At 33.3% G+C, this 243,793-nt stretch overlaps 37 protein-coding genes, 1 non-coding gene and 2 pseudogenes across 54 annotated transcripts in view; 21 read left to right on the top strand and 19 right to left on the bottom strand.

The window, feature by feature from the left end:
• Positions 4,196–7,472, top strand: LOC109351513 (polyol transporter 5-like). The gene is made up of 3 exons (XM_019592967.1): positions 4,196–4,352; positions 4,775–5,121; positions 6,402–7,472. Exons 1-3 carry the CDS (start codon positions 4,211–4,213, stop codon positions 7,470–7,472), a joined length of 1,560 nt encoding a protein of 519 aa, XP_019448512.1. The 5' UTR covers positions 4,196–4,210.
• LOC109351512 (SWI/SNF complex subunit SWI3D) lies at positions 9,362–16,446 on the top strand. Its single transcript, XM_019592966.1, has 6 exons — positions 9,362–9,964; positions 11,066–11,601; positions 13,247–13,894; positions 14,370–14,536; positions 14,637–15,534; positions 15,619–16,446. The coding sequence occupies exons 1-6, from the start codon at positions 9,475–9,477 to the stop codon at positions 15,991–15,993; spliced, it is 3,114 nt and encodes a 1,037-aa protein (XP_019448511.1). The 5' UTR covers positions 9,362–9,474; the 3' UTR covers positions 15,994–16,446.
• LOC109351511 (ras-related protein Rab7-like) lies at positions 18,232–21,673 on the bottom strand. The gene is made up of 7 exons (XM_019592965.1): positions 21,438–21,673; positions 21,006–21,032; positions 20,617–20,716; positions 19,833–19,979; positions 19,649–19,729; positions 19,352–19,497; positions 18,232–18,586 (listed from the first exon to the last, which is right to left on the bottom strand). Exons 1-7 carry the CDS (start codon positions 21,488–21,490, stop codon positions 18,520–18,522), a joined length of 621 nt encoding a protein of 206 aa, XP_019448510.1. The 5' UTR covers positions 21,491–21,673; the 3' UTR covers positions 18,232–18,519.
• Positions 23,593–29,706, top strand: LOC109351509 (coatomer subunit gamma-2-like). Its single transcript, XM_019592961.1, has 18 exons — positions 23,593–23,765; positions 24,279–24,376; positions 24,464–24,514; positions 24,642–24,755; positions 24,855–25,055; positions 25,140–25,241; positions 25,602–25,709; positions 25,786–26,022; positions 26,132–26,382; positions 26,503–26,674; positions 26,771–26,926; positions 27,027–27,077; positions 27,212–27,352; positions 27,424–27,621; positions 27,719–27,850; positions 27,933–28,106; positions 28,301–28,540; positions 29,254–29,706. Exons 1-18 carry the CDS (start codon positions 23,720–23,722, stop codon positions 29,446–29,448), a joined length of 2,667 nt encoding a protein of 888 aa, XP_019448506.1. The 5' UTR covers positions 23,593–23,719; the 3' UTR covers positions 29,449–29,706.
• On the bottom strand, positions 30,853–34,859 carry LOC109351510 (guanine nucleotide-binding protein subunit beta-2). Of its 2 annotated transcripts, none has more exons than XM_019592962.1 (6): positions 34,641–34,859; positions 34,466–34,569; positions 32,552–32,976; positions 31,647–32,004; positions 31,446–31,559; positions 30,853–31,115 (listed from the first exon to the last, which is right to left on the bottom strand). In XM_019592962.1, exons 1-6 carry the CDS (start codon positions 34,744–34,746, stop codon positions 31,086–31,088), a joined length of 1,137 nt encoding a protein of 378 aa, XP_019448507.1. In that variant the 5' UTR covers positions 34,747–34,859; the 3' UTR covers positions 30,853–31,085. The 2 variants fall into 2 exon arrangements, with proteins under 2 accessions (XP_019448507.1, XP_019448509.1); XM_019592964.1 differs by having other exon boundaries at positions 34,466–34,560; positions 34,641–34,858.
• Positions 35,992–39,514, bottom strand: LOC109351508 (probable receptor-like serine/threonine-protein kinase At4g34500). The gene is made up of 7 exons (XM_019592960.1): positions 38,717–39,514; positions 37,849–37,953; positions 37,639–37,761; positions 37,246–37,416; positions 36,784–36,913; positions 36,487–36,696; positions 35,992–36,343 (listed from the first exon to the last, which is right to left on the bottom strand). Exons 1-7 carry the CDS (start codon positions 39,289–39,291, stop codon positions 36,230–36,232), a joined length of 1,428 nt encoding a protein of 475 aa, XP_019448505.1. The 5' UTR covers positions 39,292–39,514; the 3' UTR covers positions 35,992–36,229.
• Positions 41,101–44,094, bottom strand: LOC109351505 (uncharacterized protein At1g01500-like). Of its 3 annotated transcripts, none has more exons than XM_019592957.1 (3): positions 43,999–44,094; positions 42,095–42,916; positions 41,101–41,600 (listed from the first exon to the last, which is right to left on the bottom strand). In XM_019592957.1, exons 2-3 carry the CDS (start codon positions 42,800–42,802, stop codon positions 41,373–41,375), a joined length of 936 nt encoding a protein of 311 aa, XP_019448502.1. In that variant the 5' UTR covers positions 42,803–42,916; positions 43,999–44,094; the 3' UTR covers positions 41,101–41,372. The 3 variants fall into 3 exon arrangements, with proteins under 3 accessions (XP_019448502.1, XP_019448504.1, XP_019448503.1); XM_019592959.1 differs by lacking the exon at positions 43,999–44,094 and adding an exon at positions 43,727–43,910; XM_019592958.1 differs by lacking the exon at positions 43,999–44,094 and having other exon boundaries at positions 42,095–43,217.
• On the bottom strand, positions 45,025–47,117 carry LOC109351504. Its single transcript, XM_019592956.1, has 3 exons — positions 46,883–47,117; positions 46,644–46,762; positions 45,025–45,252 (listed from the first exon to the last, which is right to left on the bottom strand). Exons 1-3 carry the CDS (start codon positions 47,023–47,025, stop codon positions 45,233–45,235), a joined length of 282 nt encoding a protein of 93 aa, XP_019448501.1. The 5' UTR covers positions 47,026–47,117; the 3' UTR covers positions 45,025–45,232.
• On the top strand, positions 47,078–52,093 carry LOC109351500 (phenylalanine--tRNA ligase alpha subunit, cytoplasmic-like). The gene is made up of 17 exons (XM_019592949.1): positions 47,078–47,361; positions 47,441–47,656; positions 47,736–47,792; positions 48,128–48,183; positions 48,298–48,390; positions 48,524–48,614; positions 48,893–48,930; positions 49,021–49,059; positions 49,942–50,018; positions 50,098–50,182; positions 50,292–50,388; positions 50,603–50,699; positions 50,986–51,057; positions 51,222–51,288; positions 51,365–51,490; positions 51,657–51,711; positions 51,888–52,093. The coding sequence occupies exons 1-17, from the start codon at positions 47,215–47,217 to the stop codon at positions 51,939–51,941; spliced, it is 1,467 nt and encodes a 488-aa protein (XP_019448494.1). The 5' UTR covers positions 47,078–47,214; the 3' UTR covers positions 51,942–52,093.
• Positions 52,595–56,231, bottom strand: LOC109351497 (transcription termination factor MTERF2, chloroplastic). The gene is made up of 6 exons (XM_019592946.1): positions 55,412–56,231; positions 54,626–55,034; positions 54,189–54,404; positions 53,836–53,943; positions 53,129–53,403; positions 52,595–53,004 (listed from the first exon to the last, which is right to left on the bottom strand). The coding sequence occupies exons 1-6, from the start codon at positions 56,095–56,097 to the stop codon at positions 52,764–52,766; spliced, it is 1,935 nt and encodes a 644-aa protein (XP_019448491.1). The 5' UTR covers positions 56,098–56,231; the 3' UTR covers positions 52,595–52,763.
• On the top strand, positions 58,702–58,773 carry TRNAQ-CUG. Its single transcript has one exon. It is a non-coding gene; the product is annotated as a tRNA-Gln (tRNA).
• LOC109351503 (glycine-rich RNA-binding, abscisic acid-inducible protein-like) lies at positions 63,415–64,444 on the top strand. Of its 2 annotated transcripts, XM_019592955.1 has the most exons (3): positions 63,416–63,595; positions 63,884–64,109; positions 64,167–64,444. In XM_019592955.1, the coding sequence occupies exons 1-3, from the start codon at positions 63,482–63,484 to the stop codon at positions 64,313–64,315; spliced, it is 489 nt and encodes a 162-aa protein (XP_019448500.1). In that variant the 5' UTR covers positions 63,416–63,481; the 3' UTR covers positions 64,316–64,444. The 2 variants fall into 2 exon arrangements, with proteins under 2 accessions (XP_019448499.1, XP_019448500.1); XM_019592954.1 differs by having other exon boundaries at positions 63,415–63,595; positions 63,884–64,444.
• On the top strand, positions 72,222–75,364 carry LOC109351501 (transcription factor bHLH63-like). 2 transcript variants are annotated; one of them, XM_019592952.1, is made up of 7 exons: positions 72,222–72,684; positions 72,986–73,234; positions 73,355–73,489; positions 73,980–74,051; positions 74,174–74,392; positions 74,479–74,584; positions 74,963–75,158. In XM_019592952.1, exons 1-7 carry the CDS (start codon positions 72,295–72,297, stop codon positions 74,983–74,985), a joined length of 1,194 nt encoding a protein of 397 aa, XP_019448497.1. In that variant the 5' UTR covers positions 72,222–72,294; the 3' UTR covers positions 74,986–75,158. The 2 variants fall into 2 exon arrangements, with proteins under 2 accessions (XP_019448497.1, XP_019448496.1); XM_019592951.1 differs by lacking the exon at positions 74,963–75,158 and adding an exon at positions 75,182–75,364 and having other exon boundaries at positions 72,223–72,684.
• On the bottom strand, positions 77,153–78,931 carry LOC109351502 (isoflavone reductase homolog). Its single transcript, XM_019592953.1, has 5 exons — positions 78,675–78,931; positions 78,450–78,584; positions 77,901–78,138; positions 77,604–77,807; positions 77,153–77,491 (listed from the first exon to the last, which is right to left on the bottom strand). Exons 1-5 carry the CDS (start codon positions 78,852–78,854, stop codon positions 77,325–77,327), a joined length of 924 nt encoding a protein of 307 aa, XP_019448498.1. The 5' UTR covers positions 78,855–78,931; the 3' UTR covers positions 77,153–77,324.
• On the bottom strand, positions 79,896–85,780 carry LOC109352820 (annotated as a pseudogene).
• LOC109351499 (F-box protein At2g16365-like) lies at positions 90,888–94,068 on the top strand. Of its 2 annotated transcripts, XM_019592948.1 has the most exons (4): positions 90,888–91,504; positions 91,610–92,110; positions 92,336–92,361; positions 92,642–94,068. In XM_019592948.1, exons 1-4 carry the CDS (start codon positions 90,919–90,921, stop codon positions 93,347–93,349), a joined length of 1,821 nt encoding a protein of 606 aa, XP_019448493.1. In that variant the 5' UTR covers positions 90,888–90,918; the 3' UTR covers positions 93,350–94,068. The 2 variants fall into 2 exon arrangements, with proteins under 2 accessions (XP_019448493.1, XP_019448492.1); XM_019592947.1 differs by having other exon boundaries at positions 90,888–92,110.
• On the bottom strand, positions 94,923–98,598 carry LOC109352819 (glucose-1-phosphate adenylyltransferase large subunit 1-like). Its single transcript, XM_019595012.1, has 14 exons — positions 98,578–98,598; positions 98,389–98,424; positions 98,137–98,307; positions 97,453–97,545; positions 97,273–97,356; positions 97,120–97,175; positions 96,882–96,975; positions 96,385–96,570; positions 96,167–96,247; positions 95,968–96,054; positions 95,768–95,872; positions 95,576–95,682; positions 95,392–95,452; positions 94,923–95,281 (listed from the first exon to the last, which is right to left on the bottom strand). The coding sequence occupies exons 1-14, from the start codon at positions 98,596–98,598 to the stop codon at positions 95,180–95,182; spliced, it is 1,284 nt and encodes a 427-aa protein (XP_019450557.1). The 3' UTR covers positions 94,923–95,179.
• LOC109351495 (F-box protein At2g16365-like) lies at positions 99,403–102,501 on the top strand. The gene is made up of 3 exons (XM_019592943.1): positions 99,403–100,625; positions 100,851–100,876; positions 101,157–102,501. Exons 1-3 carry the CDS (start codon positions 99,434–99,436, stop codon positions 101,862–101,864), a joined length of 1,926 nt encoding a protein of 641 aa, XP_019448488.1. The 5' UTR covers positions 99,403–99,433; the 3' UTR covers positions 101,865–102,501.
• On the bottom strand, positions 103,438–107,938 carry LOC109351496 (glucose-1-phosphate adenylyltransferase large subunit 1-like). 2 transcript variants are annotated; one of them, XM_019592944.1, is made up of 16 exons: positions 107,761–107,938; positions 107,465–107,513; positions 107,186–107,431; positions 106,904–107,026; positions 106,652–106,822; positions 105,968–106,060; positions 105,788–105,871; positions 105,635–105,690; positions 105,397–105,490; positions 104,900–105,085; positions 104,682–104,762; positions 104,483–104,569; positions 104,283–104,387; positions 104,091–104,197; positions 103,907–103,967; positions 103,438–103,796 (listed from the first exon to the last, which is right to left on the bottom strand). In XM_019592944.1, exons 3-16 carry the CDS (start codon positions 107,420–107,422, stop codon positions 103,695–103,697), a joined length of 1,587 nt encoding a protein of 528 aa, XP_019448489.1. In that variant the 5' UTR covers positions 107,423–107,431; positions 107,465–107,513; positions 107,761–107,938; the 3' UTR covers positions 103,438–103,694. The 2 variants fall into 2 exon arrangements, with proteins under 2 accessions (XP_019448489.1, XP_019448490.1); XM_019592945.1 differs by lacking the exon at positions 107,761–107,938 and adding an exon at positions 107,663–107,678 and having other exon boundaries at positions 107,186–107,513.
• Positions 114,139–115,314, top strand: LOC109351492. The gene has a single exon (XM_019592941.1). The coding sequence runs from the start codon at positions 114,322–114,324 to the stop codon at positions 115,207–115,209; it is 888 nt and encodes a 295-aa protein (XP_019448486.1). The 5' UTR covers positions 114,139–114,321; the 3' UTR covers positions 115,210–115,314.
• On the bottom strand, positions 118,705–119,907 carry LOC109351493 (annotated as a pseudogene).
• Positions 120,004–129,992, bottom strand: LOC109351490 (phosphatidylinositol/phosphatidylcholine transfer protein SFH6-like). Of its 2 annotated transcripts, XM_019592939.1 has the most exons (15): positions 129,751–129,992; positions 129,063–129,354; positions 128,872–128,971; positions 128,511–128,777; positions 128,353–128,430; positions 128,119–128,220; positions 127,976–128,025; positions 127,720–127,819; positions 127,520–127,617; positions 127,292–127,406; positions 126,848–126,986; positions 126,172–126,575; positions 125,555–125,633; positions 125,280–125,448; positions 120,004–120,015 (listed from the first exon to the last, which is right to left on the bottom strand). In XM_019592939.1, exons 1-14 carry the CDS (start codon positions 129,782–129,784, stop codon positions 125,297–125,299), a joined length of 2,010 nt encoding a protein of 669 aa, XP_019448484.1. In that variant the 5' UTR covers positions 129,785–129,992; the 3' UTR covers positions 120,004–120,015; positions 125,280–125,296. The 2 variants fall into 2 exon arrangements, with proteins under 2 accessions (XP_019448484.1, XP_019448485.1); XM_019592940.1 differs by lacking the exon at positions 120,004–120,015 and having other exon boundaries at positions 125,369–125,456; positions 125,559–125,633; positions 127,292–127,405; positions 127,516–127,617; positions 129,751–129,991.
• LOC109351494 (40S ribosomal protein S25-4-like) lies at positions 121,407–123,046 on the bottom strand. Its single transcript, XM_019592942.1, has 4 exons — positions 122,938–123,046; positions 122,786–122,860; positions 122,492–122,626; positions 121,407–121,715 (listed from the first exon to the last, which is right to left on the bottom strand). The coding sequence occupies exons 1-4, from the start codon at positions 123,028–123,030 to the stop codon at positions 121,602–121,604; spliced, it is 417 nt and encodes a 138-aa protein (XP_019448487.1). The 5' UTR covers positions 123,031–123,046; the 3' UTR covers positions 121,407–121,601.
• On the top strand, positions 136,067–139,830 carry LOC109351489 (probable nucleolar protein 5-2). 3 transcript variants are annotated; one of them, XM_019592936.1, is made up of 9 exons: positions 136,067–136,169; positions 136,405–136,502; positions 136,694–136,735; positions 136,850–137,029; positions 137,122–137,286; positions 137,973–138,173; positions 138,484–138,981; positions 139,059–139,193; positions 139,274–139,830. In XM_019592936.1, exons 2-9 carry the CDS (start codon positions 136,425–136,427, stop codon positions 139,643–139,645), a joined length of 1,671 nt encoding a protein of 556 aa, XP_019448481.1. In that variant the 5' UTR covers positions 136,067–136,169; positions 136,405–136,424; the 3' UTR covers positions 139,646–139,830. The 3 variants fall into 3 exon arrangements, with proteins under 3 accessions (XP_019448481.1, XP_019448483.1, XP_019448482.1); XM_019592938.1 differs by having other exon boundaries at positions 136,081–136,172; positions 136,406–136,502; XM_019592937.1 differs by lacking the exon at positions 136,067–136,169 and adding an exon at positions 136,182–136,242.
• On the top strand, positions 141,610–143,832 carry LOC109351487 (pentatricopeptide repeat-containing protein At5g27110). The gene has a single exon (XM_019592934.1). It carries the CDS (start codon positions 141,611–141,613, stop codon positions 143,726–143,728), a length of 2,118 nt encoding a protein of 705 aa, XP_019448479.1. The 5' UTR covers position 141,610; the 3' UTR covers positions 143,729–143,832.
• LOC109351486 (receptor protein kinase CLAVATA1-like) lies at positions 148,677–153,029 on the top strand. Its single transcript, XM_019592933.1, has 3 exons — positions 148,677–151,634; positions 152,259–152,617; positions 152,834–153,029. The coding sequence occupies exons 1-2, from the start codon at positions 149,018–149,020 to the stop codon at positions 152,612–152,614; spliced, it is 2,973 nt and encodes a 990-aa protein (XP_019448478.1). The 5' UTR covers positions 148,677–149,017; the 3' UTR covers positions 152,615–152,617; positions 152,834–153,029.
• LOC109351488 (nascent polypeptide-associated complex subunit beta-like) lies at positions 156,499–159,438 on the bottom strand. Its single transcript, XM_019592935.1, has 6 exons — positions 159,311–159,438; positions 158,057–158,124; positions 157,516–157,664; positions 157,353–157,409; positions 156,959–156,997; positions 156,499–156,879 (listed from the first exon to the last, which is right to left on the bottom strand). Exons 2-6 carry the CDS (start codon positions 158,122–158,124, stop codon positions 156,704–156,706), a joined length of 489 nt encoding a protein of 162 aa, XP_019448480.1. The 5' UTR covers positions 159,311–159,438; the 3' UTR covers positions 156,499–156,703.
• On the top strand, positions 159,594–163,286 carry LOC109351485. Of its 2 annotated transcripts, none has more exons than XM_019592931.1 (7): positions 159,594–159,967; positions 160,435–160,775; positions 160,920–161,072; positions 161,725–161,817; positions 162,137–162,201; positions 162,645–162,732; positions 162,967–163,286. In XM_019592931.1, exons 1-7 carry the CDS (start codon positions 159,631–159,633, stop codon positions 163,183–163,185), a joined length of 1,296 nt encoding a protein of 431 aa, XP_019448476.1. In that variant the 5' UTR covers positions 159,594–159,630; the 3' UTR covers positions 163,186–163,286. The 2 variants fall into 2 exon arrangements, with proteins under 2 accessions (XP_019448476.1, XP_019448475.1); XM_019592930.1 differs by having other exon boundaries at positions 159,595–159,967; positions 162,137–162,195; positions 162,639–162,732.
• LOC109351484 lies at positions 163,527–166,654 on the top strand. The gene is made up of 2 exons (XM_019592929.1): positions 163,527–165,965; positions 165,996–166,654. Exons 1-2 carry the CDS (start codon positions 164,454–164,456, stop codon positions 166,380–166,382), a joined length of 1,899 nt encoding a protein of 632 aa, XP_019448474.1. The 5' UTR covers positions 163,527–164,453; the 3' UTR covers positions 166,383–166,654.
• Positions 168,192–177,207, bottom strand: LOC109351483 (V-type proton ATPase subunit a3-like). 2 transcript variants are annotated; one of them, XM_019592928.1, is made up of 19 exons: positions 177,156–177,178; positions 176,944–177,110; positions 176,515–176,559; positions 175,659–175,778; positions 175,463–175,570; positions 174,735–174,845; positions 174,468–174,641; positions 173,574–173,711; positions 172,911–173,018; positions 172,599–172,706; positions 172,325–172,473; positions 171,436–171,589; positions 170,441–170,601; positions 170,121–170,327; positions 169,722–169,905; positions 169,547–169,630; positions 169,264–169,457; positions 168,963–169,022; positions 168,192–168,605 (listed from the first exon to the last, which is right to left on the bottom strand). In XM_019592928.1, the coding sequence occupies exons 2-19, from the start codon at positions 177,091–177,093 to the stop codon at positions 168,401–168,403; spliced, it is 2,460 nt and encodes an 819-aa protein (XP_019448473.1). In that variant the 5' UTR covers positions 177,094–177,110; positions 177,156–177,178; the 3' UTR covers positions 168,192–168,400. The 2 variants fall into 2 exon arrangements, with proteins under 2 accessions (XP_019448473.1, XP_019448472.1); XM_019592927.1 differs by having other exon boundaries at positions 176,944–177,207.
• On the bottom strand, positions 178,851–184,414 carry LOC109351480 (DNA replication licensing factor MCM4-like). Its single transcript, XM_019592922.1, has 18 exons — positions 184,341–184,414; positions 183,610–184,269; positions 183,193–183,321; positions 183,011–183,092; positions 182,245–182,377; positions 182,087–182,158; positions 181,867–181,989; positions 181,674–181,787; positions 181,384–181,596; positions 181,204–181,302; positions 180,795–180,955; positions 180,484–180,580; positions 180,231–180,392; positions 179,748–179,828; positions 179,582–179,660; positions 179,345–179,481; positions 179,193–179,246; positions 178,851–179,108 (listed from the first exon to the last, which is right to left on the bottom strand). Exons 1-18 carry the CDS (start codon positions 184,369–184,371, stop codon positions 179,034–179,036), a joined length of 2,502 nt encoding a protein of 833 aa, XP_019448467.1. The 5' UTR covers positions 184,372–184,414; the 3' UTR covers positions 178,851–179,033.
• LOC109351482 (methionine aminopeptidase 2-like) lies at positions 185,380–185,952 on the bottom strand. The gene has a single exon (XM_019592926.1). It carries the CDS (start codon positions 185,940–185,942, stop codon positions 185,454–185,456), a length of 489 nt encoding a protein of 162 aa, XP_019448471.1. The 5' UTR covers positions 185,943–185,952; the 3' UTR covers positions 185,380–185,453.
• On the bottom strand, positions 187,739–192,033 carry LOC109351481. 3 transcript variants are annotated; one of them, XR_002108224.1, is made up of 11 exons: positions 191,868–192,033; positions 191,571–191,789; positions 191,115–191,213; positions 190,954–191,019; positions 190,741–190,857; positions 190,010–190,084; positions 189,459–189,561; positions 189,008–189,055; positions 188,401–188,522; positions 188,125–188,284; positions 187,739–187,819 (listed from the first exon to the last, which is right to left on the bottom strand). XR_002108224.1 is itself a non-coding variant. In XM_019592923.1 (10 exons), exons 1-10 carry the CDS (start codon positions 191,940–191,942, stop codon positions 188,183–188,185), a joined length of 1,026 nt encoding a protein of 341 aa, XP_019448468.1. In that variant the 5' UTR covers positions 191,943–192,033; the 3' UTR covers positions 187,855–188,182. The 3 variants fall into 3 exon arrangements, 2 of the variants coding, with proteins under 2 accessions (XP_019448468.1, XP_019448470.1); XM_019592923.1 differs by lacking the exon at positions 187,739–187,819 and having other exon boundaries at positions 187,855–188,284; XM_019592925.1 differs by lacking the exon at positions 187,739–187,819 and having other exon boundaries at positions 187,855–188,284; positions 191,571–191,754; positions 191,841–191,920.
• On the top strand, positions 194,228–195,388 carry LOC109353034 (B-box zinc finger protein 20-like). The gene is made up of 2 exons (XM_019595224.1): positions 194,228–194,584; positions 194,856–195,388. Exons 1-2 carry the CDS (start codon positions 194,399–194,401, stop codon positions 195,204–195,206), a joined length of 537 nt encoding a protein of 178 aa, XP_019450769.1. The 5' UTR covers positions 194,228–194,398; the 3' UTR covers positions 195,207–195,388.
• LOC109353233 (kinesin-like protein KIN-7D, mitochondrial) lies at positions 197,479–207,627 on the bottom strand. Of its 2 annotated transcripts, XR_002108437.1 has the most exons (25): positions 207,024–207,627; positions 206,811–206,908; positions 206,569–206,658; positions 206,275–206,327; positions 205,098–205,163; positions 204,694–204,747; positions 204,417–204,476; positions 203,816–203,894; positions 203,639–203,706; positions 203,280–203,336; positions 203,058–203,162; positions 202,790–202,894; positions 202,449–202,556; positions 202,217–202,348; positions 201,925–202,107; positions 201,197–201,397; positions 200,841–200,981; positions 200,101–200,220; positions 199,935–199,985; positions 199,725–199,772; positions 199,453–199,599; positions 198,437–199,165; positions 198,029–198,158; positions 197,625–197,912; positions 197,479–197,571 (listed from the first exon to the last, which is right to left on the bottom strand). XR_002108437.1 is itself a non-coding variant. In XM_019595460.1 (24 exons), exons 1-24 carry the CDS (start codon positions 207,263–207,265, stop codon positions 197,827–197,829), a joined length of 3,153 nt encoding a protein of 1,050 aa, XP_019451005.1. In that variant the 5' UTR covers positions 207,266–207,627; the 3' UTR covers positions 197,479–197,826. The 2 variants fall into 2 exon arrangements, 1 of the variants encoding a protein (XP_019451005.1); XM_019595460.1 differs by having other exon boundaries at positions 197,479–197,912.
• On the top strand, positions 211,736–213,997 carry LOC109353064. Its single transcript, XM_019595249.1, has 5 exons — positions 211,736–211,762; positions 211,806–212,429; positions 212,640–212,777; positions 212,867–213,008; positions 213,559–213,997. Exons 2-5 carry the CDS (start codon positions 211,816–211,818, stop codon positions 213,721–213,723), a joined length of 1,059 nt encoding a protein of 352 aa, XP_019450794.1. The 5' UTR covers positions 211,736–211,762; positions 211,806–211,815; the 3' UTR covers positions 213,724–213,997.
• On the top strand, positions 220,380–222,045 carry LOC109353232 (GATA transcription factor 7-like). 2 transcript variants are annotated; one of them, XM_019595458.1, is made up of 3 exons: positions 220,380–220,581; positions 220,693–221,021; positions 221,245–222,045. In XM_019595458.1, the coding sequence occupies exons 2-3, from the start codon at positions 220,704–220,706 to the stop codon at positions 221,806–221,808; spliced, it is 882 nt and encodes a 293-aa protein (XP_019451003.1). In that variant the 5' UTR covers positions 220,380–220,581; positions 220,693–220,703; the 3' UTR covers positions 221,809–222,045. The 2 variants fall into 2 exon arrangements, with proteins under 2 accessions (XP_019451003.1, XP_019451004.1); XM_019595459.1 differs by having other exon boundaries at positions 220,380–220,598; positions 220,695–221,021.
• On the top strand, positions 226,208–230,468 carry LOC109353230 (endoglucanase 24-like). Its single transcript, XM_019595456.1, has 4 exons — positions 226,208–226,790; positions 228,616–228,915; positions 229,380–229,541; positions 229,654–230,468. The coding sequence occupies exons 1-4, from the start codon at positions 226,386–226,388 to the stop codon at positions 230,260–230,262; spliced, it is 1,476 nt and encodes a 491-aa protein (XP_019451001.1). The 5' UTR covers positions 226,208–226,385; the 3' UTR covers positions 230,263–230,468.
• Positions 231,733–234,262, top strand: LOC109353231 (fructose-bisphosphate aldolase 1, chloroplastic-like). The gene is made up of 6 exons (XM_019595457.1): positions 231,733–232,087; positions 232,365–232,634; positions 232,919–233,028; positions 233,125–233,215; positions 233,359–233,628; positions 233,790–234,262. Exons 1-6 carry the CDS (start codon positions 231,908–231,910, stop codon positions 234,066–234,068), a joined length of 1,200 nt encoding a protein of 399 aa, XP_019451002.1. The 5' UTR covers positions 231,733–231,907; the 3' UTR covers positions 234,069–234,262.
• LOC109353229 (kinesin-like protein KIN-7E) overlaps positions 237,290–243,793 on the top strand; it is a 7,055-nt gene continuing 551 nt past the window's right edge. The window contains exons 1-15 of the mRNA XM_019595455.1: positions 237,290–237,817; positions 237,932–238,231; positions 238,719–238,808; positions 238,903–239,003; positions 239,119–239,232; positions 239,314–239,395; positions 239,473–239,540; positions 239,625–239,690; positions 239,784–239,908; positions 240,542–240,881; positions 241,317–241,418; positions 241,528–241,663; positions 241,777–242,438; positions 242,934–243,250; positions 243,653–243,793. The exon at positions 243,653–243,793 is cut by the window's right edge and continues 551 nt beyond it. Of these exons, the coding sequence (XP_019451000.1) occupies positions 238,012–238,231; positions 238,719–238,808; positions 238,903–239,003; positions 239,119–239,232; positions 239,314–239,395; positions 239,473–239,540; positions 239,625–239,690; positions 239,784–239,908; positions 240,542–240,881; positions 241,317–241,418; positions 241,528–241,663; positions 241,777–242,438; positions 242,934–243,250; positions 243,653–243,793 (2,564 nt within the window). The 5' untranslated portion in view covers positions 237,290–237,817; positions 237,932–238,011. The remainder of the gene's footprint in view (positions 237,818–237,931; positions 238,232–238,718; positions 238,809–238,902; positions 239,004–239,118; positions 239,233–239,313; positions 239,396–239,472; positions 239,541–239,624; positions 239,691–239,783; positions 239,909–240,541; positions 240,882–241,316; positions 241,419–241,527; positions 241,664–241,776; positions 242,439–242,933; positions 243,251–243,652) is intronic.

Raw genomic sequence — 243,793 nt, 5'->3', positions numbered from 1 at the left:
AGTTTTGGTGTATCCAATACTCGGATGCGAATTCACACTTGAGGGGAGATGTTGGATATTCTAAGTGTGAATGAAGAAATCTCACATTAGGCATGAATGGATGAGTTAAAGATCATATAAGTGGATGGACTCATAGACCTAATGTCTTAAGGTTTTGAGTCAAGATGTGGTGTCAAACTTACTTACATGCTTCTTTCACTTAGTCCATAGAAAAATGTTGTAACTCATTGATGTTTTTAAGGTAGTTGCTTTACTTGTATATTCTCTCTATGTAGGAAAATAAAATAAAAAAACTTATCGGAACCCTAGAAAAACTCTCCAACAACTTGCATCCATACATGTAGCAATTAAGTATCTCATGTACTCGAATTAGAAATACCAAATTTTTAGGATTTTGCCACCCCACTTAAATATTTAGTGTACTTTGAATGAATATAATTTATCCAATAGCATATTTATAACACTAAATTATTCAATAAAATTTTGACACATAATAAAAATTTAAATATTACACTAACTTTGGTGAATATTATGTAGCACATTACCAACTAATTAAGGACTACAAAAACAATGACAACACGTACTAACTGCAATGCATCGTGAGATATTTGATACCCACTATGCAAACCTTCCAACTATACCTATAAAATTTTAGTCAACTGCAGAAAATAACATATACAAATAGACATGTTTAAATAGTGATAGAAAATATAATATATAAAGAGAAATGGAAAATAAATATCATATATAGTATAAAGAGTCCACCCTTAAAGTCATCAACATCTATATTGTAAATATTACATCATTATTTGGAAATACATTGTCCTATGAAGAATGTAATAGTTTTGCATTTTTATTGTAAAAATTTATAAACAATCACTACATTATTCAGATTATTATTTTTTGAAAAATTAATGATAATTAAATATAAATATTAGATGATATAATAATAGTGTATAAAATTCATATAATGTCGTACTTAATTTTTTTTGAATAAAAACTCTCCTAATTCAAAATATGTCATGTGAGAAGCAATAATTCGGAATTTTCAAAACTTTGTCATAATTGTTTAGTTATTCTTAATTTCTAAATCATCTTTACGAGTGACTTATTATTATAATATTTGTAATTGTTTATTGATTATAGTAATCGACTAGGGTTTATACACTATGCAGTACTAAAATGTGAGATATAAAATTAAGTTTTATGGTTTATAATTTTTTATTTAAAAGTAAACTAAAATTTATATAGTTAAAATATTTTCTAAGTACACATGTTATTATCTTTATCCAATGGCAATAGAAAAAATTGGATTTATTTTTAAATATAATAATTGAATTTACTTTTGTACATGATTTAATGATTAGCTTTTTATATAAACAATTATACTAACAGCTATTTTCTTCAACATATGCTAACAACTTTCCACTTTGAGAATGGATAAACATTATGTTGTTTTAATTAAAAAAGGATAAGGTTGATGATGATGGCCAAATTATGATGTGTAGATACAGTGTCAGATACATTAACCTGATATAGTGGGATGGATCCTAATTAGTATCTCACTCTATATCCCGAGTTAATCAGAAAGTTTAATTTTATTATTTATTATTTTTATTTTATTCATATGTTAATATATTATTTGTTTGAAACGAATAATGTATCACAATTGAAAATAAGTGATCTCTATTCATTATGGATAATAGATAGAGGTTTGCACTGTTAATTTGGTATTATCGAATAGTGACTGTATTACTCATCAAAAGTTATTAAGAATTCACTCGCTCTGGAATAAAGTATTATATTTAATTAGGAATTCGCTAATTTAATCAATTAACATTATTACATAACTTATTTGAATCCCGATTTTGTACAGTTACCAAAAGTTGTTAGTAATACATGATTAGGTGTGGATAAATTTAATTATTCTATCTGGAATTTACTGTCAACTAAGGATTATTCTGATTTGAAAAGTGAAAAATCCGGTTCCTCCATGTTAAATTATAATAACATCTAAAGTAAACCACACAACTCATATAATTTAAAATATACTACTCTAATATTTTATTTTACTTTGGTCTAAAAAGATAGAGAAATATTATTTCAATACTACTCTAATATATAAAATTTTACATTTATGTGTAATTATATATTATAAATAATTGTTAATTATATATAAAATCATTCGATCTGATTGAATAATTTAATTAGTTAAACCTATACAAGATCTTTCAGTTTGATGTCTGACTCGAATTTCACAATATTAAATTAAACCATCTTATAGTGAAATTAGACATAATTTACGGTGATAGTTATTTACCTAAACAAATGTGAAATGACATGTTCATGTATTTTATCATGTATGACAATATTTTGCTAAAAAATATTATATCATATTATTATGAGATTTTTCCAATAACTTGACCATATTGTCCAAGTTTGATAACTAGCCATATTAATATATTAATATGAACACTAAGCTCCATTTGGTTGGGCATGAGAAAATAAGAAGAGAAAATTATATGGGAAAGATGGTAAAAAAAGAGAAATGAATGAGTACGTGAAGTTTTGTGTTGTTTGAGCATATAAAAAAGTGAATTATATTCATACATTACACTAACAATTACTTGAGGAGAGATAAATATAATTTATTAAACAAAAATGATGACATATGTAATTAAGTCAAACAAAATATAATGAAGGCAAATTTAAATATTATAAGAGTCAATGTATATTCATAATTTTTGGTCCGTTACAAGGTGCATCAAAAATTCTAATGAGATGTTTAAATTATTCTTATATTATGTTGTAACTAACCAAAATAATGAATAAATATTGAATCTTATACTATTTTGATTTGTCTTCACTATATGTCATATTTTGTTTGACTTAATTAGATTTGTCACCAATTTTTTATTTAATAAATTACATTTATTTTTTACATGAGTGGTCAGTGTAACTTACGTATATAATTACGAGTGATTTGTGTAGATATAAAAAAATGGATGGTTTTAATGTAATTTGCTCTATAATAAAAAAGATGAGAAATAAGTGATTTCATTTTCCCACTCTTCATCTCCCATTTCCTCTTCATATAAGAAGATAATGAATTTTGGTGGATATATCTTTTACTATCTCTCCTTAAACTTTTTCCTCAACCAAATAAGAAAAAAAAGATTTTTTTCAACTTTTATCATCTCATTCTCTTTCTATTATCCTAAAGGAAGGCTAAAGCTGATTAGTGTATATTAATTTATATTTTAAAGTAAAAATGTCTAACTCATTGAATAATGTGTGTCCCATAGTTTGTATATTAAGAGTAAACTAGTAAGTATCTTAGTGTTGTCCTCTCCCTAAAAAAAATACATCAATAATGTATGATTTTGTACAATATCTTATCCATCATTAATATTTAATTATTATTGATCATTTAAAAAACAATTCAAATGAATAATAGTTGATGTAGTAATTGTGTATAAGTCTTTACACTAATATATATTACAAAATTTTAAAAACTAAATAATTTGTGTGTCCTATACTCTAGCGACTTTAAAATAATTTATATGAAAAAGGATAGCATTAATGTCATATATCAAATCTTAGAGTATATCCATCAATTTCATTCTTAATAAGGTTCCTATATACTATTTTATAACCTATTACGATCTTTATGAATTTAAAATAAAATCTCATTATTTTCCAAAACAAATATTATTCTTATTTTATAATAATAAACTGTTTTTTTTGCAATTTTTGGTACAATTTCTCCTCATTTTTACCTTTAGGATAAATAAGAATCGCAAATTAATAAACGAGAAAAATGTATAAATTTTATATATTATCATTATATTCATTATTGATTATTCAAATAAAATAGTCCAAATGGATGATTGATAATATTATGTTTATATATAAATTTGTACACTAATACTACATATATATTATGTTGATTAACAAATGAGTGAATAATATTATTATCTTAAAAAGAATAAGAATTTAACATTATTATTACAAGTAAATGACAATTAAAGTTGAGAGAGAGAGAGAGAGATTTGTAACCATGTGGGACTAGGTGGTCTAATGATGATGTCAACCTTTTGTCTATATAAGCACTAGCCGAACCTCACATTTTGCACCATATGTCAGATCTAGCTTCATTATTCTCTCTCTCTCTCTCTCTTCTATGGATATTCAACTCAACCAAGTCAACATGACTGAGAAAAAAGCAATGGAAGCAAAAACCAATGCAAATTTTTTGGAGGATTTTAATCCTCAAAAGAAGCCAAAAAGGAACAAATATGCTTTTGCTTGTGCATTATTGGCTTCCATGACTTCTATCTTACTTGGCTATGGTGAGTATTTCTATCAAATACCAATTTATATTACAATCCATCCATTCATTCAACATAATAACCAAAGAAAAATAGTGCATTTCTTTTCCTTTATGTTTCTTTCAAGTAACAAGCATTGTTAATAGTACAAAATTATTTCCATGAATCTTTAGATTAATGAAAAATTGAGAGAGAATATTATTGATCAACTATGATTTCCATGGGTAGTGAACAACTCTTACATGTTCATCTCACATTTTTCCCATATTCATGTCACAATAATGTCAATTAAACATATTAATAATCATAAAGTCTGTATAAATAAATAATGATGTGTAAGGACAATATCACTGACCATTGATTACGAGTATACGAATAATTAAATGTAATATTATGTTACAGATATTGGGAGACATAAAAAAACAAATAATTCAATGTTACAGATATTGGTGTGATGAGTGGAGCAGCTCTATACATAAAAACAGATCTGAAAATCACGGACGTACAAATTGAAATCTTGCTAGGAATCATCAATGTTTACTCACTCATAGGCTCTAGTCTAGCCGGAATAACTTCTGATTGGATTGGTCGGCGTTACACAATTGTCCTCGCCGGTGTCATATTCTTCGCCGGAGCCATATTAATGGGATTCTCTCCCAATTATTCATTTCTCATGTTTGGTCGCTTTGTTGCTGGCATTGGCATTGGTTATGCTCTCATGATTGCTCCTGTCTACACTGCTGAGGTCTCCCCTGCTTCCTCTCGTGGCTTCCTCACATCTTTTCCTGAGGTATTTGAATCATTCTCTCCAAAACGATTTAATATTTATACATTATAATGTAAGAGTTTTATAGGTTTTGCGATCGTTATCCATCATTGATTTTTTAACTATTGTTGACTCTCAAGCAAAAATAATAGAAATCAATCGTTTTATGATATGTTTACACTTTCAGTGGATACATTTTAAAAAGAAAATATCATATCATTATAAACGATAAAATGATACCAATGTCATCGTATACTGCTATTACTTTTTATTTATAATATTTAATTCTCTCATATTGAATTGATCTTAGTTAATATTATTCAAGATTTCTTAAATCAGAACTTATAAATGTATTATTTTATACAACAAAATGAAAAAAAATCACTTAGGGTAGTCAAATTATGTCTATCTCACTTACTTTTAATCTTTCATCACTATATATGTCTCTCCAAAACATTATTGTGCAATAAAACATTTTTTAACACTCTCCTTAACACAAATTTTTTACTACGAGTCACCATTTTTGTACAATAAAACATTTTTTCAATCATTTCCAACACTGTCCTGGCACTTTATGTTCACGCCATTTCTTATATTTATTTTGTAAATATTGATAAAATAAAACTTCATACAACAATATTTAAACAATCAATAATTATATATATATAATTTTAAGAAAACCTTCAAAATAAAATGTATTAAAAAGTTTACAATTTTATCGTCAACCAACATGAATGACCCAAATAACATGTGGGTGACATTCTCTACCATGCTAAAATATTTGTTACAAACAGATGTTGATTTAAGTAATACATGTTTGTTTTCCTTAAGTAAGATTTCACGTTTGAGTCTTGTGAATGGAAAAAATATCCGTTAAGAGAGTTAGTCTTACAACATACTTGTGTATATTCCATTCCCTATCCTCCAATACGAGGATACATCTGGAAAACAAAAAATACTAAAATATTTGTTAATTGTGACTCTGACAATTTATAACAACATTTTATTAAAAAAAATAAATATGAATCATTAATATTTTTTCTACTAAGAACAAATATGTTAACAATATAAAATCTTTATGTTGTACATCATTAATCAACATTTTTTAAATAATTGTGATACACAGCAACAATCATTCATACCACTAACCGAACAACTTTCGTGAGTCTTTAATATATATATATTGACACTATTTTTTATATTGTCAGTCAATCAGTCAATCATTTATTATTAATTTGTTAAGAGTGTAAACTCAAAAAATTAGGAGTTTTAATATTTAATGAAATGATTACATTGTTATCCAGGTTTTCATCAACGGAGGAATATTGCTGGGATACATCTCCAACTACGCATTTTCAAAGCTATCACTTAAATTGGGTTGGCGACTAATGCTTGGAATCGGTGTAGTTCCTTCAATATTTCTAACCTTAGGAGTGTTAGCTATGCCTGAATCACCTCGATGGCTTGTAATGCGAGGTCGTTTAAGTGATGCAATAAAAGTCCTCAACAAAACCTCTAATTCCAAAGAAGAAGCTCAATTAAGACTAGCAGAAATCAAAGAAGCCGTAGGAATACCTGAATCTTGCAACGACGACGTCGTTCAAGTACCTAAGCAAAACCGAGGTGACGGTGTTTGGAAAGACCTATTTCTTCATCCTACACCTGTTATTCGTCATATTGTAATATCAGCACTCGGTATTCATTTCTTCCAACAAGCTTCAGGCATAGACGCCGTCGTTTTATATAGCCCGAGAATATTCGAAAAAGCTGGGATCGTAAACGATAACTATAAACTTCTCGCAACGGTAGCCGTTGGATTTATTAAAACGGGTTTCATCTTAGTTGCCACGTTTATGGTAGATCGAGTTGGACGCCGTCCATTGTTATTATCCAGTGCGGGTGGAATGGTACTCTCGCTTCTCATACTCGCTACTAGCCTCACGATCATTGACCATTCTGATCAGAAATTAATGTGGGCCATTGGATTAAGCATTGCAACTGTTTTATCCTACGTGGCAGCTTTCTCTATTGGTTTGGGACCAATCACGTGGGTTTATAGCTCAGAGATATTTCCGTTGAGGTTGCGGGCCCAGGGTTGTGCAATGGGAGTTGTATTGAATAGGGTCACTAGTGGATTAATTTCAATGACCTTTTTGTCCCTATCTAAAGGGATAACTATTGGTGGAGCATTTTTCCTTTTTGGAGGAATTGCTAGTGCTGGATGGCTATTCTTCTATTTCATGTTGCCTGAGACACAAGGTAAAACCCTTGAAGAAATGGAAGGATCTTTTGGTAATTCTAAGGTTAACTCTGGCACCACTAATAGCAATAGTAATAATGGTCATGTTCAATTAGGAACCAATGTACAAACTTAGGTAAATAAGTTTGTAGTGCCAAATCTTGACCATGATATTTTATGTGGTGCAAGACTATGAATTTATAAATAAATAATATATGCAATTATTATAATATATTTTTTTAAATATATAAATAATTTATTTTCTCATGTTTAAATTCTTATTGCAATTTTATTATATTAATAGGTGAAGAGTGAAAAACAATTGAAGAAACAAAATTAGAAAGAATAAATATGATGTTTTTAAGGTGAAAAGTAAATAGGATTTGTGTTGAATAGTTATTACTAGCTATATTAAAAATGGGGGAATGAAATGTGCCATGTGATATCAAATGTAAGTGTGTATTATGATGTAGTTTTTTTTGTTTTGTTGGGTGTGCTTTTCAAATGGTTTGTATGCAAGAAAAACAAAAGGGTAATTGACAATAACTTGCATGAGTGAAATGAAGAAAAAAGTCTTTGAGCTCTTTTTAAGTGATTAATTACTTATGGAAGTAACAATTGGATTCATATTGAAATTGATCAATTGAGATGAGTCAGGAGATTTTTTCTATCAAAATATAATATTTCAAAGAGGGGTGGTTAAACTCATAATTACAAGTGTAGTTAGGCAATTTTATTACTCTAACAAAAGTACATACACGGGGAAAATTTTGTGTAAAGAAGTAATATTTTTCAAGATAGTACTAGTAGATAAGTCCTACATACACCTAAGTATTTATTTTGTCTTGGTTGGGCAGTGCCTTACAAGTTAGAACCATACATGCAGTCCTTTGAATATTCAAATTTGAAAAGCCTAGGGTGCATAGTTTATTAGTATTTGTGATAATAATATCCAGTGGTTCACTTTTTATATTTCATCCATATCAAATGTATCACGTCAACGAAGAAACTGACTTCATTAATCTAAATTTTATGAGTACATGTATGATATTTCATTCTTTTATGTCACTCTATTTATAAAAAATATGATTGATTAAAAAAATTATAATAATTGTTATTTAACTTAAATAATATCTTTTTAACTAATCACAAATAATGATATATGAAATAGTAAAAAAAGTGAAACAATTATACTCCCAAAGGTTCTCATGCAAATCTGCCGACAAAAGACTTGTGAGCAACATCAATCATGACCAAAATGATATTTTTAGTAGAGTTTGGTAAAGAGAATATTGTACATCAAATTAAAGATGGATTTAATATATATATATATATATATATATACTGATAATGCAAGTGTATTTTACACTGTCAGTGAATCATCCATTATTGATTTGTTAATCACCATTGACTCTCAGACAAAATTAATACAAATTAATGGTGGATAATATGTTGACAGTGTAAAAAACTTTACACTGTGTGCACAGATTTTAAACTCATTAAAGATATCCAATATGTATTGAGATCCTTAATATAATTGACATGCACTAAGCATGTGAAGGTGATGGTAGGTAAGCAAGCATGTGAGATTTGTCTTGAGAATTGAGATGCAAGATAGAGAGCCCATGCTTCATCCAACTATATGAAGATATTTTAATATTAATACATAAAATTTCCTCATTAATTTACAAAATTACAGGGTCAATAGGTGCAGGTGAACTTGGATACATGAAAATAGTTGAGTTAAATGTTATTATTTTATCACCATTTACTATTTTTATGTCTTGTTTTTTATTTTATTTTTATATAAATCAAATAATAAATATGTCTATTTTAATGTTCTATCAAGGGATTTGCGACAGATTTTAGTTATACAAAAATGAATTTAACCTATTTATTTAGATATGTGATTATTTTTCTCAACAAGTATCACTCACCCAGAAATAAAAATCAAAATAATTTTAAGGATGATATAAGATTAAAACACATTAAAAGTTTAAAAATATAATTGGACAGTGACGAATTAAACTTTTGTTATACCATCCCTCCATTACAATTTACAATCCAAGATGTGAATGTGATTTGTTCAGAACCGAATCACAGTTACATTTGTAACCCTAACAACCCCTCTCCTTTCGATGGAGGAGAAACGCCGTGACGCCGCTCCTCGTTTTCCATCTCCCGCTGATTCCCCGTCATCAGAACCAACCCCCACGCGCCGCCGTGCCGGAGGTCATAAGAGGAAGGCCAACGCCTCCAATTCTTCTTCCACGCCTTCCAAACGCGCTACTCGTGAAAAGGCCTCTCTTCTTCACCCTCCTCCCCTCCACAACGGACCCCTCACTAGGGCTCGTCAAATCCCTACCAATCTCTCCGCCTCTGTCTCTGCCTCTGCCGCTGCCGCTGCTTCCTCTTCCGCGGCAAGTGGCGGCTCCGATTCTGCTCCGGCCCTGCCGAAACACTCGGAACATGTGGCGCAGAAACATTCTTCGGGCGGTGAGTCGGTGGTGCTGGCGGAGGAACAGAAGGAGGAGAGCGAGTTGGAGTCTGTGGAAGCTGCAATTGAAGCTGAAGTCGAAGCTATCAGATCTCGTGGAACCAATGCTCACGTTGTTCCCACTCATTGCGGTGAGGCTTTGTGACTGTTATGGAACCCTAATTTGTTTTTATTTTGAGACTTAAATTCAGGTTTTGCTGCAATTGATAGTGTTAAATACATTGTGCATTTTATTTTAGGTGATTACTGTTTTGTGGTGTTTTGCAAACTAGTGATTTAGTTGAATTGCCCCAACCCCTAAGTATGTGTGGTTGATCGAAAACTTGGAAGTGTTTCTTCCTTCATACCGTAGGTCTATTAATTTACCTGAGGGTTTTAAATTGCAGCCCGCAACTGCAATTGCAACTGTGATATTGCGTTTTGCTATTCTTCGCAACTGAATTGTGGCATTATCAGCCTATTCTTTGCAACTGAATTGTGGCATTATCAGCCACATTTTCGTGCAATTGCTGTGAACGCAACACAATCCCAACTATGATAGCAACTGGAATTTATAACCAGCTGACCTAATGTTATTTTACAAAATAATTAATAACGATGTAACTTTGAGCTCTTTGTTTTAGCTCTCTTATGGATTATATCCTTTTTTCCCACTTTAATAACATAGCTTTTGTCCCAAGAACATAGTTGTGGTAATCCTCGCATGAAGCTTTTGTCTTGCCTAGAGTTATAGTCTTTTGTATTTTCTAGGTAAGTGCAACTGTGCAAGGAAGACTAGGAATAAGTATAATGATCTACTGTTTCTGTTGAGTTTATCCGAACATTCACAGGTCTGAAAAAGAATAAAATCACACAGTAAATGAAATCGTCATCACTACTGGGGGTAAAATATGCTGCTAAACCTAAATAATGGAACATAGAAGCACTAGTTGCATTTGATTTTATCAAGTATAGTATTGTAGTAAGTACAATACTTCCATTGTGCTACAATACATCAGATATACCATTATGCAAATCCTTGGTGACACTGGTATCCTTTTAAATCACCTCTAAATCTTAAAAGAGGATCAAATTTTTATGCAGTTGGTTTTAATTGGTTCAATATTTAATCTCGATAAGCATATTTTATCGAAATTAAAGTAAAATAAAATTAGTAAGCATATTTAAGTTAGAACTTAAGGTCAATAGGTTTGTTTTGGTATTATGCACTCATCTTTGGGATTTATTTTCAGGTTGGTTTTCCTGGACTGATATTCACCCAATTGAGAAGCTCACATTGCCTTCTTTCTTTAATGGCAAAACTGAAAACCAGACACTTGACACATACATGGAGATACGGAATTGGATAATGAATACCTTTCATGCAAATCCAAACATTCAAGTTGAGTTGAAAGATTTGTCAGAGCTTAATGTTGGAGACTTGAATGCTAGGCAAAAGGTGATGGAGTTTCTGGACTATTGGGGTTTAATTAATTTCCACCCATTCCCTGCTTTGGGTTCCGCTGTTGCCAGTGCCAGTGATGATGGGGAAGCAGAAAATAATCCTTTGCTTCAAAAACTGTATCACTTTGAAACAGTCCAATTATGTCCACCTGTTGCTAAAAAACCTAGCCTAATGACTCCAGCTATGACCTCTGGCTTATTTCCAGAGTCTACAATTGCCGAAGAGTCGGTGAAACAGGAGGGGCCAGCAGTTGAGATGCTTGAGTACCATTGCAACTCTTGTGCTGGTGATTGTTCTCGCAAACGTTACCATTGCCAGAAGCAGGTTATTTATCTATTATTGAATAAGTAATTGAAGTGCAAATTTAGTAATATTTTGAAGACAACTTATTTGGCTTGACTTTAAATGTATTTATTAAAGTTCTAGTTCCTTGTGAACTACTCAAATGTGCTGTTGTACCAAACCTAGTTAACTTATAAAAGTCGTCGGCTTTTTAAAGTTTTAACTCCTCCACAAGTGAGTAGTTATATTATAGCAATATTTGCATCTAGAAGTCTTGTTTGTTGACTTTTATTTTTGATGTCTCAACAAAAAAATTGTGTTACTTAACCATTGTGACTTTCTGATACAGAATCATTTTACAATCTTATGTGAATTGAATTATATCAGTTTTACTAGATCCACATAGTGAGTCTGACCTTTCCATGGAACCCACATATATCAAGAGCTTTATAGTACTAGGTTTCACTTCTTATGTTCCATAAATAACATTGTAGAATGGTCGAAGCATAAGCATAATTTAATAATATTTTGAAGACATCTTATTTGGCTCGATCTTTAATATATTTATTGAAGTTCTATTAAGTACCTAGTACACTACTCAAATGTGGTGTTGTCCCAAGCCTGGTTTTCATATAAAAGTTGTCAATTTTTTCAGTTTCAACTCCTCCATGGGTGACGAGTTATAATATAAGCAATATTTGCGTCTAGGAGTGTTACTCAGTAACTTTTACTTATGATGTCTCAATTTTTTTGTGTAACACCTTCGTCAGTTTGTTATACTGAATCAGTTTACAATCTCATGTGAATTGAATTTGATCAGTAACTAGGCACACACATATAGCAGGAGCTTTATAGAAATAAGCACTAGGTTATGCTTCTTATGTGCCTAAAGTAACATTCTAGAGTGGTTGAAGTATAAGCATAATTTAGTAATATTTTGAAGGCATGTTATTAGGCTTGGCCTTTTATATGTTCATTGAAGTTCTAGTTTCTAGATACTACTCAAATATGGTGCTGCCCAAGCATGGCTTTCTTATTAAAGTTGTCAGTATTTTAAGTTTTAACTCCTCCACTAGCAAGGAGATATGTTATTAGCAATATTTGCGTCTAGGAGTCTTAAATGGTAATTTCATTTATGATGTCTCAAAATTCTGTTACTTATCTTCATGATACTGAGTAATTTTACACTCTTCTGTGAATTGAATTAGATCAGTTTACTAGACCCACAAGTGAGTCAGACCCTTCCGTGGACCACACATAAGTTGGGGCTTATAACACTAGTTTACGCTTCTTAAGTGCCATAAAGTTACATTCTTGAATAGTGGAAGCATAAGTAGAAGTTAACTTTTTTCAAGACTTCTTTTATCTAAGTATTTTTATGAAGACTTCATCATATTTAATAGCTCAGAGAAGCCACTGACCTCTTCAAATACAAGTGCACTCACAAAAGAATGTATTCATCAAGAGAGCCAAACGCTTACCAATCTAAATGGTATTTGTTTATGTTGACTGATGTTGTTGATGTAATGTATCTGTAATTTAATTAGTAATAAGCTGGTTAACTGTTTAACTATTTGTTGAACTATTGCTCATGTATTGCTGTTTTGAAATGCCAAGGTAATTGATTATTATTAATTCCCTTCTCCATTTCATGTATATTTTATTAGTTGTGTGATATATTTGGCAGGCAGACTTCGATCTATGTACCGACTGCTTTAGTAATAGTAGATTTGGTGCTGGCATGTCTCCATTGGATTTTATACTCATGGAGCCAGCAGAAGCTGCAGGGGTTAGTGGAGGAAAGTGGACTGACCAGGAGACACTCCTACTCCTTGAAGCACTAGAACTTTATAAAGAAAATTGGAACGAAATTGCAGAACATGTTGGAACAAAATCAAAAGCTCAATGCATATTACATTTTGTTCAAATGCCAATTGAGGATGTCTTCATTGATTCTGACGATGCTGATGCCAGTTGCAAAGAAACAGCAGATCTGTCTGCAACTAACAAGGATCCATCATTACAAAAAGATTCTTCAGAAAATGCTGAGAGTAATGCTAATGACGGTATTGAAGACCTTGACAAAATTTCCAAGGCTGAAGATGATAAAGTAAAAATTAACCAGGAGACTCCAACGCTAGAAGATGGCAGTGATGAGAAAACTAGTGAGGAAACTTCTAAATCAGAAGATACTGTTAAAGTAAAACGTGTCCAGGAAGTTGGCAATGACTGTGCTCTAAATGCTCTAAAGGAAGCATTTGCTGATGTTGGTTATTCTCCTGGACCTGAATGCCCATCTTCATTTGCTGAAGTGGGTAATCCTGTCATGGCATTGGTATGTTTAAGCTTGGTCCTGAATTTAATTATGTTTTTTTGGGGGATGACGACAAGTATTTAGTCTGAATTATTTGATACACTCTGCACTTCGTAATGATGCTGGCTTTTATTCTCAGGCTTTAGAAAATCTTCACTATTGATTAGGATTACAAGGATGCATCCCAGTTAACCAAATCATATTTGTGGAAATCTCCTTATTTCAGAACAATTTTCTTAAATTAATTATATACTTCGCTGTAAGTTGCTGGTGATAATCATATTGTTCGTGCCATGTCATGCCTGTTGCTTGCAAACAACTAGCTTTACCAAATTGCAAATGTTTTTGACTTTTTTCTGTTCTTAAATACTTTTGTTTACTTCTTTATTAAGCACAATGTTTCTCTTTCCTTGTGTCATTTCATGCATATGTCGCAAATGTTTTCACTGTCATGTATTCCCTCATGAAGAGTGACATGATGTTCCTTTTTCTCCAGGCATCCTTTCTTGCACACTTGGTGAGTTCTGATGTGGCTGTTGCTTCAGCTCATAGTTTTTTAAAATCAATGTCTGGGAACTCTCCTGGCACCGAGCTTGCTGCAAGGCATTGCTTTCTTCTGGAAGATCCACCATATAATAAGAAGGAAGCAGCTAGTTCTGAGAGGTATGTGATGTTATGTGGAAAATTTGCATTTTGGTAATTCTAGAACTAGTCTAGTTGCTGTTGATTAGGACTTACAATGATTTCTCTGAATGGATGATAGGGATTCTAAAAAGGAGAGGGAGCAGGAAAGTGAGAATCTAAAAAAGGATAAACCAGCAGCAGACGATAAAGATTTACCAAATGATGACACTAACATGAAAATTGACAATAATGTTTTAGAAGACAACAGACAGCTGGCTTCTACAGATGATGGTGACTCAGAAAAACCATTTTCTTCAAAAGAGCAAGCAATGATTAATCATGAGACACTTGAACTTGACAAATGTAAAGATCTCAGCCATTCAAAGTTACCCAATAATCAAGCACCAAGCACTCTGCATGATTCAGGTGGTTCAACATCCAAGGATGAAATTTCACCTACTGAGGAGCTACATGAAGGAACTTTGGTTAAAGAACCTTGCAATCCTGTAGAGGAACTAAAAGATGGCCATGTGTCTGATTCTCTTCTGTCAGAAAAGCATCTACAGCCAGTGGAGACACCAAAAGATGCTGAGATGGCATCTGATTCTAAGCCCTCGGACAAGAGCATACCTCAAAAGCTGCAATCTACAAATGCAGTTCACGAGTCTCTTGAAACAGCGGATTCAGAAATGGATGTTGATATGGTTTGTCGTTCTTTGCCATTGGAGAAGAGTGATTCTCAACCTTTATCAACAGCAGTTTCATCCCAAGTTAATGGGATAGAAAAGGAGGTAGATATGATGTCACCTTCACATCCAGTTAGACCTAATTCTGAGACAGTGGCAGGTGAAGATCATGCAGAAAATGGCACAAAAGTGAAAGACAATAGTACAAAGACCAAACCTTATAACAATTTTGAGAAACTAAAACATGCTGCAGTTTCTACACTTGCTGCAGCAGCAGTGAAGGCAAAAGTTCTAGCAAATGAGGAAGATGACCAAATCCGACAACTTACTTCTTTGTTGATAGAAAGACAGGTACTCCATGTCTAGTAAAGCTCTCATTGCTGTATTTATATTTCTGTTCCTTTAACTTACTTGATAAATTCCATCAACTTGCAGTTGCATAAGTTAGAAGCAAAGCTGGCTTTTTTCAATGATGTGGAGAATGTGGTGATGAGGGCAAGGGACCATTTAGAGCGGTCACGGCAAAAGCTTTATCATGAACGTGCTCTCATAATTGCATCCCGGCTTGGTTTACCACCTTCCTCATCTAGAGGTGTACCACCATCCTTACCAACCAATAGAATTCCTGTGAATTTTGCAAACTCAATCCCAAGATCACAAAACATCATAAATCCCCAAATGCTGCCGACTTCAAGACCTGTGGGCACTGTAGCCACTACTATTCCAAGCCCATTAGCATCTGCAACTTCAGCAGGAAGTTCAGTTCGTCCACCGAGCAAGGAAAAACTTTCTTTTGTTGGGACAAAGTAAATGCTGAGTACATATAGTAGAAAGTTGATGTCTTCATACTTTTGATCGCAGGCCACCACTTATGTGAGTAGCATTTTCATGTTGTTGTGAAGTTTATTAGTAGTTGTGATAGTATATCCACACCACTTCTGTTGAAAATTGCTAGAATAATTTAGTCAAGTTCTGGTATTTGAAGACAAAGTATCAGAAAAAATTAAGCAAGTGCATTGTGGGGATGTTTTTATCGCAACTATAACGTGCTCTTCAGAAGAGACAACATCTTTAAGAAGTACCTTCAGTTTTCATTGAGAAGCTAATCTATTTTATGTGTCTAATATGGATAAGGCTTCTATTTTTCCTTTATTCAACATATTTAGGGAAATTGTTTATTTGCCCTTGTATGATGCTAATTATACACTGTATTGTGAAATCGTTTTAATGCTCCTAATTGCTTGATTGCCACTTTAAATGTTTGTGTGATTTCAGTCTTACTAATTCTTGTTATTGACATTATATGTTCCTGCTGGGTAGGACTAACTTCAAGTTGAAAACTATTGGGAGTTCAGTGACCATGCCAGAATGGTGCATTGTAAACTATTTAATGATATATGAGTTGTTAAAGAACAAGTCAATAGTTGTGCAAAATCTGGGCGTATATTCTGTTACTTGAAAGGCTATTCGCTATATCAGTTTTAGGAGCATATGAAATTTATACATTTACTGTTTTACTGTTCTCTGGCAATACTCAAGGTAAGAACTGGCTGCATTATATTAGATGACTTTTTTTAACATCGTTTCACTATGAAATATCTTATAATAGTGAGATTTTGTAAATCTTTTCATTCTAAACTCTGGTAAATTGTGAATTCTAGTTGAGGATTGAAATAATTGTAAGAAATACATGTTGATAGAACCAAAATTAAACAAGAAAAGTTATAAGATAACAAATAATGTAGAACCGTAGTTTTACAAAAAAATTATGAAAGTTTGAGTAAGGCTACTCAAAATTATGGCTTACATCATGATTCATGAAGGTGAAAGAGAATATAGTTGGCATTCCACGCCATGATTTTAACACAAACTACTTGGCAGCTCCTACTTATTATAGTCTCCAAGAAAAACATTATCAAGATTCCAACAATACTTAAATCAAATCAACATCACCAAATATTCAAGTTAACTCAAGCGTGCTTGTGTGTGCAGTTCACGGTGTGTAATAGTGTAAGGCCAGCCCCTCCTAAACATTAAATAGGGCTGAAATATAATGAATATACATACAAATATACTAATGCAATTATCATAATAAATAGTATATACAAAATACAAAATGAATATATAATAAAAAAATATGAGTAGTACAAAATATAGATAAACATGGGCCAGAAGTTGAACTCAGTCCTCGACCAGAAGCTATCTCGACCCAAAATGTCAATTAGGTTAGCCTTTAAACCTAAACTTGATCTCAGGTTTGATAAAATATAATATAATCTCTTTTTGGATAAATTATTCTCAATATTACTTATTATTATGAAATAAATGTATATATGTGAAAAAATTTGATAATCAATAATACTTCCGATCAAAGAGATGTTTTACTTTGTACATATTACACAAATAGATATATAAACATGATAAATGAGTATCACGGGACAGGTCGAGCGGGTCATGCTTTACCTTACCCAATTCTAGGTATTGACTAGTCTAATTTTAAAACCTGAATTTGACTCTAGACGCGATGAAACCTAACCCTATTTAGGATTAATCATGATCAGGCTAAACTGGGTGAGCGGAAGGTTAGGTCTTGCTCACCCTTAGGACATAATTTGCATACAAAATACAAATATAACATTACATATATGTATATATACCATACAAAATACATGCATATATATAATAAGAGTATTTCTCACATTTGATATAAAAAAGTGCATATAGAACACTACAAATAGAACACACTTTATCACATTTTATAAAATACATATGCATTTGTACATTTGATATTTAGTACTTTTTGCAATAATGCTCATGGGGCCGCCCGTTTTGTCTATTTAAAATGCCCATAGACAAAGAGGACATCTTGGGCTGCCCGTTTTGTCTATTTAAAATGCTCATAGACAAAAAGGGCATCTTGGGCGAGCCTTTTAGGATGAAAGGACATGTTTTTCATGCCATACCCACCCAATAAGGGCGCATAGTCACATGGGTTTCACCCAAATTACCAATGGTAAGTGAGAAGTTTATGCTGAAAGTCTAGACGTGCAAAATATTGATTATATACGCAAAGAAAATTAAGCAATAGAACATGAATTCAGAATGACTTTATGCCGTTTGTTTCACAATTCTGGAATACGATACAAGTAGAAAAACTAATCTGATGAATTAACACAAACAAAACAAGCACCCAACAACAGGTAGCACTGGACCAATTTGTTTCTTTAGCAAACACTGATGTACAAGAAGGAGGCCTCATAAGACACCAAAGGCTAAACAGGACGAATCATTTTGAGCAATATCACTTTATTTGTATTGAAAATAAAATCTCCACATTCAGCACTCACATCCAGTTGAACGTTGCTGACTGCTGCTTCCAACATCAATTGTGTCTGGCAGGTATCTTCAGTAAAGCACATATTACCAAAAGGACAACAAAACCAAAAACGTTATATCAATAACACATTGGAATATCTCAACTTCCAAAGAAGAAAAAATCTACAATCTAACTATCAAATAATACCGCAAAGAGGTTCCTAAGAGCTATTACTTGAAACACGCACCAGACTTCTACAATTTATGTAGACAAACTAACATCCAATAGTAATTTTCAGTGCAGTTGGAGTGGGGTAAATAAATAATCAGTTACTTCGGACTCTTCATATTCAAAAGCAATATCACATTGCAGTGTCTGTAAGACTAAGGGAAACTCTCCCATCATATCTGACTAAATTACACTAACACTCCTCTTGTTTAAGAAATTGCACAAACCTCTCCCTTCACTCAGAGGAAGTTAGTGTATCTTTTGAAACAAAAAAGGGTTTTAAGTATAATATAGTCAAATCACAAAGGAAGTCAATATAATGCTACAACTTTCCGAAAGGTTTAAAGCAAGATGCTCAAAAACATCAAAATTTATGATGCCGGCAACAAAAACATGCTCTTCACAAATAATAGGTGGCCACAACTCATCCTTTTTTTAATTACAACTTCGCTAATGGGTTGTTTCTATAATATACATAGATTTCTGGTTTCAAAATACAACATGAATATTGTGAGCTAAAACACTAATGGGACCGAAAATTCATCCAATCAGTCAGCACAAAGTGCCTTAGCAATAGCATGCTCAAGTAAATGAAAGATAAGATATACAAGTCTAAGAACTTACAACTCTTCCTCTTCCCCACTTTTAAGAGCATTCTTTGCTATGCATTGGAACGCTTCTTCAACATTAACACCTTCCTTTGCCGAGGTCTCAAAGTATGGGATATTTCCCTTTGATGCACACCAAGCCCGGACCTTCTTTTCTGAAACCTGCACACAAGTACTTACTTATCGTGTATTTAGAAGCATATGTTAGGTACTTGGGTGTTTTATGAGCATGAATGTATCTGATGCATGCAAGATTTTGAAAGAAATGAAAGAAACATGAAAAATGGAAAAGTTATGCAGGGAGAGAACATACCACTCGACTGTTCCCACCATCAACATCTATCTTGTTTCCAATAACAACAAAAGGAAAATTCTCTGGATCGGAAGGACTTGCCTGCCAAAGTGACAACAGATAATATTTATAAAAACACTACAGCATTGCTAGCGGTAATTGATAAAACTGAGATATGTATCCAAATAAATGAACACGGGCACACCTGAATCAGAAATTCCTCCCTCCAGTTATTAAGGTTTTCAAATGATTTCAGTGAATTAACATCGAATACAAGAACACAACAATCCGCACCACGATAGAAAGCAACTCCTAGGCTTTGGAACCTTTCCTGACCAGCCGTATCCCAAATCTGCAATGTTATGGATATTAGAAATTTAAAAAGAAAGAAAAGCAGATTTTAAATATTATATTTAGAGAATAAACAATTTCTCAGAATTGATAGAAAGCAGCACTTTGCAGACTACATCATATGCACAAATTCATTTTCAGAAACAGTCAAGAATCGATAGATTCCAAGACACCTAAGATTTAGACATTGTAACTTTAAAATGAGCAACGATGGGAGAAACTTGGTCAAATAAACTACTTGGCATGGTAAAAGTTTGATGTGCATGATATCACCCAACATGAATGTGTTCAACCTTATTCATTGAGGAGGTTGTGACCAAAATATTATTTAGCTAAATCAATATGTAACATAAGGCAATAGATATCAACATCTAAGTATAGTCAGAACTCAAAATGACAAGACTCAAACAGAAAATATTTTGATTTTCATATATTAGTTATGCAACAATGCTTAGTCAATGAACATGATTTATGATAAGCTTTATGACATAGTTCGAACATGTAGCCGATCCCACACTAAGATTAAGGCTTGGTTGTTTTTGTTGTATAAGTCAGTTATGCACCCCCTCCCCAAGCATGTGGTCACTTTCATACAGATACTATACTAAGCTAGGCACGAACCAGCACCAAGGACAAACCTGCAAGGTGAAAAGCCTATCTTCAAATTGCACTTCTTTGGTCAAAAAATCAGCTCCAATGGTTGCCTTGTACTGATTGCTAAACTTCTTATTCACATATCTAAAATATATAGGTTATGGAAAAAACATTCTAAAGATATTCAAGATACTGTACAGGACAATAGGAAACATCAAATTGAAATTATAAGGGGAAATTACACAGACATCCTATAAGGTTTAACTTAATTACACTCAACAACACCTCCTGTTCTGGAATTTACACAAACCTATGTTATCATCAAACTTGAACTCGCCTTAATGTAATTAAGTAAAACCTCAAGAGAGGTTAATGTAATTTCCGTAAATTAAAATAAATAAAGACCAAGATGTTTGTTTCGACATAAAGATACTGATTCATCAAGGATGTCTTCCCCACCCTGAAAATCATCAACATACAGTGTTAATAAAACAAAGTAGAAACTATAAATCTTCGCAGCATATAAATAAACCTAACAGGATTGCACGTGTAAAAATGAATTGAATTACAGTAGCTAGGTTTCTTTTGATCCAGATAAAAACAATACATATATGGTGAATCTGTGTACAGTGCATCATCCAATCATGTATTTGCATATCATTTAAACAAAATAGCGATTCACATCAAGAAACGTAAAAAAACAGCGGAAACGGACAAACTTGTTGGAATAGATCGATAAAATTGAATGAATTGAACGAAACGATGGTGTAAAAGAGGATCGTAGAGTTAGATAAGATGCAAGTATCGGTGAAAAGCGTAAATGCTAAAAGATCTATAGAATGAATCGAAAAGATGAAAAAGTTACCCGCTGTCACCGAGAATGATAACTTTTAAGAGAGTTCTTCTCCGGGAAGGCATCGTAGTTGTAGAGATTGATCGGAATCTGAGGAAGAATCACTTCAAACGGTTTTCTCAACTTTGATTATTAACCTTCTCCGACTTTGCTACTCTCTACTCTCTCTCTTTCTCTCTCACACACGCTTTCTATGCGCTACTTTCTCTCTCTCTCTCTTGATATGGAATATTCCATTCGTGACAGCTGTGTAAATGAGATAATTTTGGTTCTTAAATACCTCTGTACCGATAATATAAAGTTTTTTACACAACATTCATCATTGATTTGTATTATTTTTATTTGAAAGTCAATAATAATTAATAAATCAATAATAAATAATTTATTGATAGTATAAAATACATTTACATTGTCAATATATTCCTATTAAATCTTTTTATTTCAAATTTCACATCTTTCTTTAATCATCACTACCCTTCTAGTAATTGGGGACTCAATGTCCCTATCAATTTCATCTTAATTGCCTCGTTAAAACATCAACCTGCACATTATTTGATAGGAAATAATAGATATGTAAGTGTTTTTGTATACCGTTAATAAATTATTCATAATTGATTTATTAATTTTCAAACAAAAGTAATATAAATTAATGGTGGATGATATGCTGACAATGTAAAAAAATTATGTTATAATTGCATAGATTTTAAACTCAATTTAATATTAGAGAACTCTTTTAAATTTGATCTGGCCATCACTGCTTATTTCCCCCAGAATAATGTATCTCCTTATATAAGGAGATAACTTATCTCCTCTAACCAGTAAAAATGTGATATGTGTGCTATTTTGTTTATTTTTTAAATTTTTTTTATTGAAAATGATGAAACGTGACACATGTCATAATTTCTTCACTAGTAGGAGAATATAACTTATCTCCTTATACAATGAGATACCCCATTCCCTATTTCCCCACAAGAGTTTCTTGTTGGATGGGATCTTAAACAATGTTATTAAATAAAAGATCATAACTTATTATGTCCTCTTCCATAAAGACGTATTGCACGGTAGATACACAATGTTAAGAAGTTAGATAGTTTTGTTAGCCATAATTGTTACATGGCAATATAATGACAATTATCACTTATATATTCACCTAACGTAACATAGTCGATCCACAATGTTCAACCATAAATATTTTACAAGTGATATAGCCTTTGAATCACGTGTAATATTTTGTTCACAATATCTTAATACTAAATAATAACTCATTTATTGTATGTTTAGAAACAAGTCATTTACATTAATTCTATATCTACATCTAAAGATTTCTCATCTCACATAATCCTCTTTGTAATTTGCACAATGTTAAGCTTGGTTCATAGATTAAGTGTTTCAATTTCATTCTCAAAATCAATAATCAAGGCATGCTAGTTATCTTTCAAAATAAAAATTTAAAATCACTAATATTTTAAAACTTTGCTATGTCACATGTATCATTATCAGAGGTAAGCAGATCCTGACCCTGCATGCTCATTCGACACAACCTAATCATGATCAGATCCGAATAAGATCGGGTCTGATCGGATCTAGGGTTGAGTTTAGGTTTAAAAAATAGATCCGAACAATATTTATGGTCAGATATGGGTCAAACATGACTCATTTTATCTCGTCTCATGATCACTCACCCATCATGTTTGTATGTGTTTATACTAAAATGTGTACAAAGTAATGATACTTTTTAATTGAAAATGTCATTGATTCTCTAATTTTTTATCACATATACATGATTAATAATATATATACATATATTATTTTATATGTCAAATTACATATTCATAATAATAAATAATATTGAGAAGTTTTTATCTAAAATGAGCATGCATTATATTTAATCGGATCTAAGTCGGGTTTAAAGGCCGACCCAGATGATTTTTAGGGTCGGTTGAACTTCAAGTCTATGGTCAATTTAGCTTCAGGTCTAAAGTCAATTTAACTTCAGGTCTAAGGCTGAATCCAAGTTCAGAAAAAATAATCCAACCAATATTTATGATCGACTAATGATATACTCGGCCATAATGGTTATGTAATTACACAAGTCATTAAAATCATAAAATAATATTGAATAAGGTATACATTTCTTATTGCAAAAATAAAATAAAATAAAACGCAACCTCACCCTTAACACTTGACATGGCACTTTCCTTGTCCATCTTTTTGTGCATTGATTTGTGAAGTTGAGTGGTTCATTTGTATTTGCACTTTGCGAGAGATATCTCAATTATTCACCTACTCCGGCGATGGCTCAGCCACTCGTGAAGAAAGACGATGACCGTGACGATGAAGGTGATTCTTTCATCCTTCCCCGTTTCCCTAACCACTTTCCTTTTTTTTGCATTTGGATCTGATTTCTACCATGCTTGTTTTTACCGTTTTAGTTTATCATTGTTGCCAATGTTACATCACTCTATACGGATTTCAGATCCACTGTTTAATAATTCTCTTATTCCAATTGCGATTTCACTAGGGTTCGCGCAGATCACCGTTATTCCGTTTTGATTAGTGTTGTTTGAACTCTGAATTCATATGATTTTTATTCATCATAGTTTATAGAAAACTGAATTGATCTAGTTATCTGATTTGCTATGAAGATAGTTAATTTTGTGCAAGTGGTAATTTGATCAAGTTTAAAAGTTTTTGTTGACGAATTGATAGATAATATATCTTATTTTTTTCTTCACATTTTGGTCCCAAGCCAGGCTGCTGTATTTGGATGAGTTCTACACTTTTACGTATAAATTAATAATGATACGATACACATATACGATAATTAAATTGCGATTTCTTGGTTATTAACAGATGAGTATTCCCCATTTTTGGGAATTGAAAAGGGGGCTGTTCTTCAGGAGGCCAGGGTTTTTAATGACCCACAACTCGATGCCAGGAGATGTTCACAGGTTTCTTAATTAGCTTGAACTGCAGAATTTATATGTCCCACGATTGAAAGTTTACACTGTGTATACTTTTTATCTTTTTTTTTGCAGGTTATCACAAAACTTTTATACCTGCTGAATCAGGGAGAGTCATTTACAAAGGTTTTTCTCAGCCCTTTGAAGTTGCCTTTTTTAAACTTCTTGCTAATTTTATACATTGACTTTTCAGAATTATGTTATGGTCATCATAATCCATTTTTGGTAATTTCTTCTTCATGCAATTTTATAGGTCGAAGCCACAGAAGTGTTCTTTTCGGTGACTAAACTTTTCCAGTCTCGCGATCTTGGGTTAAGAAGAATGGTCTACTTGATTATTAAGGAACTCTCCCCCTCGGCTGATGAGGTTTGAAATTCTTTTTCAATTTTTTTATAATTCTTGTATAGTTGTCAGATTCATATATATCACATGTGTATCACAAGCTTATATTACCTTTTATTTAAGGTTATTATCGTTACAAGCTCTCTCATGAAGGACATGAATAGTAAGACTGATATGTATAGGGCAAATGCCATTCGTGTGCTCTGTCGTATCACGGATGGAACCCTCCTTACCCAAATTGAACGGTATTTGAAACAAGCAATTGTAGATAAGAATCCAGTTGTTGCAAGTGCAGCCCTAGTTAGTGGCATTCATATTCTCCAGGTATTATTTTTTTCTTCCGGTTTTCAATTCCTTATACATGTATATTCCATTTAAGTTGCTTGCTTATTTATGTCCCCTTTTCAGACCAATCCTGAGATTGTAAAAAGGTGGAGCAATGAGGTCCAGGAAGCTGTTCAATCAAGAGCAGCTCTTGTACAATTTCATGCCCTGGCTTTGCTACATCAGGTATGTTCCATGAATGGTTTGATTATCTGCAGGTTTATTGGTGTATTAGAATAAATTTTACTGTAAATTAAAAACTGTCTATCATCATTTTAGGTCACTTAATAAACCAATCCTGAAATATAAATAATTGTTTGTTGGATTATGTGGCAAGATTACTTCAATTGTTTATTTGGTATATCATTGTTAAAAATCATTGAATAGCAAGAATATGTTCTCTATTCTTCTGAAGTCCTCCTATGTCTTTCTGCATAATTTACTTTTGATTTTTGCCTTCTTATAATCCTACTTTTATCAATATATTAAAAACAAATATAAGTTATAAACAGAATTTATGACATATGGCGGATTACAACACCGCAGATACGGCAAAATGATCGATTAGCTGTTAGCAAGCTGGTTACCAGCTTGACAAGGGGGACTGTTCGCTCACCTTTGGCTCAATGCCTTCTGATCCGTTATACAAGTCAGGTGTGTTTCCATTTCATTTATTGCTATGATTGTGATTATATTTATTCACATAGTCTTTATGTACTCTACTCTCTAGGTCATTCGTGAGTCAGGGAATAATAATACACAATCCGGGGACCGTCTCTTCTATGATTATCTTGAGAGTTGCCTTCGGCACAAGTCAGAGATGGTGATTTTTGAAGCTGCCAAGGCAATTACAGAGCTCAATGGCGTAACAAGCCGGGAATTAACTCCAGCTATTACTGTTCTTCAGCTCTTTTTAAGTTCTTCTAAGCCAGTCTTGAGATTTGCTGCTGTCCGCACTTTGAACAAGGTTAACCTTTAATTACATAAATTTCAGCAGAAATACTTGATCTTTCTTAGTCAAACTTCACTATTATTATTTTTATTTACAATTGTCTGAGTGGTTTTGAACATCGCAGGTGGCAATGACACACCCAATGGCAGTCACTAACTGCAACATTGATATGGAAAGTTTAATCTCTGACCAAAACAGAAGCATTGCTACACTTGCTATTACTACTCTCTTGAAGACAGGAAATGAATCAAGTGTGGACCGTCTTATGAAGCAGATCACAAATTTCATGTCTGATATTGCTGATGAGTTCAAAATTGTTGTTGTTGAAGCAATAAGATCGTTATGTTTGAAGTTCCCATTAAAATATAGATCTCTGTGAGTATGTTTGTCATTCGATATGTTTCTTTCCTCCAGATGGAGCATCTTTCGCTTGAATATTTTTCTTAGATAAATGGTTTAAAATAAATTACTGGTTTTTGTTTATTTTATTTTCAGGATGAACTTCTTGAGTAGCATTCTCAGGGAAGAAGGTGGATTCGATTACAAGAAAGCAATTGTAGATTCAATTGTTATTCTTATTAGAGACATTCCTGATGCAAAGGAAAGTGGGTTGCTTCATTTGTGTGAATTCATTGAAGATTGTGAATTCACTTATTTGTCCACACAGGTATTGTTTTTGGTTTTGTCCTTTTTCTTTTACTGCATGGGCCTTTGGAATTTTACCGTTTTGGGTTGTTAACCATTTTGTTCCCCTTAACCTTAGATACTGCACTTCCTGGGAGTTGAAGGGCCAAAAACATTAGACCCCAGCAAATATATTCGTTATATCTATAACAGAGTGCATCTTGAGAATGCAACTGTCAGGGCCAGTGCTGTGAGCACACTGGCTAAGTTTGGTGCTGCAGTTGATGGATTGAAGGTGCTAGTTGCTTCTGTTTATCAGTTATCTTTTCTATTAGATTGTTTGCAGATTTTTATTTTTTGGGATCAACTTAAAATCTCATAATTACTCTCTCCAGCCTCGCGTATTTGTTCTCCTAAGGCGATGTCTTTTTGACAATGACGATGAGGTAAATTTCTGTCATATCTTATGAACATCTTAATGATTCTGTGGTTTATGTGATCATAAAATTATGCGACTCTGGGGTGTATAAAACTGATACCTGATTTGATCTGTATTTGGATGATTCTTATTTCTTCCCAGGTTCGTGATAGGGCAACACTTTATCTGAACACACTTGGAGGTGATGGTTCAGTTGTTGAGACTGATAAAGATGTGAAGGACTTCCTCTTTGGGTCATTTGATATTCCACTTGTCAATCTAGAGACTAGTTTGAAAAATTATGTAAGTCATCTCTGTTTCCTTGCCTTTCATTAGTTCAGGGCATGTCTCATATTTCTTGTATGTGAATTTAGGAGCCTTCTGAAGAGGCTTTTGACATTAACTCGGTGCCCAAGGTGGTCAAGTCTCAGCCACTTGCAGAGAAGAAAGCCGCAGGTAAAAAGGCAACTGGTTTGGGTGCTCCTCTTAGTGCTCCCCCATCTACTGCAGATGCATATGAAAGACTGCTGTTGTCCATTCCTGAGTTTGCAAATTTTGGGAAGCATTTTAAGGTTCTTTCAATCTTTTTTCCCAACAATTCTATAACTATTTTTTGTTGTTTCTATATCTAGTGTGATGATATGCATTTTGATGTTAATTTCTCTTCAGTCCTCACCGCCTGTGGAGCTTACTGAAGCAGAGACAGAATATGCAGTTAATGTTGTTAAACACATTTTTGATAGGCATGTTGTGTTTCAGTACAACTGCACAAACACGATACCAGAACAGTTATTGGAAGATGTAAGAAGTAATATAGATGCCTATACAATTTCATACCAAAATGCAACTTCAGGTCTTCTAAATGATTTTGCCCCTATTCCAGGTTATTGTAATTGTGGATGCATCAGAAGCAGAGGAATTTTCTGAGGTTTTCGCCAAGCCTCTCCGATCTCTTCCTTATGATTCACCTGGGCAGACTTTTGTGGCATTTGAGAAGCCTGAGGGACTGCCAACAGCTGGAAAATTTTCTAACATTCTGAAATTTATTGTCAAAGAGGTATACTTGTTCCCCTTATGCTTGTGAAACTTAGTGGTTTTTCTTTGTCCCAGATTCCTAATATATACCTTGCTGTATATATTTCAAACTACAAGCTTGTTTTGTTTTTCTCTGGCAGGGAATTTGTTCAAAATAAAACCTATATTATTTTTGTGGAAATCTTATCTCTGATTTATAAATTGGATAATGATCAGGTTGACCCAACCACTGGCGAGGCAGATGATGATGGTGTTGAAGATGAATACCAGCTTGAGGATCTGGAGGTTGTTGCAGCAGATTACATACTGAAAGTGGGGGTGTCTAATTTCAGGAATGCATGGGAAAGCATGGACCCTGATTCTGAACGAGTGGATGAATATGGTCTCGGCCCAAGGGAGAACTTGGCTGAAGCTGTAAATACAGTCATTAATCTTCTAGGAATGCAGCCTTGTGAGGTAAGTCAATGTATCGATTGCTGCTTTGGTAAATGCTTTCTGTTATGCAACCCATTTTATTGAACTGGTTATGAGCTGCTTGCAATATATTTACCGCAATGGAATGTTCTGATTGTTAGGTTCTGACGAAAGACCATTATAATGTTGCTGTCTATCAAGATAGGATTACATGATTGTTTTTGATGGATAATTTATTGCTGAAAGTTGATTTTTTTCATAATATAATAGTACTTCCTTTGAAGTTGAACTTTGTCACGTTGCCACAAAGATGTCCTTGTGTGCATGTATGATGTGGTTTGGGCAGAATGCTTTCTTGTGGATATGTGCAGCCATAGGCATTTACAGGTGCTCAGAGAGCCGGACTTCAAAGAGATTCTTAGGTACTTGGGGGTTAAGAGACTTCTCCTTGCACAAATATCAAGCCCAAACTATGAGAGTTTGATTTAACTAACATGTAGATGTAGATCCAACTACATTTAATCCATTAAAAGTATCTTACAGCTCTCACTCATTGTAGTTCCTTTGAAAGATTTGAAAGTTGAATGCACATAAATTCTGTTGTATGCACTGAGAACCTTAATCAGAAGAGGCACTTAAGATTTCCTCAAATGAATATTGTGTCTTCTATCCATTGTCTGAGTATCAGTTATTCACTGGTATATTCTGGCAAGGTAATAATTTTCTCATAATTTTTATTTGTTCCCTATGTTCAGGGCACCGAAGTTGTTCCACCCAATTCAAGGTCACACACATGCTTGTTGTCCGGTGTATTCATCGGAAATGTGAAGGTGCTTGTGCGGTTGTCTTTTGGACTTGATGGTCCGAAGGATGTTGCAATGAAACTGTCTGTCAGATCCGAGGATGAAGCTGTCAGCGATGCCATTCATGAGATTGTGGCTAGCGGCTAGTTCTCTAACTCATGAAATGTTAACTCAACTCACCCTTTCTTTTTGTTAATGACATTGGAGTTAAATAGGCACATAGATAGATGTGAGTAAAGAATTCCAAAACTGAACGCTTGAGGTTATTATAGTGCGATTTATTTGTCCCTCAATGCTTGTTAGACTTGGCAATTATACCCTAAGTTTCCACCCTCATGATTATAATTGTGTTTAGCAAATGTAATATGAATTTTGAGCATTTTGCCATAATATTTCTTTCATCAATGAACCCGATATTTGTCAAACATTTCTTCACAATTTGTCACAAAAAACACGTCTCTTATTTAGGGTTAGATTTAACAAGATTCTAGTCTCTTATTGATGTTATAACTTTTTCATTATTGCACTCATTTTAGATATCTCAACTAGATTATAGGGATTGATCTTTTGTAAAAACCAATACTTTGATGTGTAATAAGGGAATTAAAATTCAATTAGTTAAAATATAAGAACTGTTTTTTGTTTACCAAGGTATCCTATTACTTTATTTGTATGTGACTAATTCTTTTAGGGTGCATTAATAATAACTTCCAAATTCCAAATAGCAATAATATAGGGATCAATATGTAAAGGAAAAAGTTACAAGGACTAAAATCTTCGTAAGTAAAACGTACGATGTTCTGCATCTTTATCAGAATGTGGTTCAATGATGTAGATGTGCAGCTCGTATAAGCTTCATTCACTAAGGTGTTTTTCCTGAGGAAAATTGATACAATGAAAAGAGCCCTGTAAATATGCAATTTTGAATAATACTACATGAAAATAATTATTTATTTTTGCAGTACAATTTTTTTGGTATATAAAAAATGTACTGCAAAAATAAATAATTATTTAACAGGTGATGTACTGTCCAATTCCTAAAATTATTTCTAATATTTTAATTACACCCAAGCCCCAAATTTTCCATTTGTATTTTCCAAATACATATAGTTTTGACCAAGATAGGGAGCGTGTTATGAAAAGGTTCAGTGCTGCATCCAAAGCTAATCGCCTAAAATCAACACAGTTTATTTTGAGGCTTGGAATCAGTTCTTAAGTAAATGAAAAATAGAATTGAAACGAGGATAACCCATGTTGCACATTCTATGATGGTCTTGAGGATAAAAATAGCAGGCACTCTGAGCTGTTATTGATTCAGATTCCATTAAAAAAAGTGTATCAAACCTAAGAGAAAAATGGTGATTTTATTCATTTTATGTAACTTAATTGATGATAAAGCAAACTCCAATAGCATTTTGTTTAGGCAAACTCTATAATGCATTTTGTTTAAATCCTAATAACACATTAGCTTCTTTTTTATTTTATTTTATTTTTTAAGGTAGGCGAAGCAGGTCTTAAAAGTTTTAAGATTATATTATTCTAACAGTTAAATAAAAGGATTGGTATTGTGTGCTACACAACATTCATGAGACAAGAAAATATGCAGCCCTTCATTTTTGGTTTAAGGTTGTTAAAGTGGCTAGTACTTAGTACAAGGGAAAAACAAACTACCGCACCAGTTCTATTGCAAAAGGCTATATAATCTCTGCATTCCTTGCAATTTTCTCCAATTTGAACATCACTACTGAATTATGATGAACCACAATGCCCTTAAGTTGCTCAAACTACCTCCTATGCCCACCAAATGCCCATATCTGTAAGAAGCAAGCAGTTAGCACACATGTTTTACAAATGAACACCATCTCCCATTTAACAACTACTTTAAAGCTTAATATTCTATTGACATGGCCAATTAAGTAACCAATACTTGTAGTTAAATGATAAAGCATGTGGACCAATGAAGAGTGTGATTCCAGCACCATAATACTGAATACGAGGAGCTCGACAATCAGTTGCATGTTTTTCATCCTATAATCTAGCAACTAATAAAACATGATCAACAACATAGAGGCTAGTTTCAAAACTGGTATGCCGACACTGCATCACAAAATCTAAAACTATACAAGACTGAAATGCATGCCCACCTTTAAGTTTGTGTCCCAGCTTCCTGTACACAAGGCACTTCCATCAGCTGACAAACCTAAACAGCTGATCCTGCTCTCATGAGAATCTTGGAGAGATCCCAAATTCAAGACCACCTGCAAAGAAACGGAGAAGTAAGCATAAGTTATCTTAAAAAGTTAAACCGGCTTCGATGCTGCAGATAATACTAAAGCACCAAGTACCTTTGCCAATAAGGTGTCCCAAACATAGCAATCTCCATTTGTGTATCCAGCAAAAAGAAGTCTTCCAGATACAGAGAACGCAATTGAAGTCACAGGCGGGATGTCATTGTCACTGTGCTGCTGATAATATACTTGAAGTTGGTGTCCAGTCCTAATGTCAAACAATCTGCACGTTCCATCATCCCCGCCAGTTCCAAACCTATTTCCATCTGGAAAGAATTTTACTGCATTAACATCTCCCTCGTGACCATGAAATGTCCGCACGGCTCTACTTGCCACACGAGTATCCCACAATCGAGCAGTTGAATCACAGGAACCAGATGCAAACATTCTTGAGTTGGATCCATTAATGGAGATGCTGAGAGATGACAAAGCGATAGCATATTTCTAAGAAAGGATTCAATATTAATAAATAATCTTGAAATTAAACATGTTATCCATTATTCAACCTGCATGTTGATCACTTTCATAACCTAATCAATGTGATTGTAGAAAAAATATTTGAATTATGCAGATCATTTGCATTTTGAAGCCAAAGTGGCCATTCTTTTGCAGATTATTTTTCAACCAATTAAAAATGAGTACCTTACTCCCTCCTCCCCTTGTACTTTGAAGTTAGCAGTTCGTTTGTTTGCTAATTAGTAACCACTTCATCTATATAATAAAATCATAATGCTGCGACTAACTTGAGTTCAGCCGGGCTTATTCAAAATGTCAAATCTGCTACACTTGACAGTATCTTGTAGTTAGTTGTAATGTGTGTGTATTCTTTCTTGTAGTTAGTTGTAATGTCATATTCATAGATGGGAGGTAGGCAAAGTAAATGCAAAATACAGAGGAGGTGGTGATAGTTTTCTCAAACAACAAATAATGGATAAAAATAATTTAGCAATCACCTAACATACCTAAGTACATCTGCAGTGTGTCCAGACTGAAACTCACCACCAAAAACAGATGTTTTAAGGCCAGTAGTTACATCCCATAAAACACATGTCTGATCACCAGAACCAGTAATTAAATGAGATTCTTCGTCTGGAACATACTGACAAGACGACACATAACCCTTATGTCCACTAAGCATCCGAGAAACAGGTAGGTTCCCGTCCTTGTCAGTGGAAGAATTGATATTGAAAATAGAGCAAACACTGTCAAGACCACCACATGCAACAGACTGACCAGTTGGTGAGAAGGCACATGTCATGACCCATGCACACGGCAGCCTTACGGCATGAATTTTCTGCCTTGTTAGAGCATTCCACACTATTAGCCGGCCATCTTGCGATGCACTCACAATCCTATTCCTTTCAGAAGTCCAATCCAATGAATACACCTGAACAATTGAAATGAATAGGAAGTTAATCCAAATTATACAAGTTTGGTGGTTAATACTGGTTATAAATCTACAACAAATTATGTTCCATATAATTATTTAGTAAACTAAAAGCATGATCAAGGGAATAATATAATATCAATGACATATCATTTAGAGTTGAAAAAACAAAGCAAGGGAATAGTTTAATGTGGCAACTACGTAACTGTTTCTCCATCGCAGTTTTGCAGAGGAGTGAAGCAGAGATGGAAAGAAAGTACATAGCTACAACAACAACAACAACCAAGTCTTAAATCCCTGAGGTCTACTACATGGATTGAATGATGTCATAATTCTCTATCTAAAATTATGTTCTTTAACAAAGTATTGATCACTAAATCTTTCCGAATTGTTGGCATCTCTCTTCCTCTAGAAATTGGACTAAACTTCATTTGATCTACTCTCCCTATTGGGACTTCTAATGGTCTTCATCAATATGAGATGTTCCAACTTTTTCCATTATGCATTCATTTATAAGCTTGTCTTTCACGTGTGTTCATTCATCCAACAAAATATTCTCATCTTTGTTACATGAAATTTATTCTCTTGTGACATTTTATCGCTCAACATTTTGTCCCATATGACATTGCGGGTAGTTTATAGCTATGTGGTAAAACTCCCCTTAAAATTGAGTGAAACCTTTTTATCATATACACGATACCTTAAATACTCCACCATTTCATCCAACCCGCTTGAATCCTATGGTCAATAATCTTCAATCTTTAACTCTACCATATCGTTTGTCCGCCTAAAAAAGTAAGTAACTCTTTTAGGGGTGAGCATGGGACAAGTTGGGTCAGGTAAGGTTTGTTCCTTAACCGATCCTAAATGTTGATAGGTACATTTTTTTGAACTCGGTCTCGATCCTAGACCCGAAGCTAACCCGACCATAAATATTGACTTGGCAACCTTCGAAGCCGAACTTAGACCCAATTAAATATAATGCATACATCTTTTAGATGAAAGCTTTTCAATATTTTAATTATTATTATAGATATGTAATTTGACATATTAAATAATACATGTATATATATTGTTAATTATGTATATATGATAAAAAAATTAGAGAATCAATAATACTTTCGACAAATGTCATTATTCTATACACTATTAAAACGTGTCGGGTCATGTTTGTTCCTTACCCGGTCCTAATCTTTGTCTGGGTCTAATTCTTAATTCTTGAACCTGACCCTAGACCCGACCTACTCACCCCGAAACTCTTTACCAAAATTAACAACAAAAAAATTAAATGGATTTGAGAAACCAATATCTCCCCTTAGATCCGGATTTCCAATGAAGTATATCAATAGAAGGGGAAATTATAGTAATCTACCTGAGATTTAGCTTAATCACACGTTGTAATTCAAAACCTACACTTAGTTATTAACATTTAAAAAAAGGAATTCCATTTCAGAAATCAGAAAAATGAGAAGAAGATAGAAAGGGGTACCTTTCCTGTATGACCCTGCAAAGTTCTACAACAAACAAGATCAGTAGCTCCAAAACTCACAGGAGCTGTACCCTGAGATCTTGCGTAACCAGCAACTGCAAAAAAAGACAAAATTTATTATCCAAATCAAATACCATTTTTCAACAATAATAAAAAGTAATTAAATTTCTTTAACTATCAGTGTCAAGCAGAGAATTGCGCCTATGCTTTAATCGATTCTTGAGATCGTTGACGGTTTCAGTAGCAGCTAAATGACGCTCCTTCAACTCCGTAACTGACATTTCAACTCCGTAACTGAGAATAGATTGTTCAATGAAGAAAGGGATTTGAGAGGAAAATCATTGTGGATTTGGGAAAGGTCAATTTTGAGATTGAGTTGGTGGAGTTGTGCTTACAGAATAATAATAATATATGAAAGAATCAAGTGTTTCTCTTTCTTTCAGTGTGTTGTTAAAACCGCACCGGTTATCAAACCGGATAGGATAATGGTAAAATGATACTGTGGTTTAATCGGTGATTCAATAATTAAATTGTATTCCGGTTACATCTGATCTATATGCATTAAATTAAATTGTTTGTTTTACTAGATAGGAAAAGTTTAATGTGTATTTGTTCTGCTTAGATAGTCTTGTTTTCACTATAGTTATTAGGGTCTAAAAGGACCTTAAAAAAACTTCTGCATATAGAATTATTAGATATACTCCATTATTCATCGTTCTTTTTTAATCATTGTTGATTTTTTTTAAAAGTAATACAAATAAGCAGTGAATCATATATTAAATGTATAAATTTATATGATCAGTGCATATATATTATACTCATTTCTATTTCTAAGAACACTAACATTTGTGACTTATATCACAATCTGGATTACATTATTAACACTTGCAGATTTTCTGCTCTGACCTGGCCAACCTGGTAAAGCTAGGCACAGAACCAATTTTCAGCTACCATTCCTCAGTTAGTTGCTACCATGTGCTTGGAATGAGTGATTGAGCTACCACAAGGACTTCAAATTCAAGTCATGGTACCCAAAATGAGAATAAATAGGTTAAAGGTTCAGAAGTATTTTGCTCTGTTGGTTAATTTAACCTTATATAGAGGAACAATACATGATGACTTGAGTCAGAGTTGCTAGGTGTAGCCTCTGCTTTGTTATAAATGAACTCAGAATTGAAGATTCATACCTACCTTGCTTGAGAACTCATGCATTAATACATAGGCAATAATTATTAGTACTACAAAGAGGAATGAATACATTTCTTTCTCATGCAAGAAGAACTTGCTCTGGTGAATCATGCTTGCATTAGAAGGAAAGTCATGAAAGTTTAAGAATTTGATGTGAAGAATCATACATAGGCTTCTTCGGCGTTAGCAAGAATTAAACAACCTTTCCAATAACTTTTTTAGAACTTTACTCATCCGATCTCTGCTAATGGAATAAAGGCTTGATTGTTGTTCACTCATGCAACAAGCATGTGCTAAATTCATATTTTCCATATTCTGATTTCTGTGAATAGGAAGTAAAAACAGTAATATGTAGAAATATTTATAACACATGCAAACGGATAAAATTGATACATATTTACAATCCTCATTTCTTCTCAGTTCCCATGAAATTGCAATATAACAAAAGGAAGTGACTACACCTTATACCATATGCACAATGACTTGAATGACTCTTGAATTGTTCATAACATATTGAAAATCTTAGAAACAAATAATTTGATATCTCCTTAGTTGCATGACCAATTTTACAAACAATCATCTCCATCTTGATTTTTCTACGGGCTCTGCGTGCTTCAATGGATATGGAACTTTACTGTAAATGTCTGCATGAGAAGGCACCGGATCTTTCTCTCTCAGTGTCCGAAGCTCCTATTCAATAAGTTAAAGACTTAAATTTATTAGTTTAAAGAAGTTGAAAAGTGACATTTAGTTTCAAATTTATTTGCATAACTATGCTTAACAGGAATGTGCTGTCATTGTAAGAGAAAGAATGGATGGAGTGTAGGGCTTACAGAACGAAAGGGAAAATCATCTGCTTCAAGCATATGAACAATTTGACCCATCTTCGGTCGCTTAATGACATCCAAATCTATACAGCGCAGACAAACCAGTAAAGCTCGCTTCAGAGATCTTGGAGAGGGCTGAACCTCAATTAAAGGATCAACTAGCTCGTCACCACGACGACTTGCAACCATTCCCTTAAACCAATCAACCAAATTCATCTGAAGCACATCAAACAAAAAAAGATCTTAGAATTCATGGTGTTCATGGAAAGCACTAATGAAAGCCATGAGAAAACCCAGAATAACCTCTCCGGGTGGTTTAGAATAATCAATGGGGCTTCTTCCCGTAATTATCTCCATAAGTAGAACTCCGAAGCTATATACATCACTGCGTTCATTAAGCATACCCGTGCTTGCATACTCAGGTGAAACATATCTGTAGAATATTAGTGGTAAGAAATAACATTGGTAAGTAGTAATTATCATGCAGCATGATATAAGAATAGAAGTTATAGAATACTCTATCTCAAAAAGTGGTAAAAATTATAAATAAAATTGTCTCAAATCAAAGACGTAATAATAAATAGAAATGCTTGGAAAATGCATACTAATTACAATGATGTGTGATTAGGAATGCATTAATTAGATTCTTGGATTATTAAGCATTAAAAATATGTTTCCTTGTTTTTTTATTTTTCTAACTTTTACCATCTTCTAGGAAATTGGAAAGGAGGGAGTAACACAGATCCTGGAGAAATAAATAATTACCCGAATGTTCCCATTACACGCGTAGTCACATGTGTTTTCTCAGATCCTAAGAGCTTGGCAAGCCCAAAATCTGATACCTTGGCATTCCAATTTTTGTCCAAAAGAATGTTACTCGATTTTATATCTCGGTGCACAACTTTGGGTTCTAGACCTTCGTGCAAATAGGCTAGCCTGTTTCATAAAGCAGAAATTATTATCATCAAAGAACCAACCATGAAGTATGATAACTTCAGCAACAGAAATATTATTCCACATAGACATCAAGCTTGACGAGCATATATTATAAATTTAAAGAAAATGAATGTGGTTCTACTCCTTAGCCGGGGCAAGAAACTCAAAAAAAATATAAACATTTCAGTATAATAGGAGACAGTAGAGTCAATAAAAACACACCCTTTCGCAGTGTTGATTGCAATCCTCATTCGAATGTCCCATGTCAAGGGGCTCATTGGTCCTACATCACCATGTAGCCACTGCTCCAAATTTCCGTTGTCAATGTATTCATAAACAAGCATCCTGAATGATCAGCAAATGTGCCATTAATAGGAATCTCATCATATGAAGGACCTTAAATCAAAAGAACAACAGTCATGTTGTAAATACCTTTTAGCACCTTCTGCACAATATCCTACTAAGCGAACCAAATTCTTATGCCTAACTTTCCCAATGGCTTCAACCTCCACCTTGAACTCCTTCTCAGCTTGACCCCTAGCCAAGTAGTCATGGTACAACAATACACATGAATTTTCGATATGACGATACAAGGGGTGTGTGAAAGACAGAGTTTACCGTAACACAAGAAGTCGCACAATTTGCATTGTTTTAGGAAAGTTGACATAAAAATTGCAATGTTGCAACCGCGAAACAAACATTTTGCACAATGATGTTAGTATAATTATCTTATTATAGAAATATCAAATATTTGGTTAAACACAACTTTATTCCTTATCAAATGTAAACTGTTTAATGTGCATTGCATTATGTACTTCACTCCTTATATTCTGCAGTTATTGTTTGGACTAACATGTAGCTACCGTTATTTCATAGTAATTTTATTCTCTAAAATATAGCAATTATGACTAATACTAATAAAATAATCGAAAAAGTTAAAGTAAAGAGAAAAGTAACACTATGGCATTACCCAAGTCAAAGAATATAAAAAGTAAAGCAGACAAAAAAAACAAAGTGATCACTTTTCTAAACACATTTCAAAACAAACTCAATGCACATTGTTGACTTAAATCCATTACTATTGCTAAGAAACAAGAACTTTCAAGATTGATGTTGAAAACTGCAGAAAAAGTAAAGGATCACCCAAATATTGTTCCAAGAATCATTGATGTTCCAAAGAAATATATAACATACATCAAAAGAAAACATCAAAGAAAGAAAGAAAGAAAGAAAGACCTTAATCAAAGAAATTCATATATAAAAAGTTAGAAGGATTCTTGACATATAATATGTGACATACTTGTTATTAAGAAGATTCTTGACAGCGACAACATTACCATCTTGAAGAACTCCTCTATAAACAATTCCATATCCACCTTCTCCAATCACATTCTCTTGTGCAAACCCACGCGTTGCAAATTCCACTTCCTTCATGCTATACCACCGTCCCCACCCTATGTTTGGATCCTCCACCGACAACGACGACGTTTCACTTCGACCACCACATGACACGTCACTGCACTCTCCCTCACTCTTTTTCCCTCTCATTCCAATTTCAACCTTCATCTCCAATATCTCATTCTTCTTAGAGTCACCGTCTTCGATCTCAGCGAACTGTGATTTTTCAGTGAGATCCGTTGGTTTGTGTTTAACTACGTTGATATCCTTCGATACCAGAGGAATTGTACCGGAGCTATGTTTCTTTATCACCCTTCCGTGCTTCTTGGAGCTTCGGCGAAAGCAGAGGAAGATGAAGATGAGTACGATTACAATCGCGATCGCAAATAAAATGGCTATGAAGATAAAGAGCTTGATGCCAAAAAATGAAGTGTTGGTTGACATCTCCGGCAAATCGCCGCCGCCGGAGGCCGTCATGGTTATAAGAAAGAGAGAGGCGCGTGTAAAAATAAAGTTTGAGTTTAGTTTAAAGCGATTAGTAACTGATAGAAGAAATGGAAGTTAAGATGAAGCATTGAAAATAAAGGGAATGAGCGTTGAGAAAAAGTGGAAGTGGGATTTCAACGGATACAAATGTTGTAATGAGAAACAAACGAAAGTGACGACAATGTTGTTTTGTTTTGTTTCTTAGTTTGGTTTGGTGGGACTAGGACTTTGTTATTTACCTAAATGCCACTCTCGCTGCTACGGATGAGGAATAACCGTTTTAAAGCAAAAAGTGAGTGAGAGTGTAACGGTGGGGATTGTTGCGTAATTTAAGTTTACGTTTTTACGTTAGCTTAATGTTCATAATTGTTCCCAGAGAGAATAAAATGGCAAGTAATTTACTTATATATTTAAAGAAAGGCAATAAAATGTGTCAGCTTATTGAGATTTTAATATTAAATATATAAATAAAATTATAATAATGGTATTATTGTTTTGTATTTTTTAGCCAATCAAAAATCTTTGTTTAGATATGTTCTATTGCTTTTTTTTGTTGGTTAGCCTTTTGCCGTTACTGTACATACGTGTTCATAAGGTTAAATTGAATTTGGTTTAGCAAAGTAAGATTTTCTTAAATCCCAAAATAACTAAAAAGTGAAGGTTTTGATTACCGGGAGTCACATTTGTTAGAAAGACATGCACACATATTAAAAGAGATTAATTTTTTACTTATGGAATACCCTTAGACCTACAGAAAATAAAATCTTTATGACAATTAAGAGAGATACTCATATCTTAGCCTGAGGCCGGTGGTTATAGGCTTTGGGATGCAAACTTGTAACTCCAGCTATTGTGGTGGGACCTTAGGAGAAATAATGCTCAGAAAATTATGAAAATACCAGCTTTGATTTGATTGCTGGCAAACAATTTCACGGAGTATACATCTGTTGTTTCACACTTTGTGTTACCTATGTACTATAGGTGTGTGATTGGTCAGAAAAATATATTTAAGTTAAAATTTAATTATTAAATATTTTTCTGATCAATCACAAGCACATGACACATGTAGTGACACAAACTGTGGAACAGTGCTCACCAATTCCATGCATTATTGTTCTCCACAAGCTTTAACATTTTACAAATAGTGGATTCCACCCAACTATTTTAACTCATGAACTTGACCAAAATGCTTTTCATCTGAATTAAATTTCCACAAATTCTGTATCTTCATCAAACTCTGCCAAAGTACTTTTGACATCCTTCCTAGGGTCCAAATTCATTAATGGTTTGATCCGCATAACCATTTTGATGAGGATCCATCACTTTGCGTCATGCTCACCCAACTCAACCTCCTATGTATGGATAGAGATCACCCGTCCCAAACGGTATCCCAATCCCTGTCTCAAACAAATAACCCACATCGTGGGACATCAGACGTGCTCCCGTATCCACTTGGATTCAATATTAAGCTACTTATTTAACTTCAATTATGAACAACAAGAAGAAAGGTCGTCTATTATGAAGCAAACCTTGTACAATCAGCCACAACTGTACATAAAATGAAAGATAACTGATTTTACATTTTAACTTTCATATCTAATATTGTCAAAAGGAAAATGGCAAAAACTTATTTTATGATTTCCATTTTTTTGGAGATGTTAGATAGTAATGCCACATTTTCCACCAATTGCTGCTATGGACCTTGCCTTGCTGCTCAAGGCAAGGGAAATGAAAATGAATTGAGAAAAACTATAGGAAGTAGACAAGAACCCTTTGTCAATTTATTGAAGGTTAATTGCCATGATCATTAGGAAAATCAGAAGTATTCTCTCTTAAATTAGATCATGTCATTACCTATAAGTGGGACAGAAAATAGAAAAATTTCTTGCTATTTTACTTGAGATCACAACTAGCTGAAAAATAAACTATATTACATAAAGCAAACAAACAAACTGTAAAACAAACAAAAAAACTTTTCCTGCACTTTTGTCTTTGGATCAGGAGGGAGATGAGATGGACCCGAGAAGTAGGATAGTTGTCTTTCGATGGAGATGAAGAAAAAGAAAGCGTATTTAGAATCGGTGTCTTCTAAAGCGGCCGGCAGTGCCTTGGTAGGTTTTTACAAGCAGGCCAACTCCGATGCCAACTCCCAGACAAACACTGAGTCCAATACCAACACCTACCCTCACACCAGCATTAAACCATGAAAGTTCTCCATCTTCACTATCTGCATATGCTGTTGTAGAGTACATGCTGTTATAATCCTCATCTTCCGGTCTGTGGCCGAGGTAATCTGGGTCCTGCACGATTGGCATATAAATATTAAGATGGGTTGTTGGTCTTAACTTTCATGGGAAAAAAGGGATTATCTTCAGATTTCAATTGGATATTGTCGATTTTCGACAAATTGTAAATGGGAGAAATTTCCAACACTCTGTAGAAATGTGATGATGCTAATTAGCTAACTAACTGTAAATGCTTAAGAGGGGACCAAATGTATTAAATGAAGGACCGGGCATGAACGATGTCCCTTTCTTGAAAAATTTCCGGTTATAGGGTAGTTTAATGACGTTCTATCTCCTACACTCTAAAGTCCTGTCATCCTCCTAGATACAAATGCATATATCTGTTAAACCATCTCATGTTTCAAATAACTCAATAAAATGCATTAAGACAGTAAACAAAGTCAAAGGCAAAACAAGCAAAAGGTGAACTTTGCTTATGAACCAACAAACACAGCAGAACAGGAAAATATAAGAAACTCGCCAAAAACAATTGATCAAGCACTAATTACCTGCAAAGTGAGCGATGAAGAAGTGTATTTCCCATTTTCACTTGCTTCTTGCTCTGGAATTGAATTCAAGACCCCCTTCCTTGCATGCTTTTTCTGAGAACTAAGCTGCAGGGTCTTTGTTAAGATAATCGGAGTACCCGAGAAGGACCCAGCAATGTAGACCTCAATTGTAGGTAGAGATGCACCTGGCAACATCAAATGCTTCCCCTTAAAGAAACTGGTTCCTGGAATTATATATGATTCACAGTTCATGCTCCAGCTTTGTTCATTGTAACTTGACTCCCGAACAACACCATTGCTATTAAATAATTCTAAAACCCCAGAGAGCAACAGAAGATCTTTATCAAACACCTCAAACCTCACACTGCCACTCATCCTTATGCTATCAGTGCTTACAAATGTAACTTCTTCTGATTTTCTATCCACCCTGTCTCTTTTAAGTAGGGTCGACATCCCATCAGAATATATACTAGAACGAACACCATTAACTTTGAGAAGGGTGTCAGGATTTAAAGGAACATGGTTCAGTGTAAGAACCTCGGGAGTAGAATCATCAAGCTCGCACTTGCAAACTCTTACATAAAACACCCTTATGTCTAGCAAAGGTAATGACCCCTTTATGGAGGGTTGATAAGAGCGCCTCGGCCTCGCGACAGCGTATCCATTATCAGCTGGCCCGTGCCCATTAGCCTTATATGAATTTTCCATCGCCAGATAGTTCAATTATTCTGAGCACCTGACTCAAATTCTTTCATTTTAATCAGACCAACGACTTGTGCCAACACTAAACCGAACTATCAGTTAAATAGGCAGCACAAAAGCCTGCATCAACAAAGTGAATTCAGATCAATTCACAGAAGAAAAGCTGGAGATAATGGAGGATCAATCTAAGGAAACCATAAGGAGTTTATGTATCAACACAAGAAAAGGAAAAGTGATTAAATCTAATAACATAACAGAGACAAAGGACACAATCCTTCACTAGCCTAAAAGCATTAAACTAGATAAGTGAATGAATCAAAGTAAGATTAAAAAAATAAAAAGTATGAAATTCGCAACTAAGTAAAGCTCACTGATAACAATACAATTAAACAAGCCCAGTTCAACTCATAACAAGATAATTATTTTAAGAGAATAAAACAGTGAGCAGAAAAATAAACAGTTACCTAAACTGTAGAAAGAACAGACAAAAAAGAGGATAATAGAGAGACAAGTAGAGAAATCTAGAAATTCCCCAAAAATATTATCTATTCGGTACTTTTCATCCAAGAGAACCCACTAATTTGCCGAAGAAAAAACGAAAATTTTAACCACATGCACAGAGTGAATCAAACTAAAAAGCAACAAAACCAATGGGAAGAGGAAAAATTGTAAAGAAACTGAATCTCCTCTCCACAGATTATGATTTTTAAGAGAATGGACAGAAAGACACGACACAAGTAACGTCACAGGAACATGACAAAACCATCACTAGCATGATGTATTGATGCAACATTAAAAAAAAACCTTATTTAATTACCACCCACAACCCAAAATATCTTTGTATCTTAATAACTTTGACAGAATAAAAAACGAATTTTGATTATTGTGTGATTAACAATAGAGCAAAGAAAAGAAAGCTTTTTGGGTCACACCCAGAATCGACGCCACGAAGAGGATTCAGATCTCACAAACAAGGATTCCCCTTGATTTGCTTGATCTTAGGATCAATCAGGAATATACCAAAACAAGAGAATAAGCCAGATTCAAAGGAGAATTTGGTTTCCGTTTTGGTACAACAAAAAGACGTAACGGGTGTGAATACTATTAATTTAATAGAAGGAATGGGTCCCTCTGCATCAAAATCTTATCCAAGAGGGTGTGCAAGAGTGTAAAATGGAAGAAAAAAGAAGAGTTTTTTTTACCTGATCTCTCTCCTTTTTTCTTCCAATAATGGTGCTTCTGCGATAACAATGAAAGGGGTCAGAGACAGGTATACTTGCTTAATTACTTATAATCAATATATATGCGTGGTTTAATTTTGTATTTAGGGCGTGTTACTTTTGCCACAAGTTATTATATTATATTTTAACAAATATACTCTATAATAAAGAATAAATCTGATGTATATTTATGATCGAGACTTGATTCTTGAACATTCTCATAAAAAGTAAGTTATCTTAGGATACAATAACTTTTATAAACACTTAATCTGTATCCGCCAAATGGGTGAATGTTCAAGTGATACATGTTCAATTCCCCTTAAACAAGATTTCTGGTTCGAGTCTTATCCGCAGGGAGAGTTAGCCCCACATATCAATAAATGTTTTCGATTTAGACAAAATTGTCTCAAGCTCAAGTGTGAGGATAACACTGGGAAGCAAAAAATAATCAACCAAGGATCCCAAATAACCTTATTTTCCCCTCCTTATTTCCTACTTCCCCCTCAACGTTCCATGGAAAAAAACAAATAATCTTTAACATGATGTTTGACACTCTACAAAGGCTTAAATTGGCTAAGCCATTCTTAGCTTCAGTGATTATTTTTTATTATGACCCAAAAATTGTTAAAGCTTACAGGATTGTTCACCTTATAAAGATGATACATTAGCACCTATGAATATCATTTTTTTTGTAGAAGAAAGAAAATACTAAATAAACAAAAGATCTATATCCACAATGTGTTTAAAATTTTAATATGATTGTAACCACCATAAAATTTATCAACATATTTGACTATCTGAAAATAAACCAATATCATATATAAGATAGTGATGGATAGTTCTTTGTGTATTGATATGAACGGTAGTTGATGTGGTTTTGGACCATTGAGATGTTAATATCATCCAAGTTACAATATTAATCACAAAATTACGAATACAATGAATTTCATATCAATTGAAGATCCTCACAGAAACTAACATTTTATTGTTAAGCCTTTCAAATCCATTTGGACAAAATGTTTATCAGCACATTGGTCATCTATACTAAGATGAATAAGGAAATTCAATTGTACAAGTAAGCAGGTGATTCACAATACAATGATCAAGATTTCAATGTTTGAAGTTCTTCTCCCGCATAGGGTGAGACAGAAAAGAAAACCAAGAACTTGTCTCTTTTCCGTTTTATCTTCAACCTCGAATGGATCCGGCGGCCCCGTCACAAAGTTTTTTCAAGTCCTATGCAAGAAAGTAAAAAAAAGATGTCAAGAAGTGCCACAATGAAGACAAGAATATCAAGATATCTGGATATCCATTTGACAGTGATACTGCTGAGGAGGAATTTGGTAAGTGTGTATTTTTAGAATGTCAACATAATCATGGGAATGTAAGATGCCAAGAAAGCCAAGAACTCCATATTCCTAGCCTCCTAAGTCTTACATTTATTTCGAGTTTTCGTTTTCAATTTTTCATACCAAACATGGTACTCTTAAATTTCAGAGTATTTCACATGGTGTGGCCGTGTGGGAATGCCAACATAGCAAATCCTCATACCCCACCAAATTCTTCTTCATGTACATGGAACTAGTTTCGTCAAAACACTAATAAGTTTCTTATAAAGGCGAACTAATTAATTCTTATTTATCTCAACCCCTCTCATCACTAATAGACACTAGACACTACACAGAGACCATCATTGCTATTCACTCACCAAAAACATTACATGCAACAGCCAAGTTTAGAAACTCCTTTCTCGCCAGGTTAATATCAAACACCTTAAGGACAGAAGAAAACATAAGTTGCCTACCTAAACAATAAGAACGAGTCTTTAAGAGACATCAACTTAACAATGGACAATAACTGCAGACCATAATCATTGAGATTAGAAAACTTGTAAGCATCTCTACTCCATGTAAATAACTGCAGAATTGCTAGTCTACGAACTTTTTTTGGTCGATACAAACAAAAACGAGAAGGGGCAGTAACGAACCCATGCCCTGCGCGACACCATCAACTCTAGGATCCTTACTACCTCTGAGCCAGTAGGAAAATGGTATCATTGGTATAACACAATAAAAACAGGAATTCCAGTTGAACTCAAATCTCATTTCCGTCATCCAAAATTTGATTCACAAACTAAGGTCGCTCTTTTAGCTATACGTGCGTATAAGCAAGCTACTAGCTTCTTTGACAAGATCACAAGAATCAACAACAAATTGATGTTTGGTAAATGGACTTATTTCAATACGCTGCAACTTTAAGAGCTCCTATTAGGCATGCTACATGCGGTAGTTTCTAACTTCATGGCTTATAACCTAACTAACATATAAGCTAAGAGAATAAAGTATATCCGATTATCCGGGTACAAGGAAACAAGTTATCTCCTTCGATCTTTAAGATTTTGACATGTGTCATATTTAGTCATTTTCTATAAAAAATATCTCTAAAACTAAACAAAAACAGTACCTGTGTCACATCGAGAAGACAAGTTATCTCCTACTACGATGAGATACTTTATTCTTGTAAGCTAATATTACCAACTAATTATTACAATCCTAAGCTAGAATTTTTAAGAATGCACAAAATAAACTTAAATTCCGATTTTATCCAAGAGAAACAAAGAAATATACCTTGGGATAGCATATTCCAGCAAGTGGAATGAAGGGCAATATTGGAAGTGAGTCTAGCATTCGCAATAGCACTATGAAGAGGCATCAAAGACTCAACGCTTCCCGTAACCGACAAAATCCTTCATAATAAACAACACTTAACGCCATTACAATACACTACTTCAATTTTCCATTTTTCTTATATAAATAAAGCTTCAAATCCTTTGAACAGAAAAAAAACGGTAAGAATAAATGTGTACCTTAAAGCACGAGGAATATTTGTTGATGAAGTAGAAGAGAACAAAAATGGATTTGAAGATTTTGTAGTGAAGCTTTTGGAACCATTTGCGAGGGTCCTTGATGCGACCCTCACTACTGATTTACACACCGTAGAAGAAGCCATTGTTCTAACTCAAATTTCCTTCAACACCTTAAACCCTAACATTTCGAAATTGGGCCTGGCCCATTTCAAAAACCCAAAATAAACCGGTTCGTTAATCCGACCCGGTTTATAACCTGCTGAGACGAGTGAAGTGAAAAACCTATTGGGATTGTACTATTGTTGAGTAGTGGCGAAAGAGAAAAGGTGAAAATGGCAGAAGAAGCAATTCTAGGTTATTTGGAACACAACGATGAGATTAAAGATTCAGGGGAATTCGCAGCTGAACGTAACATCGATCATAATGAGATCGTGAATGTGATAAAGAGTCTCTACGGTTTTCGATACGTTGATGTTGAGGTAACAAATTGAATCAATATCAATCGCTATTCAATTCAAAATTGAAACTGAACTGAATTGAATTGAAGTGTTATTGTAGGATATTAAAAGGGAATCATGGGTTTTAACCGATGAGGGAAATACATATGCTGTATCAGGATCACCAGAAGTGCAATTGTTTTTGGCAATACCAGAAGAGGGTATTGTTAAAGATGAACTTTTGAAGAAAGTGGGTTCTTCACTCTTCAAGATTGGTTGTGCCCAAGCTGCTAAGAACAAATGGCTTGATTTGGGTAAACAACTTATCACTAGAAAGGTAACAATTATGTTTCTTTACTTCACATTTTGAGAAACTTTGTCATTTACTATGTTGATAATTGGATTTGTTAATGTAGCTCCAACATGTTGATGATAAGGTCAAAAACCTGCTTCTTCAAATACAACAAGGACAGGTACTGCATAAATGTTTTATTTTTTGTTAGGATTGTAGTATTAACTTTTATGAAAAAAATTGTTGCTAATTCTCATGCTGTCTCTAAGATAATAGAATGATTGTTTTATCATTTTAGCCGGAAGGGGTTTTTTCCGTACTTTTACCTTTGAGGTGCACCTGCACTTAAGCCTTAGGTGATAGGACATGTATAGCTCTATTTGTTTAGGTGGATTAATGTTTGCCTTCTTATGTTATTTTTCTTCTTCCTATCGGCTGTTTATCATTTTCTTTATCAGTTTTCCGTATCAAATTTGCGTATCTCATTAGAGATTATGTCATATGTGGCAAATGCAGGGCATTGGTTCAGATGATATCAAGGCACTCAAAGCACGAAAGCTTATTGTTCCACAGTAATAATAGTTTTATTTGGTTGTGCTAATGAGTCTAGAGATATACTTGAATTCCAGTGAATGACATGACCTTTCTTTTAATATTGGGAAAATTCTTGATATCTCATGATTTAGGACGTGGAAGGGTTACTCAGTGAAAAAGGGTCCTAACTATGCGCCAAAAAGAAAGCAGGTTGTCACTGATTTAACTCGGGATAATTTTCAGAGGTATTTTATTTGCTCAAACTCAACATGAAGGAGGGTTAAAACCTTTGCACCAATCTTCTATTTCTCGTAAGACATTTTTAGTGAATTTGAATCATATGAATATTGACTCCATAATATTATTCTTTTACATCAGTGGTGAGTGGAAGGAGTTAGAGTTCAAGGAATACAATTACACCGCTAAAGGTCAGCCCCTTGAGGGTGGTCATCTTCATCCACTGCTGAAGGCAAGGAGATATTTCCCCTCTCAGTTTTGCTTCCTTTCCTCATACGGTCATACCTACAGAAATAGTAAATACCCCTTTGGTATTTAAGATTAAATGAACATAAAAACCATAAACATTTTTATTACAATCAAGAATATCCAATCAGGAAGACATAAAATTAAAGTTTTGGTGTATTTTCCTTTCAGTTTGATATGGAGAGTTTTACTAACTTTCCTGATGATATATATTAAATATTTAAGCTTTCAGATCAATTCTTCTGAAAACTTTTCCATTTTCAGGTACGTTCTCAACTGAAACAAATTTTCCTCTGCATGGGGTGAGTCCTATCATTGTTGATGTCTTTTATGATAAATAGTTGTTTCACCTTTCTTGTTTATCATTTTGTAATATTAATATGGTGCTGCAGATTTGAGGAGATGCCGACCAATAATTTCGTCGAGAGTAGGTAATTGTTTCATATCAGCAGATACTCTATCTTAAACCTATGTTCCTTTTGCCATCCTATCAGACATGAAGCATGTGGAAACTATATTTTGAAAGAAATATTTGAGGAACATACAAAATGCAATAAACTTAATAGTGTTATAGGATCAAATAATAATAATTGAAATTTGGTAAAGAAGACTCTCAAAGTCTCAACAATAAAAGATATGTACTTTAATCCGGAAAAAAGAAGCAATTTACCCTCTAATGATGCTTTCAAGCAAGCAAGTGGAAATCGAAAGTTTTCGAGTGTTTGTAACCTGGTAACATTAACAAAGCCGGCCTTAGAAGAACTAAATCAAAGAAATTCCTATAGTAGGACTGGTAATTTCAGCCCCAAAATAAAATTTCATTGCACCAAAATCATGGGTAGTGAATCAATATGCACTAGTCTGAGTTTCAGTATGACGGAATATTGGATTAGCTTGTGGATTATTAAGAATTTCTTTTTCCGCAATCAGCAAACAAGATAGAAAAAAATACAGCTATAGATTCTTTTTCAAACATTTATTCAAATATAGTACTATATTCTCTAATTTGTTTTGTTTGGGCTATGAATGGTGTGGAGACTAGGTGACAGGTGGAGCTTTTTTTTTACAAACCAGAATTGAATCATCTGTTCTTTCTTGTAAAGAAGGCTGCAGTGAATTGAGATCTGGAAAGGATTTATTTTGTGTTCTATAAACAGTGCAATAGAAAATTGCGAGTGAAGTAACCTTAAGATGCATTCTTTAAATGCTAGAATTTATAAGTATTGAAATTCAATGTATTATACTCATCATGTACATAGCAGCACATGTCAGATTTCACCTTTAAATTAACGTCTGGATGTTTTAATTGGCAGCTTCTGGAACTTTGATGCCTTGTTCCAGCCCCAACAACACCCTGCTCGTGATTCACATGATACATTCTTTTTGGAAAGTTAGTAAAGCCTTGATTTTTTTATACTAGTTTAATGTTCTATACTTTCACTTGCTCACAATGAGACATACATTTGCAGCTCCTTCAACAACGAACAAACTACCAGAAGACTATGTTCAGAGGGTGAAGCAAGTTCATGAAACTGGTGGTTATGGGTCTCGGGGGTATGAACTTGAGAACACTCAATTAACTTTTAGCATTGGCTAGTTATCAATAGAAGGATTAGTTCCAGAATGGTTTGTCAGGGAAGCCTCATGATTTGTTCCTTTGTAGATATGCATATGACTGGAAAAGAGAGGAAGCAGATAAAAACCTCCTGCGGACCCACACAACTGCAGTTTCCTCCAGGATGCTTTACCAGCTGGCACAGGTTTGCAACTATCTGAATTTGGTGGAATCATGTTGTTGTGAGTGCATATGATTACATGGTGTTCGGTGTCATTCAGACGATTTTACTTTGCTTCTGTCTTCTGTTTTTTACCACCCTCCTTCCCACACATATAAGTTATTATAAGTTGTAAGTTCTTGGTCGTCATTATAGCTTGTAGCATTCATTTTGTTTTCCCATTTCATTGTCCTTGCAGAAACCTTTTACTCCAAAGAAATATTTCTCTATAGATCGTGTATTCAGAAACGAAGCAGTTGATCGAACTCATCTTGCTGAGTTCCACCAGATAGAAGGTATGTGAGGTAGAACTAAGTTACAGGCCCTTGGGCTTTAGTTCCTTTCAAATTGTTCATCTTGCAAATGAATTAGGTGCACCTTTGATAGACATATCTCTTAAAGTGGCTCTACTAAGAGAATTTATTTCAAATCATACTAAATAGGGGTGGAGGTTTTTAAAATACGCTGCAGTTGGTAATTCAGCTTGTGTTTTGGTTTGATTCACCAGAGGTTTAAACATGGAATCTAAACTTGTCAAAAACTTACCTGATTTTGTTATTCTGACATTGCATTTCGATTCAGGTCTTGTATGTGATCGAGGGCTCACTCTCTGTGACTTAATAGGAGTACTGCATGATTTCTTCTCACGCATGGGTAATGCTCTCTTATACTGAGAAAGTGTGATTTAGGTATTGAATATAAATTATAAACTAAAAGGAATATGGCCCATAGTCAAGTTTGATAAGGATAGGCTTTAGTACCATATTCATCTATTGTTTAGCTTTAGCTAAAAAACTAAGTTTTGTTATTGGGTTCAGGCATGACCAAGCTGAAGTTCAAACCAGCATATAACCCTTACACTGAACCTAGCATGGAGATTTTCAGGTGTGTTTTTCTGTAATGATTATTATCCTTATCTTGGTATTCTCAGACATAACATGCTAATGAAGTACTTCATCAGTTATCATGAAGGCTTTAAAAAATGGGTAGAGGTTGGAAACTCTGGCATGTTCAGACCTGAAATGTTGCAGCCAATGGGACTTCCTGATGATGTCCAAGTTATTGCATGGGGTCTTTCCCTTGAAAGGTAAGAGAAATTTGGGATCACTGTCATAATTGCTAGGAAGGAAATGAATGAACTTGTTAAAGCCGAAGTTCTAAATTATTGTTTTATGTTACAATTTTGCTATCCAATGACTTGTACAATACATTCATGGAAATTGATTCTGACTAGTTCTTTTACCTGGAAACAGGCCAACAATGATACTATATGGGATAGATAACATCAGGGATCTCTTTGGACATAAGGTATTCTTAATAGATAACTGTAAACCACTAAACACAGATCCATTTAGGAATTATTTTATCCTTCAAATGTAAAATGCTTGATTGATTTGTTCTCATTTTCAATAATTAGTTGTTCTTTCTTAAATTGATGAAATGATGCTTTATTCTAAGCCCTGTATTTGTCATTTTTTGTGCAGGTGGATCTCGGCCTTATGAAGAAAAACCCGATATGTCGTCTTGGAATTGAATAAAGAAAAATCTCTCTGTTTTCTTTTCATTTATAAACTATTTTCAACATTATTTTTCTGGAAGATAAGAGGAATACAGTAGATTATTTCAATTTCTGTGTGGAGATTTTTGATATGGAAGTTACCTTCTTATTTGAAGGATCATTAGCATGTCATAAGTTACAGCCATGATTTACATTAGTATTACATATCACCTGGGGTGATATATATTACTAGCACTCTAGCAGCAAGAATTGAACTCAAGCATGCTCTCAGCACATTTAATTGTAAGCAAGCTTTTTATCTTAAAAATAATATCAGTCTTAGATTATGTGCACAATGCAGTCATTTGTCATAGATGTTGGGAGATTAAAAAAGTACAAGAGCAACCAAGATAGCCACAATAAGTATTAGGTAGTGCATAGTGCTGAGATTCGTTTCCACAACAGCCAATTATTCCCTTGCAACTGCTAAAAACAATAAAAACCAAACCCAATAATAATCAGTTAAAAAAGTAGGCAAATTGAAGAACAGAACAAACAGGTAATTACAACAAATGAAGCCTGTTAATGTAACAAGGATGAAAAGAATAGCAATTAGTACAACAGGCACATCTAGAAGCTGAATTATGAGCAAATGTCAAAATCCTGAGAACGACAAGGTGAGGAGATATTTTTGGTAGCACAAAAAAAAGTCATTTAGTATCTCCATCTTTTAGAAGAACTGTGATTTTCTGATAATTACTTGTTTGGCCAATGAAAATAAAATAGTAAAATTACTATATTGCTTTAAACTTTAATTACAATAAACTCAACCACCACTATTCTTTTCAGAGCAATAATATTTTCATTGAGGATGGCGTTCAGTAGTGCTATTATTCCTAGTGATGACATGTTGGGGATGAGTAGTATCCTCTGTCATCCCAGCTGATTGAAACCTTTGGCGCTTTCTAATTAAATCCTTCACCAATTTGTTGAATTCTTCATCACTACAAGCCAACATGTATCTAAGCTTAATATTAATCTGATTCTCCACCAGAACCTTGTGTCTAGGGATAATTCTACCATCAAGAGAATAGCTGAAAAACCTGATAACAGCAAGAGAATTAGATATTAGATAATGGAACACAATCCTGCAATAGATTTAGAAACATAAGGAATGAAACAACATGTTTGCAAATTGTTTATCATCAAAATATAGTTATTTGATACCTTGGAAACTCAATGATATCTTCCAAAGGCCGGACCATGGTTCTCCTTAAAAAACTGTACTTGGGACGAAGGACATCGATATTATATCTGAGCAACATTGGGAAATTAGCAATCATCTCACCCAATTGGCCGAGACGTATGCCAAGAGACAAAAAATATTTTACATTTACTTCGAGTTTATCTGTTATGCTGCATCCTAAAAGCTCAGGTCCCATAGCTACAACCTTGGCGATATCTCTCTCACTTACTCCAGCTTTCGTCATCAAGAATATGATCTATATGAAATTCAAATCTCAGCATATGAGTCAATCGAGGCCTCTAGACAAGTTGGTTTAAGACTTTTAAGTTTATTGACACAATTATTGCCATCAATGTATTATGTATAAACAGTTATCACTTCTATATGGGGTGGGGGGGAGTAGCTCTTGATGAACAAATTCCAATTCTTTCTTAATGTGGCTAGGCTAGATGTGTTTGAAAATTGGAAGTATGAAATTGGTTACTGATAAATATCACAGCACAAGAATATACTCAAACTAATTGAGGATCCAACCATGTAGCTGGTGTTACTGAACACAGTATTAAGGGAGACTTTTGGTACTTTTTCTTTTCAAATATGTAAAAAAAAAATACTATTGTAGCAGTGAGGCGATTGAAAAATAACTCTATGCTGACAAAAAATTTAGTTACAAAAGAGAAGGACTAACCACTGGCCTAATCTTCTTATAGAGACTGTATGTGAGTAGAGTGGGAAACTTTACAAGCATGCTGCCAATTGCATCATCTCGAACCCCCATGTCTTGAAAAAATCGTACCTTCATGATAAAGTAGGTAACAAATTGTCAACAATATCGAAACCATTGAAATTTTTATTTCTCAATCTATTACATGTCTATATTTGAGAACATACCATGATCTCGAAGAATGGTAATAAATATAACAAAATGGTACCTATGTACGAACTACAAAGTACCATTGCTAGATTTTATAGCTGTGTCAAGCCCATCACAAGCCTCACTCAACTGACAGAAGAAACAAATAAAGAACAGTTTTTGCATACCTTCGGCACAATAGTCATTTCCAAGTCAATACAAAACACCATTGGTTTTAAGGTAAGCATTCTCCTCATACCATCTCGGGTGATTCCATGGTAGTAAAAATACTTAACAAGAGGTTTCCATTGTTCATCAATGCTACACGCCATCAACTCCGGTTTAAATGCTAGCAATCTGCCAACATCCTCAGTTTGAAGCCCAAACTCTTTTAGGTAATTAACCTGAAAATTACAACTGTAGCATATTACTCTTTGTATGGGTATACATCAGAAACAATTACAAACATGCATGTCAAACTAAACATTAAATCTTGGCAACTTCAATCTTCCTTTATGTTTGATAGGGATACTACTAAAACTGAATAAAGTAGTAAAATATCAGAAAACAATGAGAAGATTTTGCAACATGAATTTGAGAAATTCATTGTTAAAAATTAATGTACCTTTTGCTTCATTTCTTCCATGGTAAGGTAGCCAAGTACTTTAGGATAATCAAAAACCATTGTGCCGAAATCCTTCTGATTTAAACCCATATCTAGGTAGAACTGCACACGGTTCTTCACTTCTTCTAAGCTATAAGACAATAATTGAGGACATCGACTCATCACAAAACCCATCCAATCCTTCCTGACTCCATTTGACTCCAAATAGTCCACAATTTCATCAAGTTCCTCATTGCTGCGTTGCAGAATATTCTCTCCAGCATTATTGAGTGCAACCCCAAGATAGTCCCCTCTCACATGTATTGACTTCAACCACATAACACGATTCCTTATGGACTCAAATTTTCCTCTTGACATTAAAATGAGCTTTGCTATCCGAGGATAGGATACTGAGTTATGCTTCAACCATCTACAAAATAGAAGAAAGGAGATAAAATAGGGACCCTCCTAATTGATAGTAACTACAGAGATTTCGCTTAATTCATAACATTGAGATTCAACACAGTTTTACATTGACTGTCACCTACCTAACATAAATCTTACCTTTTATTGGGCCTGAGACCAACCATGTATTGTTTTGGCTAATTGTTTGGGAAAAATAGCTTTCTCTTCGCACGAGTTATTCCGAATACAAAATATGCTAATCCAAACACACGCTAATATAAGTGATACCACTAAACCAATTACTTGATTTCACAGGAACAATAAAACAAACAACTTACAAGCAACTTCAAATAGGACTAACTTGTAAGTGAAACAACATCAAATATCAGTCTTTGTTGTTACCTGATAAGTGGCACAACTTGGGAGTCCTCAACGACAGTTTTGGCGCGTAAATTGAAGGTAGAGTGAGAATATTCCGGCAATTTTTTCATGTTAGCAGCTTCAATCATGATAAAATCAATAAAACCTTGCAACCTAGTAATCAAATTGGTAGTGTAGGTAATTCCAAACTTGCCCTTCCTCATCATGGCTTCTTTGAAAACTTCCTCAGTTACCTTCCTTCGAATTTCAATAGCACGCATGATAATCTCATCATCATCATCAATATGAGAACTTGTTGATTGAAAAAGGGTTCGTAGAGGTGGAAGAGAAGAACCCACATCAGGGTCACTAGGGGATTGAGCATATATAGAGCCAGGAAATTGTGGGGTTCTCTTTCTAACAAGGGAAAGTTCCAAAAGTTGAACCTTTTCTTTATGGGGCATAGAATCTTGAAGGTCACTGGGTTTTGGAATGAGTTGTTTTTGCTGTTGTTGGGAAGAAGAATCATGCTTCTGGGAAAGATGGTGAAGAAGAAATGATGTAGATTTGGAATTGTGTTTGCGGAGAATCGGTTGTTGTTGTTGTTGTTGATGTTCATTTGGGTTTTGTTGAGAGTTGAAAATGGTGGAAATGGAATTGGATTTGAGAGGGATACAAGAACATGGAGGTAGAACATAAAGGTTGTATTTCTGACATGAATAAAACATGTCTTAGTTTAAGGTTTTGAAAATGGTTAATGGTTATGGATAAGAGTTAACATTATTGCCACTCTTCTTCACTTTCACTGTTTCTATTGCCATGACAGATAGAATTGTTTCCGTTAGTGAAGAAGCACTTTAGTATAAAGTCAAATTTCATTTTACTCCCTAAGATCGTTTAATTTTGATTATGAAGATGTCAATTTATTCATCACTTTGCTCACCATCATTAATAATACTACTTTTTTTATTTTTTTTGTTTCTTACGTGTATCGTCGCACTAGAGGCAATCATGTCCGAGCTGGTAACATCCACAGGTACGTGGGGCTAACTCTCTCAACGAACATTTTTCCATCCACAATACTCGAATTCGGGTTTTTGCTTAAGGGAAATCATACATGTACCACTTGAACCAACGCATGTTGGTACAATCATTAATACTATTGCACTAACGGGAAAGTTTATGTCAAAAATGATTCACTTCGTATTCTATAAGTTCTGATTAGTCAAAAAAAAATATTTAATAATTAAAAAAAATATTTAACTATTTTTTATAACCAATTATATATAATGATATATGGAGTGATACACAATTTACAGAGAATATGAATATGTGCTCCCAAATTTCATACACCAAATTTATCTATGATTTTTGTTAGATAAAATTGTCTAATGGGTTGAATTTCAAGAAAAATAAAAATTAAATGACTGAATTATATATTTGTCCATGTATATATCAGATGTTACTTATTAATATGTAAAATTGACGCTAAACACGTATTGTAAAGGCAGTTAGGATTAGGAAAAAGATGTATTCAATTTATGAGTTTTAAAAAAATAATAATAAATAATATATCAAATATGTACGGTACATAGAATTACATTTTTACAATTAACTATCATTTGTCATATATACTATACTACTTACTAAAGTCAAAGCACAATATAATCATCCTACCATAATGTAATTTATTATTCCCAATTTTGCCCTTATTATTTTTTGATTTTTACCAAAAATCATATACAATCCAATAAATATAATTAAAAATCTAAACTATAAAGACCTAAATATGAGTAATTTTTACTTCCTTGATTTACCGTCAATTATTATAGTAGTTTCAACTTCTCAAAAAACTACATGTAACTTTCTTATTAAAAAAATATTTAATTAATTAATACAATTTTCATAATTAAAAATCACATTTAACCTTCCAAATAACTTTTTTATTCTCTTTCCACCATCATCGGGAAGCAAATGTCATTTATCATCCTCGATGATTTTAAATTCCAACGTTTTCAGTGTTATGAATTCTTCCTTCCTCATTGAACTCACATTTGTTAATGTAAATCAATGACATATAACATTTTAAGGTAGGGGAAGTGTTTCGTCTACCCTCCAACCAAAGATAAAGTGACATTCTATCATATACTTTTGGGTTAGTAACTTAGTATTATATTGGAACTGAGGCTTGCATGTTTCTATTTGTAGATTATTTTGTATTTTTGCTACAACTTTCAATCATTATCACTTTACTTTTATGTCTATGCACATTTTTAACCAAACTCTAAGCTTTGGATTTTTTAAATGATTTTAAAGACTAAACTTTTTGACATTTGTGGATGGTATATTGTAATGAGTTCACATATAACTGACATATAATTTACAAAGTTGATCAATTGTTGTGAGTATGCTAGCATTCAGTCTTTTATGGTATGTGCTCTCATTATGGTTTACCTTTCTATTTATTTCATTTTGATTGTGATTTAGTATAATTTTAAACATTACTCTAAATTATTACTGTTAAATACAAATTTACATTTAATTAAAATATTTACTAAATTACACTAGACACTTTGAAATAAAGAATAATAACCTCTATTTTTAATATATTTAATCATCAATCTTAGTCCTACATAATATGTTAAGGATAGAATAAAATAGACATTAGAAACACAAAACACGCGTTAATATCAATCATAAAATAGAAATACGAGTTGACAGGAATTGTCGTGCCTATTTAACCTTGGTGCTTGTCCTCTCCAAGACCAGGCTGATTGTTTCTGTCCCCAATCTGTGGAACTCTTTATTGACAATGTATCAAAAGCCCAATTGGTTTAAGGGAGTGGAAAAAACGTTTTTCTCCTTTAACATCTCACGTTATGTTGGGATATATACAATTATACATACTATCTGACTAAGAGAGATAAAAAATGAGAATACGAAAATAAGAGAGAGTGAAGATGGAAAAATATCGCAAGAGTTTGAAATATTCCAATAAAATTTATTTATGTGTTTAAATTATTATTGAATCTTCACTAATATCATTACTGTAGTTTAAATTTTTGTTTTAACGGAAATAGTATTGAGATTTTATAATATTATTTTATCATCAATTGTTTATGTGTTTTATTATTATTGATTTTTAAATAAAAATAATACAAGAGTATTTTGACATTTCAAAAAATTAGACTAAAAGTACATAATGATTTTAAATTCCTTAATCTACCAATAAAATGCTATTCTAAAAATACTAATTTATCAAACATTATTATTTGTATTGACAAGCATATCATATTATATATAAGGAATATTACGGAACCTTCAAATAATAAGGTCCCATGGTCTAGTGGTCAGGACATTGGACTCTGAATCCAGTAACCCGAGTTCAAATCTCGGTGGGACCTTTATGCTATTTGTTTTATATAATTAAGTTTATCATTATTGCAATTATAATTATTATTTGTTAACTTAAGTTGGAATGAAATTGTTTTTGTTTAGTTAAGTTTTTTTGTCCTTTTCTTGCAATTAAAGTGCAAAATTTATGTTGTTTGATGATGTAAATTAGTAGTGTTATATTATTAATTTATTATATTTTTAATATGAACTAAGTGAGACGATCTCATAAGTAGTCTAATGGTTAGTCCAACAAGTCATTGGTCTATTATCTTCACCAAGCCAGTGATCAATCATAATTCAATAAACTCATAATAATAAATGATTAGTATATTTAGATTTTAATGGAAATACATTAACCTCTCTAATCTAGTACATATTTATATTAGGATTGCAATTGTCTATGTTATTAATTAATTTTTTTTTATTAGCATGGATGTGAAGTCTATGGAAGAAAACAAAAGAACCTACACTACATAAGTGATAAGATACCCTATAAAATCCACAAAGATAGTTAAAATCTTAAGCCATTAGAAGGTCACCATGTTAATGGAAATCTAACTCCTTATCAAGACATTAACCAATGAGCAAATTCAATCTAGCTAACTTTGTTTACTCATGCCTAGACACTAACATGTGATTGTGAATAATAAATGAATCAATTAGATTAACAAATTAGTGAACAATTGTCTAATAATGAATATAAATTCATCAAATTATATTTTAAATTGTTAAATTCATACAAAGTTGATGGATTGGACTTTAATCTATTTATGACCCTATTTTAATAGATTGGATTGAGGATATCCAATGCATTTAATGTTTTTTGAATTTTTGAAGAAAATCATCTTTTAAAAAAAAATCACAAGTTCAATATTTGTTTTTAAAAAATCACTTCTATTTTTTTTAAATGTCATTTTTTGCAATATCATACAAGTATGTGAATATTTATACATGTTACATATTTATCAAATCTACTTCTAATTAAGGGTGTCTGTAGTCAGTTTTGATCAATTTTTAGGCAAAAAGTTATATAGTATAAAGACATAAATGACGTGTCATATCATTCAGTCTGGTTGATATACATTAAGAAATTCGATCCAAATCTTATATATGGTTTGGATTAAGTTTGGTTTAGTTTTTTAATTAAAAAACAATACGTCTAGATTGTTTCATGTGACTTTGGATAAAGATGCAATTGTAGTTCCATGGGGGAATGGTGCATTTTATGGTGCATTTTAGTGACCGAATCGATCAAAAACATATGGTTCGGTTCCGCTCAATTAATCGCAACTTTAACTATAAGAACCGAACCGAACCGCTCTTCAATGGTTCGGTTCGGTTCCACGGTTTTTACATTTACTTTTTATAAAAAAATATTTTATCAATTGATAATTCAAAATATATTACAAAAGATATTGTTTATCATAAAAGGATAAACATTACTACTATTATTATAAAAAATTATGAATCATATATAATAGTTACATATATAAAAAGATTATAAATTTGGTAACATATATATAAATTAGTTAAATATATAATAGTTACATTTATAACCTTACATTTCATAATTAGTAACACATGTAACAATACATGTATAACAATATATGATATATGTTGGTTTCAAACTCAATATCACAAAAATTGGAAAATATGTTCCAAATCATAAGACATTAGAAAACATTTTAGTAACTAATAACATATATAATACTAACTTAATAAAAATTTAGTAACATATGTAATACTAAAATTCACAAAAAAATTGATAATTTAAGCTAGAAAATTGGTTGAAGAATTTAAACAATAATAAAAATATTATTTCTTAATCCCTAGTATATATTTCTTTAATATGCGGTTCGGTTCGATTCTAACGGTTCCTAAATTTCTAAAACCATAAACCGAACCGAACATAAACGGTTCCTTAAAAAAATAACCAAACCGAACCGCGAAACCGAACCGAACCATATTTTGCGGTTTGGTTTGGTTCGATTTCGCGGTTTAAACCGGAACCACTTACACCCCTACGTCTAACACACTTTCAAAATGTCAAGTTCACATTAAAAAAATACATCTATTTCAAAATAATAAGTTTAGTACGTCTCAAATTATTAAATTCACATAAAAAAATCAATAAGTTTGCTCTAAAATTCCTAGTACCAAGTGTGATAAACGCAAACATTTAGTTGAACATTAAAGATATAAATTTGAACTCAAAAATAAAAACAACATGAAAAATAAAACAATAGGAAAACAACATCAATGGCATACTAACATAATATTAACAATAAGAAAATGTTGTAATAACACTTTTACCAATTAGAAAATATGACAAATGTGTATTTTAGAATACCTATTGAAAGGTTAATTAGATTTCAAAATGAAATAATATTCATTTTTTTGTTTATATGTAATTAGTATTGGTTTAGTTTAATTTCTTTGGACTAGTCTATTTTCTAAAAATCAATTTAACATGATCTAAACCATTTCAATTTTTTTGCAATTTTAGTTTTTTGGACCAATTTTTTTGCAATTTTAGTTTTTTGGACCAATTTTTTATTTCTTTTTTTCATTCGATCTATATTTGAATATCCTAACTTCTAATAATGAATTTGAGGATGTGTAGATGGAATAAGCTCAACAATTGAAGTGGAATGACCACCTTTCTAAAATCTAGACCAAAAATCCAACCCAATTACCTCACCGTCCAAATTTCTTTTTAGAATTTACTTGAAAAGTTGAAAGTATAAAACCATTCTTGTGGAGGTTCCCGACTCGAACATGATTACTTCCAGTACGAGGATACCGGTAGGAAACAAAAAAAAATTATTTGCAACGTCCATCTAAAAATATTGTTACTCTAGAATTATTTTTATAATGGAATATTTCTCTTAATAACAAGGTCTAAGATTCTACTTGTAACTTGTAAGCACTCCAAAAACTCATTGTGCTCCTCAATGCAATAAATGAATAGATTTCACATTTTTAATTTTAAGGGTGTGCTTGGTATATAAATTATATTTTCAGTTTTAGATTATAAATTGTGAGATTATAACTTATTTATGTTTGAACATTTTAGTTGAAAATTGAATATAAATTAATTTGTTTTGTTTGAGCAAAGTAGAAAGTTTGTTTTGTATATAATAAATTACAAAAAAAGGTATGATGTTATTTGTTTATGTTGTGATTATTTTGATTGATTTTTACACTATTTTTAAAATATTTACCACCATATATATTTTTACTATAAAATTTTAATATTACATAATAAAGGCTAAGAAAATATAATAAAATAAAATACAATATAAAAACCAATAAATAAATAATAAGTTATTTATACAATTATACAAAATAAATAATACACAAATATCAAGTTTTAATAAGTTATGGTGATGATATGAATAATTATGGAGTTTGGTGAAAGAGTAAAAATGAGGGGGAGATAAAGTCATGATGAGGTAAAATGAGATGTACAAAAATTGAAAAAAAATTAACCAAAAATAAACCAACCCATGATTTCCGAGCTTATAATTTTGACTTACTTTTTCAACAAAATGTTGAGTGTATAATTTTATTTGATTATCAAACCTACATAGTTTATACTTTTAGCTTATTTTTTAGAAAATAAGCAAAATAAATAAAGTTAACCCCCTTCTCCCAAGCCAACTTCGAGTTAAAGTGTCCCATAATTTAAAAGTAAAAAAAAAAGCAGAAGTTAATATGATATACAAACTCCATGAATATTTTGTAATAACCAATTATATAAAACAATCCATATAAACAATGATATATGTATATGATAAATATTCCTTCTCAATATTAAGACCCATTAACAACTATGAGTTAGGTCAATAAACAACACTTATGAGTTGGAATATATATTTTTAAATTGAATTACTTAAAAGTCGTCTTGATTCAACACAATTTGAGTTTGACATTAAAAAATAAATAACTAAAAAATTATGTTAACTCATACAACTTCTGAATTAACATGCTAAAAGAAAAATAAACCACTTAGAAACTAACTCAATCTATCACAATTTATGAACGACAAATTAAATTTTTTGAAAGATGGAGAGATAGATTTATATATCTTGATATTAAATTAATTTATAAATTAATATATAATTATAATAATCTATGCACAACTTGATTATCTTAAAATATAATGATTATGATGGATAAGAATTAAAATATTTTAAATCACTTCTAAACAAATTTATAAATAAGCCAAAACTGAAGAGATATCAGATGAAAATATGATAAAGATATATAAAAGTAACAATATTTCAATATTTGGTAATGATTACATTGATTTATTATTATATTAACAATAGTATTTATATAAACATTAATTTTTTCCATGTAATGCGTAAATAAAAAAATGCTGAACATAAATATAACAATTAAAAAAAAAAAAATTCTTTAAAATAGAGGTTATAAGTGGAATACATGATAAAATAACTCGGTAAAAAGGTGAGGGGCAAATATGTAATTTAAGCATTAGATATTTTATAGGCGTAAGTGGAAGATATTTTGGAAGTTTAAGCGGAAGATATTTTTGGGGCAGTAAATGAATCTCGTGAATTATGCGCCGCAGCAGATATTTTTTCTTAACCCTAGTTACCAATTCCCCTCTATATAAACACCTCTTCCTCACAATGTTTTTTCACATTCTCTCTTCTTACTTCAATTCTTCTTCTATCTAGGTTTATTTCAATGGCTTCCGGTGATGTTGAGTACCGTGCTTTCGTTGGTGGACTTGCATGGGCCACTGATAGTGAATCTCTCGAGAAGGCTTTCGCTCCCTATGGTGAAATTCTTGATGCTAAGGTCCGTTTGTTGCTGCAGCAGTCTTTGGATCTGACACGATTACGATCTGGATTCTTGTTATCCTATTCTGATCTGTGACTTATCTCTGATCTGTTTGCGTTACTTGTTACTGTTCTTCATTCTTGTTACTGTTCTTGATACTTGATTCTTTTATTACTCACTGTTAATAGGTACGTTCTTTCTTCATCCTTATTAATAAGGCGAAGATCGATCGGTTACTATGAGGTTTTATCGTTTATTGGTCGGTTTTGTACAAGATCTGATTCGTTTGTTTAATTTCGTGTTCAGATTATCAACGATCGTGAAACTGGAAGATCAAGAGGTTTCGGTTTTGTTACCTTCGCAACTGAGCAATCATTGAAAGACGCTATTGAGGGTTTGAACGGACAGGATCTTGATGGCCGTAACATCACCGTCAACGAGGCTCAATCCCGTGGTTCAGGTGGCGGCGGAGGCGGCGGCCGTGGTGGTGGCGGTTATGGAGGAGGTGGATATGGTGGAGGCCGCCGTGAAGGTGGTGGTGGAGGTTATGGTGGTGGTGGTGGTGGATATGGTGGTGGTCGTCGTGAAGGTGGTGGCGGTGGATACAACAGAAACGGAGGTGGTGGAGGATATGGTGGTGGTGGTGGTGGCGGTTATGGTGGTGGCAGGGATAGTGGCTATGGAGGTGAACGCTACTCTAGGGGTGGCGGTGAATCCGATGGAGGGTGGAGGAATTGAAGCTTCTAATTTTTTAGGGTTGTTGATTTCATCATAAAATATCATTTGGTTTTTCAGTTGTGTTAGTTTGAGTTATTTGTTTCTTATTTTGATCGGGTCCTCTATCTATATGTATTCTGTATCATCTATGGAATTAAAGTAAGAGAAATTGTTGAGCCCGAATTTTCACTATACTCTTTTAACTTATATAACTTGCTTTGACATCCATCTTTTATAGTCCTTTGATAGTGTAGTTAAGCTGAGATAGAGAGTTAGCCATCAAATCTTGAATCTGAACGAAAGTATGGTTGTGTTGAGATGTTGTTAACATTGATGTTGACTAACATCAATTAGAGAACTGTAACAAGAATTACCGGAGGTTTAAACTTGTGAACTTGGTATCTAATCTGACGTTGTGGTTCTGTCGTATCAATTTCATTCAGGTCAGTTAGTGGTGGTGCATGATTTCTTCTCGCGCGTGGCAGATGGTGAAGTTTTTGTAGGAATAAGTCTTTGTAGCTTAGTAATGTATGTTGAGAATGTAATATTTAGATATTATGATCTGGAAGAATGGAAATGTTGATTACAAAATGGAATCATGAACAATGTACCACTGCTAGATTTTGTAGCTGTCATCATTACAAGCTTCACTAAACTTACAGAAGAATGAAGTAAACAACAGTTTTTGCTTACCCTTGGCACCATAGTCATCTCTAAGTCAATATTAAGTATCATTAGTTTTAAGGGAAGCATTCTCTTCATACCATCTCGGGTGATTCTTTGGTAGTATAAATATTTAACCAGAGGTATCCGTGGTTCATCAATGCTACATGCCATCCTTAAATGCTAGGTAATTAACCTAAAATTTACAACTATAACATATTACTTTATATATATATATTTCATCAGAAACAATTACAAACATTCATATCGAATTAAACGTTAAATCTTGACAATTTCAATCCCCCTTTATTATGTTTGATAGGGTCACTACTAGACATTATCAATACGGTAGTGAGTGCTTCATTTCTCCCATGGTAAGGTAGCCAAGTACATTAGGATAATCAAAAACCACTGACGAAATCCTTCTGTTTTAAACCCATACTTGGTACAACTGCAAACGGTTCTTCACTTCTTCTAAGCTATAAGACAATAATTGAGGGCATGGACTCATCACAAAACCCATCCAGTTCTTCCTGACTCCATTTGACTCCAAATACTGAACAATTTCATCAACTTCCTCATTGCTGCGTTGCAGAATATTCTCTCCGGTATTCATGAGTGCAACCCCGAGATACTCCCCTCTCACATGGGATACTGAGTTATGCTTCAACCATATACAGAATTGAAGAAAGGAAGATCAAATAAGGACCCTCCTAATTGACAGTAACTACAGAGATTTTGCCTAATTCATAACATTGAGTTCAACAAAGTTTTACGTTAATTGTCAGCTACCTAACACAAATCTCACCTTTTAGTGGGCTTGTGACCAACTATGTATTGTTTTAGCTAACTGTTTGGGAAAACAGCTTTCTCTTCTCATGAGTTATTCAAACACAGGCTATTATAAGTGATACCACTGATCCAATTACTTGATTTCACAGGAACAATAAAACAAACAACTTACAAGCAGCTTCAAATAGCACCAACTTATAAGTGGCACAACATCAAATATCAGTCTTTGTTGTTACCTGATAAGTGGCACAACTTGGGAGTCCTCAATGACAGTTTTGGCGCGTAAATCGAAGGTGGAGTAGGAATATTCCGGCAACTTTTTGATGTTAGCAGCTTCAATCATGATAAAATCAACAAAACCTTGCAATCTACTAATCAATTTGGTTGTGTAAGTAATTCCAATCTTGCCCTTCCTCGTTATGACCTATCCCTATCTAAATCTTGCAATAGAGAGCAATCTAGTCTTTTTCAAGTTTGATTATGTTGGTGCACTCCAAATTTAATATTTTATTTATTTTAGTAGTTTCTAACCAGATTCAGTTTTCTTTATTTTCTAACACATCTGTTGAAACAATTGTAAAGCTATAGTTTCGCTATTACTTAGTCAATGGATAAAGAAAATGTGTTCATGTAATTCTTATCAGCAACTTGAGATGATAATTTCAGGAGTTATGATGCGGATCATTTTTTCTTTCTCTGAGGGGTATATTGTAAAAGGGTTGAGTTCCTTTCATTTACATTTTGCTGAATGTGCATGAATTTAAGTTATTGAATATGATTAGATGTCAAAGTACAAAATCTAAGTTACATTTTAATTTCATGTGCAGTGGGAATTAGAAAGGAATGGATACAGAGTTTTCAACTACTTGATTATTTCATGCTCCTAAAATTTCAGAAAGCCTCTCTGACTATCATTTCAAAAGGAGCATCTAATATTGTGAGTATCTGGTGTAATTCTAGTTTCACCATCACTACTACAGTCCTTAAAAAAAAAAAACTTCTATTCTGATATTAAATGCAAATAAAAAATGCAGTACAAATCATTACATTTGGAATTGCACCTCCCACACTTATTATTTTTTGTGTGATTGTAGAGGATCCTAATCCATCTATATTCATATGTTATATTATTTGGAATATGCAATGATATTAGTATGTCACAATGATTTGTGATAAAGCATTATGATATCGTTTTATCATGTAGCCGACCCCACTTAATGTGATAAAGATTTGATTGTTGTTATATTAATTTGTACTCATCATTTAATAATAACTGAAGGAGGGGATGTCCTTTGTCTGAAATTTGAAATGCTTAACAGCTATAGTATGGACCACATGTTGGATCAGTGTTATATCCTTGCTTCTGAGGACTATCAACTTTTGTCTTGTATAGCAAATGAAACATTACATGTGTATTTGTTGGGGATGGGGTCCAAAAGAAGGAGGTTATGATCCAATAGCAACAGTAACAGTAACTTAGGAAATGAATTAAAAGAATGACTTCAAGGACACATGCTTAAGAATCATCATCCAATTAGCCATTTGGATTTGATTTTTGATGTCTGGCCAGCAACATGTGCAGCTTCATTACTGTCTGAAGAGGAATCATTGGTCTCTTGAATATGTTTTTCCCAAGCATTAGAATATGGAACAAAAAGAAGTGTTAATAAGGTCCATTTATTTAATCTACACATGACACATGACTTTTGTTATTTGCTAACATAGTAGATATGATGCTAATAAATAAAAAAAGAACTATCTATTTATTTATATAATTAGTCTTACATGTCTTTGTTCTTAATGGTTGTTCAAAAACCTTCATTTTCATGTGATATTGTCGCTGACTCTCCATTCATATATCATACATAGTTTTCCTTTCCCTTTGTATTGGATTTTGTGGGCATTCATCGATGTTATTGGATAATATATATGTATGAATCTGAAGAAGGCTGATATATCTGACAAATGTCTTTGTTAATCAAGGAAACAGTTTAATGGACAAAAGTGGGATATAAACGTGTTTCTCAAGGTTCCACCTGTCACTCTAAATATTTGAATTAACTAGGAGGATCAACTCCCTAGCTTGCCAGAATAATCAGAATCTAGGACATAAATGCAGGTATGTTTCTTTCATAAAAGCCTAAATATCTTTCTTTCTTGCTTAGTTGTTTCAGGTAATTTTTATTAGATCTATCTCTGAACCATATAGGGATGACCCAATGCACACGACTTCTACTTGGTGGGGCTTTACCTCACAAATAGCGATGTTAATCTCGGAGATTTAAAAGTTTGATCTTCATGTCACAAAGCAACCACCTAACCTTACCATCATGATTATGTGGAGATGTAAATTCTGGACTGACAAAAAGATATACAAAGGCATTTAAATAAAATGACCAAAATATGTGAGGTGGTCAAATAATGTCACTCATGCATTCAATAGTTAGTATCTTCTCAACCTGTTAGTTGAACTTAGCATTCATTATGAATATGAACAGAGCTGTACTGCATATACCAGTGACCCTTTTACAGTTTGTAGCAGCCTTCCATTCCCTCATATAGCAGACATTGTGGCAGCTATATCACGTTGCAGCTTCACCATTACTGCTACTATTTCAAAGTCCTCTTTCATGTCTCATGTCTCTACGTACTACTTCACAAAGTTAGCTACATTACTCTTGATTCTTCAATTATTTTCACTCAGGAATACCAAATTATTGCCCAACACATTAGTCAAATATAAACAACAAAGTGTAAGAGAGCATATCTATGAAATGGCTTTAGCAGTCCAACTTGGTACACCAACTTTCCTATTATTTCACGAGTTATTTTTCTTATTATTTATTTCTTACACTTTTAATGAAGTTACAAATGTATTTTGTATGCAACCAGATATAACAGGGTCAAAATCCAACTAGGCCTAATTGAAACTCTAGTTGAATGAGTATGGTTCAATACTATTTGAAGAAAAAGGAATCAGAAGACAAATGGAATATGGTGAGTTTTGAAGAGATTGGGAGGAATAGTATATCAAGTTCTTCCTTCCTTGCTTGGCCATTTTGGTAGAGCTGGTAGAGACATTGGAATTGTCTTTTCTATAGTGTCTTTGAATAATGTGGATCTGGACATATATTGTCATTGACCACACTAATGTGTACTAACTCAACCTTTCCCTTTTAAGTATCCTCACTTTTTTCACCAATAGCTAGAAAGAACTTCCTTTTAAATAAAATTATTGGTTTCCAATTGGTGGGAGTTATGTATGATGTATATTTCATGTGTAATGGGTCCAAGTAAAAGAATTATATTAGAAATATTAAATCGTTTCAAATGGGATCTGATGATACATTGCTTTCACTTTCTAATGCTTTGCAATTTCTGATATCACAAAGGTCTAATTCATATTCAGACATCAGAAGTGTAAGTGATTGCCATGGGATCGATGTACTTTACCATGACACATTAAGTATCCAATTAACTCTTCAGTTCATATTCATTTCTTTTATTACTTACAATCTTCACTTTTATACCTATCTCTAACACATCATCCACAATATTTTTTCTGTTATTTCTAAAAGTTAATCCTTTTGACATGTATGGTCAAGTTAACCTTCAAGTTTGGGACCAAATTCTAAAAATAGTTCCATCAACATTTAGGGTCCAACCCGACCCATGCTAAGTCCTAATAAATGATACCTAACATCACATGTTGGTGTGCCACTATAGTGATAGTTAAGAGAGTTTTTACTGCTACAGATGAAATATCATACATGCATACTATTTTGTTTTTTTGGAATACTTTGTATAATACTGCATTATATAATATACTTCCAAGGGGGAAATGGATACAGAAATCATTGCATGATATTGTGACAAAAAATGGCTGAATGCGTTGATGATGCATGTTTGTCCATTAAAGAATAGAAAAGCCCATATTCAGTATTTGAAACCTGCAAGTGGACTAATGGTAATGGAGACATTTATAGCAGCAGAGTCTACAAGAACACAATCAAAAGTTTCTTACTCTCTGGCCTGCCACTTAATAGTATAGTATTTAATAGGGATGGGTCCCTCCAAGAACTAGGATTCTCTATACATTGGATCTGCTGCTATCCTTCATTGCTTTCTCATGCTATATCAATTATTATTGTGGTACATATCCAATACAGTGTCAGATAGATAGGATAAGAAATCTTTCTATTAATTATTTTTTCCAATATCTTAGCAGGTGGGACAATTCTGAGTGAGCTTGAAAGGGGTCAAAACAAAGAGAGATTATGCAAAGGAAAGCAACTGCTGCTATACACTTCAAGCTGTCATGCTATTACAGCTGGGTATTGTTGTTATTATTATTTGTTGATTGATATATACAATACAACAACTTAGAGGGCTGTGATATTTTCATCATCTGCTGAATAGTTTGTTGACATTACGGCCACTAAATTGCAATTAAGCAAAATCATTTTTTTACATATAGCTATGTCATTATATTTGGCATTTATCCAAATTTTGGGAGAAGAATCATGACTCATGTGTAACTTTTTTTAGAAAAACAAAATAAATCACCTTATATACAGAGTTACAGACCTTGCAAGGTGTGACTCGGTCAAAAAAGTCATAGGTACTCCAAAAATACATATAATTTGTTCCTTCAAAGAAATGTTTCATCAAATGAAAAAATCTGAAGAATTTAATAATTTTATCATATTAGCATTTCTAGCAATTTATTTGGTAGCACTTTAAATGTTTCATGTACTTAATTTTACAGCAAAGGGTGATATTCTAAGGAGTTATTTGGAAACACTTTTTCTATAGATGACCAAGTTGATGATGATGATTTCTCTGAAGAGACCTATTGCAAAACTCAACTAAATATTTAATATGACTTTTGATTCACCAAAACATAAAAGCAGCTATGTGCCAGCTGATTTAATTTTTAATGGTGACAATTCAACAAATATGAAGAATAGAGGACTTGCCTTAAATTACCTATAGCTAGAAGAATATTGATTATAGAGGATGTGAGGTGCTGCTTTGAGGATAAATGCACTAACTGCATTTGGAGAGTTGGTCAAATAGAATATATGATGGAAATGACTTGAGAAACCAAAAAAGAAAGACACCATAAAAACAAGGAGAGGGACATAGTATTTCTATGTTGATGTATTCCACAAAGAAAGTGATGGAGATAATGTGAATAACAAAGCAGGACCCATTTGCCTTTGGCTGTGGTGCAGGGTCAATTTGAAGTGCATGCAACTAGTACATATAGAGAAAGAGAGAAGGGGTTGATATACACTTGAACAAGATATAAAGTAAGAGAGACATAGAGAGGGTCCATTAGGTGATAATGGAATTTCCCTTCATCCTCTCTGGACTTGATCCTACAAATCTTCAAATATATTTGGTCACCTTTACCTGCAGATATATTTCTTTAACTTGAAATTTCTGCATAAATTTGTAAGCAAATATTGATTTAAACAATTTGAGTGTTAATGTTAAGTATCTGCATGCAACTGATTATTCACTTTGTTGACCGTTTGATTTGTCTCTTTGACTACAAAAACAGTGGCAATCAACTAGCACAAAAGGATATAGGATTTGTTCAGCTATTATGAAGGAGGTCTATTCAATAGTGTAACAGGTTTTCCTTGTTAACCTATCAATCCCTTTCTGTAATGTGTAATCTATTTAGACCTTTCATGTTGATTAATCAAACACACATAATTTGTTTGAAATAGACTTTTATTCATGATTCAACAGTTTACATTGTTCTGGAATAAAAATTAGGAACATTTTAACCAATGCACTAGAAATTTTGTATTAAAGATTAATGTATTCAGCATAGGAAAAGTTTAAACTTTGTCATTACTAATATATTTTTTTATTTTAATTTTTTAGCACACTTGCTAACATGATTGTTATAAATTATTCACATGATTTATGTTGATTGATAGGTGGAGGTTGAGGAATCAAATTCTTTGAAACTACTTCGTTCTATGCTTTCTATAGAACCATTTTGCGTAATATTTCTTTGTAGTGTAATGACATTCTCTTTCTAATTAGTAGTTAATGTAAGTGTAAAAAGATAAAAGCTAAAACTCAAAAACTCATAAAAAAATTAGTGGGAATACCAAATTTGTTGGAGAACAAAACATCATAGTTTTTCTAACGTGAATTTAAGTAACAAGAGCATAACTAGATGTTGAAAATATCAAAGAAGATATGATAGCCCAATCCTAATCCCAGTCATAAATTGAAGAACGGTGTCGTTTGGAGACACGCCCACGTGGCTGACATATGAGTGGGGCCATCTTTCTCTCTCCTAATAATTATTGCATCTTTTATTCATTTATATTTATTTTTCTCCTATATATAGTAACACACATCCAACTCCACTTTATTATCCTTAAAATAATAAAGAACAACATTACATTTCACTCTGTTTCTCTCATCCTCTGTTATTTCACTCCCCCTCTGTTTCTCTCATCCTCTGTTTTTTCCACTCTCTCTCTCTGTTTCTAGTTTCTACAATAAAGAACAAAATGTTGCAGTGTGTCAACACTACTGGGAATATAGGTGGAATATGTTCAGATATGACAGTGTTGGAAATTCAAAGAGGAAGGATGAAGTGTCAACAAGAAAACCAAGAAGAAGGGTTCTTTTGTGGAACTCAGTTTAACTCTTCTCATTGCGAAGATCTCATGATGATGATGGGTGATGGTGATTCACTGAAACCTGACCTTGGTTTGGAAAATGGATGGCCTGAATTGGGAAGGTTTAACATGGAATTCGGGTCTTCTATATTGCCACCTGCTTCTGGGTTTGATGTCAATTCTTCTATTTCAAGGACTTGTAGCAGAGACATGGCTTCACCAACGGAAATGAAAGAAACATTGAAGAAGAGGAAGCCTCAAAAAGCTCACAATTCCAAGGTCTGTAAATTTTGAGTTGTCCAATTATGGTTGCAAGAACTATTAAAGCTATCATTTTTGTAGATCACAATTGATGTCTTAAGATTTTGAGTTCAAATGTGGTGTCAAATTCATTCTTGTAATTGCTCACTTAACCGAACAATAAACAAGATTAACTCTTTCTCCCATTTTCAATACTTGCATAAGGCCCCATCATGAAATTATAATGTTAGGATGTGTGATCCTTAAGATGTTGTTTGGTTTGTGTTGGATAAAATAGCTAATGATAAGAATGAATGTTTTTTTATTTATGTTTGTTTAGGTTGTAGCAGAAAGTGTTAACAAAGAGAAGAAGATCAAAGTTAGTGGTGATGAAGAGGAATCCAACATGGCTGAGCTAGCCAGTAATAAGAATACAAAGGCAAACACAAGTAAGACCAACAAGGAAACTTGTGGTGAAAGTTCCAAGGAGAATTCAAAAGACTCTGAGGTTCAAAATCCAAAGCCTGATTACATTCATGTTCGGGCACGTCGTGGCCAAGCCACTGATAGTCACAGCTTAGCTGAAAGAGTGAGTTAAAATTAACAATCTTTGTTATTTTTCTGATTTGCTGCAGTGTTCAATGTGTTTCACTGTAGGTTTTATTTTTAAAACTGGGAATTTAATGCAAAATGTGTTGTTTTTGTGCAGGTTAGAAGGGAAAAAATTAGTGGGAGAATGAAATATTTGCAAGATTTAGTACCAGGTTGCAACAAAATCACAGGAAAAGCTGGAATGCTTGATGAAATCATTAACTATGTTCAGTCCCTTCAACGACAAGTTGAGGTTAGTTTTGGATCACTTCATTCCTTGCTTTTCACACTGGTCTATAGGAAATTAAGCTAATTTATTTTTTCTTGGTACATTGGAGAAGTATTCAGAAGTTACATAATTCTAGTTTACTTCACGTGTATAAATTTTTTATAATTTCATTACAAACGTTTCACTTTATTTTCTACTTATTTCACTTTATTTTCTACTTATTTCACTTATCAGAGATCCAAGTACATGTACCTTTATCTCTCTCTAAGTTTAGATAAAGCATGTTGCACATTACCTGTGAGCACATCTCTCAAGTCTCCAAGCACACTATACAATTATAATTTATGCAGAAAACATGATAAGACCATAAACAACAAAATGGTAAAAGTTATTCAAACATGAAGTAATGTGTGTAAATATGTGGATAGTATTATTCTAGAAGTTTATATGGTTTCAATCTGAAGAACAATTGAAATCTCTGACTTGCTCTATATTAATTTATTATGCCATACAGTTCTTGTCAATGAAATTAGCTGCTGTAAACCCAAGACTTGACTTCAACATTGATGATTTGTTTGCCAAAGAGGTAAGGAAAATGCAGATACCAGAACTTCTATAGCTCAAATACATTCTATGACTATGAGCAAAATCATTTAGAACCCATGTAAGTATTCTTGTTTGACACACTCTTGTATTTGATCCCCATAGGTATTCCCTGCTTGTTCTCCAAGATTTCCGAACACAGGGATGCAATCAGACATAACTACTAACCCTGCCTATCTTCAATTCAATCCAGCACAACTTGTTTCATGTTTTGGTGGATTATTAAACATGGGAATAAACCCTTCAGATGTGGCTCTTAGAAGGACCACCAGGGCACCTGCACCTTTACCTGAATCATTTATTGACTCGTCATCTTGTTTCACCGTAGGTTTCCTCTGTGTCTTTGTCTCCTAGAGTCCTTGTTCTAATGATTGGTTTTCTCCAATTGATCGTTTTTATGTTCGCTGCAGCAAATTTTACCTTCCTCGACTTGGGAAGGTGATTTCCAAAACCTTTACAATAATGTGAATTTTGATCAAGCACGAACAGCATCATTTCCTTCTCAACCATTAACAGGTAGACAAATTCATCACTTGTGAAATCACTCTTCCATTGGCCTAATATCATAGTAGTAGATTCAAAGAGTGTATTTTCATAGATATGAGGGCCCCACAGATTCTGATAAGTGCATAGGAATGCTAAGCTCGTTTTTTTTTATCAAAATGAAGAAATTTTTACAAAAGGGTCTCTTAATCATTCAGTCATACTAACACCTTTCTTTTATCTGCTTCCTCTTTTTCACTTTTCCACTACCATCACTCCAGGAAAGAGAGTAATTTTTTTAGCTTAGTTGTCTGAAAACAACCCTTAGACTCCACTAGTTTTTTAAGTCTTGGAAATACAAGACAAAAATCACTCATGAGATTAGCTCGTTAAATGATGTATTTTATGCAGTAAAATTAGTGCAAAAAGCATGATGCTTCTCTTTGTGAAAATACTCAAAGTTCTTTGGAAATTTGGATGATGAGGCCCTGGTTCAATCTTTTTCTTCAAAACAAAATTAGGCTTTTCCACAATCACCTTAATTTTGATCATGTAAAATTATTTAATTACCAGTTTTAAACTAGGCTACTTCTAATGTAAAATCTAATTAAGTTGTTTTATATCTTGCAGGTGTAGTTGACACTAGCAATCTAAAGATGGAGATGTAGATGAGATTTTCTATTACCATTTGTTTGATGGGCTCATTCTAGATGCCTCTTATCAAGATTCTTTTTCTTTTGAAGTATATAACATAAATTGCTGTATACTATTCCATGGTATAAATAAGATCATTTTAGTAGCTGTTAACTTCAGTCACCTAATTTTGCACATTTAAAGTAGATCATAACCAAAGGGGAAAATGGTTGATAGTGATGACCAGATATGTGACCAGGTACCTAACCCAATGTATTTGAGAGTGGGGATTGCAAATTTGCACCCTTCCACTGCTTTGAGTGCTTTCTTTATTTTTGTCTTTTTGTCCTCTTCAAAATCCCCTAATATTTGGTAATATAAAAGTAACATAAGCTGGATACCTGCATGCAAAGGAGACACTTTGTAATATTAATATCTTTACTTTTCGTGTAAAGGTTTTTATACATCATTTATAATTCATGTATGCTATTAATTTTCGAAAATGGATGGATTTTAACACGCGATAAGGGAAAATGTTTTGTTTGACAGTATAAAAGACTCATACGTGGTGAGTGTATAAACTATTTTATCATAATAATAATATTAATCTATGTAGATATATCAATATATAGAAGGAAAACTTCTGTGTAATTCTTAAAAAAAAATTGTCATTTGACTTTTAAGTTTTAACTTTTTTTTACCTTTTTTTGTCTCTGCAAGGTCACATGCTGCTAGTGTGTGCACCCTACCTTTAATGAAAGGTTGTGAAACATTGAAACTAACACTTAACTGATAAATTGACAATGCAGAAGCATAGATTTGAGTAGGCCTTGTGAGATTCAACAAAATCTTACCCTTTTAGTTGGATGAGGTGGAAACACAACATTGAACATGCTTGAGAGAGACAGAGGCTATGAACCTGATAGTGGACCTTGTAAAAGCAGCCTTTGGGACAGAATAATAGCCTGTTGATTGAGACAGAGATAATTAGGCCACAGAGTGATGAATACAAAGGCTAAGTGTGTGAGGGGAGAAGGGTATGGACACAAATTTCAACTTCCTCAATTAATTAGATGGTTTTTATGTCCCTCAAGTACCCCTAATGAATTCTGATTCATCTCAATCCTGTGAGACAGTTTAGCTGATATGTGTGGTTAAATGGCTAGATGGTCACCCTTTTTTTAAATGTTTAGAATTATATGGACAAAGGAGAGTCACACAAAATAGAGAAGATGTTACTATTGATTGCTCACTGAATCCTTTATCTGTTGCTTAGATTTGTGGCATCTTTTAGTAATATTCTTCAATGACTTTCCAGTTTATCTGGTTTCTTTTTACTTACTCAATAGCACTCAATTAAGTAACCATACCATGCAAAAAGTTCATATCTGATAAATTCATCAAAAAGTTTGTATTGTTTGAAATTTACTAATCTTTCCTTCTTCAATGCCCAATATTTTTTATTATCAGCAAAACAATTTAATGATGAGAGTAGGAGGGGGTGCCCAGACCCTTACAACAACACATTTGTGAGATGTATATTGCTGCTGCATACATAGCAAAGGGTTAGTAGCTACAGCATAGAATGATGTGTTAATATGCATGAAAGGAGATTTTCAGTGTTAGGTTGCATTGATAGTTAGTTGGGACCAGTTAAAGTTGGAAAGGGAAGCATGTGGTATCTTTGTTCCTGTTGATGGTGAGAGATAATATTGGATATTTTCCTTTCATGGACCATGTTTCAGCTTTATGTTAAAACTTTACTTCTCAACTCTTTCTCAAATCTATTAGGAGTCCCACATCGAGTAGAATAGCAAACTCAATGTGGTACTTAAGCCATGAGGCGTCTGTCTCCCACCTGACAGACTAGTCTTGTTGGGCTCTCCTCATGTATTTAAGTCCTAACAATTGATGTCTTTTATTGAGAGTTGTTTCACGGAAAGGGTTACCTATAGGATGAATTAAGGTAGAAAACATTAACAAGATTATCATTACTTTGTGGATTATCATACATGGTTTCAAAGAGCACAAACTGGGTGTAACAAATACCTTACATCAACACTACCACTCCATCACTCCCTTTTATTTGAAAATAAAGTTACAAGAAGGAAATCATATATGTCATATGAGAGCATGAATCTCAGACAAACTGATCAAGAAACTCATCCACAGTGGTATATTTAACATCTGGATAGAGTGCTGAAGCTTCAACCCCAAATGATGCCTCAATCTCAAAATTAGTATGATCTCCCTTCACATAAACAGAGTGGCCAATTGACAGTATCACATTCACAGGTACAGGGGCCTCTGCAACAAAATGAAACAACATTAAGAACCATCCATCTGAAATTGCTAGTAAGTGGTAACACAAATTATGTACTTTAACATATCTTTTGAATAATTATTGTCATTTACTAACCTTGAATTTGTTTCAAGACTTGATCCTCAGGAACATAGACTCTTTCAACAGTCTTACCAATCTTCTTCTCCCAAAGGGATACAAGATCATTAAATGACAAGGTGTTAGAAGAAGGTCTGATATATAGAATTTTGTTCAAGGTTCTTGGATCATTAACAGCTTTGATGGTGTAAGTGCCAATATCCTCTTCCTTGTTAAAAACAGCTGTTTGATTATCAAGCAAAAGTTAATAAATAGGAAAATTTGTGATTTTGAAAATTCTTAATCAACCTGATCATGCAAAAAATGGGGTGTTACCTTTTGGATTTCCATCACCAAGGATAGTTACTTTATCTCTAGGGGGAGATGTGGCTCCAGGCTGTGACAAATTGGGAAGAAAGTAACCAGAAAAGAAGTTGGAGGCCACATAAGTGTAGGGAATTCCTTCAGCCTCAATGGTTCTGCGGATTTTCGCCTTGCCCTCAAAAGCACTCTTTGCTGGTTCCACAGCATGAACCCTGTCCACATCATTTCCAAACTCTGAAGGGAAGAATCTCTGCAAAACAAAATAATTACACCAACAAGATCAAAATATGTTTTTTCTGTAATCAAGATTTAATAGTTATTACTGAAGCATCCACCACAGTTTTTGAATTAGAACTTGTGAGTGACAAAATTTCTAATCATCAAGGCATGGATATCCTTGTTCCATATGTTTAAAGAGTAAATACTGAAAAGTCATTGCATGATACCCTAAAAGTATTGAGTAAAATTATTTGATCAAATTTCTAAAGTGATATAAAAGGCAATAAAATCTCCAATTTACTAATCAAATTATGAATTAAAATTGAGGATTGTTGAACATACCTTAACATTTCCAGCTTCTTTGATTGCAGAAATGATCTTAACTTGATCAGCTATCTGCAAATGACCCACAGTAGAGATCACCACATCCACCTGCTTTATTGCCTTTACCAAACTCTCATGATCATATAAATCTCCCTGTTATAATATCCACAATCCAATTCAATAAAATAACTCTAATAAATGAAACAATAATAAAGTTTATAACTTGAGCTATAATATACATACATGGACTAAATTGACACCCAAAGTCTTGAACTTTTCGATAAGGGGTGCTTTTTCTGGGTTGGAAAGTGAGGATTCTCGAACAAGAACAAAAGTGGGGTGGCCAGATTTAGCACTAGCTTCCACAATGAACTTTCCAATGTATCCGGTGCCTCCAATGAACAGAATCTTAGTATCAGCCATGAGGAAAATAAGAAGAAAGTTGTTGAATTGTTGAGAATAGGAAGAAAAGTGAAGATGGGATAAAAAACGAAGGGGATTGAGGTTAATATATATAGTAATTAATGGAGCACTTAATTCTTAATATTGTCGTAATTTAATTGATGTACATGCACTGAACAATGGTCTAGTTACATTGCTATGTCGATGACCTAATAAGTGACACGTGCATGATGTTGGATATGTATATGGCTGTTTAAACGTCCAGGTTCATCAAACCGGTGAAGGAAATATATTATTTTGGGAAGCACGTAACTGAACAATGGTTCAGTTGCATTGCTTTCTAAATTCTTTTTTTTAAAATTTATGATATGAGATTATGAGCTATCTTACTTTCATAATCTTGAGATATTCCCTTCAGTTAATTAACAAGTGATGTGCCTAATAAAAAACAAATCGTATTTAATCATTCTATAGTGTATAGACTATATAAAAAACAATTTTCTTAGGAAACCCTTGCAACATGTCATGCAAGATGTCATTTGTTATGAATTCTTATTCTTCTTAAATAAAATACTTGCTTTAAAAAAACTTTTAATTTCATGAAAAAAGAAATATGCACTAACAATATATAAGTTTTATATTATACTATTACTATATCATTCCTTATTTATATATTTAACCATATGACTATATATAAATTTTCACATATATACATATTACACACTTCTTTTATTTTGAACCAGTGACAAGAAAATCCATTGTAAGTTCGAATAGAAGTATGGCTGTATGGGGAAATTACTATCACCTGTCTTTAAAGTAGAAGAAAAATGTTACAGATAAAATACGATAAGGAAAAGCTGTAATTTACACAATCTTTTAATTCCATTCACCTCAGTAGCGACAACAGTACGAATATTAAATCTACAAATTCCATTAAAAGTTATTTATCTAAACTAATGACACCACTTTATAAATGAGTGAGGAAAAAAACAATATTTAACTACAAATTCCTTGACAGTTTTGCTTTTACTTCCTTTATATTTCTGTTACATAGCCGATTAGAAAAGCAATAAATATAATTAAAGATAAAAATAAGCAAACAAAATTGGCCAGGCAAATAAAAAAACCATGGACTAAGAACTTGGATAGTACCCTATCTTCATTTATTATTCCCCTTTCTTCCACCCTTCCTAGCTGCTGATCCCTTTGAAGGTGTTTTGCCCTTAGGAGCCTTCCCCCTGCCCTTGCCCTTAGTCTTGGAACCCCATTTTCCTCCTCTACCCATTCCTTTTGTCCTAGCATCCTTCTTCATTCTGCGATCCACGAGGACTTTTTCCTTCCCAGTCTTAACTTGGACACCTTTCTTTCCTACCACAAATTCCTTTTTAGGTCTCTGTGGAGTGGTGGCCTTTCTATACAGTTTTTCGATTTGCTTACTCTTCGAACGATCAGATATCTGTCTGATCAGATATAGCATTGGCCTTGTTACGTACCTTCTCAAGCTTCCTCATTGCGACACGTTTCTTTCTTGCTTTCGCCTCTGCCACCTTCTTTGCAGGTCGAGCATCAATTTCTTTAAATTGTGCTCTCATTGCAGCAATTTCCTCTTTGGTCACTGGCTTTACTGGTATACGGTGTCTCTTCTCCTCATCCAAAAACCACTTGGGCAAACCCTCGTCATCAAACATATACTTGTTATATGAATCATCTAGTACCAGTTCCCGTTGTTTTTTCCTCAGCATCTTCCTAGCACAAGCCAATATCTCAGCTTTGGTTTAAGTATCATCTTCCGATTCATCCGAGGATGAATCATCACTAGAATCAGTAACAGGCGCAGGAACTATCTCAAAATCGCCATTTGCCTCAGATGCTTTGTCTATCAATGCAGCTGCAGGAGCTTCTGCCTTATTTTCTTTGGCTTTTTTCAGAATGGATTTCTTCTCCTTGGTTGTTATTGTAGACTTTTTATCCTTGAGCCCATCTATATCCATTTCATCTTCACTCTCGTTTTTCTCAAAATCTCCTTCTTCTACAGCTTCAGCAAAGACATCCTGACTAAACCACCTATTTGTGATCTCCTCTTGGCTGGGCTCTGTCCCATCATTAAGTGGCACCACCAAAGGATTTGCTTCTTGATCAGCCTGATCTTCATCTGAATCATATTTGGGCTGAACAATACCGTCATCCTCACCATCCTGCACAACAGCCACAAAGACCATCATCTACCTGTAAAAATGCACTTTTTGCACACGAGAAAAAGAAGATGCATCCTTTCGTAAGACTGCATACATCTACACTCCTCAACCCCACTATTTGGGAGCCTCATGCACTAAGTAGCCCTTTAATCCTTTCATGGTTCTAAATAACTAATTGCACTTGTAAATGCTACAAAAATACCAATGCTGAAGAGGTATACACTAGAAAGTATTGGACACTGAGGGTATATTTGGATGTCAGGTGGAAAAGGAAAGGAATTGAAACTAATCTAATTGTAAAAGGGAAAGAGAATTGGGAATAAACAATATTTATTCCTTGGATTTTAAAAACTTAATCCTACAAAATGGGTGGGGGAGCTCTGAAATGTTCATAAAAGTGAAAAAAGGAGTGTTTTCATGAATCACATCAAAATCCCTCATTTTCTTCATCTCTGTTTATATAAGCTCCCAAACAGGGTGAAGGTTTTCCCCAAAACCTTCCCTCCTCTTCCTTCTCCATCCAAATGTACCAAAAGGGATAATAGAGTCGTAAGTATAAAAAGGGGCACGAGACATGAAAAGTGATAGCAAAATAGCCTTGGATCAACCATTACATGGAGAAAAGAACATCACCCAATCTAAAATGGAAGAAATACGCAGGAAGTGAAACCACAATTAAAGGTGTAAGGTTTACCCACAATTATTATTTTTCAAACAAGTCTATGTACCTCCAAAAGTTGGTTCTTTGCATCGTATGACTTCTTAATACGCTTCCGCTGCTTTGCAGTTCCTTCCTTTTTTACCACAAACCGCTCATAAGCTCCCTCAAGAAACTCATCCATTTGTTCATCATATCTGATATCAGGGTATGTTAGTCGGGACATGGAAATCGATACCACTTATAAGCAAGAGTTCAAGTGATCAAATCTTTAAAGCATCGACAACTATACTTAAAAACCTTCCAATCACCTTTTACGTTCTTCATCAGAATCCTCCAAGTCACTGCATGAATGCTCTGGTCCTTCATGGATATCTTCATTATCACTGTCAACTGCTTCCCCCTCATCACCTTCATATTCAACTGTATCAACAGCTGCAAGGTCCTTCTTACCCTGAAACCCATATCAGACAAGAAACAAAATTAATGCCTAGTCAAAAAGTTTTTCATGCCTAAAAGATGATCCACTATTGATGTGCAAAACATGAAAAATCATAATTAGACAAGTCACAACATGTGTAAGTGTAACTTTATGAAAGATAATACTCAATCTAAAAGTTAAGAGATATATCATCTTTCATATTTAGTTATCTTTGTTGTTGTTATTTGTGAGGACGACTTATCCTCTTTTCTTATACTATAATCTTCTATTGAAATTTCTTTACTTATCAAAATCTTAAAGAGATATATCCTCTTTCATATTTTCTTAAGGATGAGTCTGCTAGGATGAAAAGTAATATTTAACTTACTCCTAAAATCATGTTCACTTGCTTGTTCAATTTAGCATTGACAAAATTAATAATGTACTTGCTAAGAGAGTGTTACCAGATTTGAATAGTCCATAAGGTTATATACTAAACCTCCCAATGACAAAAGAAAAACTGCCATTCATCAGGAATAGGTTATATCACTTTGTAAACCAAAAGAAGGCAAAATGACAAAAGCATACCTTGATAGCAGAAAGAGAAAACAACTCATGATCAACATAACCATCTTCTACTGCATCCATTTGCATCCCGGTTGCTTTTCGAGCCTTGTCCTATAAAATTCAAATGATTACACAAATAAATCAGCTGGATCCCATCCACTACAAAAGGAACAAAAACAGAACCATACTTAGAATGTCATGCTACATAGAGGATTAACTAAATATGTTTTCAATCATAGACAAGTAGACATGCCCTTGAAACATTTATTGAACCAAACGTCATGTGTAATTTACAAATCATATAGCCAGAAAATATATATTAATGGTGTTGCATAGAATTGAAAACTTATTCAAGTATGCATCAAATCCCAATTCGCAAATTATTCAGTAACAGTGTAGCAAAAAACCTTAGCTCTTCTTTTTAGAATAAGCTTTTTTGCACGCTTCTTATTGCGGTCCATTGCATTTGTCAGCTCCTCCATTTCATTGAGTATTCTATCATCGTCATCCACCTTAGGCTCATCTTCCGCCACAGCTTTAGTAGTAGAATCAGGCTTTTGAGTAGGGGAAAGAGCTTTTCTAATGTTAATCCGCCACCTACATCGAAGCGATAGTAACAAAATCAATCTCACAACATAAAAGAAGATAAAGATGTTTGTTGTTGAGCATTTGAAAAATGCCAAAATCACATGGAGTGAAATTCAAGGCACACACTTTAGAAGATGCTTGAAGTCCTGCTTCCCCAAAACCCTCAAATCATGACAGAGAGATTTTACCTGCCATACAGAGACATTCAAAGCATTTTAATTAGCATTGTTGATCATTGTTCAAATGTCCAGGGATTATGTCAAAATGCAGGATCAAATAATATACAGAAAAATACCTCTTCAGTTGTTAACGTGTGATCCTCGATTTGTAAATCAGCTGGATCAGTAAAGGTTATGGAGGTGACTGAGCCAAGGATCTCCAGAGGAGAATCAGACCAAATGAAACTCGCAGCTGAAGACATTTTCCTCAAAGTTGTGTTTCCATCTTCATAGCTGACATGAAATAGTTCACAACAATGAATAACACATATTGGAAGCATAACACCATAACAAAACGGGTAAGCAAATAGTTTAATTTGTATATATTTCCTTATTCCTCATAACTTTCCATGCAATAACGATCTCCCTTTCTAAGGATTCATTGACAATATTCAAATTTAGTTTGTAATGCATGGTTAATGATGATGAATCTGGCAGATTATCCCACTCACAAGGCATAAAATTAGGACCCTTCATCTTAAAATGATGATGAGCTCCCTTGAAAGAGTACCAATACAAATTACAAGTAAAACCAAATCATATGGATAAGCAGTAGTTACCCATCACGATGTCTTTTCTGTTTATTATCTCTAAGCACATCCACAACCTGTGTCAATGATTCACATTATCATATTAAAAGATAAATACACAGGATAAGAAAGACATAAATATAATCCGGTAAAAAAAGGTATCCCCAACACAAAATCCCAAAAAACAAATTAGTAATTACGTTTGACTGGGGCTCCACTGATCCCTGAAAGAGATGCTTAAAATCAAGAAGACACGGATCAATCTTTGCAGGGGCCTTGTACTTGAGGCCCAAAACATATATTTCTGCAGATTCAGAACGACTAGCTGCTGGCTTATCCACCTCAACCTTCTCAAACAGCTGCAGTGCACAAATTCCAGCAGTTTTCACACATTCAAGGTGAGTTTAAACAATCCACATAAAAGACAGAAATAGCATTAGAAGAATTTATTACCTGCTTTAAACAATAAACTACAGAACTGTAGTCTTGTGACCTGAAAACCTATCACAGTACAAAATACAAATCAGAAGCAGTCATACTATGTACGCAAATTGTTTAATCTTCTCTAAAAAATAGTGACTTTTTTATAAATAAAAAACAACTCCAGCATTTACACTTTTCATTAGTTGGGCTTGTAGTAAAAATCAGAAGCTGGAAAAGCTTAAATTAAGCTTTCAAGAGATACTATATTTCAGGTTCTAAAAAATACAGCAAAAGAGAGCCAGAATATACCCAAAAAAATATACCTTTAATTATAGCCAACTACTAAACAGCTTCAAATTACATAAAAGCTATCCAAAAATATTACTTCAATTCATAATTTTATAGAATCACATTTTAAAGCTTAAACAAACAAGCCCCAAAACTTCAGTAGCAGCAATATGGAGTGCATTTTCCAGCATTAACCAACAATCTATATATTAATTAAGGAAGAGTACTATATTACCATAATCACAATTTAAACTAATCATATACCTTAGTGACGAAAATGCCCTTGGGAGCTAAGAACTGAGTAGCCAATTTAACCGCATCAAATCATCAATAACAAGAGCATTCTGGCTCATAGCTTCCTGAGCCCAAGCATCAATAATTGAGTTGTACAAGTTTCCATGAAGCTCTGGATCTGTAACCGTGTTCTTTCGCTAAGTGGTAGTACTTGTCCAAACGATGCTTTCCCTTCGCTTTTCCCATTTTTTCAAGTTTTAGGGTTTTGGTTTTGGAAAGAGCAAAACGAATACTGTAACAGGTTTAATTTTTTATATCTGACAATAATAGTAATGACTATACACTGACAATGTAAAGATTTATACATGCATCCTATCATCTGTTATTCATTTAGAATACAATTTTTGAAATGTCAATAATAATTAAATATCAATGGTTTAATGGTGCATTGTTGGTGTATAAAACTCATACACTGTTATGACTGTATATAAAACTCATTATTACACTTTAATGAATACCAACAGAAAACATTGGGTCTAGTGGTGTAAGTATGTATTGAATCCTTACTGCCCTCGGTTCAATTTCTGATAGCATATTTGTTAAGAGAAGCAACCGAGATGAATTAGTTTCTTACAGGAAAAAAAATAAATGGTGTTACCCTTGTAATACCAAAAAACAACATTCTAATGTGCATGAATGACGAGCACATTTGTTGTTCCACAGTTTGTGTTACTCTATATGCTATGGGCTCATGACACATAGAATTATACAAACTGTAGGACGACAAATGTGTACCTCCGTGGCTCGGTCAATTTTGAATTTCATATCTTCGAAAATATGTTTCAAATTCTTAACACGAATAAGTTTAATCAAATCATGCTGAAAGCAAAATAGTAACGTATGCAGTGAGACGATAGCATGGAAAAGATGACTCAATTATTGTCATTCTTAACTGTTGCAGATTGATTACTGGATTGCTCAATTATTGGTACCTTGAAATATAGTTCAAATCGTGGATTTCTGAGAATGGAATTCTAGCGGTAGGGAAAATATTATAACAGGCAAATACCACAGCGTCAACCACTAGAGGAAATTAAATTTAACGAAATTATAGCATTCATCAATCAACATTCACTATATTATTTTAGATTATTTGTAGTGTGAAGTCTTGAAGTAGAGAGCTTTAAATACACCCTCTTCAAATCTAGTGTCCAACCGGTCATGTAGGGGTAAGCGTGAATTACCTAATATTTGTCATTTTGTCGATCTTAAATATTGATTAGGTTATCTTTCAAACTTGAACTAGATTAAAAGGCTACTTCGAATATTGTCAATCATTTACCAATAAGGAATTAGTTTAGACTTTAGTGATGTGAGGTCTTCCTATAGGTATAGAAATACAAAAATGTCAATAGTTCGATTTTTGTGAACAATACTTATTTGATGGATAGTCATACAATTTGAAATATATTAGTTCCTTACCAAAAAATAGACGAGGGGATATCATTGGTAATACAAAAATATGTATATATGATGAGAAGTCAGATAATCATGATATTTTGGGTCAAAGATTTATCATTACTCTTTACATAATTGAATATACACATACAAATATGATGAATGAGTATCATGATATGAGGTCGAGTTATATTTGTCCCTTATCAGACCCTAAATATTGACTCAGCTTAATTGAAACCATACATCAATTGAAAGTTCAAAATGTATTACAAAAAATGTTTTTAAGAATAAAGATATATGAGTAAAACAATTGAAAATCATAATTATTTATTAGTGATATATATAACAATTATGAAATATAGAAATAAAGAAAATCGAATGTGTATATATGTAGTAGTAAAACCACAATTAGTAATATATATATATATAAGTAATATATATATATATATATATAACAATAAGGTTTAAGATTAGTAATATATATAACAATTTAGTAGCATATATATATCATTTAATAACATATATAAAGTTAAAATTCACCATTAGTAACTTATATAATATTAACATACTCATTCACACAAAAGTGAGAAGTTATCTTCCTAATCACCAAGATATCAGAAAGAGTGTAATATTGATGCACTGACAGCGTAAAGAATTATGCATAATCAATGTATCATTCACCCTTCATTTGGATTACTTTTTGTGAAAAGTCAAACATAATTAAAAATTAATGTAAATAATGGAGCGACAATGTAAAAAACTATTACAATATCAGTGTATACATCTTTTTCTCTATCAGAAAAGTAGTACATATATAACAATTTAATAATATATAATATAATAATAATTTAGTGACGTATATAATAATATAACTCACATAAATTGATGTTTAAGTCACAAAATTGATTAAAAAATCAAATAACAATGCAACATTATTATCTAATATCTATTTATTTAATATGCGGTTCGATTCGATTCGATTCTAACGATTCCTAAATTAGGGAACTATAAAAATAGATGTGTAGAGGGTTTTAAAAGGTTTGAAAAACACTCCAAAACTTTCCTCTCTTATTCATTTAACTCCTAAAAATAGAAGGTTTTCTAAAGTCATTTATTTCCCCCTTTAAAATTACACTCTTAAACAAACCCTAAAAAAATAACCAAACCAAATTGCAAAACAAATTAAATTACATTGTATGGTTTGGTTAAGTTCAAATACACCAATTTCATGGTTTAAAAGAGAACCGATACTCCAATTAATAAGTCAAAGTTTTAAATTGGGCTAAGTTCAATGTGCACATCGTAGTGTATTTATGGGGCGAAAAGTTTTGCCTTGGAGGCACCAAACAAGTTTCGGTACCAACTACTCAGGCTGACATGACCCAATTGAGATGATCAATCAGCATTATTCGGTGGATATATGTTATCTCAAAATATTGTATCACTTCATATATCATTTGTTTATGATTGGTCAAAAAAATAAATAATTATTAAAATTTTAATTGAAATATATATTTTTAACTAATCATAAACAGTGACATATGAAATGACACACTTTATAAAACAACATATTTACTTCCTAACAATTGGTTCATTTGTGATATGTAGTGGCACACTCGATTCAAACATAAACAAAACCTAAGTTAGTAGTATAAGTAGTCAAGATGAGCAAATATATTTTATATTTGACTAAGTCCTTTTACATAAAAAAATGTTTGAAATTACTAAAAATTCTTTTTTGGTTATTTGATAATATCAAAAATCCAAATTACCGTGTAAGTTTACACCAACTACCAAAAACGCCATCAATAAACTAGTAGTAAGCTTCATCGTCTTCAATTGCATGCACATGCTTAAAAAAAATATAAATTTCCAATTTAACAAAAAAATGTATACCTTCAACATATCCACAATTGATTTGGATTACTTTTATTTGAGAATCAATAATATAATAAGTAACATATAATTGATAAATGATTTACAAGCAGTGTAAAAAACACTTACACTATCATTATCTTTAAATTTAATCCATTAACAAACATGTGTTATATCATAGAAATGTGAGATACAATTTAAACTAAAGAAAAAAATTGTATACGAGTTTAATATACTATCACAATAAATAAATAATAAATAACTATATATAAATAATATATTGACAATAAATAAATATATATAGTGGGATTGATGTCTAATTTCATAACTTCGTCATATAACAATTCACTCTCAATATACATAATTTAACAAGAGCTCCATATATCAATATAAAAGTTCTTTTACATTGTTAACATATTTCATTAATTCTTAATAACTAATACTAGAAGAGAAAAGTATTCACTTACAGTTTTATAACTTTTATAATATTAATATATCACTTACTTTTCCTATTTAATTATTATCAATTATATAAAAGTAATATATATAATTTTTTCTTAATGTCGATCTATATTACGACCATACTATAATAAAAAGAGTAAATTACACTAACATCTCATGAATTTTAACGAATTTACATAAATCATTGCTCACTTTTCTACACATACACATACCCTTAATTTTTATAATTTCATTACACTGATCACCTCTACATGAAAAATAAGCGTAATTTCTTAAACAAAAAATGTGTAAATGCAATTAAGTTAAACAAAACATGATATATTGTGAAGAAAAGTTCAAATAATATATGAGTCAATAACTCTTTATTATTTTTGGTTCGATACAATATAGTACAAGAACAATTTAAACAATATTTCTTTAAAATAGTTGATGCATTTTATAACAAAAAATAATAAAGATACATTCATATGTATATTATTTGATTTTACTCACAATATAATATGTTTTGTTCAATTTAATTGCATTTATCACATTTTTTGTTTAAAATATTACACTTATTTATTATTTATTATACAAGATGATCAGTGTAATAAAAATATAAAAAATTAAGAAAATTTATGTATGTGTAAAAAGGTGAATGATAATTTATATAATTTCAATAAAACTGAGTAAGTGAAATTATATAAAAATGATTCTATCTCCCACACGTATTAAATGGTTCTATTTCCCACACGTATTAAATGGTTATATTTTGCAAATTCTGTTACTGACACGCACTATAAGCAATCAATTAACTTACATAAATGTTTCAGTCCAGCTTCTGCACTGTTCTATTATTTTTCTATCCTCTATCGTTGACCCATTAAAGTTAATAAAATAATATTAAAATTTTAATTTTTTTTAAATTATTTATTTATAAATGAAACTTTTTTATTGGTTTGATACATTAAGTAGGACATGAATAAAAACATGTAATCCCATTCATCGTCAAACACCCGAGTTATCAATACTCGTGTGAAAAATTGCTTCTTACTTTTCACCCGTTTTTTTCAATGCTTTCACCAAAAACAAATATCTCCAAAAAAATTGCTTGGGACATGTAACACGTGTTGAATATTATTGGTAATTGACCTCTTTCGCAGATATTTTTCCTTAACAAAAATAAAAAAAAACGAAAAAAAATCAGGCAATATAAAGAAATAAGCACAAAATCAAACCAAATCTGAATGATTTTATTCATGAGATATGGTTTTACAGTGGCCACGTCGCATAATTCGAAGCATACGAGAAAGATGAACGAAAAAAAACAAACAAAAAACTTGCACGGAAGCATATCTGTGGTGTCATGTATAGAGATAAGTGTATTTATGTTTTTTAATACTATCATTTATGAATAATTTTTAACTGAAATTAAATTCTTAATATGTTGATAATGTTTTATTGGTTGTCTTCATGTATATATGTCTTTACAAAAGTTTTGTTACACAAAAAAACAAAAAAAGACCAGCCAGCCAATACTAAGAAAAGTGCAGATGAGTGGGTCCCACCGGCTCGACCACGATTTATGTGGTGGTTGATGACTCACTAGTTTGAACCCAACAAAACTAAGCTGATCTTTTTTCCTAAGCTAACTACATTACCAGAGTATCAACGCCCAAGATTTATTCCATGCGCGTGGGACCCACCTTTCACGGGAATTTGAACCGTTGATTTCATGCAGGAACACACTTTTCTTCTCTCTTCATTTCTTCTTCTTCTTCTTCTACTGCTACTTCTTCTGAGTTGCTTTTATTTCCCTGCTTCACATTTTCACCGATTTCACTCTCTCTCAATCTTGAAGGTAACTTCAAATGAATTTTATTATTGTTTACTTTGTTGTTTGATGAATTTCACAATGAAATTCTTTCTATTTAATTTTCATGCCAAAACATACATTTACTGATCTATATTCGTTGTTTTGCCACTGGTTTCTCTATCAAGTAGGAATAGGATTCAACTTTCTTTATGTGAAAGTGTTGGATACTTATTATATGCTTTTATTCGTTATTCTGTACCTGCATGTTAGGTTTTTAAGATGGATGCTAATTTTTTTATCTCAAAAATCCAGGTTTTGAACTCTTATGATACTTAACTAAGTTTGTGTGGTGGAAAAAAGGGAATTAGTCATTATGCCTAATGATATTGCACATGCATGTCATGAGGGTGAGGGTGTGGATGCTCAGGTAATGCATGGTTACCAATCCCTGTGGATGTCTCATTGGACACAGACAAATTATAAGTCATCGACAACTTCAGCTCGTAATCGTTGTGAGGTTAAGCATGATTTGCGTCGTGATCGTCGGTCAGAGATTGTTATAGATTGTTCTGTGCATGCTGGAGCAACCAGAGAAGCAGATAGGGATACAAGGGTTACCTTCAGCAATGAGGTGGACCCTGGAAAATCAAAGAAAGCAAGCTTAGATTCAAAATGGAGTGGTGCTTCCCAGGGGAAAGATCGGAAATTTGAAACTGAATCCAGATGTGGAGATGATAATGTTTCTCGTTATAGAACTTGGAGTCACTTACCATCAACATCTGCACATGCTGCTCCTCAAAAAGAAACTTTAGGAAGAGAGTATCAATTATTGTCTAAAGGAATTTCACCGGCACCTTTGTTGATGAAGTCTCGGTGCGGTGTTGAACAGGACAACCTTGCTGTTGCAAAACCAGTATGGAATAGCTTTGTAAAATCAGCTTCTGGCAAAGTTCCAAATGGACAGGACCAGGGAAAAACCTTGGTGCCAACATCCACATGTGAGCAGCATGAAATATATCAATCAAGCTACAAGTTAGCATCTCAAGAGCATTTCACAAATACTAAATACCATACCTATTCCCTTTTCATCCGTGGGAAAAAAAAGAGTAACCTGTTTGATCCTCGAAGATTTTCCTTTCCAAGATGGACTCAAGGCGGTGGTGATGGATATTCTACTGCTAATGCGGACACAATGAAGATATACACCAGTATAGATTCAATAGAAGAGTCGTCAAGAGATCATCCCAAAATGTCCCAGACAACTCACCATTTTCTGATGTCAAAAAAGACTGATGTTAATTTATCCGACCAAGGTCAGATCTTTAGAGAGTCAATATCACCTACCAAATTCAAGGGAAATTCTTTCAATGAGATGATTGATTCCTCTCCATCTACTAGTGACCGTGATTTTGAAGGTGCGAAGCTGGTAGCTCGAGGGAGCTCCAAGAAGAGTGAAGGAGAGGAAAATGTCCAAGATCTCAATAGTCCAACAAGCCAGAAGAATGAATCATCTGCTGAAACTGATACTATGGACATTGACGCTTTACGTGAGAATCATCTTTCTGGTATGTACGCACGCATTTATGGGACATCCCATTTCATGCTATTCTTGAAGACTTGTATTATAAAAACCTCCCAGATATTCTGGTTTTTAGTATTAAACAGCATAATGTCCTGTTCTCCATATTTTCAACCAAGTTTAATTTTAATCTTTGTTGTTGTCTGCAAGTTTCATAGTTTTGATGTTGTTTTCTAGCTGAATATCTGAAACTCGCTCTTGTTTGATGCAGGTATTGTTCCACTGCGAACAAATAAGGTAATCTGTCTGGTGCTTCATCTTCTTGATACCATGCCATTTTATTTTTTATCACCAGTTTTTTGGTTAGTCATTTAAATGGTTGGCAAAGGTTTACCTAAAGCGAGATAACATCAAAAGGAAGATACATTTTTACTTGCTTACTTAAGAAACCCCTGGTTAACATGACCCTTTGCTTATGCTAGTTAGCAATCATATTGTTGTGTATGGTTCATTCTGATACTATTTTAAACTTTGAGGTGTTAACCGGGTGACGTTGATCAAAATTTGAATTTTGTAGTGCTTCGAGGATAGCCAAAACTCGCCCACATCTCAAGTTGCAATTACTTCAGTTGGAGAGAAAAAGAAAGGTAGACCGGTAGCTCTGGCTAGTCCAGTGGCTGACAGGGAGAACAGCACATCAAGAACCCGCAGCCTCGACGTGGAGCACCTCCTTTCTCACGCAGATGAGAATGAAATGTCAAAATCTGGAAATAGTTCTTTGGGACCAGATCCTAGCAGCAGATGGGTAAAACGACTCAAGTTATGCTCACCAAGATCTGCTCATGGTACCAAGAGTGCAACAATCGGAGAAACTTCTTTGCATGCAAAAGTAAACAATACTTTCATCAAAATGAAAGGTAGCAAAACTAGACTGGAACCGAAAATGGCATGTCATACTGAAGAGCGGATGGTGCCAGACCTATGTGCAACAGTATTAACAAATGGCAAATCCTCTTCCACTGAAGAGAACAAAACTGCAGAAATTACGCTTTCACATCCATGGATCAGGAGGTGGTGTCATAATCATGATATATCTCCCCAAAAGAAGCATGCATTAACAGAGTTTCGTGAACCGAAGTTTTCAAACACTCCAGAAGAGTTCCAAAAGAAACAGTTTCCAAGTATTGCTGCTATGGCAATGATGGGAAAGGCAATGAACTGTTTGAATCCCTCCGAGCTTATGAAAAAGGGACCTGTGGTAGTTTGGAATATGAAGGGATTTTGAAATTATTTGCCATCGGTGATATAAATTTCTTGTGAAGTTTATGGTGGGAGATCTATGGGGTTACTTTGAGAGGGTTACATGAGATAAGGCTGCTTACTCTGTACTTGAAGAAGTCATACAGAAAAGTGAGAAATGATCATCCTATATGCCACTATCATCTTGAACATGTTGCTTATCATGCTACCTTGTTCTCCTCAGGTTTGGATTAATTGAAACAAAAAGTAAGATGTGCATGCATCTAAAGATAGTACGTGTGGTATAGGAGCATGCTTTTTATGTATGTATATGTATGTAGTAACCCGTTTTCATCCAAGGTGGGGGGCTTGTATCTTGTCTCATCACCAGTGTCAGATTAACCAGCTATGCATACATTAAGAGTGTTAGTCTCTTAGTCGTAAGGTTTGATAGAATATCATGTTGAATGAGTTTTCTATATAATAGGAACTTTTGGGATGAGTTTTTCATTCGTGAGCAATAGCTTCCTCAAATGTGGTGAAGCTCTGCAACTTTTCGAGGTTAAAGTGACTAATCATATTTTTCTCAGGTTAATCATTCACATGAAAAGATTATGATTGTGGAAAGAGTTTGAAGTCTAGTAAAACCAGCTTTTATCCTAATTGAAACTTCAAAGTTCAAACATGTGTGTTTCTCAAGGTCTAAAACCAAGTTTATCAGTTCTTAATGAAAGTATAAACCAATAAAGATTGGAGACAATATCAGTAATATGTTGCTTCCATGGACCCTTCATGTTCAAACTTAAAAGCGTAGCGGTTTTTTGGCAGGGAAAGAGGAGTTTATAGTGAAAAAGCCGATCCAAATAAACACCTATCCCCAAAGAAAAAAACATAGAAGTAGGAATAAAGGTAAAGGAAAGAAAAGATGGGAACAGGTTTGCTCAATCTGAGGAATCTGGTCCAGGATAGAAAAAGTCATTCACCCTTTTCATATTCCTAGAAAATATGACGTGCTAAATGAGAATGGCATTTGCATCAATATCCTTCTCGTACAGGATATGAATTGCATCTCTTCCTTTGTTGTCCCCATATTTTTATTCTAAAACTAAAGATAGGAGGCAGAATGATGACAATGAATCATAGAAGAACCATCATCAGTAGCCTTTAGGGAAAGCTTAACTTCAATGGTCCACCACACTCATCAAAATCTGTCTCTAAAATAACTAGCCTAGCAGGATTCAAATCCATGTTCCCCTGTGGAGTCTCAAACCATTTACCATTTGGGAGGATAAGCTTTTGCTGTTGCACCTCTCTAAGACTATGTCTCTCACATAACATGCCCTCACCAAGAACTTGGGCTTAAAGCCAGAAGTTGTACATGTCAAAACTATAACCCCCATCATACATGATTACCCTCTGCTCTTGATGTACCTGCTAGTTTATTTGCATTCCCATCACTTCTATTTTGTTCAATGGCTGCTAAATGTATTTATGTATTTTGACCTTCAATTTTGTTGAGACAAACAACTATCTATCATTGTATAGTTGTGTTAAGAGAGTAGTGAAATTCATTATCACTAGTAATAGTAATGCTCTTGATATTGGTAGAAAGCAGCTTGAGAGTTCACCCTCAATTTTTCATTTTATTTGCTTTTTTGCATCTTAATTCATGTTTTATTCATTCTAATTTTACACATAGTGGAAGAACTTCTATTTTACATGCATAGCAAAAAGGGTGCAGCTTCTTTCTCAGTTAGACTTAGTGTTGCCACTGCTACCCTTGTGTTCCCAAAGATGGAGTGTTCTTTAGAATGCTTCTTCAATCTTCCAGCTATTCTTGGCAACCAACCAGCTCTTGAAACCACGTATGGATCATTTATATGACAGTGCCGTCTTCTATAGTTGCCTTCTCCATTATGATGGTGATTCCCGATCGAATGTAAAATCCATCATCTGGTCTATCTGCTTCTTGAACACCCTACAGATTTCCATATGAATTGGTAAGAGAGATAGTATGAAGTGCAGACTAATAACTGATAAAATTGGTTCAAATGTAAAAACAAGATGAGAAGGGGTACACATGCTCACATCTTTGTTCATTATGATGACATCTTTCCCAATCTTAGCATTCTTGTCAATTATGGAGTTCCTTCAACAGAGACAAATAACAATATCAGTTCACTAACATGTCAAGCTAAATTCTTTATACATAGACAGAATATGTATTGTTAGTTTGTTACACTTATGATGTAGTAACTTTTAGTAAGATTACTTGATTTTGGTATTACGTCCAATCCCAATGGGAACCTTCCCCTCTGCCAGCAGAGAAGCAATTTCGGGTTCAGTTTGGTAATAGTCTGCTCCCATCATTACAGTGTCCTGTAAAAGTTGATTTTAGATGGCACAAAAGGAATCTTAAATGGATTGATCTAGTGTTTTTAGTCTACAAGTTATTGTTACTTACCTGAAGCTCGACACCGTAATCCAACCGAGAACGTTCACCGACGATAGAATGTTGGACAGTACATTCTCGCAGGAAACATCCATGGGAGATTATTGCATCCACAATCTATAAGAGCAACTCAAAATATGACCATAAGCAAGGCATATCATGAAGTTACCAGCAAACATTTAAGATAGATGATCAGTCATAATCATACACACCCGACATTTATCAATCTTTGTTGGTGGTAGGAATCTAGGAGATGTGAAAATGGGTGTCTTAGGATCATAAAATTTGAACATTGGATTCTGCAAGAAAAGAACATAAAGCAGATATTAGTTTCAGGACATTGACAATTTGCTACATTTAAGCAGCTATTTGAGCTGAGTTTCATTGTAAAAGCAAATATCTTGAATCTACCTCTTCAGTAAGAGCCAAGTTAGCATCATAAAAGGACTTAATTGTTCCAATGTCTTCCCAGTAGTCTCTGAAAAAATACGCCTGCAAAAAAGCATTAGACATTCAACTTGTATCGTAAACTTGTCATATGAATTATTTCCTAGTAAAATGGAAGATATAACTCCTAGAATTGTTGAAAACATTTGAAAAGGAAATATATTTAGTGGAAATTCTCTTACTTGGACATTGTGTTCCCCTACAGCTGCTGGAATGATTTCAGATCCAAAGTCATTGGATGTAGGATATCTCCATTTCAGAAGATTCAGTAAAATTTCTGTCTTGAATACATAAACCCCCATAGAAGCAATATATGGTGACTTCAATGCATCTTGGGGTGACAATCCGAAAAGAGAGGTATCTACTTGCTGCAGAGAATCAACAGGAACATAAATATATCATGATCACATATTCACATTTTTAGAGGCTACAAGTCTGCAGAAAAATTACATAACTAAGGAAGAAGAATAAGATGCAACTTTGAAAAATTTCAGTCTAGACTCATTGAATGTCAATGAGCACAAATATTTTTGCACAGGGTAATTTTCATCTGATCAATACAATTAGCATATCAGCTTTACATTCTTTCAACACCTTTTTTTGTTACCTCAAACCTCTCTTTGCTCTTGTTTTCTCTCATTTTCTTGCGTTAATCGATTCAGAATAGGTTAGGACTTACCATTGCTTTCAGATCAGCACCCTTAGGTTTCTCTGAAAAGTTGATAATGCGGCCTCTTCCATCTACATTGACCAATCCATAATCCGATGCACGGCTGAAAAGCATGCAATTGGAAATGAAACTGTGTACTAAAGTTGAAGTTATAATGATAAGTCTCAACTTTCAAGCAATCTATTCCGCTCCCAGCAGCAAAGTGATTCATATGATAACAAACAAATGCGCAACCAACCAATCTTACCTGTCACCTACAGCAGCACATGATACTGTGATATCTGCATTTCTGTCAACATGGCTCTGTATAATGTTATCATAAGATAATCAGTAAAAAAAAAGCTTCGGAAAATGGAATGAAGAAATGATCTTAACATACCAAAAAAATTACGCTATATACCTGCACAAGGTCCATGTAATCCATTCGGTATAGATGGTCTCCAGCCAGAATCAATACATTCTCAACATTTGTGTGCTTGGCATCCTACAACATTGAAACTATTACTGTAAACTTCAAGTTTTAGGTAATAAAGGGAGGGGCATGCATTATGGTACATACTGCAAAAGATCATTTTCTCACCTCAAATACCCATGTAAATTGCCTCACAGCATCTGCAGTTCCTTGGAACCAATTCTTTCCAGCTTCTCCTGGTGTTTGAGTAGCTGCTAGAACCTGTTAAGGATTTGTGCCTTAATTAGTTAGCATGAATAGAAACTTGGCACACAGTGTTTTAAGTTGCAGTCATTGTGGATGCTGAGATGCTGACTGCAACTGTGATGCCGTGAAATTTTTGTTATTAACTTCTTTTTTAATTTGATGCGGTCAAATATGATCCGATGCAATATAATGTGATTGTGCCACATCCCAATGTGACTGCATCAATTGATTAGATATCATGCCATAATTACAAAATGATTCGGTTGAAGAGGTCACCCCAACCACAATATTGTGTCCGTGTCAGGTATGCGGTCCACAATTTGATAAAATGTTGGCACCCCCTCCTCCCAAAACACACATGAACCTTATAGTGCTTATACTTGTCTACCAACCACAGCATCTAAACAGAATTAGTCCCCAGATTAAAAATATTATTTTCACAATTTATGAATATTTTGTCATCCTATATGAAGTGTAGATCTTGAGTTTCTCTTTTCTCCACTGTTACTGGCAAATTTAAGTCCCATTAATATATCTGATGCAAGAAACCAACTACAATATGATGCATGACCTCCAACAATTTCTATCCATTTCCTTGAAACATACCTCTACACATCCATCCCCAAAGTTGATGCCATTTCCAAAATAAGTGCGGGAGATGTGACGGTTCAGGGATGCAGAATTGAACTGAGTCAATACAAATATTTTGTTAATGCAACTATTGATGCAGTTGCTCATTGGGATATCTATAAGCCTGTAGCATCCACCAAGTGGAACCTGAAAATGCACACCAAATATTTCATAGTTTCCTTTTATTCACCAAAAAGTGATGCTTGTTCAATCAACCAAAATACTCACTGCAGGTGTAGCAGCTCGTTTGGTAAGAGGAAAAAGCTGAGAAAAAAAACGAAAAAAAATCAGGCAATATAAAGAAATAAGCACAAAATCAAACCAAATCTGAATGATTTTATTCATGAGATATGGTTTTACAGTGGCCACGTCGCATAATTCGAAGCATACGAGAAAGATGAACGAAAAAAAACAAACAAAAAACTTGCACGGAAGCATATCTGTGGTGTCATGTATAGAGATAAGTGTATTTATGTTTTTTAATACTATCATTTATGAATAATTTTTAACTGAAATTAAATTCTTAATATGTTGATAATGTTTTATTGGTTGTCTTCATGTATATATGTCTTTACAAAAGTTTTGTTACACAAAAAAACAAAAAAAGACCAGCCAGCCAATACTAAGAAAAGTGCAGATGAGTGGGTCCCACCGGCTCGACCACGATTTATGTGGTGGTTGATGACTCACTAGTTTGAACCCAACAAAACTAAGCTGATCTTTTTTCCTAAGCTAACTACATTACCAGAGTATCAACGCCCAAGATTTATTCCATGCGCGTGGGACCCACCTTTCACGGGAATTTGAACCGTTGATTTCATGCAGGAACACACTTTTCTTCTCTCTTCATTTCTTCTTCTTCTTCTTCTACTGCTACTTCTTCTGAGTTGCTTTTATTTCCCTGCTTCACATTTTCACCGATTTCACTCTCTCTCAATCTTGAAGGTAACTTCAAATGAATTTTATTATTGTTTACTTTGTTGTTTGATGAATTTCACAATGAAATTCTTTCTATTTAATTTTCATGCCAAAACATACATTTACTGATCTATATTCGTTGTTTTGCCACTGGTTTCTCTATCAAGTAGGAATAGGATTCAACTTTCTTTATGTGAAAGTGTTGGATACTTATTATATGCTTTTATTCGTTATTCTGTACCTGCATGTTAGGTTTTTAAGATGGATGCTAATTTTTTTATCTCAAAAATCCAGGTTTTGAACTCTTATGATACTTAACTAAGTTTGTGTGGTGGAAAAAAGGGAATTAGTCATTATGCCTAATGATATTGCACATGCATGTCATGAGGGTGAGGGTGTGGATGCTCAGGTAATGCATGGTTACCAATCCCTGTGGATGTCTCATTGGACACAGACAAATTATAAGTCATCGACAACTTCAGCTCGTAATCGTTGTGAGGTTAAGCATGATTTGCGTCGTGATCGTCGGTCAGAGATTGTTATAGATTGTTCTGTGCATGCTGGAGCAACCAGAGAAGCAGATAGGGATACAAGGGTTACCTTCAGCAATGAGGTGGACCCTGGAAAATCAAAGAAAGCAAGCTTAGATTCAAAATGGAGTGGTGCTTCCCAGGGGAAAGATCGGAAATTTGAAACTGAATCCAGATGTGGAGATGATAATGTTTCTCGTTATAGAACTTGGAGTCACTTACCATCAACATCTGCACATGCTGCTCCTCAAAAAGAAACTTTAGGAAGAGAGTATCAATTATTGTCTAAAGGAATTTCACCGGCACCTTTGTTGATGAAGTCTCGGTGCGGTGTTGAACAGGACAACCTTGCTGTTGCAAAACCAGTATGGAATAGCTTTGTAAAATCAGCTTCTGGCAAAGTTCCAAATGGACAGGACCAGGGAAAAACCTTGGTGCCAACATCCACATGTGAGCAGCATGAAATATATCAATCAAGCTACAAGTTAGCATCTCAAGAGCATTTCACAAATACTAAATACCATACCTATTCCCTTTTCATCCGTGGGAAAAAAAAGAGTAACCTGTTTGATCCTCGAAGATTTTCCTTTCCAAGATGGACTCAAGGCGGTGGTGATGGATATTCTACTGCTAATGCGGACACAATGAAGATATACACCAGTATAGATTCAATAGAAGAGTCGTCAAGAGATCATCCCAAAATGTCCCAGACAACTCACCATTTTCTGATGTCAAAAAAGACTGATGTTAATTTATCCGACCAAGGTCAGATCTTTAGAGAGTCAATATCACCTACCAAATTCAAGGGAAATTCTTTCAATGAGATGATTGATTCCTCTCCATCTACTAGTGACCGTGATTTTGAAGGTGCGAAGCTGGTAGCTCGAGGGAGCTCCAAGAAGAGTGAAGGAGAGGAAAATGTCCAAGATCTCAATAGTCCAACAAGCCAGAAGAATGAATCATCTGCTGAAACTGATACTATGGACATTGACGCTTTACGTGAGAATCATCTTTCTGGTATGTACGCACGCATTTATGGGACATCCCATTTCATGCTATTCTTGAAGACTTGTATTATAAAAACCTCCCAGATATTCTGGTTTTTAGTATTAAACAGCATAATGTCCTGTTCTCCATATTTTCAACCAAGTTTAATTTTAATCTTTGTTGTTGTCTGCAAGTTTCATAGTTTTGATGTTGTTTTCTAGCTGAATATCTGAAACTCGCTCTTGTTTGATGCAGGTATTGTTCCACTGCGAACAAATAAGGTAATCTGTCTGGTGCTTCATCTTCTTGATACCATGCCATTTTATTTTTTATCACCAGTTTTTTGGTTAGTCATTTAAATGGTTGGCAAAGGTTTACCTAAAGCGAGATAACATCAAAAGGAAGATACATTTTTACTTGCTTACTTAAGAAACCCCTGGTTAACATGACCCTTTGCTTATGCTAGTTAGCAATCATATTGTTGTGTATGGTTCATTCTGATACTATTTTAAACTTTGAGGTGTTAACCGGGTGACGTTGATCAAAATTTGAATTTTGTAGTGCTTCGAGGATAGCCAAAACTCGCCCACATCTCAAGTTGCAATTACTTCAGTTGGAGAGAAAAAGAAAGGTAGACCGGTAGCTCTGGCTAGTCCAGTGGCTGACAGGGAGAACAGCACATCAAGAACCCGCAGCCTCGACGTGGAGCACCTCCTTTCTCACGCAGATGAGAATGAAATGTCAAAATCTGGAAATAGTTCTTTGGGACCAGATCCTAGCAGCAGATGGGTAAAACGACTCAAGTTATGCTCACCAAGATCTGCTCATGGTACCAAGAGTGCAACAATCGGAGAAACTTCTTTGCATGCAAAAGTAAACAATACTTTCATCAAAATGAAAGGTAGCAAAACTAGACTGGAACCGAAAATGGCATGTCATACTGAAGAGCGGATGGTGCCAGACCTATGTGCAACAGTATTAACAAATGGCAAATCCTCTTCCACTGAAGAGAACAAAACTGCAGAAATTACGCTTTCACATCCATGGATCAGGAGGTGGTGTCATAATCATGATATATCTCCCCAAAAGAAGCATGCATTAACAGAGTTTCGTGAACCGAAGTTTTCAAACACTCCAGAAGAGTTCCAAAAGAAACAGTTTCCAAGTATTGCTGCTATGGCAATGATGGGAAAGGCAATGAACTGTTTGAATCCCTCCGAGCTTATGAAAAAGGGACCTGTGGTAGTTTGGAATATGAAGGGATTTTGAAATTATTTGCCATCGGTGATATAAATTTCTTGTGAAGTTTATGGTGGGAGATCTATGGGGTTACTTTGAGAGGGTTACATGAGATAAGGCTGCTTACTCTGTACTTGAAGAAGTCATACAGAAAAGTGAGAAATGATCATCCTATATGCCACTATCATCTTGAACATGTTGCTTATCATGCTACCTTGTTCTCCTCAGGTTTGGATTAATTGAAACAAAAAGTAAGATGTGCATGCATCTAAAGATAGTACGTGTGGTATAGGAGCATGCTTTTTATGTATGTATATGTATGTAGTAACCCGTTTTCATCCAAGGTGGGGGGCTTGTATCTTGTCTCATCACCAGTGTCAGATTAACCAGCTATGCATACATTAAGAGTGTTAGTCTCTTAGTCGTAAGGTTTGATAGAATATCATGTTGAATGAGTTTTCTATATAATAGGAACTTTTGGGATGAGTTTTTCATTCGTGAGCAATAGCTTCCTCAAATGTGGTGAAGCTCTGCAACTTTTCGAGGTTAAAGTGACTAATCATATTTTTCTCAGGTTAATCATTCACATGAAAAGATTATGATTGTGGAAAGAGTTTGAAGTCTAGTAAAACCAGCTTTTATCCTAATTGAAACTTCAAAGTTCAAACATGTGTGTTTCTCAAGGTCTAAAACCAAGTTTATCAGTTCTTAATGAAAGTATAAACCAATAAAGATTGGAGACAATATCAGTAATATGTTGCTTCCATGGACCCTTCATGTTCAAACTTAAAAGCGTAGCGGTTTTTTGGCAGGGAAAGAGGAGTTTATAGTGAAAAAGCCGATCCAAATAAACACCTATCCCCAAAGAAAAAAACATAGAAGTAGGAATAAAGGTAAAGGAAAGAAAAGATGGGAACAGGTTTGCTCAATCTGAGGAATCTGGTCCAGGATAGAAAAAGTCATTCACCCTTTTCATATTCCTAGAAAATATGACGTGCTAAATGAGAATGGCATTTGCATCAATATCCTTCTCGTACAGGATATGAATTGCATCTCTTCCTTTGTTGTCCCCATATTTTTATTCTAAAACTAAAGATAGGAGGCAGAATGATGACAATGAATCATAGAAGAACCATCATCAGTAGCCTTTAGGGAAAGCTTAACTTCAATGGTCCACCACACTCATCAAAATCTGTCTCTAAAATAACTAGCCTAGCAGGATTCAAATCCATGTTCCCCTGTGGAGTCTCAAACCATTTACCATTTGGGAGGATAAGCTTTTGCTGTTGCACCTCTCTAAGACTATGTCTCTCACATAACATGCCCTCACCAAGAACTTGGGCTTAAAGCCAGAAGTTGTACATGTCAAAACTATAACCCCCATCATACATGATTACCCTCTGCTCTTGATGTACCTGCTAGTTTATTTGCATTCCCATCACTTCTATTTTGTTCAATGGCTGCTAAATGTATTTATGTATTTTGACCTTCAATTTTGTTGAGACAAACAACTATCTATCATTGTATAGTTGTGTTAAGAGAGTAGTGAAATTCATTATCACTAGTAATAGTAATGCTCTTGATATTGGTAGAAAGCAGCTTGAGAGTTCACCCTCAATTTTTCATTTTATTTGCTTTTTTGCATCTTAATTCATGTTTTATTCATTCTAATTTTACACATAGTGGAAGAACTTCTATTTTACATGCATAGCAAAAAGGGTGCAGCTTCTTTCTCAGTTAGACTTAGTGTTGCCACTGCTACCCTTGTGTTCCCAAAGATGGAGTGTTCTTTAGAATGCTTCTTCAATCTTCCAGCTATTCTTGGCAACCAACCAGCTCTTGAAACCACGTATGGATCATTTATATGACAGTGCCGTCTTCTATAGTTGCCTTCTCCATTATGATGGTGATTCCCGATCGAATGTAAAATCCATCATCTGGTCTATCTGCTTCTTGAACACCCTACAGATTTCCATATGAATTGGTAAGAGAGATAGTATGAAGTGCAGACTAATAACTGATAAAATTGGTTCAAATGTAAAAACAAGATGAGAAGGGGTACACATGCTCACATCTTTGTTCATTATGATGACATCTTTCCCAATCTTAGCATTCTTGTCAATTATGGAGTTCCTTCAACAGAGACAAATAACAATATCAGTTCACTAACATGTCAAGCTAAATTCTTTATACATAGACAGAATATGTATTGTTAGTTTGTTACACTTATGATGTAGTAACTTTTAGTAAGATTACTTGATTTTGGTATTACGTCCAATCCCAATGGGAACCTTCCCCTCTGCCAGCAGAGAAGCAATTTCGGGTTCAGTTTGGTAATAGTCTGCTCCCATCATTACAGTGTCCTGTAAAAGTTGATTTTAGATGGCACAAAAGGAATCTTAAATGGATTGATCTAGTGTTTTTAGTCTACAAGTTATTGTTACTTACCTGAAGCTCGACACCGTAATCCAACCGAGAACGTTCACCGACGATAGAATGTTGGACAGTACATTCTCGCAGGAAACATCCATGGGAGATTATTGCATCCACAATCTATAAGAGCAACTCAAAATATGACCATAAGCAAGGCATATCATGAAGTTACCAGCAAACATTTAAGATAGATGATCAGTCATAATCATACACACCCGACATTTATCAATCTTTGTTGGTGGTAGGAATCTAGGAGATGTGAAAATGGGTGTCTTAGGATCATAAAATTTGAACATTGGATTCTGCAAGAAAAGAACATAAAGCAGATATTAGTTTCAGGACATTGACAATTTGCTACATTTAAGCAGCTATTTGAGCTGAGTTTCATTGTAAAAGCAAATATCTTGAATCTACCTCTTCAGTAAGAGCCAAGTTAGCATCATAAAAGGACTTAATTGTTCCAATGTCTTCCCAGTAGTCTCTGAAAAAATACGCCTGCAAAAAAGCATTAGACATTCAACTTGTATCGTAAACTTGTCATATGAATTATTTCCTAGTAAAATGGAAGATATAACTCCTAGAATTGTTGAAAACATTTGAAAAGGAAATATATTTAGTGGAAATTCTCTTACTTGGACATTGTGTTCCCCTACAGCTGCTGGAATGATTTCAGATCCAAAGTCATTGGATGTAGGATATCTCCATTTCAGAAGATTCAGTAAAATTTCTGTCTTGAATACATAAACCCCCATAGAAGCAATATATGGTGACTTCAATGCATCTTGGGGTGACAATCCGAAAAGAGAGGTATCTACTTGCTGCAGAGAATCAACAGGAACATAAATATATCATGATCACATATTCACATTTTTAGAGGCTACAAGTCTGCAGAAAAATTACATAACTAAGGAAGAAGAATAAGATGCAACTTTGAAAAATTTCAGTCTAGACTCATTGAATGTCAATGAGCACAAATATTTTTGCACAGGGTAATTTTCATCTGATCAATACAATTAGCATATCAGCTTTACATTCTTTCAACACCTTTTTTTGTTACCTCAAACCTCTCTTTGCTCTTGTTTTCTCTCATTTTCTTGCGTTAATCGATTCAGAATAGGTTAGGACTTACCATTGCTTTCAGATCAGCACCCTTAGGTTTCTCTGAAAAGTTGATAATGCGGCCTCTTCCATCTACATTGACCAATCCATAATCCGATGCACGGCTGAAAAGCATGCAATTGGAAATGAAACTGTGTACTAAAGTTGAAGTTATAATGATAAGTCTCAACTTTCAAGCAATCTATTCCGCTCCCAGCAGCAAAGTGATTCATATGATAACAAACAAATGCGCAACCAACCAATCTTACCTGTCACCTACAGCAGCACATGATACTGTGATATCTGCATTTCTGTCAACATGGCTCTGTATAATGTTATCATAAGATAATCAGTAAAAAAAAAGCTTCGGAAAATGGAATGAAGAAATGATCTTAACATACCAAAAAAATTACGCTATATACCTGCACAAGGTCCATGTAATCCATTCGGTATAGATGGTCTCCAGCCAGAATCAATACATTCTCAACATTTGTGTGCTTGGCATCCTACAACATTGAAACTATTACTGTAAACTTCAAGTTTTAGGTAATAAAGGGAGGGGCATGCATTATGGTACATACTGCAAAAGATCATTTTCTCACCTCAAATACCCATGTAAATTGCCTCACAGCATCTGCAGTTCCTTGGAACCAATTCTTTCCAGCTTCTCCTGGTGTTTGAGTAGCTGCTAGAACCTGTTAAGGATTTGTGCCTTAATTAGTTAGCATGAATAGAAACTTGGCACACAGTGTTTTAAGTTGCAGTCATTGTGGATGCTGAGATGCTGACTGCAACTGTGATGCCGTGAAATTTTTGTTATTAACTTCTTTTTTAATTTGATGCGGTCAAATATGATCCGATGCAATATAATGTGATTGTGCCACATCCCAATGTGACTGCATCAATTGATTAGATATCATGCCATAATTACAAAATGATTCGGTTGAAGAGGTCACCCCAACCACAATATTGTGTCCGTGTCAGGTATGCGGTCCACAATTTGATAAAATGTTGGCACCCCCTCCTCCCAAAACACACATGAACCTTATAGTGCTTATACTTGTCTACCAACCACAGCATCTAAACAGAATTAGTCCCCAGATTAAAAATATTATTTTCACAATTTATGAATATTTTGTCATCCTATATGAAGTGTAGATCTTGAGTTTCTCTTTTCTCCACTGTTACTGGCAAATTTAAGTCCCATTAATATATCTGATGCAAGAAACCAACTACAATATGATGCATGACCTCCAACAATTTCTATCCATTTCCTTGAAACATACCTCTACACATCCATCCCCAAAGTTGATGCCATTTCCAAAATAAGTGCGGGAGATGTGACGGTTCAGGGATGCAGAATTGAACTGAGTCAATACAAATATTTTGTTAATGCAACTATTGATGCAGTTGCTCATTGGGATATCTATAAGCCTGTAGCATCCACCAAGTGGAACCTGAAAATGCACACCAAATATTTCATAGTTTCCTTTTATTCACCAAAAAGTGATGCTTGTTCAATCAACCAAAATACTCACTGCAGGTGTAGCAGCTCGTTTGGTAAGAGGAAAAAGCTGAGTCCCAGGACCTCCTCCCAATATGATGGAAACAACATTTTTTGGGTCAGTCTTTCTTCTCAGAAAGTTTGGCACTTGAAAGGCCTGAAATTGAAAGCCACAATTGTAATACATGTATACAACATTACAACCATTTACCAATTAATTACATAAAAATATAGCCACAGAAAACTATGGGAGCTGGTGTAACAATAAGTAGAAAAATGCCAAAATGGATCCTAGAAATGAATTATGCTAACTTACCATAGATTCTTTGGCATTATTTGATGTAAGAACAGAAGACACGAGACCAGGTTTGGCCTTATTCACCCTCTCCTGGGTTCTTAAACTTGTTGCAACTTGGTTAATAACCCAGGGACTATAGTTAAAGCCTCCTTTGACTCTTTCACCTAAAAAGCCATTATCATGACCAAAAGTGTTGCCTTTTCTTGACTTTGCAAAATGGGTATTGGTTTTCAGAGTCACACAAGCAGACTCCATTGTAGTGCTAAGAGAACCAGAATTTGTGATAGCCCAGATAATTGCAAAAGTGCTAAAACTCAAATCTCAGAAATTTGAACTGTTGTTACAACTGTAAGGAAACAAATTGAAGTAACATTACATAAAGTTATTATCAAGCTAGACACAAAGTTGTGTCAGATTCAAAGTGACTAATATAATACTATATAGTTCAAAGTGAGACTAATATAATAATAAACAGTTAATTAACATAAAGAAAACCTTGCTTTAATGCCACCCAAGTTCCTTAAAAAAACAGAAAGTTTAAACTGAACAAACTAGAATATGAAACTAAAAAGAACCAGAAGTAAACTACTAACTTGTGAGTTTTGGTGCAAATGAGAATCCCAAGTAGTAATCAGAGTGAGATTTAGATATATTGGAAATGAGAACTGAAGTGAAGGTAAATCAACTAGAGTGTGAAATGCGATCTAGTGTTTACTTTATTAGTATATATCAATTTCCAAAAAACATAGGGAAGCATACAGAATATCAATAAATAATGTTTGTTTGCTTAGTATATTCCACAAAATGGGAGCCTCCACATATATTTATAATGGGTCCAATTTATTTTTTCTCATCATAGTTCATAACCCTCATTCCCCATGGTAGTACAAGTTTATAGACACTACGTGGAAAAATACATCAAGGATCAAACACACGTCAATTTCAGGCACTAGTCTGATATAAAATATGTGCATTAAGCCAAAGCAACAGACAAAAGTAATAAACAAAATAATATGAATTTCTACGGCTGTCATTTAACAACGAGGATTCAATATGTGCAGACAACTTCATGTTGTCACACCATAAGTATCCTCGTATTACCTCTCCACACAATATGTGAGGTTAACTCTTTGGGCAGATATTTTTTCTATCCATAAGACTCGACGAACCGAGACCTTGCTTAAAGGAAATCAAACGTGTATCACTTGAACCACTGTTTGATTGAGTTTAAAATTTCATAGTTTTCATGCTTGCATTTTGCATTTCACTATACAATCATGTATTAACTTAGTATAATTTCAGTCATACATTCGCATAGCACATTCATTTTCATATTAAATCGTTTATTCTTGAAGTTGCTTTATATGAAGGTAACTTAATAAAACAATATTTTGTTAACGGGATGGAACCAAAGTACAATTAATAAACAGAAGTTTTGGCCCATAAAGCAAATCATTCAAGAAAAAAATATATTCCTAACTTCTTTTTTCTTCTGTCAAATATTCCAACTAATTTAAAATTTTGATTGAAGAGACATGTTAATTAAAATATACATGCATGTGTTAACCGTTTTAAGAGTCTAAGAATACTTCACATAGGGAATAAAAGGTGTGGTATGCAAATTATCTTGAAGCCACATTTCACGTGCTTACCAAATTAATCCGACTCATCAAATTAATCGGAATGAAACTCTTCTCCATTAATAAAAAGAGAACTCATTAATTTTGCACTTAATTTCAACTAAAAAATATTATATTTTAAGGGATAAAAATATTATATTATACTACTTTTTTTATATTTTTTGATGTATTTCTCTCTTCATTAATTAATATCTCAGCCTACTAAAGCCAGCACAATTCTGAACTCCATCATCTTCTCTACAAAGATCAATTGCTATAATATTTCTAAAAGAAAAAAGGGTAAAAAATTTAAGTTTTCAAATTAATTTCATTTAATAATATACTTAGTACGAGGGGTCTCCTCTTTGACGCTTTAGCATATTCAGAAAATAAGTCTTTTGAAATGATACTATAAGAAAAAAATTAAAAAAGTAACAATTATTACATATAATGTTAATTGCATAAAATTTATTACACAATTAATATATTATCCAAAATTTATTTGTATTAAGAGTATAAAATATATGAAATATGCACTGATAGTGTAAAGTTTTTTATACTGTCAACATGTTATTCATCATTAATTTATATTATTTTTATTTGAGAGTAAATGATGATTACCAAATTAAAGATAGATGATTTACTGATAGTATAAAAATACTTATATTATCATTATATACGTATTAATTTATTAATATTTTTGAAGAATCAAGTAAACATGGATGATATATGTTACGGAGTTGATTATTTTTTCCTCTAATGTTAATTATATAAACATTCGTTCACATTACTGTTAGAGGCAGCGTTAGATTGGAGAAATACATAAAATTAGATGGTGTAAGTTATAATCAAATACAAAAACTGTGAAAATATGAGGTAATGTATGTGTATGTTGTATTGTTGTTAGCATTACGTCCCATTAAAAAAACACTATATTCAAATAAAATAACTAATAATTTTTTTCATTCTAATGTAAATGAGTATTTTTTTTTCTGAGTAAGAAAACTTTATTGGAATGAGTTGTTTTTATTGTAATTAATAAATTACTGAAGTAAAAGTATAAAATATTATGTTGCATTGGATATTGATTAAGCTTTTGGAATTACCTGAAATTTGAAAAATAATTGAAAAGTAGTACTGTAGTTTTTTTATTCACATGAAAATAATCTAATTTTTAAATATTTTTAATAGTAAATTTGATAGACAAATTATTGAAAATTACTGTGGAAAGTTTTCTGAAAAATATGTTTCAAATGTTACAAGTTCTCTTTTAGAAGATATAATTTCCTTTATATTTTTTTACACTTTATTAACTTGTAATTCTAAATCCTACAAACTTGTCCAAAAGTATAAAGTCACAATATATGGTGACAAATAGATAGTTAAAAGGTGTACCAGAAAGTCATCATCCTGATTTTGAACAACATGGGTAATTCTCAATTTTTTATCAAACAAATATCAAGATAACTTATGTTGAAACATATTAATATAGAAATAACCAATAAAATTTTACAATATATTAAAAATTAAATAAATAAAAATTTAGTCCTAAATAATAACAAAAGAAAACATAATTATACCTATCTCTGAACTCTAAATATAATGTACTGGATACATTTCCACACAACCATGTGACATGCACCATCTCGGTAACTACATTTAGATTTGAGAACATAACCAGCATACAAAACAAAAACATTTATTTAAAAAAGCTTCGAAGAGTTCTTGTAATTTTCACAGCAAAGAGAACATTTATTGGAATATTTATAAATTGCCTCATATTTATATCAGATTTGAACTCACAAATATGACTGAATTCTCAATCACTGAACCATTTTATTCGTCTATTACCGCACATTCTTCTACATATATATTTGGTAAGTATATACACCTTATGGGGATATTTTGAGTTGCGGACACTTTTCTAATATCATTTTTAGTATTTTTTTTGTTTTCTACATATATCTTTGCATTGGAGGCAATCTTGTCTGAGCCGGAAACATCCATAGGTATGTGGACTAACTCTTTCAGTAAATATTTTTTCTATCCACAAGACTCGAACATAAAACCTTGCTTAAGGGAAATCAAACATATACATAAAGTATATTATTAGCATAGACCCACATTGAAATCAAAAGGAAATTATTAATGGCCAGTTGGTTCAATTAATGTCTCTTTCTTCTTAATTAAAATTTAGGTTGATCTTGATCACACTGTTAATGTTACGTGCTGAAACATGATTCCCATATGAAGAATGCATACAGTACATTATTAGCATATAAGGAATACAATAATGTGCCTAAGAATTGGGCCAATAAGAAATGAAAGGAGGAGTGGGCTTGAACATTTTGCAATAAACAAACGAGTACAACAATGCAAGATGTTAATTATGTTTTTGGTCCATACTGTGTATTATTATGCTAAATGGTAATAATAATGGGTCCCCATTGCGTTTTTTAGTTGGTTCCTCAGCTTCCACCGTACAAGTATCATCAAAGTAGGAATATTTAATTGTCGTATTGCTTTTGTCTCATAGTAGGAGCCATACAATGTGTTTTCTAGACCGTTGAATTACGAGTAAATATCATCTCCATTAATAGAAAGATAAAGTATATATATTTCACTTGTTTTAATAACAAAAGTATGATTTTATTGTAATAAAAAAGATATAAATGTAATTGAAAATTGCATTTCTCTTTACTTTTTAAAACATTTATCTCTCTATTAATAGAGATGATTCTAACTCTTGAATTATATGATTGATAGCCAAAAGTACAAACATTGCAATCCTCTGCTGGGAAATGACCAGAGGTGGGAGCCTCTACAATAATTTAGAGGACTAGCTTGTAGTAGTAGTTTTCTTCACTTCAGCCTATAGCAAGAGACTAAAAAAAGTTACTGCATTTGAAAAAATTAATAGTTTATGCTTGACTCTATTATCCCGGTCAAAAAATCATATAACAAAAAAATAAAAGAATACTATTTAGTTTATGCTTGTCGTAAAATGATTTTATTTATTAATGATTAGTTTAAAAGTGACATATATCACTTTATTATGGGTAAAATGATTTGTAAAAAGATTTAATAGGAGCATATATAATTATTTAATTTAATTTCATCATCTAGTTACAAGGGTTGACAAGAACCACTACCAACCCTTATTGGTGTGAGCCATACGAGTTTATAATTAATAGGGGTTCCAATTTTTTTTTTATACAATAAATTTTATCTTCAAAATTCAAATCACAATTACGTTATTATTTTTATTCTTTTTAAATTTTGTTGTGTTACCCATTATTATTACTATGCTTAAATTTGTTATTCAATATTATGATGATGGTAATGATTATTATTTTGTATTATTATATAATTAATGTATAATTATATAATTGAAATAAACGTTTGACCGTAAGAAAAATATAAGAACAAGTATAATATAATTGAATTTGAAATTTATATATATATATATTATGATTTCATATTTATATGAGACCTATTCTATTCAAAATTTATTATAGAAATATTACAAATAAATTATTTAATATTTAAGTTTTGTATAGGTAAATTACGAGTCAATTTTTCTCTCACTCCAAGCCTATATGATGTCAAGACCAACATTAGGATGAACCACAAATGAGATACAAATTCTAGAACTAAAACTTTAACTTAATACTTGACGAGTCTTTTTTATTTATAATTTTTTTCACTCACTATTCATATCTAATGTGATAATTCATATTGATCTCATTGTATAAATAATTCCATCCAACTTGATATTGCTGTGGCTGAAGGTTTTCTGTTCAACTCGGAAGAACTGTTTGCATAATTATGCAAAATCTTGAGGATCAGAATTGTAATTATTGGAGAACAAAGTTCTTATCACACATTTTACATACTTTATAAATTTTACACATTTAATACATGTTGAGTTGTTTTTCAACGTGTGTTTATTAATTTGTTAGCTAGTTAGTTAACTTTATAAATAAGACTTTTCATGCCTTAGATCAATAATGAGAAAATTTCACAATATTCATTTTATGTTTCCGCAACATGTTATCAAAGCGATATCCTCATGTATCTTTGATCACCGCTGCGCATTCTCTACAATAATTATTATCTTTCTCTTCTAAGATTCAACAATAAATCATCGTCAACAATTCAACATGAAGCAGAGAAGTTTGTGAAGAGATAAGACGTTTCTGGAAGAAAGGCAAGAAGGAGCAACCAAGTTACTTTTCTATTGTTTCATAACAATTGTCACATTCTTGTTCAGAAGTATTATTATTGGTAGTTTTACCTCTTGATATTGTGGTTTCAGAATATGCAACAAGAACAACTCATTCTTCGGAAAGAAAGATAGAAAGAAAAAGATGCAGCAATGTCATTACAAAGAGAAGTCATGGAAAGAATCACAAACACCATCAACAACAATAACAAGATCAACAAACAAGATCAAGTGATTGAGAAAATTCAATCACGTTATGATCGAGATTCCGATCCATTACATTGTCATGATATCAAATTGAATTATCAAGCTGAAGTGATTGTCATTTATCCTCCAATTTGAGGGGGCTATTGGAGAACAAAACTATAATGACACATTTTACACACTTTACACATGTTGAATTGTTTTTCAACATGTGTTTATTAATTTATTATCTAGTTAGTTAGTTAGCTAGTTAGTTTACACCAATAATGAGAAAATTTCACAATATTCATTTTATGTTTCCGCATTATTTTCGCAATAGCAATGTTATCCGGGGTTGTTATAGTTGACCTTTTTAAACATGATTATAAATTTGGCCATGATTCTATGTACATGTAATATTTAAAAGTGAATGAAGATAAAATATGAATGATATATAATCCAGTATTAACTATGTAATGCAAGATTATGGTAAAGTGTTAGAGGAAAAAAATACTTTGAGTTGAGAGCATTCTTGTAGGAGACATTGCTCTAACATTTACGTCATTATCGTTTAAATTAATCACAACTCCTATTTGTTAAGATCATATTATGCAATGAAGCAATTAATGCAACTCGCTTGAAGAATATATCAACGTGTGCATCATGCAAACGAGGGAGAAATGTATGAGTTGGAGAGTTTCCTTGTGTGAGGCATTGCCCTAACATATCTGATTTTCTGTGTTTGTTTATCTATATGAATCAGAACTCACTCAGATTTTGTTAACATGAGATTCTTCGTGTCCCTTATTCCCATATTATATATTGATTAAATGTATATAATGGAAACTTATGCAACTAAAAGAGATAAAGTCTGGCTATTATTTTTGCAATATAATTGTTGTGCTACCATTAAACATTGAACACTACATGTGGGAGACATTGCAGTAACATTATTGGCTTATGCTTAGATCCAAATCTGAATTAGTTAGCACAATCATTAAGTAATGTTTGTTTAAGATCAGATTCCTTGTGATGTGTCTTCAAAGTCTCATATTATATATTGAGCAAATGGCATTGGAAGGAAAGCAGAAACATAACTCAGTTCTTCAATTCAATACCAAGAAAAAATGGCAGCCTCTGATCTGAACACAAAATCCAATTTCCATGCACGCTCAAACAGCTTGCCCTCTAGACCACACCCTCTCATTCTACAATGCAATGAACACTTGGAGAGGTTAAAGGCTTCCTTTGAAACCTCTTCTTCATCTTCAATGCTTAGCCATAAACTAGGAGGCTTGCAAGATTTGCATGAATGTGTTGAAAAACTTGTCCAACTTCCCCTCACACATGAAGCCCTTCTCCATGAGTCTCAACAAAATTGTGTTGATGAGCTCTTGGATGGATCATTGAGACTACTAGATGTGTGCACAGCTGCTAAAGATTCTCTACTTCATACAAAAGAGTGCATGCGTGAACTTCAATCAATTATGAGAAGAAGAAAGGGTGGAGAAGAGGGAATCATTGTTGAGGCTAAGAAGTTTTTGACTTCTAGAAAGGTGGTTAAAAAGGCTATCTCCAAAGCCTTGGGGAACTTGAAGGATATTGCCAAAAAGGGCAACTTCTCTTCTAATACCAAAGACCAATTAGCTTTGGTTGGTTTGTTGAAAGATGTTGAAGTTGTCACTCTTTCCATATTTGAGTCATTGTTGAAATTTATCTGTGGATCAACACAATCAAAGGCAGGAAACTGGTCTTTGGTTTCTAAGTTAATCCACACCAAAAGAATAGGGTGCTCACAGGTGGTGGAGGAGAGTGAATTCTCACAAGTTGATGAAGCACTGCATTCCTTTGTACTTCACATGACAAACAAATCATCATCAAACAACATCATTGATCTGCCAAGTCACTTGGAAAAACTCGAGTCTCGCATTCAAGATTTCGAAGAAGGGCTCGAGTTTATGTTTAGACGTATGATTAAAATTAGAGTTACCCTTCTAAACATTCTCAACAATTAGTTGAGTGTATTTGAGGCATCAAAATTTTGTAGTTATACATGACAATCTTGATGTAAATATGTTATAACATATTGAAACCTTTTACCCTACTTTTACTTGTGGTATCATTATTGAGCTTTGATCATTTACTAACTTGAACTAATTACTCCATGACAATAATTTGAGCACATATCCATAAAAAAAATACTTTAACTATAATTCAAGTGTTTTCCACAAAGATGAGAATAATCAAATAACAGAACTTTCATGTTTTCAATTATGAGAAGCTGATAAGTTCAACAAGCTAACTGGCTCAGGCCTCATGTTCATCAACCATAAATGCTTTTATTATGGTATACCTCAAATGAGATGATCATATAGATTTAAAAAAATGGATTAGGATGATTTCAGTATCATTCACACGTTTTCGGCATTATTTTAATGCATGAAAAGAGGAAAGGAACGTGGCTCTTGTTTCTTAAAGAGAGGCATGTGCAGAAATGTTGCAGCTATTGTTTAAGCCATGAGAGTAGTCCAACGTGCATATGAATTATCAATGAATGCAACTTTTTTTTTGTTAATTGGTCATCTGCATTGGAAATATCATAATCATGGAAGTGAAATACCAAAATGCATATCATAGTCCAACGTGCATATTAGTTGGAAAGTTTCCTTATAGGTGACACTTCTCTAATATTTATGTTTTATGTTTATATCCAAATCTAGATTAGTTAGCACTCATTCATATTCTATAAGAAGAGATTCCTTATGTCTCCATAGTCCATACCACATTGCATTAATGAGTAAAGAATTGAGAAGAGAAGAATGAGAGGTTTTTGGGCTTTTCTTTTATTTCTTCCAATGCTATATGCTAACTGTAAAATTCATCGTAAGAAAAATCAAAATATGGTAACTAAATGAGATTTGGATCAAAACATATAACATAAATATTAGAGTAGTGTCTCCTACAAGGAAACTCTAACTTATTACTTTGCTTTATTTTGCTGTCTCACTTCCATCACTATGATATTTCCAATGCAAGTGATTATTTATAATTCATCTATCTTTAAGAAACAAGAGCCACGTTCCTTTCTTCCTTCCATGCATTAAAATATAACTAAAGACGTGTGAATGAAACTGAAATCATCCTAATCCATTTTTCAAATCCACATCACCATCTCATTTGAGGTATGAAATAACTTAGTATAAACTGCAACTGGGGTTAGTGAAGGTGAGGTTTGAGCCTACCATCTAATTAAATATTTCAACTACAAAAATATAAGGAATTTGGTAAATTTAGATGGTATTTGTGTTGGGTTTACAAGTGTGAATGAAGGAGTCACGCATTGGGCAAAAATGGATGAGTTAAAGAACATATAAGTGGATGGACTCATAAACCTAATTCTTTAAGAGTTTGGGTCAAACCACTTATATAATTCTTTAAGGGTCTCGATCTATAAATAAAATCACTGAAAATCTGAAATGTTATGGTAATGTCTCCCTCAAGATCCTTTCATACACATATATTTCTCCCTTACTTCACCTGCATGATAATCACGTTATATATATCCCACCAATGAGTGGCTTGAATGCTATTGGTTGCTTCATTACAATAATGTTTCTAAGAAAGAGGATATGTTAATTTAAACATGGATCTAACCATAAATACAGAAATGTTAGAGCAATGTATTATAATCTCACATCACCACGAATGGCTTTGATTCACATCACCACCTGCATTGTTTACAATTAATTTACATTGAAAATTTACATCTAACATTAAATCTTGCTACTCACTTCTCCACGTGTAAACTAGTGATAGGGACTGCATCAATTTGCTATTTTTTTTGCTAAGCAAAAAGAGATTATATTAAGAAGTGTAAGGAGTGTTAAGCCAATACAACAGAGAATAAACAAAACACAGAAATAGACTAGCTACAATGGTTAAATTACGACCAAGGATCAATGCACCAATTAGCAATGCTTCGAACTCATCCCTCGATATTTTAACTTATGAATCACACGGATTGATTATTGAAAATGGCATCTTTATGAATATCATGCATGGCAATGGAATATGTCTCTTGTCTGCACGATAAGCTATTTTATTTATAAATATCATTTAGACTATGATCTTATCTGCCTTTATATGATCAATTAGGAGTACGAGGAATCTTCTTGTTCAGGTAGATAGCTATATTTTCTTCCCAACTCAGCATCTAATAATTAATCAATATTTAATATCTAGCTATATAATATGATATTTTACTGATTTTCTTGTCCTCAATACAGAAACATAACCATCTCATTTAGCATAAAATACTTTAGCATATGTGCAGGCATAAAGTTTTATTCAATTATCAAGCTAATAATAGCATTCTGTGATTGGCAGCTAGGGTATGTATTCAAATTGACTTTCATCTCATGTACACTAGGTAATTGAGAAGAGGTAATGAGGTATCAAATTGTATTTTACTACTCTTTCATTATTCATTTTAATTATTGCAGAAAGAAGAAATAGAACTGTTTACAAATACAGCTTAACAGGAGAAAGTATGCAATTATATGAATGAGAGGGTGTGGTATAGATGGCAAGCTTTTCGGCCGTGCTTGGTGATGGAACGGGCTAAAAGGAGTTGCTGCCATTTTCCCAGAGATTACTTCCATTCATATTAGTTCAATATATATTGTGAGTTTAGGAGACAAAAGGAATCAAAACCTTAACTAGAATCAGTGAGGGCTAACTGATTTAGATTCAGATCCATACCAGACCCTAGTGATGTTAATGCAATGTCTTTCTTCATTGCAATGAATGCATGTATAAAATTATGTCTTGGACTCATAGGAATAGCTTCTGGGTTAGAAAATAACTATATTAGTTGTACTGTTAGCAACTACTCTTTAGTTTTTTTCCAGGATCATAGGAAAAATAATAATCAACCATATTTAGTTATATGAAGACAAGAATCACGTTGAATTTTATCACATAAAACAAGAAAGCATGTGAAGGAATTTAGTTTTGATTATTGTTTAATCATCAACCAAGCTGCATTATCATTGACATTGACTTTGAAGATTGAACACCCACGTGCATAATAATTCCAATGCAGATAGCTTTATTTTTTACAATCTTGTTATTTATATAACTTAAACTAGACAATTTCTAGAACTTGGAAAAGCATAAAGGACCCACATTTTCTCTTGCTTATCTGTTTCTTATTTTTTACCTAAAGTAGAAGTTGTCCACTTAGTTGACATGCAATATGTTACTTATCTTTACCTTATCCTTTCATTCAAGATATAGCAATCAACTTTACTTTACCTTATACTTGCTTCATTCAATAACATGAGAAAGTAATATAAAAATACTCCTAAATCGATTAAGAGTATAGAAGTGAACATTTTTTCTTTAAAAAGGAAAAAATGGAAGATAAATCAAGAACAGAAAGATACAAAGAACTTAGAAAAAGAGAAAAAGAAACACAAAAATTAGCTATAATTCGAACCTAAAGTAATATTATCTGACAGAACAAATTTTAATCAAATATATTTACAATTGAGTCAAAATTTGATTTTGGGTATCTACACCAAACATTTACATTGCCCCTCTAACTAGTGGCTAAGGATGTTCAAAAGGGAAACTCTTGTTCTAATGAGTTGCCTTGACAGTTGCTCAACTCTTACTTCTAGATCCTGAATGCAAATTTCCAATTCTTCCATATGAATGTCAAATTTCTCAGCAGACTTGTGACTGACGAGAGATCGAAAAGCTTCATCCACATTTACAAATTCGTTAGAGTTTGATTCACGAGAGCAACAAGTCACTTTTGCAGGCTGCATCAACTTGGAGATTCTTGACCATCTGTTCTGCTTTGATTGTCCCTTGGGGTCAGATATAAACACCAACAAAGATTCTAAGGATCATTGTGATAGCTTCTGCATCTTTCAGGATGCTAAACACTGAGAAAGCCTCCTTATCTTTGTTAGACTCGAATTTCATTCCTTTCAAATTGGCTAAGGACTTATGAATTGCCTTCTTCATCTTCTTCCTAGATGCCAAGTATTTTCCGCCCTCAACTGCGAATCCGGTGTCAGCACCCTTCCTTCGAAGAGCTGACCGAATCTCATACATGTTTTCTTTTGATTGCAAGAGATAATCTTGGGCTATTCCGCAAATACCCAAAAGCCTCAGAGACCTTTCTAATAGGCCATCAATCCATTTCTCACTGCACTCTGAAGCCAAGTCCTGTTGGGTGGTTGGCAATTGGAGCAACTTATCAGCAAAGTCATGTAAATCCTGCAACCCATTTAGTTTTTGGCTAATGGAAGATGACGAAAAATAAGCGGTGGCGACTTCAGAATCTTTCAATATCCGCAAATGATCATGAATTTGTGATACAAGAGGGTGAGGTGCAGATGGAAAACTGTTGCAGCGAACCTACAGAGAGTTCCTTGCACTAGTTTCCATTTGTTCTTGTTAGAGAAGACAACAGAGAACTATAGGAGAAGAGATGGAATACACAATGTTTTGTCAAGTATGAGTTTTTGTGATTAGCATCTGCTCCATAAGCAAATGAATTGAAGGAGACAAGTAGAATATTTATGTTTGTTCCAAAATGGACAGGCAATTATATCATGTTGAATTGAATCTCAGATCTTCAATGCTATTGATTACTCATGCTCCCTGCTCACCAAGCTTTCCAAAATGATGGTGTCTTTGCAGGTTGGTCATATAAAAAATTCGAACTTTGTTGAGATTGCATTGTATTATGAGGCTATGTGTGGAGGTCTAGGAACTATTTCTATTCTTGAAAGGTATTAAGTTTGCTAATTCAAGGGCAAGAAGAATCTTCAAGTTGAGATATGAAACATGAAAGGGTGAAGGTCTGTTTACAGACCATAAACACGTTACCAATAAATTCCATGCTTGGAACTTGGAAAGGAAATATGCAATACAATGTGGTAAGTATGAAGCAAACACATTTACGTTTTTTTTTCCTCATGTGAAGGTGTTTAATAATTCCTTAGGACCTTTCTCTCTTTTTTCAACCTCGAGCTCCAGGAAACAACCATTACGTGGATAAGGCTGTGTATATGTATCATACTCGACCAGGTGGGAGCATACACAGCAGCCATTTTTACATTTTTTTGTTTCATATCAGAAAACACATACATATATTTTTGTCAAGTTTTGCTCCTCTTTAATCATGAACCAGTTTCTAATTTTCCTTTGCAAATGGGTTAGAAAACAATGGATGTAAGAAACAGGAAACTAAAGAATGTCTGAAAGAAACTTGTATTGACAATTTCAGTTTTCACGCCATCTCAGAGAAACTTCAGTTTTGTTGAAGGATCATTCATCATCATTATCAATTAATGGAATTGAGTAATGATCAAACTCAAATAGCTTTTATTTCACCATCTTCATCTTCAATTGTTGAGAGATTTTAATCAATGAGATATGATATTCCTCATGAACTAAGTGAAAGAAGCATAGAACTTCACAACCACATCTTATTCAAAACCTTAAGTTTAAGGCATTAGGTTTATGGGTCCATCTTAACACAAAATCTTAACCACATCTTTAACTTATCCATTTTTGCACACTATAGGACTTCCTTATTCACATTTGGAATATACAACATCAATTTCTTTCGTGTGGAAAATTTGATATAGACATTTATAACTAGTACATTTTTGTAGGTGCAGGTCTCAGCAATCACAATATGACAAGGGATAATACTGTTCAGCTTCAACAATAAGTATCTTACTTCTTTCTTCCATGGCAACATATTCCACTTATCATCGGGAATTTAGGATCATAGATCATCAGATCGATATTGAGAAAAGACCATTGCTACCACTTATTTGAAAAGACCCCCATACGCCATAATTGTTAATACTGGTTTTAATAAACTCAATATTGCACATATTCAATCACACCAATACCATAGGGCATAATTTTAATATGGTTCTTTCCCACACTTTGGCTATCTCTATGCACCATTATTCCTACCTCATTGCCAAAAATTTCGATGGGGGGATGTGCAATATTCCCCCATAATCTTAAAGTGGCCTCGCCTTTGATATGAAAATTCAAAAAATCCATCTAATTGGGGCAGAATATTAATTCGAATAGAAAGCTAGCAACATAATCCATACAAGTTGGACAGCAATTAAACTGGTTTTCAAATAGAGCATCCAACACATTACCAATCCAACGAAAGAAATTAAGACGGTAAGAAAATTGCCAAAATTTGAAAAAACAATAACACATGGAAGCCAAATAGTCAAATACATTATCAGGATAGAAAAAAGAAACTAGAATGGTTGCAATATAGCATTACATCTCAAACTGAAAGGAAAATACTAATCCATCCAAAACTCCATAGGCTATTACCAAAATACTACACTTAGGTGTTTGTAGCTCTGGTGTAAATCTGCTGACTTGAGTGGGCAGACACCAACCTGATTGAACCTCTTGCCATCAAGTCCCTGATAGCCTTCCTTGCAAGTGATCCATTAACCTGTAAATTGCATACAAAAAATGATTTTATTCTCGGTAGATCATTACTCAAGTCATTACCGATTATGTTGTTCTTGAATGAATTGGGTAAGGCAGACTCAAATTGCAGAGATAAAGAGAGCATAATAGTGTTGCTAGAAGAATTGTTACACTGACAACAAGAGATTGTCGAGCTGATAAAAAACACCAATTTTAACCCATTTATAAATGATCTATTTTAAAAATGGAATGAAGCCTTATATAAAAACATACATCAAGCATGAAAATATCCATCACAAACAAAATTCAACAATTTAAGATGCATAAAAAATATGTATATTATATTATAGCAGAAACTTGTGTCAGAGTATCCAAATAGAAAAGTGAAAATAAGAAATCAGAATTCAAAACCATTAGTTCTGTTTTCCAAGACAAAAGAACAGGTCAAATGTACATTATAGCAGTTGTTCTTATCCTAAAATTTTGTGCTTCAGAAGATACAACCACCAAAAGCCAAACCGGTGATCACATGTCTAAGAAAATTATCTCAATACAACGACAAAGAAGACGAATAGAAACCAATATACAAAAAAGAATGTCATTGGAAAAGCACAAAAACATAAACAAGAATGCAGTTTGACTAATCCTAAGCCTAAAGCTTGTTATATGACTCATAACACGATAAATGCAGCATGTCCACATTAACACACAAATCAAATGCCATATCACAAGACAAGAATCACAAGATGATTCAAAAAACAACAGAAAGTAACGAAGAGACAGTGACAGAAAAGCTACCCTCAAACGATCAGAAAGAATGGAAGGAGTGATGAGCTTGAACTTAGGTGCTTCAGTGAGGAGCTTGTCATATGAAGCCTGATCGAACAGCACCATGTTATTCACCTTCTCCTTTTGCTTTCCCTTGCTCCACTTCTGTTAATACATAAATTTCACACCTTAACATCACACACAGTAATTCATTATATGATATAAAACAAATCAATGTTAAACCAAAACCCCATGATTACCCAATAGACCAAATGATGATTAACTTAAGAAAAGAATTGAACTTTAGAAGAAAAAAAGCGTGACCTTCTTCTTCTGCTTGCCACCGCCAGATTTGGCGGGTTTGGATGAAGGTGGTGGAGCTTTTTCCTTCTTTGGAGCCTGAAATGAAAAACCATTTAGAGAAAAGAGAATTGGGAATGAATGAAAAAGAAAGAAAGCTTTGCAGAGAAACGAACCATGAGATGATTTCTGAAGAAAGGGTTTGAGGAAGAGGCGCAAGCGCAAGAATGTAGCAGCAGATTATAGAGAAGGAGAAACCCTAGAGCCATTTTTATGGGTGATAAACGAAACCCAGAAGCGACGTCGTTTTGGGCCCAGCGTAGGCCCATTGGGTTGAAGTCTTTAATGTTGTTGGGTTTGCTAAGTTGCGCCAGATGATAATTATATATTTATCATTATTATTGTTTTCTTAAAGATTTTTACTCCTCCTAACTAATTTTTTTTATACAAAGTGATAAAGCTGAGTTAAGGAGTTTAGCTACTTCAAAGATATTATTTAAATATACTTTTTATATTATTATTTAAGGATGTATAATATTTAATATTAATTCTTTAAATAAGATTAATATACATGAATGACAAATATTATATGTAAAAAGGTTACAACAACATGTCGATGAAAATAAATTAACCTGACCTAAATCTCCCATGCATTTATATATTTTTTGCATTCCAAGTGAGCATAAGGATTGAGGTGTTGTTTTTCAACTCACTGTATTGTATCTTCAGTTCTTCACTATCTTAGTACTTGTTCTAATGTAGATATAGAACAAAAGGATAAATCTATATATAGGGTTAAGAAACATTGTGTCTAACAGGGTTGACCAACTATCCCAACTTAACATTATTTTTTATTATGTTTCTCTTTTTTCCCCTCCAAAATTCAACTTGCAAATGGACCTTGTAAACATATAATATTGTGTTCTTAATAACTAAGAACAGCTATAGGCAGCAATCTAATAAAACTTGTTCTGCATAGACTTGATTAAGTTCAACCAGATGGTGTCACTTATTATATAACTGTTATGCCAGTAGCTTATTGAATCTTCCACAGCTTCTAGATTATAACATGAAGCTTGCTTCAATATACAACAAGTGTTTTGTTGCGCTTTTCACATAGCTTAGCTTCCACTATTCCACTGTTGCACACCTATATGTGATGGGGTACTCAACGATGCTACATTCTCTGTCCCAAACCATCTCTGTCCTCTTAGATGGGTGAATGGATCCTGAAGAATAATCCTGCAGTCGCTATTGTACAATAAGCAACAACTTTCTCCCCAAGAAAATTAATCAAGATCACCAAGTTAAAATTGCCTTGAAATATATAACATAACACGTATTAGTAAAAACGCACGTTAAAATTGTGGGGTGACTTGGATTTGACTTAATCAAGTAACTCTATTCCTTTTTGGAACCAAATAGAAAAAATCAAATGATATCAAAGGAGGTGGCCACAACAACTATAAGTAGATCTACGATTCAACAAGCTAACATCATTTACACCGAAATCCTCCCACAATTATATACCATAATTTTCCAAGAAAAATAAGAACTAGACACACTAAATAATCTCCATTATATAGTATTTTAAGGAGTGTGACATTCAGATCCTACTCATATTTTTTTTTTGTTTCAACTAGGCCCAACCTCAATGTTTCATGCCATGCTCATGCATGGTCCACAACCTCACGACTCAAACCTTCAAAATTTCCAAGTTAATGAGTTTTGAAAGCATTTATCCACATATCCTGCTACGCCCATCTTTGAGTATCAGTTGATTCTTACATGATTTAGCCCCTTGTTTTCACTAATTAGTAAACATCTTATTTCCTTCATGATGGTATAAAGTCCTATTAAATTTAATTTAATTATATTGAAGATCAAATGTTCAATTACTACGAGGGATATGGGCAGTCGTGCACTGCAAAATGATTACCATAGAATAAAGGATATTGCTGATTATGCAAAAAAAATGTATTGATAGTAAGTCCTACTAGATAAAGCTCTACAAGATACTCAAGATTGAGGGTTCAATTTCTGTGAGCCATACTTGTTGGGAGGAACAATCTTCAGAATTAATTCCTTTACCCAAAAGATGAAGGGGTACTTTTAATAGTACAAAAATACAATGTCTTGCATTGCACCAATGAATATAAAACAAAAGCAGAAAAATAACAGCCTCTTTGTTCACCCTTTTAAGTCCTAAAGGAATTTGAAGTATAATAAATAATATTCCAATAAAAATCTTTTTTCCCCTAAAGTATCCCATTCATTCACATATACAGTTTTCATCTCTTACAGAAATTACATCTTCTGTAAGGGTTTTTCTGTTCCCCTAAAATCCATACATCTTGCTGAGTTTCAGTTTTGTTGAATCAAATATTATCTCTGTAGTTTTCACCTTCTTTGTTCCTCTCGCCAATTCCCCAAATACATTAAATATCAATGCAAGTCATGGAAGGGTTCACAAGAATAAACACTATTCCAAAACAAAGGCAACCATACCAAACACAACAAAAGAAGCTATATTGGCTATACAAACATTTGAAGTAATTCTTCATGAAATTTAATCAGTATAATTATAAAACTTTGTTCAGAGTTTACATCAGATGCAAGGTCAACACTCCTCACAAACACTCCTCCAGAGTCTATCAGCAAAAACTCACCAGCAAAAAAACTTCTTCCTCCTCTTCTGTTAACAATAAGCAAAATGAAGGAAATGAAAATATCAGAAATCTGAAAAATGCTCCTTCAAGGTTTTAACTGTTTTCAAAAGATAAATGAGACAACTTACTCGTGATCTAGCTTCTTCTTGGCTATCAATATAAGCAAGCAGCTCTTCTTGCCTTATTAATGCCTCATAGAGAGCCTAATGTACAATCCAGAAACAGCAAATGTAAGAGTATTACTCATGTAAGGAAACAATGAGAAATTATGTAATCATTACATCTCCGCACCATTATCCGACTTTTAGGAAATGCACACAAACATAAATAGAACAAAAAAGGAACAGCATGGATTAAGAGATGTAATAGGCAACTGCAACAGGCAATTCAGAATTTCAGATATTTCACCAGAGAAATTATAAAGAAATGGACATCTAAAACAAAAAGCTTCTGCAAAATTATTAGTATTTGTTGAAAATATAAGCCTGATCACAAATAAACACACTTGTTTACTAACGAACACATAAGATACACCACCTTTGGTGGGGATGAAAATAGGGACATAAAAAAGCAGGCTAACAGGAGCTAGGGATGTATTTAGTTTTATATTTAAAACTTAAAAGTACAATAGGAAATAAGAAAAGAAGAAATGAAAACTCCTCAGTGCAATAGACATGCCACTCCATAAGAGTATAAAGAGCATATCCTCTTGACTGTGGTTTCTTAAAAAAAACACCTTACCTTTTTAGTTGCAATTAACTCTGCTTCCAAACCATCCACCCGGCAGACGGCAGCATTTAGCAGTTCCGCTTTCTCGTAAGGCATTTCAGGTGGCTTAGATTTGAGTGTGTCAACCTTCTCTTCAAGCTCGCATAACCTTTTCATCATGGAGGAATGGGGATTTTCCTCAGTATGTGCTGGAGTAGGTGAAGCAGGATGCACATCATCCTTGTTTGTTGCATCAGAAGTTGGCTCTAAAGTGCCCTGACAATCATTAGATGACTCTGCAGGAAGCTTTTTGGTCACACGGCTAGTGAATGAACCAAAGAGAGTAAATAGAGACAAAAAGAAGACAGTCAGGGCGATCCAAATCCGAGCTCGAATCCCTTCTGGAGATTTTGGAGTGTCAAGAGGGGGAGGTGCTGCTGAAATGGATTTCAACTTAGTTTTTCCAGGACAAATTATATCAAACAATTCAAATCAAGAAACCAAGCAAAGTGCCAAGCCTCCCAAATGTTATTTTTTTAGGAACAGGACCAATACTGGTGTACTTATTTATATCCCTATCAAAACCCATCAGGCCCTTACATAAAAGTCTTTTGCACTTAAAGCAATGACAAAGCACAAATAATATATCAAGGATCAATTCTTCCTAGAATGGTATATCTACTATAAATGATAGGATAAACTTGTTAACCTTTTGAAGCGTGAGACCACTGGAGTGGAGCTTGCTTCGTCCAAACAGCATCAACAGCTTTGTCCACCATTGGAACATATTCATCATCCCCAGATAGGTTACCGCTAGCAGCATAGCTTGACTTTCCAACTACCTTAGCCTGACAAAGAGGATAAAACGTTAAAAACTTGTGTTTGGGATAGACAATAGCAAATCATACAGAAAGCCTTCTTGATGAGCATTATATTATGATCATCCCCATGGTATCCTTAAATATTGTAAATAGTGGTTGTACACTGAAATTGATACACATTATTAAACTCACAGAATAAGAATGATGAAAGAAAATTTTGTTGCCGTTCAATTTATAAAGAAGGGTTTCACAAAAGGCCTACAATCAAACAATTGAAACCTCTGCCATTTAATGAAAACAATGAGTAAACAGATGAAAAGGTCAATACGTACTTCCTCGTGAACTGGGGTCAACTTAAGGTGCGAGTAATTATGCGCTGCTTTTGGAGAAGCTATATCTTCAACTTCGGACCCTGATTCAGCTGTGGATGTATCACTGCCTTTTCCCTGCAAAAAAAAGTGATAGAATCAATGAAGTTACACAACAAAGAGGCAAAGGCATCCAATTTCCCTCCACATAGTTCAAGCAGTAACTAATATTCCATACAAAGAAGTACCATGATCGGGTGTCCTGGTTTGGCATATGCAATAACCTTTCCATCACTGTTTTGAACTTTTACTACCTGCCTTGGGCGCCGTGCTTCATCACTCATGATCATCTGCACAATGTCCGCAAGCAATTAACTGTCAGCATATTGTAAGATTGTTATAGTAGAAAACCTGTGGAACCTATCAAAAGATAAGTGAGGTCAGCATATGACCTTCAATATTTCAGGGTTTTTCCATGGCCCTTTATCAGATCTTAGACAACCTCCATGATCCGCACAAGTGCAGGTGCCTCCCAGAAATTCTGGCAACTCACTTCATTAAGCGTGCACAAAAAAAATATATTAGGCATTCTAAAGGATAATGCAAATAGGCAGTGAAATACATAGGTTGATAATAAATAAATAAAATAAAAAAGGGCTTCTATCATACAGAGAAATACAAACATGTAAGAAAAAGCCATATAGGTACCTGGCATCAATTATTTCAAGCAGTTTGCTTTGGTACTTGGTTCCGAGAAACTACATAATATTTCCAAATAAGCACAAGCAACATCAACAGCCTTAAACTACCATGAAAAGAGCCTTAGATAGCTAGAGTACATTATTACATACATGAATCTTTGAAGCTGTTTTGGGATCAAGAAAAGACTTGACAGTGTTCCAAAGCAACCTAAATCCAGGGCCACCATTTATGAGAAACATTTGGGACAGCGTCTGTATCGTTAATAAAAAAACACAAATCACTAATCATTGAGACCATAGTATATGGTATCTTTAAATTTTCGAAAACTGATGAAGTCAAATTAAGGACCATAACAAAATTAAGCAGAAACTGAGATTGCTCACCTCAGGGTAATTGTCACCATCAATCTTCTGTATTCGCATAAGCAGTTCCCGGGCAGTCTTTGAAAAGTTTTTAAGGCCCTAAAAGTTGACATAATAGTATATTTTGTGTTAAAGAAATTAGCAGGCAATGCAATTAGGAACAATTAATAGCAGCATACCACGCCTTGAACATCTAAGATTGTGGTGCTTGAATCTATGTGCTTTTTGGCAGCTATTGTACAAGCAGGAAACTTTGTCGCAAAAGTTTTCTCAAACTCCTGTACATGGTATTTTACATATCTATCCAAAGTGGTAGCTTGCATCAGTTTGTTTGGATCAACTTTTCCAAGTCTTTCAATGTAAACAGGCCTGCCCTCCTTATCAACACCATGATAGCCTTGCGGATAATGCTTTACAACTTCATCTATTTCTTTGAACTCAAAATCCTGATGATGCAGGGATAAATCAAAACTGTTAATCTTGTCACACATTTAAATGTAAAGAAGCTAAGTGAAAAATCTAAACTTCATGGTCATTCACCTCCATAATAGTGTCGGCACCAAAATCTTTCCTCCATTGTAGCATATCAGCCCACATATGCTTTGCTTTTTCAATGTCAAACTTCCTTGCTTTCAGAAATCTGTAACATGTATATAAATTAAGAAAATAGAGTTAGGAGACCATTGGTTGAGCCCAGATCTTAAAAGTGATTTAAACCTAAAGCAGAGCACCTTAACATCATATGGTAATCATCATGTTTTTCTGGAAGCAATTCATCCAAAATCAATGACTGGCGAAATGCATCAACAGCCTGCAGCTCCTCGACATCCCGAACATCCTCGATGGAAATGGAGCAAACACGACCATCACTCTTCCTCCTGGAGTTCTTATTCTTTAGAGAATGCTTGAATTTGGAAGATGCATTGATGGCTTTCTTTTTTAGATTCCCAATTTTATTCCTCCTTTCATCCTCATCGTTCTCAAAATCAAATCTCCTTTCCTTTTTCACATCCCCATCAAAGCCTAACAAAATCAGATTTAAAAGAACAAACAAAAAAATCAGTGGACTAGGTAAATCTCAAAACTTACAAAATATTTGTTATTAAAGTGAATAAATAAATACTCTTGGCTCAGAAAATGAAGCCATTGTATTTTTCCAAGTGAAAATAATCAAACAATTTAAACAAGAATCAATCTTGGCTCAAAAACCTAAACCCCAACCCCCTTAAATTATTGGGTATACTGAATTATCTTGTCTTGATCTATACAATGTGGGAACCCCAAAATTTGCAAATTTTCATTTCCCTTAATATAAATAATGATTGATAAGAAACCATATATCGACTGAAATTGCAATTACAAGAAGCAAACAAAATTGACAAAAATTGAAAATGGAATAATTGAAGAAAAGAAACTAACAAGGTATGGCGAAACGATCGAATTGATTGGACATCCAGAAGATTATTATAACATACAAGAAGGATGATTAATGTGTGAGGAAAACCAGAATGAATGTTGAAAAAACCCTAACAATTGAAAGATGAGAATGACGCGTGGCGTAGTAGTGTGTAGTAGCTGAAGCAAAAGAAAGAATGTTGTGTATATCGAGAAGAATGAATGAATAATAATATCACAGTGTTCTTCTCTCTCTCTTATTTATCAATCAATCTCAGTCAACAAATAGTCAACTATTCTGCCAAACCATTATATTATTATTTTATTTAATCTACTTCTCTTTACAAAACTTTGAGTGGAAAAAAAATCTTCAATTCTACTATTTTATATATTATTATTTTATTATTAATAATAAATAATTTAAGTGTTAGTAGCTATTAAAAATCAATATTGACTAATGCCTCAATAGTCTAAAAAAGTTTTATACCATATATCCATGTGAAAATCTTACTTCACTACAAACCAAATGAGTATAATATATATGGGTTGACAGTACGAAGATTTACCATCAGTATATCATTTATTATTTATTTATAATAATTGAAAATTAGTAGTAAATAATGTAATGGCAATATAAAAAGTGCATCTATATTTTTTCTTAATAAGAATTGTTTATGGGTGTGACATAATCAAATAAAAATTGAATAGTCATTAAATAGAAATTTAAGAATACAATAAAAAAACATCTTAGATTTTGATTGGCTGTCCCATGTCTCCATATATAGTAAGTTGTTGAATCATCTTCACTGAAAATTCCAAGACTGGTCCCAAAGAATTTGACTTCAGTAAGTATCTTGCTTTAAATTAAAAACAACAATGAATCATTAGTATTTAGATAATTGAACAAACGTGATTTTTATATATAAACTTTATTATATGGATGAGTTTATGAAAATTAAACTTATGGTCATCAATTTGTAATTCACCTAATTATTATTTTTTCTAATAACAATTAATAGTCATATTAAACTTATGGTCACATAAAAAAATTCATTTGTTTTAAAATTAAACTTATGATCAAATCTTCAGTTTGGAGATATTTGATAATTTTTTATCACTTTAATTATTCCTTTGTAGTTCATGATCATTCATTCTTTATAGATAAAGGTATTGAAAACTTGTACGTGCTATTGACATTGATAATAAACATTTTCTTTTTCTCTTATTCTTTGCTCCTTATTACTTTCTATTTACGTTATGTTTTTATTATACTTTTTCCTTTTCTCAATCATAATAAAATGTTAACTTTCTTTATACAGTTTTCTTCTTTTTGGGAGAAATTAGTAGGTAATAAAATTACACCTTTTTTCTCCATCATGAGTTTTCACCTCCATTGTGTTTTTGTGACTTTTGATTTCCTGAATATTTTTTGTCATTTTTGAAAAAAATGGCCAATTTATATAAGTTTAACTTGTGTGTTATTCTATTAATTTAGCAATTTTACTGTATTATTGTAAAATAATAGAAAATCCTAAAGGACTAAACAATTGTATTATATCATTACACTCAATCTGAAATAATAAGAATATGGGTTAATATGTATGGAATTATCTATCGACACAATAATATTTACAATAGATTATTTTAATATAAAAATTTATACAAAATTAAATTTTGTTGTCATGGTTAGACAATCATAAATAATAATAGACTTACTAGTCTATTTAATTGTAGTCATATTGACCTATTTTTCTAAATTATATTTATATTTGATTGTTGGATGAGTGTATAACTTACATGTTCAAATATAAATAAAATTATTAAAATTAAATATTTTTAATTTTGATTTTAAACTATCTTTTTTTAATTACTCCAATTATGAAGTATTTACTTAATAAATAACTAAATTAACAATAAATAAATAGTGCACGTACTTTTTAGTGTTTTTCAAATTCCATAGTTGCAAATCTATATTTTGTGAACTTTTCTAGTTTAATAACGTGCATATGCAATTACAAATTTACCTTTGCTTCATAATTGCAAGGTACTAGTATACAAGTTCACAATTATAAATTGTTTTGTAAAAAAAGACACAAGTTAGATATATATTGTGAGTGATATTAATATAAGTTTTAAGCATGCTAATTAATTAAATGATTTAATCGTTGCACTTACAAAATCACGATTGACAAACTAATTAATTAAATGAGTTGCATTTTTTATAATAAAAAACTCAACTTGAAAAAAAAAACACCATACAAAAATTGATATTTTATAAGAGAGACAACAATAAAGGGGGATAAAGCTGAAAATAGACCATGTATAAATTAAATTCATTTAACAAACAATTTGAAATACAATATTTTCCAGGTTTTTAAGTAATCTTCATAGGGAAAAATCTTCTATAAATAAAAGAACATCCAAACATAATATTTTTACCTCTCACAATTATTTGTTAACAAGCTTTAGATTTGATTGGATTATTGTTTAAGAGGAAATAAAATAAACATATTGTTCGATTTTATGAAAACAAATAATTCTCAGTTATATTTCAGATTATGCATATATTTCAAGAAATCACTGAATGATGTTAAATTTAAAATAATTTAATTTAATCCCCATCCGAAAACTAAACTAAAAATGAAAAATAAGTTGTAAGAAAATGATGATAATGAATGGGAAAATAGTTGAGAAATAAAATACAAGTATATGTTGTATATTTAAAACATTAAAATATTTGAAATATTATAACAACTGAAAATGAAAAAATATGGAACCAATCAAATTCAATTACATAAATGCATTAAAACTTAGTTTAAAATCTATGTTTCGTGTAAATTTTTTTACATTATTAATATTATAAAATATGGTGATGTTGGTTTTAAATATTAAGTAATTTAAATCTATACACTTTTATTAAATATGACATAGCCCCACATGATGGAATAGGGTCAAACATTGGCACAGGCTGAAAAGGATCCAAGAAGATTCCAAACAGTATGTGAAGTCTATTTCAACTGTTTCATTCTGTGTTTTTTTTTTTGCGGTTAATTTATGGTTATGTCACTGTCAACTACTCCGTGCAAACTATGAAACCCCAAAAACTTCTAAAAAAATAGTTCTCAATCACAATTCATGACTACTTCATCAACTCACACCTTTTTTTTTCTTCTTTATCAAATACTATCTTTTTTTCTGATACAATCAATTAATAAGTAAATAGCATTGAAAATAAGAATAAACTATCTATATTGTGTATATTATGTGGTCACATTTTCACATTTAAGTGCTTAATCAATGTCATTTTATAAAGACCAACTTAACAGCACGTATGTTTTTCTGAGATTCAATTTCAAGTCTTTATCATTTTACTATTCAATATGTTCGGTTGTACCATTCATACTAACCAAAACAAAATACAAAAAAATTATGAATCTTGTCTTTTTCCCTTTATTCATACCATAATGCTACATATTCAATTTTTATATATTTTATTTTGTATTTATAATAATGTTTAATTTAAGGTAAAATATGTAGTTAATTAATATATGGATGATAGTTATTTAAGATTATATGATTTTTTTGTTAAAATTAAAAAATATTAAAGATAAAACAAGAAAATTACACCATGGTGAAAGTTACCCTATATTTTTCCTTTATATATAGTATACATTCTTTTTTTATTATTAAAACTAGTGTGTGGTAACACTTCGTGTCTGCTAGTGAATATTGCATGATACCACACGTTTAATTTTTATATATTTTATTTTGTGCTTATGATAATGTTCAATTTAAGATGAGATATGTAGTTAATTAATATATTGATGATGATTATTTAAGATTATATGATTTTTTTTTGTAAAAAATAAATAATATTAAACAAAACAGGAAAATTACATCATGCTGGAAGTTACACTATATTTTTCTTTTATATATAATATAGATACACGTTTTAGTAAAGTTGTCAATTATAATTTTATGAATAGTGTCGGTGTGATTGAGAATTTCCAGCATCTTTAATGAGTTTTGATTTTTAATATCACCCCTAAAGAGTCGAATTAATCATTAAATATAATACTTCATTAAATTATATCGACTAACTTCCAGACTTATCTTATGAAATAATATGTATTAATGAATCAAATATACATTTACTATCCCATAAATAATAATATTGTATGTACTATTAGTTATAGTTGATCAGAAAAATAATTATTTAATAATTTTTTAACTTAAAAGTATTTTTTCAATCAATCATAAACTTATGGTACATACGGTGATACAATTTATTAGATAAGAGACGTCATCCCAAATGAATCTAATTAGGATTATTTGTTACTTGTAATCTCACTATTCCTTTTTTTTTGTTGCTCTTTCTCTTATATGTATCTTTGTTAAAATGGCTAGATTTGTTGGGTTGATCCATTTAATTTGACATAATACATGAGCTAGAACTAGAAACTTGCCATGGTTTTTCGGCCCAGCCCAACCAGTAAATTTATCAACTTCACATGGGGTAGTTCGTTATTGTTGAGAAATGGGTATTGGCCCATCATTTTTAATAAAATATTTATATTACATTTTCAAGTATGTTTTTTGAGGTAAGAATAATAACTCTTCTATCCTATAGATCGTTCTTTAGTTATCCTACGTTTGTGTGCATTACTAAACTAGTTACTGTATGGAATGAATATGTGAATGGATGAATGTATACATGTTTTTAAAAACAAAAAAGTAATGGTGAGATTACTTTATCGCATTTTCACTTTTTAGCTTGCTGCTCCGACGGTAAATTATAAAACCAATATAAATTTAGTTTATCTCGATATATGAAGTAACACACATTATAAGACATAATATGTACTATTGTCTCAATTTATAGCTTGAAAAATTAGTCATGTCCAACTCAAATTGATAGCTATTAAGATCCTCTTAAAATTTGTCATTTGTAATTCATTCAACTTTACCTACATGCTTCTTTGTAACTTTATCCTCTTACACATCATACACGTATTAAGTTTTTATTGGATTCCTAAAAACTAATTATGAAACTCTCCTTTATTTTTTGGTAATAAAATTACCTTCTCTAGATATGGTGATTGCGCAATAACCCAATAGGTAGTTGGCATCTTTCCATCTACATCTTGAGATGGGCTTAATAGAGGAAACAAAACATACAATTGTGTATATTTTTTGGTAATAAATTTCAACATTTTAAAAATGCATGTGTATTTGAGGTTTGAAGATTTTGAGAGAAAGCAAGCAATGTTATTAACACCTTCCCGTTATCAAACCAGTTAGAGTATTCGTTAAATATCAGTGGTTCATTAATTAAAGCGCATACTGACAAAATTAGATATACATATATAATATACTAACATTAATGTTGAAAAATCAATAAAAAATCAATTTTTCTTATCTTCAGTATAATTATAGGGAATGGAGTATCTCCTCGTGTCATTGAAATCATGACATGTGTCATGTTTCATTATTTTCTATAAAAATATTTTAAATAATAAACAAAATAGCATACATGTCACATTTTTACTGGCTAAATGAGATAAATTATCTCATGATACTAGCAAGTTACTCGTGCATTTGCACGTGACGATATTTTTTGCCGCATGATTAATAACACATTTTATATGTGCATTTATGATTAAGAATATGTATGTTGCTCGTGCATTCGCATGGTTAAAACCATATATGTTTCAGGTGCATTTATATTGTTAAAAATTATTAATTATATATAAAATCATACGGTCAAACCATACAGTTTAACTATTTAAATCGAATAAACTTAATATGGGTCATCTACTGGTTTAACATCTTGCTCGACTTTCTCAACATTGTTTTTACATACATAATATGATATAGTTAGTAGTATCCTATTAATCAAAAAAATCATCAATAAATTTATAATTTCATTATTATTTGATTCTAAAATAACATTAGTATAAAAATAAATATTATTTAACTCTAAAATAGCTACAAACAATATGTTATGATTCATATTATTATTATTATTTTAATATTGTTATAGTAACATTATATTTTAATATTATATAGGTAATCATATTCCTTTTATTTTTAAATAAATCAGATGTCATGAGAGCTCGAGAGATTGACACATGTCATGAGGGAGTTTTTTTTTATTATATAGGTAATAGATGAGAAATGCATTATTCTCGTAATTATAATATATGACATATTAACATTATATGATATTGTTGGGCCAGGCCCATTGAACGGTATACAATAAAGTTGGTTAATATGGTTAGTGATGGCCCATTAATAGCGTAATTTCATGCCTATTTATTTTTGTCTGAAAACCGAATTTCGTTGTGCCGCCTCGTCCTTTTTCTGTTGAACCCTTTTTGTTTCACGCGGCTTAGGGTTTTTACTTTCTTAAACCCTAATTTTGATCACGCTTCAAAAAACAGGTTATTATAATTCCCACCACAACTCTCAATCTTATTTTCCTATTATCCCGCAAACCCTAGTTCAACATAACTTGTATGTTTTCTTCAAACCGTAGACTCTGTCTTCTCCTTTAAACCGTGCTTCTTTTCATAGTTTAATGATTCTTTCTATATGTTAACTTAGATGTTTTGTTCAGTGTTCTGTTTATGAGTTGATTATCGTTATTTATTTATTAACTTTGTGTTTTCTTCTCAGGTTTATAGGTTGTTGTAAAAATGCTTGTGCTATTTGAGACACCCGCAGGGTTTGCCCTATTTAAGGTGCTGAATGAAGGGAAGCTCAACAAAGTTGAGGTATATTTAGTTATCCAATTTTATTAACATCCCAAGTCAGAAATGTTGTATTTTGATTAAGATATTTTGTATTATGGGTTGTTTGGATTTTGAAATTGAAAGAGTTTATATTACTGTGTCTGATTTTTCAATTTTCATTTGCGGTTTCTAAGACCCGATTGACTTAGTTTTTCGTGTCTTCCTTTTTGCAGGATTTGTGGAAGGACTTTTCCAGTGCAGATTCTGCCAGACAGGTAGTTCACTATGCATTTCCCTCGTAATTTTGTGTGTGTGTATTTACCCCTTTTATGCGAGTACATGCTTTGTTTATGTTTCTAATTGGTTAACTGTAACTGGTGCCAAACTAGGTGGTCAAGTTGAAAGCTTTCTCTAAGTTTGAGAACACTTCTGAAGCTCTAGAGGCAGCTTCTTTGTTGATTGAAGGGAAAGCTAGCAAGGGTCTGCGCAAGTTCTTGCGTGTTCATTGTGAAAATGAAACACTAGCCGTGGCTGATTCTAAACTTGGGAATATGATTAAGGATAAACTGGTATTCCACCTATGTTCTCCTTATAAAGTTATGATGACAGTTTATGCTTCCCTTATATTTTGTAGCTCAAATGTTTTCTTTTAAATGTGCAGAAAATTGACTGTCTTCACAACAATGCTGTGATGGAATTGATTAGAGGTGTTCGAAATCATTTAGCAGAACTCATATCTGGTCTTGCTGTACAAGATATGGCCCCAATGAGCTTGGGTTTATCTCATAGTTTATCCAGATACAAGCTCAAGTTTAGTGCAGATAAGGTGTGTTTTATGTGGTATTTGAAGATATAAGAAGTTGCCAGTTATCATAATAAGTGTTCTATTTCTTATATATATATATATATAATACCATGAAAACATCACCTGCTACACTTGTGGACTGTTCATGCCTTAATACTCATATCATACTCAGCTACTCTTTAATTTTGTGTGTTTTATGGCGGATGGTAGCTCATGGTACTGCCTTGTTATTGTGCCAATTTAGTAACACCAAATTGAAATAGTTCTTCTTGAGTTCCTGAGTCCAATTATTGATTGTATAAGTAAACATCCCTTTTTATTTGAAAAATCTTATGGGTATTGTTTTTCTATCAAGCGTGTAAAGTGTTATGCAATTCAAAATCATACATTTAGGAGAAGACAATTTGTCTTATGATTTGAATCCCTGACGTCCTTGTCACAAAACAAGCAACCTTATTTTTTCACCAAGGCTCATCCTCTTTGGACAAGATTTTTGTTAGATCATTATGACACCATTTAATCCATGTAGCCGAACACACCTAATGAGAATAAGGCTTGGTTGTTGCTGCTTAAGTTGGTAGGAATCTGTGAAACATTTTGATAGTGAAAATTGTGAAGATTCCAATTTTAGTATGATAATCCTTTTACTCACATTTTCTGACTTGTTTGGATAACTGTTTTCTGACTTGTATAGCTGCATTTTCTAGGTGGATACAATGATTGTCCAAGCTATTGGTTTACTTGATGATCTTGATAAAGAGTTGAATACATATGCTATGAGGGTTCGAGAATGGTATGGTTGGCATTTTCCAGAGCTTACTAAAATTATACAGGATAACATTCATTATGCAAAAGCAGTCAAGTTGATGGGTGATCGGATCAATGCAGCAGCACTTGATTTCTCTGAGGTAGAATTATGATTTTGTTGCAACAGTCTACAAATAATTTTACCATTTTGCCTGGCATATCTCCTTCATGAATGATTGAATGTGCATTTTAGTCCTGGTCAACTTATACAAATTTGTATATACACCAATGCTCTGTACTTATGTTAGGTATGTTAAAATATAGATATTTGTTAATTATGATCAATTATGGGTTCTGCATCTCTAATGCTGGTTTAGTCCAAATGGCAATAGGTTTTACATGTTTGAAACTTTGTATAGATACTGTGCTTTGGACTTTTTAATGATTATTTCATCCTACAAAATGTTACAGATTTTGGCTGAGGAGGTGGAGGCGCAACTGAAGGAGGCATCTGTGATATCTATGGGAACTGAAATTGGTGAGCTTGATTTGGCAAATATTAGAGAACTCTGTGACCAGGTCTTGTCTCTCTCTGAGTACAGAGCACAGCTCTTCGATTATTTAAAAAGTCGGATGAACACCATTGCACCCAATTTGACTGCCCTGGTTGGGGAACTTGTTGGTGCTCGCCTCATTGCTCATGGAGGTAGCTTAATGAATCTTGCAAAGCAGCCTGGTAGCACTGTACAGATTCTTGGTGCTGAGAAGGCCCTCTTTAGGGCACTAAAGACTAAGCATGCTACTCCCAAGTATGGTCTTATTTACCATGCATCCTTGATTGGCCAGGCAGCCCCAAAGCTCAAGGGGAAGATTTCTCGGTCTCTTGCTGCCAAGGCAGCATTGGCTATCAGGTGTGATGCTCTTGGAGACCCCCAAGATAACTCAATGGGATTGGAGAACAGACTCAAGGTACTTGATTTACTTATTTTCAGCTTGCCACCAAATGTTTTTTCTTTCGTACTTTCCTTACCCAAGTTTTTCTGTAGCTTGAAGCACGTTTGAGGAACCTGGAAGGAAAAGAATTAGGTCGATTTGCTGGTTCTGCCAAAGGGAAGCCCAAGATAGAATCATATGACAAGGATAGGAAGAATGGAAGTGGAGGACTAATTACTCCAGCTAAGGTCTGTTCCATTGTTTCATTGTTTTTGTTGTGATATCCTTCTGTTTTTCAGTCAGCACTGATTGGTTCTTTCCTTTGTAGACATATAATCCATCAGCTGATTCAGTGATTGGTCAATTGACTAATTCTGCAATTGACGAAGATACAGCACTCCCTGTGATTACTGATAAAAAGAAAGAGAAGAAAGAAAAGAAGAAAAAGGGAGAGAAAAATGAAGAGGATGCAACTTTGCAAGCTGATGGAGTTGTTGGTGAGGAACCAGAGCAAGAAGTTGTGAAGAAGGAAAAGAAGAAAAAGAAGAAGGATTCTGCTGACAATGCCGAGGTTCAGAATGGGGACAACGGTTTGGATGGAGGAGAAAAGAAGAAAAAGAGGAAAAAGCACGCAGAACAGGAAGAATCACTTGAATTGCCAAGCAAAAAGAAAGGGAAAAAGAAGAAAAATGAGAGTTGAAGTGGAATAGATGTGTTGTGTGTAGCTAGCTAATGGATCTGGTGAGTGGTAACCTGTTTTGTATAACTGGCTTCTCAATAGTTTATTCGGTAAAATTTTGCATTTTTCATGTTAATGCACTTTGTAGCTTCACACTTTCTAATTAATTATTCAATGGGTGAAGTTTTGTTTTCCCAGACTTAAGTGGATAATTTAAGGCAATCATGGAAGATGATGTTGTATTCGTTAAGATGTTATTTATTTGCATAACTGAGAAATTTATGTGAGTTTAACATTAGCCAGTGTCAAAGGATCAACAATAAATTTACTGGATAAACCATTTTCTAATCTTCTAATAGTGTTAATATGTGATTTTGTGGTTAATGTTCTTGATTTTTTGTCTCGGAGTTCATCTGCTCTTATATATGTTTTTGTTATGTACAACGTTAAATGCAACACCAAGTGACCTTCCAAATAGAACTATTCTAGATGTGTCAATCCTCAGTATCAAACCTTTGAGAAAGATGACATTATGACCCAATGCAACTTGGGCAGACGTGGACTAATAAAAACTGGGAATTGCTTATTATATGTGCACTGAATAAATTCCAATGAGAGATTGATTATTATGTGCAAACAGATCTTTGACATTTGTGTTGTTATATATTTGTTTAGATTGATTCCATGGTAGTAGTGTTCAACTTCACTCACCCAACCTTCCAAATTACCAATATTAAGCCATTCTCCAATGCCCAAAAAACTTAAACCAGTCCTACTTCACTGGTTGTGATCCTTTCCATTAATAGAGAGATAAATATCATAAAAATAAGGGACAAAATAATATGGCGATACATTTTTATCCTTTTATATATAATGAAATAATAGTTTTGTCATTAAAAACACAAGTAAAACAAATACTTGAGTCTCCAATCCTTGTTGGTGTAGTTTGTGTTAATTTCTCAGACTTTATTTGCTCATTTTGTTGATTTGATCTTTCACATGCCTATCCAATTACACACCAACTTGCTTCTGACATTCATAAGCATAAAACATGTTCAATCTCCTAAATGCTTGTGATTTCTTTGTTAATCACAACATCAATAACTTCGCATTATTGCATCAAAAAACTTGGCCAATCTTCTACTTATATCACTTCAAAATTCTCATTTTTTTTCTATTTAAAACCTTCGGTTTGTAGAACCTATGATTCAAAGCCAATAGCCATCGTTCTGCCAGAGATTTTGGAGAAACTATAAATAAGTGTAGCATGCTGTGTTGAAGGGACTTCCTATGTTGCTGATGCTCAACCATTGTGTCATTACAATTTCTAGTTTGTAAGGGTAAAAATGTTTTTATATCATATTTAAAGAACAAAAGTGTTTTTTTATTTTTGATGTACTTTCCTCTCCAGCATTCGAAAATATTTTTACCAAAGGGTAAATGTCTTTTACAACATAAATAACACTTAAGAATAAATTCTCTTATTGGATATGTTTGAGGCAATTTGTGTTTATAACCTTTATTATCACCATCTCCATATGAAAATATATTCTTATTTAGTTATCCATATTATTTTATAATTATTACACATTTTAAAAAATCAAAAGTAACTTTTGCTTATAATCTATTTTCATTCCACCACACAATATATTCACACGATTTCTCTTCCTTTGGATTTATATCTCCTAATAAGAATAAACAAAATAATATTATCATGAAAGGTTTTTTTTTAAAATAAATTTTTTATAACGGCAAATAAAAAACATATATCCTTATTTCAGTAAGAAAAGGTTGATTGAGAATTTGAGATACTCTTTATTTTACTTTTATAATCAGATATTTATTAAATTAAATAAGCGGAAAAAGGGACAAAAATATAATTTTCTCAAATAAAATTTAAATAAAAATTTCATCACGGAAATTAGATATGATTTATGAGTATAAAAATCAATGGTTTGGTAACTATGATTGATTATATTTTGTTGAATGGAGAGAAGAAAACTATTACCCCTTTTGAGAGCATGTGTTAATTCGAAATCATTGATCCAAGGCAAACTCATTCATCAGAAACTTATCACTTTGGGTTTCCAAAATGACATTTTATTCTGCAACAAACTCATCACTCTTTACTTTTCTTGCAATTTACATCATTATGCTAACCATGTTTTTCATTCCATTCAAAACCCATTTGATATATCTTTATGGAATGCCCTTATGGTGGGTTACACTAAGAATTACATGTATGTTGAAGCCCTAGATCTTTATGATAAGTTACTGCACTACCCTGACCTAAAACCTGATACTTTTACTTACCCAAGTGTTCTAAAGGCTTGTGGTGGCCTCAGTAGATCTTTATTGGGAAAAATGGTTCATACATGTTTGATAAAAACTGGTTTTGTGATGGACATTGTTGTGGGTAGCTCTCTTGTGGGTATGTATGCTAAATGCAATGCATTTCAGTATGCTATACAGATGTTTGATGAAATGCCTCAGAAGGATGTTGCATGCTGGAATACTGTGATTTCTTGTTATTACCAAAATGGGAAGTTTCAAGAGGCTCTGCAATATTATTCTTTAATGAGAAGATCTGGGTTCGAGCCTGATTCAGTGACGATCACAACTGCAATTTCGTCGTGTGCTAGACTCGTGGATTTGGACAGGGGAAGGGAAATTCACATGGAATTAATTGACAGTGGGTTTCTTATGGATAGTTTCGTTAGCTCCGCTCTTGTTGACATGTATGGAAAATGTGGTCACCTAGAAATGGCCGTACAGGTTTTTGAGCATATGCCAAAAAAGACTGTTGTTGCCTGGAATTCTATGATTGCAGGATATGGTTTAAAAGGTGACAGCATTTCATGCATTCAACTTTTTACGAGGATGCACATGGAGGGAGTCAAGCCAACTTTGACTACTTTAAGCAGTGTAATAATGGTTTGTTCACGATCAGCCCAACTACTAGAAGGGAAGTTTGTACATGGATATATAATACGAAACAGAATACAGCCTGATATTTTTATTAATAGCTCACTCATGGATCTATACTTAAAATGTGGAATGGTTGGATCAGCTGAGAGTGTCTTTAAATTAATACCAAAAACAAAGGCAGTTTCTTGGAATGTGATGATTTCTGGATATGTGAGTTCAGGGAAATTTTTTGAAGCCCTTGGCATCTTTAGTGAAATGAGAGAATCTCATGTTGATCCAGACGCTATTACTTTTACCAGTGTTTTAACAGCATGTTCACAACTAGCAGCACTAGATAAGGGAAAAGAGATTCACAAATTGATTATCGAGAAAAGATTGGAAGACAATATAGTAGTTATGGGGGCTCTACTTGATATGTATGCAAAGTGTGGTGATGTAGATGAAGCATTTGGTGTTTTTAAATGTTTGCCAGAGAGAGATCTGGTGTCCTGGACTTCCATGATTACAGCTTATGGTTCTCATGGTCGGGCCTCTGAAGCTTTGGAACTTTTTGTTGAAATGCTGCAGTCCAATGTGAAACCTGATAGAGTTACTTTTCTTGCCATATTATCTGCCTGTGGCCATGCTGGGTTGGTTGATGAAGGATGCTATTATTTCAATGAAATGATCAATGTTTTTGGTATCATACCTAGAGTTGAACACTATTCATGTTTGATCGATCTTCTTGGGCGTGCTGGGAGATTGCATGAAGCCTATGAGATTCTGCAAAGAAACCCTGAAATCAGGGATGATGTTGGATTGTTAAGCACATTATTTTCTGCTTGTCGTTTGCACAAAAATCTTGCTTTGGGGGTTGAAATTGCAAGAATACTTATTGACAAGGATCCTGATGATTCATCAACTTATATTATTTTATCAAATATGTATGCTTCTGCCCAGAAATGGGATGAGGTTCGGATGGTGAGATCAAAGATGAAAGAACTTGGGTTAAAGAAGAATCCAGGGTGTAGTTGGATTGAGATTGACCAGACGATCCAACCTTTCTTTGTCGAAGGCAATTCACACCGGCATTTAGATTTGGTAAATAAGTGCCTTTCATATGTCACTAATCACATGGAAGATGAGTCTAAACCATTTGTATATCATTTTGATGTTGAAGCACTGAGATTGTACTAGTTTTCAAATTGGCAAGTGAGGATAGGCTTAGCAGCTTGACATGATCCGGATCCTGAGACAATGCTCCTAGCTGCATTTAATCAGAAAAATCCAGAAAGGACAAGTAAAAAAAGGATGCTTGATTGCAGATTTCACCCAGTGGTACAAACTCAATGGATAATTGATGTGAACCTCTATGGTAGCATGCACAACATTTAGACGAAAATGCACTCTATTCATACCTCCATTAGAAAATGCACCTTACCATGCGTCCTTGATTGGCCAGGTAGCTCCAAAGTTCAAGGGGAGATTTGTCCCTCACTTGCTGCCAAGACAGCATTGACTATCAGGTCTGATGCTCTTGGAGATCCCCAAGAGAACCCCATGGGATTGGGGAACAAACTCAAGCTACTTGTTTTGGCATTTTTACAGAATAATTTTTTCTTCGAGATAGACATTTTTCTCATATTTACAAAGAAAAATGGTTGTAGCACACAAGGGAAAGTCAGTGTATATTCACACTTTCACATAACCAGTTAACAGAGTTGTAGTGAGCTGAGTGACTCCAAATACAGTATGCTGGAATATATAAAAGTATATTACAATATCTTAAATTATCCGATACTCATGTTATCATGATTATATCATAATTCATAAATTAGTTTAGAGTGTCTTAGAAGATTTCTTAGGATTGGAGATTACTTTCCTTATCTTTTATGATTTGTTTCCTTAAGTAATTAGGAGTTTAATATTTATATAAAAATGAGTCATTGTTATGTCTTTTGTATCACATCATCATGGACATGCACAACAATATCAATATAATTAACTATTTTGAGAATTCCTTTTTTCCTTCTATACATAGACATTATAATTTTAACACAGTCCAAGTAAACATAAAACCAATCCACCAAACAGATAGGGTGGCACAATAGATGTTATCCTCTCTAGAATCATATCAGTTGAATAGTCAAACAAAGTGTGGCACACAGTGGTGACATTTTGTAGGAAAACATATATGTTTCCCCCTCCATATATGATGTCAGTTGTTGTGGTAGAAAAAATGTTTCTAACTGATCACTGAATTACAAGCTTGTCAGTTGTAATTTGTAAACAGGGTACTCTGTTAATTTGGTCACAGTAATTATATTATTTCACGGATGTTGCACCATTATCACAGTGGTATACTATCTATCCTCTAATAATGAGATCTAAATGTCACTTGAGCACTTTTCACAATTTCCTGGAGAAGATGTCTTTGCAGGTGTAGAATGCTGGTTGGGTTGGCTCAGGGAAAGCACTCTTTCACCATTCAACAGTAAAACCACTGATGACATAATAGGTCTATTTTCTGGTCTCTGTTGTACAGACAATAGTCCCACATGAATATGTTGCAATATTTCAGATGGGGCAACTGAATAATCCTATAAATCATCATTTAGCTCTAGTGTTCTATCTTCAGTCCATAGTCTCCATGCCTGAAATGATATGAAAGATATAAACAAATGTGTTCAATTTTCTTAAGTTTTACCTCTTAGTTTTTTTCCTTCAAATTTTCGAACAAGCATTTCCAGGTGTTTTTTTTTCTTTCTGGAATCTTCTTCCCACTAATTATTTCAAGTATGATCACACCAAAGCTAAAGATATCAAATTTGATTGTAAAAGATCTATGAATCGCAGACCTGGGAGACATATATCCACTTCAAAGCAACATTGAAGTAAAGAAAAAAAGGAAATATTAATAGGAGTTGCAACATAGCTAAACCATAAAAAAATCATGGAAATACTATGTTCCCATCACTCTCTTTGTTTTTGCCTCAATTTTATCCCCTCCAAATGCTCTAGCCAAACTGAAGTCTGATATCTTCGAGTTCATTTCATTCTCAAGGAGAATGTTACATGTTTTGAGATATCTGTGAATGATTCTTTGTCTGGAATCGTAGTGAAGATAATCTGTCTAGCTATCCCATCAATAACTTGAAAGCGCTTATTCCAATTAATTGGTTTACATGTTTCAAGAAAGGTTTGTTTGCTGTTCTTGTTGGAAGAAAGATTTGCCCGCAGTTCTTGTTGCAAGAAAGGTATGCTTGCAGTTCTTGTTGCAAGAAAGGCAATTCTTGTTTCAAGAAAGGTTTGCTTGCAGTTCTTGTTGCAAGAAAGGTTTGCTTGCAGTTCTTGTTGCAAGAAAGGTTTGCCTGCAATTCTTGTTTCAAGAAAGGTTTACTTGCTGTTCTTGTTGGAAGAAAGGTTTGCCTGCAGTTCTTGTTTCAAGAAAGGTTTGCTTGCAGTTCTTGTTGCAAGAAAGGTTTGCTTGCAATTCTTGTTTCAAGAAAGGTTTGCCTGCAATTCTTGTTTCAAGAAAGGTTTGCTTGAAATTTTTGTTGCATTGGAGGACCAGACTTTACCACCCTTTGAGCCACCAATAATGTGGACATTCCCTATTTTCCTTGACCAGTAAAGCTTCAGAATTAGTGTTAAGTTTGGTAATGGGGTGTCTCTATTGGCTACCCATACAACTGTCCTAGGTGATATGGTCTTGTACCAAATACCAAAGTCCTCTCCATTGAATTTCTGACCCTGTGATTACCAGCTATCAGTCCATTTAAGAAGACTTTTAAAATTATTATGTATACCTGTTGTATTATAAATTTTATATTGTAAGGTGTGGTTTCTAGTTTAAGGATCTGTTGTATTATTTTGATTATCTGTATGGAAGACATATCACTAATATGAGATCTAATGCATAGACAAGTTACTGAGTCAACATGTACTTCTTATATTATTTAGGTACATCTAGTTTTTTGCAAAAAATGTCTGCTTTATATATAGTCTAACTAAGTAGACAAGAACATAACATAAAACAATATAATGAATTATTCTTAATAAACAATAGATAGAAGCTGCTTCTTCAACAATGAAGCTATATCACCAATACCATATAGTCTAAATTTAGATTATGTGCAATTGTGCACTCTTATCTTTCAAAGGCAGATTTAAACCTTTGATTTCATTGACTATGATAAGCATACTTTGTCCAGTGATGCTCATCAAAACCATAAGATTATTAAGAAAATTTGTTCAACAAGTAACAGATTATCTATCAGCAGAAGTCATCGAATAAGTTAGAGAAACACTACTTTGAATGGAGGGATACGAATCCTTAGTGCTTTGTATTGGTTTAGGGTTCCAAGAGGAATGAAGAGAAGCAGGTTATATAGGAAGAAGAAAGAAGGAAGTTGAGAATGATTTAGGATTTAGTTTAAATGAATTTTGTTTTTTCTTATTTTATTTTTTGTAGTTTTGGAAAAAACTCATGAGGACCTATTGGAAAACCATTGCAAAGTAAGCTCGTAAGTCAGACAAGACAAGACTATTTGATGAAATACAGCATGCCCTTCAAAAATTAAAGAGTGCTAAATCGATCGCCATAGACTATAGTGGTAGCTGTGAGAATGAACATACCAACAAGGTGTTGGTCTAATGGTGTAACACCCATTAAATTACAAGGTTGATGATTAAATTCCTATTAGCATTACTCGTTGGGAATACAAAAAAAACAACTGCGACAATGGTCATGTTGCAGACCTTAGCTTTAGAGGTATTTCTACCATAGTCATGAGACAAGCTTATTACAAGTAGAGAATAGGGCCAATAACATTATAATTATGCACACCTCGTAGACACTTGTTGTCTCTAACCCCTATCATTACAGGCGTTGACAAATGGCAATATTCATCAACATTTTTTGAAGAACCATGTGCCACACATTTATAAATATCTTATTTCAAGGTAAATTAGTGATAATTTTTAGTTGTCATGTGATTTTTTAATGTGTTTAGGTAAAAGATAATTTAAAAAGTAAATAAGAGAGAAAAATAATTGGAATTGTTGTAAGAAAAATTATATTTGCAAGGTTGAAATAATACTCATTTTTATTTAAATTGTGTTGGGAATAGTACAACATCAACAACAAAAAATGTACTATAAATCCTATAATATACCACTACAACAAATAATTGCATTGGTTTTTATTATATGTACAACTAACCATGTCTATACTTTTAGTTGACAGCTTTGTTTAGAAATAAATTACAATAGACATATTCTTTATTCTAAACAAGAAGTTGTATAAGTAATTGTAGAAATATGACTGTAAAACAAACATTTTCTTATTAATTAAATTATATTTAACCGAATAATGTTTGGGATGGAACCACTTGCCATGTATATTAAAGTAATTTATTTTAAAATTCTTTTGAAACACAATATATCCCTTTAATCACATATAGAATACGATTCTGCAATATCTAATGGATGGTCGTTGAAAGAACTTAAAAACAGAGAATAGATGCTTTGCACATTTTCCTTTTGGTGTGCAATAATAGCTTTACGGTTTTGAAATTATCCTTCCCACTAATATACCAAAGCATATTAGCAAGTCTTTCACGTAAAACAACTTTTTGTTTCATTCCAAAGTGAGGCTCATGGAAAGCTTAAACCTCCTTTAATGGTTCTAAAGAGTCTTCACAAAAAGCTAAGTCCACCAGTGGACTTAAACAAATGGTAAAATATATTTTTATATTATACCATCATTCATGTAAAATGGTTTGATTTTATGTTAAAAAAAGTACATTCATGTAAAGCCAAAACGTGAAGTTTGAGTAGTTTACATGATTAATGATTCATTTGTTCAAACTTCTGATAGTTGAGTGGAAGATCTACCGACCCCTTTGATGTCTCCAATCGTATCCCAAATATTTTATATTATTTGGTAAAATTCTATTGGACTAGGACATAAAAATAAGATATCTTTAGAACAGATGATTCATATTCCGGATAGTTCCTACATGTGTAAAAAAATTGTACAAAACTTTACCGACATCTATTCTATTGTTATATAAATCATATTTTAGGTGAGAATTTATCCTCCTGACTAGTGTATTGTAGGGCCACCACGATAGGAATGAATATCTGCATTAGAAATTTTTATTATTGGTATACAGTTTAGTTGAAAGTGGAATTATATACACTGCATGTTTCAGTAACTTAGTGGATGGTGGTCTAAAATTCTTAAGAATAGATAGATGCTAATTCATTTTCAATTTTTTCATTATTGGCATCAACTTTCAACGACATTATTGTTCATTCCATTGCATTAGAAATAGTATTTTGCCACTGATGTATATGTGTATTATACATACATTTTATAATTAACATATAGCATATAATAATGGTATATATTTATAAGTAGAGTTCATGGTATGGTAGCATCTAGAATTATATAGCACCCCAAATGCATACCTTAGATATATGAGAGGAGAGAAACGAAGCAAGAGAGAGATGATGAGGATGATGATTTATATCATGTTCTGTGTTACCCTCATTTGTATGAGTGTTTGTTCTGCATTCAGTGACATGGATGCGCTACTGAAGATGAAGGAATCAATGAAGGGAAAGGGAGCCAAAGTTGAAGCACTTCAAGATTGGAAATTTTCAACCTCTGTTTCTGCACAATGTTCTTTTTCAGGCGTGAAATGTGACCAAAATCTCAGAGTCATTTCACTCAATATATCATTCATTCCCCTGTTTGGTTCTGTTCCTGCAGAGATTGGTCTTTTGGGTAAGCTTGTGAACCTCACCATAGCTCAGAGTAACCTCACTGGTGAGCTGCCTAAGGAGCTAGCCAAACTTACTTCCCTTAAAATTCTCAACATTTCTCACAACGTTTTCTTCGGTCATTTCCCTGGCGAAATCACCCTCGGAATGACTCAGCTAGAAGTTCTTGATGCATATGATAACAACTTCACTGGACCACTCCCTAAGGAAATAGTTAAACTCAAGAAACTCAAATTCCTTCACCTTGGTGGTAACTATTTCTCAGGTCCAATACCTGATAGTTACTCTGAGTTTCAGAGCTTGGAGTATTTGAGCTTAACATACAACAGTTTAACGGGTGAGATTCCAAGGAGTTTGGGTATGTTGAAGACGTTGAAGGAATTGTATTTAGGTTACAGTAATGCTTATGAAGGTGGAATTCCTGAAGAGCTTGGTTTCATTCAATCTCTTCAACTTCTTGATTTAGCTAACTGCAACTTGAGCGGTAAGATTCCACCAAGTTTAGGTGCGTTGACGAATTTGAACACTTTGTTCTTACAAATGAACAATCTCAGCGGTACAATTCCGCCGGAGCTTTCCTCCATGATCAGCCTCATGTCGTTGGATCTCTCAATCAACGACCTCACCGGAGAGATACCGGAGACTTTCTCTCAGCTCAAAAACCTCACTCTTATTAGTTTCTTCCAGAACAAGCTTCGCGGTTCTATTCCAGAATTCGTTGCTGAACTTCCAAACCTTGAAACGTTTCAGATTTGGGAGAACAATTTCTCTTATGTGCTTCCACCGAACCTTGGCCAAAACGGCAAGTTTAAGTTCTTTGATGTCACCAAAAACCATCTCACCGGTTTGATCCCGAAGGATTTATGCAAAGGAGGAAGGTTACAAACGTTTATCTTCACTGATAACTTCTTCTACGGTCCGATTCCAAAGGAAATTGGTAATTGCAAGTCTCTACTCAAGTTTCGAGTTGCAGATAACTTCCTTGACGGGCCAGTTCCGGCGGGGATTTTCAATCTACCTTCTGTCAGCATCATGGAGTTCGGTAATAACCGTTTCAACGGTGAACTACCTTCAGAGATTTCCGGCAATTCTCTCGGAATCCTCACACTTTCCAACAACATGCTCACCGGTCCAATTCCTTCCGCGTTGAAAAATCTCAAAAGCTTGCAGACTCTATCACTAGACGCAAATCAATTCGTTGGTGAAATTCCAAGGGAAATATTTGAATTACCAATGTTGACGAAGATCAACGTAAGCGGCAACAACCTCACCGGACAAATCCCAACGACTTTGATTCGTTGCTTTTCACTAACCGCCATTGATCTTAGCCGTAACATGCTGATAGGAGAGGTTCCAAAGGGAATAAAGAACTTGAAGGACTTAAGCATTTTGAATGTTTCAAGAAATAATATCTCAGGTGAAATTCCCGATGAAATTCGATTCATGACAAGTCTCACCACACTCGATCTCTCCAACAATAACTTCATCGGAAGAGTCCCAACGGGTGGTCAATTTCTGGTTTTCAACGATAGATCGTTTTACGGAAACCCTAACCTCTGTTCCTCTCACCAACCTTCTTGCCCTTCCTTGATGTACCAAAACGACAACGTTCACAAAACTCATAGTTCAAAATCCACCAAGATCATAATCATTGTAATTACACTCTCCACCGCATTGTTACTTATTTTCGTAACCATATACATGTTGAGGAAGAGAAAGATTCATAAATCAATGAAGTGGAAGCTAACAGCGTTTCAGAAACTCGACTTTAAAGCCGAGGAAGTTGTAGAGTGCTTGAAGGAAGAGAACATAATAGGGAAAGGAGGAGCAGGGATCGTGTACCGCGGGTCCATGGGAAACGGAACTGACGTGGCAATTAAGCGTTTGGTAGGTCAAGGAAGTGGTAGAAACGATTACGGGTTCAAAGCAGAGATTCAAACACTGGGAAGGATAAGGCATAGGAACATAATGAGGCTTTTAGGGTATGTCTCAAATAAGGACACAAATTTGTTGCTTTATGAGTACATGTCTAATGGGAGTTTAGGGGAGTGGTTGCATGGCGCAAAGGGAGGGCATTTGACGTGGGAAATGAGGTATAGGATTGCGGTAGAAGCAGCAAAAGGATTATGCTATTTGCACCATGATTGTTCACCTCTCATAATTCATAGAGATGTTAAGTCCAATAATATATTGTTGGATGGGGACTTTGAGGCACATGTTGCTGATTTTGGACTTGCTAAGTTCTTACACGACCAGGGAGCTTCTCAGTCCATGTCCTTTATTGTTGGCTCCTACGGCTACATTGCTCCAGGTATATAATTCTTTATTTTTCAGCTTTTCTTACTTTACCAATTCATCAACTTCTTACATGCATGCATTGGAGTATGCATCCTCCAAGAATAGAATTACAACATATTTATCATTTTCTTAGTTTACCAACATGCATGCATCGGATCCTTATTCACATGTATGAGATTACTAGCTAGTCTAATTGGATGTAGAACTTGTTAAAGTTTCATCTCAATTGAGAAGATTAGCCCAACAAGTATTTAAATCATTCACGAGACAACGAGCTAGGTAATGTAGGACTTACTTTCCAACATGCTCCCTCCACATAAGCATTTCGAACTAGGCGAAATGTTATCTTTAACCCATAACTAAATGGCATCTTTTGGCCCATAACAATCGGACATAAGTTCGGCTCCGACTCTAATACCATATTAAAGTTCCACATCAAAACTAATTAGTTATAAGAGGAGTAACCCAATATGTATTTAAACCATTCCCGAGGTAACAGGGTAAAAGATGTGAGACTTAAATAGCATAAATAATACATCCGATCAACTATATAGACTGAACAACACCAACATACTATTATTATTATTGGTAGTATAAAACAATTAATTTCCTTAACAAATCATTTGTTATGATGCAGAGTATGCTTACACGCTGAAAGTGGACGAGAAAAGTGATGTGTACAGCTTCGGTGTAGTGCTGTTGGAGCTGATAGTTGGAAGAAAGCCAGTAGGTGAGTTCGGAGATGGAGTTGACATCGTTGGATGGATAAAGAAAACAGAATCAGAACTTTCTCAGCCGTCAGATGCAGCATCAGTGTTAGCAGTGGTGGACCCTAGACTCAGTGATTACCCATTAACAAGTGTGATATATATGTTCAATATAGCTATGATGTGTGTCAAAGAAATGGGCCCCGCAAGGCCTACAATGAGGGAAGTTGTGCATATGCTTACTAATCCTCCTCACTCTACTCCTCACATAGTAATTAATCTCTAAATAACTTATATTATCACTCATTTATCACTTTTAAAATAAGAGAATAAAATATCTCCCCGTATCATGAGATAACGTATCTCTCAACTAGTAAAAGTATGACATGTGTATTATTCTGTTTAATTTTAAAATTATTTTTATAGAAAATAATTAAATATGATACATATCATGATTTTAGTAGTTGAATGAGATAATTTGTACACGAAGATACTTTATTCTCTTCAAATAAATTATCACACAGAAGAAACTTTGTGCAAATAGCATTGCTCCTGAGGAGTGAAGCAACAAATAAGATGTGTATAGTTAAGTATTAGCTATAAAGTGTAAGATAGGTTTGAATTGTGGATTGTACCTCAAGAAATTGAATGGTTTTCCAGGTTGTACCTCAAGAAATTTTGTAAAAATTGATTATCAGCTCTGTTCTTATTTTGTTCTCTATTTAAAAGAATTTTGTAGTTTTTATTTATATGCCATGCTTAGAAATTTTGAAGTATATGGTATTTTCATTAATAAATCGTTGATTTCGTTGTGTAAAGCCCACAATATTTTCAAGGTCGAATGTTCGATTCCTAAGAACGACACTTGTTGGAATGGGCAATCATGAATCTTAAAAGAAATTAATTCTTTACCAAAAAAGATGTGTATAGTTAAGTATTAGCTATAAAGTGTAAGATAGTTTCATTCCTTTAAATATTGAAAAAATGTTAATAATGATAAGGAGAAATATTATATTAGGAAAAAATACAATGTAATTCAACACCATCATTACAGAACCTAGCTATGACTGCTGCACATCATGATTGAACCTTCACATTACATGCATAAGTAATGAATATACATGGTGCTGTACATTATGAAAGAGGTTATCGAACATGAGGTAAATTTCTCATTTTCCAAGTCCAAATCAGGATATAAAAAAACTTGAATTTTTATCCTGATTTTATAGAAACCTTAACCTTTTATGAAATACACAATCATGCACGTTAGTACATGGAAGTGTTGTTCTATAGGAAAACGCTCATTTGAGTAATTTTTTTTTGCAACATCGTTTTTATACCTATTTCATAATTATTGCCCATTCATTCATATTAGTTTTAAAGCATAAATATCAGCATGTGTTAGTCTAGTGTTTTAATGCCTTAGCTGATACAATATAATGTCAAATAATCAATTCATGAGAGCGACACTTATTAAAAGATATTGTGTGTCCCAAAAAAAAGATTAATTTCTTACCTATAAGATGAATGAATATATTAATTACACCCAAAAAATGTTTGAAAGCATAGATATTATGAGAAATGTAAAATACATATAAATGAGAAAAAAATCATGAAAAAATAAGATTGTTGAATGGAACGTTACTATTGGTTTGTGTGTTCAATTGCCATGGGGAACTTGATTCACATTTTAGGGACGCTGCTTTCAATCATTATGAACGAGACAAATCTATTAACACACAAAAGCATACACATAGTGCACAAGCTTTTTCAATGAATATATATGGTAATTATTTATTTAAAGCAAATAAATAAAAGGTTCTGAAAAATACATATACTTTTTATTATTTTAATTAAAATACTTTATGTCTTAAAGACACAAAAAGAGACTAAATTGGAATATGTAAGTGAAGCGTAAAGTAATACCAATCTTGTATAGCAATATTTGTTCATTGTTGGTATCCATATTATTCACCAAAACCTTTTAAGATTCCGAGTTAAAACACCTAAATGGGAAAATAACCTTTTCTTATTTATTAATGGAAGATGCCTCTTGATTTTTTTAACATAAGAAAGAACACCAATCGTATCATCCCAAATAAGTAGTGTTTTATTTATACTAGTTTTTTTTTGTTAGTGATTTTTGTATTTTGGAACTTTGTAAATTTAAATATACATTTTGAGTAGCTTGTAAAACGAAAGGGTTATAGGCTTATAGTCCAATATATTCATCCAAGCAAAAATAGAAGTTATGCTTTGACAATTAATGTTAAGAACATACGTAAATGTGTTTGTTATTAATCGGAAGATATTTGTTATGTTACTTTATATACCTTAACCATGTATCCTTCTATATTTAATTGATTGAAAAATATATATTATCTCTTGAAATGTTTTTAGATATTATTAAATGTATTATTTCATTTTATGGTTAAGAAACTAATACTTTTGAGATGTATAACTATCCCTTCCAAAAATATTATTTCTTCCATGTATTTCTTAGTCACTAAAATCAATAAACCAAAGTAGAATAACATAGACTTTGGTGCATTAAGAACTTGTCACAAACTTGTTGTCATTGGTGACTATAAAGATTCACCATCAACTACAAAACATCTGTGTTTACATTGCTCTTTTAACGGTTTTAGTTGTCCTTTAAGATTACCTTGCAAACAAAAAAAAAAATATATATTCTAGAGGGAAATGAGAGATATTTTGTTCCACCACAAACAAGTTTTTGATTTTTTTCATTTCAAAGAATTTATGTACACAATAGAGTTTTTTTGTCCTATACATATCTTATTGTAATATTGAATATCTATCAATATATATTAGAGAATAAAAATTTAACACATTCATATACCAAATGTTATAGTGATATTCTAATGGGTATTAATTGTAACCATAAACTTGAACTCAATGTTTAGTCTCAATCTGTTACCTAATTCTAAACTCATGTAACATAAAACTTAATACAATAACATATTTATCAAATATTTAGAATACATGAAAAGAAAGAAATTGTATGTATTTTGCTATACACAATTTATAAACAAACTTTCATCACATGCAAGTGAAGCCTGCTATACACGATAAAATGTTATGTCGTGGTTCAACCGATATAGTGTATTCCATTTGTTATTAGTAAATGACATGTAAGACTCATTTGTTGTTGGTCAGAACCACTTGATACTAAACTAAAATTTACATTATTTTAAATTTTCACCATGTAGAATAATAGCCTTTCATCACATGCAGAATAGGAATATGAAGGCCATTTCAAGGGGAAGATCGTTAAGAAAAACCTAAAGAAAGAGAACAAATGCTTTGGCCTTTTAAGGTTTACTTACAACTCAACACTTTGTGATTTTATTTTAAAACGGGATTTGAACTTATTTAGGTATATTATTGGAAAAAATAGTGTTTCTCGTAAATTCACAATAATAATAGACATAAAAAGATATAATTTTTTCATTTTGATTTGACTGGAATATGTAAGTGAAGTGTAAAGTAATAGGCGATAAGCTAGAACATGTTGAGCATAAAATAACGTTTTATTCTAGTAAATGATTCCAAAATGCCTAACCAAACAAATAATGAAACGTTTTATTCAAGAAAAAAGTGATTCGAATAAAAAAAAATTCAAGAACAAGGTCAAACCAAACGCACTCTTAACTTACAGATTTCTTTTTATTTTAATTAGAAATAGAACAGAACACCGCCTTTCCATTAATTTTAACCTTGTACCCAAAAAAAATGTACCAATTTTTTTAATTTTAACCTATTAATAGCCAATTTTAACCTGTAATTGATCGCCCTGGATAAAGACTGAGATGGCACAGCAGATTTATAAAAATGGTAGAGAAAATGAGCATTTATATAGCCCATTTTTAAAGTAAAACCCTAAATACCAAAGCTACATAATTATGAGAAGAATCTGTGATAAACAACACTATTACTTCCGGGCATTGGATCACTATATTGTGGTGACCTTATCACCCAAAATTATGGTGTTACACCAAATGGCAATTATGCATTGGAATTTTAAAAACATTTTTTAATCACAAACTTCGAAAGGCATGCTAGTTCAAGATCCGAGCCTCCACTTGAATAACAGTATAGATGAGTTAAACATTTAAGTAAAATGAGTATAGAGTGTGGGGGCAAAACTGATTTCTACATGGAGCAACTAGCAATCCACAAACTATGCAAACTCAAGACCAGTCAAGTAGCAATGCTGTTAGATGAAGGAAAGCAGATGAAATTTAGAGTATTTGAAATTTAAAGTATATCACAGGAGAGTTGAACACCACCTGAAATACTTAAATTTGATTGACAAGGAAAATTTCAGAAAATATGATAACACAATAATACTCTAAGAAGAGGCCTTGGTCTCCTCAGCAGCTGTCTCAAAAGTCTCCCCTGGAACAAGCTCTGGGACGTCATCATCATCATTGTCCTCCGGAGCAATGGTTGCACCAGCACCTGCTTCAGGAGCCTGCTTCTGGAACTGCTCCGCTAGCTTCTTCAGGTTTTCCAAGTTATCTGGTCCTGCATTACAAAAATCCAAATGTGTAAGTTTGGAAGAATCATAAAATCCAAATACAAAACCAAGGTTCAAGGTACATACCTAATTGATGAATAATGCTAGGGAGTATATCCTGCAACTCTGTAAAATAAAAAGACGTAAGTTTTAATCCATCCAATCATATCAGTTAAAAATCAAACAGCACATCACAATAAGTCAGTTTTGAAATTGTGGTAAACAATGCCAAAGCATGCTCAAGAATATAGCATAATTACATATATTCAAATGTAATTCACAATGTACAATCGAGCTGATATCCTTAAAAGGCATGCGAGACTAGCACATACGAACAAATATTGATGGAGCAGGTTAACATTAGTATACTACTTTATATAATAAGCAATCAAGTTGACAATGCTTATATTCGAGCAAACAGTACAACCTCAACTTGGTAAAAAGGCATTCCACAATAAAGAAAAATGATATAGTTGCTTACTCTTAGTTTGTGGAGATCCACTAACCACCCAAGTATTCGCAGCAATAGATGCTTGAACTGGAAAAAACAATATTATAATCTCAGTAAATTTTAGACACTGAAACAAACATATATCCTATAATATAAAAAATACAAGTATTTGAACATTATGGACTGATATTACCTTTGGGGTTGAGAAACTGGATAACTACATCATCCTTAAAGATGTTGACCTCCTCAATTGCCGGGATGGCATTCACTCCTATTCTCTTGAGGGTGCTCTGAAGCCTTTTGTCATCTGTAGTTGTTGTCTTGTGGACAGCCTTCTTCTTTCTAAACAAAGAAAAGGCAAAAACATGAAGAGAAATATAAACTCAAATGCTTTAAACATGTTATAGAAATGTTAACAGAAGAACCGCTGTTTAATTAAAAAATAAAGCTTAGCAGGTATTAAATCCAAGCAGGAAGACCTAACCTGTTTCGAGGAGAGCCAAATTTTCCTTAAAATTATTTTTTACATTAATATCATTTGGAATAACACATGCTCTAAATTTGACTCGCCATACACAGTTTATTCATCCCCAAAGAAAATCCCCCTTCACCCAATGACACATGTATCAAGGCAGTTTAAAGAAAAAAGCATGTTAAAAATTTTCACAGTAGATATTGACATTACAAGAAAACTTGCTTTGCATTAGAATGGGAGAAACTTGGTTCACATATACCTTCTAACAGTACCCTTTCCACCAGTTCGAACTGAACCGGCCATCTTAATTAACTTTTCCCGATTCATCTGGGTAAATGCAAAGAAAAATAAATTGCATGTCAAAAAATTAAGCCTCGATTAAGATGCAAAAACAAAAGATAACAGAACTAAGCAACAACCAAGCTTGAGTCACATACTCCCACAAAGTGGGTCATAATGCTTTATCTTAAATCATGTCTATTGACAACACGTTTCCGATAAATATGCCTCTAACTTTTAGAGGCCTTCCCCAGCCTCTAAAAAAATAGACAAACCTCCATTTCTTCTACTCTCTCACTAACCTCTATTTGATCTACTCTTTGTTAGGGCTTCTAACTGTCTCCTCCACACATGTCCTAATCATGTAAGGCACAATTCTACCATATTATTACAATTTTCTCCCGAATAAGTTCATTCCTAATCACTTATGTAGTGTGTTCACTCATCCAACACAACATTTTCACCTATGCTACTTTCACTTTCTTTTTGTTGTTGACATTTTAAAGTCAAACTTTCAGTTCATATAACATTTCAGGTCTTATAGTTTTAAAATATCTCCTCAAGCTTGAGTAACACATTTCATCCATCCACTTCATCCTATGATTTACATCTCACTCAATTTATCTAGTTCTATATGATTGACTCATTAAATAATGACTTGCGGTGGTATGATATGATATGGTATTCAAGTTTTATACAGTGGTAGAAAGGTAACAAATGAATCATAAAACTTATGTATCAGAACTAAAATTAAAATATATTACATAATTACATGACACAATAGAAAACCTTTCGTATGGAATCCTCAGAATAGAACACAAAAAACCAAAAAGTCATATTTTATCAAAATTTCAAAAATAAAAATAAAAAAACATAGTGAAAGATATGACACCATCTTAACACCACAAAAAAACAATGCTAGCTAAACTCGGCTTTGAAAACTAACACACACATATATAATAATAAATGTGGAACGGAAATGGATCTTAAAAGCCTCTTCAGTTTAGGTCTCCAATATTTTTCCACACAGAATATAATCAGAAGAACGAAAGTATATTTTTGTTCATCCTCGGAGGTAATTTTAACACCCGTAACAAAAAAAACCCTAGATGCAAAACATACGAACTCTCAATTGAATCAATAACCCGAAAACTGGTCATATTCCGAACTTATTCAAAATCGTTAGGTCAGAAATGATTAATGAAATGAAATAGGTGAAGAGAAAAGACGATACCTTTGTTAAGTTTTTGTTTTAAGCTCAGTGTGTTGGAACTAAGAAAGGGTATACCTGAGACCGAGGAAATGCGAAGAGTCCTTTTTATACCACCGCTTGTAAAAACCCTAGCCTTTTTTTCCTCTTCACTTTTTAATAAAATAAATAAATAACCTGCACTATTGGGCCGAGTATATGACCCAATAACAGAAAAGCCCAATTTTCTGTCCAGGCCCAATAACAGAAAAGCCCAATTGGGCCCAAATTGGAGTATATGGGTGAGATGAGAGAGAGAGAGTTATTTAGTAACTTCACGAAATGTGTGATTGTGATTCTTCTTCATGGCTTCGTTACAACCTTCATGCTATTCTTCATTCAGCATCGTATCCTCTTTTTCCACCATAGCTTTTAAGAATACAAAGTTATATTGTGCTAAGAACACTGATAATGCTGAATCTTCTGAACAAACTTCTACAGAAACCGCGTCCCAGGTTGATCCTGTGAAGCTTGCGTTTAACAAAGCTAAAGCTTATAAACAATCGATTAAACAGGAAAATGATGTTGATGGTGGGAAGAAGGATTTGGAAGCTTCTGTGAAGATTGCAATGGAAAAGGCCAAGAAGTATAAGCAGAATAAAGGAGTTGGGGTTAGTGACACTGCGGATGAAACAACTCAAGGTAATGATAGTAGTGTGCCAATGTTTTAAATTAGGGTTGGGTTTCGGTTTTGGAAACTTCTAGAACCTTCTTTTCGGACAATAGCGGGCATATGAATGCAATTGCGATCAGCATAAAGCTTCGGCAACTCCCAAAACCTTAATATATGGATGTGTAGCGGTTGCGGATCCAGATTTAAAACTTAGTATTATAGCTAAACTAATTATTTGAGAAAACTTAGTATTATGTCATAATTTCGGTCAACAGAATTGTTATTAGTTACAGCCATTAAGCTATATTGGCCTTGTAAAATACACAGGGTTTGTTTTTTGAAACCAAATTCACATGATATCTTTGATTTCGCTGAAGAGTCTAATCGGGTGATAAATTTGGACTTGCGTTCATTTCTCTTAGGTAATATACAATGAGAAGGTGTGTTTTTCAAGATGATGCTCATGTTAAAATTGATATCTGAATTAATTTCTTAGGATTGCGAATGGGGAGTGAGAAGACTTCTGGAAAAACTTTTATAGACAATAATAGTGATGGTAAGAAGAGAGGACTGTCAGTTTCGAAACTTGATTTTGTGGGCCTTGACTTTGCCGATAAGAAGACAACTAGGGGGTTGCCACCTGGACTGGTTCCCATTTCAGACTCATTCTCTGATGGTGACTTTTCTGAGGTGGAGCTGATTGTAGGAGATTCAACCAAGTTTGATGCTGCAACAGATCAAAAACCTGGACAAACTAAGGAAGATGAGGCACAATTTTACAAGCCAAAAGTTTCTACCTGGGGTGTCTTTCCAAGACCTGGCAATATTTCAAAAACAGTATGATATTCCATATTCCATATTTGTATACCCATCTTTCAAAATGAAGCTATCTTTCCTCGTTTCTCACAGAGATTCTACTTGTTTGAGATTTCCTTTCATCGTTTACCTTTAAATTTTTACTTATTTTTCTGTCCTTTTCAGTATGGTGGTGGAAGGGTTATACGTCCTGGAGAGGTTCTAGAGACCGAAGAAGAAAAAGCTGTTAAAGAAGCTCGAACAAAGCAGCTACTTGCTGCCTACAATAAGGAAGTTGGATTAAATATTGATCCAAAGCTAAAATCTGAGTGTGAGGAGGTAAGCATATCAATGTTGCTGCTAGTCTTCCCTTATTCTAATAAAGAGTTTTCTTTGTGATATTCTTCTGGTTTCACTGTTGTTGATTGTTTAGTATCATTAACTTTGAGCCTTTTATTGGTTTTCAAAATGGACTTGAAAGTGAAAGCATTCCTCTTCATTTCCTACCATGGAAACCAGGGGATAGCATACTGAGCAAACAAGCTGTTTGTTAAAGAGAACTAAATAATATAAGTTATGGAATGAGTTCTTACATTTACACAAAAAATTTGACTCCTATTTTTGTAATTCATAGAGCATAGTTACAAATGTGAAATGATGTGTCAAATATCTATATTTTCAAAATGCCTGTGTTTGCACTTGCTCAAACTCTAATTCTATTTTTGAATATGATCACTATAAATAGTTGGAAGTATAAATTTTCAAATTGTAGAATATTTATAAGAAAAATAAAAATAAAAAGCTGCTCATTTTTCTTATTCCATAAACCTATCTAGTATATCTTGACTCTCAAATGATATTTGGTTAAATTGCTTTGGATTTTGGAGTATTGATCTTTATAATTTCATTTGTTATTTCCCACTCCTTTAGTTATTCATCAATTGTATTCCCAGCATGATATAATTTTCTGAGTTGCATTTAATATTTATAGGTATTGAAGGATGGTGACTTGTTAATGAATGCTGGAAAGCTGAAGGATGCATTGCCCTACTATGAAAAGGTTATGGATAAATTAACCTTCAAGGTAATTACTTTAATTTAAATAATTACCGATTTTCAAAAAAATGCATATCTATCTTTTCAGTAGGAAGCTAATGTCATCTCTCTGAATGCCTACTAAGTTCATGGTTGATAAGGGAGAAACACATGGGACCAACGGAATGAGATGAGCATTTTACTTGAAACCAACAAAAAGGGTTTTTTTCCCTATACCATAAGTTTTATTGAGTATGGCATAAGTATGTAATTTTTTAACTTAGAAATGTAATAACATATACTCTAGCAGGGAAACTAGGAAAAATATTTGGAGGAATAAATGCATGAGATTAATCATGTCTGTGCAGAGCGAGCTACATGGATTGGCTGCTTTGCAGTGGTCGATTTGTCAAGACTCCCTCAATAGGTATGTTCAGAAACTTCGTGACATCTAAACTTCTCATGGAATCTACCAGATTGTGTTCTACATACGATTTGATCACTTCCTCAAATGCATTTGCAAGGTTGATGATTCAGGTCCATATGTCGTGAGCTTGTTGACAACTGACAATTGTGTTTTGACTGAGAACCATGTATAATGTCTTCAGTTTAACTTAAAGGATTTAATTAAGTAGTTATAAAAAAGATCACAAGTCACAAGACTCACAACATATTTCTTTTGAAAATGAATCGCATATTTTTATTGAAGTGTGCAGTTAGTCTTAGATTCTAAGTTTGTATCAGTTTGGTACAACTGAGATTACATTAGAAACAACTACAGCATCTCTCCATTTGTATGGGGAGATGCATATATTTATAATTTCCAACCATGTAATTCGAAATTACCAACCGTATTTTGATGATTGGCAGGCTCAAAGAGGCTCGAAGTATGTATGAGAAGCTTCAGTCTCACCCAAGTGCTAAAGTAAACAAGAGAGCAAGGCAGTTCATGTACAGCTTTCAGGTAATTTCTGGTGGGCGACTTGTTCTATAACTGTCGGCATGGTTAGGGTCTTATCAGCAAAATGAGTTCAGAGTATTGATCTTTATAAAAAAAACTGAAAATTTTCCTTGTCTAGTATTTTATATTTAAGCACTCTAATGTTATGAACTTATGATGTTTCTCCCATGCATGTAGGATTATTAGAAATGTGTTATATCTTTTAATACTTGTATTCATTCTGGTTTACACTGGCAGGCTATGGAAATGCTGAAGGTTAAGACAGGATCTCCATTTTATTTAAAGAACACAGGCTACCAGAATTTTTTTGATGCATTTATAGAAAATAAATCTGACTACCCCATGGAAGATGATGTGGTTCAAGAAAGTGCGATGAATCAGGTTTTGCTGTATATTCTTTTTCTCGTTTCTCCTATTTTTGTTGTACTTCTTATTGCTGTGCAAAAGAAATTATAATTTTTTTTTGTTCTTGTATATACGTGGTACGTTCAACAGCACAGACCATCTGAGAAATATTGTTCTCATCTCACAACTTCATTATATTTCAGCTTAAATACCTTTTTTTTCTTGTAAATATTGGTGTTTTGAAACACGTCCTTACATTTTATTATTGTTTTTGTTTTGGTCCCTAACTTTCTTTTCAGTTTTTTTGGTCCCCAACTTCAAGTTTGGATTAAAAATGATGACATGGCCAAAAGGAAGCCACGTCAAGACGGAATTAAATACAAAAATAATATTTTGAGGGACTAAAATCAAAACGATCTATGTATTTGTTATATAAAAAAAACATTTCCAATTTTTCTTTCACTCATTTTATTTTATTCAATAAATTAATTTCCAGTTCAATAACACAGTAATTATAAATCCATTTATGTAAGATCATAATGAAGCAATTGAGTAGAAAGCAAAAACCGTTGAGTTATTTCATGAACTTCGGTTGCCTTTAATTGAACTTAATTGCCATTAATCATGTGTGCCAAAGCAAGTAGACAACGTGTGATGTTTTCATATATCACCTAGAAAAGTCCTCAGGGATTTTCATTATCCAACAAAATCAATAGAAGATAATTTAGTCATCTGAAGATGGATGAGTTGGGGTATCAAATCAAAAACAATTTTAAGCTTCAAATGTAAGAAACATGTCACTAGACAGTGCATAATTCACATGTTACAGATACGAACTAAATAATAAATCATGTCAGAAAAATGCACAAGCAGAACCTTAAATCACTTGTTACTCATAGACAGCATGCAACACTTATATCAGCCTTAATCAAATTTCATCATCTGCCAAAACAACCAAAAATAAAAACCTGCCTCAAACAAGGAAAAATAAACCAAGACCACAAGAGGGTAGAGTCACTCCCTCTGGTTGTTTGGATTTCAATCCTTCCTCTTTTTTCCTTTGCAATGCTTCATTAGGAGAAAAGCAAATGTACTTTCTTTTCCTCTTATGCATGAATCCCACCTATTGTGTTTGTGGTTTTCTTTTGAATATGGTTCAATGAATAGTTCCAATCAAGCTTGATAATGGTATTCATATCTGATAATATTGGGAAACCTGAAACTATCTTCTTCTAGAAACAAAATGGCAAAAGCATAGTACTGATATGAAGAAGTCAAGATCAATTAAGCTTTCTGGTTTGGAGGCTCTTCAATCACCACCTTCATGGGTCCTTCAAACTACTGCACCATCACCACAAAACCAGAAGTCTTAAGTGAGAATGACAGACGGATCTCCGAATTACATGAAGTCCACAAGCAGTTCAGAAGCAAAGAAGGAGCTTTTCCAAGCGAGTCTTCAGAATACTCAATCTGGTTCATATGGTAAGAGAGCTAGTTCTGTATCTAGTAAAAAACATGAAAAAACTTTGTCACGTTCATCTAGTTTGAATGCACAAGAGAGAACTACTTGCTCTTCAACTTTGAAGGACTCTAAGTTCCCATCATACCTCATGCTTAATTCTGAGGGAGCTTCAGTCATGAAGGTTTGTTCATATAAATATTGTTCTCTAAATGACCATCTCCAACAACCTTCTTTGCCGTCATTGAAAAGCTCCATATCAGCAAGGAGACATCTTTTAAAGACCCAAAAAAGTATGAGGCGTGAAGCTCGAAGCCCTCAAATATTGAAGGGACCCTGTGAGACAAAGAAGGACAAAAATATTGAGCAGGAGAATGTCTTTGATGAAAGGCCTGCATATGATGAAGCTAATATGGTTATTCCAATAATCACTCCCTTGGCACAAGAAACTGATATGCATTTCTTCATTGAAGTACATGTTAAGGAAAATGAAGGAGACACTGAAGATCGACAACAAATGAATTTTGCGATTAAGGAGAATGGCTTAGCAGTAGAAGAGGATGGGGTCAAGCAAATTACTCCAAGCATGAATAATGTTGTCCTTAAGTCTGAGATTGATCTTGAGGAGGTTTTAAAAAACTGCTTTACTGATGTTACGATTGAAGCAAATACCAACAACACCTTTTATCAAGAACAAAATGCTGAAGATGCAGATGAAAGCCAACAACCTACTTGGTTTCATGAAGAAGTATCTATAGGAAGCTGCATAAGCAATGTTAGCTATGATGAGGAAAATGAAGAGAATATTGAATTGGATGTTTCTGACTCCCATTTTATTGATTTGGAGTGGGAAGAGGAACACTGTTGTGCGTCTAGCCATGAAGAGGACATTGATTCTTCTGTCTCCTCAGAGGAGACTGACTCAAAATCTGAGTCCTTTTTGAAGAGTTTTCCTGATGTGTCTGCAATGAATTTTCAAGACCTTGCAAGCAGTCATATCATGGATATTCTGGTTGAAGAAGCAGTCCAAGAAGCCAATGAAGAAGAATACACCTGTTCCGAAACAGAATCTCAAGGCATTAATTCTTTCTTAGAAGGCACAAGTGAAAGCATTGAGACTCGCGGAACTGATTACTCGTCCAATGGGATAAGTTGTGATCAATCTTCTTCAACCGAAGAAGTATTTCAGCATCTGACAGATGCAGAAGATAATAATAGAGAAAATGAAAAGCATGTTGGTGATGAGGCCAATTGTGCCACAAAGATACTTGATCATGAGATGGTTGAAAATAGTGAAGGCCACAACATGATTGAAGCTTGCGCGACTGATGAGAACCTTGAATACAGTGACTCAAGCCAAGAGAATAGTGATGAAAGCATTAGCAAGGAGAAACAAACCATCATTGTTGTTCAAGACCTGCAACTATTGGAGGGAGATCAGGTTAAGGCCAATAAGTTGGAGAGCTCAAGCTTCATAGGTGATGGAAAGAAGAATGCAAGAACTAATTGGCAATGGACAAATAGGCGCCAGAGACGTGTGCAAGATGATGATGAGGAAATGAGAAACATCAAGCCACAAAAGCCAAATTTCCTGTCATTGGCTCCTGATCAGGAACCGGAAAAGGTTAAGCTGAAGCATCAAATGATGGACGAAAGAAAGAATGCGGATGAGTGGATGCTTGATTTTGCACTCAGACAAACTATCACAAAACTTGCTCCAGATAGAAACACAAAGGTGGCATTGCTCGTTGAAGCTTTTGAAACAGTAATGTCAATACCCAAACGCGAAACTCATGTGAGAAACAGTTCACCCTTTGCTCATGCCAGACCTATTCAAGCTTGTATCTGATGTATTGGTAAAAACCATATTCCTTTTCCTTCATCATCATCATCATTTGTTTCCACTGTTTAAAAGGGTATATGGGGCGATGGAGACCGAAATGAAGGAAATTCCTCCTTCCTTTGTTGGTCAATAGATGAAGATGAAACAACTTGAAGTGCTATAGCTGAGTAAGACAGCCAGGAGAAACCCAATCTCCGGAGTAATCTGCAAGCCTGTTACTACGAGTAACTTGTTTTTCGAGCCTGTTAGTACGAGTAACTTGTTTTTCGAACCTGTTACTACGAATAATCTGCGTAGAGACAATTCAGCTTGCAGGATCAAGGGATCAGCAAGGTGCTGTGCATTTGTGAAATTTTTCAGTGTACTTAGGTGTTTACTTTCTTAAGTTGTTTTTGATGCAATTATACTATTTTGTTTAAGGGGCAATCATGCCGTCTTCCTCCAAAATCAATAATATTTATGCATGTTAGAATATCATGTCATAAGAGATACTAAAAAAAGGAAGAAAATAAATTGTAAGTTGGCAAAATACCATATGGAACTGGTCATGCCTCCTCTGCCACTCGCTGTGCAATTATTCAAGAGTTGTCATCAAGACCATCCCACCAAGAAGCATCAAGGTTGAAATCATAATAAACAATTAAATGACTCAAAGCAAGACACTCAAAACCAAAAGGTTAGATGCATTTATACCAGTGTTTCAAATTGCGAACCGCATCATATGATGTGGCTGCAATATTGTGGTTGTGGTGACTGCCACAATTGCATCACACCGTAATTGCGGTGTGATACCAAATCACAGTTATACAATCGCAACACAACTGCATCGAACTATATTTGGTCCGTATCAGGCCGCATCGACGTCAAAAATATGTTTTTATTCATAAAATAATTCATTCCGCAACGGCCACAATCCACATCGCAATGACCGCAACCGCAATTTAAAACACTCATTTATAGAAAGCAGATGCACTCCTCCAAGTCTTACACCACAAAATAACCATTAATTGTCAAATAAATTTCAATACCACTTGTGGAGTATGGATACGAGACAGTTGTAGTTATAGTGCCCCTACAAATAAGTTTCATATGATGTATGAAGAGGATGTTCTGTAAATCGCACCAAAATATAAGAGATATGTCTAGTCGATGGAAATGTTTTAACCATTATTATTAACCATCTATTGTAAGAATAGAGTTTCCATATCAATTCAATTCACCCATCCTCAATCCTTATTCATCAGAAAAAGAAAGAAACCATTGTTTGTAGAGAACATCAACCCATATAATTTTGAAAAATAAACGGATTAAACTAGTTTGTAAAAAATGCAGTCCGGAAGCTCAACAATATTTACATAAAAATAAAATAAATAACAAGCTAACTACTGCCACCGAGTTATTAGGTATACCTTGACCTTACTCTTAGACATTGTTCAAAACATGAAATCTTATAGTTTCAAATTTTCCCTGTTCTATAAGGGATATCTCTAAACATGATTAATCAAATTAATACACAAAAATTCAAACTTTGATCCGCTAATATCACATAAATAGTTGGTTTATACAAAGTTATAGTTTTAACTTTTGTATACATGATGATGCCTCTAATTTGTATTGCCTGAAATTATAATTAATTAACAAAAATTGTGAATAAACAATTAAGAGTACAAAACCCTCACACCATTCTCTTATGATAGTAAGCATCTTATGATATCATCATCATAATAAATATCAATCATTCTTTAGAAAAGAAAACAAAAGTATATAAATATTAAGTTATCTTATAATTATTACACTGCCACCACGGGAAGATCATACAAAGTTACTCCCCTAATAGAGAGAGAGATACATTTATTCCCTCAAAGGCATCAATAAAGAAGATGCATAATGGTTTTGTATGAAAAGGGTCCTAGGATTCCACAAAATATACAATCCGCAGATAACTGACTTGTCAAAGCAAATGAAAGAATCAATAAAAGTTCAAAGCTACATAACCACACCTTATTAATGTGATTTTAAACCAATCACTCATCCTCATCTTCAATCAATAAGAATGAGAAAGGGTGGAATTTGTAACCATCTCCCTCATAAAACTTGTTCTGGAACTCCACCCAGTGAAGACGTAAGGCATGCAAGAAGGCACTCAGAGTTTCCATCACAAGCAACACTCCAACCGTAGCGAAAATGAAGACAAGGAGACCAATTATCAGGATAATCACGTTATTGTACCTGTGACACCAGGAAGATCAATTACCAGTCATTTCCCATATTTTAATTCATCCGGACAAACTATTGTTTAACTTTAAAGGAAAAAGAGATGGAATGTAGAGAATGAGAATGAATAATGAGCAACAACGAGTAAAGGTGATCAGTACACCCAGTGCATAGCATTTTCATAAATCTTACTCGCTTTTAAAAACTCCAATTTCAAAAATCAAATAAGTGCATTTTAACAGTGATGAGTTTCTATTAATAGAAATCTTGCCATAGCTGAAAATGGTGTGTTGAAGGTTCAATACTCATCCTTCACAATCCTAATGAATCACAAACAAGAAAATATAACAGAAGTCCATAAACTTAACATACCCCCATGCCAGCAGCAGAACCTTCTCGTAGAATACAGTTGATAACTCTGAATGAGCAAGACTGAGTAAAGAAAATAAAATCAGCAAATGCATCACTTTATTTTAATAAAAAGCAAGACGGAGGCTCTGCCCACATATCTGACTCAAGCATTAGTACTAGAATAGACAATTACTTCACTTACCTCAAAAGCTATATTTTTAATTACTGTAACTACTTTTTTTTGAGCTAGATAGAAGCTCTATCTTATAAAAGAGAGTGCATTTGGCTGTGTATGTTTGTAAGAAAATTTGCAGGGACATACCTAAGGGCCCATAGACGAAGGTAAGAAGCTGTATTAGAAACTGCTCCAAGGACAAACTCTATGGTGTGTATTAGTTGATGTACAAAGACTTCACTGAACTCAAATTCCTCATGACCATGGGAATCGTGATTTGACTCTACTTGCAAGCTCTCCGCTGACGTTTGAAGTGGTGCATAGGAATCACCTCCGTGCCTCTGAAGTAACCAGAGTATTAGAATCAGAACAAAGGTAAAAGTTCCATGTAAGGGCAAAAAAGAGAGATACAGGTAAGAAGGAAGCATACGTTTTCATGTTGCTTCTTCAAAATAAAAGGTTTTGGGATCAGCATCCAAGGCACAGAGATAGCGGCCAGAAGCAAAAGCGTAATCTGATAATAACAGGTCAAAGCATGTAAGTATTATTCATATAGAAATACACCAAAAAAGGATTGGGGAAGAGGGTCTATGAAGTTAAAAAACCTGCAGATTTCTCTGACCAGCAAAGAGTTGGTTTTCACCCAAATCATCTGTCGGGCTCAGGAACATGTAGATCAATATATGATACAAATCAGCTTGAGAACCAGTGCACCACTTCACAATAATAAGAAGGGATAGGTAGCCAAATAGACTGTTGAGAAATATTATCTGGGGAATAAATTGAAACCTGAAAAGTGAAAAGTGCACAATAAAATGGCATTGATGCTAAATTAGTGAACCAGTTCATAATAATTAAAAGAAATTCAGTGATATTATTGCAGATATGACTAATTGCCTAAAAGTGAGTGGGAATTCTATTTCAACCCACCCTCTTCCCCTGGGGCAGGAGAAAGGAACTAAGTCGCATTTTCCTAAAAATAAATGTTATGGTTGTATACTTACCATATATTTACCCTGTTCTTAAAGAATATAGCATTGAAAAAGCTCATTACAATTCCAAGGTTCATTTGTGCAACCCCAAGAATAATTGACATTTTCATTTTCAATGAGTTTAGGAATGGTAATTCACTTCGTGAACCATGCCATACAGGGTCCACACCAAATGGGTAAGTACGGCGCGCTTTTATCAGACCCGCTGTTGTAGCATCCCTATATAAAAAAAAGAGGTAGGAAAAGGACAAGAAAGATGGTTAGTAAATTTCTAAAAGCATAAAGCACAATATTAAATGTCACGAGTGAAGCCGTGAAGGGATTTGATTTACTTGCAAGATAGATCACGGCATTCATACGCAGAAGGCCCAAAGATTTCAAATGGGACAGAGAAGAACTCATTATAGATGAAACCAGTGTAGATTGAGAAGAGTGCCATCAAAAAAATAACATAACGTCCTCCAAAAGTCATCTCTGTGATGTCATCAAGCTTCTGTTTTTCACCAAAAGATTTAATGTTAGAAGACTGATTTTTTATTATGAAAAATAAATAACTTAAAATATATTTATGCAAGAGGAAGCCGACCCGACCTAGAGGGATTTAAGGCTTGGTTGTTGTATATTAATGCAAGAGGAACAAAAATAACACACTAATGAACAGAATTTGATAGCAAAATGTACTGTCAATCTGAAAATTTTCACGGTCGGTCAACAAATTTGAAATATTTTTCATCATTTAGTTAATAGCAATCATCGAATATGAACAAAGATGTCACAGGCTTAGTTGGTAAAGTCCTTTGCATATTGCAATAATTCCAAAACTCATTAGGGAGGAAGACCTTCTTAACTAATAGACCAAAAAAGAAAATACAATCTTTCAACAGTAAAATAACCACTAATTTCAATGAATGCAAGCAATCCATATGCATGCTCTTGAAAGAGCAGTGACATACATACTTGAAAATTCTCTCACTTATCAAGCAGCAATATAAACCTTCAAAAATTATTAAATTACTGAATATGCTATATAAGAGTTCTTTGTAGTTGCATAAAGAAAAGTTACTACAGAAATTGTTAACACAAAAGATTGCCAATGGTTTTCATCAATCCATAAGGTTTCTAACCTTGTAAAAATGTATTTATCAACATGGTGTAACCATGTAAATATGTATCTGCATACACACCCATCATACATAGTATGAGACATCTAATAAGACGTTTTAGACAAAGGGTGGAGAAAATCAACTTAATTTCTCCAATCAAAATATAACATTGCCTTCTAATACTTTTATTAAAGGAAAAAATTTCATGAAAAAATAAAAGTTACCTTGCTAGAAAGTTTCTTCTCCCTAATTATGAAATATAGAGCTGCCAGTAGTAAACATATTCCATGCCCCCAGTCACCAAACATTACAGCAAAAAGAAACGGAAAGGTAACTACAGTATACACAGTAGGATTTGCCTCCTGATACTTTGCAACCCTGAGATATTAGCATAATACCCACATATAAGTCTGATATCTTTCAAAAAATAGAACAAATAAGGAATCAGGCACTTAAATTTTTAAGATAATTGCAGTCACTCTTATGCATTTGAGCAATATGTTTAGAAAATAAAGTGCTTCAAAGTCTACTGATATCTAACTTTTGCATTTGAATTGCTCAGATAATACTGAGTTTCAATACAGGTTTCTACGTGATCTCAGAAACAGCTTCTCCGCTTACAGAGGGGTAAGGCTACATACATATACCCTCCACAGACCCCACTAGGTGGGAGCCTCGTGCAATAAGCTGCATTTTTTATTTATAAAAAATCAAATGAATTATTTTGAGTGTGGATCAAATCCCAGTCAATATGAAACACTAATTGTAGATGACATATCAATAACTGTCTGCAAAACAAAAAATAACTTAGAGCGGGATAAACCACGCTAGTAATGCAAGAGTAAGGTTCTGATGTATCACTTCTATGAGAACAATGAAATTTTCTCAGATTGCTAAAATAGCTGTTCAACCTGTACTTTTGATCATGATAAGTAACTATAAACATCACTGCTCTTTATATCCAAACTTCAATGGTATATATTCACAGTACAAACATATTATTGACATGTGATGATCATGCATACCATATGTATGTTGCACTTACTCAGCACATGTTACACACAAGCAAAACTATAGGGCTGAAGAGAAAAATTGAAACATAATGGTTCTCACCCATATGAATCAATAATTCCTTGAAATGAAGAAGTGACTTTGTTTGTGCGAAAATATGTAGGTGGCAACTCCCTAGAATGCAGAACTTGCACAATGGCACTAACTTGAGAGTTAGAGTCAGTTGCTGCCCGCTGTAATGCATCGTGGATCTGAAAATCCAACATAACATGTTCCATAAAATCATTTTCACATTAACCATAAGCGAGGTACTTAACTCTAGCTAGACAAAAAAGAAATGCATTATAAAATAAAGCACCACAGGAACAGTAAGTACCTGCTTTGTTGCAAAAACAGGACTCCACCCTTCAGCCACAAGACATTTTTTTGTCACATCAAGGCTTAGCATGTTCAGGGTATGGTAAATAGATTTCTCATTCCTCACCTTCACGGGTTGGAAGATATTTTCAAGAGAAATTGATCAGTAATAGCAACAGAAGAAAATATTAATCAAAAAATAATTCATAGATTTGAGAAAGATTTGCACATGACCAAAAAATCATGGTAAAGAAAGTAGGTGGTCAAGTTCAGGTGTATATGCATTACACACAGAAACAAAATAACGGGCAAGTTTAAATTTTCGACATACCAAAAGATTCCATTGCTCGAATTGAGCACCAATAGTCTGTAGCAAGTTACCCCGATGCAGCAGTCCAGCATCTATAGTTGTCTTCAATTCTAAAAGTCTTCCGGAAACCTGCTTGTGAATTTGTTAAAACTGTTTAGACATAATCCCATAAATGTAAGTTGCCTAATAAGTTGTACAAACAGATAAACTAAGGCTTCTTACAAATAAACCATACAAATAAACAACTTAGCGAGAAAAATTTCATTGTTACGTATAAATAAAAATATTATATAGCGGCAAACAATCATATCTGCAAAGACATTGGCATGCTTTGATGCATGCTTCTTGTTCTTAGTTCTTGTTTCACCTTGTACTTGTTTGTCATTTTTTTTAGCTCTTGAGCATTCCTTATCCTATTGCTTGTGTACTATATTTTCTCCTCTCTTAATAAAATTCTTCTATCAAGAAAGAAAAGATCATTCTTTAATAAGTATTATCAATTTTAATAATCATTGAGAGTAAATAATCAGAACAATGAAATTGTGAAGGAAGAATATCTGGAGTTACTGCTATCAATTTAAATTCACATTTGCTTCTTTAATGCAGTACAGAAGAGGCATGTAACAATTTAAATTAGCAGGGGCAGAAGTTTTCCTTCAGGGAACTAAGAGCCAAAATACAAACCTCTGTTATCATTTGAGTTTGTTTTCCAACTTCCTCTGCAAAAGGGTAGCGATTAGCACCAAAGGCATCACATATTTTCAGAATCTTGGATTTTGCTTTTTCAGCAGCGTAGAAGACCACAAACACATTTTTTTCTGTCTGCAGGTCAACATTCACCAGTCAACATAGAATACAAACCAGAAGAAAATATTGCAATGGGCAAAAACATATTTAAATGCAAAACCTTGTTTCTTATATGTTAAATAGCAAGCATAGATTCATATTTACGGTACTGAAGGTATTAGAAACATAACACAAAAAATGTAGCAAGCTTTCCAATATAATTGGAGATTGGAAAGTTTATCACTCAATGATCACATTTCAATTTGTCAATGCCAACAGGGCCCAACTATGGGTACAGTATTAACAGAACAGTCAAAATAAGGTGGAATATTCAAGACAGGATACAGCTAAAGAACATCATCCCATATTCATACTTCAAAAGAAACATCACTGTTAATAGAGAGCATTTTCAATGCATCATGTTTTACAAGGACAAGGCCAGCTGTGATCTGTATGAGCATTGTATATCATTGACAAGAAACAACAGCCAATAAACCAAATAAAGGTAAGAGCCTTTAGGCAGCAAATAAATCAAGAGGTTTTAATTTGATTAAAAAGGACAGAGAGAATCCAATTTCTATGTTGAACCCAAGAATGACCAAGACAGCATACCCCCTATGCATTATGCAGTGATGCATGATAGCAACCTATTATTAATACAGACCCAAGAAAAATAATCATTGGATGCATCAGACTAACATACCCCAAGACAAGATGTCAATATGATCCGTCTATCAGCTATAATGAAAACAAAAATATATAAACATTAACAACGGCCTGCAACGTAGGCACCTTTTGTCCTGAAACAGGGTCTGTGACAGGATCCTCAACAGCAACTTGCCTCAAAAACACATTGCCTCTGGTAGCACGAAATAAAATTCTCTCAAATGCCATGGACTTTTCCCTGGGAACAAGACCAGCTAAAAACCCCAATTTAACTTGCTTTGATGAATCACCTAGTAATTCCTTTATAACAGACCAAAAAGGGGAATCAATTCATTATAAAATAGTTGACAACATTATAGGAGGAAAAATAAGTTAGACATGAAAGAAATATACTTGGTCTTGCAATAATGGTGCTTCCAAAGATTCACCACTCAGTTGGCGTGATTCATTTTCTCTCTGCTGCTCTACAGCACGGCTTTGAGCAGTGTGGAAAAATTCACCAGCCTGGAAAATAAGAACAATTACTTATTAATATGCCTGTCATATCTTAAAACTTACACATCTAAAAGCTAATCTCATATCTGGATATCAGCATGTATATATAATTATATATATATATATAGAATATTAAATAGAAGTCAAGTAGAACCACATCAAATTGTAAGTATCTCAAAAATATTAGTGTGTAACTCCTTTATAGGAGCACATCTGTTGTCCCAAAAGGTGTGTCAGTGTGTCACCCAATGTGCCATTTGCTGTGACTGGTTGAAAAATGTATTTAAGTAAAAAACATATAATAATTAAGTATTTTCTGACCAATCACAACAAGTGGCACACTTTTATGGTATAGCATGTGTGCTCCCCTCCTTAACATACAGTAATACATGCATTGGCAAACTGTCAACTTCATTTTGCCTTCTATTAAGCACACCCTATGCTTCAGACCACCATGCCACAATTACATATGCTAATGACACTCTTCAATATATCAATTCAACAAGTTTTGAGATATCAATAGTCAAGAAGCCCCAAAGCAAATTATATGGAAATCAGTTGAGTTCGTCTTATGATTACAAAGAGCAAACTTATGACCGGTGAGATAACTAGAAACCAGAATACACCTTCTGCAGAACAAGCTTATACTCCACAAGTTCATTGTAAGAGCGCTGCAACTTTTCGCCATTTGCATTCATCTCAGTTAACTCTGCCTCAATTTCCGCAAGTTTTACCTATTATAAGACAAACCAGATGTTAACTTATAAAATATAAAGTAAAAGAAAGGGGGAATAACTTTCTCAGCAAACACTTAATATGTACCTCAAGATCATCAATGTTCACATCAACCACTGTTGTAGAATGTGCTGGTAAAACATCTGCCTTCAACATTTGCTCCTTGAAAAAACGTAATTTACGAGCCATCTCTCCACATCTTTTTATCTTCATAAGGGCCAATTTTTATCACCGAAAAAATAAAAAAGAATACCATCAATATTTTGCTCTTGATCAAAGAAAGTTCATTAAAACAAAGAGAAGAAAATACAATGAGTTTGGAGGACATCGAATCCTCCCTAATGTATGAGCAAAACTCTAAACGGCAAAGAAAAAGAAAAAAATGAATGGAGAAAAGCTGCCCAATCCCTCAATATTGTGGAAAACCCGTTAAAAGACATGTATTGTGCACCAAATAGAATGCAAAATTCCAAACCAACAGTCATGCCAAATACACCTCCTTAAAGATAAGAGTTGTGTTCCAGCCACACTATTAATATATGCAGCAAAAGGTAAATTCCAAATTTGAGTAACGTGAGAAATAATCACTTCAAAGAAGACTTCAAATATTGTCCACAATCCACCATCCAAGATCCCCCCCTCCCTGTTCTGCTATCTTAGTCATTGTCCCATGGATAATTCTTTGACCCGTGATAAAATTGTGCAACATAAAGTCAAAGTGGTATGCCATTTTTCAATAACAAAAACAGATAAAGAATAAAGGAAAACAATTTTAAACAGGTTTCGGAGCAGATAAGGCCACCAATCATTGATGAGCCGTAATTATATCATTCAAAACAACCATGAGCATTGCAAAATCCGTTAGTTTAATACAAGCAAAGCACGGTATCAAGATTCCAGAATCAAGGAAAAGAAACAGTATCATAGCAGAAAACAAACATACCTGAGTAGCATAAGTCCGTTGAAAAGGGCTCTTGTCTGTATTAAGCTGTAAAAAACATAAGGAAAACACATCATAATTAGAGATATCTCTCAAAGCAACACATCCTCACGCTTAGATTTAAAAAAAACTTAAAAACAGGTTATCGTAATTCATAGCAGGCATAATAACTATTCAACACAATCCTTTTAAACACGATTACATGTTATAAATTTGAAACAATATAGATAAATAAAAACCGTAACTATATAATCACATACAAAAGAAGATTATGATGAATAACAACATCATCGACCTTCTTCTGATCAAAAAATCTCGATGAGAAATTCAATAAAGTAATTAATTAAAATGAAAACATGATAATAAAATTAGGCATCTACGACTGAAAAATAACCTAACGAGAAAGAATATTGAAAGAGAAAGAGAACAAACATCTTTGAACTGAAGGAGGCCAAGGTCACCGAGATAAGAAACGGTGAGATGAGCGGATTCGATCGGAATGATGAGTTGAAGAAGTTGCATCGGCTCTGAACGGAATAGATCCATCGGAGGGCAACATCCTCCACGATCTAACTCTGCCATTTGAATTGAATTGGATTGGATTGGATTGGATTGTTGATTCTCAAAGAACAGAGACAGAGAATCAATCAAGGACCGATCTATCTGTGTCTCTCTTACTCAACTACTACTACACCCTCGCCACGCACTCTCACACTCTTTATATTTAATAATTTAATAATAATATCTATTCATAATCTCAACCATATTACTTTCGGGAATTTAATTTCCATTCTTATCTGCCACCACCAAATTGGGCCTTATTGTTTTTACTTCCAAATTTTATTTAGTGTTTTTTGTCCTTGTGTGGTCTAGTCCATTCATCAACTTATCTTTTTCTTTCTTCAAAATATGAGTAAGTATCTATTTCAATTGATTACAGTTTTGTCTCTTTTAAAATGATTCCTGAAAATTAAAAAATATAAAATGATTTCTGAAAAAATTAATCAAGTCAAATTAGTTATTTTTTACATGACTCAGACAAATGAGTATTTTAACTCAAATTTCTAATCTTTGAGTATTAATTGGATTTCTACCTTTATAAAAATTAAAGTGGTACCCTTGAAAATTTAGAAGAAACAAAATAAATATAAACTTTTAAAATATTATAACTATGTGAATAAAATGCATAATCCAACCTATTTAAGGCTTATTTGGCTGGGTTCTTTTCATAAAAAAATATAATTAATAATTAAAAAAAGAAGTTATATGTTTAAAAAGTTGAACCTTAAAAAAGGTAAAAACTCAATCAAACTTGCCAAATCAACATAATTACTATTATTAATATTTTAAATAATAGTATAATATTGATATTTCCATATAACTATGATATTATATTTTTTATTTTTAATTCACAGCTTAAATCACATCATTTATAATTATTAATTATCTGATAATATCAACATGTTGAGAATAAAATATTCTTTTTTACCCCCGAAAAAAAAATTAACTCAAGTTTTCCATAGAGATAATCTTTAGATATTAACAAGTTTTAACCAACATGTTTTTTTTAAGAACTTCCTCTTAAGTTCACACAATTGTTATTGTGGTTATCTTTTGGATTAATTTAGTCATAAAAATGCAGTAATAATAAACTGCTAATGTTTTATTACCAATTAACAATTAAAAAAAATTCTTATATAGTCCACACCTAGCAGAATAAAGCAAACAATACATGACTCAAATATATTTAATGATTCTCAAAGTCTTCTCTTTCCATTATTTCTCTTCAAAAATTGAACTCTCAAATTAACCCTAAGTAAACAATAACCCTTATACTTGTATGTCATATTTATGGTGTTTTAGATTAAGTTCATTTATGTGGGATTCTTATTTTTGAAGAATATTTATTACATAAGAACATTCTTATACTTGCTCTAATCTTAAATAATAATAAAAATTATGTTTATCAAGGGAAAATAAATGTTATTACTTATATAATATATATAAAATAATTTGTGTGACATAAATAATGACGAAATTGAAGATCTATACCGATCTATATCGGAAATGCTATTATGTGAACTTTTTTCATTTGTCTGATTATCCATGTTGAAAAGCTAGCCGCATATCACGTGCCTTATTTTCTCTAGTATGATTTGAATTCACATTGGACTATTCTTTTTATTGTAAATTAATGTTGAGATAAAACTTTAACGTAATATTAAAGTCAAAGATAATTCAAGAATCATATATTGCGAGACCTATGGCCAGGCACAAAGATTGAAGGACGGTGATCCGATGGCCTACAAATAAGGCTCTAAGAACTTGAAATATAAACCCAAATTGAAAACAAAGATGTATAATAATATAAGAGTTGATTAGAGGTTGGCAACACAAATAATTTAGATATGGGAGAAAAAACGAAATAACCAAAAAGAGTAATAGCATTTACATGGCTATGTGTGAAGATTGTGTTTGTGGCATCCTAAAGGAACCACGTCAACTAGTAGGCACTGATATTATCAACATCTTTTTACGCTGTCACCATGCATATTAACAAATCCCTCGCTAGCAAGAGTAGTAATTGCGCTCCTTAACTGTATCAGCACGAGTTTCCTCATTACTTCACTTATTAAATAATATCAGTTTTTATTTTCTAAGGGGGAAGAGGGCACACTTACATCATTAAGATGAACTTCACTGCCAGTGTTCTGTTTCTTCAATTCTTCTAATAACTACATCATCATTTTACACATTAGAACGTTATCACAAACTAGAGATAATAATCTATAAATTATAATTCTATGTATTTCCACACAGTAAGCTAGCATACCTCTAATAACCGCATAGATGGTCCCCCAATTTGCATCTTCTCCATGACTATGTTGCGGATTGATTGCAGCAGACTCTCTCTTCTCATCCTTTCACTAGATGAAACTCCAGTAGTAATAAGATCCATGTCAATAGTTCCTGAGAGGGGGGAAAAGACATGAAAAGTAAACACATTTTGATCTAGTTTTTCAGGGTGGAATATAAGAGAGAAACAGGCTTGTTTGGGAAGTAAAGTAACCAGTAGAGTGATCAGTAGCAGACTGCTGCATTGCAACATTCAGAAGCCGGAATGCTTCAATAACATCATGCTTTTCAACCTGTGTATATTAAGTGAATCAGTAATTCTGCATGTTATTCCACATATGAACATCATTAAGAAACTAGACAAGCTTAACTAAACTAACCCATTCTGAGAAGCGAATCCGAGCCAAGGCTTCACTGAGACGTATAAGACTCTCAATCTGCCTTGGTGTTGCTGTTATCACCTGTTTAGTTGATCATGAAAAGTAACATAAACATGTATGAAAATCACCATATTTCCTAGATCAAGAATTAATTCATTCATATCAGAGATTAATACTAATTATACACAATAAATGGTGATCTATCTAGCACATCATTCTTATTATGTGGAAATTAACCAACTCATTGCAGACAAGTGACTAGTTATCTATTATGCAATCAAGCAATATGCTAAGAAACAAATATTTGAGTTGCACTGTTAGAAAAAAGCACATGTATAGTTAGCCGTGTTAGCTGTTACTGACTACCTGGTCAGTGATTATAAACTCTAATTAGGAGATGATTCTCTGTGGTTAATATAGTTCATAGTATAATTATATACACATCTAGGCTGAAAAGTAACACAAGTTCTGATAACCCCTCACCTTTTTGCTGCTCCCAGGAAAATTTCCTCGTTGTCTTATTTCCACGTAACCTCTAATCAATTCTTCAGCAGCTTCATCAGACAGTTGTGGGTGTATATTCTTTCTAGCATAGCTTACATAATCAGTTAATGTCGAAAGGTCCAACACATCTTGCTCCGTACTCTACAAGTGCAGAAAAGATTACAAGTGAATAAGTAAAAGCATGAAAGTTTGGATCTTAACCTTGAATGATATGATCGCAAATTAAATAGACCTCGGGATTCTCAAAGTGAAGGGAAACAATATGTTTGGCAAGGCGCCGGTCGGTCTGCTCATCAGCCTTGTCAAGAATTAAGTAAATTAAATCAAACCTGCAAAAGTGCATAGCAATTACCATGGTTTGGTCAAGGGGATTAACAATTAATTGAATGGCATGAATAATATATGTTTTTGCTTGATAGTGAATCATAAAAATTAGAATCACAGCTAAAATATTATACTATTAAACTGCCTAGAATCTGAAACTTGCATAAATACGTTACCAGGCAGATACATAGTTATCACAGCTGGTTTGTATAAGCTAACCTTGACAGAAGTGTAGGAGGAAGGTGTATGTTGTCAATGACCGACAAGCGAGGATTATATCGAGATCCACTTGGATTTGCACAGGCCAACACCGAAGTCCTAGCATTGAGAGATGCAATAATGCCTGCCTTTGCTATTGAAACAGTTTGTTGTTCCATCACCTAGAATAAACAGAGATAAATCTGGTTATGATATGTATAGACATTTATAATAATACCAAGCGTGGAGGATAAAAAAAGATAGATAGTACTGTAGGAATACTTCATTAACAAATATGAGTGAGCAAAGATATACAGACAAAGAATGTAAAATAAAAACTCTGATTGTTATTGGTTATGATATGTGCAGACATATTCAAGTGTCAACAACATTAGTGAGCAAAGATATACAGACAAAGAATGTAATCGACCTCATGTAACATGCTCCTTGCATTGTCAGACATTTTGTCAAATTCGTCTATACAGCAGATACCTCGGTCACTCAAAACTAGTGCACCACTCTCTAGAACCTGAAGAAGCAAAAATAATTATGTTAAGGTATGTTTCTTGTACAGAAGATAAGAAAAATCATGTGCTTTTCTAGTCCATACAGTTTCGCCTGTTTCAGGGTCCTTGGTAACGTAAGCAGTCAATCCAACAGCAGAGCTCCCTCTTCCACTGGTGTAAATGCCACGTGGAGATAGTTTGTGAATGTATTGAAGTAGCTGGGATTTGCTCGTCCCAGGATCACCAACAAGAAGAATATTTATATCACCTCGGAAGCTAGCACCAGATGTCAAAGTCAAAGCATTTCCACCAAAAAGCTGCAATTAGATACAGACTAACATCCTCAGAAAATGACTCATACATCAATAAATGCATAGATAGAGAAATGTGTAACCTGACAAAGAAGACCTTTCTTCACATCATCTAGCTCCCAGATGTTTGGCGCCAATGACCTAGTCAGTCTTTCATATATATCTGGCTGTCTTGAAAGCTCCTTCAGTTGAGCCACCTGCATCTCAAACAAGCATGCAATTAGCTAGTAGATAAATCAAGCAGTGGGTTTCAAAGAAAATAGGTACAGACTGTACCGTTTCTTCGCCAAAGAAAACTTCTTCTGAATTTCTGCCCATGCCACTGTCAACCTCCATAGCATCATCTATCAGCATCCTGGACTTATCATTCTTCTTGATGTGGAGACAATCAATATAAGTCTACATTCAAAGGGACACAAGAATATCAATTAGACTTGATAACAATGTGTGTGGGGAGCTGTACATGTAAAATGAGAATTAAGAGCATAATGCATACCTTGAATAAAGATTTAACACTTCTCTGAGTTGGCCCAACCCTCACACTCATAGCCCTATAAATACCAGTCACCTAATGAACAAGAAAACAATTTATGGGATGATTAAACAAGCATATGCTATTCATTTGTCACCAAGTACGCAGTAGTATGGTCTCACCTCAATTCTGTCACCTGGCTTTCCAGCATCCACCAGCTTGTCATGCATCAGCAGGCTCACTGTGTGAGGTGTTCCTCCTTCAGGTATCTCATCAGGTGTCTCCTGTAGCCTCACAATTTGCTTATCAGTAAACCTGTTTTAGAGCAAATACCAGTTACTCACATTCTCATGGTTATTAGATCAAAATCCAGGCTCAAAACATGTTTGCAGCATACTTACATAATCAATAAACTTAATTAAAACAGGCTATGGGCCTATGCCATACCTACCATCTTATTTATTATGAGTCAAATGTCACTAATATCTATCTAGTATACTTCAACTGTAATATATATCCACAGTCCAATAGGCAATAGGCTGATCTTTAACTGAGTTAACACACTGGACTGAACAGAAGGTTAAGTTCAATCAAAATAGACAGTAGGTTAATAACATAGGAAGAGTTCAGTCCTCTCAAAAACAATACTTTCACTCTTTCAGTAGCACTATAAGGACTCCAAATAAAGGGCAAACTTTAGTTTCAAAAAGGTATTTAGAGGTAACAGAAGGTGAGTTTAATGGAGACTGAAAACTGGGTCAAAATAGTTTTCATGCAGGGCATGTCAAATAAAGAGAAAGGGAAGCCTAGTTCAAAATCCAACTCCATCAAGATCATACCACACTGTCAAATAGTCAAAATCAAATACAACAATACAAGTACTCCCTCCCATGCCAAATAATCAACTTAGGCTCTTCCTTTTACAAATAAGCCATACGTGATAATTACCTGCATCGGTTGTGCACCAGTGTCATGGAGTTCCTGGACTTACACTCTTCCTTCAAGCATATGGTGGGCTCCGTTATTCGTCCTAAAGCCACAATAATCAGCAAAATACTACAGATAAAAAATGAAACTGATAACTCACAGGACGAATATGCATTGACAAAAAAAATGTTCTATGGAATTACCTCTCTCTACAGCAACAGGGTCAGAGCAGTATCCACACACAATACACCTAAATACAGCTTCCCTTATTTCTGGTATGATTGAGCTACACCGAATAATCATTCCCTTTAATGAGATCATCCTCTCAATGTCTACAAAAATAAACAATGTCATATCAGTTCAACTCCTTACAATAAGACACACTACCCTAGCTAGTAGTCTGTTGATTATTTCAACTAGTTGTAGCAATGCAGTTAGTTATTTAGTTAGTTAGATAGTTACTTGAACTGTAGGATCATGATATATATCATATACAGTAGCTCCTCTTTCACATATATCAGCATAAGTTCAATGGTTTAACACGTGCAATCTTCACCATTTTTGATATTATCTCATAAACAGAATCTTGAATGATAATAGAGAAGATACTAAACACTAACCAGATGGGTTCAAATTTCTCATTGAAGTTGAAGTTTTGAGGTTGAAAATCTGAGTCTGAATGTGCTTCTCAGACATAGGGTTCAATCGGCTAACCATATTCATCAAAACCAAATCAAAAATGGCAAGCACCTCGAGCGGGTACCTAACCATCTTGGTATACAAATCAGGATCATGATCAAACACGTCATGTGCATCCACATCCAAAGACTCACCATCAGTCTCAATCACATGTTTAATCATCTTCTCATACTTCCCTTCAGTATGCAAATGCAATTCATCAACATCATTCTTCAAAGCAGCTTCTCTGAAATCCCTCAGAAACCTTTGTATCGCATCGTTCACTTCTTCCACGCTTATGTTTGTGCCCCAGACATAGGTAGGTCTAGAATCGCCCATGTCGAAACCGTCGCCGCCTTCGGAGGACGGGAGAACTTCGTCGGTAGATGTGGGAGTGGCGGCACCTCCTCCTTGCCTGGAGCGCGAGGGAGTTGGTGTGGCGGCATCAGAGGGGGCGAATCGAGAACGGTTACGCTGTGGGGTGCCGAACGGGGATGGGGTGGAAGAGCGGCGGCGAGGATGTCTACGGCGATCAGAAGCACCGGGAGAGGAGTACGTGTTGGCGATAGGGCTCGAAAGAGAATCATCAGGGGACGAAGGATCTGAAAAACAAAATTGAAATGAAGAAAATTGAAATGAAGTAGCATAAGAATGAAGTAAGGGAGATACGAACCGTTGTTGAAATTGGTGGGAGGAGAAGCCATGGTTTTACTGTTATTGAGAGAGAGAGAGAGAGAGAGAGAGAGAACAAAGTGTGTAGTTGAATAATATGAAGAATCTAGCAGCGAGATACGAAATTTCTTCCCGCCAAAATTTACGATTTTCCCGCCAAAATTTAGTGGAATTTCTGGGGTTAAAGTTCATTTGGGTTTGTGGGCTCTGAAATTGTAATATTAAAAGAAAAATGATGTATTTTATATTAACAATACATAAATATAGCATTCTTAATATTAATACATAAATATTGTATTCTTGATATTAACATCCCACTCTTTTAAGATTCATAATCATTTTTATTACCGTCTCAACCTAACAACAATGTTGTTATTAACCTCCTCAAAAAGTGTATGCAAATCTTGTTTAATTTTTGACATTCATTTGCTTTGTGCACCATTTTGAATGATGAAATTTCCATCTGAGGAATTTTGCAACGAAAATTCATTTCATATTCACTTGTCTCGAAAAAATTAAAATAAAAACATAAATTGGGTGGATAAAGTTCACCTATCATCACACAAAATGTTAAAAATTATGGTATCTCATTCATTTGAACCGACAAGAATAAGTGAATACGAATTTTCACTCAATGTAATTTTCTCAATGACACAAAGAAGAAGAAGAACTATCTACATATATAAAAAGTTATTGTGGTTAGCTGTTAGTGTAACTGAAATAACCACCTATAACTAACAAACTTACCCAAAAAGGAAAATAACTAAAATGGGCCCAAGAATCAAAACAGCATTAGGCCCAAATGAGAAAAAGAATAAGCACCAACTTAAACAACATTAATCAATATTCAGCTTGTCTTCTTTCCTAGATATCATTACCCAAATTTAGTACAAGATTAGTCACTCATTTTAAAAAACATGTCAAAATCAATTTGTCTCCAAGAAAGGTTAAAAGAACACAAACCAGCTTAATTTTTCATTCCAAGGGCCAAAGAAGCATAGCCTTTATATAATTACATAAGCAAAAGTCACAATTAATTACATATAGTAATATGATCATACATATCCAAATTAGATTAAAAGTTGAACCATATGAAATAGTGAATTCAAGATTACTATTTGTGTTTAAGACCCAAACCATGTTTGCCATGGACACATCCAGGGCTAACAAAGAGATGAGGAGACCTCTTAGAATTTATCATTTTTGGAAATTCCCTTTTCCCCAATTTCCTCATTCTATTTCTTCCTATCTTGTTGCTTACATCCCAAGGAACAAGTTCATCATCCAAATCATCATTATCATGCTGATCATCGTCATCATCGTCATCATCAACATCATCACCGTCATCATCAGTGTGATGCACATGGATATGACAAACTTTTTCATTTAGAGGAACCTTAGGAGAAGAAATGGGGGGATTCAAAGAACCCAACTCACTTTCAATACTATCATTATCTTCAGCATCAACAACGTTGACAAGCTCCCATTGTAACAAAGAATTGTCGTTGGCCATCAAGAACTGAACTTGTTCAAGGAGAAGAAACTGCGTATATGGTGAAGATGAAGGAGTAGTTGTGTTTGTGGAAGATAATTGATTTTCCATTGTTCTTATAAACCAAACTCAAGAAACAACAATAACTTCTTTCTACTAACCTTAGGAGTTGGTGGTTGTGTTGGGTTGGCGTGTGTGTATATAAAGAACAATATGGGTACGTGTCAGTTAATGGGACAACATTTTTAGTTACATTCTTAATCCAATAAGAAATAACCGCGTGTAAAAGTTACAGCTTTCTGGTCACGCAGCAACCCCATATAAGAATAATCTGACTCATTTCCCTATTTTAAGGGACATATTATTGTTGAGTTGCTAACTACTTACTCTCTTAGTTTTGGACCGGATTAATGTGTTAGATAATATAGATTCTAATTTTATTTCTGGAAGGTTTAGATCAGATTAATTTGTTTCCAAAATTATTTAATTCAACTAACATCTGTTGGATCAAAACACCACCGGGGAACCAACGGGCGTTGATTCGAGTCTTGTGGATGAAAAAAATACCACTAGGAGAGTTAGCCCCACGTACTTGTGGATGTTCCTGACTCGGACAGGATTGCCTCCAGTGCGAGGATATCTGTGAGAAACAAAAAAAAAACACCATCGGCGAGCCTACAATCACTATGGAGTTCAATTGTTAACGATGTATGAGAAGAGTGTAAAATCATTAGTGAAATATTACGTCTTCAACCAAAACATTAAGGTTTTTCCACTTTTTAATTCTTTCATTATCTCGTGATATTCAACGTGAGACTTCACACTTAAATAAATCCAACAATCTCTCCCAAGTGTGAGTACTACGCACTTACCAATATGTACCTCCTTAAGTCTACCATGCCTTAGCCGAAACATCGACTCTGATACCACTTATTGGACCAGATTACAATCAGGGAGCCTTCAACCAAAATTTCTTTGTTAATAGAGCATGAGAAGAGTAGAGAACCACTAGTGAAATGCCACGTCATGAACGGTAACCAAAACCTTAAGGGTTCATCAGTCATTTGCCACTTATAAACTGTTTCCACATTTCCTCAAACACAAACTTACAAACACCCTGAAAAAAAGCTCAAGTAATCAAATGCTGTGAAATTGTTAGAAAAAAAACCTATATCCACAGTATGGTTGAGATGAAATAGAAGTATTAAGAAGAATCTGTATCTTGCTTTTTTTGTATCAAACCAGGTTGTACAGAGTTGCAAAATTTTGACATATGCAGACAAAGAAAGAAAAACAAGAAAGCATGCAAGATTAATGGATTCGATCAGATGTGTGTTTGGATTAGTTGATTTTGGCTTCAAAATAGCTCATATTGAAAATCTTCCTTAGAAAGCTTTTGAAAAAGAAAAAGAATGCAAATTTTCTCCCAAAATCAATCAAGTTCAAAACCAATGAGAGGCTGAGAAAAGTGGAAATGGAGGCCTCTAACAGGACCCATCAAATATTCCCCTCAATCACAATTCACGATTCATTGCTTCTGCGGGATCCAATCAAATATATTAGAAGAATACTAATAGATTATCACATCTGTGTGTATCTTTTAATGGGGTTATGAAGATGTTAACGAAAAAGAATTTTTTTATTTAACCTTTGAAATTCAAAGGACTCGTTGAAGGAAAATGTTGAAGGACTAGATACTAACCTAAAATTAACTTAAGAAACTATAAATATAAATATTTCTATTCATGTTTAAAAGAGTTTATTCAATAATGAAAATATATTTGTCTACTCATAAAAAATACATTCATTTAGTTGTGAACCAATACACATTTTCACACTTCTCAAATTAGTTTTGCAAACTATTATCACCAATAATCTGCCACTCCCAAAGATCTAACAAAATATTAAACATCATTACCAGCTAGAATCAAATCCAGGAAACCAATGCTAGTTAGTCTTCTTGTATGCTGTTCTTTGTTAGTAGTCACCCACAATTCAAAGGAATTCAACTCACTCAAAATGGAATAAAGAAACATAAAATGGAATAGTTTATTGCTACATTATAGGATCTACAACAAATATCAATTTTTTCTTCCAATTTTTGGCTACATAGAGACATTACTTAAACCATAACCTGCAGCACAAAACTAGCTGATTCTGAAAGCTGATCAGCCTCTCCATGTGTACGTTGCTACCTGTTTGAAGATATGATCAAATTAACTTCTCCAAGTCACACTATATATTAGCTTGATTTCCTCAAGAAACAATAAATCACCTCTAGCATCATGCATACCATCATTATGGCAAATGTCATTCCAACTGCTGATCTCATCTTCAGGTCCTAAGAAATGCTATTGTGCTTTCCCCTGAAACACTTTCACAATCTCCTGTGCTCTGGTTTCAATGCCTTTCAGATACTCGGTCAGAATTCGTTGTTGGTAAGAACCTCCCTCCTTTGGATTTCAGCAACAGGGGGTGAGGAGAAAGAGCAAAGACAAATGAAAGAAGCAATATCAGTTTAGTGGTAGAGGAAGAAAAAACTTATAATAAAAGCATGCCTTTGTCTCACTGTTCTAATCAAGGTGCGCTCGTTCCGTTTCTTTAAGACAGCATAGAGCTCCTCTGGTGAAATATCCCCAGCACCAATTGTCAATCCATTGATCAAAATATTGTTCCATTCTTCTTCAGGAGCTGCAAGGCATCAAAAATTATTTGGTGCGAGCTAAGTTGGAGATAAAGGGTGGCACAATCTAGACTAGATAAACGGCAAAAAAAGATAAAGTGCCCTCATCAACATTTATCCTGGGACCATATCCAGAAGCTGTAAAATTGGAAACAGCAGTTTTACCAATTTGATTTGCTAAAAAAAATCCCTTTCATATAAACTACCCAATGACTCAGTCAGAAGTCCAATTGGTTTCCAGATTAGGTTATCGTTCATCAAACTAGAAATTATATATACAACCGTGAGTCCGTGACAGTAGGTTTTTTATTAGTTTAGACTGATTCACCACAGCATCACCATCAGCATAATAGAGAAGATGAAAACAAGAGAAGTTCAACCCCCACTTGAAAATTGGGATGAAATTCTTTCCCAAGAACCAGTGACAAATCTTGCATTTAATTTACAGTTAGATGCTTTTGTATGACATATAACATAAGAAAGATAAAGACACCTTGTATTATGGTTTCAAGGAATTGCTCGTCCTTCAAAACTTCCTCCCCTGCAAGAAGAACAATCAAATTTTCAAATTTAAAATATATAAATTCCATATTTTTGCCATTCATGTGATGATTAGCAACTAGCCAAGAGAATACATAACATGATGAAAAGACTAGCTGTCTAAGACTTAATTTTCGATACCCAGCAGCCAGCACCAAAAATTGGTATTTTACACAAACAACTTTGTTTTACATATTCTTCTCCAGTTCAATTAAGTAAATATAAAGTTAACTAGAAAGTAGAAAAGAATTAAATATAAATAAAAGGTCATCCTTACCCTATCACCATCAGTATTCCATAATAAGATACATATACCAAGTAAAAACTATGGCACGATTCCAAAAGCAAAATCTCATCTATTTAGAAATAAATTTCATGTATAGGGTACCTAACTACAAACATACCTTTCATGGCGTAGCTACGTTTTGAGAGAACAGTGGAAGCATAGAGTTGCAAAACCTTTTGCAACATAGCCTCAAGCCCAGGCTTATCACCATCTTCCTTTGCCTGCACATAACAGGCAATATATATTGTAAACAAACAAAAAAAGGTTGGTTGGTGCACAAGGTTCCCACCACGTGGGATGTGGGGAGAGTATATGTATGCAGTCTTACCTTGCAAGCGAAAAGATTGCTTCCCGAATTTGGACTCGTGACCTCTAAGTCGCAAGGCAAGCAATCTTACCGTTGTGCCGAGGCTCACCCTCTTATATATTATAAACAAAAACACCACAAAAATTATTGTAAAGTCTAAGTAGTTTAATGTCCAAAATAGATAAGCCTTAAAAATTATGCACATTGCTAATACCTAACCCACTTTGATATCTTTGTGACATATAATACAAACAGTTAACATAGGATTTAAGGACAATATAAATAGGAGGCAATATTTTCTGTTACTAGAGTATACAGATGCTGAAATTGTTTGAACCAGTAAAAGTGAAAAACAGACTCACTTGTCGTAACTGTGCATTAACTTCGGCAAGGAACCCTTCATCCAGCTGCCCTGCTTGCTCCCTTTGACTTATTTCCTAATGATTACTTCATTATGACTTAAAATTTAAATAGATAGATCACAGGATTTTCTGAAAAGCTACATGCTTTAGAATAACCAAAACAACCAGTTGGCAATTAGAATAGCTTACCATACTGAAAGGTCTCCATTGAGAAGATAAAGAATACTAAAACAAATACAAATATCCTAAATTCTGCAGATAATTGTTCACTTCTTCCTTCACAAATGACTAGTACATGGTGTCCTCAATTCAATTAAGCTAGCATCACAGAAGAATACATAGCCAATTATTTACACAAGACCTTATTTTTATTACTTCTTTTAGTCATTTGGTCTTTTAAGTCTTATCTAATTCATTTTGCAACAAAGCCTGAAGGTGGATCATAGACCCTTCGGAGAAGTCATGCACATTTTAGTTAATGGTGATTAAAGATTGAAGCATACATCAAATGTTGTGTTTTGAGCATAAGGGTAGCCAGTCAGATTACTTGTGTTGACTGAAAAGCAAGCAGTATGAAAACTAAGCTTCAAATTAACAAATTGACACAATTAATGCATTTTTGTCCTCTTCACTATACATGGGAATGCAGAAAAACAGCATAGTTTAAATACATGAGAAAGTCCTTCCAATAAAACACGCCACTCTTGCTAAAATAAGTGAGAAAGAACTACCTTTTCCATCAATGTGAGTGCCTTAGGATCTCTAGGAGGCCAGGCAATCTCTCCTACATCATCGATTACAGGTTTTAGTACCACTTTCAGGACATCGGTAGAAGACTCTATCTTCTCCTACATAGCAAGAGCAAGATTATTAGTCAGAAAAAACAATAAATAAACTCAAAGAACCTTTAAACAATGACCCGAGGAGTGAAGAGGGAGAGATACTTTAGTCTTATTAACCACGCGATCCACCACGATCATAATAGTTGTCGCCAATTCTTCATAATCTCTCTGCATATAACAACATACAAAAATAAATAGTGTGATAAAAGAACTGTACAGAAACTAACCAAATATTATGTTTTGAGAGATTTAAAGGTATATACTTTATCATCCTCAGACTTGCAAGTATCAGTCCTGGCTGCAAGCCGTATCCAAAAGGTTGGATTAAAAGCAAGGATGTTTTCAACAACAAGTTTCTGAAGCTGTTCACAAAAGAAACCTAAACATTATACAAAAAGAAATAACATGAAAAGGAAGGGTAGAATTGTTTTAAATTGCTATTGTCATTGCTTTTGCAGTTATGTTTGTTTATGGTTTACCACAAATGTAGAAAATGTGGGTGACGTGTTAGGAGTCACATTCAGTAAAATAGCAAACTCAACGTGGTACTTAAGCCACGAGACTCTCCCACCTAATAGACTAGTCTTTTGAGTTAGGCTCTCTTCGTGTGCTTAAGTCGTAACATGCAGCCACAATTAGGAATTCCGAAAACCGAAAATTGCGACCACAACCACAATTTAAAACTCAATAGAATAAAAACAAAAGAGGGAAATGAATACTTGATGAGGATTAGCTTCCCTAAGCAAATCAATGAGCCTATCAATCTCAACGGTCTTCTTAAAAGACTCTTCTGCTTCTTGATTGGGTGCTGCTGCAGATATGAAAGTTGTCTTCCTTCTCCTCTTTGAATTCAAAGGAAATGGTGTGAGCCTTAAACTCAACATCGCCCTTTGTTGATTCCATGGAATATTAAATTTACAAGTTGGAAACAGTGAATCCTGAATTAAAGAATGGAGAATAATTAGTGACAGTGGATAAGTGGAGTGAATATAAAAATATAAGAATGAAAGAAATACATGTGGTTGTGGATAAGGGAAAGGAGAATGTGGAGAAGCAGAAGCGGAGAGAGAGAGGGCGTTGTTCATTGTCATTGTGAGAGTGATAGTTACTTCAATGGCGGGAGAGAGAGAGAGAGAAAGAGAGAGAGAGAAGTGTTGTGTATTACTACTTGTTGACACCCAAATCTCAAATCTCAACCATACGTTCACTGTGCCACTCTTTCCCCTCCAAAATTCACTCGATAACTTATTCCTAGTTGTCACGATCTAATGTTTTGAATTAGTGTCTAAACATAAATTATTAATAGATGTTTGTAGAATTGATAGTTAATAGGAATAGTAAGTGAATTTCACTCTATAACTATTATCATAGACTAATTTTCACTTTCTTATTTTGTCATTAAGACTTTTAATTTTAAAAAAAATCATATAATTTAATGTAACAATCACCACCACATTAACCATCGCTTACACTTTAAATTGAACATCATAATAAAAACAAAAAAAATTATAATATAAAGAATAAACAATACAAAAAATTATAATATGAAGTACATTCTATACCAAAAAGATACTTTAATTTTAAAAAATAAAATATATAAAAATCTAATATTTAGTATCATTAAATAAGAATATGAGTTAGCACGTACAAAGTGTACGTAGACACACTAATAATAATAATATATTTTATAGGACTTCTTTTCCTTTAGAATAACAATTTTATATAAATTGGTGTTTGGTTTGACCTACACCATAACCAAATTAGAAATCATGTATCCAAACTAACTTTAAGTTTGTCTCTAAGTAATCAAATATCACCATGTAAAACACCATTAATTTAAAAAATCATTTTAATTTTTATATGATACATATTTATAAAATTATGTTGGTTATATTGGATTAAGCATGGGGAATTGGACAGAAGATTTCAACTCCCACTTATGGGCTTTTGGTAATCCAGAATGACCGACTGAGTTATTTAAAAGCAAAAATATTAAAATTGAGCTTTCTAATTAACTTAAGACATGAAGTGAAATGTCGTTTAATACAGCTTATCTCAATCCTGTGGGCATACTGGTCAGACCCAAAATATAGGCAGAACCTCATTCACGTGAGGAAGTATTTCAATTTATTAATTTATGGTCTGGAAAGTGTTTTAAATTGGTCGTGATTAAAAGTACAACGTTATCTTTTTAAGCTGACAACCATATCTATTACAATATTTTGCTCTAAAGGAAAGATTCCCAAATTAGATAAATCCGTATAAGGCCTGAAAAAGTATTTTCTGTCTTTTAGTTTGCCTCACTATTATAATTAGTTCTCACTTTCCTTTAAATCATAGATTACGAAAGCGATTAATTTCTTACTGAAAGTTGTGAAAAAATAAGTATCAAAAAAAACTTTTACATGGGTTAAACTAACTTTAGTCAACAGTACTGTAGTAACAGGAGAGTTAAGTTTTCAAGTACTTTAATTTGCATTCTCAAATGCCAAGTAAGATATATGTTTACTCCAACTTAAATTCATATCTGAAATCATCTATGGACATGTCTATAAAGGCACAACTTATAATAAATCTAAAAACAACTTTAAAATAATTATAATTACTAATAACAACTATTTTTTGTACTACCAAATGTATCTCATCACTTTTTTATATAAGGAATAATCTCATTTGAGGTTCGTGGCTATCTCACTCAATAAATGTTGTTCACAGAAATTAAACTTTCTACATTGGGAGTGAAGTTTTATACCACTATATCAACGTCTTATTGGTTACTAATAAGAACTTTTGTTGACTTTTTTGAATTATTACTTTGTAGACTAATGAAAAATTGATTAATTAGTTGTGCTTAATTTATCATGCCATACAAGATTCACAAACTATAAGAAAGAAGCTTCCTTCTTTAAAAACTGGAGTGTTTGATTGAATCAATAAAGGTAGCAGATTAATGCATGCCATGCTGCCTTTAACTACAAGTTCAGACAAACACATAATGAGAGTGAAAGCTCTTGCTATAGAATAATAATATTAATATAACCCAAATACCCAACTTGCTCATTCACCCTTTTTACTCAAACAAACACAAACATACTTACATATATATATATATATGTATGGAGAGAGAAAAGAGATAGGCATGCTTGTGGAATTGCATCTAGAGTTTTCCAAAAGTCAGAAAACGCAGTTTTATGAGTCCCACGTTGATTAGAATAGTAAATATAATGTGATACTTAAGTTATAAGGTTCTCCCGAATACTGATAGGTGAGTGAAGCTGCCCAAAGGATAAAGGGCTACCATCAGATCAGTACCAATAATGTGAGAGAGCCTTCACATCGGGTTTGCTATTCTACTCAACATGAGACTCCTAACACACATAATAATACCCTTGACCCTAGCCTAGCTTAGCTGTTGTGATGGATTATGCATCATGCCCAGAAGCCCATAATTATTTTGTCCCCATTCCTTTGGGTTCGAAATCAATCTCATATAATATTGAATAACCAAAAACTGAAGAGAGTCTACAAAGCATAGAAAGAGATAAAGATGAAGATCCAGTGTGATGTGTGTCACAAAGAGGAAGCCTCTGTGTTCTGTTCTTCAGATGAAGCTGCTCTTTGCCATGCATGTGATAATCACATCCACCATATTAACAAGCTTGCAAGAAAACACACACGCTTCTCTCTTCACAACACCATCTCCAAACACACACCTATTTGTGATATCTGCCAAGTACTCACTCATTCTCTTTTCTGTTCCCAACTACTTTCTATTTCTACACCTTTTTTCTCACCTTTATTAATAAGGAACTAATTATTTTCGGGGTTCGTGACTGTCTTTTTAAAACCTTATTGTTAGTTCTACAACCTTTAGTTGTTATATATGATTTGAAATATATAGAAAATATCTAAAAGAGACATTTTAATTAGAATGATACTATAAAAAATAGATTTCTCTACACGTACCTATAAGTTATTTAGAATTATATTATATTTTGTTACAGGAGATGCATGCATATGTATTTTGCAGAGAGGATAGAGCAATAATCTGCACAAAATGTGACCTTTCTATCCATGAAGTGAATGAACATACCCAGAAACATAACAGGTTTTTTCTCACTGGTGTAAAGCTTGGTGCTTCTTCTACAGATTCAACATCATCACTATGCTCAAATGACACTGCAAGTGCCTCAGAAATAAGAACCTCTAGTTCTAAAACAAACAATATTAGTAGTGAAACGGGTTCGGTTTCAACAAGTAGCATTTCTGAATACTTGACTGAAACCATACCTGGTTACTGCATGGAAGATCTTCTTGATGCTTCTTTTGCACCAAATGGTTTCTATAATATTTGATGAAACTAGCTTCACATAGCTTTTAACTTTTAAATAAGAGATGGGAAAGTTTTAACGCTCAACATCATCACCCTTTTCAAGATAAAATATGTTCTTAGATCTTCTCACTTCAGCACTTCAAATCTTCCCATTAGAATGATCTCGTTGATAAACTATTTATAAATTATCCTCTTGTTTTGTGTCTTGCATTTCTTTACTTTATTAGTGCTTCTTTTTAGTTCTCTGTAAAAAAATCTCTCTTCTTTTCTTATTCTTTCTTAATCTGCAATTCTGGTTACACTTCTTGAGAAATTTTGTTTAAAACTTCTAGTTGTCTGAAATCTGAATAAGTAAAATAATATTATTATTACTATCTTTGATATTTTTAGATGAGTTTTTTGAGTTGAGTTGTGTGTAAAAATAAAAAAGGAATGAAAAGCAAGAAAGAAAGAAAAGATAATTGCAGTTGTGGTAAAAAAAATGTTATATTTAGGTTGACGTAAGAATTGTGTGAAAGAGCATTACTTGGCGTTTTTAAATGCTTTCAATTTCTCATCTTCGTATGTTTCACATCTACTTCTGTCCGCTACATAAATAGTTCCACATGCAACAATCGGAAAAGAATCCTCTCCCGAGAGGCAGTTCTTGGTTTTTCACTGTAAAAATGAGATATTCTTATATTTTAAGGATAAAAATGTTCCATTATTTAAATTTTTTTATTAAAGTAGATGCAGAAACCTATTATCAAATTCGACCGTTAACGAGAACACAAAGAAGCTTAATTAATATATAACACTTAATCTGAGGACCATTTTATATTAGTATTTACTTTTTTTTTCTAGAATCTTCCACCTTTTTGGCAGTTATAAGGTTTTAATAACAGAGAGAGGATAGGTGACTATCTATCATAGTTTGACCAATTCAATACTGAATGATAAAGTTTAAACGGATTGTCATGTAAACAAACTTATCTAACAAACTCTCACATCAAAATATATGAAGATCCATGTCAGATTGTCAGTACATTGGTAGTGCCTAGCCAAATAATCAACGAGATCTTTGAATGTGCCACTTCCAACTGCATATCTGATGTCATACTTTTTTTGTACAACTTTGTGTATCATCAAATTTTTATTGGTTGAAAAAATTTATTTAAATTAAAACAGTAATTATTAAATATTTTTCTAATCAATCATACATTCTGTTACTAGAGTGATACAAACTACTGAAAAAGATCATATGTGTTCCACACATGCAATATGTGTTCCACACATGCAACAGCATAGTTTAGTTAAACAAAACAAAAATGCAGAACCACAAAAATCACAAGTTCTTACTGGTGACATTTTTATTTTCTCTACTTACCTCTTTTACAATGTATACGTCCTATTGGTGGAAAGCAGTTTTGATCTATAATTAGTAATTATATTAGATTGTACTTTTTTTGGATTGACACAAAATAGAATATTTGGGGTACTGTCTCTGTATTTTTTTCTTTTCTAATCTAAGTAAATCGATTTGGTTAACTTTACGAATAATTTCGGATCAAGAGTGTGAAGCGTATAAATTGACACATTTTTGAAGCATATTTTCAGCCCATCTTACAAAAACTTACAAATGAACGTCTCTATAATCAACCATCATTCACCTTCCAGACCGAAGAAAAGAGTCCCGTGAGTGCCAACTAAGATGAGCAATGAAGTTTGTAAATATCCCCTTGTTATAACAATGAATTATGAACCTCTCACTTTATAACTAATGTTTGTAAAAACAATAAAAAAAGCAACCTTTGAGCAAGAAATTTATGTTTTATTATTACGGCAAGTAATCCATATTGCTATGACGGGTCCACATCTGATGTCTCATAGTTTGTGTCGCTTCCTGTATCATGGACTTATGATTGGTCAGAAAAAAAATATTTAAATTAAAATTTAATTATTAAATATTTTTCTGACTAATCACAAACCCATGACACATGGAGTGACACAAACTATGAGACAGCAAATGTACTCCGACTAACACGTGCCATGGGATGGGCTCCAAATACTACTGCGGTGCAAAGTCAGATAATAGCAACAAATCACTTTATAAGAGTCACCAAAGTTCTGCGCATTTTTTCCCCAACGAAACACCAAATTATTCCAGATTAGAGAAAAGTAAAGGAATCAACTGTTTTCATGCACCGCAGTCCATTGAATTTGTAAAATAAGGAAAAATAAGACAATCAAAATGTGGCAGCAGGAGATGGGGAAGGAAGAATCTAACTGTTATACTCTACAAAAGAAATACAAGATATAGAACAAAAATCAGCTGCATTACATAAAGCAAAAACACATTGTGCATGTGTAGTTCAGTGCTGTTTACACTGTTTCCTTTTTACATTCTCCTTTCCAACAATTATACAGTTTCCAGGGTAAAGGAAAGAAGATAATGATATACCTTTCACATAGCTTTACTTTACAAGACAACTAATAAAAGATTTGCGCCCATAACAGCATGGATATATTAAACTTTAAGAGATGGAGCCCTGCAAGTTTCAACAGACAAAAAATGATAATATGTTTAGATTTTGTACATGTACAGTATTTGAATATGGCTCAAAAGTATCTGAAAACATTGCAAAAGACTTCCATTACAAGGGTTAAGATGTAAAAGTAAAAATTCTATCTGCAATGTTTGTGCGGCATACTGGACATTCAGAACAAGCAAGTGAACAAGATTTACACACTGCAAAAGCAAACAAGAGATTGTATCAGAAGAGAGAAAAATATGCAAATCCAAAAGAAAATTGCAAAAAACTTGATGCACAAAAATATTCAGGCTAGTAGTTGAAGGAAACTTACAACAAAAATGACGGCATGGAAGAAGAATTGCTGCAGTTGATGATTCAAAACATACTTTACAAACATGGGAATTGGCATCTCCATTGCTAAGGTGCTTGAGCTCTTTTTCCTTCATCTCTTGCATACGTGCCTGAAATCATAACGTACAGATAAAAAGCTGCACATCAAACTTTTTTTGTTTAACTGTAAGTTGTGGGATTGTGTTGTAGTAATGACATGCTATGTCAGATATAATCACACAACAATTTTAAAAGTAGCACCATCTAAGCCAAAACGGAAATCAAATAATGATGAGTTTCTAATTTCCATGATAAAGAAACAACAACAAACAAGTCTTTATCCCATGATAAAGAAACATTAAAATTATTGTAGATTGGGTTTTGATTTTACTTTGAGAATGGGAAATACCTTGAGACGAGCAACCAAGGGTTCTACCTTGGGAACATCATTGTCTGATTTTGATACATCCAAAATCTGCTCCTTGGGGAAGGTATTCCTTCCAAGGTCATAACTTTTCAAACCAACTGTATGTGTCTCCCCATCATCATTTTTATTATCAATGTTCGCTTCTGGGACAGCACTCACTTCTTTCTTTAACTTCGCAACAAGAACCCACATGCTTGCTAAGTCATTCTCCAAGGCGGCTTCTTTTTTCTTGGCCTCTTCAACCTTTTTCCTGTACTCCTGTACCACAAATTCCTTTTCAGCTAATGCAGCCTCAAGAAATTCCTCACGTTGTTTCCTAGCCTGAACTTCTATTCTCAGATCATCAGCTTCACTCCACGACTCAAACTCATCTAGACCAGCTCCTGAAATTTCATTACCACGGCAAGAAACTCTCCCCTTCCTCCCTGAATTTGCATCATACTTGCGGTTAACACCATTAAATGTTTGTACAAGAGCACTTCGAGTATTGACCAAGTCTCGAGCAGCCATCAATTCTTTTTCCAACTTCGCCTTCTGCAGTGAAAGTTTTGTCACTTCCCCAGCTAAATTCTTCAGTTCCATAGCAGCAGCAGAGGCCAGTTCTTTGGCATAAGACGCTTCTTCAGAGAGTTTCTGATTTTGCACATGCAACCCACTATTCTCTTCTGATAACTGAACTTGCTCTAGCTTCAGGTTTTCATTTTCAATCTCCTGAAAAGAGAACAAAAATGTCAGTTAAGTAATTTAATCAAATCAAAACTGTAAACTGGACAACATCTGCTGACAATAGCATGTGAAAAATTTAGTTCATGTATAATCCTTAAAAATGATTTTAAAAAGTAATCCTAACAACTTCATGAGAAATAATCAACAGATTGAAGGCAGGGGGAGTATATTGGAAAAAAGGAAAACATAAACCAAGGAAAACCAAGCAAACAATACTAAAAAGCACAATCCTTTTGAGCCGTGCTACTTCAAAACCAATAAATTCTTATTACCTGGGATTGTATTTTCCTTTTCAACTCATCAATATGTTCACCATAATGATGACGATCATCAACCAAAAAAGAGGTACCACTTGAAACTGTTGCTATTTGCTGCTCTAGCAGCTTCACTTTTTCATGCAATTCTCTGTTTTCTGAACACTGTCAACAATGAAAAAAAAGAGGGTGGGTGTCAACATAGACAATATTATAATTGCGAGCTATTTTTTGAAACACCATCAACTTTGTCGACAGGGAAGCAAACAGTTAAAAAGATAAATATGTACCTTATCATTTAACTGTTCTTGAAGGACACGGTTGTCAGCAGATTTTATCTATATGTGTATTTAAAATATATGTAGTTATTAGATATGCACAATCAATGAAACTAACACAATTAACAAATCCATATTCCATATTGAGAATAAAAATGCAAAAAACAATGACGAAATAAATGTTGAAAGAGATGTGTATTTTGGAAATAAAATAGAACTTACTTCCAGCTCAAACGCCTTTTCATTATACTGAGTTATTAATCTTGTGATTGTCTGTCATGTCAAACCCAGAGTAAAACAAATAACAAATTTTCATCGAAGCATTTAAATAAATATGAAAAATTCAAAACTTTAGAAATATAAAAGAACTTTATATTGAAATAGCCACCTGCTGTATCTCAACCAGTGATGAATTAGCGATTGAAGATTCACCACTCTCACTTATTCTTTGTTCTAAAACCCTCATTTGCTTCCTTTTCTCTTGGATGTCTTGTTCCAAATTTTCAATCTGTAATAAGAAATCACATATTTCCTTTATAAAGGACTTCCAACAAGAATACAAATCAGCAAAAAATGGCATTTCAATTAGAATTAGAAACTGCATTTTTTGTTATGGTATTAACTGCTTGCACTATGATATGATGCACTAAAACCACAGTTGTGGACTAAAAAAGAATACAATTTAAATAAGGACTAAAACCATATCAAAACCTTATTGAAGCCGATGTGGAATAGTGTATCTAAATATTTAGGCAAGCAAATGATAATGTATAATAGAAAATCATTATTACTTTCAAAACTTATGAGATATTATTGTTCATCAATTCCCCTTCCCTCAAAATGTCCCTGCACAATCCCCCTTGCCTCTCACCAAAAATTATTCACCACTCCTGACAATGCCCTCCCCTCTTCCCTCAGCAAAAATTGGATGTGCAAGACGATAGAAAGAAGCTCAATTTCGCATGTACTGGGAAAAAACTTTGAAATACTTGAAAACTACAACAACCACCATACGGGAGGCACATGATATGAGTGTGTTGCCTTGCATATCCATTACTCACTCTAACTGCTTTAATGTAAAAGTTAAGAATATTATACATGTCAGTTTTTGAAAACAAAGCAGAATACCTGAGTTTTGGAGCCTTCAGGATCATTTACAGACTGCTCCTTCAAGCGCTTCAGAGTACTGGTACTAAAAGCAATATCTCCTGCAAGCATTTTGACTTGCTCAACAAGAAGATCCATCTGATCGGACATTGTCATCCCTCCCTAATATATGGTTAGTAGACAAAAAAGGATGGCAGTTACAACTTCTATACTAGATATAATCATATAAAAGCAAGATATTATAACACGAGTCACAAGGAATACCATGACTCAAATTAAATTTCCTGAGCATTAATTTTGGAAGAACTTGAAATGCAAATTGTGAAGAAAAAAATTAACATAATATATTGTTGAGGAGAGGGGATGTTTGAATCTACCGCTGTTAGCCTTCTTCTGCTGATCAGTTCACCAGCTTGTGTTGATTCGGTAATAATACTGCTACTTGGGGAGAGTTCATCATTCAATAAACTTGATTTTCTATGTCTTACGTCAAGAGACAAATCAGATGACAATGTGGAAACATCTTTTAGACTCTCACTTTCAATCAAAAGAGATCCATCATGCAGGGCATCATATTTCTGAGTGGATAAAAAGGTAGGGTTACACACTGTTTAACATGTCTTAGAAAAGGATAGTCAACAATGACACTTCATTCAGATGGAAGACACCTTTCGGATAAATGATTAAATACTTGAACATATAGTTAAGCATTCAAGAACCAACTCGACCTAAAAGTTTAAGCTACTCAGTTGAGGCCCAAGAATGGTTTATATAGCACACCCCATCATGAGACTGCCCATTGGGCTTGAAGAATGGACAATGCACAGACCTACTTTACCTTATGCTGAAATGAAACTTAATAATGAAGAATGATAACATAAGAAGGAAGCACTGACTACTATGGAGAACTTAAAATAAGCCTAACAGTCAGCAGCATAAAAACTGATGGCTTTGGATATGGACTATCAGAATAATAAAAGAAACTAAATCTGCTAACAATGTTACAGCAAATCATAATCAGGATTTCAAAGTACTTGGCGAATGATTAACTAATATTAAAAAGGACAGCAGAACGCACTCGTCAAAAATTGAAGGAGGAACACACCTCATCCTCACCAACAGGGTGACTTCGCTGGTGGCTAGGAGCATCAGTTAGATATTCAGGAATTGCATTCTTTGAAGATACCAAAATAAGCTTGGTTAGCCTCTGGATCCTACTCATAAGAGCAACCTTTGCATCTTCTTCCTCTTCCAATCTTGATTGCATTTTCACTTGACCTTCTTCCAACTACTCATGTAACAGTATAGAATGAGAAGCAGGTCTCATTACAAAAATACAAAAACCTTTGTAAAATGAAAATACAAATATGAAAAGCAATTCAGGGGAAGCTAAAAACCTGTTGCTTTAAGCTCGTGATCTCCTCATGGCTGACACCAACTAGCATCCCCTTCTTAAGTTGATCAAGTTCTTGTTTGAGGACTGAAATTTCTCTCTGGTATTTCTTAATTAGAGACTTTTCGTCAATAATCTGCTTTAACAAATAATTAAATGAATCAGGAACCTCCTCAGGTATATGGGTGATGCTAATAGACATAATTATGTGGCTAATTAATAATTTTAGAACGGACCTTATTACATGAGGCATATACTTGTACTTGCTTTGCTCTGCTAGCAAACTTCAAGGTATTATGAGTTTCCTCCATATTACTGGATGCTGGAGTTACTGTGCATATAAGCTGAAAATCCCATAATAAAGTCAATGTTAAAGTGGTGCTTCAGTAGACATTGTAACATAGTTTGCTCACCAACAAATGTATGAAAGTAAAAGGAAAGATTCTAAGAATTCCATAGCCAATGCAAGTGGCAAATTGATGTAGAATGATGACACGGCAATAGTACAAAAAATATATATACACCAAATACAGTTAAACAAATTAATTACTGAAGGATACTAGAATCCCAAACTTACAGAAACATGGCCATGCCCACTGAGTGAAGTCTGCAGGAGCCGCGTAAGCTTTGAGTCTCGATATGGAACATGAGATGCTTTCCCCTCGCTCAATTTCCCTATCACCTTCATATTGAAACCATAAAATCAAGACTGCAGGAGGCAGGTTTTCTGTATCTTTTGTAACATATAAATGCAAATTATCCAACTTGTGATCTCAGGTCAAAACAAGATGCCATAACAAAACTTCTCCATAGCCAAACAAATATTGGACATATAAGAAACCTACAGTTCCAAGAGTTAGAAGACTTTTGTTTATGTAAGATCCTTCTTTTCTCCTTAATCCTGTTGTTTCAGTTTTGGAGCTCTCAGATCCAGCAAGATCAATCAAGTTCTGGTCAAAGAAAACAAGCAAAAAAAAAACAGAATAATCAACAAATAAATAAAAATTAATATTCAATACAAATAATATATAGTAATGTCTTAAAAGTTATAAATATACTTCACTTACAAGCTGAGAGAAGATCACTCCATCATAATCATCACCATCGGCACTGCTTTCAATCATCTGGGAATATATCAGATACAAATAAAAATTAGATGTAAACAGGTGTTGGCTTGACATGGTCCAGGATAGAGCCAAAATACATTCTGAGAAATAACTAGACATTTGAAAGAAAAAAAATTGACCAGCATGTAGAAAATGCAAGTACAGCCATGCACATGAGCACATGCATGCATGAAACTTGGCTACTTAAAAGTTCAAGGCCTCAGGCTGTGATGTAAAGGTATTTTCTTTTACAATTGGAGCTAGTGTAGAAAAGGGTGCTTTCAACCAAATTTTAATACTACTATACCAATAATGCTTACAAGTGTGAAAATCGTGTGACTTCGGCTGCTGAACAGATTAAAATTGTTTGAACCAACATGACGATGCTCTGCCATCAATAGACATGCGTATAAATAAAATTCCTGAATAATCATTAGCGATGAATGCTACATTACTCGACAATTGGGGGAAATATGACTATCATTGTAAGCATAAACCTTCTCCAGCAGCAATAAAGGAAAGTGCATGTCCCGGAGATAAAACAACTTCTTCCTTCATACCCTCTACATAAGTACCCTGAAATGTCAACCAACATAGTCTTTAGAAAACAAGAAAAATGCCTGGAGAGTTCAAAATTGACAATAGTTGTCTATATCCTCTTCTAATAACAAATGTTATCATTGATTTGTCCTATTAGAAAATTTCAAACATAAATTAAATTTCAGAACAGAAATGACCATTTTATTTAAAAACATGGAAGATGAATTTGGTTTATTGAAGAAGAAAAAACTTTAAACAAAGAACAACATTACTACAACAAAACTATGTAGGGGCCAAGAGGGAGATGAGGAGAAAAAGATTAAACATCACAACTAAACAAACAATTGCCATCAATAATCAGACACAAAAAGTTGTTTTAGTTTAAAGTTCATACACATGCTATCCCACATTCCAAAAAATAATGTAGAATTGAAAAAACTGAGAAGAGTAAGAAAACATAATGAAGACAACAAACAGAAAGAATGAACTCATAATTATAAAAATAAGATTTCAATTTTAATTATAATTGGCATGAGAATAAGTAAGACTATAAGAAACCTGCGCATCTTCTCTAACACGCAAATTTTGGCCAGTTGGGTCAAGCAAGTCATTTATCACCTGGTGCCAGGCAGAAACAGCAAAACATCTCCATTAAAAACAGAAAAATTACAAGAAAATAAACAACCAGACTATATTTCGTACAATGTGACAATCAGTATAACAAAATCGTTGATGCTGGGAAAATATAGCTCAGGTAAGACAGAGACTTGCAAAATAAATATGACCAAACCAAGTTCAGAACACAGATGATATAACAAAAAAATGTTGTGTTTACCTCATTGTATATTTCAAGATATGACACTCTGAGTAAGAACTCTCTTCCTGGAGTCTGCAGAAATGTAGTTAGTCGATCCAATCTCCAAGATGTTACAGTGATGTTATTTTAATAAATAAAAAAATGGGCTCAATATTTACCAAACAAGACATAGAGCTCAAGTATCCATGCAAATTATGAATAGTTAAACGGTATATAACTTAAAAGGGGGGGAAAATAATCAAGGCATGCAAGACAAGTGGATGGCCAATAGAGAGAGAGAGAGTATTGATAATAGATACAAAGACCATGTTGGTACTTCAAAGCAAAATGGTATAATGCTATAATGGAAAAAAGAAAAAAACACAATGTAGGCGATGTGTTTAAAAATAACGAACATTTAATATATTTGTATGAAAACTCACATCTTGGATAATGCTGAAAACATCTTTTATAGCCAATGGAATGATACCAGGAGAATCTTGATCTCCCTGCACATATCATTATTGAAAAGCAAATCACCAGAACTGAAGAACATATCAAATTAAAAAGGTATACCACTAAGATATAAAAGTTTCTGTGTAGAAAGAGATTTGAAACAAACAATAAATATGGCATGATGAACAGTCTAACATCCATTGTACACTGCTAATATGGAATTTAATTAGAAACACGAGAATGAAAAAATGGTTGATAGTCTCCTCCTCATGATTATTGTTAGTCTTCTTGAAAAACTTTATTCAGATTACCCTACTTGAATTCCCTTGGACATTTATCCAAGGTTAATAACCACGTTTACTTCACAAATCAACTTGTTAACCCTAGGTCTATACAGTATTACCTTAGTTATTAATTCCAAAGAATTTAAGCCAAGACTTCACAAGCAGTAGACCACTAGACCTTACTCTGAGCCGTTACTAAGAGATACTTAATTAAATCATTGGACTTCATGCATTAATCTTAGAGCTGAATGGTATAAACCCATTTATAACTGTGAGGTGTTGAATCATTTACTTAATAGTGATTAATCATGCCCATAACCATAAGCCAATAGATATCCCATTGAAATGTACTACTTAATACTTGGTTCATAGGACATGGAAACATAGGAGGAAACGGAGATACTTAATCCTAAATAGACAATGAGGTACTAAAGGCATTACATCAATAACTACTAGCATGCTTACAAGCAAGTACCACGTGGAGTTAGGTACAAAGATATCACAAAATTAATAAGCATGTAGCTCAGAAATGGTCCCTTAAACATCTAAACAACATCATGGGTCTAAAACAACATATTGCAGAGTAACATCAAAAGTGTGAATATGAATATCTGTAATCTATTTAAAGAAACTGCCATCTTGGGTGTTGGATGCAAACAAACTCAATCTCAAATTCTCAATCATGATATTGATGAATTTAGAAATCCTCTTGCTCTAAGGTAACTAGAGAATATGAAATTTTAAACAGGTGAATACAAAAGTCAGTAGGAAATAATACAAGTTTTAAAACATTTTCACACTATAATGCTTCCACCATTTTTAATCAGAAAATACACATAGAGGTACAAAATAAATGCAACAATTTAAAAAGTAAACTTACATGCATAGTATGTGTCTTACCACTACTCGTCACACCATAGGCAAACACCGTTCCTGCAATGTTTACAATAAGTTATCTTCCAAACTCAGCCAACTCGATCAGTCACTTCAACACTAACCATGAGTATATATTAACCGTTGCAGTCTATTTATTTAACTATATACATAAGTTGAAATTAAAGCAGGTTTTGTTTAAGCAAGGCAGTAGATTGACTTGAATAGCTAGTGGCGCACTGCTAAAACAACACAATATCAATCTGATTTGGTCTTGAATCCAGAAAGTAACATTTCATACCATTGATGCCTTCCATGGCAGCCTTCACCACAGGTTTTGCTGCTACTTCATACACCTCGTCCGTATTTGTATGTGGTCCAAACACTCTATCTGCCACAAATTAAATCGAAATTTTAACATCAATACCATAGTTATTTCTACACCAAAAGCTACATTACCTCCAAATTTCTAGTAATAACCTAATTTCACTCCATCAATTCACCACAAAATCATGGAGAAGAAACAAAGACAACAGCAATTACCATATGCATAAGCAGTGGCTGGATTATACTCATTTCTCACAATATTATCATCATCAGCATACCACGCGATCTCGTCCCCTCTCTGGTACTCCCTATCACTGCAACCAAACCAAACTACTCAGTCATCTTTAAACAACGCAATGCCAAAAAAATCGATAAATTAAATTTCTCTCGAAATGGATCTGATAGCGTAACCTTAGAACGAAACATTACCTCAAAGGTCTGAACCGAATAGTGACGGAAATGCTATCATGAGAACTCGATGAATCTACAGGCTCCGCAATATCCTCCTCCATCCCGAACTCCAACTGTGAAGTACTATCACCGTAATCGTAATATGTTGAGTCTCTGCGAGTGCGACCGTGACTCGGAGCGGTGGATCGGCCACCACCGGAGTTGATAAACGACGACGACGAAGATGAGGAGGAGGTGCGGTGCAGTATCCTTCCGTTCATTGAGGAAGAAGATGAAGAATCAGAAGAGTAAGGAGTAGAAGATTTGTGGTGCGAAAATGGCGAGTTACTTGTTACTCTTGAAAACGAAGGCAGTGAGTTAACTCGCCGAGTTGGTGAGTGTGGTTTTCGAAAGCAGTAATAATAAAATTAAAAAATGAAGAGGTTAGAAACGAATGTGTCAGAAGGATCACATGGATATGGAACAAAAAAGAAAAGAATATTTAGTTCTATAATATTTTTTGTCTACTTTGACACATTGAGATATTATTATTGCAAAAAGAGTGTTTCGTCTTCTCTACGAAAAATGTCGTTGAAGGAAGCGAGAGAGATTAGGTGAGTGGTTGTGGATAGAATACTGGTGCGTGAATGTAGAAGATGATCTCAATTTGAATTTATTATTAGTTATTTATTAATCAATTGTTATTTTTTATATATGGATGATTTATTAATTTATTTAAATTTGAATTTTGTAAGTGCCGACGTGGCAGGCCAAGAGAGTAGGAGAGGGTTTTGAACTGGTGGATGCGCCCGCGCAATAATATAAGCGTGGATGGTGCGGGAATGATGGTGGCTGACTCGCTGCATTCTAATTTGTATTATTAATACTGTATCAATTATTAAATCGGCTAGTACATTAATATAGTTGTATACCGTATTAGTATTAGATATTGGGACTGATTCATTGGTTTAACAATTCATCTTACTGATATGAAATGATTTTAACAACACTGTTACTGTTACTAGCATTCCTTGTCATAAATGGTTATAAAAAATAAAACTCTCATGTTCAACATGATATATTGATAGAAAAATTTAATATGTCAGTGTAAATGTTTTTTACATTTAAGTAAATCATCTATCTTTTATATGTTAACTAATATTAACTCTAAATAAAAGTAATACAAATAAATGTAAAAAGAATTATAATGGATTTTAAACTCTCCATACAAGATGGATTTATACACGGAAAAAGTTTGGTATAGTGTTATCTCATAATTCATCTTTAAATTATTATTAACTCATAAATGATGTACATTGTATTATATTTACTAATCATAAATATTATACTTATACATATTTAGAAATCCAAACTTTAAATATCTTATTAGCTTATATAGCAACCTTGGTCGATTTATGTGCTTGATTGGTGAAGAAAAAATTAATTCGTCACTATCATTTCTTAAAGATATACATGGCATGACTTGTATAAGAACACATAGTAAAATGGATAAAGAGTTCTTATTGTAACTACATAACCACCATGATTTCAGTTTTTATTTACTCCCACCCTAATTTTAGGTAAACTATGGTGGTGTTGTAATACATTTTTAATTATTATATTATTAGAGAGGGTGAAGATAATAGATAAATGGAAAATCAGGGTTGTGAAGATAAACTTACTAAACATGCCCAAGAGATGGTTTTATAATAAATAATTGTTAATGATGATATTATTATAGCTAGAGGGTGAAGATAAGTGATAAATGGAAAATTGGGGTTGTGAAGATAAGATTTAAAAGTTGAATCATTGATTTTAGTACAAAGTGAGATAAGAGCATTACGATGGAAAACAATATTTATGTTCTTATTTTTGGTAATAATTTATTACAACTTTCCATAGAATAAGATCAACATATATATTTTTTACCCACAATGACAAGCATCATTCTTATTCTTATTTGGGTCTCACAACCTATCTACACTTTTATATTTTATAATAAATATAACAAAATATTAAAAATAATTATTTATTTATTAATAAATTAAAAATTGTTATAACTTATTATAAATATTAGAAATCAATTATAAATAAAAAATAAAATTGTGTTGATTATTATTTTTAGTTTTCGTTTATGCATATTTGTGGATATTTTGATGTTTTTAGATATGTTTGTGTATGTATTTATTTTTTGATTGTGTATTTTTTGTGCATTTTTCTCCTAAAAGGACTGTTCTTATTTATCAACTTTTGTTCTTATTTAAGAACATAACACAAGGAATAAAAACAGCACAGTATAAAACAGAATAAGAATGTTCTTATTCAATTAAAAATAACATTCAGAACAACTGTTGTGAGTATGAGTATATAAAATATTACTTTGAGAAGAGGCTTGATAACACTAATTTAGAGGTGACGATTGAAGAGTGCAATATACAAAGTCCACACGTTTCAAGTATTTTGGATCAATAATGTGAAAATTAAGTAATAGAAAAAAAAAACCACCATTAACAAATATTATTGTACTTGGTATTACAGGGTGAGTAATTCATTATATACAAATCTTTTAAAATATAAAATATTTATATTCTATGTGAGAGTTTGAAAAATAATATGAAATTGAACATTACAATAATGGAAAGGAAATAGATAAATTATAATTTTCTACGCAACTGTTAATTCTAAATATTCCTATAAGTTCTTATTGTTTTATCTATCCATGTGCCCTTTTCCTTTTATTTATTGTTTGAATATCTCTACTAACATATTCTTGCATGCCAATGATCACATATAAAATTATTATTTCTCATAGCTTGTCCCTTTCCTATCACCTCATCTTGTCTCTCTCTGTCCTTGTTAATTTGAAAGATTAAAGTGAGTTTTTTAACGGTGTTAAATTCATGAGGAGTATGTACTATTGTTTTTTTGGGTAAAAGTAATATATTTTAAAATATGTGCACGGACAATATAAGTTTTTTATATGGTTAATATATTATCTAAGATTTATTTATATTATTTTTGTTTGAAAATTAATAATGATTAATAAAATATGATTTAATGATAATATAAAAATACTACACTGTTAATATAATATGCTAAGATATAATTCTCATCATTTTCAAACATAAACTAATATTATTAGACTAAACCGACGTATAAGCACATATATACATGGTTTATCAAACGCTTGTCATTTTTATTCTATGGATGTTTTAGAAACACTAGATTTAACAATACCTTATTTTTCAACTAGATCTTATATTCATTATATTTTAATTATAGGAACTAAATAGGGATTATATAGAAATTATTCTATTCAAAATATACTAGATTAATTACAAATTATCATTCTTTCTTATCCTTATTTATCACATTCCTTTTTCACTCCCTATTATCATAATCTCTTTCTCTTTTTTAATTATGGAAATAAATAAGTATTCAATGAAAGTGTCTAATTCAAAATTTAATAAATTAATTATAATATTCAATCATATTATAATTTATATGTATAATCTTGAATCAATCCTTAAAGAACAAAGATTACAACCACTAACACAACAAATGATACAAATTTTAATAAGAGCATTTAGTTGCTTTTCCTAACATCCTTTTAATTTTTTTCTTCTGATTTCCCATAGTTATTCTCGCACTAGATACAATATGTGCGAACCAGAAACATTCATAGGTATGTGAGGTTAACTATTCTAACAAATATTTTTTTTATCCACAAGACTCGAATACGAGACATTATAGGTATGTAAGGAGAATCAAACATTTGCAACTTGATATTTTTTAGGTTTATATATTTTCTTGTCTAATCCACACCAATATTTTTCATGGCTTCCTTGACTCTGAGCAGTTAGGACTTAGGCAGGACATTTATTTGTAACAAATATATTCTCAAAACTCAGATTCGTCTATTAATATTTATGTTCATAGTCATGTGATTTATTTTTTATATTTTGAAACTTAGGTTCCTCCATTCTGTAAAATAAAATATAAGAGAAAAAATAATGTATTCTATGAACACAAATATCAATATTATAAGAAAATAAAAACGAGTTATATACTAGTATTTTATTTGTTAGTACAGTATTAGATAAAATACTATTGGGAGTAATCGATAAAATGTTATTGTTAAATATTGTATGGACTGTTATGTTAGCCTGTAGACGAGAGTATTTAATGAATCTTATATACTGTTTTTGGATAATATATGCAAAATAATATAATTGATAATCTCTATGCTAATATAGTTGTCCTCATAAATTTATTTAAAATATAAAGGGAGAAAATTAACCTAAAAAACTAAATTCTAAATATGTGCAAAATTCATTTATTAAAGCAAACTTTTATTTTAATATTTCTTAAATAATGATTTTTGTTAATTAGAGTAGATGCAATAATTCAAATCACCTAAATCATTATATCTCTTAGATCCACATTTTTGTCTTATTTATTTGTGTAACTCTATATACTAAAAGATATAATTGGTTAGAAAATATTTAATAATTATAATTTAAATTTAAATAATTTTTTTGATAAATTAGAAATAATGTTATATAGAATGACAAAGAGTAGGATGATAGACATATTCCCTTCTTATCGATTACACATGTAACAATAAAATCACACTTTTTAACGTCAAAATCATTTCATTATATTTTGAAGATAAAGTGTGAAATTCTTCTAAAAGAAATATAAATATTAAAAAGCTCTTTATCCGAGGCAATTTCATGATAGGACATGGACCCTGTTCAGTTTCTCATTCATTTTTAGTCGATATTGCCATTCTTTTGATCTGCTTATCCTAGCTTGAAGCTTCACTACTATGGCGCCTTTGAACCCTGATGCTCCAAAATTCATTCCATCAGGACACAAACTCCTTCATCAACCCTTCACTTTACCTTGTTCTCCTCTTTCCACTCCATTCCCTCACCAACACTGTTATTTCCCTTTCTCTTCCCACCAACTACTCTATCACCCTAAGCTCTTTACGAGGGTGCTTCCATTTTCTTCCTTTCCCTTGTATCATCATCATGATGATACTAACATCACCACCAAGCAACTTATTAGCACTACCACTCAAAAAGCAGAAGAAGAACCTACTGGTCCTTATCTATCTGACATTGAACCTGCCATAATCCAAGAAGCAGGCCTTGTACATCAAAAGGAGGAGACTAAGGAAGGTTATTATGGTTTGAAAGGGCATGCCTTGAAGGGAATGAAGCGTGATCATCGTGGGTTTAGACACAAGAAGGAAAAAGATGTTGTTGAGTATCAGAAATGTTGGCCTTCAAAGAACAAACAAAACTGTGGGCGTGGTGCATACAAGTATTCCAAGGCTTTTCATATTAAGAACAGATATTATAGTTCTATTACACCTGTTAGGGTTGATGGTGAAGAAACAACTGTGATGATAAGAAATATTCCAAACAAATACACGTATGTTTCTCAATGCCTAATGTTACAGTTTCTCTTTCATGCCCTCATTTCTTCATTAAATACACACATCAAATTGTTCACAACTCACCCCTTTTATTGTTTTTTATGACACTACTTTTCTTATACCAGAATATATACTGTCTTACCCATCCACAACTTTGATTTATCTGTATTTGTTCACGTTTTTATTTTACTGGCTTGAATTTGTAGACGTGACTCGCTGGTTGATTACTTGGAAAAACTGTGCATGCTGGAAAATCACAAAGCTGAAGATAATGAAGGTGATGGGAGTGGGAAAGATCGCATTATCTTAGCCTTTGATTTTGTGTATCTCCCTATTGATTTCAAGTATGTTTAAAATCTCATATTTTCAGCTACCAATCTACCATGTCATTTCTTTGAAATATTGATTTTGATCATTGTTGCTTTGTCTGCAGAAGTGGACTAAACAAGGGCTACGCCTTTGTGAACTTCACAAGCCCCAAGGGTGCTTGGAAGTTCAACATGACAGCCTCTAATATGAAGTGGGAGTTGTTCCAATCCCACAAGATACGTAAAGTTGTAGCCGCACGTCTTCAGGTTTGGCCACATACCTTAGACCTAATCATTACTTTCCCCCTATGCTACCCCCAAATTATGAGTAATGATCCTTTCTATTAACCAGGCAAGTCCTACAAAATAATATATAAAAGACAACATAAAATGACACTTTTATCGTTTTATTTATCATGAAATTACAATCTTACCATTAGAAACATGAGGAAAAACAATTAGTTGTTTCTCTATTAATGGAGAGGATCCTTGTTTCCAAATGATAATGTTAGGATCCTCTCATTAAATGATAAGACACTTATATCCTTAAGATACAATAATATTACACTTTTACCCATTAAGAATACAAGTTCTATTATTTAATACTAGAATTAGCACATTTAATCAATTGAATAGTGATACTACTAGTTTCTTACTTACTGCAATAGTATATTTTATCAACTGAATAGTGATACTAGCTACTAGTTTCTTACGTACTGCAATAGTATATTTAATAAACTGAAAAGTAATACTATACCTTCCTTACTCTATTTAATCTGGCTTATGTTTAAATATAATAAAAGTGTTTAATATGTAGGGAAAAGAGGCATTACAGAAGCACTTCGAAAGTATGCACTTTCCCTGTGAGTCCGAGGAAGTTTTGCCAATATGCTTTAACCCACCTCGGGATGGTTTAACCAGTGGGAGTGGAGAACAAAGGACAATTGGGAGGCTCAGACTTTTCAATCCTCGACAAGTTTGAGCTGAAAGTTGCAGAATGACGTGACTAAGCTTCTATCATTAGGACTTAGTTTCATTTCTTGTTATTCCATCATTTTGGTTTGGTTTGGTTAGGTTAAGTTTCCTTTTAGCTTCACTGGTTTTAAGGTTTTGTGTCATGTGTTCTATTTCACAAATATATAGTTGGGTGGACCTTTGCCACCTGGTCAGTGGGCCAGTGAGGTTAGGTGGTGGGCTCCACCTTTCTTGTGGGTAGGCACAAAATGTTACCTTTTGGTGGTAGCTAGGGGGAGGGTTTGGTACGGCAGCACATCTTCTGTCCCAAAAAGTGTGTCACTCCATGTGTCATAAACTTATATTTTCGAACTAATTAGAACAAGTGGCATATGGAGTGGTACAAAGCTTTGGTACAGTAGATGTTGACCCGTTTGTTATAGTCTTTGAATCTCTGATATGATGGTTTGCTTCTAAGGAATGACCTTTACATTACCTCTTTGTGTTATTTTTAGTTTCTATTTCTGGTTATGTTCTCATTCTGTTTTTTGCTGCACTGTTTCAAATATTTTGACACTAATTTGTGATTTATAGCATCGTGGAATGTTGTTGGTCAGCGCCTGTATATATATAATGGTATATCCCACAAGTCAAAGTTTGCAAGCTTTAATGCTCTATGCTATGAGTCAAATATGATTCTTTCCTTTTTGAATCATTCAGAATGATAGATAGCAAAAAGCATGTTTTTTGTTTCCAAGTTTATACTATAGTCCAAATTTGATTGGATCATTCAACCTTTGAAGATGTCCGTTTGGAAAATTGAGCTTCTTTGTCCTTAACCCTTGGATAGAGGATAACATTTTTTATTATGTCAAACAAAACGGAGCTGAAGCTATTATACATAGCTTCCACACTTTATCTATGTCTATTTTTTCCCTATGTTTGTAGTTTTGGAACATTGACTAGGATAATCTAGGAGTTTGAGTAAACATAATTTTGGCCGAGGGAGGAGATAAGTTTGTCTCAAACCAATTATGATATGTCATATCAATTAAAAAAATTTAAACATTCATAATTTTGTCTATTTTTATTTTATTATGGTTGATTTGGGACATGTTTGGGACAACTGATCTTCATCCTAGGGACGAGTTATAATAAGTTTTCCTACTTGGATCCCTGTTATTAATTTTAATAAAAATGCTGCGACCTAATAAAATAACAATTAGTTTACTTTATCATTAGCACCTTAGAAAACAATTTTTGTGGCAGAACTTCTTCCACAATTACCTACAAGCAATCTTAACACTGTTTAGAATGTTTCTTATAACATTCTTATATCCTTGTATTGTGTCAAGAACTATGGTTAAAGTTATGAAATCGAGCTCCAAAATTACGCATTCCTTAGTTTTTCAGCTCCTGCTGGTCTAGATCTTCCCATACGAACCAAACAGGAATGGGAAAAAAACTCGACTCTGGTAAAATCCAAGACCACATTTGTTGTACCACACCTTTGTGTCACTCCAACGTGAATAATTTTTTTTAACCAAACAGTTATAATGGTACAAAAAGTATGACAATATATGTGATCCCGTAAAATCCACACAAATATATATATATATATATGAGAGAAGATGAGTATTTTACCCGTTATTTATGTAATTACACAATTAGTCATAGATTAGGAAAATTGGACAGTACTTTGTTGAAATTGTTAACCAAGATTCATGACAAGTGGTTAGATTAGATTTATGACAAATCTTGTTATTCATACATATATATGCACATCGTACCATATATATTTTGGTATTATAACATATGTTAAATGACTGCTCTTGTAGTCGGTAATAATCTGATAATGTAAATTGAACAATACGAGGTGTCAAAACTCAAAACTTTAAATTTTTTAAAACAAAATAAAAAAAAAATTAAAATTAAAATTGATGAATAATAAACATTGTTTTTTATTTCTTTAGCATAAGGGCCCCATTAATATAAAAAAAACAACAACCTTTTCATTACTTGAAGGAAACATAAATTGTCCTAACAAGAAAGGGCCCATGGAGAATTACATAAAATGAAGATGGTGGGTGAATAGAGAAGGCCCATTGAAAACCGAACCTAATGACCATAACATAGTTGCAACTTGCAAGTCAGATTATTTCAAGAAATACTATACATCTTACAGTCTTACCCACTCAAATCTATAGGGGTTAACCGACCCGAATACATCTTCTATTCTAATAAGTGTATTATTATGAAAAAAACATGATCTAATATTAAATTAAGCTGAGGGTTAGACCGATTTTAAAAGATCGCTCAAACAACTTAAAGAAAATTTTAAATAAAGCCTGAAAGAGGAAATTTCATAATTATATCATCTGGTGAAGTTTTAACAAGTCTCAAAGCAAATATTAAGAGAAACTCTATCACTAAACCGAATAAAAATTCAACATAATTGGTATAAACGCCTACATGAAAATGATAAAATAGAATGACCTTGCATTCTCTCAAATTTGACATGAAAAATTGCAATCTCTCGCATCACAAAATAAAAAAAGAAAAGGAAATAGTATGTTTTCACCTTGCACTTTGAGTCTATAATCTAACAACAAATGATATTCGGTGTGAAATATCAAGCAGAGAGAATTATATCTTTGATTGGTCATTTTAAAACAATAAAAAATAAGAAAGAAAAACAGAATCTTATTGGCAAGCTTGTAATATATGCATTCGTTAAAAAATGTTGCAAACTTTAATTTACTACTGCAAGAAAATAAAATGGAAATTAATTACTTTCCTCCCTAAAATGTTCTACGATTTCTTCAATTTATCGAAAAAATATTGCACTTTCATTTAAATCTGTGTATATATAAGCAGAAGAGAACAAATCTGAACACAAGTATTAGCTGTAGGTACTAATTAAATGTGCATTCTTTGGAAATGATGATGAATTACGTAAGTGATGATGAATATTTGGAAATGTTGAAGGTGATAGTATGAGGTTGGAGTGAAGAGTTAGTTCGGGTTATCCTAAGTGAATACCAGGCTCACAAACTGGATCGGCATTTCCATCTATCCACTAGGGTGAGTCGGGCTCACTAAAGATATATTAGCGCATCTCTGACTTTCCATTAATGGGCATCTCACCTGTCGTACTATCAATGCACCGCTGGCTCATCATTAATGATGGTTGACATTTCACCCCGAGAGATAGCCAATTGCATACCTATAGGGTGGCTCAGGAGACTCCTGTCGTACCCACCAGGTACTAGCCAATTAACAGACGCCACGTTGCCGATCCAAACTCTATAAATAGGAGACCTCTACAAGAAGTATAATCAATTTTCATTCTCTCGTTTATTACTAGCACTTATTGCTCTTACTATAACTTCTCTCTTATTTACTCTCATTCTCTCTAGAAACCACATATTGTCTTGATCGTCGAAGAGACTTTTCACGTACTTCCCCGACGGATTCATAGGAAATTCCAACCAAGACTCCTGATTACATCTATTCAACCAAGCATTTGATAGTGACCATACCCGATCAATACTAAAGAACGAGAATAAAAGTGTTTTTTCTCAATTCTGATTTCTTAATGTAATTGTGCGGTAGAGAACATATTGCCCCATTTTCTCAACAAATATTTGTATGAAATATGCGTTAAACTCTTGATTGGTAACGACATTGTTTGATGCAAGTGAATTTGGAAAGGATTTTGTGCCTATTCTATTCGATACTGCCTGGTTAAAATCCAACAAATATAAGCTCACCCATGGCATAAACATGTTAACTTGTGGAATTCTATTCAACCCACATCAAAATTTCATTAATTAATGATTTCTAATATATTTTTAAATATCCATATATCATAAACATAAGAGAGTTGAAATTCGGACTTCACTCTATCTATGACAAAAATAATTGTCTTGTGGGTATGTATCAACAAAAATGGGTATGCAGGAAAAACTTGTAACCAGTATTCACAAAAATAGTTTATGAATGATATTTGACATTTTCGTGGGAGTATTGGTATATTTATAAATTTAGTTTATAATTAAATATTATATATATTATTTTATAATTGTAAGTTACATACTTTATTTTTATTATAAATTTTAGTGATTGAAACATAATCACATTTTTTGTTTGTTTATCATATGTATCCTCCAACTAGATACAATAATGTCTAAGTCGAGAACATCCACATATTTAAACCAACACTCATTGATTAAGGGGAACCACATATTTAATCTCACATAAATTTTTCTATCTATATGATATTTATTTTTTATATTAATTTTTTTTGGTTTCCCACAAGCATCCTCGCACCGGAGGCAATCCTGTCCGAGCCGGGCACATCCACAGGTAAGTGGGGCTAACTCTCCCAACGGACATTTTTTCCATCCACAAGACTCGAACCCGGGTTCTTGCTTAAGGGGAATCAAGCATGTACCACTTGAACCAACGCCCGTTGATATTTTTTATATTAATTGTTACAATATACATATTAAAACTTTAAATTTTGTTGGGTACCCACCATCATTAAACAATACTAGTATGGACACTAGTAAATATTCCTCGTGGCCATCCCATCAATTTTAAATTAAGTAGTATAACTTCATTTTGCACTTATCAAGTTTGGTTTATGATAGAAAATTAGAAACATGGAAAAGATAGTAAAAACATATGGAGCCTACCTACGGCTGAAACATTTCTCTCCACACATTGAAGAAATGGACAAAGGGATATACAAAAATTAGACAAATTTCAAAAGGAAAAAATTGAATCTTCAAACGTGGAAAGTTACATGAGGACGAATTTTATTGTTTCTAAATATACTAGATCTTCTAGTACTAAAATATAAGAAAATAAAAAGTTTGATAAATTTTCATTTTATTTTATTAAAAAATTTAAATATGAATGTTTGAATTTCTTATTTTGCCACATATAAACATCTGCATCCAGTACAAGAGAAATATAGTAAAATTATTGTGATTATTATAATATTTTTCAACATTGCTTTAAAGTTATTATATATATATATATATATATCCATTATTTTTTCTTAAGAGTAAAAGATGTATGCACTTACAGTGTATGAGTTTTATACACTATTATTCCATTATCTATTATTAATATTTAATAGTTGTTGACTCTTTAAGAAAAATAATCAAATGAATGGTGTATGATGGAGTACATACGTATGAATCTTCACACTTTCAGTGTATGAATTTTCCGCTCTTTCTCTAATCAATAATAAACTAACAATTTTTTATTTAGTTTTAAAGAAATATGTATTATTTTTTGATTCATTCAAAAAAATAAAATGATTAGTGTTTTCACACTTTCTATTCCACCAATTCTTCCTATTTCTTCAATACCAAACAAAACAAAATTCCAATCTCCCACCCATCTCTTTCTCTCACGTTCAATTTCTCTCTTCTACTTTTCTTTTTTCAACCAAACCAAATTAGAATTGAATGAAATGAATTTACTTGCAAAGAGTCAAATTTGGGCTCATATATTTAGATGCTTGAATAAATGAAATCAAATATTTTAAAATCATTATTGGACAAGGTGAGTTAGAATGATGGATTATCCAGATCTCCAATACTTGGACCCAAAATTCACAAATATATAAATATATATAATAATATATTGTAATATTATACTAATCATAATAAAATTAAGGGATTATTAGATTATTAAATAATCAAAGAGGCTAATATCTTATTGTAAGTAACTCTATAGTAAATGTAGGATGCAAAGTAGAAATTTAGGATTAAGAACAAGTATGAAGTATGCAACAATGGTGGGAGTGGGAGCAATGTTAGTTTTTAAAATTTAAGTAAAGATTTAAAAAATCAGTGTAAACATAAAGATTTATCCATAGTACATTTAAATTTGAAAAGGTAGTAATTATTAAATATTAATAATAAAATAATACAATCATAATATATAAAACTCGTATATCGTGATTGCATAAATTTTCTCTCTTCAAAATGTGCATTAAAAGAAAATAAAGAGATAAGGGTGAAATGAACTGTAATATATATGAAATATCAATGTAAATATTTATACATAATCTATATATCATTCACCACTCATAGATATAATTGTAAAGTATAAATGTATATGAAATTGAGAAAGAAATCAACAATAATGTTATTGCTGGTTACTGAGTGGAAGTTCAAAATACTGCGAAGGATTATCCAAAAATTAACCACATCACTAGGCACAATCAACGGATCCAAGCAATCCCTTTTGCTATTCTATAATTTCTATGTTCTTTTTTCTTAAAAAGTTTGGGTCAAAATTTCGAGCACTGAAGTTAATACCCAGTACAGTTTCTTGGGTAATTCATTCATAATACAGTCTAATTTTGAAAATTGCTAGCGCCAAAGTGTGATTTAATCAAACATGGCATGACTATTTGATTACAGTCAAACCCACTTTGTTATTTTAAATGGTTAGAAATTTGGATTGGATGGGACCATTGTTTTTATTCTTATTTTTATTTTGTATGGTTTAGTTAAGTCAAAAGAGATAATAATCATGTAATAGTTGAATAGTGTTTGAATTTTCAAAGCCATCATAAAAGCAAAGATACTCAATAAAAAATTAAGAATATTTTAATATTAAAAAAAGACACCAATCATATTGATGCCAAATGTCATATCCTCACTGCATGAGTAGCATCACCATTCTCTAAGTTGGAAAAATCAGTATTGGCATATTTAAATTAAAAAAACTGGTAAAAGTTTAGACAATAAATAAAAACCCAATAAAGATAAACCAATACCTCAGCACCAGTTTCACCCACGAATTAGTCTTTCATTTTTCAAAGGAATCTCTTTGAGTTATTTCCTCTTCTCTGTCTCCATTACCTATATTTTTCAGGTAAAACTCTAATTTAAAAGTATGACATAAACATCAGTGATTGCTACAAAAACATAAATAATTGTATTTTTTTGTTGTAAATTTATGTTATGTTAGAAACTCAGAATGGAAGTTGCAAAAGCTTTGAAACCAACAACCTTACAGAGGGAGTTTATTTTCCAACAAGCATCGTGCATGGAGATTTTGTGTTTCAACGTTGTTAACCACAACGTTGTTGTTGGTGAAGATTTCTCTGTCGATGACCTATTTGACTTCTCCAACGGCAAAGGAGAAGAAAAAGAAGAAAAAGAAGAAGAGGATGAAGAAAAAGACAACGCCTCAAGTTCTTTAGAGTCACCGGACCGTACAGAAGATGATAGCAACTCCAAATCAACCACCACCGCTGGCTGTGACTCCATTTTCACCTCCGAATTGGTCGTTCCGGTGAGCCTTCATAAATTTATTTATTTTCATTTCATATAAAAACATGGAGATAATTTATCTCTTTAAATCTACTCAAAGTTCAGTTTAGGAGTTGACATGTATCTTATTTCTCTTTCATTTTAAAATATATTATAAAATAAAAAATAACACATATGTTAAACGCATATTAGGCATAAGAACATAAATTATCTCGTATTCATAATTTATTTTGGTTTTTTCATAGGATGATGATTTGGCAGAACTAGAGTGGGTTTCTCATTTTGTAGATGATTCTCGACCAGAGCTTTCTCTTATGTACCAAGTCCCTTCAAAGCAACCACAGGTTTGGGTCGAACCGAAAACTGAACCGGGCTCATCATTAAAACTAACGTTTCTTCCTTCTGAAATTCCTACCAAGCCCAGAACCACCAAGTCTAGAAAGCCCAACACTCGTCTCTGGTTTTTTAACTCCGTCCTCTCCGGCGAGCCACCGGCGAAGAAGCAGAAGAGAAAGGCCGAGCCTGAAGCCAATAGGGTCCAGTTTCAGCGACAGTGCAGCCACTGCCAGGTTCAAAAAACGCCACAATGGAGGACCGGTCCACTTGGACCCAAAACCCTATGCAACGCTTGCGGGGTTCGGTTCAAGTCGGGTCGGCTTTTTCCAGAATATAGACCGGCTTGTAGCCCCACTTTTTCAGGTCATATTCATTCGAATAGTCATCGTAAAGTGTTAGAGATAAGGCGCAATAAGGAGGTGGATGAACCGGAGACATATTTGGACCGGGTTCAAATGGTTCCAAATTGTTGAATTTTGATAGTGGAATAGGTTAGGTATAGTGAACCAACCAATATGAACCTTTTTTTTTTGTAATATGGTTAGTGGTTAATGATTTTAATGCTAGTCAACTAGGCAGGTAGTGGACATTATTAGGAAGGCATTAATTGTTTGTTTCTCAGATTTCTAGAGCAGTTGATTTATTCTAGAGTTTAAAAATATGTGCAATTTTGCACCCTCAAATTTATGTATGCATGAGTTTGTGGTCAATTTTTTTTGTTGGTATTCAAACATAATTATTTAACTTTATTATCTGAAATCAAGTTCTCTGACTTAAAGATCAAAATCGCCAAAAAAAAATTAATAAATATTGAGCCATATCGGCCACCTAATCAAGTTGATAGTGATATTTTCTCTTGCCTCTCGTTTAAACACTTCGATTATAACTTCTATTTGTTCAAGTGGTACATACTTAAATGTTTTTAAATAATGTATTGAGTTTAAGTTTTGTAGATAGAAAAATAGTTATTAAAAGAGTTAGTTTCATATACATGTTGATATTCTCGGCTCAAATATAATTACTATGATGATAAATGTGAAGAAACAAAAAATAGAGATGATTTTGATTGAATTATTCAACTTACTAGTCAAAGAAAAAAAAACTATTCAACTTACTTCAGCTGCGTGTGTTAGCTTATGTGTGAAGGAAGTATATCAGGATTTATTTTGATTCCTATAAAATATTAATTCAATTTTACTTGTAAAAAAATATTAATTTGAAATATTTTCTGAAAATAGTTCTTTATGTTATTGTTATTGACTGGCTGAATTTTATGATACATCGATACAAGTCAATTAAAATAAAAGTGATGAAAATAATCGAAAGCAAAAAGAATAGATGGAAGAATGGAACCGATGATGGTTCTCACGTGAAGATATGAGTGTCGGTCTTAATTTATGTATATGCGCAAAAACTAGGTTTGTTTTGCTCTCTGGGTTTCTCGGGATATATTGTGTAATTTAGAGAGCATCAATAAGATTGATAGCCAACATTATATCATTAATTTGTCTATCCAACACCATATCATTAATTTGTCTATCCAGCATACCAAACTGCTCTTTATTCCAACACTTTAAGACCATTTTAAGTTTTTTTTAATTTCTCCTTAAACACAAGGATCCCTTTCCACTGATCACTAGATTCCTCCACTCATCAACAACAATCTGACCAAACTGCGGATTCGAGAGCCAGCAATTATTTGTACGGAACGGTTTCGGTCCCCAGTCTGAAGCGTCAATCTTTAAAAGAATCTGACAGTGATATGAGAAAGTCCTTGGAAGTCCCAGCTGAACCAAACTACCCCATTTGGCTAATCAACCATCATTTACTAGATATCTGTCAATCCTACTCATAGCCTTCCCATTGGAAAGATACCAAGTAAACTTCTTACTAGAGAAAGGTATATCAAAAAGCTCCATGTAAAGGATGTATTGCACAAACTCCTCACAATCCCTTCTATAATCACAACTCCCCATACCTTTTCTTTCATCCATTTGAATTGTTGAGTTTAAATCACCTATTATGCACCACAAATCACCGTGATAACTTAGCTTTGTGTTCTTAGCTTCATTCCAAAACTTTCGCTTACCATCCAAGTGACAAGGTCAATAAACATTCATAATGGTGGAAAACTCAGTATACAATGCCCATTTATCCTTAACCAACACAAAGTTTGTCCCACAAAAGATTTCCTCAACTAAGAAGAAATCCTTGGCTTAAAGGCCCATTCAAAATTATTACCACCCACAGAGAAGAGCACACATTCCTGGCTATGTTCTGAATCTTAGTTTGTTCAATAAAAATGAAGTCTGGTTTATATTTTCAAACCAAATCTTTGATCACCTTCTTCTTCAATCTTTCCCCAAACCTCTGATGTTAATTGATAGCCATGGTAGTTTCTTGTATAATTAAAGAAGTATGTTAATTTTATGAGGTAACTAGTAAGTAACTCATGCATATGCACAAGATAATTGTTTTTCCTTTCGCATAGTTAATATACATATGTTTCAATGTTATTAAATAGAAATAAATTATATATATATATATATATATAGATATAGATATAGAGGTGTGGGAGCGAGTTGGTGCAAGAAACTGTTCAGTACTTCAGTTGTCTTCCAAGAAAAGGTGGCAGTTGTAGTTTGTTTATCAGGAATCTCACATCCAGTAGAATAGTAAATTCAATATAGTATTTAAGTATGAGAGTCTCATGATATATTAGTTTTTTGGGTTAGGCTCTGTTACTCTTCTATAAAAAAGTTAAAGCCTCGGCATATTGGATAATTCTCAGTTTCTGGAGTTGTTGATAATTAGCGTAGACCAAACTAGAGGGGTGGGGGTACACAGATGAGTTTGGGATCATGGGCTTGCTATGAATTAGGGTTTGAGAGTTAAGCTTTTCCTTTAATTTCTAATTTCTTTGTACCTAGTCTTCTCTATAGTTTCTTATTTGCTCAACCCTCTTTCGACTTCTTGTTCCTTAGGTATTTTTTTGCTGATCAAAGAAAGAATTAGGGTTTGAGAGATTGCACTTAAGATGGGAAGAAGAAGCATGAACATGTGAGTCATAATGTGTGCTGTGCAATTTCTTCATTAACAGTTGTGTGACAGTATCATCTGTAGTTTTAGGATTCAATTGAGAAGCATGAAAGCACATCAATGTTACTTTGACCTGTCATGTTTTTTAAACAATTATTTGATTAGTTGAGGTTGTTACTATGATGGAGATTATATTTTGTGGTTGGTTATGTTTCTTCCTTATTTATTATTTGTACCTCTTTCTTGATGTGCCTTTTAATTTCTTGGTTGTCTAGAACATCAGCATGAAACTCCTCAACCAAGAAGATATAAAGTTATAAACCTCCCAGTACTAGACCAGAAGAATTCATTAACAGGAAAACATAAGTTTTCAATGTAGACCAATTAACTCTAGTAGTAGAAACACAAATGAAACAATAATATGGTAATACATTTTTATCATTTTATATGTAATGGAATAACACTCTTGTCATTAAAAATAACCTAAAAACAATCCTTGTAATTTGTATCCAATATAACTTCAGTTTCAAACATTGGCCATTTTCTTTTCTTGGGCTAGTTTGTTATTTGGGTCTGGAACAATCACTAGTGCTTCAAATGCATGTATATATTTCTAAACATTTATTTACAAGAATAAAATTGCATGGCCATCCTAAATGTAGACATGGTCCCTAATAATGTAGTGAAAAAATCATGTGGTTTTGGTGTACCCATTATGTTTTTCATAATGGGTTGGCAAAAGGGGTGGATAAGCTGTCCATTAATTTGTCTTTATGCTAACGTGCCTTTGCTGTCTCTTGCAAATTTGTGGTATATGTTGGGTGCAATTCTATCTTTTCTTGTTGAGAATCTAATAATGTGCTTTAGATGTTAATGAGGAAATATTTCACTCGGGTAAAGATTATCTTGTGCTATTAGAATTGTTGCGAGAACAATTGTCTTTGCAAATTTGTTGGGTTAGAGATTTGTCATTTGCCTTCAAGAAAAATGTTAAGCTGACCAATTTTCTTGTAGTATACACGCGCCAAATTGGAGGAATCGGATTCAGAATCCCATTTTAATGCTTATATTTTAGGAAAAGCAATTGATTTTGTTTGATATATTAAAGAAGAAAAAACATTGAATACTGCCACACTCTTGGCATCTTCAAGAGAGATATAAGCATAAGAGCATCTCAATCGATCCCATCATTCTTATTCAAATAAAAATGTTAAGTTATTATTAGAAGATGTGGGTCTCAAAAAGAAAAAAATAGGAGAGATTAATTATATAGTAAGTTATGAGATAATTTGTGATACTAAGTAAGATTGACGTTTATTATTGTAGGAAAAAAATTTGTGTTATTCTTAATTTATTGAATTATGTATTAAATTACAAAATATTATGCTTGGGTTAAATAATAATGTATTGTGTTTTGTCCCATCACTTCTATACTTTTGGAATCCACTATGCCACTTGCTCATCGATTTATAATTCAATTATTTCTAGACTTTTTCCCTCTTCTTAAACAGTTAAAAATTACAAACTAAACAAACCTATTTTTTCATATAGCTGCTCTATCCTCCTTCATAAAAACAATGTTACATGTTTGTGTGATTTGAGAGTAATAAAAATATAGTGTAATATCATTTGAATAAAGATTTATATATACTTAGTCTATTATATACTATTTATTTATTTATATTACTTTTTCAATAATTAATATTGATAAATATGAATTATGAATGATACAATAATAGTGTATAAAATTCATATATTTTATATATTTCTAAGATAAAAAGAACATCTTGCACATAAAAAAAAATGAATTTAATATTGGGAATGGACCCACATCCTCACTTTCCTCTCGTGCTGAAACATTTGTACATGTGACTTCACTGACACTCCTCACTACACTATAACTCTATAACTACTCACTTTGTCTCTCTTTCTTCCTTTTCCTCATTCATTCACTCTACAATTCTGTGTTCTAAATAAAACCCACTCATCACAGTGATACATAAACCAAAAAATGAAACTATCCAAATTGTACTATCTCACCATTTTTCTCATATTCCTTATTGGTTATGGAAGTTGCCATGATTACCAAGACGCATTATCAAAAGCCATTCTCTTCTTCGAGGGACAACGCTCAGGGTTCTTACCACAGGACCAGAGAATGAGTTGGCGTTCCAATTCAGGTCTGAGTGATGGGTGGAGCTACAACACTGACCTCACCGGAGGATACTACGATGCCGGAGATAACATCAAATTCGGGTTTCCGATGGCTTTTACGACAACAATGTTATCGTGGAGCGTGCTTGAATTCGGAGACATGATGCCACCCAATGAGTTCAGAAACGCCTTGGGAGCAATACGTTGGGCCACTGATTATTTGCTCAAAACTGTTTCTCAGCCCAACCGTATTTTCGTTCAGGTTTGTTTTTATCATCTACTATGTTCAACTATGATTAAGCTTTATTTACAAGTTGTTTTTGGTGTGCAACAATTAAGCATTGTTAATAGATAAATTACATTTATAACTGATGAGTTTTAGTGAAATTATACGATAGCTACAAAAAAAACCTATGATTTACATACATTTACACTGACGATAAATAAGTGTGATACAAATTACATTTACAATGATGATAAATAAGTGTGATACAAATATGGATGATAAATGTAATTAAGTTAAACAAAATATGATATATTGTGAAGACAATTTCAAATAGTATACGACTCAATATATTTTTATTATTTTTGATTCATTATAAGATGCATAAATAATTCTAAGGACATATTTAAATCATTTTTATATTATACTCTAATGAACAAAAAATAAATTGACTCCAATGTTATTTATATTTGTTTTCATAATATAATATTATTTTGTTTAACTTAATTACATATATCACTCTTTTTGTTCAAAAAATCACTTATTTCTCACATATGGGTAGTAAAAAAATAAGGGTTTTTTGTAGGAGTAAAAAATAGAGAGGTAATTTATATAATTTTACTAAAACTCTGAGTGTAATTTACTCTCACTAATAATGTGATAATATGTAATCAGTAAATACTATTGTTTTTGGTATTCATTTTAACTTGAGAATAAATAGTCTTACGCTAATACTTTTTTTCACTATTAGTGAATCATTTATGATTTCTGTTACTAATACACATGAATAATGAAAATGATGTATTTACTATGTAAAAACATTACACATTTATAGTGCATAAGTATTAAACCATTAACTTAATTCATGCCAACAAATTTTAACATAATAATTCATTTAGTAATGGCTAGTTGGAAGGGGTTTACTTTGTCGGGTCTTGGCCCTTTGGGCCCACCGTAGGCATGACCCTTGCTTTATTCAAGAGGTTGAGGAACCAAATAACACCAACTACTTGTGTAACTCTAGCTAGTAGATAGAGTTAAGTTCATTGTTTTTATATAATATAAAGTCTATTTTGATGTTTGATCATTTCTACATTAGGTAACTTGCATATGTACATTTTTCCACATTCCTGTTTTCTGAGGTTGAATTTTAGGCTTCAGGGATGTATTGAGTGTTAAGTTTCACACCAATTAAACATATAAATAAAGAAAACTGCTTAACATTCAAGGCTGACTCTACTTTCTTTATTTTGTTAAAGTTAAAGTACAGACTGATTCCACCTTTTATGGGAGGTTTACCAATAGTGCCAAAGTCTAATGAAAAAATTGTCTTATTTATGGTATAAGACCTTAAATGATAATTTGGATTGATCAAACACTTCTTTGTTTGTTAGAGAAAGTTGTGTTAATCCTGGCTCCTGGGACCATGATTGAGCAATTTTGGTATTTCTAACTTTTATATCAATGGGCCATTTTCACAATTTTATGTTTATACTTCTTTTTCCTTTCTCTTTTCTATTCTTAGTCTTGAAGGAAATATATGTCATCTGCCACTCTATGGAATAAGGGATGCAGCATTGAGTGTTTGTGGAAGATTTACTCCTCACAAGAATAACTTTCATTAAAAAATACTTTTGCTTTAATTTGACATGTTTACTATAACTAAAGAAAAGTTGTTGTTTTTTTTACTGAAAAGCAATTTTAGAACAATTCGAAGTTTGATCACATTTTGTCATATCATTTCGCCAAACTAACTATCATACTATATAAAAGTGAACCATTCCGTTAATTATTACAAACTGTTGTGGTTTATATCATTGGCATAAGTTGCTTACTTGGCTCTATATCAAATTATTAACAATAGGTGGGTGATCCAAGCTCAGACCATGATTGTTGGGAGAGGCCGGAGGACATGGACACAAGCAGGACAACATATGCTGTTGATGCACCTAATGCGGCTTCTGATGTCGCTGGTGAAACAGCCGCTGCACTAGCAGCCTCATCCATGGCATTCAGGTCATCGGACCCGGGTTATTCGGAGACATTGTTACGAAATGCTATTAACGCATTTCAATTTGCCGATAGCTACCGGGGTGCTTACAGTGATAATGATAATGTTAAGTATGGGGCCTGCCCTTATTATTGTGATTTTGATGGCTATCAGGTAATTGACTATGACTTTCTTTGATGACTGAAGTGCTTTTTCCTTTCGGATATGTATGAGAGGGTAAGGGACTAATAGCATACAGAGGATAACGCTTTAAGCTTTTCAATATAGCAGAAATGATAATGATATAGACAGCAATACATCCAAAGGATAAACAACAGTTGCACAAATAGAAGGTAGCCATCATGACAAAATTAGCTGCCCTGTAATTTGCTATCTGTTATGTTAATTCAGCTCCATTAATTAAACTCATCAATGACTGTGAATTTCAAATCATGAGCATGTTATGTTCAATCACCATCTAATTAAATTGGCTAAAGGGAGTAGTAGATATGATGTATTACCTAACAAAAGTAGATATCCTTTTATTCAAGGAGTGTATGCAATGTGGATTGGTAATTTTTGTAATTAGATCACTTAGTCTTTGGCGGGTAGATTATTGTTATGTTTAAACATGATAGGATGAGTTGTTATGGGGAGCTGCTTGGCTAAGAAGGGCTACTCAAGATGATAATTTCCTCAACTATATTCAAAGCAATGGCAAAACGCTTGGTGCGGACGACAACATCAACGAGTTTGGTTGGGACAATAAACATGCTGGCCTGAATGTTCTTGTCTCCAAGGTCAGCTTCCATTACTCTTCTACTCAAGACATACCACACATTTAAATTCACTTTGCCGAAAGTTTAAACTCAACATGCATCTTCTTGATACCGAAATTGATCATTTTTTAAGGAAGTCATAGAAGGAAACATGTACTCTTTGGAATCCTACAAGGACTCAGCACAGAGCTTCATGTGCACACTCATACCTGAATCCCCAAGCTCACACATAGAGTATACTCCTGGTGGACTTGTATACAGACCCGGAGGCAGTAATTTACAGCATGCAACTTCAATAGCTTTCCTTGAGTTGGTATATGCCAATTACTTAACTCACACGTCACAAGATCTCAACTGTGGGAACGTCTATGTTACTGCACAAACACTTCGCGAACATGCTAAGAGGCAAGTTGATTACATTTTGGGTGATAATCCAATGGGGTTGTCTTATATGGTTGGCTATAGCGGCTATTATCCGCAACGCATTCATCACCGTGGATCATCTTTACCTTCCATAAAGGATAATCCTCAGTTTATTGGGTGCAAAGAAGGTTCAATGTACTACAACTCAACCAATCCCAACCCCAATGTACTTGTGGGAGCCATTGTTGGAGGACCTGGAGAAAATGATGAATATGTCGATGATCGAGTTGATTTCAGGAAGTCAGAGCCAACTACTTACATTAATGCACCTTTTGTTGGGGTTCTAGCTTATTTTGCTGCTAATCCCAACTTTACTTGATACAAGTACAAACAGTTTTGAAGCTAATTTTTTGTAAATAAAATGATATAGGGGAGGATGTTAAACAAGTGGAAAGAGTCTTGTGGGACCTTAATGCACATTTTGAGAATTTCAGGATTAAAGTCCAAGAAAGCTTCATGTACTTTTCCTTATTTATACCATCCCAACAAAAATGTTCAATGTTATCACCAAAAAAACTTGTTCCATGTACATCATGTCTCACATTTCTCGTATTGAAATATAAATATGTATAATAAAATGAGGTGAAATCAACTGTAACTAAATCATAAAAACTATATTGTTGAAAGGTGACTGTACTAAACATGTATGTAGAGTTTCACTAAACTTTTCACCTGACTTAACCACTTAATCTTTTTCATAAGATTTGGTAATTATGTTATCTGAATGCTTCTGTGGTGCATTGGGAAAAATATGTAAGTGTGTTCGAATATAGTCATTTATTGTGTATAAAGTTAGAAGGAATTATCCTATATAAATGTAAGTAAATATTCATTAAAAAAAGGGTTTGCTAACATAAATAACTGTTTTTAGTTAGAAACATTGGAAGTTAAAATGAAAAAAAATGACTAGTTTTCAATTTCAGAAAGTGTTAAATTTATTGATTTCAGTTCCCTAGTGCTTAGGAGACAAAAGCATACAAGTTCACTTGAATGGTGATGTTCTTGGCCTGATTTTGTTCAAATCAGACATGCATGACACTTCTTCTTATCTTGCTTCTTGGAAAAGCTGTGTTGACCAAGCAGGGAAGTTGAAATTTAATAAAAAGCAACAAGGTATTCAACCAAAAAGCAAGATTTAATATAATAGATTGGAACATGCAACATTGACATAGAAAAAATTGGGGATTCTCTACTCTTTAGTTTGATAAGATAAGTTTGAATGCTTGTGATTGGGCAGTGAGAGGAAAGAGAAAATAATAAATTTTTAAGAATGTTTTTTTGTCCATCTTTTATATTAAGCAATACTAACATACAAGATTACCCATCTTAAGCAAATCCCTTATAAAATGTAAGGTCAATATTCTTTCAGATTCAAATAATAGACTTACCCATCTTGGACTATTGGTGTCAACAATTACAAAAGAAGCATATTTTACTCCAATATTTCTCAACTGAGTTGTTGCATTCAAAGTTTAAACAAGTGGAAGTAGGAGACTAGTATGTATGTGGCAGAGGAGAATGATGTTAAGATGTTCATCCTTTGATTAAACCAGGACCATAAACCACTCAGAATGAGACAAATGAGTTCATCAGCAAGGCAAATTATAACCTCATACTTCTTTTCCCTACATTACAAACAACTCTAATTTGTACCCTTATTGATGCATGTTGTACATTTGTCACTATAGTCCTACAAAGGAAATAAAAATCTCCACTTTCATTTTTCTAAGTCATTTTTACAGATGAGAAAAACACCATCAATTTCAACCACTTAATTCACAATTCCAACAAAACAGAAATTATCATCCAGGTGTCAAGTGAGGATAGGTTGGCTCACAGCAGCCTCAAATGATACATCACTTTATAACTATAAATACAGAGATAACAGAGTGCATTTGTGGTAAAGAAGCTTATACATAGAGGTTGCTGTAGAGAGGATAAGATTATAGAACTTGTATTGAATAATGGCCTCTGCATCAGCAACTTTGTTAAAGTCATCAACAATTCTTGACAAATCTGAATGGGTTAAGGGACAATCCCTTCGCCAAGCTTCTATTGTTTCAGTTGCAAGATGCAACTCCATCAACCCATCAGCACTCACCATCAGAGCTGGTTCCTATGCCGATGAACTCGTTAAGACCGCGGTATGTTGTTTAACAATGCCTCAGCTGCTATGAATTTATCATAACTTAACTTAATTATTTAATCATGCATGCCAGATCCTTGCTTCACACGTTGGATTTCTAGTTTTTTGTCACATTTTTCAGACTACCCTTGTTAGATAGAAATTACTCTCTTAATAAACTTTAGCTCCAATATCAGCTATGCAATAGTACTGTTTTTTATATTTCACAATGTTGGTGTAGTGTTTCACTATAATCTTGTTTTGTGTCTGTTATTCTTACTTGTGTGTGGATACAGAAAACAGTTGCTTCACCAGGGCGTGGTATTTTGGCCATGGATGAGTCTAATGCTACAGCTGGGAAGCGTTTGGATTCAATTGGGTTAGAAAACACCGAAGCGAACCGCCAGGCATACCGTACTCTCCTTGTCTCAGCTCCAGGGCTTGGTAATTACATCTCTGGTGCCATTCTTTTCGAGGAAACTCTCTACCAATCCACAGTTGATGGAAAGAAGATCGTCGATGTACTTGTCGAGCAAAACATTGTTCCTGGTATTAAAGTTGACAAGGTAGGCCATCTGGAATTAAACTCTAATGTACCATGTTTCTTATTTTCCTATGTGAAGTAGTACAATGACATTTCAGTCTGTGTTGTGCCTTAACAAATATTGAAAAGAATAAGCAGGAATTCTTATATCAATTTGATATTTGTATGTATGCCCATGTAGGAAAATGTTCTTAGTTTCTTACATAAACAATAGTTATATACTTATTGGAGACATGATGACTAATGAAAGAAGAGTTGAGTAGTATTTATGATGTTAACAAGTGGTTTGTGTGCTGAAAACAATAGGGTTTGGTGCCCTTGGTTGGTTCCAACGACGAGTCCTGGTGCCAAGGTCTGGACGGTCTTGCATCTCGCACAGCTGCGTACTACCAACAAGGTGCCCGCTTCGCCAAATGGTGAGTGTATACCTTGAACCCCCTAGCATGGCAGCAAAATCTGAATTTCATGCTCAATTTTACATCATATGAAACTTAACTTGATCCATATGTTAGGCGTACCGTTGTGAGCATCCCCAATGGTCCCTCTGCTCTGGCAGTTAAGGAAGCAGCGTGGGGTCTAGCTCGCTATGCTGCAATTTCTCAGGTGAGAAAACCATTTAACTCATATAAGTAGCACCTTTTTGGTTATAGTTATATAAGTAATGTGAGCTATGATACTTTACTTACATCAAGGAATAGGATCATTATGCTTCTACCATTTCCTAATGTTGTTGTAATGGTTTTTAGGACAATGGGTTGGTTCCAATTGTGGAGCCAGAGATCTTGCTTGATGGCGAACATAATATCGAAAGGAATTTCGAAGTCGCGCAAAAGGTCTGGGCTGAAGTTTTCTTCTACCTTGCTGAGAACAATGTTCTGTTTGAGGGCATTCTCCTGAAGCCTAGCATGGTTACTCCTGGAGCCGAGTCAAAGGAGAGGGCAACTCCTCAGCAGGTTGCTGACTACACCCTCAAGCTCCTTCGCCGGAGAGTTCCCTCTGCTGTCCCTGGAATCATGGTAAATGGCACTGCCAAATGCATTATTCTCTATGTTCCGAAAAACATTATCCCTCTTACTCATTAATACAATTGTTCATGCATCGGATACAATTGTCCAGACCCAACTAAGCGGGAGCCTCGTATACTGGTTCATATACTGACTAAATTTATGTTATGCAGTTCTTATCTGGTGGACAATCTGAGGTTGAAGCAACCCTTAACTTGAATGCCATGAACCAATCCCCGAACCCGTGGCACGTGTCATTCTCATATGCCAGAGCCCTACAGAACACTACATTGAAAACATGGGGAGGTCGCGCCGAGAACGTGAAAGCAGCACAAGATGCACTCCTTTTTCGTGCCAAGTCCAACTCACTGGCTCAGCTTGGAAAGTACACTGGTGAAGGTGAATCTGATGAAGCAAATAAGGAGTTATTCGTCAAAGGATATTCCTACTAAGATGTTAGTAGTGAATATGATATAGACATCAACACAAGCAGTAACAGAAGGTGTTGGAGGAGCATGGAATTGAAGACTAATTTGTCTAAAACTTGTAATGTGTAATGTTATTATATGGTCTTGGACTCTATTTTTGTTAATGGTTACATGCGCTTTTGCAACTTAATAAACCATTTGCTATGAGTTAGGAGTTATGTACTTCAATCATCATATATCTCAAAATAATTATATCTTCGTATTTCTAGTTAATTAATTTTCCTTTAAGTAATATACAAAATATGATATTTTGTATCGTAGCAAAAAAGCATAATCTTAAGATTTTTAATTTTTCATAGGTCCTACCCATAATCTTCTTCTTAACATTACATTATGTAGTTGATCTCGTGACATTATATAAATATTATACTATTTCATTTATCGGTATGCAACTTCTTTTATTTTAATAAACCTACAAATGTTCTGCTCTCATTGGATCTTGAATCCATCTAATAATTTGAGCTTAATTGACTAAGTTTAACAGATAAAAAAAATGCTCAAGTCAATATTGAAGTCGTCCAAGTTATATTCTAATTTTATTATTGTCGTGTGACAGTAGAATATGGGATTGCTTTGCGGAAGGAACCGAGGGTTTCTTTTTTCTCGTATCATTATGGTAATGATGTCCGAAGTCCAACACATCCAATCATATAGATTTGATTTCTATAAGATTCTAACCAGTTTTATGATAACCGGATCGGAAGGTCCGATCGGTTTGACTACTGACCAGACTTGAAAACGACTCTGGTTTGCCGTCTTAATCGAGTGAGGGGTTGAATCGCTTTGAACTTGAGAAATTCTAACCCAACCATGTTAAATCCGATTGAACCGTAATAATTCGGGAAGTGAACCGGACGATTCACTTAATATTAAAAAAAAATCATTACTCTAATGTTTTGTTTTACCCACGTACAAAAAAACGAAAAAATGTTATTTCAATACAATTATATATAATTATTATTTATTTAAAACTTTATATTTATATATAAATATATATTTATTGATATAATGATAAATTATATATGAAATCATTCAGTTCGATCAGACGACTTAACCGTTTAAACTAGTTAAATCTAATACAGGACCTCTTTCAATTTAATTTCTGACTCAGGTTTCACACCATGATTCTAACCAACATTTTTGTTCAAAAAGAATTAGACATATATTACATAAATCAATTTGATATATAAGGTTGTTATATTTTTAATTTTATAGTAGAAGATTTATCCAATTATTCAATATTTGACAATATATTTTTTTATGAATAAGCATTCTTGTTATTGTAAAAAAATGTTACATACTATATGATCATTTAATAATTGAGTGTAACATCTATAAAAAAAATTATACATAATTAATACATTACTTATCACCTATTTATATTACTTATATTTAATAGTCAACAATAAATAAATATAAATAGTGGATAATACAATGATAATTTGATTGATTTGATTTCCCTCCATCAATAAAATGTTTAATGTGAAACTAATGTTAGAGAAAAAGTTTGTTTAGTTGAAACTAAATTTTACATCTTAGTATCAAGAATTCAAGAGTCAATTGACAAAACTGTAAAACATAAATTAATTTAAATCTTAACAAATACATAATTTTCTCCATTTATATAAAGCCTATAAAAAATCAGAACCTAACAAACCAGCTCATATGCATGTCAACATTTAATGAAACTTGAAGAGAGAAGAAAAATGTAAATTAAAATATTTGAAAAATTAGCCAAGATAAAAAAAATCAAGGATAGAAAATATATTCAATCGTCTGTTTTATTATAAAAGCAAGATCGTATTTTCCTATTCAACGTGGAAAACTGTCATGATTGAATTATATAGAAATTTAAATAAAAAGTCATAAGATTTGAAATAAGTTATTTTTATTTAAAAATATATAAAATTGATTGGAGCAACAGTGAAATTAGAATGCGACTTACATCGAATACTGTTCAAATTATGGAATAGCGACATCACCCCCATTAGGTTCAATCTAACTACTATTCCAAGCAAACATTACTGTGATTGATAGAAGAAGACCCATAAGACAAATGAAGAATAATCTATACAAAAACCTGAAAATATATACTATGGTGTAATTTGTGGTTATTTATTTTGCCCTAATTCTTTTTAGTTTATACTAAAAATCATATAAAATCTAATGTTTCTCTACGCCCAATATATGTTTTATGTTATTTGGTTAACCATTTCTTTTTTCTTACAATATCATTTTTTTCCGACAAATTATAAAATTTAACACAAAATATTATATTTAACATTTATGACATGTAAACTATATATTATAAATGATATGAAAGTGACTTAGTGTCCATCAACACTAAATAAAGTCACATAGTTAATATTTAATTTGTTTTGGAAAAACATAATTAAATTGATCAATAAGAAATATAAAATATAAACAATAGTGTAATATCCATATAAAGATTTATATACTATTAATCTATCATTCATTTATATTATTTTTTAAATAGTCGATAATAAACTATATATAAAATTCATTAATTTTTTCTCTCTCAATAAATATTGGAAACGGGTGTTTGATTGTGGTGGAATGGATGTTAAACTGAACACGCGTGGAGGGACATTTAACACTTTCATCAAAGCATTGATTTAAAGAGCACACTAATCAACGTTAACGGAACGGTGTTTCGGTAACAAAGGCTCGCATCTCTATATTCCCTCCGTTACTTAGGTAATTTGTCATTATCATTCTAAAAAGTCAATTTCTTTTTTCATGTTTAGAAACTATATAGAGAGAGAAAGATTCAACAAACTACACTCTTCTCTTCTTCTATAATATTACACTTACTCTTCTCTAATTCAGATATCTATCTACGCATCCGTTTTAGTTTTAACTCATTTTGTCGCTGTCCAAAACTTATCGGACACGCTTCACGCTCTTTAACTACGTCGTTCTTGTGATTAATCATTGTTTCCATAAAAAGTACAAAGATAAGGAGAAGAATTCATTCATTTATTCTTTATATATAATTACTATCTAAATCACTATTTATTTATATATGTATTTAATATATATACGATGATGATGTCAATTAATTATTCTCTTTCATTTTTAATTATTATTTACTTTTAAACAAAGTAATACAAATATACATTTTTCCCCTCTATTTTTATTGTGAAAAAGTGATAGATAATATACAATGAATTCTATAACTGAGAACGTGTGAATCACTATGTTGCGGTGTGCATAACAACCATGTCAATGTCAATTCCATATTTATGTCAAATCTGTTTTACTTCCTTCTCAAGCATTATTATTGCGCGGTCACTGCTATGCAAAGTTTTCTATTCTTCCACCATTATTACAATTCCTCTTTCTCCAACTAACGATAACAAAATTTTTGGACCCTACTTTTTATGTTCTTATTATGGCACCGACCCCTTTTTTCCATTCTCATTTTTAACCTTTCTTTTTATCTTCCCATTACAGTGAGAGCTTGGTACCAAAACCAAAGAATTTGCAAAATACTACTTTATCCTTTAATCGCACTAAAAACTTAATTAGTTACCATTCTGTTTTGTTTTGGTTAGATGGTACAATCAAAAGCTAGCACATTGATGTTGCTATTGCCTATTTTTTATTAACGGAAAATTAATAGCTTTCTATTTTCTTTGAGTTTGGTCATTCATGTTCATGATTAGTTTTTTTCCCCATATTGTTAAAGGGTTTAGTGTATTTTTCCCCCTGATCTCTAAGCTGTTTTCTTTTAAATACTTGCATTGTAGTAAATGAGGTTTAACATTAATGCAATTATCGAAACAACTTGTTATCGTTTATAGGATTCATGGGCTTATTGTAATGAACCCTGAGTTGTTTATGTATTGAGTTTGAAAAAATGTTGAATTATTAAAAGGGAAAAATGGGTGGTATTGGTGGAGAAGAGGTGGTGAAATTGGAGAAGATGCAAGGAGTGAGTGGTTGTGAAGAGAAGATTATTGTGTTAATAAGGCTAAGACCTTTGAGTGAGAAGGAGAATGCTGCTAATGAATCAGAAGATTGGGAATGTATTAATGATACTACCATCTTGTACCGGAACACATTGCGGGAGGGTTCTACATTTCCAAGTGCCTACACATTTGGTAAGCAAATCTATTTTTTCAATATTAATTCATGAGCTTGTATTGTCATAGTTTGTGTTGTGCCCGATTTTCGGCTACGCGATAGATGTTAAAGTTGAAACTTTTATTTTCATGCTTAAGCAATTTAAATAAGTATTGAGGAATGAGGACTCAGAACGTTGGTTTGATCAGAAAATATATAGTCCTAAAATGATCACTATCCCTCAGCTGGAGAACAATGTTTATCTGCTTTGATTTACTTTGATGGAGATGCACTCTTTTCCTAATTTACCTAGGCTAGCTTTTTAAAATACATGACGGCGATACAACCACTTGTGAAGTTTTCTTTGCCTGTTTGGCTGAATCAGTTAACATCATTTGCCAAGGTGTCAATCCATGCTATTTTTTCTTTCTCATTTTATTTTTAAAACTGACCTAACTTCATTATATTTTGAAGTTCAATTTGCATAGTTTACTGTTTCTGAATTTTCATTATGATCGGTGGTAGACAAAGTATTTCGAGGTGCTTGTGCCACAAGACAGGTATATGAGGAAGGAGCCAGAGAAATTGCACTTTCAGTTGTTAATGGAATTAACTGTAAGTATATATATATGTATGTTTTATGCTGGCTAGTTTATTTTGACCCATTTTTCACTTTGATTAATATTGGTGTATATACATTTTTTTCCAGCGACTATTTTTGCATACGGACAAACAAGTAGTGGAAAGACATACACGATGATCGGAATAACCGAATATGCTGTAGCAGATATTTTCGACTACATGAATAAGGTAATTAGACTACCAACTTCTTGATTTTCCTGATGAGCTTGTTGGGTGGAACTTTTGTGTTTAACAATTACCATTATTAATTGTTACTTACACAAGGTTGCCATCACTTTTTTAGCATGAAGAAAGAGCATTTGTGTTGAAATTATCAGCAATTGAAATTTACAATGAAATTGTTAGAGATCTCCTCAGCACTGACAACTCTCCTCTTAGGCTGCGTGATGATCCTGAGGTGAATGCCCAATACTGGATTGAAGTTTAATAAAAAAGATTGCATACCTATCAGTTGTTCTTAATTATTTCTTTTCACCAGAGAGGACCCATTCTAGAGAACCTTACAGAGGAGACCCTACAGGACTGGGGGCATTTGGAAGGGCTCCTATCTCTCTGTGAAGGTAAAGGAATTTGCATATTTCATTTTATTATGGGTGGGTCTTTACAGCTACTTACCTTGCCTGCTTTATTCGTGCAGCACAGAGACACGTAGGAGAAACAAGCCTCAATGAAAAGAGTTCAAGATCTCACCAAATTATCAGATTGGTGTGTGTCTTCTTGTTTATACTTAAGATGTCGTGCTTTATATATTGTATTGTGACTTTCATTAATGGAGTTGCAAAATTTCAGACTATAGAAAGTTCTGCCAGGGAATTCTTAGGGAAAGGAAACTCAGCTACCCTATCAGCTAGTGTGGTATGCTTACATTTTTTAAATTCTCCCTCTTATTCAGAGCATAAACGAACTGTTTATAATTTTTTTTTTTATAATTGTTCAATTTGTCTACAGAATTTTGTTGATTTGGCTGGGAGTGAGCGTGCATCTCAGGTATCATCAGCTGGGGTGAGACTGAAAGAAGGTTGTCATATAAATCGGAGTTTACTTACTCTTTCAACAGTCATTCGTAAGCTTAGGTTGTCTATTTCTTCCTCAGCTTATGTTGTCAGCCTTGTTTACTCAGTTTCTATTGTAGACAACCTGCATCTGGGTTATTTAATGTCAGTGCTTCATGTGGATGGCTGCATTTTATTATTGATTAATCCTATTATCTGGTTTTATGACCTGTCTGACTATAAGGTTGCCTTGGTATTCTGTTCACATGAAACTGACAAGCAATACCTTTACTTTTTGCACTACAGGACCGAGACTATTATAATACCACACACTAATGGAAGTCGAGTTTATCCTCTTTTCTAATTTAGAAGAGACCAAGTTAATAAAGCTGAATACTAATTAATGTGATATTAATTTCACCCATAGATGTGGATGTGAGAGAAAGGAAGACAGATTAGTATTTACCTTGGGTCTAATTGGAGAAATAGTTTCATTAGTAACCTCATCGGTATTCTCAAAAATTAACTGAAGGGGTTACTCTTTTTCTCTGATTAGTATTTACCTTTGAGCTTCCCCTGTGCTGCAATTGAATTGTTTAGATGATGCTCTTCAAATTTCATTTCCTTGGTTCTATTTCTGATCATTCTTTATACTAGACTGAATAAAAAAAGATAAACTTTGAAGTTTTATTGATATACTGTGATTTATTGCAGTAAGGGAAGACAGGGACACATCAATTACAGAGATTCTAAGTTGACTCGCATACTGCAGCCTTGCTTAGGTGGCAATGCTAAAACGGCCATTATTTGCACTTTGAGCCCTGCTCGAAGCCATGTTGAGCAAACTAGAAACACACTTCTGTTTGCTTGTTGTGCAAAAGAAGTGACCACCAAAGCACAGGTTAATGTAGTGATGTCTGACAAGGCCTTGGTCAAGCAGTTGCAAAAAGAGGTGGCCAGATTGGAGAGTGAGTTGAGAACTCCAGCACCTGCTACCTCCGATGGCGATTATACTGCAGCATTGTTGAGAAAGAAAGATCTCCAGATAAACAAGGTCATATTTTGCTGTTTGAATTCATGTGTATTCTGTCTGTATTGCGATTGTAGACATGTACTTCAAGGATATTGATTTAGAACAACTTTGAGTGTAATAAATTCTTTTCACGATAAAGGTGCTGGTGAACAAGACTCATGCCCTAATGAATTTATGTATCCTAATAGCTATGATGGGGGCCCTCATGTTTCAGAATATTCCCAATGGGGACTGCCTGGTTTCCTTTTTCTCTTTTTTTGGTTTTTTTTCTGTCGGATTAGAGATACATTTATGTTACATTTGACCTGAAAGTATATGAATAGCCATTTCATATACTAGCTAAATAGCTTCTTTTTTGTTGAAATAAATCTTATGCAATTATAATGTTCTGTAGGTACTTAATGATACATTTTCATTTCTCCACACATTTTCATAACATGGGTTTCAATTATTCAGATGGAGAAGGAGATTAGGGAGTTAACTAAGCAACGTGATCTTGCTCAATCAAAAGTTGAGGATTTGCTACGCAGGGTTGAAAAGGATCAGATATCTAGAAAAGTAAGTTCCGCTTTCTAATTGCTGAATATCACATTTGGATTTCTTCGTGTTTCTGGCTGGCATTAATAATTCATAATTAAAAAACAGTAATAATCATCTTAATTTTCAGGAAGAGGAAGATATATGGGAAGGCGGTGATTCACTATCAGTGTCATCAAGCATTTGTGGTCCTCATCGTCCTGGTGAAAGCATCCGGGAGTTCAATAATCCTCGTTATAATGGAGACATTGGCAGTAATCCTGATGGTAAGTCCTTTCATCTTTTCGTCTTAGTAAATAGTTTGACAAAAAATGATGATGTTCTTGAGTAAACTGCACCAGATCCAGGCATTAAACGTTGTTAGCTTTTGCTTGCACAGAATACCCTGAGGACTGCAAAGAAGTTCTATGTGTTGAGTTGGAGGGTTCAAGTAGAGACAACTTAGAATATGTTGATCAATCAGTAAATAACAATGAGGATTTGGCATTATCAACATCTGAGGAGGAAAATGGATCAATCCAGGAAATATCTAATAGTTCAAATGAGGCAAGGGGAGAGAGTCAGGTCCAAGACAACTCATCATGTGGCATGCAGGAGCAGAGACCTCATGATGTACGAACGACCATTATTTCTCCTGTATGTCCTTACCCCGATGAACAATCTCCACAGGCCATGTCAGAAAATATGTCAAATTTTATGAATTCTAAATTAACTAGGAGCTGGAGTTGTACAGAATATCATATGGCTGACTCTCCTGAGAGGGCAGGAGAGATCGAGAGGACTCCAGCCAACGGATTTGAAAAGGGATTCTTTGGAAGACCGGGTGGTTTGCGGAGGAAGTTCCATCCATTAAGTTATGGTAGTTCCACAAAATTGTCAAGGAATGGTTCTCCATCTTCTATTGGAAGTCCTTCTGCAGATGACTTTGGCAACAGTATGAGAACATCTGTTGATGAGAATATTACTAGCATCCAGACTTTTGTTGCTGGGATGAAGGAAATGGTCGAACTCGAGTACGGGAAGCAGCTGGTTGCTGGTCAGGTAGGAATAAATCATCTGAATTGCGTCCTTCATTCTTAAATTTCTAGTTTCCAGAAAAGATGTACATATTTTATAATTCTCTCCTTTTTAAGCAACTGAAATTGTTCATATGCTATTTCTTTATTTTTTTGAAGGATTTGTTATGAAATATTGATTAGTTATTTGTAAAAGTATGACTATATCATATTTTGTTACTGTTTAGTGTTTACAAATTATGACTTCATTAGGAGGAGGTGAAGCTTTACTCGTACTATTATTTCTGTTATTCTTTTCCAGCACTAACAAATAGTAGAATAAACTCAAACTTGTTCTGATTCAAGACATTTATGTTGATATTTGAAGCAGACATGAGCAGCAAGTCCATATAGTTACATCTTATGTTGTAACTTGTTTATACTATTATTTGTATGATGATTAAAACTGAATTTGACAAGTCCTTGTTGATTTTGATGCTTAATGGTGCTTTTTACTAAATTCTGCTTTTCTGAATTGTAGGATCAAGATATGGAAGGAAAACAATATAAGTTTGAGAAGAATGTGAAAGATGTAGGCATGGGTCCAATGTTTATGGCACCTGGAACTCCATTAGATTGGTCTGTGCAATTCAAGAGGCAACAAAAGGAGATAATTGAACTGTGGCAGTCTTGCTATGTACCGTTGACCCACAGGACCTATTTCTTTCTTTTGTTCCAGGGTGATCCGGCAGATTACATTTACCTGGAGGTAGAGCATAGAAAACTATCTTTCCTCAAAGAAACATTTTCTGATGGGAACCTAACTGGGAAGGATGGCGTAATAAAGCTAGCTTCAAGGTCCTCTCTTTCAATCACTTATATGCTTATTTGAGTATCTGATATATTCTGAATCCAAGTACCAAGTGGCCATTTACTTAGAGCGTTTACCTATATGGCCTATGAAAAAATTGTTTTGGTGTAGGGTAATACCTTGTGCTGATATTGAAAACTTATGTTGAGAAATATATCCCATGGCTCTTTATCCTCATAATAAACATGCATTGTGGTTTGGTTTAAGCATTTAGAACGAAGGCTCGTTTTTTCTTAGTTTGGTTCACCTAGTTTTATCTTAGGGTGATTAGAAACTGGAGATGATTTTATGCAACCGTACATGTCTATTAGTCTATTGCTAAGCCTATAGTGGTTTTTTCTTATTTACTAATGTGCATTTCATTTTGTCATGTTTGTTTGAGGACACAGTATGAAGGCTCTCCGCCGAGAGAAGGAAATGTTTGTGAAGCTTATGCAGAAGAGGCTTTCCGAGGAAGAGAGAAATGGTGTATTCAAGGAGTGGGGCATTGCATTGAATTCAAAGCGGAGGAGGATGCAGCTAGCTAATCG

Source organism: Lupinus angustifolius, chromosome LG07, assembly GCF_001865875.1.
Source record: "Lupinus angustifolius cultivar Tanjil chromosome LG07, LupAngTanjil_v1.0, whole genome shotgun sequence".
Classification (NCBI taxonomy): domain Eukaryota; kingdom Viridiplantae; phylum Streptophyta; class Magnoliopsida; order Fabales; family Fabaceae; genus Lupinus; species Lupinus angustifolius.
The sequence above is the reverse complement of the archived record's forward strand: the minus strand, read 5'-3'. Positions and strand labels throughout refer to the sequence as shown.

Excerpts from the sequence above, each read along its gene's own strand:
- LOC109351513 (XM_019592967.1), top strand. The coding sequence starts at position 4,211 with ATGACTGAGAAAAAAGCAATGGAAGCAAAAACCAATGCAAATTTTTTG. Across the intron at positions 4,353-4,774 it reads TTCTATCTTACTTGGCTATG|ATATTGGTGTGATGAGTGGA; the intron begins GTGAGTATTTCT and ends TCAATGTTACAG. Across the intron at positions 5,122-6,401 it reads TCCTCACATCTTTTCCTGAG|GTTTTCATCAACGGAGGAAT; the intron begins GTATTTGAATCA and ends ATTGTTATCCAG.
- LOC109351512 (XM_019592966.1), top strand. The coding sequence starts at position 9,475 with ATGGAGGAGAAACGCCGTGACGCCGCTCCTCGTTTTCCATCTCCCGCT. Across the intron at positions 9,965-11,065 it reads CGTTGTTCCCACTCATTGCG|GTTGGTTTTCCTGGACTGAT; the intron begins GTGAGGCTTTGT and ends ATTTATTTTCAG. Across the intron at positions 15,535-15,618 it reads CTTTGTTGATAGAAAGACAG|TTGCATAAGTTAGAAGCAAA; the intron begins GTACTCCATGTC and ends ATCAACTTGCAG.
- LOC109351511 (XM_019592965.1), bottom strand. The coding sequence starts at position 21,490 with ATGCCTTCCCGGAGAAGAACTCTCTTAAAAGTTATCATTCTCGGTGAC. Across the intron at positions 19,980-20,616 it reads ATAGGCTTTTCACCTTGCAG|ATTTGGGATACGGCTGGTCA; the intron begins GTTTGTCCTTGG and ends ATAACATTGCAG. Across the intron at positions 19,498-19,648 it reads ATGGTGGGAACAGTCGAGTG|GTTTCAGAAAAGAAGGTCCG; the intron begins GTATGTTCTCTC and ends ACTTGTGTGCAG.
- LOC109351509 (XM_019592961.1), top strand. The coding sequence starts at position 23,720 with ATGGCTCAGCCACTCGTGAAGAAAGACGATGACCGTGACGATGAAG. Across the intron at positions 25,242-25,601 it reads CCCTGGCTTTGCTACATCAG|ATACGGCAAAATGATCGATT; the intron begins GTATGTTCCATG and ends ACAACACCGCAG. Across the intron at positions 27,078-27,211 it reads TTTTTGACAATGACGATGAG|GTTCGTGATAGGGCAACACT; the intron begins GTAAATTTCTGT and ends ATTTCTTCCCAG.
- LOC109351510 (XM_019592962.1), bottom strand. The coding sequence starts at position 34,746 with ATGTCAGTTACGGAGTTGAAGGAGCGTCATTTAGCTGCTACTGAAACC. Across the intron at positions 31,560-31,646 it reads GGGACACCTTATTGGCAAAG|GTGGTCTTGAATTTGGGATC; the intron begins GTACTTGGTGCT and ends GTTTCTTTGCAG. Across the intron at positions 31,116-31,445 it reads GCTGGGACACAAACTTAAAG|ATATGGGCATTTGGTGGGCA; the intron begins GTGGGCATGCAT and ends TGCTTCTTACAG.
- LOC109351508 (XM_019592960.1), bottom strand. The coding sequence starts at position 39,291 with ATGACGGCCTCCGGCGGCGGCGATTTGCCGGAGATGTCAACCAACACT. Across the intron at positions 37,417-37,638 it reads GCAATCAACACTGCGAAAGG|GCTAGCCTATTTGCACGAAG; the intron begins GTGTGTTTTTAT and ends TTTATGAAACAG. Across the intron at positions 36,697-36,783 it reads ATTCTAAACCACCCGGAGAG|ATGAATTTGGTTGATTGGTT; the intron begins GTTATTCTGGGT and ends GATGTGCTTCAG.
- LOC109351505 (XM_019592957.1), bottom strand. The coding sequence starts at position 42,802 with ATGGAAAATTCATATAAGGCTAATGGGCACGGGCCAGCTGATAATGGA. Across the intron at positions 41,601-42,094 it reads CTTCATCGCTCACTTTGCAG|GACCCAGATTACCTCGGCCA; the intron begins GTAATTAGTGCT and ends CCAATCGTGCAG.
- LOC109351504 (XM_019592956.1), bottom strand. The coding sequence starts at position 47,025 with ATGGCTTCTTCTACGGTGTGTAAATCAGTAGTGAGGGTCGCATCAAGG. Across the intron at positions 46,763-46,882 it reads AATATTCCTCGTGCTTTAAG|GATTTTGTCGGTTACGGGAA; the intron begins GTACACATTTAT and ends TTTATTATGAAG. Across the intron at positions 45,253-46,643 it reads CTGGAATATGCTATCCCAAG|GACTTGAAAAAACTTTGTGA; the intron begins GTATATTTCTTT and ends TTTCTTGCATAG.
- LOC109351500 (XM_019592949.1), top strand. The coding sequence starts at position 47,215 with ATGGCAGAAGAAGCAATTCTAGGTTATTTGGAACACAACGATGAGATT. Across the intron at positions 50,389-50,602 it reads TGCTTTACCAGCTGGCACAG|AAACCTTTTACTCCAAAGAA; the intron begins GTTTGCAACTAT and ends TTGTCCTTGCAG. Across the intron at positions 51,712-51,887 it reads GGGATCTCTTTGGACATAAG|GTGGATCTCGGCCTTATGAA; the intron begins GTATTCTTAATA and ends TTTTTTGTGCAG.
- LOC109351497 (XM_019592946.1), bottom strand. The coding sequence starts at position 56,097 with ATGTTTTATTCATGTCAGAAATACAACCTTTATGTTCTACCTCCATGT. Across the intron at positions 54,405-54,625 it reads TGGAAGAAATGAAGCAAAAG|GTTAATTACCTAAAAGAGTT; the intron begins GTACATTAATTT and ends TGTAATTTTCAG. Across the intron at positions 53,404-53,835 it reads ATAAGAAGATTAGGCCAGTG|ATCATATTCTTGATGACGAA; the intron begins GTTAGTCCTTCT and ends AATTTCATATAG.
- LOC109351503 (XM_019592954.1), top strand. The coding sequence starts at position 63,482 with ATGGCTTCCGGTGATGTTGAGTACCGTGCTTTCGTTGGTGGACTTGCA. Across the intron at positions 63,596-63,883 it reads GTGAAATTCTTGATGCTAAG|ATTATCAACGATCGTGAAAC; the intron begins GTCCGTTTGTTG and ends TTTCGTGTTCAG.
- LOC109351501 (XM_019592951.1), top strand. The coding sequence starts at position 72,295 with ATGTTGCAGTGTGTCAACACTACTGGGAATATAGGTGGAATATGTTCA. Across the intron at positions 72,685-72,985 it reads AAAAAGCTCACAATTCCAAG|GTTGTAGCAGAAAGTGTTAA; the intron begins GTCTGTAAATTT and ends ATGTTTGTTTAG. Across the intron at positions 74,052-74,173 it reads ATGATTTGTTTGCCAAAGAG|GTATTCCCTGCTTGTTCTCC; the intron begins GTAAGGAAAATG and ends TGATCCCCATAG.
- LOC109351502 (XM_019592953.1), bottom strand. The coding sequence starts at position 78,854 with ATGGCTGATACTAAGATTCTGTTCATTGGAGGCACCGGATACATTGGA. Across the intron at positions 78,585-78,674 it reads TGGGTGTCAATTTAGTCCAT|GGAGATTTATATGATCATGA; the intron begins GTATGTATATTA and ends ATATTATAACAG. Across the intron at positions 77,492-77,603 it reads AGTCTTGAAACAAATTCAAG|AGGCCCCTGTACCTGTGAAT; the intron begins GTTAGTAAATGA and ends ATTTTGTTGCAG.
- LOC109351499 (XM_019592947.1), top strand. The coding sequence starts at position 90,919 with ATGCCTAATGATATTGCACATGCATGTCATGAGGGTGAGGGTGTGGAT. Across the intron at positions 92,111-92,335 it reads ACGTGAGAATCATCTTTCTG|GTATTGTTCCACTGCGAACA; the intron begins GTATGTACGCAC and ends TGTTTGATGCAG. Across the intron at positions 92,362-92,641 it reads TTCCACTGCGAACAAATAAG|TGCTTCGAGGATAGCCAAAA; the intron begins GTAATCTGTCTG and ends TGAATTTTGTAG.
- LOC109352819 (XM_019595012.1), bottom strand. The coding sequence starts at position 98,598 with ATGCTTCCGTGCAAGTTTTTT. Across the intron at positions 98,308-98,388 it reads AACGAGCTGCTACACCTGCA|GTTCCACTTGGTGGATGCTA; the intron begins GTGAGTATTTTG and ends GTGCATTTTCAG. Across the intron at positions 96,976-97,119 it reads TGTGCTGCTGTAGGTGACAG|CCGTGCATCGGATTATGGAT; the intron begins GTAAGATTGGTT and ends CATGCTTTTCAG.
- LOC109351495 (XM_019592943.1), top strand. The coding sequence starts at position 99,434 with ATGCCTAATGATATTGCACATGCATGTCATGAGGGTGAGGGTGTGGAT. Across the intron at positions 100,626-100,850 it reads ACGTGAGAATCATCTTTCTG|GTATTGTTCCACTGCGAACA; the intron begins GTATGTACGCAC and ends TGTTTGATGCAG. Across the intron at positions 100,877-101,156 it reads TTCCACTGCGAACAAATAAG|TGCTTCGAGGATAGCCAAAA; the intron begins GTAATCTGTCTG and ends TGAATTTTGTAG.
- LOC109351496 (XM_019592944.1), bottom strand. The coding sequence starts at position 107,422 with ATGGAGTCTGCTTGTGTGACTCTGAAAACCAATACCCATTTTGCAAAG. Across the intron at positions 105,691-105,787 it reads ATTACATGGACCTTGTGCAG|AGCCATGTTGACAGAAATGC; the intron begins GTATATAGCGTA and ends AACATTATACAG. Across the intron at positions 104,570-104,681 it reads ACTTGGCTCTTACTGAAGAG|AATCCAATGTTCAAATTTTA; the intron begins GTAGATTCAAGA and ends CTTTTCTTGCAG.
- LOC109351492 (XM_019592941.1), top strand. The coding sequence starts at position 114,322 with ATGGCAGCCTCTGATCTGAACACAAAATCCAATTTCCATGCACGCTCA.
- LOC109351494 (XM_019592942.1), bottom strand. The coding sequence starts at position 123,030 with ATGGCTCTAGGGTTTCTCCTTCTCTATAATCTGCTGCTACATTCTTGC. Across the intron at positions 122,627-122,785 it reads GTGGCAAGCAGAAGAAGAAG|AAGTGGAGCAAGGGAAAGCA; the intron begins GTCACGCTTTTT and ends ATGTATTAACAG. Across the intron at positions 121,716-122,491 it reads TTCTTTCTGATCGTTTGAGG|GTTAATGGATCACTTGCAAG; the intron begins GTAGCTTTTCTG and ends TGCAATTTACAG.
- LOC109351490 (XM_019592939.1), bottom strand. The coding sequence starts at position 129,784 with ATGTCCAATCAATTCGATCGTTTCGCCATACCTT. Across the intron at positions 127,618-127,719 it reads AAAACCCTGAAATATTGAAG|ATGATCATGAGTGATGAAGC; the intron begins GTCATATGCTGA and ends GACATTGTGCAG. Across the intron at positions 127,407-127,519 it reads GCCAAACCAGGACACCCGAT|GGGAAAAGGCAGTGATACAT; the intron begins CATGGTACTTCT and ends CTTTTTTTTGCA.
- LOC109351489 (XM_019592936.1), top strand. The coding sequence starts at position 136,425 with ATGCTTGTGCTATTTGAGACACCCGCAGGGTTTGCCCTATTTAAGGTG. Across the intron at positions 138,174-138,483 it reads CAGCACTTGATTTCTCTGAG|ATTTTGGCTGAGGAGGTGGA; the intron begins GTAGAATTATGA and ends AAAATGTTACAG. Across the intron at positions 138,982-139,058 it reads GATTGGAGAACAGACTCAAG|CTTGAAGCACGTTTGAGGAA; the intron begins GTACTTGATTTA and ends GTTTTTCTGTAG.
- LOC109351487 (XM_019592934.1), top strand. The coding sequence starts at position 141,611 with ATGGAGAGAAGAAAACTATTACCCCTTTTGAGAGCATGTGTTAATTCG.
- LOC109351486 (XM_019592933.1), top strand. The coding sequence starts at position 149,018 with ATGAGAGGAGAGAAACGAAGCAAGAGAGAGATGATGAGGATGATGATT. Across the intron at positions 151,635-152,258 it reads CTACGGCTACATTGCTCCAG|AGTATGCTTACACGCTGAAA; the intron begins GTATATAATTCT and ends GTTATGATGCAG.
- LOC109351488 (XM_019592935.1), bottom strand. The coding sequence starts at position 158,124 with ATGAATCGGGAAAAGTTAATTAAGATGGCCGGTTCAGTTCGAACTGGT. Across the intron at positions 157,665-158,056 it reads GGAAAGGGTACTGTTAGAAG|AAAGAAGAAGGCTGTCCACA; the intron begins GTATATGTGAAC and ends TTCTTTGTTTAG. Across the intron at positions 156,998-157,352 it reads TGGATCTCCACAAACTAAGA|AGTTGCAGGATATACTCCCT; the intron begins GTAAGCAACTAT and ends TTTATTTTACAG.
- LOC109351485 (XM_019592931.1), top strand. The coding sequence starts at position 159,631 with ATGGCTTCGTTACAACCTTCATGCTATTCTTCATTCAGCATCGTATCC. Across the intron at positions 160,776-160,919 it reads CTGGCAATATTTCAAAAACA|TATGGTGGTGGAAGGGTTAT; the intron begins GTATGATATTCC and ends TGTCCTTTTCAG. Across the intron at positions 161,073-161,724 it reads TAAAATCTGAGTGTGAGGAG|GTATTGAAGGATGGTGACTT; the intron begins GTAAGCATATCA and ends TAATATTTATAG.
- LOC109351484 (XM_019592929.1), top strand. The coding sequence starts at position 164,454 with ATGACAGACGGATCTCCGAATTACATGAAGTCCACAAGCAGTTCAGAA. Across the intron at positions 165,966-165,995 it reads AAGACCTGCAACTATTGGAG|AGCTCAAGCTTCATAGGTGA; the intron begins GGAGATCAGGTT and ends AATAAGTTGGAG.
- LOC109351483 (XM_019592927.1), bottom strand. The coding sequence starts at position 177,093 with ATGGCAGAGTTAGATCGTGGAGGATGTTGCCCTCCGATGGATCTATTC. Across the intron at positions 174,642-174,734 it reads CACCATTATTGCAAGACCAA|GAATTACTAGGTGATTCATC; the intron begins GTATATTTCTTT and ends TCTGTTATAAAG. Across the intron at positions 169,458-169,546 it reads TGAAGAAGCAACATGAAAAC|AGGCACGGAGGTGATTCCTA; the intron begins GTATGCTTCCTT and ends TGGTTACTTCAG.
- LOC109351480 (XM_019592922.1), bottom strand. The coding sequence starts at position 184,371 with ATGGCTTCTCCTCCCACCAATTTCAACAACG. Across the intron at positions 182,378-183,010 it reads CTGGTGCACAACCGATGCAG|GTTTACTGATAAGCAAATTG; the intron begins GTAATTATCACG and ends GCTCTAAAACAG. Across the intron at positions 180,393-180,483 it reads TTCACTTTGAGAATCCCGAG|AGTACGGAGCAAGATGTGTT; the intron begins GTCTATTTAATT and ends CTGCACTTGTAG.
- LOC109351482 (XM_019592926.1), bottom strand. The coding sequence starts at position 185,942 with ATGGAAAATCAATTATCTTCCACAAACACAACTACTCCTTCATCTTCA.
- LOC109351481 (XM_019592923.1), bottom strand. The coding sequence starts at position 191,942 with ATGACAATGAACAACGCCCTCTCTCTCTCCGCTTCTGCTTCTCCACAT. Across the intron at positions 189,056-189,458 it reads ACGTAGCTACGCCATGAAAG|GGGAGGAAGTTTTGAAGGAC; the intron begins GTATGTTTGTAG and ends TTCTTCTTGCAG. Across the intron at positions 188,285-188,400 it reads AGCGCACCTTGATTAGAACA|GAGGGAGGTTCTTACCAACA; the intron begins GTGAGACAAAGG and ends TGAAATCCAAAG.
- LOC109353034 (XM_019595224.1), top strand. The coding sequence starts at position 194,399 with ATGAAGATCCAGTGTGATGTGTGTCACAAAGAGGAAGCCTCTGTGTTC. Across the intron at positions 194,585-194,855 it reads CTATTTGTGATATCTGCCAA|GAGATGCATGCATATGTATT; the intron begins GTACTCACTCAT and ends ATTTTGTTACAG.
- LOC109353233 (XM_019595460.1), bottom strand. The coding sequence starts at position 207,265 with ATGAACGGAAGGATACTGCACCGCACCTCCTCCTCATCTTCGTCGTCG. Across the intron at positions 201,398-201,924 it reads ACCCTGTTGGTGAGGATGAG|AAATATGATGCCCTGCATGA; the intron begins GTGTGTTCCTCC and ends TTATCCACTCAG. Across the intron at positions 199,986-200,100 it reads CACTGGTTGAGATACAGCAG|ACAATCACAAGATTAATAAC; the intron begins GTGGCTATTTCA and ends TTGACATGACAG.
- LOC109353064 (XM_019595249.1), top strand. The coding sequence starts at position 211,816 with ATGGCGCCTTTGAACCCTGATGCTCCAAAATTCATTCCATCAGGACAC. Across the intron at positions 212,430-212,639 it reads AATATTCCAAACAAATACAC|ACGTGACTCGCTGGTTGATT; the intron begins GTATGTTTCTCA and ends TTGAATTTGTAG. Across the intron at positions 212,778-212,866 it reads TATCTCCCTATTGATTTCAA|AAGTGGACTAAACAAGGGCT; the intron begins GTATGTTTAAAA and ends CTTTGTCTGCAG.
- LOC109353232 (XM_019595458.1), top strand. The coding sequence starts at position 220,704 with ATGGAAGTTGCAAAAGCTTTGAAACCAACAACCTTACAGAGGGAGTTT. Across the intron at positions 221,022-221,244 it reads CCTCCGAATTGGTCGTTCCG|GATGATGATTTGGCAGAACT; the intron begins GTGAGCCTTCAT and ends GTTTTTTCATAG.
- LOC109353230 (XM_019595456.1), top strand. The coding sequence starts at position 226,386 with ATGAAACTATCCAAATTGTACTATCTCACCATTTTTCTCATATTCCTT. Across the intron at positions 226,791-228,615 it reads CCAACCGTATTTTCGTTCAG|GTGGGTGATCCAAGCTCAGA; the intron begins GTTTGTTTTTAT and ends TATTAACAATAG. Across the intron at positions 228,916-229,379 it reads GTGATTTTGATGGCTATCAG|GATGAGTTGTTATGGGGAGC; the intron begins GTAATTGACTAT and ends TAAACATGATAG.
- LOC109353231 (XM_019595457.1), top strand. The coding sequence starts at position 231,908 with ATGGCCTCTGCATCAGCAACTTTGTTAAAGTCATCAACAATTCTTGAC. Across the intron at positions 232,635-232,918 it reads CTGGTATTAAAGTTGACAAG|GGTTTGGTGCCCTTGGTTGG; the intron begins GTAGGCCATCTG and ends TGAAAACAATAG. Across the intron at positions 233,629-233,789 it reads CTGCTGTCCCTGGAATCATG|TTCTTATCTGGTGGACAATC; the intron begins GTAAATGGCACT and ends TATGTTATGCAG.